The sequence below is a fragment of the Tiliqua scincoides genome, chromosome 2 (assembly GCF_035046505.1).
Source record: "Tiliqua scincoides isolate rTilSci1 chromosome 2, rTilSci1.hap2, whole genome shotgun sequence".
Classification (NCBI taxonomy): Eukaryota; Metazoa; Chordata; class Lepidosauria; order Squamata; family Scincidae; genus Tiliqua; species Tiliqua scincoides.
The window spans coordinates 138,896,950-139,185,307 of record NC_089822.1 but is presented as its reverse complement, the minus strand read 5'-3'; the positions used below and the strand labels follow the sequence as shown (position 1 = coordinate 139,185,307).

General features: G+C 45.3%; 2 protein-coding genes and 3 pseudogenes across 2 annotated transcripts; 1 reads left to right on the top strand and 4 right to left on the bottom strand.

The window, feature by feature from the left end:
• Positions 1–5,636: 5,636 nt before the first annotated feature.
• Positions 5,637–5,753, bottom strand: LOC136642547 (5S ribosomal RNA; annotated as a pseudogene).
• Positions 5,754–72,043: 66,290 nt separating this feature from the next.
• Positions 72,044–72,718, bottom strand: NOG (noggin). Its single transcript, XM_066617796.1, has one exon. It carries the CDS (start codon positions 72,716–72,718, stop codon positions 72,044–72,046), a length of 675 nt encoding a protein of 224 aa, XP_066473893.1.
• Positions 72,719–89,743: 17,025 nt separating this feature from the next.
• LOC136642323 (5S ribosomal RNA) lies at positions 89,744–89,860 on the top strand (annotated as a pseudogene).
• A 30,434-nt stretch (positions 89,861–120,294) lies between these two features.
• On the bottom strand, positions 120,295–120,414 carry LOC136642965 (5S ribosomal RNA; annotated as a pseudogene).
• A 14,527-nt stretch (positions 120,415–134,941) lies between these two features.
• ANKFN1 (ankyrin repeat and fibronectin type III domain containing 1) lies at positions 134,942–253,280 on the bottom strand. Its single transcript, XM_066617760.1, has 17 exons — positions 253,080–253,280; positions 238,983–239,193; positions 233,196–233,390; positions 229,962–230,075; positions 205,343–205,440; positions 201,847–201,937; positions 193,699–193,806; positions 176,907–177,006; positions 173,199–173,331; positions 171,225–171,341; positions 166,946–167,161; positions 160,273–160,439; positions 158,170–158,317; positions 154,075–154,243; positions 149,287–149,453; positions 139,436–139,655; positions 134,942–135,747 (listed from the first exon to the last, which is right to left on the bottom strand). The coding sequence occupies exons 1-17, from the start codon at positions 253,263–253,265 to the stop codon at positions 134,942–134,944; spliced, it is 3,246 nt and encodes a 1,081-aa protein (XP_066473857.1). The 5' UTR covers positions 253,266–253,280.
• Between the last annotated feature and the right edge of the window lie 35,078 nt (positions 253,281–288,358).

The following is a 288,358-nucleotide window of genomic DNA, read 5'->3' as shown; positions in this document are numbered from 1 at the left end:
AGTAGATTTCAGTAGGCCTTTGGAAGGAATTTTACAACGCGCAAGATGCGAAGCTCTGCATAGTCCTTTCAAGAAGATAGGAATCTCATTATATACATTTTAAATAACATTTTAGAAGCCTTGCTACTTTTCATATTTAATCTCAGATCCCAGGCCTGGCATCTGTTTCTCCTTTCAGTCGAGAAAATGAGAGACTATTTACATATTCTTAGGGCTATATCTCCAATTAAATCTTTTTCAGAGCTGCGCTCCCAACATTCAGTATTAGGTTTCTTGGCAGACAACTATCTTTTTCTTTAAGATTTATTTATTCAGTTAGCCGGGGCATCTAGAGTCTCCCAGTCCCAATTTACCATCCTATAATTAGAAAAAGGACCCTACCTCAGACATCTTCAAGCATTGCTCCAAAATCTCTTCTCCTCGATTCATTTATTTATCTACGTCTTTATTGATGTGGGTTTCTTGTCCAGTGCTCGCATCTGTAACATGGTACATGGTGGTGCCACAAAATAATTCAGTCTAGGAGAGTAATTCGCATGATTATCTCTCAAAAAGGACACTGAGGAAAATGGAGGATTTAAATGATAGAATTTAGCCTTTATTATTTCAAGGACTAAATAACAGTCAAAGCCTCAAGTTCCCACAAATGCCTTTTCTGTACAAATCTGCTGTGTTGAAAGGCAGCAGAAGGGTGTTGTGTGCCTATGCAGGAAGGAGTATCATATGGGGGCTTCTTCTCATTAATGTCTTTGAACTATCCCAACCGTTTCTATGTTATTGATGGCTCAATCCTATCATGGCAGTGTCATGCTGCCATAAATTGGTTGCTGCTGATGCACAGAGCGCACCACTGGCAGCCATTTTTGAGCCGCTGCCATGCCTGGTGGCCTGCTCCAGTGCAGTGCATGGGGGGGGCAGATTGTGGGCAGGGAGGGGAAGTACTGAGGTGTTTTGGGGAGGAATGGGGAAGGGAGTAGGAGGGAATGGGGTGAATCAGGTGGCAGTTGCGCATGCCATATCTTATCCCCTCTTTTTAAAACCTCCCTACTTTTCCCTCTTCAGACATATACCACCAAAATAGGTTGAGTGTGTCTGAGGAGATCCAGAGGTAGCCTGAGGGCTTACGTGGAAGTAAGTAAAAATGTTTTTTACTTACCGCCTGTTTTCCTTAAGGTCATCCCCTCCACCTTATAGCATGCTAATATATGCAGCATGTGCCACATTGCTACACTGCATGCTATAGCATGGTGGGGGCTCTTTGCATAATAACTTCAACAGCATTTTTAGATTGTAACGTGGGGGACAGTTACCTGTGATAGGCCAAGGTGGGCTGAATGAGAGTGAACAAACTGAAGTTTAGTTCAGATACGGTAGAGATTTTGATATCGGGGACTGACCAATATGGGGAGAGGTGCTTTACTTCTTCTGGATAGGATCACACTTACTTATTCAGATGATTTATGCAAGTGGGGCCTTTTTATATGTGAGTTTGGAACCCATGGATTTGACTCACTGCAGTTTCCAAACCTGACCTCCCAGATGCCTTCCAGTCACTGGAGGGGGGGGGGGGCTCAGAAAAACCCTGGAGTGTCAGAAAGGCACTTCTGGTTTTTCCAAAAACCAGAAGTGCCTTTCCAACACCTCTGGGCCTCAGAACACCTCTGGATGCAACTGGATGGGTCTCCCGATTATGTCAGGTGAGGGCCCCGATCTGCTCATTTGGTTTTAGCATCCATGGAGGTTCTTGCAACAGAACCCCTGTGGATGCCAAGGGCTGGCTATACAGTGCTTTTCAACTGTGAGATTAAAGTACAGTTGAAATGTGCAATATTAGAAACAGGAAAGGGTCTTGTGTCACCTTAAAGACTAACATGCTTCATTTAGCATGAGCTTTTGTAGATCAGACCCCACTTCCTGTATCTGTGGAAAGGGGCTCTCTATTCCACAATGCTGATGCAAAAATCCATTCCTTAGTCTTTAAGGTGTCACAAGATGCCTTCTTGTTTTTGCTGTAGCCGAGTCACACTAACATTGCTACCCCACTAGTAGTATAAAAACAATAAAATGCAATAATAAAAAAGGGACAGACAAAAAAATCTGGAGAGCACAGGAACCCATCCTAAAGTAGTTGTGGAAATAATACAACAGACATAAAGTCCTGCCTAAATGAAAGAGGCAAGCTCTGGAATCTCTTGCACCAGAAGTAGAGAGCTGGTTCCAGAGCTGGGGCCTGGATAATACATTGGAGAGAGGAAGGAGAGCTGAGCTAGATCAGCATATAGTTACCAAAGTTGTGAATGCTTTCCTCCAACAGTAGGGGGAGGTATACCCTATCTTCTCAGTTGGTTAGTATTTGTTGATTTTTTCTTTCTCTTTAAATCTAAGTAACCTGCTCTTTAATTTCCTAGTCCTAGTGTTCTGCTGGAACAGTGTTCCCAAACTTTTTTGACCAGTGGCTCCCTGTTGGACCATTGGCTCCTGCTCCCCGTTATGGCTACAATGCTATATATAGGGCAGAGGGTTTTTTGCAAGGATTCTGTGGTTCCCCTGGCTGGTTTCTGCAGTTCGCCGGAGACAGTCTGGAAACCACTGGGCTATAGGGTCCAAAGTGTAAGGTCCAAACCCTGCAACCTCTTTGACTGAAAGTTCATGGTCTACCATCACTTCCAGTAAAGGTTTTACTAAACTTGTGACTTTGCTGTGTGGGGGACTGTTGATTTCCTCAGCTCTGCTAACATAGCAAGATGCACCAGGTTAGGGCTGGTGCTAGGAGATTGCCAAGTCACTGCAGTTGCAGTCTCACTGAGGAACTTCCTCCCTTGCTTAACCCAAGGCAAGGTACACAGTGCAGGCCACACCAGAATTGGGCATTTTGGTAGGATTGGGCTGTTCGTTCCTTATGCTCACGCTGACCTGCTCCTTTTAAAGATCCATACAGGATAAGACTGTGTATCGGAATCTATTGGTTGTGAATGTTATGATCCTTTTCTGGCTCACCCAGTTGTCAATTAGGAGTTCCTTTGCTGCTGAAGTGAAGCTTATACCCATTTAAGACCCCTGTCCGTATCAGGTTTTATTCAGTGTGCCGCAGATTAAAGAGGAGGCTGCAGCTCCATCCCAGCGGGGAAGATGTGATATTAGAACTGTTGATAAAATGCAACGACTTTGCTCTTGTGGGTCATGATGTCATCGACATGAAGCAATGGAATTGCTGCGTATGTCAGACTGGGTGTATATTATTCTAAGTAAATGAGCTCTTTTGAAAGGCGAGTGTATTGTTTTTAATAAGTGGAAGCTGTGTAATTCCTTTCTCATGGTAGTGCTTTGAGAACAATTTCTCATCTGAGCCATTTTGACTCCCAACTCCAGGCTCAGAGCTGGTTATACTGGGGTAATCCTTTTCATTTCAAGACCCAGAGACTTGGGTCTGTTCACATGATGTCATCATTGTGTACGTTTGCCTTCATTAACTACTGTGAGTCATGATTATTGTGGCTAATAGAAAGGGGATTATCTCTTAATTAAATCAGACACGAGGGTGCTTTTGTTGACTCCCCCCCATTGTGCCCCCTTGGCTTTTAACCCTTTAATTCCCCAGGCTCCAAGGTGTTTTTTTTCCCTCCCCTTCTAGCCAGCAAGCTAACTCCAGGCATATTTTGTGGTTGAAGAGTACCTACAGTATGTGTGTGGCCCTCGGCTGCCAGAGTTATCAAATCGCTTCACAGTCTTGAAAGAATTTCATCCTCCTGTGAGGTAAGGGAAAGTCGCTCTATTTGCTGAGAAAACTGTGGCACAGAGAGCCTGATCTGCAAATTGCTTGCTTCAGGGGCCCGTAATTGCTCTTCATGTAAAGCCTGAGTGGGAAGAACAAGGATCGGGAATCCACATGATGGCAGACCACAAGGCCACAGAACAGCGAAATATGCAAGCAGCTTTGCTGCATAAACCACACACTACCGCAATTGCACAGGCATGATAATGAAGCATTATTCACCAAGGAAATGAGGAAGGACTGCCAGAACTTGGAAGCTGCCATGCAATGTAGAGACACAGAGTTCAGTTCCTTAGGCTGTGTTATGGGGAACGTTCCTCACAGGATCCAGTTCCCTCAGTAGTGCTGACTTGAATCCTCAGCCCTCAGGAAGCAGTAGAACAAAATCCACTGCATTTTTTAAAATTAAAACTATTGAAATATTCTATTCAAGGGCACCTGAGTGGGGACGTGATTGAGACATACTGTAGAAAATTATGCATTGGGTGGATAGAGGGATGTTGTTTTCCCTCTCACACAACACTGGAACTAGGGCACGTCCAGTAAAATTGAGTGTCGGGAGAGTTAGAACTGTCAAAAGAGAATTTTCTTTTGAATCTATGGAACTCCTTGCCACAGGGTGTGATGATGGCACAATGCCTTTAAAAAGGAATTGGACAGATTTCTGGAGGAAAAGTTCACACAGGTTACAAGCCATGGTTATATGCAAGGTGACCAGATACCCTCTTTTTCCAGGGCATGTCCTCTTCTTTAGCCTTGTGTCCTAGAAAAGAACTTAAATGTACTCCTTTTCCTTGTGAGCAGTCAGTGCATAGCCTTCTTGTAATTAACAAATTATATGTAATAAGGCTGCAATCTTATACACACTTTCCTGGAAGTAAGCCTCATTGAACACAATGGGACTTACTTCTGAGTAGACATGAATAGGATTGCGCTGTATATGTACAGTATTATAGTTTTAAACTTAATAATTAGTGTTTAAATTAACCACATGAAATCAATATTGGAATGTTCTTAGCTTTTATTTTGTCATGTCCTACACTTTGGGGTGCATTGTCTTCTTTGTGGTTATGACATCAGGTCACCCTCCCTGTATAGGGGATGGACAGAGTGGATAGGGAGATGCTCTTTACACTCTCACATAACACCAGAACCAGGGGACATCCACTAAAATTGAGTGTTGGGAGGGTTAGAACAGACAAAAGAAAATATTTCTTTACTCAGCGTGTGGTTGGTCTGTGGAACTCTTTGCCACAGGAGGTGGTGGTGGCGTCTGACCTGGATGCCTTTAAAAGGGGATTGGACAAGTTTCTGGAGGAAAAATCCATTACGGGGTACAAGCCATGATGTGTGTGTGCAACCTCCTGATTTTAGAAATGGGCTATGTCAGAATGCCAGATGCAAGGGAGCTGCACCAGAACGCAGGTCTCTTGTTGTCTTGTGTGCTCCCTGAGGCATCTGGTGGGTCACTGTAAGATACAGGAAGCTGGACTAGATGTGCCCTTGGCCTGGTCCAGCAGGGCATGTTTTTATGGAAGGATGCAGCAGGCACATCATTGACCTCACATCTATGAACAGTCTGGCCAGGTTTATGTGATCATCATGGCCTTGCGAATGGAAAATGGTTGGGGAAAGAAGTCCCCAAAGTGATGGCACCTTTCTCCATCAACCCTGGGACAAGGTTGTCAGTAGTCAGACATGAGCACTTGATAACCCCTGCTAACTGGTTAAGAGGTGCTTTTTCAAGTTGGTGCTCCTCTTTTATTTAGCAGGGGGAGATTGGCCCACCTCACCCCAGCAGTGATGGGGAGCCATTAGATATTTGTTTGGTTGGCAACCTTCAGTCTCGAAAGACTATGGTATAAGCTTACAGCACCCGGTATTCCCAGGAGGTCTCCCATCCAAGTACTAACCAGGCCTGACCCTGCTTAGCTTCCGAGATCAGACGAGATCTGGCATGTTCAGGGTAACAGTTGCTTTTCTGTGTAAACCTCTTTGTGAACTTTTTGTTGAAAAGTGGTATATAAATACTGTTGTTGTTGATAACAACTTGAACCCCTGAAACAAAAATTAAGTGTGCTTAAGACAACACAGAGAACAACAAAAAGTCCTTGCTTATTTCAAGAGGAGCGGTTTTTTCCCCTGCAAATCAATTTTTAAACCTCTGATATCTCTGCAGTTATTTTACAGGCCCGAATGGTGGTTGCAAAGAAGGGCATTAATTCAGTCCTTCATGAGTTACAGCTTCCCCTGTTGGAGAAAGAATGACGCATCATTTGCCATCACCTTACAGGAAGCTACAGTCTCAACAGTAAAACAGCGAATAAGAGATGAAGCACACTGGCCAGTCATCATTCATTCTGTTATATCTCCACTAGGCCACATGCTGTCAACACAGGGATTCTCATAAAGAAAATGAGGTTTGAAACACAATTAACCACATGTGGGAGATGGTAAAATTGCTGAGTCTGTGTTAAAAAACCAGGTTATTTAGTATTACGCAGCTGAAGATGGGGGTTTTGTCTCAATACTTTGTTAAGAAATTGTGCTAGAAAACCATAAGCAATATAAGGCAAATATAGAAAGATGGACTTGATAATTTATTCAGAATTTGGCATTCTTCTGGGCAGAGATTCTGGATTCTCTTTGTATACAGTATGGTTTTGAATGCAAGATACTTAGTTTAATGGCAGCTATCATGCATCTCTGCCGAGAACACGGTGCAAGGGTTTGCAAAGCTTGTGGAAATGTTGCCTAGTGAGGCATGGATAGTTTGGAAGGGAAATTTACATCCCTGTTTAATCCTGTTATATAACAGGGAGTGATCATAGATCAGTGGCAGCACACAGGCTTTACCTACAGAAAGTCCTGGGTTCAGTCCTTGGCACTTCTAGGCAGGGAGAGAAAAGACATATCTGAAACCCTGGAGACAAACTTTCAGAGCCACATAACTCAGTCTTGCTTGGGGGGGGGGGGGGAGAGCAGAGTGAGCCATAGAAAATAATATACTATATACCAGTGGTTACCAAACTTTTTAGCACTGGGACCCACTTTTTAAGATGACACACTGTCGGGATCCACCTAGGTTTGCCAGACTTTAAAAGGAGAACTAGAAAAAAAGAATATTTTTATTTATAATAACCAGAAAAAAGATCCTCAAACATTCATCTCCCTATATTTACACATGCTCGCAAACAGCAGGAGCTGAACTCTTTGCAGGGTAATTAGCAACAGTAGCTGACTTTTGAACAGCCCCAGGGCTTGAGGCAACTAATTATCTGATCTTTTCATCACCCTTTGTGGACACACCAAAAATCAGATCATGACCCACCACTGTACCCACAGTTTGGGAACCACTGCTGTATACAGCTCTGGGCCTGCTTATTCTCTGTCTCTCTCAGCCCAGCAATGGTTTCATTCAAGAGGAGAAAGAAAGTGTATTGTGAGGGACAGGAGTGGGAGGTGAAGAGTAAAAGGTGGGAGGGGGCTGCATGTCAGTGGGCTCAGGACATCAGTCAGACAATGACTTCAGGCCATAGTCCTTGGACCCCAGCTACATGTGCTGTTGTTGCCAAGGGAGGACCAGCCAGCAAATCACCCCTGAGTGTGATAACAGTTACACTAGATGCTGAGAAAACCTGCCCTAACTTTAGCTAACGCGTACATTTTCCCATTGGAGACTTGCTGCCTGTGCTAGGTACTGCAGCCATTCTTTCCTTATCAAAAAGAGCTGGCACCAAGATGAGTGCTGAACGGAGTGAGACTCAATTCTCATGCCTAGGGCTTTGATTCACGTACAAATAGGAGAATTCTCATCTGGCTGCCAACCCTGCAGAGAGCCTGTGGGGTGGGCCAGGTCTGAACTACTGCATCTAAGATAAGCAGATCCCAAAGGAGCTTCCCCACATCTCTCAGCAGGTGAACACTATACAACAGGCCCATCATCAGAGAGTATTAATCTTTTTAGGAAGCTCAAAGTTCAGTGAACTAGTTCCATGCTATTCAACACAGCACCACCTAGTGGCTGTTGTGCATAGGCAGCATCCAATGTGACACTTCATAAGAGTTGTTTTGGAAACGGGCATCTTATTGCTCATTCCAGCAAGACCAGTCATTCATTACTTCACACTGTAATGCGAAAGAGTTCCTTTGGATGTGCTTGCCAGAAGTTGCTCCTCTACCACAGTGGTCAAAAGTCAGCCATTATTAATTTTGCCTGTCATTCATTACATTCAAATGCCTCTTTGACCATGGGGACTGGGAACTTAGCTGGGTTTTTAAAAACAAGAGCTGGATTCTTTGGGATTTGAAGAAGGCCCTTATTGCCCTGTAACTAGGAACATTTACAGAGGCCTCCTCACTTCTAGTCTTCTTGGAACCAGATGATGCCAAGGTGGAGCTTGGGTCGGAAAAATACTTCTATGCCCTGAATACTGGAAGTGGTCCGGCTTCCATTCCAGTGTTTCAGTCTTCAGGGAAGTACTTCAAAGGAGTTATTGAATTTTGTTGTGATTTACTAACACCCCCCAATGCATGTGTGTCGATGGGGTCAAACTGCTTTTCTCTTTTGAAACACAGAATGGTGCTCTGAACATGCACATCTGAGTACATTTCTGTATTTCAAGAACTGTATTTTGTATTTTCCTCCCTGTTGGTTAGAAAGGAGGCAGGGGTTGCCCATCCATTAGGCAAGATGATGCATGTTGCATCAGAGGTAGATTGTGGGCGCAAGAGGGTGGCAGACTTGGGGTGCCCTTCACCACCAAGTCTGTTGCCACCGCCACCAATGCGTCCCTTCGGGCTGCCACAAATGCAGCCTCTACAGATCTGCTTTCTGCCCTCTAAAAGCAGGCGGAAAGTGGGTCACCCACTTCCTGGCCTTGTTCCTAGCACACCTTCTTCAACTGCTGTAGTGCAAGGCTTCCAATTTGATTTAAGGGGACCGTACTTCACACAGTCCCTTGAAATAAAACCAGAAGTTTTGCACTTCTGCAATTGAAGAAACCATGAGAGGAGAGCAGTAAGTGACTTTTTTTTGTAATTGATTAGAGGTGACAGACCCAAGGCAGTAGCAGGCGGAGTTCCAGGTTGTACCACTGCTGCAAAGAGGTGTAGGGATCAAGCTAGTATTCAAACCTGAAACACAGAATTGTGCTCTGAAGGTATGCATATCTATATCTCAATATCCAGCAGAGTTACCCTGTCACTAACAGACAAATTTACAGCACAATCCTATGCAGGTCTATTCAAAAGTAAGCCCCATTGTGTTAACTAGTGTGCGTAGGATTTCAGCTACAAGTTCCAATCCTGTCCCTCACCAGTTTACACAATGCAGCAGTGCCAATGGAGCATGCACTGCATCCTATGGCAAGGGGGCTTATGGAGCAACCAGACAGCCCCAGAGAGATAAGTAAAAATATTTTCTCCTTACTTCCCTATCTCAGACCTGTGCCAGCTACTTAGCTGGGTCTGGGCTGGGAAAGGGAGATCTCGGTGTGTGTGGCTGCTCCCGAGATCCACACCCCACCCCTGTGTCAAGACTTCATGGAACCACCACCTGTATTCATGGTCACTGGTGGTGTTACTGGGAGGGCTGTGCTGGTGTAATGTCACCTGGACAGGTTTAGGAAATGGTGGCTGTTGTGCCAACATTAGTGTGCTATTGGCGCAGAGTCTGAATAGGATTGGGCTGTTAGTGGTTTAAATTTACAAGCTTAAATGTGCTTAACCATATTTCTGAAGGGTCTTTCTCTCTCTCTTCTCTCAGGTAGCTCCTGCTGCCTTGCTGTTTTTGTAGGTATTTGTATTAAGCAATTTTTAAAAAAAATTGCTGCCCAGTTAATCTGAGGCATCTTTCTGCTTTCAGTGATGCCATTGATTTGGGGATTGGCAGCCCCTGCATACACTTGCTCCACAATGTGGAGAGGCCGAGCAACTGCACCTGGCCGAAAGGATAACTTGCCGTGAAAATCGAGGAGGCAGTCAAGCGGGAGTCCCGTGCATTTCTAAACGGAACTTGAAAACTCGAGAAGTAATTTCAGGGAACCACATTAAATACTCCCATGTTTAATGGGACCCATGTGTCCCAGGCAGAGAAAGAAAGCGAGGGAAATGTAACAGAGGAAATCCAGGAGACAATATGTCTGTGGAACTTGTTCTAATTAGGGGCCACAGTGCTGGCAAGGATCATTCATTATAATTATAGTTAAAATCTTTAGCACGGTAGAGGCACCTCTGGATGGCTGCACGAAACAAAAGGATGCCCCCTCGTAAAAGGACTGAAGGCCCATCGGAGGGAGGTTAATCTCAGTCATTTGTGAACGCTTAAGGCCGCCCATCACATGAAGGCCTGGTCGTCTTTATTGCCACTGACTTGTGCTTTAGCTGCTAGCAGATGTCTGTGAATTGGGGGCAGTTGGGGGGGGGCCTAGAAAGGGGGGAGTCACTCATTGTCTCCAGCTCGTCTGATGCTTCACTCAGTAGAGCTGTCTGTGCCTTTTAGCAGGGGTGGAGGGGGGAGCGAGGAGTTCAAAGAAAGCATCAAAACAATCCGGACATCAGAGCCCTGGAATGGGTGAACGACACCCAAACATGACAGGGGGCTTCTCCGTTTCTGCTTTGAAACCAGAGAAGTGATGATGATGATTTAGGGCAATCGCTGCACGTGGAACACTTCACCGCAGTGCCGTCACAAAGCTGAACCGCACCAGAAGCTGGAGACGGCCATCGTGGCCTGGTTCCATGGTTTCTATATAATTAGGCAGCAGAAGTTACTCAGACGAATAATACAAACAAAGCATTTCGAGGCAGAGTTCCAGTGCTCCTTTCCTATATGTATACTCTCAGTAAACTTTACAGCAGCCCTGCAAGGGAGGCCATATTAGCGCCATCTTTCTAATGAAGGGCTAAAGTAGTGGTTCCCAAATTTTATCAGCTGGTGGTTCACTTAACCTACTAGGCCTTTGGCTGCAGCTCCCCCAATAGGGCTAAAATCCTATATATTGTATAGGGCAGCAGGTTATATATATATATATATTTATGAAATTGCTGATGGGGGAGTGTGTGTGTGTGGGAGCCTGAACAGGACTGTAACTGTGGTGCAGGAGGAAAGGGTTATTGGACCAGTCCTAACAAAAAATCACACCTCCCCAAAGCTACTGTTGATGTCTGTGTTTGACATAGGGTGATCCTTCATTTTCAGTAGTGTTTAGAAATTGACAGCGTTTGATAGCTGACATGGTATTTAGGCCCCAAGACTAACCCTTGCCTCTACTATTAAATGACCTTCCCCCAAATTCCTGTGGCACACGTGTGAACCACTCACAGCACACGAATGTGCCATGGCACAGTGATTGAAAATGACTGACTATGGGTCTCGTTGGACATACACACCTCTTTTGATGGCATATGTCTGAGGAAGAAAAAGGGGCAGAAGGGATAAGATTGGACATGCTCTATTGCTGCCAGATCCACCCTACCACCTCCTTGTTGCCCCCCCCCCGATCCTCCCCAGAACGTCCTGTTCCCACCCTTCTAAGCTCTAAGCTGCCTCAGGAGAAGGTTGACAGCTGTGGCAGTGAACCACAACTGTCACTATTTGTGGTGGTGACTCCAAATTGGCCAGTGGCGGCTCAGGGTGCACGCGACTGTATGGCCTGTTATGACAGCAGAATTCTATTCCACTGTCCTAACTTAGTTTGGCCAGTGTTTCAGAGTATTTGATGATGGACATCATTTTGTTCTAAAGCACTGATTCCCAACTTAATTTGTGGAGACCACAGATGGTCCGCGAGACTCTGAGAAGTGGTCCGTGAGGTTTCAGGAAAAAAAAAAATCACCTTTACTTGCACAGCGAGACACTGGAATTGAGCAATCTCCTGTGGACCACCAAAGAGGACAGAGAATGAACTGCCCACAGCCACAACCATTGAAGTGTCAGCTGTGGCTGTGGGCAGGCCATTTTCCATACTCTCCAGTAGTCCATGGGGAACGCTTGGGAGTCGGACCACCAGAGTGGGTGGAGACCAGACTCTCCACAGCCACAAGTGGTCCATGACAATTCCAATTTTTGCCCCAGTGATCCGTAGGCTTCTAAAGGTTGGGAACCACTGTTCTAAAGAGACAAAAAATTAAAATCCCATCTTTTCTATTTTTTTTTTTTTTTGGTCAGAGAGATGCTTCTGCACCCTGGTAACTTCCATTGCTCAGTTTTGCACCAACCTCTTCCTCCTCAAGCAAAAATGCAGAAACAAAAGAGACATGGTGGAAATGGACAGTGCAAGCTGTATCAAGTAGAGTGAGGTGGTATAGTGTAGTAGTGGCTAGTGGAGAGAGAAGCATTCAGGTTTTCCTAGGTTCAAACCTCACCTCTGCCCTGCATTCTCACCAGCTGGCCTGGGGCAAGTCACTCCCCCTCAGTCTGAGTTGCAATAGGGGGATGATAATAGCATGCACCTTACAGTGAGGTTGTAATGATTCCTTGAACAGAATACATGTGGAACACTTTGCCCGATCAGACAGCACAGCACAGATGCGGACAGTATTGTGATTAGAGGAAGTGGCTCAGCTGTGCAAGCAAATAGTGTTGTTCCCTGTTTGCCATATGTTCGACTGGATGAGAAGAACTCTGTAAAGTGCCTTGTCTATCATCAGATGAGTGATGAGAGGGTTCAGTTGCCAATCAGACTGATGTATGTGTGTTGAATCCTGGAAAGTGAGTGCATGTACCTTTTCTACGTCAGGTTCTGAAAGACAGCCTGCTGTTTAGCCATTCCTGATATGAATTTATGTAATGTATTACCATAAAATGGTATGAAGGCCAATAACTTGGGTGGCTTTAAACAGGACTTGGAGAGAAACTAACGGAAGATAGCTGTACCAATGCCATTATGGAACCTCCATATTCTGAAACAGTATACCAGCAAATTTCCAGTTGCCGGGGAGTGATAGCAGGGAATGGGCTATTGACTTACAGCCCAATCCTAAGCAACTTTCCAGCACCAATGCAGCCCCTTGGTAGAGGAACAAGCATCCCCTTACCTTGAGGAGGCCTCCATGACTGCCTCCCCACCGCAGGAGGCAGCACACACCCAGTTGGCATGGCTGCATCAGTGCTAGAAAATTGGATAGGATTGGGCTCTCAAGCTCCTGCTTGTTAACTTGTCTGACCACTGTGGGAAACAAAATGCTGACCTAGATGGATCTTTGGTCTGATCCAGTAGGGTTCTCTTTATGCTCCTGTGCAATATTCTTATGCCCCCTACAGTGTGGGAAATGTGGCACGCACTCTCTCATTCACATACACCGTACTCACATACAATGCTTGTATCCACATATTACATGCGCGCATGCCACTTACAGACTACTCTCACACACACAAAATTCTCTCTCTCTCAAACACACACACAGATTGTGTGTAACAGCTGACCAATGCTCTAACTGTGCTGCCTCTTCCCTTGTCTCCCAGCTTCTGCACATCTGTCCCTGGGCCATTCATTCTCACAGGTTTTTTTTCTGTAAACTTCAGATCAGTTGGAATGTTCATAAATATTCCATAACCCCACAGGGGCTGAGCCTCCTAGATGCAAGGGAGGGCACTAGGATGCAGGTCTCTTGTTTTCTTGTGTGCTTCCTGAGGCATCTGGTGGGCCTGTGAGATACAGGAAGCTGGACTAGATGGGCTTTTGGCTTGATCCAGCCGGACACTTCTTATGTTCAATGACTAGGAGGGCTCACCTCAGGAAACAAAGACTAAAGTGCTCTGCCAATAGCTACAGAGAAAGACTGGAGCTCACTTTTACCTTTTTCTTTTGTTGAGTTTACTTTATTTTCTGGGTAAACTAAGTATATTTTGAGCAAATCTGTACTTTCTGTATTTTAAGTTGACACTTCATTTGGTCACTCTAAAATTATAGCAAGTGCTGTAGATTCATTTTGCTGGTGGTATCTTCACAAATGAATACACTGAATTTGCTAAGTGTTAAGTCCTGGACTAGATTACCTAGAGAGAGGTGCAATCTCCTTTCATGAACGATTTTTAAGAAAAGAAGTGGGTCGGAATCTTCTGGGGGTGCTTAACATATGGGATATCCTGCCTAAGGAAAGGGGGGGGGGCGGTAAGATCAGATTATTCTTTGTGTCCTTTTTGACTCTTTCATTTTATGATCCACACAGGTACCATTTTTATTGGGGTAACACCATGCCTAAAGCCATTCCCATATGTTGTCCGTACAGATGGCGGACATCCACTGTCAAAAACCACGGACAGCTGCTGCGTCCAACAGCAGTATGAAAAGTCTTTAATGAAGGGTCTGTAGTAAAAAAAAATAAAAAAATCTAACCACTAAAACATCCCAGCATGCTCAAGAAAATACCCTATGTCAAGGGTTATATTGTTTCCCCTAAGAACAATAGTGGCAGCTGTTTCTGCGATGGGCTAGTTTCATCCCTGTTAGACTTGCATACCCGTTATAGCTGCCATAGTAAAAGTACAGACATGCCTTGTTTTCATGAATTATGAGCTTCTTTTTAAGGGTTGCCTTCTACATTATTGGAAAGCAACTCTGATTCTTGAGCATCCTGCAACTTGCCAGGTTTTTTTTTTAAGTGAAAGTCCACTAGAGGGCACAGTACACAATCAAAATCCCCAAAGCAATCTTTTTTTAATATATCCAGTACCACAGTAATGTTCATATTAGATGTGGAGAAATGCACAAAGGAATTCTGAATGGTAGATTGTTTCTTTGGGGAAGAATACAGCTCAACCCAAACTACCTAACCATATTTGAAGCTGAGCTCACAATTTGTGACTGCCAGCTCCATTTCTTTTTTCCTTTTTTTTTTTTTTTTTGGGGGGGGGGGTTCCTGATGAACTAGAATTCTGTTAGAATTTGTGCTTCAGTTGGATCCAGACAGTTGCTAATCTCCAGGACTGAGCTAACTGCCTGTTCTGATTTTTAGGTCAAAAGTAGCGTTTTTAGGAATGGGAGAGAAATATTCACTGAAAAAAGCAGAATTATAAGACTGTTAAACTTTGTTCAACCTTACTCACTGCTGTTTGTCATTGCTGCTGATTCAGTGACATTTTTGTTTAAATCAGCAGGCACCATCCCACAGGCCAGATCCAGGACCATTGCAATCCATCCCCTGGGTGAATGGAGCTTACGGTTCCACTGGGGAGCTTTTTCTCTGTCCTTCTGATCACCTCCAACCTTCACATCAGCCAGTCGCTTCCAGGTTCTGTTTCCCCAACAGGCCTTGCGCCCAGATTTCCAGGCAGATGCACCTGGCTGGTGCAAAGGTTGGGGTTGATTGGAGGCTCAGATAAGAGGCTCCCTCGTGGAATGGTAAGCTTTGTGCTGGGGAAGGATTTTCCGGTACACAGCGGTCTCCAGTTTGGAGACTGTTGGTCTAAGTTGAGGTATCCCTTTCTTCCTGGATCAGTAACATAAGTGATCCTAGACAATCAGAGGACATGCAGTGTTCTGACTTTGCCGAGTTTAACAAAGTCAAATGATAGTGAGGGCAATGCTTCTCAGATTGGACAAGTGGGTGATTCCAGTCACCTGGGGATCATACAGTGAAATGGTTAGTGGAATGATGTTTTGAAACCAATCCGATTTTTCCTGAGTGACAGTGTTATTGAGGACTCAAGAAGACAATTCAGAATGAGAGTGGTACTTCCTGAAAAGGCAATTTTTAAAAGCAAATGTTCAAAGCAGTCACAGAAAAGCCTGTTTTTGAGAGTGCCCCAAAGTATACAAATCCAGTGACTTACTTTTGCTCAAGCCTATTGACATCAGTGGATAATTGCATTGTGAAGTTGCACTTGTCTTTTCTGCAGTTTGCCATTTCAACACACGTGACTTTATCTGCATGTCCATATAGTTACTATGCCATGATTTGTCACAGGTCAACTTTACAGTATACATTCAGTGGCATAAAAGGGGGGGAACCACACACACCCCTCTTTAAATAGAGTCCATAGATGGTACTGTTGTGAGAATATGAGATACAGTACTGATGTAGAACCTGGAGTACTTTGAGAATTGTGTCATGCCAAAATCCATCACCAGCCATGGAAAAGGGAGAGCAAATATTTTGTCAAGAAAATTGATTTTTCAAAAGAGGCCAGGGCTCATTCATTTTTTAAAAAGGGAACACTTCTGTGCCAAAATGTGTTATGAACATTTGGTACAGTCCAATTATAAAGAAAGGCTTCATGTATCTTTCAAAAAATTTTTTTCCTAGCCTGCATATGCCCAATCTCGTCTGATCTTGGAAGCTAAGCAGGGTCAGGCCTGGTTAGTACTTGGATGGGAGACCGCCTGGGAATACTGGGTGCTGTAGGCTTATACCATAGTCTTTTGAGACTGAAGGTTGCCAACCAGTGAAAACTAATAGCAAGAAACAACAAACAAATGCTCTTTCCCACTCCTCTCCCCCCCATACACACAAAACACTGAGGCACATAGTAGCTCCACAGACTGGAAAGAGTCCAGTGCTCCTTTTGTGTCACTCCCTTGTCAGCCTGTGTGCTAAGACGGTGTGAGAAATACGCCACTGAGCTGCTAAGCCATCAGATAGTTTCAAAATGCTCCAAGGAAAGGAGCCAGGGGAGCTGCTGAAAACCCTCATTCTGTAGGATTTTTTTTTTTCTTAAAGCTGTGTATGTGTTTGTGAGCCAAGGCTAGAAGCGCCAGGAAGACTGAGGGAGAGGAAAAATAACCTCCTTGAACATGCTTCTACGTATTCTTTTCTCCAGTCAACCAAAAAAGGAGAGGGCCTTAGGCAATTTGCCATTGCTGCGAATGACTGCCAGGTTAGGCCCCGCCCCCTGCATCTCTTCTTCTATAGCATGGAAGTCCCATAGAGCATAAAGCAAGTCCCATGCTTCATACTCAGAACAAAAGAGATGCACCTTCCTTCAGTTGTCACGTCCTCTAACAACAGTGCTTTTTTTGTAAATAAAAAGGTGCAGGAACTCACAACTTGTTAATCTTTTATTTATTTATTTATTTATTTATTTATTTATAAGCCGTTTTTTATTGGAGAAATAAAATATTTTTTATGTGCTTCCCCCCAAAAGATGAACTTACTTCTGAGTAGACATGCATAGGATTGGGCTGTCAATCTCCACATCCCCTTCCCCCTAGCTATTTTTTCTACACGTGGGGAAAAATACTGCACAGGTGCACTTGTAGCATGTAGTATGTAGTGTGGCACTACTTCGAGGAGAGGAAGCAGTGAGTGAATTCTGGAAAATGGCTTACATGAGTTCCATGTATAAAATTACTCTAAGCAACTGTGGGAGTAAGAACAAAAAAGGAATTCTTACACGAGAGGGGTCCTGAGGTGCACATAGAAACAGCTACTTTTGCAAACAAGCCATTAAATATGATTTAATTCAGGTATCCGAATACTCTGTGTCTTTGGGAAGGCGCTTGGCATGCAATTGTATGTTCTCTGCTGCCCTGAGCAGCTGCTGTGCATTGCTGGAGAGGAGCTGCAAATGCTGGCTGGCGGAGGACATGCTTGTGGGGGAAGGATGAGGAGGATCTCTGGCAAGGCTGGACAGCACATTGTACACACTTAGAATCCCCTTTCACCTGCCCTTAGCATGTGAAAACAGTGCAGATATATATCTCTGCCAGGATTAAGAGCCCAATCCTAGGTATGTCTACTCTGAAGTAAGTCTCGTTCTAGTCAATGGAGCTTACTCCCAGGAAAGTCCCTAGGATTGCAGCCTAAGAGCCCAATCCTATGCATGTCTACTCAGAAGTCCACTTTAGTGAATGGGGCTTACTGTGAATAGGATGGCAGCCTCAGAGCCCAATCCTGTGCCTGTCTACTCAGATGTCAGTCCAATTAGAGTCAATGGGGCTTCCTCCCAGGAAAGTGTGGAGAGGACTGCAGCCTCAGAGCCAAAGCCTATGGCTGTCTCCTCAGAAGTCAGTCCCACTAGAGGCAGTGGGGCTTCCTCCCAGGAAAGTGTGGACAGGACTGCAGCCTCAGAGCCCCTCCTATGCCTGTCTACTCAGAAGTCAGTCCCACTAGAGGCAGTGGGGCTTCCTCCCAGGAAAGTGTGGAGAGGACTGCAGCCTCAGAGCCCCTCCTCTGCCTGTCTACTCAGGCTGCAAGGCTATGACACTTTCCTGGGAGTAAGCCCCATTGAACACAATGAAACTTACTTCTGAGTAGACATGCCTAGGTTCGTGCTGCAGATTGGCACGGGGGCTGCACCAGCCAGCTTCCTTCCCCTCCTCCTCCGCCAAGCCAGTGCCTGGGCGTTCCGTGGGTGCCGCAGTCTGTCTCCCTGGCTGGCTGGCTGGCTGTCCGTCCTCCTCCTCCTCCTCGGCATCAGCGCGCGTCCCCCGCGCCCTCCACCGGCTTGGAAGCTGCGCGGGGAAGCAGAGCGCGGGGGGAGGGGAGGCGGGCTGGGCTCAGGCGAGAGCTTGGAGATGGGGGCAGGAGGGGGTCCTTGTGCGGTCAGGCAGGGGCCAGGCGCCCACGCACCCTGCACCCCCCAGCACCCACCCAGCGAATGCCTCTATTTTGTTCCCCCCCTCCTGGAATGCCTCCAAAGGGGAGGGGCCCCTGCAAAAAGGTGCTGGAACTCCGTCCCCCGGCGTTCCATTAGAAAAAAAGCCCTGTCTAACAATGAATACTTATCAGTGCCTGCAAAGGGGAAAAGTGTCCCAGCAGTAGCACCTACCCATGTGCAACCTGTCCTTACTTCCTTGGCTTGCCGGAAAGGTCTGGGAAGACTTGGCAAGCACTGGTTGCCTGCCTCTCTGTTAAGTGAGTGCTTCTTACTCCCTGTCTGTTCTTTCTCCCTGTCTCTCACAGTCCCCAGATATTGCTCAGATTTCACCATATCTCTACAGATGCCAGCCATGTTGGCAGTGGGGTGACAAATCTCCTGTGTGCTAGTGAGTAGCTGCCCAATGCTATTCTCCCCCCCACCACCACCACTGGTGCAACCATGCCAGAAACAGGCATGCTGAATCCAGCATGGGGGTGTGTGTGTGTGGATTGGAAGGCTTTAGAGACAAAAGGAGATATAAATCCCCAGGCAGCTGGGGATATACTGGCATAAGCAGGAAGGCTTTGGCTTTCCTGCCAGTGCCCCAGCAGCACATTACTCAGTGGAACACCTTTTACAGCCAGAACTGACTGCTTTACAGCAGTCAGCAAGAGCAGAACTCGTTTCACTGCCATCTGGCCCCAATAAGATTGAACCCTAAGCTGTGCAGCGCAATACTAACCTGCCCTTGAGCAGACGGGTGTGTGCTGCATCCAAGGCAGGATTGGGGCTGAAAGCCGCTCAGCCTGGGGCAAGGGGAATCACTTCCCCTTGCCCCGGAGACAGTCACAGCAGCCCCAGTGGTGCTACTTGGATCTGCACCACTTCAAGAAGTGGCACAAATCCGAGCAGCCCAGGACTGCCCCGGGCTGCATGGGAACAGGGTTAGGATCAAGCAAAACTACCGGATCCTGGTCCTGCCTCCCTCTCTCTGCCCGCCTTGGGAACTCCTGCTGCCCACCCTCCCGCTGCCCCAAAACACCTCCTTCCCTGCCCTCCCTGGACCCCTGTGGTGGCCGAGCTCACTGATAGAGCTCACCCTTTCACTGCTTAACCCCACTTATAGCGGCACAAAAGTGCTTTGCAATACTTTTGTGACAAGGATGGGCTTGACTTGGGTGGCGCAAGTCCAAGGAGACCCATAGGCGCCAGCAGCCCTTACCCAGAGGTAAGGGGAAATGTTTCCCCTTGCCTCTGGCTGAGCCACTTGTGGCCACTACCCTGCACTGGATACAGTGCAAGCCTCTTGGCTTGCCTGTTCCAGCGCAGGATAGGATTGCTCCCTAAGGGCACAATCCTAACCAGGTCTACTCAGAAGTCAATCCTATTTTGTTCAATGGGGCTTACTCTCAGGAAAGTGTGGTTAGGATTGCAGCCTATGTCAGTTACTTCCACAATGCATAGTCAAACAATTCCTGAAAAATTAACTTCAAGAAATGACTTTCCTGAAACTCAGAAAACACATTGTAATTCTAAATAGTGAGATGGTATCATGTGGTTTGATGGTCAGATAGGTATGCATCAGAATATCCATGGAATAGAAAAAATTATGGCTCTGTACTGAGCTATGTCAATGGAGCTCTTTTATTCTCCCTGCTGTGATTCAGCGGAGGGTGACAAAACAGTCACCCTTTTTGCTTTTCATACTGACCTGCTGACTGACCTGCTCAGACTCCAAAATATAGCTGATGTTATCAACAGTAACAGTTTCACAGTTATGGAGCACATGTATTCAGGCACAAAATTATGTGTGAATATGTACTTTTACACACTATATCACATTACACAAACATGGGGAGCAAACCTACCTTATACAAAATTTAGCAGGGTGACCATGGGCTATATACAATTTCTCTGGGAGCCATATTTGGCCCATACTGCTAGCTGGCTATTCCCGGTCTTTGGCATTTCCAAAATATATTGATCAGAAACAAACTGTTTTACATAGGAATTAGAGGAAACTATTTTGCACAGAATTCTGATAAACAGAAAACCGAGTAAGGCTTAGTATTCATTAAAACTTTTGCATTAGTTCAGTTTTTAACTTGGTGGCTTCAGGATGAAATTAAAAGGTGAACAAGGTGGTCCTTGAATAAGCAGTTCCAGTAAGGCGTGGACTGAACATTTGGCTTCAGATATCTCAATTGAGGTTTCATCAGATTGAATCTCTCAGTTGAGGTTCCTCTGATTGAATGGAATTTACTTAGGAGTGCACGCACTACTGGGATCCTGAAAATAACTGAATGAAGTTTCAGTTTGGGGGATGTTTTAGTAAATACACTCAAATTATTATTCAACTCTGTACCAAAAAAAAAAAATGCAGAACTCACCAAGTAGGATTCCATGATGAAACCACTGGGACAGCTGGCAAGTTGGAGGATATTTGTGTATATTGGAGTATACTACATATACAACACAATGACCAATCTCATTCTTTTCATCCCTGTATAGATGCCTGGAATCGAAATGATTACTTCTGTGGCTCATTTGAATAATTCCCTCATATATTCCAGATGTTGACCACATGGCCTGTCTTCACACGGTTGAAAAGGGGAAGCAGGTGGGCTTTGCTTGGATGTCCATATTTAATTTTGAATCCAGATGTTTGTAGTTGCAGAGAAAATTATGCATACATCTAACAATTTTTCCCAGAAAACACGGGAAGTGATTCATATGTAAGGAGCTGGGTATTCATACCTGAGAAGAATTTGATGACGCTAACAACTGATCACAAATTAGCAACTTTGTGTAGTAAAGACCCATACACTATGTGAGGGAGTGCGTAACCTTTACCAGGGTTGTGTCGTGGGTTGGGTACTGGCCAAGAATCACCTAGCTGGACTAACCCCTGAATTCTCTGTTTAGGTGGCAGTGGTAATGGCCATTGCTAGTGGCCATTGCACTATTGGGGATAGGTAGGTTGTCATGGGAATCCAGTGCTTCTGGGTTCACTGAACCCCCCCCCCTTAAGCCTGATGCTGGCACAGCTCAAGCATTTATGAGATAAGATGGCATATTTTGGTCTTTCACTGCACCCTACTCTAGGTTCCAACTTCCAAGCTATTATACAACAGGATCGTGATGATAACCCAAGCTCACAGTCGTTAGGCTGGAATCCCAAACTTGTGAGCACTGGTCCATTTTATGTGGCACTGCTTTTGCACAGTGATAACACAGTGTAGAAAATGAAGTGCACTGCCTCATTAAGAAGGTACATCAGCTTTCCGACATATATTATTGTGGCAATGAATGCTTCTGGATGCCGGCTGGCTTGATAACGTCTTGGTGCTGGTGCAGATTACGAGGGGTCCTGGGGTAAAGTTCTGCACTGGGCTCCGCATGGTACCCCCTATTCACCATTTGATGGTGCATTGGCCACTACCACTGCTCGTAGTACTGATGGTTCAGGGATCAGACTAGTGAGGGGTGAGTGCTCTGATGGACATGGACCCTCAGCCAGGGCCTGATCTGGCTAACAGTGTTTGAAAATATGTCTGAGCTTCTCTCTGTGAAGGAAAAAATTTGTGTGAAATGACCTTAAGTGAGCAAGGTAATTCGTCAATGTAATGTCCATTATCCAGACTTGGAACAGTAAACTTAAGATTACCTTGTAAGTGTAAGTCCAAAGCTACACATGTTTACTGAATTCAGTGTTGTTCAGAGGATTGCAGTCCTAGTAAAATATTCTTAGAAGCCTGAAATTAAGGCTATAATGGCACTGTTGTCCCAATACAACCAAAGAACAGATTTCTACTAGTCTTTAAGCAGTGGCAAAATAGAGGGTGTCTAGAAAATGTTCACACACCTTAGTGTACATAAAGTGTCAAAATTTATTATGCTATAATTCACACATATACTGCTTATGGTGTATAGTACAGAAACAGTTGCTTGACCCAGTCAATCAATCAATCAATCAATCAGTCAAGCAAGCAAGCAATCAGAGTGCTCAAAATGATCCCCATTAGCATCTATACACTGCTGATATTGTTGACTAGGGCAGTGGTTCTCAAGCATTTAGCACTGGGACCCACTTCTTACAATGAGAATCTGCCAGGAACCACTGGAAGTGATGTCATGATTGGAAGTGACATCATCAAGCAGGAAAATTTTTAACAATCCTAGGCTGCAGTCCTACCTACACTTACCCAGGACTAAGTCCCATTTACTATCATTGTTAAAAGCATATATATAGTAGACCTGTGACATTTCCCCAAATGCAATCACATACCATGGCACCATCAAGTCTAATATATTAAAAATAAAATTTTGAAATGAAGGGGGACCCATATGAAACTGGCTTACGACACTTTTGCGATAATGATGGGCTTTACTTGGGTGGCCTGACCCACAGTTGAAGAAACACTGGACTAGGGGTTTTGCAGAAATCTGCTAATGTGTTTGCTGGGATGATTAAGAACATAAGAACAGCCCCACTGGATCAGGCCATAGGCCCATCTAGTCCAACTTCCTGTATCTCACAGTGGCCCACCAAATGCCCCAGGGAGCACACCAGATAACAAGAGACCTGCATCCTGGTGCCCTCCCTTGCATTGGCATTTTGATATGGCCCATTTCTAAAATCAGGAGGTTGCACAATACACATCATGGCTTGTAAGCCATAATGGATTTTTCCTCCAGAAACTTGTCCAATCCCCTTTTAAAGGCATCCAGGTCAGATGCCGTCACCACATCCTGCAGCAAGGAGTTCCACAGACCGACCACATGCTGAGTAAAGAAATATTTTCTTTTGCCTGTCCTAACCCTCCCAACACTCAATTTTAGTGGATGTCCCCTGGTTCTGGTGTTATGTGAGAGTGTAAAGAGCATCTCTCTATCCACTTTATCCTTCCCATGCATAATTTTGTATGCCTCAATCATGTCTCCCCTCAGGCGTCTCTTTTCTAGGCTGAAGAGGCCCAAACGCCGTAGCCTTTCCTCATAAGGAAGGTGCCCCAGCCCAGTAATTATCTTAGTTGCTCTCTTTTGCACCTTTTCCATTTCCACTATGTCCTTTTTGAGAGGTGGTGACCAGAACTGGACACAATACTCCCGGTGTGGCCTTACCATTGATTTGTACAATGGCAGTATAATATTAGCTTGAATTAATTCCTTCAGATCAGCGATTTTCAACCTTTTTCATCTAATGGCACACTGACAAGGCACTAAAATTATCAAGGCACACCATCAGTGTTTTGACAATTGACAAGGCACACCACACCGACAGCAGGGCCTCGCATCCCCCAGGGGCCCTACTAACAAATGATCCTCCCCCAGACTCCTGCGGCACACCTGCAGACCATCCTTGGCACACCAGTGTGCCACAGCACAGTGGTTCATAATGGCCACCTTAGGGTGCAACCCTAACCCATTATGTCAGTGCTTTCCAGCACTGGTACAGTGGTGCCAATGGGACGTGTGCTGCATCCTGCAGTTGGGTGTCACTCATGGAGCCTCCTCAAAGTAAGGAAATGTTTGTTCCCTTATCTCAGAGCTGCATTGCCCTTATGTCGGTGCTAGAAACACCGACATAAGGGGTTAGGATTGCACCCTTAGATGTTCAGGTGTTGCAGGTTTTCTGCACCACAGTATGTATGAATTACAGCTCCTTAAAATGTGTGTACATTTTTTTTTAGATGCCTGATTGTATTTTTCATTAGTTCATCTATTTCTTTCATTCACCATCAACCACAACTTCTCTAAAATGATTATTATAGAAGGAAGAAGTGCAACCAGGATCTCCGTCTAAAAGGTCATATCCTGAATGAAAGTTCCGCTTTACTGATTTTCTCACCGTGTGAATCAGCTCAGTCAAGCTGTTTCCATGAGTCAGTCAAACGTCGTGTCCAGAAGGGCAGATTTGGTTTCTTGTTACAGCATCGTCATTAAACCATCTTTGTTACGCCACAGTGGCATGAGTGCCATGTGAGTTAATGGTGAATTCCATGCTCCCTCCTCTTGCCATGCTGAACATACATGGGCTACCTCTTCTTGAAATGAGATCACATAGGAGCACACTGTAACATCCCGAAGGAAGACAAATATGTTATCTATTTTAATTGTATCAGAGTTGCCAGAAAACTTGGCTTAAGAGAATGTACAATGAAATCACTAGTTTTGGCTGAATGGTGTGATCCATTTCATACCGTCAGTGATCCACATATGCTTTATCCAGGGCCAGCTAGTTGAAATGGTCCCTCAGGCATCAAATTTGTGTGTGTGTGTGTTTGGGGGGGGGGTGCCCATCTCTGTCCTACTTGTTTCCACTGCTCCTCCTCCTCTCCACTCCCTGGATTGGAAAAGGGAGACAGAGAGGAAGAAGAGATGGGGGGCGGGGAGGAGAGTGCTAAGCTAGAAATGGGAGAGTGGGAAGAGCAGAGGTTGGCACATGATCAGGTATGGGGACAGTATATGATGTGTCATCTCGGGCATCAGAAGGTCTCGCATTGGCTGTGGGCATATCATCGTTGTTGTGGGCTATGCTGAGGAAGGAACGTATGAGTTAGGTGTGCCAGAAAACACCTGCTTTCATGGAAACACCATACATGCAAACCCTCTCCTTCAAACATAAGGAAGGGAAATTGCATAAGCAGAGCCTCTCTGAAAGCAGGCGTTGGTGCAGATTACTGTACCTGGCTCATAGTTCTTCATCCAATGGTAGTGGGGCATTGCTTCATGTAGCAAATGTTTGGATTGTGTACTGTGACACAGAGTGTGTTCAATTCTTGTATTTTGTACGAAGTAGCTAGAGCGTGGTTCCTGTCAGAGTCTCCTCTCTGAAACCAGAAGATGTAGGTGTGTTGTGAGTAGGAAGAGTATAAGACTGGAGTGAGGAATAAGGGCAGGTTACTCACACTGGGAATATGTGACTTATACCAAGTTCAAGTGTAGCCTATGTGATAGAAGGAACTTCACCCCCAGCTCTTAGCTAGTCAGATGAGGACTCACAGAAATTATATAAAGGTATTCTGCATATGCTTCCTGCAGGGTTGTGAGCTTCCCTAAGCTTGCTCAGAGAAACATAGGGATTTCACAGTTTACTTGCTCCCAAATGTCAGGAGATTTCCTGAACTGCACCAAATGCCTCTAGCTTAGGGATTGCACAGTTCCTCAGAGCCTTAGAAAAAAAATCAGATTTTGGGGGATTTTGCACAGTTCTGTTTGTCCAGGGCTTGGATGAAAAATAAATGAAACTTTGAGGGGCAGCCAACAACCCGCTGTTCACAAAACATACAAAATTTTATTTGACATTCAGAGCCAGAGGGCGGTGTCCTGGGAAGATGACACTCGATTCATAATACTAGACATGTGGGCATTGACAAGGCAACAAATGTCATGTTCTGAGCTGGGTAATTAGGAACATTGGCGATGTGGCTTGTTTCTGATTATGAACACTGCAACCAAAAATTATGCTGTGTGACAAACTTGAAATCATGGTGAAATGGCAACTAGATAGGACACTGGAGGGTGCAAGTCATGTTTAACGGCATGGTGGATGATGACAAGACAACAGAGGTACCTGCATGTAACTGTATAAGAAATGGGAACACAAGACTATGATGAGGGCTGTATGGGGGTGTGTGGATTGTTCCCACCTGGGGAGTTAGTTACTTGCCTCTACCGTAGGAATCTGTTGGGACTCACCAAAAGTGACATAATGACTGGATGAGACATCAAGCAGGAAAATTTTTCACAATCCTAGGCTGCAATCCTACCCACACTTACTCAGGAGTAAGTCCCATTTACTATCAATGTTAAAAACATATACATAGTAGCTTGTTAAAAGTACAGGTCTGATGTCCCCAAATGCAGTCACGTAGCATGGTAGCGTCAAGTCTAATGTATTAAAAGTAAAATACTGAAATGAATGTGCAGTGCAGGGGGTTAGGATTGGGCTGCAAGAAAGTAATACATATAATTCTGTACATGTATTCTGTAATACATGGCATTCTGTAGAAACTTTACTGATAGAGTTTGGGAAGTTCTTCCAGATAGATTTGAATGACATAACTCTTTGTAATGATTGATGTTTATGTATTTATAATTTTATCACCTGTTCTGGTATTATGAATTGAGATAATCATTCCTAATAAAAAATGGAGAAAAAATAAAGAGCATTTGCCAGTGATTGTAAGAATACCAGATACTGCATGTATAAATACAGGAGATTTGTTCTAATATAGGTAAAGAAGAAATAATAAATCTGGAATAATAAAACAGATAAATCATACGCAGTCGGAAAGGCATACCAAGTAGATAAAGTTCACCACACATCTGACCTCAGTTCCTTCTTCATCCCAGTCCAATAAGCATGAATATTTGAGGGTCAAGATAAGAAATCCAAGAGCCCACGAAAACCTTCCAGAAAACTTTTGTGGTCCTTGACTTTGAGCCAAATGTTGACTATTCAGTGGCAAATGCTATTCACTGTTCAGTATGTTCACTGCTAGTGTGGGTAAATATTTATCTTGCTCAGTCATATCTGAAGGTCATGCTATACATTTCCCTAAGGAAAGGATTTTTTTTTTTAATGAACTCTTCTGCCTCTTATTTTTTATCTATATCCTATGAAAGATGAACTGGATCCTTCAGTGATCCTAGCTTTCCAGCACAAATCTCTGCTAAACAAAACCTATCAAGCAGTTAAATATTTTAAAGAATGGACATAATTTCTTGCAAAGTTACTTCTTAAGCCCAATACTAGCATTCCATCATACAACATTTATTTCAGATCACTACCATAAGTGTTCATTCTTTAGAACGGGGTTTGACAATATATACACCATGGGTCGGATCCTGCCCATCACCCAACGTCATCTGGCCCACATGGAGCTTGGCTTGTTCTGCCAAGTTGGCTGCATGCCAATCAGGGAACAGAAAAGCAACTTCCCCAGGCTTGCTGAGTCCTTGTAACGCTTCCAATTCTCCCTGTTCTGCCCTCCCCTACTCAAAAATGCCCACTCCCGGAATGACCTCCCGCCACCCTCCTCCACCCCGTACGCCACCCGGCACAAACATACCTCCTCCAGCTGGCAGAGGGCTGGATTTGGCCCTGGCAAGCTGTTGTGGGTCTCTGCACCAGCCCAGATGACTCCGGAACAGGTGCAAATGTGTCTTATAGCATATTTTCAACACTCGGGGCAGCACAGGGTACTGGTGCTGGTTCAAGTGCTGCTTTGGAATGTTATATTGTAGGTTATTTGTTTTAAAATCATTTGTTTTTATTATGTAAGTGCTTGTATTGATTTTCATCACTGGGAGCACTCTCCCCAACAGGAATTCCTGCTGAACATTGGAACTTTTCTGTTCAATTATTGAAGATAGATTCTCAGAGGAAAAAATGTGTGTATGTTCATCTCTCTCACTCTCATGTTTGTCTATCTGTTGTGCCAGTTTACAATAGTCTATGTCCAGTTTTGAAGTCTATCTTGGTCATATGCTGAGCAGCCACATTCAGAGCATGTTAAAAAAAAAAGACAGCATTCAGCGAGCCAGTTTTGGCATGTTGCTTTTCCCCATCTGCAACCAAGGTGAGGGAGGGGGTGGGGAATGTTGGTGGGTAGGTTTCGGCAGCATCACAGGCAGTGCAATCCTAACTTGTACTGGAACAGGGAAGCTGGTGGGGAAGCCCCATATCCAGCGCGAGTTTGGGGCTGAAAGTGGCTCAGCCTGGGGCAAAGGGAATCACTTCCCCTTATCCTGGGGAGAGCCCCAATGGGTCTGTGCCACCTAAAGAGCTGTCCCGGGCTGCTCAGGAATGGGGATAGGATCCAGCATAATTGCCGGATCCTGGTTCCGGCCCCTGCTGCCTGTCCTCCCCCGCCCTAAAATGCCTCCTTTCCGCCTTCCCCACGCTCCCCCCCAGACCCCTGCACCAGCCTGGAAAGGCCAGCACGAACTTACCAGGCCTGGGGCCTGTGGCAGCGCAAGGAGGCCATCATGCGTTCTTTTGCCAGCTTCCCCGTTTCCCAAATCAACGCAAAAATGTGTGTATGTTCATCTCTCTCACTCTCATGTTTGTCTATCTGTTGTGCCAGTTTACAATAGTCTATGTCAAGGCACACCATTGGTTTTTTGACAATTAACAAGGCACACTGCGCTACCAGTGAAGGGCTCACACACATCCCCAGTGGCCCTACTAAAAAATGACCGTCCCCCAAACTCCTGCGGCACACCTGTGGACCATTTGCAACTCAATAATGTGCCACAACACACCGATTGGTGGGCCACTGTGAGATACAGGAAGCTGGACTGGATGGGTCTGTGGCCTGATCCAGCGGGGCTGTTCTGATGTTCTTACTGATTGAAAATTGCTGCCCTAGAGATCTTTACAGAGGTCCCCCCCCCCCGAATACAGAATGTGCAGGGGGGGAGAAGTAGCATCATGATAGCTTCCCAGCTTGTGCATTCATTTGAACATATGAAGCCAGCCTACTGGGTGGATGCATAAGCCCGCTTCAGACATTCAAACCAATGTATGTAGGCTGGAGGTTGAGCTTGCTGCTGAGATGCCACCCTAACCCCCTCCCCCACATATTCTTCTACATAGGTCTGCAAAAGGCATGTGTCTGAATCAGACCAGCCTAATCAATCACTCACTTTCATGAGCAGTAAATTAGCCCATAAATCTTAATTTGGAGGAAAGAAAGAGAATCTGTAAACCTATCTTTGAAACCGTGCTTTGAGATGCAAGTCCCCTTTAAAAAACTAACATAAACCTCCCTGCTCAGGACTTCCTTGGAGAGGAGGAGGTGCTGGTGGAGTCTGTGTGTGTGTGTGTGCATATCAAGTTATGCTTTAAAAAAATACTCTAAAAAATAAGCATTGAGTAGCATTGTTGGGAAAGGATGAAGTGCACAGCCCTCTGAAAGAGATCTCTGTTGGCTGCGGCCTCCATTGGGAAAACTGAATGTACTGGGAAGCAGACAAAATACTGAGCACAACATCACTTTGTATCACAAGCGACCTCCCATACATTACCCTTCAGGCCACCACTTCTGAGATGAATAATTAAACTAGGTAGTACTCCGCAGCAATAATGGCAATTACCTTGTTAACAGAGGCTCAGCTATTAATCTGTGTCACTTCCTCCAAAGTCTAATAGGACCTGTTTCAGTGGTGATAATTCCCAGCTTGGGTGTTGTGGGGGGAGGGGATCAAGCTGGTGTCCCTTGTTTGAAGAAGAGAAGCTCCTTATTTTAGAATGTCACAAACCCATATAGACCATAACGATCAGTCCATCGTTTCAGAGCACAAGAGCTGCACAATAATGTGATGTGGCTGGTAGCAACTGATGTAGCCTAGTGGTTCTTTTATTGCCCGCCTGTGTGTAAAGTCATGTACGGGGTGTGCGTGCATGAAATGGAATGAAATCATTGTAGGGGTTGGGAAGCTTTAACCAATTGGTTCTGATCCTGATCACCCCCCCCCCCCCCCCGAATTTATATTAGAAAAAAACACTTCCATTGGCTTTAATTGGCTTCTAAAGCAACATGGACAAGTGTGGTGCAATGATTCAATTTTGGCCAACTTTGGTTGGGGACGACACCAGAGTTTAAATCCTCCCTCAGCAATGAAATTCACTGGGTGACCTCAAGCCAATCACTTGCTTGATTTGAGAGCACAACCAATTTGGGGGAAAACCAGGTACACACCATTAGATCAGAGGAAGCACTATTTGTGTTTAGGGTTGCCAACTCTGATTGAAGCTATTCCTGAGTTTTTAATTTCCCAACACAACATGGAAAATTCTTGGAAAGCCTGTTAAAAGCTTCAGGATCGCCTTGTTGCCGGGAGATGGGTGTGGATTCCTGGAAACCCCAGGCCTGCTCTGGAGGGTTAGCAGCCCGATTAGGAATGGCCTTTGGTCTTGGTGTTAGGCTGTGGCTGTGGTCTTGGTGTTAGGCTGTGGCTACTGCAGGTACCAAAACCAATGTACACAGAGCCCAATCCTATGCATTTCTACCCAGAAATAAGTCCCATAATAGTCAGTGGGGCTTACTCCCAGGTAAGTGCAATTAGGATTGTAGCCTTAGTTGATTTAAAAGTAGAATTTTTTGATCCACTGGTCCTCCCCAGACACATCTTTAAAGTGAATGTTCGGTTGTTTGTTTATGCTATTCCAGACATTTGCAAAATAAGTCCCTCTTCAACTGGCTTGTATGCAGGCAAGTTACAGAATGACTCTTCTTTCCTACTTATTCCAGTTTCTGTTCCAGATCAATCTATACATAAATGTGTTGATCTTGCTCTTTGTTTTGCACTGATTATCAGATGTTCTTATTTATTTTCAGAAGCCCCCCCCCCCCAAAAAAAAAAAAAAAATCTCCTGTATGTCTTTTCTAAGGAAGGCTTTGAAAGATACTGGTATGCTTTCAATTTCTTAAATTCAATGATTAAATTCTGTGCTTTTAATCATTGGCTTTAAACCCTTGGTTTTTTAAACCTTTGGTTTTTTAACCATTTTCTACCACTGGTGCTTTTTAGCACCACTGGTAACAAATGTAGAGCCCAATCCTATGCATGTCTACTCAGAAGTAAATACCATTAAAGTCAATGGTGCTCACTCCCAGGTAAGTGTGGATAGGATTGCAACTGTAGTCATTTTGGTGTTCACCCAGTGTGGTCTCTCTGCCCCTCCCCCCCAGTGATGCCCCTACTGCTATGGACACAATTAAGTCTCCTCTGGTTTGACCCTAAGTCACAGACCTTTCCCATCACTCAAGAACCTTGAAACGGGAGACGACAGAGTGAACCCAGGACTTTCTATATGTAAATCATGTATTCCATAACTGATCTATATCTGTTAAGACAAGATCAACCTAGCCGTGAGGCTGATTGAAGCACTTGCTTTGAGTGGTGATGGCAGGAACAGCAATGACAATGAACTCATGAGAAATGCTGTTCCTCTCTAGCTGCCACTCCTCTCTAGCTGTCACTAGTGAGTAAGTGGGAAGAGAATGGGGGACATTTTCTCCCAGTGCCACTAGATCAGGGGTGCCTAAACCCCTGTCCGGGGGCGATTTGCAGCCCTCAGGGACCCCTAATCTAACCTGCAGGGAGCCTCCAGTCTCCAGTGAGCCTCTGGTCCTCGGGAGACTCTGGCCCGACACGACTACTCTCAGCACGAGGGTCAACTGTGACCTCTGTGCGAGCTGCAGGCTGAAGGCTCCCTCCGCTCCTTGCTGTTTCACATTTGTGAAACAGCAGTGGCAGCAAAGGAAAGGCCAGTGAGCTTTGCGCAAGGTTTTTTATAGGGCTTGAGCTATCGTGAGACCTTCATTCATTCATATAAAGTCAATCTCTAATATATTTATTTATGTAAATTTAAGTAAATATATTCAAATTTAAAATGTGAATTAATTCTTTTTTCCTGGCCCCCAACACAGTGTCAGACAGATGCCAAAAGGTTTGGACACCCCTGTGCTAGACGGAGGGGAAAAAAATATTGCCACTACTATCGCTTCCTCCTAAGCATTCAGGTATGCAAGGAAGAAGAGGAGGTGTGGGCTGCGACTGCAGTGGTGGGGTGTGCGCATGTGCTAATAATTTTAAAATTAGTTGGATGTATACTAGCAGAGGTGGTGGATCTGCCCCAATTCAGGCAGCAGATCTGCTCACACTGCTCTGGTGTGAGGCGCAAGCTGTTACTTACCTGACCCTTGGAGAATGATGTGGTATGAAACCTTTAAGGTTTTGTTTTTTGCAGTTATTTTCTCCCACTTCTAACTGTTATAGTTTAACTTGGTCAAGCAGTATTAGGGTCAGGACACTGGTAGCCATGCAATTCCATTTGAGACCAACCATTCTATATCATGGTGCGCAATTCCTCTATTGAGGTACATACAGGGAAAATGGCATTTTTTTATATATTTTTTTTTTACAATTACCGGTGACCTGACATATACCTTGCCGTAACAACCCTGAATGTTTATCCTGTGATCAATCTTTCCTCAGCAACATGTTAAGTTGTGATTATACCAAAAGAAAGGGAGGAGTGGCGAAGCATAGTTTTGTTAACCCTCTTAATAGGCAAGTGCTTTATTGTAAATCCCCTTCATTGTGACCAGTTCTCCCCCCCTCCCTTTTCTTTTACATAATTTATACAATGGGGTTTATTAAAGTGGCTTTTTATAAACACGGCACATGAGGTGGATGGTTGGCGCCACGTTTAAGTCCTTCTGTACCCTAAATCTCCACAAAGACTCTTGTATAAACACTTCTGTTCTAAAAATGAATACAAAAACAGGCATATTTTGTGGCATTATCGCAGTCACTAAAAATATCAGGTTAACACTGGCAGAAAACTAGGCCAGGCTATAAGTAGGTGAATGAGGTGCAGGCCCTAGCAAGCGACATGGACCATGGTGTTAAGAAGATATACACTTGCTGTTAGTGAGCAGTAGCGTGATTTACTCGGACAGCGCCATCTGTGTGCCACAGAGTGCTTTATAGAGTAACATAAGGAAAAAAAAAAAAAGACAGTCCTTCTGTTCCAGTTACAGTTCAAGTAGTGCCAGCACCCTTGCTATGTTGGCCTAACATATGAGCAATGTCCATCGAATCCTGAGCCCATTCAGCATAAAGGGGGAGGGGGAATAACTCCATTGACTCACGGCTCTCCTGATACCTCTTTCCATCTGTCCATGTCCATGCCATGTCCATTATTCCGTCCTCCCTTCTTCTTTCCACCTGTCTGCCTTATACATCAGGGGCCTCTGGAGAAACCCGTTTCAGCATTTTGTAAGCAGGCAATAAAACCTCCTCTGACCTGACCCCATGTCCCCCATCTGGATGGGGTTTTTGGGATATGGTGAACATTGACTCCTTTCCATCCTTTCCACACCCCCAACCTGTTTGGGGGTTATTTTGGCTATCATTGTATTGGTGGGGAAGGCATGTTGGTGTAGCGTTGGGCCGGCATCTATGGTGCATCCATCGGCAGAACAGAAACTATCCTGGGGGGGGGGTGTGTTTCTACCAGCGCAGCTGTAGATGTGTAGATTCAAGGGTATACACCATTTCCTATAACAGTCAGAATGGTGTTTCCAAAGCATAGAACTAGGCTGCCTCTTATTTTTCTCCCATGGGATTAACAGCTCAATCCTAACCAACTTTCCAGCACCAATGCGGCTGTGCCAATAGGGCATGCACTAAGGGGTGGTAGTGACAGAGGCCTCCTCAAGGTAAGGGAATGTTTGTTGGCTCTGGAAAGTTGGTTAGGATTGGGCTGTAACTGCATTTCGTGAGTCACTGGAAGTCCTCAGGAGTAAAAGGGCAGAAATCAATACAGCTAAAAAGCACAGAATAATCCATATTTTTCATATTTGTGTCCTCCTGCTAAGGAGCTAAAGAAGGTATATGGAAGGACTGTCCTATTTTATGCTGTGAAGTAGATTAGACTGTAGGTATCCAATAAGATTCAGGTCTGAATGGGGATTTGAATCAAAATCACCATCGCTCTTGTCCTGTTCAGGCATCCATCTCCAAATGGAGACAAACATGTAAAGGGCTTTACAGGAATAGATGTTCTAGCTGGACCCCATTCCAAAGATATATACCTGTCAGCCCTGTCTTCCTCATGATCAGCAGTTGTCTTCAGCAGAACACAGGGTCTTCCCAGGGGGCATCAGGGGGAGGATTTTCCCCGTGTCCAATGTTTGTTGCTGCTGACCAGTTCTGGTGATGGGGAGGTAGAGGACAAGGCCAATGCAGACATGTCACTGGAGTGGAAGAGCTAGCTCACATATTCCTGAAAAGTTCTTCATGCATTCATCTCTATGGGGGTGTGAATGCCTGAATAGGCCTTAAATCTACTATACCTTTCAGAAGTTTCCTTCACACAGTCACCTTAAGCATGGAATGGGGGGTGGATGCATGCTGAGGACCTCACTCTGACATCATTGTGGCCTTGTTAGCCATACACATTAGCTGGAAGGTCTGAAAAGGGGTGCCTACGCATATACTGCACAGTTGCACAAAGTCACTTTTCAGGCCTTCCAGCTCTGCATGTGGAGGGTGGAGCCAATCAGGTATGGTGACCTTGGGCAAAGGATGGTCGGCAGCATGCTCCTCTTGCCTCTTATATACATAGGGCATCAGTGTACTTACGGAAGGAATATCCGGAAAATCTTAATGCTCTCTCATAGAGGGCCAATTTGGATGAGACTTCATCTATCAGCTTCTCCATGCATATTTGTGGAGCAAGTGCACCTTGAGCATGCATACCCTGTGCATGCACATGCCACCCACATAGTGTCATGGTGGGTTTGGGAGAGCTGCTAATGCTCTGGCATTAACAAAGTGGATAAAGTGTGAGCGCTCATGGCGTGTTCCCTTCACAAGCTCATGATGAGGGGTCGGCAGGCAAAGTATTGTCTGAACCAGCTCCGTATCTTAGCAGAGAGGCAGAATCTACCCACTTAGAATTATGTGTATTTAAAAAAAAACTCAGATGGGTTCCTCTTCAGTGCCTGAAAAATATGCAGACTTCATTTAGTGCTCATGGATCTTTCCATAGGCCACAGCAAGATCCTCTATCTTGCCAGCTCTTATTCAATAATAAAAAACTTTACGCATTTCTCAATATTTTTAGCATTGCTCACTCGTTCTTTCTTCAGCCTGTTCCACACCCCCACATTCTCTCCCCCCCCCCCACCAGGCATAAAAAGTGGAGTGAAAGGCAAAGAGAAAGCGTTAACATTTTCATTTTAACTGGCACGTTTTCTTTGATCCTGCAAAGAACTGGAATATAAGCGCCTTCTATAAAACTTACAGCCATGGAATCCATGCTTATAACCCAAACACACCGAGTGTCTCCTCCGTGGCTGCCTCGAAAGCTGTTATGCTGAGGAGAATGTAAAATGAAAACGGTTTAGTCTAAACTCGAAAAGGTTAGATTGTGTTACCATTCCAAAGCTTGGCATGGCTTTGTTTGTGTCTGAGTCCATCACTCCCCACCAAAGAGCCTCCACGAGTTTCTCTCTTGAGCAAAATAAACTGTGGCACTCAGGAATTACTCATTTAATAGGGTTAACTAATTTTAGCCTGAATTAGTATTCCTCTCCTAATAGACTGTCGGGTCTCAGCAGGGGTTTTTCTTCAGCTATTGGTGCCAAGGTACAGTGGAGCTGGCTGTCAGGGTCCACCCAGTGATGAAGTGAGGGGTGAGGGCGGCTCCCTGGGCCTCTCCTTCACGGCCTCACCTTGCCTCCAGCGCCCTCCCTCCTCTGCCTTTTCTCTCCTGCTGCCCCGTTGTACAAAGAGAGCAGTACAGCCAGCTGGAAGAAGATTGGATACAACACCGATCTGCTTCCAAAACAGGGGCAATGGAATATGGAGGGGAGACAGCACACCCACTGCTGTAAAAAATTATATAATTATATACATTATTATATTTAGATATAATTTATAGTAATATAAGCTCTGGGTCCTTCTGGGGATCCAAGATGGCTTATTAAGAAGTAAACTTGCTCCCACCTCACGGAGCTGAAGCCAATGAGTGCAAAGGCACTGGGATGATTGACAAGCACCCTGACAAATGGCATTTTAAAATTCTATGATCACAATAACACCCCAAACTTATCCACTCTATCTAAGGGCCCAATCCTGTGCTTCACATGCTGGCTTACTGCTGGCACGCATTGTCACAAATGTACGATATAGCACTTTGCAAGGGTTAGCGCCAGCTGAGCGCTGGAGCTCGCCTAGTGCAAGCCCATGCTGGAACTGTGCCGGTAGGAGACCGGAGATCTGCTGCCAGTCGCTCCTTGCGAAGCGCCTGGTGGTGGAGAGGTAAGACAGGGCAGGGGGAGGCAGGGAGGAAGCGTCCCGGGGCAGGTGGAGGGCGGGAGGAAGGTGTGGCAGGGGGAAGGAGTGAGGCGGGAGGGGCGCAGGACTGGTGGGATCCAGATCTGGAGCCCCATGTTGGGCCGCACAACCCGACACAGGACATTGGCTAAAGAGCTACTGCAGGATCAAGTAACCCCATTGTGGGGCTACTTCCCTTACCAAGGGGAAGGGGGTGAAAGTCCTTTTGCCCTGAGGAGCCACTGGCGGCTGCCTGGTGTGCACAGGATACCACGGCAGCCACTGTTGGTGCCACGGCAGTCCTGCGCACTGTGCAGCTCAGGATTAGGCTGTTACTTCCCACCTACCCATGCAGCTGCACCACCGGGACTCACACTGCATCCTGTGGTGGGCAGACTCAGAGGTCTTCTCTGGGTAAAGGAGTGTTTGTTCTCTTGCCCAGGGGCAAGCCTCTAATGCTGAAAAGAATCTACTCAGAACTGCAGCAGTTACTTTGCCGGTGCAAGTCCAAGTGGACCTGGGATGGCAGACTGGGACCGGGAAGGGGGATGTGATGTCAGTGACACTGCCACTACTGATACCACCTCTTTCCCAGCCTTGACACAGGCCACTGGTGCGCACCGCTTGCAGCGGCAGTCCAGCTGCGCAGAATGATGGGTAGCCTTTTGTGAGGGCCATAAAGTCCAACCTGTAATATTGGGGTAATAATAATACTTGCCTTTCACTGTTGTAAAGATTAGGACAAGGTAATACTTGTGAAGTCTAAACATTGGGAAATGCTATACAAAAGCTAAATATTAGTCTTATATATATTAGATCACTTGTGCTTAGGTTTTTGCTATTTTTCCATGACTGATGTGCTGTCAATGTGAACGGACCTTACTCGTGGTTTGGGTGTTGGGAGATCTTTTCAGACCATCTTCCACATCAATTTCACTGAGGGCTGCCTTCAGTTCTAATTGAAAAGGTGTAAGTCTCAGGCAGACACAGTCACTGGTTATATAACCCAAGCTGTATCCAGACCGCTTTAAACATTTGTGCATGCTTTGGGTTTACAATTAGGCATTAAACTTTTCAGCAGACATTGTTTCTAAGCTGTGCAGTGTTTTATAGCTATCCCGTTGGATTGCCACAATAAATCACAGCAATCGCTCTGTGGAACATTTAGCAGGTATATTTATTGGGAGCTGGATCCAAACCTGTTATATTTGAGAAGCCCAAATGGAGCCAACCCTCACTTTGTTACTTCGGCCTGAATTTACTGTCAGCAGGCTGCATCTCTTCCAGGCAACCAGTGCAATTGGTTACAAGTTTCCGGGTGCATGTTATGAAATTCTCACACCTCACCTTTTCTGCGAAGATGTTGGCTTGGCCCATCAGTCGTAATCCCCAGCAGAAACGGTGCCCAAGTATTTGTCATGGTATGGTGCACATTCATCACTTGTTATTCTTGCTTCAGTTTTCCCTCCCTTCTTGCCTTCCCCTTTGATGTCCCTCTCCTACAAAAACTGAGATTGTATGCTCCTTGAGGTCAGGGACCTGCCATATTTTTGCTTATATGACTTTATAAAACGCAATGTACACAGGCAATGTCATATTTCTGTCCCCCCCCCCTTAGTGCTGTACTTCTAGTGCCTCCTGGGATGGGGATTCAATATATCCCAAGCCTCTTTCTGTAAGGAGTGCCAGTGTTTGTTTAGGAATGTCCTGTCTAAATGGCAAGAAAAATGACAGCATTTTTTGCATGGGTAACCTTTTCCAGGACTGTCTGATACAGAAATAGGCACAAGTGGTCCATCCACGCTGGGTGAAAACACCCCTGGCCACAGCTGCCACTGGTCCATCCAGGAGCAAAACCAGATCCAGGAGTGCTCCCCAGCTGCACATCTCACTTTTCAGAGAGAGGAGCAACCCCATCAAGAACAGGCTGACACATTGTTGCCATCTCAGCCAGTCTCTTGACCCATTGAACCTTGTCTAGTCCAGATTTAATTTCATCTTATTAGCTCTCATTCAGCCCACTCCTATGATTGGAACTCTAGCCCAATTTTCTTCTTGTAAAAGAAGAAAATGCCATGCTATTTGAATGCCATGAGGGAGATGAAGAAGGGCATAAATTTGTAAGTAAGTAAGTCCGTCCATCCGTCTGTCCAGCCAGCCAGCCAGCCAGCACAGGGAGAGAGAAGTCCAACCCTTTCTTCTTATGCTGATTCCTCAAATTGTTCACCTGAAGCACATTTAGCCATGGAGGGGAACATTTACAGCACAAATTTTATGCAGCACTGAAATTTTCCCCTTATAGAGTGTTCCCCTCTTGTACTAATAGCAGTTTCAGGAGGAGAATTTGAACTGGTGACGTAGGAAGGGGGAAGATCGTTGCTCCCTCTCCCCTGTGCCACAACCCCAATTTAAATCCTGGGGTTGTTTTTCAAAGAAGAACATTACAACATGAGTTCTAATGGTGGGACTCCAGCAAAATGGCGGGATTCCACTGGTGCTGCAGACACCGCAATGATATGTCCAGCAGAGCTGGCTGTGAATGGCTGGCCATGGCACATGTCACCAGAGCGCCCTGCCACTGCTGGAGGAGGTGCATTGCTGGTGGGGGGTGGGCAGTGGGCATGGAAGGAGAGTAATGCAGCACTTTGGGGAAGGAACTGGGAAGCATGTCAGGGAGGGAGGGAGGGATCCAGCAGCTTTTGCACATGCTGGATCTTATCCCCCATTTCTCAGCTGGTTCCCCCAGCTCTTCCTGGACCTAAATAGGAGACACATAGGCTATCAGGAGGCCTATACAGAGATTTTCCCCTTACCTCTTGCAGGTCTCCTGATCACCACAGAATGCAGTGCATGTGTCTATGATATGTCTTCAGTGCAGTGAATTCTCATTCAAAAATTCCTCCGTTTTGTGTTTTTATATCTGTGCCAACATGTTTTGTTGTAAATTAGACTGTTCCTTCTAGCAGCATGACAGGAAGCTATGCAGGATTTTCGCAGCTCTGGTGTTGTACCAGTGGCGTCACTAGGGTTTGCATCACCCAGTGTGGGAGGCCAGCATGTCACCCCCATGATGGACCTCCTCCCATGAACTGGGCAGGGCAGCAACCTGGGTGGTGGGCATGGTGATGCACCTTTGCCCCTCCCCCACTGGTTTTTTGGGTATACCTTTTGATAGAACACAGATATTTCACTCCGGTTTTTTTCCATTGCATTCTATTGTGAATTACATATCAAATGGCATATATCATGATGGTATTATTCCTACAAACCATGATTTTAGAGATTTTGGTCACTAGTGGTGTCACCCTCCCCATGCATGTCACCTGGTGCGGTCCGCACCCCCCACACCCCACTAGCAACGCCACTGTGTTATGCAATAGTTCCAAGGTGCAAAAGTCAGGGGACAAGCCTGCTATTAAGCAATGATGATGAAGATGATGACGACGACGATGTGCTCAGAGAGATATAGTCTGGGTAGGCAAATACAATTGCAAGAATTTTGACTGGGGATAAGAACTTTTGGAAAAGGCCTTTTGGAAAAGAAGGCTTTTGAGGATTGATTTGCAGCACAAGGTATAGGCATAAGAGGCAGCAAGAACAAATCATTTTAGAAATAAAGCTGTGATTTAAAAAAGGGGAGTTATGGAAAGGGAATCAAATTTCAGTAGCATACAAAACAGCTCTAGTAAAATCAGCAGTTGGTGATGGAAAGAATGCATGCTGCAGTCGGACAGATGCCTTCGTTTGTCATTTAAGCAAAACAAGATTCTTCTTAATAATCAACTTTCCCGCCACCAACTGAACTACAGACAGCAATGGAAAAAAATCTTGGCATGTGATCTCGTATGGGAACACAGAGCAAGGCAGACTTTTCCAGCCATCTCCTTGCCAACTGTACATTCCATCTAGCTTAAGATTGCGGATCATTTATGGCCACTCATGGTTACAGAGGACTCTTCTGTCCAAGTATTTATTTATTCAAGATTCCAGGAATTTATTTTTAACAGGACTTTAAAAATACTGTACGTATGGCATTAACAAAGAGGTTCCTAAAATGCCGGTAGCTTCTTTTCCAGCACAAGGCCAGCCTGCTGGTGTAAACAGATGCAGCTTCATTTACTCCAATCAGCTCCTGCTTCAGCTGAAAGACAATTTGCACCCAGCAGAGCAGAAAATGTTGATAGGATCTCAACAGTGTTATCATGGTCTTTCTGAGGTGGGCTAGTGGTGGTTGACAAATTGGTGGTTGAGAAGCCAATTAGAATTTTTTGGGGTTGTAATCCTGGGCATGCTCCTGGGCATCACCTCCTGGAAAGTCATTGAAATGTAAGTTAAGCCCCCCCCCCCCCCGAGGAAGCTGAAATCTCCCTATCCAATCTTTGGACATTCAAAGATCCATTACATGCACCTAAATCAATCTCACGTTTTCAGTGTTTCAACTAACACGTTAAAGTGGTTGACTTTTGAGCTTCAACATAATGTCCAGCTTTGTCTCCTCCCCACCCCCCACCCCACTTTTTAACATCTAACCTAAAAATGAATTCTGGAGGCCTCAAAATCTTGCTCATTATGTGTTGCTATTTTCGTTGGGCTATTAAAGGTATTGCCCTATTGTCATTTTTGAATGTTTTGTAATGTAGTAATATAGCTATCTTTCATTTTTGTATGTTTTGAAGAATTCCAAATTTCACTGTCCAGGGCTCTCAGACTAGAGGAGGGTGATCTTCTACCACTAAAAAAGGAATTTAACTGTTATTTTGGAGGGTGGGAAAGGCGGGGTCAGGACATATTCCCTCCACCTACCAGGTAATACTGTGCAATGAAGTTCTCTTTACTTAGCGCACCACCTAAAACTAATCTCCAGGTTTATAAAATAGACATTTCTCTTTATTTTGGTAAACAAGTACTTCCCTAAATAAGTTTATTTCTGTAAAACATCACAAGGGCCTGGGGTGTTCTACTGAATGCTGGAAACAGATACAAGTAATGGCTAGTTGTTATATTTTCAAAAGACGGGAAAACAGCTGTTATTGTTTTTTTGACCCAGTAGCCCTCAGTGCTACCTGAAATATCTTTTGTACCTCTTAAGAATCATATCTCATCAAGCTCACCTCACACCTCCTGCACTCAATTTTAAGACTGTTGCAGACCACATATTTGGGGGTCAAATCCAGTGAAAGCCAATGGATGCAGATCTTCCCTGAGGAATTTCGCTTGTTTTATCAAAACACTTTTTGGGTTCTTTCAGATTTCTTCAGATGTTTCACCTGAAGAGAAATCCCTCTTTTGCTTCAGCTTTCACTTTAGGCAAACATTTCATGGCAACTGTTGGCACTGCAAATGCTAAACAGCAGCATGTATTTGGCCGGGGGGGGGGGGGCAGCTGAGATGGTTCCAAGGCCTTTTTGTGCAGGAGACCAAAAATCCAAATGACACTTCCCAGGGTGACCAAAATATTATAAATATGCCAAATAACTGAAACTTTACTGCCACCTCACTCTGCCCAATTATAGGGTCAGCCCTGGAGAGCAAGAAAAAACCTGTTTTGCCTAACATGACTTCCTCAGTGGGAACGGGATTTTACAAACTGGGCACATGATAGGGCCTCTGTTGCTGGCTTTGCATTGGATGTGTAGCTCAGTGTGCTGTTCCTTCCACAGATGTTGACCAGCTGCCACTTCATTGCACCCAAGGCGCTCCTTGCGCAATGCACAACTGTGCAGAGGAAGCAGGTGAACTCATTGGCTGGGAAGGGTTCCACTTTGGGCCTCCATAAGAGACTGACAGCCCAATCCTTTCCACACTTTCCTGGGAGTTAGTCTCATTGGCTCTAATGGGACTTACTTCTGAGTAGACATGCATAGGACTGGGCTGCCAATCATTACTTTGCACCAACAATATTTCCTCAATGCCTGATAGGACAACTGCTTCTTGGAAATATCCTGGGTCATGTGTTTGGGTCAATGGATGTATTTCATTTTGAAAAACGTCTCTTAAAATAGACAGTCCCTTTTCCAGTATGCACAGAAATGGGACTGTTAATTATTCAGAAAGTTCTGATCTGGGGATTCTCCTTGTGGGATTGCAAGAGACAGAGAGTTTTGAATGAGATGGCTGTCCTGCAATGAGACTCGAGGGCAAACTGGAGCTTGACAGAGGATGAGTGATAGCACCCCAGATGGAACTGAATATTTTAGACAAGAACAAGTTTGTATCAAGGAACCCAGGAGATTAATCCAAGAAACTCATGGGTAGAACAGGATGAAACAAATGGTACATCTTTTGAGCAGGCATCAGATTGCTTTGGTTCTTTGGGCATCTTATAGCTGATGGGAATCTTACAAGGGCCACCTTGAACCATGAGCTAAAAATAGCCTGTGCGACTGGTATCTTTGAGCCAGGGCAACATAGGCCTATTTTGCATGAGCATAAAATGAAGATACTCAAGACAGCCAAGCATGAGATACAGTACTGTTTTATGATGATGAAAACCCACCCTTCCCAGGGACCGTGTTGGTCCTTGCAAATACTTGCACTGGCCTCTCCAACTCAAATGGTGACACAAACATGCTTTATGGCATGTTTGCGACCCATCTGGGCCAACGCAAGGGACTAAGGGCGCAATCCAGCCCTTCACTTGGGCCAGCGCAAGTCCCTTGAGCTGGCCCAGGAGGGTCGCAAACATACCCGTAAAGTGGGTGGAAGCCACGCTGGTGCTCAAAGGAGTGCCGGCCTGCGGGGGCTGATGCAAGTCTCTGCTCCAGCTTGCTCCATGAGTCTTGTGTTGGCCCAACTGGGCAAATGCAAGGCTCTGAGGTAGGCAGGGAGGGGGCAGGGAGGGAGTCGTTCCTGGGCAGATGGTGGGCGGCCCCAGGGGCAGGTAGGCAGGGAGTGGGAGGTGGGACTGGGATCTGGCAGTTATGCTGGATCCCAATCCCGTTTCCAGGGAGAACGGAGCAGCTTCAAGTTGCTCTGCTGTCCTCGAACTTGTACTACCTCAGGAGGTGGCACAAGTCCGAAGAGTCCCATGGGGTAAAGGGCACCTTTCCCAGAGGTAAGGGGAAAAGTTTCCCCTTGCCTCTGGCTGATCTGCTTTTGGGCCCTATCCTGCACTGGATACAGCGCAAGCCTCCTGGTTTGCCTGTTCCAGCCTAGGATAGGATTGCGCCCTTAGTCACTTTGGTGCCCTTCATCGCTGTGGTGCCCTTCATTGCTTTGGTGAATGTGGTGCATTCCTGCATTCCTGTTGGTCTTGCTGGACTTCTCGGCAGCTTTCAACACCATTAACCATGGTGATTCTTCTACAGCAGTTGGCTGAGTTGGGGACGGGATTGGAGAATACTGTATTGCTATGGTCCCACTCCTTCTTGGCTAACAGATCTCAGATGGGGATGCTGGGGACTCCTGTTCCTGCGTTTGCATCAGCATTTGCTTAGGCCAGCGGTTTTCAAACTCTCTGGGAGAGTTTGAGCCCCTCTAAGTCCTAGCAGGGGCGGGGAGAAGGCAGTGATACAATCCCCAGGATCCTTTTGCTCAGGGGGCTGCAGGGGCTTAGCTGTACTTACCAGAGCCTCCTGCAGCCTCCTGGGGGTGTGGGGAGCCCTGAGCTCAGGGGAGCCCTGAGCCCTGGGGGTGTGGGGAGTCCAGGGCTCCCCAAAGCTTCAAAAGTGAAAGTGGAACGATCGCACCCCGCCTCTGCGAAAACCGGAAGTGGAGCGCGATCGCTCCACTTCCACTTCTTAAGCTTAGGGGAGCCCTGCAGACAGTCGTGCAGGGCTCCCTGTAAACCTGGGAGTCTGGAGGAGGCTCTGGTAAGTACAGTCAAGCCCCTGCAGCCCCTTGAGCGAAGCGATCCTGGGGATCACGTCGCTGCCTCCTCCCTGCCTTCTCACTGCCTCTGTACCTTAAGGCTGCCCCCGCACCTCAGGCTGGGGCGTCATGATGCCCCACTTTAAAAGCCCTGGGATAGGCTATATCCTTCCCTCCATATATCCCTTAACCATAATGTTAAAAATGCTGCTTTTGGCTGATACATTATCAAACTCTTGCATTTGCGTTGCCGATTGGCTTATCTATCAAGCCATGAGGTCCTGTTGATGCAGTTGTGACCCCATTGTAAAGTGAATAACTTATTGTGTAGTGAGTCCACTGTAAAGTGACATGACCATAAAGTGAACCCACTGTAAAGTGGGGGTCCAACTCTGCTGCATTGATAAAACGTATGCCTTACTTTAGAAAAAAGAATATTTACTTGGAATTTCTAAACAACAAAAGTATGAAACCTTTACTGTCTGAAGACATATAAAAGGAATGGTTGATCTGATCTAAATCATATTCTTTCCTCATGATCAAATGATTATTCACATGGTATTTTGAATAGCTGTGCTATCACTTCCCTTTCTATCTCAGGAGTACATCTTAAATTCATCCAGGATTAGATGGAATTTTTTTTTTTTAAATAGCGTGTTAATTGTATCATTTAGGCCAGGTTTTATTCTTTAGAGATGAATCTAAGGAGGGAACACAGATTTGTGAATTAAAAGTTACCAATTGAAGTAATCTGAGAAGAACCATATTCTGTGGCTGAGAATCAGAATTATATTAAACAGACCAACTAAGAGCGCATCGTCAACTTAATAAGCACAATTTGTTTTAAATTCTTTATTTTGCCTTTGAAAGGACCATTTTAACAATGCACAAGAGAGGAAATGGAAGGAGATGATGTTCCAGAAGTTCTCAATTCAGGCCGAGTGCCAATAACACAGCATGTATGACTCATACAGACAAGATGTTTACATGTCTTCATAGACAAGCAAATTGCTGGTGTCACCGTCCATGCCTGGCTCTCTTGTCAAAAGAACCTCTGGCCCAAACCCTTTCTGTAGCCTCCATTTTTATCAGATCCCCTCCTCCCCCTTCATCTTCATTTCCAGGTTTTTCTCTGCAACCATGAAGGACAGAGATTGATTTATTTTTTAAAATGAAAGCTGACATTCTTTTAAGGATTCTGAATGAGTTATGGGATTTCATGTTAAAAAGCCAGATTCCACAGCCTGTCTCTGCTCAGCTATTTATGGCCAAATGTGGATTTCAAAGCATTAATTTGACACTCACCTTGGAACACTGGGGTCTATTTATGTCTTAAATCACAAGCCATATCTGTGTTCATGGCACAGGGATGCAGGACACAGGGCAAACAACTACTTCCAGTATGACATAAAGTTCCTTCTCTACCTCTGTGTCCCACCCCCAAACCCTCCCCCCCCCTCGTTAAGTCCCAATAAGTCAGCAGAGAACAAGCACAGTCTTGTGAATGTGTTCCAGACACAGTTTAATTGTAGGTCAACACATGTTGGGCAGGCTTAATATTTGAGGCTGCACCAATGTGTGTTGGCCCAGGCTCAAAACAGTCATTCATATGACCCATGATCCATGGATCTCCACTGACACGACTGCTGAAGGGCCAAGGCATGAATTCTCCCTCCTTTCCTTTATGGCATTGTAGGCATCCTTTTACTCAGGGCCAGCATCAATCTGTGGGAATCCTGGACAAAGTACCTTAGTGGCCTCTTCCAACACTGGCTGGCTCCCTGAATGTACTAGGTGGCAGCAAGGGCAGCACCAACAGTGCAATGGTGAGGAGAGAAGGGGTCGTCAACAACAAAGATGGCAGTGGTGAGAGATGAGTGGGTGGTGGTGATGAAAACAGCAGCAAAATGACAGGATGCTGGGGAGTGCATGATAACATCATCCGTCCCCCCCACGCCCAGCCGTGATGCTGTGCAACTCTGGAGCTTGCTCCAGTTTCCCAGCAATCTATACCAGTAGGAAATGTAAAAGGAAAGGGGGCTCAGGCATTTAGACAGCCCTCCCGTGGCTATTTGACAAAGGAAAACAAGCTGTCATATATGGGGGGGATCTAGATCAGGACCACTGGTGGGTGGGTGAGAAGAAGTCCCTCTTCTCCCATGTTGTAGTACTAGTCCACAATAGGGTCCCAAATGGCTACTACCTGCATTTGAACTATTAAAAAGACAGGCCCAAATCAGCTGATCATGTCATGTTGTTTGGCTCCAGTGTATTCTCTTCTAAGCTAGGTCCATGACTGGAGACAATAGTTTTTAAGTTGAGGGTACCCTATAGCGATTAGAGCAGCGATTTTCAACCGCTGTGACGTGGCACACTGGTGTGCCGCGAGGCTGCTTCAGGTGTGTCACAGGATCAGAGGAGGCAGGCAGCAGCTGCGTGGGAGAAGCAGCTGCTTTGAGCCTCCCGCAGCAGGCAGCACAAGCAAGAAAGAAGCCAGGGAAGGGGCTGGTCGTGGCTGCTTTGTATCCCATGCGGCAGCTGAAGAGTCCGCTTGGAGCTTGCTCCTGCTACTGAGCATGACTCAGGCTGCAACCTGATCCTCACTTTCCTGGGAGTAAGCCCCTTTGGCTACTATGGGGCTTACTTCTGAGTAGACATGCATAGGATTGGGCAGGAAGGCGGTTGTTGCCTGCCTGCGTGCTGATTGGCCAACAAAAGAAGCTTGGAGGAGCCAGGAGGTGAGAGCTGCAGAGTGAGTGAGAAGACGGAGCCAGAAGCAGGCAAGCAGGTACATAGCGAGCGAGTCTGCTGAGGCCCCGACCTAAGGTTTCAGGGTCCCTGAAAGTCCCTTTTCCTTGCCAGTTTGCCTGCAACTCCCCAAAGTGACCCACCCTGCACTTTGGGGCTTTTAGAGGAAGGGCGCTGGGCCACAATCCTATCTACACTTTCCTGGGAGTAAGCCCCATTGGCTATAATGGGGCTTACTTCTGAGCAGGCATGCATAGGATTGGGCTCTGGGGGTGCTATCCCATCCACACTTTCCTGGGAGTAAGCCCCATTGACTATAATGAGGATTACTTCTGAGCAGGCATGCATAGGATTGGGCTCTGGGGGTGCTATCCCATCCACACTTTCCTGGGAGTAAGCCCCATTGACTATAATGGGGCTTACTTCTGAGCAGGCCTGCATAGGATTGGGCTTTTGGTTGCACTCTTTTTTCTCAAATACACAAGCAGGCAATTGGCACTTCTCTCTCCTCTTCTCTCCACCCCACCCCCTTCCCCAAGAATATTTCCCCCCCCAAATCTCACAATCACAATTAGCAACTCTCTTACTGTCCCTCCCCTCACTTGTCAGCACCTTCCAACGATACAGAATCACTGCCTCACATTCTCTCTCTCCCTCCCCCACCCCCAGTTTAATCCGGCACTTGTTTCAATCATGTCTCCTCACTGCCCCTCATCCACTATGTGATCACCTGCCCTGTCTTTGCCAACACTTTCTGGCACTTTGAAAATGGCTTGGTTAGAGTGTGGGGCATACACTGGAGAGATCTGGATTCAGTGACTATGTTCACTGGGAAACCTTGGGCCCATCAATGTCTCTTGGTCCAATATACCTCTTAGGGTTGTTGTGTGGTTAAAAGGGGGACAGTGTACGGTGAGATAAACATATCATCATCTTCCATCATGGGATACACAATCATTTGTTTTGTCTGGTTATTACCTCTGATCAAACACATTCTGCAGAGTGAGTGCCTAATCCTATCCAACTTTCCAGAATCGGTGCAGCCAGAATGCAGCCCTGAGGTAAGGGAACAAATGTTCCATTACTTTGAGGAGGCTTCTGTGTCTGTCTCCCCATGACAGGATGCAACAGACGCCCCATTGGCATGGCTGCACCAGCACTGGAAAATTGGATAGGATTGAGCCCTGAGACAAAGTGGGATTGATACCTATACTATAGGCAACACTGCATTCCTCGTACCACTGTCAGTCCTAATGTATCTCCATACTAAGCATGCCTGTTCTAAATGGAGTGTTCTGAGTATAAAAGATTGGTTACATTTGAACTGCACTGAAATACAGCAGGCACATCCCTTGTGAACAACTTAACGCAGGGGTGTCAAACATAAGGCCCGGGAGCCGGATGCGGCCCTTGGAAGCTTTTTATCTGGCCCTCAGCTGCTGAGCAGTGCTGAGGTGTTACTGCTATAAGGACAGCCCACATGAAAATTGGGCTCTCTCATATCTTGAAATATGATCAAGATTTGTGTATTTTCTCTTCTGGCATTTGCAGCTAATGAGTTCCTAAGTGAGAAAAAGTGCTTATTTTTGGTTATGACCTGTTTAATGACATCACTTCCTGCCTAATGACATCACTTCCGGCCCTCAGCAGGCACCATGAATGCTATCCGGCCCTTGGTATGAAATGAGTTTCATACTGACTTAACAGATGCTTTGCTCTGCAAACAATGGGCATGTCTTTTTCTATCCCAGCATTTCTGACAGGCTCTCTCAATCCAAATCTGCAGTTCTGATGAAAATGTTTTTTTTATTGGCCAAAAGAGAAACTATGCTAAGAGTGACCCCCCCGCCACTCCTGCCTGTCTTCATTTCTGAAAAAGGACTCACTCATGCTTCAAACCGTAAGTTGCTAGCTGTGGAAGAAAAGTCTGTATTCTGCGCTCATTGCAAGAATCACGGTGTGTTCGCCTTTCTAAGAAAAGCTGACTTGTTCCTAATACCGTAATGTAGCTTCTAATTGGCTTCTGCTGCCCCTTGCCAAAACTCAGACACATGTTTGTTTGTTTGTTTGTTTGGGAGGGAATAAAACTTTGTATAATTAATGGAGCAACTGATTTCTAAATGCAGTGACTTGCAGAGGTATGCAAAAATGACATTTTTTGAGTTTCCATTTGATTCCATTTGATTCCATTTGAGTTTACGAACTTTCTCCATAGTTCCACTAAACAGCGTCCTCCAACTATTGTCCACAAGGCTTTTCGGTCTCCTTCTGCTGGCATGGAAAACTTGGACACGTTGGATTTTTAAGCAGGTCAATTAAGTTGTTTTTTAAAACTGCAAGGGCATGCTTTGCAAATAAGATTACTTATTATAAATTAGGCAAACATAAGGCTCCATTGAGACAAGAATGTTACCCACCTCTTCCACATGCATAAGCCGGCAGAATACAGTCCTGCACCTTGACAACCCCATTCAGCTATGTTGGGGGGATGGACTTATTTTGGTCTATTCCATGGGGGCTTCCTAAAAAAGGGAGACAAGTAAAAGGGAAGAGAGACTTAATTAGTATGTGTCTCCAGACCAGGCCTCTCTTTGCACCACCCTGTCGATTCCAACAGGCAAAACATCTCCTTATGTGGTGAAGGGAAAAATGTCTTTATTGAAGTTACTCACAGATGAATGAGCAATGGTATGTCCCTTTAACCACAGTGCAGATGGCTGTTTGACCATTCCCACACCCCCCCGCGCGCGCACACACACACACACACTGGACACATGTCAAGGGACATCTGTTGGTCTACTGATATCATGGCAGAGTAAAGGTGCAACAGGAATACAAGAATGATGGTCACCATATACAATACCTTACAACGTGGTGTTACAAATACACAAGAAACAAAAGTGAATGTGGGCTTTTTTGCTGCAAGGCAAGCACTGCTTCCCCATGTTTGCTCCCAAAATGCACATCCACCTCCCTGGCTCCCTGGCCTGCCCCCTCCCCGGCTTGCCACCCCTCCCCCATTCTTCAGGCAGGCACTGAGACTGGGAGAGAGATAGCATTGCAACTGACACAGGGACCAGCCAGACTGGACAGTGCTGCCATGGAAGTGGCTTAATGACGGACACAAGAACTGGCCAATCAACTGGCTAATCTGGCTGCTGCTGCTGCAAACTGGTACCTGAGTCTAAAATATGGTGAGTATACGTCTAGAGTGAGCACACTACTCAAACTACGTATCAAAATGTATATCTTTATCCATTCTGAGTGTGAAGGGTCCGAGGCACTGTTGCCATCAATACTGACAATACTGTACAGTATTTTATTTACTTGTTATACTTGCATCCTGCTCTTCCTTTAGCAGGCTCCAAGCAGTTTTCATGAGTCTACAAGTTGTCCATCTGAGCATTCACCAGGTCCACACCTTAGCATTGCAGCTGGATTAGCTGCTCCCGTTGGACAACTTGAAATATATCCAAGGCTTCGTTAAGAAGCCAGGGGAAGTCATACAGTGCACATTGGCAACAGACCCTGAGTTCACAAGGTTTACTTATGTGCAGAATCAGATTAAGGGCCATTTCATATATTGCCTGAGACCTTGAAAATTAGTAGCCACTGAACTAGCCAGTAATAGGCTAGATCAGCCAGTGGTCTGACAGTGTAAGATGGTGTTGTGTGTTCAGTTAGAGTAGAGCGCAAATGATTAGGGTCCAATCCTATCCAATTTTCCAGTGCTGGTACAGCTAATACCTGTGTACAAATATGCAGGTACAGCTAAGGACACATACCCATCCTTCTACCCTCATGCCATAAAAAAAAAAAACTAAACTAAAAAGATTCTTGCTGAAAGTTTGCAATCACTGGGAACATTCACAAACCCACTCTACTTTATCAATTGAACTTCAGTAGTTCCACTAGCAGTAAAGGGTCTGTATCAAATTCAAGTTTAAAAAAATACTGGCCTTGAAATTCATAGACTCTTGTGTGTGTGTGTGTGTGTGTGTGTGTAGACACTCATGCATCTACATATATAAGTACATGTACACACACACACACACACACACACTCTTGAGGGCTTAAAGCCAGCAGTGAGGAGCCCTAGCTGTTTTTGAATGACTATGAGTTCAAACCATTTGGAACATACTGTGAGTGAGTGAATTTGCGGCTACATGACACTTCATTAGACCCCATGCTGTTTTCTCGCTGTTAGGCAATAAATGGAAAATGAAAAACAATTTCCCTAGAATGGCGATGTCTCGTTCGCCACAACTTGCAAGATAGACGGTGCCCCTGCTTGAAAAATGCCCGAGAATGCCTGTGTGTCTGAATCTCTGCTTCACTTGGCACAAATGGTGAAAAGGCGGCCCCATATTCATTTGTTTGCTGAGAGAAACTTCAATAAGCTCCAAAAGTGTTTCATTTACTGTGCCACACGCCATGCTTATATGGCATGAAGCTTTTATAAAGCCATCAGCACTCAGCTGTTCCTAGTTAGGTTGAAACAATCCTCCTTGGGACACCCAGGCTGCTTTTGGATCCCATAGCCACCCACCCATCAGGTGCTTGATAGTCACTAGGCAGTGGGTGATCAGCTCCCAACCAAATGCTCTCCGAACACTACAAGCAGATAAACAGGTCTATCCACTCTAATGCCACTTCATGGTCCGTTCCTTTAAAATAAATACATTTTAAAAGTTCAAAGGCACTGGTGCTTTGGACATCATGTATCATAATCCCAGATATGAGGGGAAAGCATTCTGTTCATGGGCAGAAGCTTCTCTTCTTTAGCATCATTTCAAACTGCGACAGGGATGGACCCACATTCTACAGTTTGCAGGCCATGGCTTGGATCCAAAGAGCAACTTTAGCGATATCCAAAGGGCTTGTGGACTTTTGACTTTCTTTTTCTTTGAATAGGAGTCTGGCCTCACACACACACACCTGCCGCCATGGTTATATCACAATCTGGTTTTGGAAAATCCCTTCCATTTAAAAGCATGGTTCTTGGGATACTGGCAATCATATAATAGAGTTCTATTCCTGACCAATAAACAATTTATGATGAGATGAATTATTACATGGGATTTTTTTGGATTGAAATTTATTTATTTGGCACTTGTAAAACTGCTCTTAACATTGTGTTCTTAACATTGCAAAAGTGTCCTTACTTTGAGAAAGAGAGAAAGTATATAAGATAAAAATCAATATGAGTTACACTTTCTTAAGGCACACATTTGGGGAGGGAGTTCTAGTGTGTTACTGTAAGAGCAGGTAAGCTTTTCTATATAAGTGGTAAATTCAGGTTTTTCACCTCTGCCATTAACTCACTAGGCCTGCAAACCTATATATGATTACTTGGGAGTAAAACCTAGTGAGTTAATGACAGACCTGAACTTATCACTTGTAGGTCTCAATCCTATACACACTTACCTGGAAGTAAGTCCCATTGAACTTTCTCAGTAAACGTATATAGGATTGTGTTGTAGGTGACTTTAGAAAAGATACTAGAGGCTGTCACTTCATTTTTTAGTAGTGTATTTAGTTATTAGAGCTACAATCCTATCCACACTTTCCTGGGAGTAAGCCCCATTGACTATAGTGGGAGTTACTTCTGAGTAGACATGCATAGGATTGGGTCCTTAATATTTATATCTGACCCTTCACAATAAAGCCCTTGCAAGGTAACAATCAATTTTTTTTAACTGCACCAAATACCAAACTGGGGCATAACAAAATTCATGATCATTCTAAGCTTAATGAATGTTAATGAATGTGAGGGGCAAATCCACACATGCACTGGTAGTCATTGAGGTCTCTCTAGTGTCATTTCATGACTATATGTAGGATGTGCTTACAGCCTGCCATGTGATGCCTCTTCTATTAATCATCCCAAAACTGGAATACCTGAGAAGACTTAATCTCACAGCTCCAGCCTCTTGCAATATAATAACCTTGGCTCGCCTTATATGGGTGTTCTAGGGTTAACTGTGCCAGCATGTGCACATCAGGGGGTTTTCATTAATTGGCAGCCCAATCCTATTGAAAATTCCCCCATGCCACTGTAGTGAGGCCAGCCTGGCTTAATTTTGCAATCTGGAAGTGTCCTCTAGGTAAGGGAATGTTTATCCCCTTGCCCTGGGGAAAGCTACAGCAGCAGGTCTACTTGGACCTGCACCTAATAAATTCCTGGTGCAAGTCCAAGTGGATCTCTGTTGGCAGATTGGGCCTGGGAAGGGGTATAGGATACAAAGCATGACTTTGCTACTGATCCTGCCCCCCCTCCTGGGACCCAATCCACCCATCCCTGCCCCCCTCCATTCCATCCCTTCCCACCATCCCCTGCCCTTCCCTCACCCCTCTGCTGCTTGACCCCTACTCTGGCACATGCTAGATTCTACACTGGTGCTGGCAAGATGGTGCAGGCCATTCTGCCACCACTACTAACTCCAATGCTGTTTCATGTGCTTTATGGCACGTCTGTGCCAGTCTGCATCAGTGGAGTGCTTGCTTCACCAGCGCAGGGGCACACGAGGATTATACCATGACTCTCTTGAACGACATGTCGAGGAAGGTTTGGTAATATGAAAATTTATTTCATCTGTTTATTAATACGTTATCCATGAAAAGGCTAAGAGTGCTTATGAAAAGACAGTTTGCTCCTTCAGAAACTGGCAAAGGGCACCAGGCGACAAGGCTTGGGAAGAGACTGTTTTAACAGACGCCACATTGGGCATCAGAACTATTGGTGCCTCCTGGATTCCCATTCTGCACACCATGTCGCACGTGTGCATTGACTCCACCTTCCGGGAAATATGGATTTTTATTTAAAAAGTTTCATACTACAATAAATAATACAAAGGAAAGAAATCACATTTTACATTTTCAGCTACAGTCACGTTACATCAGCTGTTTAACTAGAACACAGATACATCACGTTATAGGTGGATTCACCCCATCTAACCACTCCCACCATTTTTTCCACCTGTCTCTTCCGGTTCTCACCCTTTCGTAAGCCGCGACGCCGTATACTCTGGAGACCACAAAGTGGACCCGTCCCTGCATGTTGGTGGACTTTTTCTCCTTTATTTCGTTGCCCCTTTGGATGCCCAGCGCAAAAAGGACATACAGATTTATCAATCTTACTGTAGACCACGGCACCTCCCACCTATCGTCTCTTCCCCTCTGTTGTCCCGCATTACTCGTCCTCTTGGGTCCCCTCATACCTCCCGCTGGCTCCTTCTCAGAGACGATAGTCTCCCAGGCCTGTTGGGCCAGTTCAGGCCACTTAAAGGCCCTCACTATGCCCCTCCACAACTCCTTCACCGGCATACACTCTTGGACGAAATGGGCTACCGTTTCTATCAGCGGCAGGGCACCTACCAATCTAGAGGGTCCCGACCCCAAATAGGTCAGCCTCTTGCACCTCTTCTGATCTTCTTGCAACCATGGGTTTGCTGCTCCCACCCTGAGGACCTGATGGAAAGCCCTCCACCTTAATTCCCATAAACTAAAGGGGATTCTCTTCTCGTTAAAGGCACTGTGCGCCACCTTCTCCTGCAAGAGGTACGCAGAAAGGTGTGTCTTTCTTTGCTGTTTCTCTTGGTAGGCCTCATGATAAACTCCTGTACCATCATTTCATACATGTAACGCTTGAGTTGTTTCCCTTTCAGCTCGCTGGTTTTATACGGCTTGGCCTAGAGCCCCATCTCATTCATCAGAGTCACCGCCTCCCTCATGTACTCCGGCAAAGATCATTTTATCACCTGAGTGAGTACGTATCCCATCTCTTTTTTCGCCCACCATTTCTGTCCCCAGGTCATCTTTTCCCAAGTGTCTCCGAATTGGGCCCATACAGATGCAAAGGCTCTTCCTTACTGCGGCCTCTGCCTCCATTTCAACCAGTTGCCAAAGTTATAGGAGACAGAGATTGCCAAGAACAAAGGTCCCAGGGCCCAAACCCTAGTCCTCCTTCTTTCACTTTCTTATATGCCATCACTCGGGCAAGAGGGAAAAAGGCAGTGCCCCACAAGAAAACAAAAACCTGATGGGTAACCTTGTCCACCACCTGTTTTGGCGGTGATAGATCGCCGCCAAATTGGACGCCATTGGAACGCAATACACGTTGACGTAACGCGCCCTCTGGTACAGGTTCAAGTTCCATTTTTTCCACCTCTTCAGTTTTTCCTCCACCTTAGAGGCCCACAGTTTCCAGTTCTCTTCCCACCCTCTTTGTTTCAGTCCAAAAATTATACCTAAAATTTTTACAGATTCCACCTTTTGAACTTTTTGTTTCCTTTCATCTGTTTCAAAAACAGCCCCCATGGCCCTCACCTCTATGTTTTTCCCCCTAGACCCAAGAGAATAACATTTAGTTTTATCCTCGTTTATCACAGCTCTGAGACCCTGCTGTATTCATCTATTATTCCCTTCAATGTCCATGTAAGAAAGGTTAGAGCATTCTTTAACCATGCCCCTTTTATCTAGGGCTTGTCTCCTGACACTGGCAACAAACACATTGATTAATGTGTCAGCTTTGTGATGTAGATGCTTGTCTCCCTGGACCCATACTGAGGCTTACAACTCACTTTGTCCAGCCCAGTGAGCAGGCATCAGATGACAGTGGTTCACTTAACTACCTCTGCTGGAGTGGAGCCAGCGGCCTAGAGGTGAAAAGCTCTTTATACCATTACCAATCCCCTTGAGCAGTCTGGTTGCTGCCCTCCTCCTCTTTCTTCTTCTCCCTCTGCCTTCCTCCCTTATGCCTTCCCATTTGGGTCTTCAGCCTTGCCTGTAAATGTGAAGATCTAATCTGGTTCTTTCCTATCTTCCCTGTAGCTTTGAACCCACTGTGGAGCGTGGGAAGTGGGAAAAAATGCCCCTTGGATGCCTGCTTGCATATTAATGTGGGAAGGCAGTGAAGCAGATTTTTGCCTTTTTAAATGCTCTTGCTATTACTAGATTGCTGTGGGCATGTGGACTGGCCTGTTTACACTCTTGGTTCTCTGCTGGTCACAATCTAGTTTGCAAATGAGCAACACCAGACAAGGAAACACCATAGGTATAGCACCACTTCATGGTGGTGCTATAAAGTTTGATCATGGTTTTTTGTTTGTTTCAGCAGAATTGTGTATCCAAATGCAGGGAGCACTCTAGGACAGTGGTTCTCACACATTTAGCACCAAGACCCACTTTTTAGAATGAGAATCTGTCAGGACCCACCGGAAGTGGGTGACATGACTGAAAGTGACATCATCAAGCAGAACAATTTTTAACAATCCTAGGCTGCAGTGCTACCCACACTGACCCAGGAGTAAGTCCTATTTACTGTCATTGTTAAAAGAATATACATAGTAGCTTGTTAAAAATACAGGTCTATAACATTTCCCCAAATGCAGTCACAGACCATGGGAGTATAAAGGCTAATATATTAAAAATTAAATATTGAAATGAATGGAGACCCACCTGAAATTGTCTTGCAACCCACCTAGTGGGTCCCAACCCAAAGTTTGAGAAACGCTGCTCTAGGAGACAAAAAAGAGTAATCTCAAGTGTGTCTTTTTAAAATTCCGCTTGACTGAAGATAGAAATTGAAATTGCTCTGCAGATATATAGTAATTTTTTTGTCATATCCACTCTGAAGATTGAAATTGCGGTGTAGGAAAACAAGAGAAGCACTAGGAATAAGAAAACAGTTTTCCAACTCTGTGTTCACCCATAAAAATAATATTTATTTATTTATTTATTTAAATATGTACTATATATGCCATCTTTTGGTGTGTCCTAGGGTACCTCACAAGTTCTGAAAGCTTTACAGTGCTGGAGATGTAGGAGTTCCCTCTGTTTTCAATGGAGTTGCCGCCCTCTTAAGAATTAGATGCTCAGTGTAATGCTGTATTGAATGCCCTGTTGTTTACCATATTATTTGCCTATTTTTCCTAACTTTTGGATGCTCCTAATTCCCCAGAAGCTCCTGTCCAGGTTAGGCAGCTACAGTGGGAATATGTTACTAACATCCTCCTATAGTAGCCTTTTATCCTTTGGTTGAAATTCCATTACCAGCCAACCATGTGCATTTGTGGATTTGAGACATTCCTCCCTGTAAGTAGTTAGCCTTCTCAGTGATTGGCATGCCCTGCCAATTGGGCAGCCAAACCTGCTTTCTAGGTAAAAGGGTGGGTTCAAGAGGCCAGGTGGACTCCACTACTCCAATCAGGTAAATCTATGATGTTATCAAACCTAGGTTACTTAAGATTAGGCTCAGAGCTGTTCCAGGTGTTGTTGCCTGATCTGCCAAGAAAACCTAATGCTGGTTTCTGGAAGTTACACCTGCTTACGCTCCTATATATGCAAGGACCAGGATTCCTTGGACAATGTGAGTAGCTAGTGATAAGAACTGTAATCTTAGTTTTATGCATTACTTGTTTTGTTTGCTTTCTGCCACTCCAAGCCAGCCTGCAAACTTCCCACTTGGCTACCATTGGGATTTGTGTTCTTTTGCTCCTGAATAGCATCTCAGCGCCATCTGCTGGGCATTACTGGTTATTGTATCCTTTTGGTCAAGCTTTTCTCTATGTCCATCCAACCAAGTTCAGGCAATTTCCAACTGCCTGCTTTTGTTTCCTACCTCCGCCCTTTCTCATTTGGTTTAATTCCTTTTCTTTTTCATTTTTAATAAACTCATTGTCTTTGGACACTTGTTTGTCTAGTCCATGAACCATTAGTTTCCCCCACTCTGGCTAATAGCAACTCTGTGACACAATTTGGATTAAGGCAATGGCATAGGGGGAACATGATAAAAAAAAAAGGAGAGGGTTAAAATCACCTTCCATGCAGCTGCTCTTTGAAAAAGAAGAAAACATCTGGATTCTGTGTCAGGAAACTCCCACTTACATCTAGTTTGGCCCTCAGTTCTCTCAGTTTCCCAGTTGCCCCACCAAGCTCTCTGCAGCTTTTCCTTCTTAGGCCAATGTGGATCTTTTCCTTGCCGAAACATTATTCCTGAGAGTGGGGGAAACCTCCCAAGGCCCCCTTAGTCCCCTGGCTTGCAGTTGGTGGGTACAGTATGAGAGAATTCCATGCCTCCATTTTACAGTGCTAACACTACAGTTAAGCAGGGACCCTTATCAATACAGGTTTAGCAGCAATAAGAGCAGCCAAGTTTTCCTGACAGGCATGGACAGGCCCAACAGCTGCCACTGGCCTTTTTCAACCCACCTTTGCTTAGCTCTTTCTCTTTGACAGGAAAAAGTACCCTTTTAACTGCCTTCCAGGCCCCTCTTAGCCACTGGTATAAGCTCCAGCCCACATAAACTCCGCCTTTCCTGATTGGCAGCCCATTCCTAACTTATGCTGGAATAGGCAGGCCAGCGCAAGTTTCAGGCAGCCAGAGGCTCATCCAGGGGCAAGGGGAAACTTTCTCCCTTACTCTAGGGAGAGCCACTGCAGTCCCACAGGGCTAATTGGATCCGTGCCACCTCAGGAGGTGGCACAAATTTGAGCAGCTTTGGGCTGTCTAGAAACAAGGTTAGGATCTGGCATTAAGTACTGGATTCCTGGCCATACCTCCCACTCTCTGCCCACCTGCCCTGGGAACGCCCACCACCCTCCCGGCTTGAAACACCTCCACCTCCTGCTCACCCTCCCCGTGGCCCCCCCCCCAGATTCTCATGCCAGGTGAGCTTGGCCGGTGCAAACTCAGGGCCCAGCCTAACTCCGCTCTGAGTGGTACGAAAGTGTTTTATGCCACTTTTGAAACACTCCCAAGCTGAGACAAGGGTCTTGTGCCAGCCCAGGGTGCAGTTTGGATTGCGCTCTTAAGCAGGTACAGGGTCCATCAGTCTCAAGAACGTTCCAGCAACCAGTTTCTATGACAAGGCTTCATCTCTGCTGTTGCCAAGTCCCAAGTACAACCTTCCTCCTCAAATCATCCTTTCAAAAGGAAAACAAGAGACACAGACCAGCATCCAAAGGACAACGTTAGGTGAGTCCAAAGGTTTGCATGAGCTCAGTAAACTCTTTGGTTTATTTTTATTTTTTGGAGTGGGGCAGAATTTTATGCCGCATTTCAAACAGTTCTTGAAACTCTAGTTTTAGAACACTTTTCCATGAGCCACAGGACACAATGGTTGATGAAACGGACAGTCCACAGAAGCTTATGTGGCCCTTTGAAACTAGTCAAATGGTTCTTTGTCCTAAAAGTACAGTGGGATAAACACAGATAAAAACAGGGAATGCAAACAGTTCCACGTGCAGGGCCAGCTAGGCAGCCAGAGATCAGGGGTCTCAATGCGTGGATGAGACGGTGGTGTAGGGAGGAGGGGTTTAGATTCGTTAGGCACTGGGGAACATTTTGGGACAAGCGGGGCCTGTACAAGAGGGACGGGCTCCACTTGAACCAGAATGGAACCAGACTGCTGGCGCATAACATTAAAAAGGTGGCAGAGCAGCTTTTAAACTGATCCCTGGGGGAAAGCCGACAGGAGCCGAGGGGCATCCGGTTCGGGACTCCTCATCCCTATGGGACGAGGATGGGGAGGTTAGAGAACAACAAGGTAAAGGCAGAGTAGGAGAAGAAATTGTTAATGGTAGCGTGATGGGATGTGATAGATGGTTTGGCACAGTGAGAGGATGCGGGGACAAAGGAGCGAATAAGCAGCCCATCCTGGGGCATTCTGTGTACTAATACTTTTATGCAAATGCCCGAAGTCTCTGAGCAAAGGTGGGAGAACTGGAATGTCTGGTGACAAGGGAAAATATTGACATAGTGGGCATAACGGAAACCTGGTGGAATGCGGAGAATCAGTGGGATACCGCAATCCTGGGCTATAAACTCTACAGGAGGGACAGGGAGGGGTGGGTTGGAGGTGGGGTGGCCATTTATGTCAAGGAAGGGATAGAATCCAGCAAAGTAGAGATTGAAGGTGGGTCCGATTCCACCGTAGAATCTCTGTGAGTTAAATTACCAGGCCTCAGGAGCAAGGTAATATTGGGGGTGTACTATCGTCCTCCAGACCAGAAACTGGAAGGGGACCTTGAAATGAGGAAACAGATCAGGGAGGTGTCAAGGAGGGACAGGGTTGTAATCATGGGGGAATTCAATTTTCCTCATATATACTGGGTCAATTTGTGTTCTGGTCACGAAAAGGAGACCAGATTCCTTGACATGCTAAATGACTGTGCCTTAGAGCAGCTAGTCATGGAGCCCACCAGAGGACAGGTGACTCTGGATTTAATATTGTGCGGTACGCAGGACCTGGTTAGAGATGTCAGTGTTACAGAGCCATTGGGGAACAGTGTTCATGCTGTGATCCGTTTTGACTTGCATGTCAGGGGAAGAGCACCAGGCAAATCTCTCACAAAAACCCCTGTCTTCCGACGGGCGGACTTCCCTCAAATGAGGAGGCTGGTTAGAAGGAGGTTGAAAGGGAAGGTAAAAAGACTCCAATCCCTCCAGAGTGCATGGAGGCTGCTTAAAACAACAGTAATAGAGGCCCAGCAGAGGTGTATACCGCAAAGAAACAAGGGTTCCACTAAATCCAGGAGGGTGCCCGCATGGCTAACCAGCCAAGTTAGAGAGGCTGTGAAGAGCAAGGAAGCTTCCTTCCGTAAATGGAAGTCTTACTCTAATGAGGAGAATAAAAAGGAACATAAACTGTGGCAAAAGAAATGTAAGAAGGTGATACGGGAGGCCAAGCGAGACTATGAGGAACGCATGGCCAGCAACATTAAGGGGAATAATAAAAGCTTCTTCAAATACGTTAGAAGCAGGAAACCCGCCAGAGAAGCGGTTGGCCCTCTGGATGGTGAGGGAGGGAAAGGGGAGATAAAAGGAGACTTAGAGATGGCAGAGAAATTGAATGAGTTCTTTGCATCTGTCTTCACGGCAGAAGACCTCTGGCAGATACCACTGCCCAAACGGCCCCTCCTGACTGAGGAATTGTCAGATAGAGGTTAAAAGAGAAGATGTTTCAGACCTAATTGATAAATTAAAGATCAATAAGTCACCAGGCCCTGATGGCATCCACCCTAGAGTTATTAAGGAATTGAAAAATGAAGTTGCTGATCTCTTGACTAAGATATGCAACTTGTCCCTCAAAATGGCCATGGTACCAGAAGATTGGAGGATAGCAAATGTCACGCCTATCTTTAAAAAGGGAAAGAGGGGGGACCCGGGAAACTATAGGCCGGTCAGCCTAACATCTATACCGGGTAAGATGGTGGAATGCCTCATCAAAGATAGAATCTCAAAACACATAGATGAACAGGCCTTGCTGAGGGAGAATCAGCATGGCTTCTGTAAGGGTAGGTCTTGCCTCACGAACCTTATAGAATTCTTTGAAAAGGTCAACAGACATGTGGATGCGGGAGAACCTGTAGACATTATATACCTGGACTTTCAGAAAGCGTTCGACACGGTCCCTCACCAAAGGCTACTGAAAAAAACTCCACAGTCAGGGAATTAGAGGACAGGTCCTCTCCTGGATTGAGAACTGGTTGAAGACCAGGAAACAGAGAGTGGGTGTCAATGGGCAATTTTCACAGTGGAGAGAGGTGAAAAGCGGTTTGCCCCAAGGATCTGTCCTGGGACCGGTGCTTTTCAACCTCTTCATAAATGACCTGGAGACAGGGTTGAGCAGTGAGGTGGCAAAGTTTGCAGACAACACCAAACTTTTCCAAGTGGTGAAGACCAGAAGTGATTGTGAGGAGCTCCAGAAGGATCTCTCCAGACTAGCAGAATGGGCAGCAAAATGGCAGATGCGTTTCAATGTCAGTAAGTGTAAAGTCATGCACATTGGGGCAAAAAATCAAAACTTTAGATATAGGCTGATGGGTTCTGAGCTGTCTGTGACAGATCAGGAGAGAGATCTTGGGGTGGTGGTGAACAGGTTAATGAAAGTGTCGACCCAATGTGTGGAGGCAGTGAAGAAAGTCAATTCTATGCTTGGGATCATTAGAAAAGGTATTGAGAATGAAACAGCTAATATAATGCCGTTGTACAAATCGATGGTAAGGCCACACCTGGAGTATTGCATCCAGTTCTGGTTGCCACATCTCAAAAAGGACATAGTGGAAATGGAAAAGGTGCAAAAGAGAGCGACTAAGATGATTACTGGGCTGGGGCACCTTCCTTATGAGGAAAGGCTATGGCGTTTGGGCCTCTTCAGCCTAGAAAAGAGACGCCTGAGAGGGGACATGATTGAGACATACAAAATTGTGCATGGGAAGGATAAAGTGGATAGAGAGATGCTCTTTACACTCTTGCATAACACCAGAACCAGGGGACATCCACTAAAATTGAGTGTTGGGAGGGTTAGGACAGACAAAAGAAAATATTTCTTTACTCAGCGTGTGGTTGGTCTGTGGAACTCCTTGCCACAGGATGTGGTGATGGCGTCTGACCTGGATGCCTTTAAAAGGGGATTGGACAAGTTTCTGGAGGAAAAATCCATTACGGGTTACAAGCCATGATGTGTATGTGCAACCTCCTGATTTTAGAAATGGGCTATGTCAGAATGCCAATGCAAGGGAGGGCACCAGGATGAGATCTCTTGTTATCTGGTGTGCTCCCTGGGGCATTTGGTGGGCCGCTGTGAGATACAGGAAGCTGGACTAGATGGGCCTATGGTCCGATCCAGTGGGGCTGTTCTTATGTAAACACACACTCCTCCATGCATCTGATCAGTGACGGAAGGGGTTTGGACTCAACCGTAGTTCTCGGGTGACCACAGTAAAGCATGTGAAGTTCTGCTTTAACTACCCTTGTAATAACTCTAGGAAACTGCACCCTTGCCCTGGCAATGGGAGCTTGTGGCTGAATCCTGTGACCAAGACCGCATGATATAAATATAGACATATTTTAAAACATCTAGACCACCTTTCTGCTCCCAAAGGAGGCAATGTGCAGCAGTCAAATGCTGTCCTTCGGAGTTTACAAAATCTCAATAATCCATAGTTAGCAACTGTGTATGTTTGTCCAAATAAAAACCGGTAACACTTAATTCCAGTAATTGGAAAAGGGCTGGTGGTGGTGAGATCCGGGGGAGTTATAATTTCAGGCTTGGCTTTGCCATTGAAATCTGTCCACCCTCTTCTCCTGGCTTAGCCTATGAGGAAAGCCCAGTATGAAAGGGTTGTCTCATCAAGCCCTGCTTTTAAGGGAAGACTGACATGGATCCAATTCTGCAGTCTTTGTGCCATGCAAGGTTCCCTGTGGACTTGCATGCTCATGGAGGTGGTGGTGGTGGGGCATCTCAGTGGGCAGTCAGGAACGAGTGTGGGTCTATTCCCAATGCTTTGCATCTATTCCGAGCACAGTGCTAGCAGGGGGCAGCTTTGCCCTGCCAATGCAGCTTTGGTTTGGTTCCCTTGGCAAGCTCTGAAGTTACAATTTCAGGATGATGTCATGGTAGCTATTTCAACTAGCAGTGGAAAAAATCTTGCCAAATGTCTGAGCTGAAATATCTTCTTTTCATAAGCAATCCAAGGTCTCGCAAGCGTGACAATGAATGTTACACTCTTCACACTACGGTGCCAGCATCCACAGTGGTTTCTTCCAAGCACAATTCAAGCCCTAAATAGCTCCTTCTTCCCAATACACCTTAGAGACCCACCTCTTCCCTTATATTCCTGCAAGGTCTTTAAAACTAACCAAGAATGTCCCCTTGATTACACCACTTGGATGCCAAGTCAATACCACCAGGATACACAGAGAGGCTCTCTCAGTGTCTGTCCAAGAGCTGTGGAATTCCTTTTATCTGGAGACCTGCCGGAGTCCAAACCTGAGCATTTTCTAGATGCCATTTTGGGGGTGGGGTGAAGGGTGTGAGTTTACCTTTATTTTCTGAGATTAAGCAGGAAGGGGATAGCTGAACCTCATCAAAATGTATGATATTTTATATGGGCATTTTATTTCAATGGACTGGTACTTTAAAATTGTCACTACTTAGAGCTCACAAGGTGGGTGGTGGTGGTTAGTAGTGTAAAAAACAAATGGAAGCCCATAGGTGGCCTGCATGGGGGGGGGGGGTCCACACTGCACTTCCTTTCAAAGAACACAGTGCATCAAAGGGATATCCAAGGGTGTGTTCAGCTTCAGAAGTGCAGTTATTGTGATGCTGCACCTGGTGCAGACCTCAGGTGATCATTCCCTGCAAACTGTTATCACTTTCTGCACCTGGACTGGTGTGAACTGCTTCCATTTCAGATGTCATTCAGGAGTGGGAGCTACCATGACTGCTCCCTCATGGGGTACAATGAAAGCCCGTGGATATTTATGGACAGGCTTGAGCCCCCAATGAAGACCAGCCCTTGCTCCCCTTTTCTCTCCACCTCCCTGCACCCCAGATAGAAGATCTGCTTTTTAGTTGAGGCCAAGGGACAAAGCACTAAAAGGAATTGGAACAGAAGTGGATTAGGTGAATTTTTGAGGTATTATCAATTAAGGCAGTGTTTCTCAAACTGGGTTGGGACCCATATGGTTGGTGACGAACCAATTTCAGGTGGGTGCCCATTCATTTCAATACTTTATTTTTAATACATTAGACCTGATGCTACCATGGTATGTGACTGCATTTGGAGAAATGTGTCACATATGTACTTTTAACAGGCTACTATGCATATGCTTTTAACAATGATAGTGAGTGGGACTTATGTCTGGGTAAGGCTTGCAGGCTAGGATTGTTAAAAATTTTCCTGCTTGATGACGTCACTTCTGGTGGGTCCTGACAGATTCTCATTCGAAAAAGTGGGTCCTGGTGCTAAAATTAGAGCGTCTAAAACCTTTGAAAACCAGCATGTAAGCAAGCAAATGGAACTTCCATTCTACCAATATCTATGAATTTCTTTGTAACATCCCTGCATATTTTCATGAAGTAAAAAAAGTCTTGACTGGACTGATGTTATTGGGGGGCCACTGCAGGAGATGGTGTGGTTTCAGAATATCCCCAGTACAAGACCTGATTGCTGGGTAAATTAAAACAAACAATGACATAAGTGATAAATAGGATTTGGAAACAATTTAAAAAGGAGAACTGGGCATGAGAAGGTGACTATTTCTTTATAGAAGTTTCCCTCATGGAAATTAATTATAGGCGTTTGAGCAGATGAGATATAACACGTGTGCATATTGAGTGCATACGTAAAAAAAGAGACAGCGGACAGCTGGCAAACTACCCTCTATGGCCCCCTCCCATGTGGGTGGGCCCTAAGACCACTACTGCTCTGAAGGCTATGAGTGCAGAAGTGCACTTGGGGCAAGTGGTCTTGCCTTCTGAAGGTCCCTAGGCCCCTGGCAGCTTACGGCATCTAATACTCGATACTAAACCTGGAGGCCATTACATAGTCCTCTGTACAAACTGAACTGTGCTGAATATATGCTGGAAAGTTGTAGAACATTATGAATATAAAGATCTTTATAATTTATTTGTTAGCAACAAAGATATGTGAAGCTCAACCAATGAGAGAACTATGAGAGAAAAGGTAAGAAGACCCTTAATGAAACCCTTAATTCTCCCTTCAGTTTTAACCAAATCATGGCTTCCCATCATTGTCTCTTTGCCTTTAGTGCTAAATTCACCAGGCGACCCAGTAGCATTTTTCTGGTGAGAGAGTGGATCTGGGATGATGTCTCCCAGCTCAATCTGTCTTTCCCTGCAATCCCTTATACAAGGAGAGAAGAGTTCTCCTTGCATCTGTTTCAGATGTTATAAAAAAAAGGCAAATTAATGCATTGGGAGGAGCAAGAGTGGGTCAACAGGACCTATTTCCATCCTGATGCTTTCCTGGTGACTGAAATGGACTTGGATCCACAGCTGAGGACACAAATCTCCCCCACAGGAGATACCAGCAGGATATCCATCCCTTTATTTAAAACTTCTTGCTCCCTTCAGCCTACTGGGCACCTGAAGGATTGCACTTGTGCACTGTGCTCTACTGTCAGGTTCCATGGCAGTGCACATGTGCAGCTCTGGGGCTCTGGGCAGTGCTGGGCTTAAAACAAAACAAAACATGTGCACCATTTTCTGGCATGCCCCCTTCTGCTCTCACCTTAGTTCTGTCTGAGTACCTCCCAGTCCACACACAGCACAGTCACATTCCCATTACAGGGAACCATAAAAGACAAAGACTTTTATAGTTGCACAGCGGACTATATTAGATAACTTGACATTTGTTGTCTTTCTGATGTGTGGGATGGGGAAGGTTTATCTATTACTTATTATTATTATTATTATTATTATTATTATTATTATTATTAAAATTTCATGAAACACAGTTGTAAACTGGTGTTGAGCAATTGATACAAGTCTCAGCCTGAGATCTAAATATCAACTAGGTATCAAAGACCTAAATATCAACTAGGTATCAAACTAGGTGCAGTTTGTATGAAGTTCCTAAAAGTGCCATTTTTTGCATCAAGTATTTGTATCAAGGTATTTGTACAAGGTACAAGGTACAAAATACCTGTACAAAAACAAGGTATTTGTATCAAAGACCTAAATATCAACTAGGTATCAAACTAGGTGCAGTTTGTATGAAGTTCCTAAAAGTGCCATTTTTTGCAGATATGATGGTGTTATTCGAGTAAGCTGCAGTTACTACTACTACTACTACTACTACTGCCCCACTGCTGTTGCCATGGTGTTTTTTTCCTGTTAGTAAGCATGTTTTCTTTGGAAAAATGAACCATTAAACAAACTAATTTTTTTTTAAGAACCCTCAAGATCTAAGACTAAAATTACATCTCTTTGCCTCTGCCTGGAATCTGAAGATATCTGACAGGAAGAATATTCTAAATGTGATCATCCATCCAGCATGTCTTTCAGGCGCCACTCAGATTAAATGAAAGAATCATAAGATGAAGGTCTTTAACTTTTAATCCTTTTACAATGAACCTTTAGATAGTCTTGGGGGCAGGGCACCTCCTATATGAGTAATAATGCCCCTTGTTCCTCTTCGTGAAGTTAATGAATACCCACCATGTAAGGTACCCAGACCCCTCTGCTCCCTCCCTCCCCCCTCTGATTGGAAGAGAAAGTGCATGAAATCAGGGGAAGGAGGGATAAGATGCAGGGTCACATCAGAAAACTATGCAGAAGCAGGGCTGGGCTCCAGCAGGGGGAAGAGTCGAATGTTCCAAATAATTAGCATAATATATTTCTCCAGACTTTCAAGTCTTGGACTCCAGGATAAATACTGTACTGAAAAGCCCTGTCCTGCTCTTGTCTCACTTCATAATAAAGCACACAGGAGGGTTATTTTTGCCAACTGGTGTCCCCTTTTGGAGCGGATAATTATTAATTTTTAGTAATGTTTATTTTTGTCTTGTTTTATGGTGTGCGTTTTCAATGGTTAGCTACCGTGGGCCTTTTATTATGGAAAGGCAGGCTATGGATATTTGTAATAAATCAATGTTTGTCAAGTAGACCCTTGCCAAGATACAGAGATTGCAAAACATACATGGCAACTATGTTGGTCTGAAAAATTGTTTTCTGTACTGTATGCTACCAGCAACAGACAGCCAGACTACATCACTCTCCAGTCCCCAAATAAATACACTCAACCTCAGCTTATGAACATCTTTTGAAGCATGTAGTAGCAATTTTTTGTCTTTATTTATAGAAGATATTTGATACTCTTCTTTTGCACACCCACAAAACTATAGAGTAGTAGTTCCCAAACTGTGGGTCGGGACCCACTGGTGGGTCATGACCTGATTTTTGGTGGGTCTCCAAAGGGTGATGGAAAGATCAGGTAACTAACTGCCTCATGCCCTGCGGCTATTCAAAAATCAGATACTGTAGCTGATAATTACCCTGTAAAGAGCTCAACTCCTGCAGTTTGCACGCATGTGTAAATATAAGGAGATAGATGTCTGAGGGTCTTTTTTCTGGTTATTATTACTTAAAAATAAATATTATTTCTTTCTAGATCTCCTTTTTAAAAAATCTGGTAAACCTAGATAGGTCCCAATAAAGTGTCAATAAAGGTCCCAGTTGCTAAAAAGTTTGGGAACTACTGGTATAGTGGAAGACAATGGGGAGGAAAGATAGAGGGGGAAGGGACAAACAAAAACAACTTCTCCAGTTGGTGTCTTTGAGATACTACCACAATCCTAGAGAAATTCATAGGTGATCACTTAGAAATTAGTGCCTTAAGAAGCCTACTGAACAGCTGGGCAGAATATCTATACTTGCAACTCATCTCAAAAGAGTTCATTACCTTTGTTCTTCACAGATTATAGGCCCATTTTTTCATATCCCTGTGTGTATAACTTCGGATCTCTCCTCTATGCAGTACTTGATGAGGTGCAGCTCAGTGCATGAACTTGGCTCCACTGGAAAGCAGCATGCTAGAAATGACATCTCTCTGTGCAGATTTCAACTACAATGGCTCATTCACAAATAGCTGGGACCACTTGATGCTACAGTGCATGTGTGATCTAGCTCTGCTTGGAATTAAGAGTTCCACTGATTCTCATTAAAAGATAGGAGTGCCTGGCACCTCGCAAAAAAGACCACTCAGGCCTAGGGTTATGTTGAAAATGGGATCTGTAGAGTGCATTTGAGCTCATGTAGAGTTTTTTGCCCCTTCATCTTAGAAGTATCCACTATCAGCTCCATGTTTGGAATTAGCCAAACTTCAAAGTCTGGGGATGTGGCTTCCAAGCAGTGTTACATTCTGCCACTTCTTTATAAGGAAAGAATTAAAATGTATATTACCAGGCATGAGGTTTTGTACCCACTCAGGTTAATTTATTACTTGACTCAGAAGGTAGTAATTACTTCTATTTTGTTTGGGATCAGGGAGGGTGTGAATTTTGTCCATTGTCACTAAGGCCTCTATCCCCAATCCACTTAAGCACTGTTGATGCTGATCTACACTGCAATTCTCCATTAGCTTACTTTGAAGGAACTCCTTTGAAATCAGTGCTAGGCTTTCAGTAAAAATGCGTCACCACTGCAATCCTATGCAAATTACTGAACACAATGGAAATTATTTCCCAACTTCTGAGTAATCACGACTAAAATAACTGCACAGATGTGGATGTTATTTGCATGTGGGAGTCACTGTGAGCCTAAACAAACTTGACTTGGTGACACAAATAAGTGTATGTTTGGCAAAGAAGCCAACTTACCACCACTGCCTTCATTTGAACCCATATGTCCAAATGGCAAAACTGGACTATCTTAAGACCAAGGTTGAGGACCCATGCCTGTGGATAGGAAGTAAGCCCTACGTTCTTCAATAGGACAGTTCCAAGCAAGTGAATACAGAACCTCAGCCTTGTTCATAGCAAGTGGAGCAGATGGAGAAGGGTGCGATAGATGTGCCAACACTATCTACAGAAAAGTGAGCAAGATAAGTTGCAGGTCTCTAGTGGAGAAAGGGGTGGCGGAGAGTTGAGGGAAACTGTGGTGTGGAAGAGAAGCATTATGCAGTGCTCTCTTTGCAAATACCTTCTGGTGAAATGCAAATAAAATCAGTGTAGGAGTAAATCCCAGGCTGAGATTCCCTCCTCTTAAATGCAATTAGGACACCCCTGCCTTTACCACAGAGCTCCTATGCATTTAACACAGAGAGATCCAATGCTGTAGTAGTGCTTAGACCAGTGATTTTCAACCTTTTTTGTCTCTGGGCACACTGTCAAGGTACTAAAACTGTCAAGGTACGCCATCAGTCTTTTGACAACTGATAAGGCACACTGTACTGCCAGCAGGGGGCTCACATCCCCCTGTGGACCTACTAATAAATGACCTTCCCCCAAACTCCCATGGCACACCTGCATATCATTTGCGGCACACCAGTGTGCCACAGCACAGTGGTTGAAAATGGTTGGCTTAGACTGTTGAGGCAGGGCTGAAGTCCCAGGACTTGACCCAGGTTCAAGTCCCTGCTCATTTGCTGGCCTTGGGTCAATGATTGTTCCCCAGCCTAGCCTACATCACAGGATTATTGTGAGGATAAAGGGGAAGGGGTAGAGAACCTTTTCTGCTGCCTTATGTTTCTAGAAAGAATAAAAATGTACTAAGGATGCTTAACAGAAGTGCCACAGGTACATCACCCAGCCATGAAGCTGTGAACAAGGAAGTCCTCTGGTTTAAATCTTGCTTCTAACCAGCACTCACTAGGGCTGCAATCCTATCCACACTTTCCTGGGAGTAAGCCCCATTCACTATAATGGGATTTACTTCTCAGCAGACATGCATAGGATTGAGCTCTAGATGGTTTTAAGTAAGCTACTCTCAGCCACAGTCCTAAGCACATCTATGCAGAAGTCCCATGTTCAGTGGGACTTACTCCCAGGAAAAGTGTGCCTGGGACTGCAGCCTCTGTCATACAATCTATGGGGACAAGAGCACTGACCTCCCTCACAGGGTTGTTGTGAGGGCGACTGAGGCACAAGAAGTGCCATGGCCATGCCAATTAGTAAAGTGTGGCTCTACTAGTTGAATGGCTGCCTGTCGCGCAGTTGTTTCACAGCACAGTCAGGACAAACCCAACACAAGCAGAAGCTCTTGGATGGAAAGCAAAGGGGTGGGAGGGGGGCGCCCATCACCTTTCAGCACCCCCACACCCGCAACCTCCCCGAGCCACTTGAAACGCAACAGGGGCAAAATGGGAGGTGACGAGGGCTGCGATGCTCCGGCGGACTCCCGCAGCGTCGCGGAGACGAAAGGGTTAAGCGAAAGGGGGCGGATAGGCAGCGAGGGGGAACTGGATAGGTCTTCAGGCAGCGCGGAAGTAGGCGCCCTGCAGGGTCAGGTTTCAGCAGGGCTCGGCCGCGCTGGGAGGTGTCAGAGACACGTGGCTCCTTGTAAAGGAGATGTCAAACCGCTCATCCCGCCCCCCCCTCGCGCCCTGTGCCTGCCAGAATATGTGACAGCCAAGGGGGGGGGTCAGGGGGGGAGGAAGAAGAAGGCAAGCAGCAAGCAGTGTTACAACCACCAGCCAGTTCCAACAAGTTGGAACTTCCCCCCCTCCCTCCTGCGCTTTGCAAAATGTAGGTTGCGAGGCTGCCTCGGGACTGCCCCCCAAATGCCGTGGGACCTCCTGCGAAGACAGGGATCATAAGGGGGTGGTTAGAACAGGAGGGGGAATTGCCCCTCCCCAAGCAAGATCATTCAAAGCCCCTTGATCCGCTCCACACGTTGAGGCCCCCCCAAGCCCAGCCCCAAAGACAGTCCACAGGGCACGTGTTTTAGTGGTTGGTTTTAATTCCGAACTCAACTTTTCTCCAACTACAAGGGGATGAATATAAAGAATAAATAGCAGACTCTCTTCCATGTCCTGTACAGAGGGGGTTAAAAGACCATTTCAAAAAAAAAAACACAAAAATTCACTATATACAATAAGACGGTGTCCTAAGCTTTTATTATTAGAATAATTATTAGAATATCTTGAAGTCCATTAAAAAAAAAAACACAACCCAAACTCAACGCACTCATACATTTTCCGAAGAATGGAAAATATATTTTTATATATGTTTTTCTTTTCTTACCAAAAGTTTGAAGAAAAAAAAAAAAAGTTCGCCACAACAACAACAAAAAAACACGTTTTTACCCAAATGCGTCTCTCTGGAATATAAATTAAGGGGAGGTGGGTGGGGAAAAAAAGGACACTTGAAGCATTCATTGATCAAGGCGAATACTCTTCATACAGTAGACGAGGGTGATCTCGCGTTGTAACACTGACCTTTGGGATAGGAGATTCACAGCCCAATCCTAGGCATGTCTACTCAGAAGTAAGTCCCATTATAGTCAACGGGGCCTTCTCCCAGGTAAGTGTGGATAGGATTCCAGCCTTGCAGGCCAGCCCAGAAATAAGTCCCATTAGAGTCAATGGGGTAAGTGTGGATAGGATTGTAGCCTCACAAGGGGGACAGGGTCTGTTTCTCTCTCTCTCTCATACACACACACAATCGTCTCAGAACACAAACCCATGCTTGTCTACTCAGAAGTAAACCCCACTGCATTCAATGGGGCTTACTCCCCGGAAAGCGTGGATAGGGCTCTCAGGCTGCACTCCTATCCACACTTACCTGGGAGTAAGGTCCATTGACTCTAATAGGGTTTACTTCTGAGCAAGACACGCATAGGCTTCGGCTCTCACTCGCAGGCATCACACAAGTTACATTCTCCTACACGCGACAGTGCAGTGCAACGTCTGAAGCAGGAAGCCCAGCTGTCCGTATTTCCGAGGTCCACCGGAGTCTGTTTGGGGGTGGTGGTGGGCGGGGGGGTGGAGGTTTTTAACGCAGTTTTCAAAGGGGGGGAAGAGGCAGTTCTAAGTGCAGGCGCGGCTCCCTCGCCCCTCTGGCCCCGGGGGGGGCGCTAGCAGGAGCACTTGCACTCGGAGATGATGGGGTACTGGATGGGGATCCACGTGCAGCGCTGCCCCCCGCGGCGCTGGCAGCGCCACCGCAGGACGGTGAGGTGCACGGACTTGGCGGGCTTGCAGACCATGCCCTCGGGGACGGAGCAGGACCTCTTGCTGAAGCAGCTGCCCACTTTGACGTAGCGCGGCCAGAAGCGGCTGCCCAGGTCGTTCCACGTGTAGAGCACCGGGCAGAAGGTCTGCGACCAGAGCCACAGCTGCAGCTTCCGGCGCAGCTTCTTGCTCAGCCGGTGCTTCTTGCTGGCCTGCAGCCCGCCGTCGTGGAACTCCAGGCTCTTGATCTCGCTGGGCATCGCCCCCGACGGCCGCTGCCGCAGCAGCAGGTCCAGCTCGGCCAGATCGTCCCCCCCGAGGCGATCCTCGGCCAAAGAGACCGCCATGAAGTTGGGGTCGAAGTGGGTGCCCAGCAGGCTCCGCAGCAGCGTGTCGTTCAGGTCCTTCTCCTTGGGGTCGAAGATAGGATCCGGGTGCTCGATTAGATCCACCAGGGGCAAGTTGTCGCTGGGGGCCGGCCGGATGTGGAGGTAGTGCTGGCAAGCGCCCTGCTCCAGCCGCAGACCCAACAGAACCACCAAGGCGTAAAGAGTCACCGACCACTGGGGGTGATCCATCCTCGGAGAGATCGAGGGGGGAAGGGAAGGGAAGGGGGGAGAGGGCTCACCACGAGGCGGGTAAATGCATCCAGAAGTGGCACTGGGAGCAGACTGGGAGGGGGATCCAGGCAAAGGCGTCGCGGGAGGATCGCGCACACCCCCCCAGCCAACCCCGGGGTGTGGAGCGGGGGGAAAGTTCCCCGGTGCAATTGCTCGCTGGTTGCAAACGCCTCTCCTCCTGTCTGGTGAGCCTGCAGGGAAACCACCCGGGGAAAGGGGAAAGCAGGCAGCCAGCCCCAAGGTGCAGCAGATCTGGTGGTGCTGGACCTCCTCCGCCTGGTGCAATTCGGTGGTGGGTGCCCGTGTCACTCAGGAGAGGCTTCTGCAAACTCCCCCCTCTCCTTCTGCAGCCTGCAAAGAAGCCTGCGCCGCCGCCGCGCACGTTGGCACCAGTGTGTCTGCTCCGCGAGCATCCAGCGCCTTTAAATTTCCTGCACTTTCTGCTCCATCACCATGGAAACCGGCGACTCTTCAGGCACCAAGACCAGAGGGGGGGCGGGGGAGGAGAGAGACCAGCCCGATCCCCCCACCGGCAAAGTCCTGCCTGTTGCGATCAGTCCGCTCCAGCCTCCCCCCGGCGTTGCTCTGCAAGCGTGGCTGGCTGGAGGTGATGCTCGGGGCTCCAGGGTCCGCTGCTCGCTGCCTCCTCACCACCAGCAAAGCCGGGCTGGCTGCGCTGGCTCCTCCGCTGCAGTCCACCGGGTGGGCATTTCCCCGGGGTTGGGCTCAGGGTTCCAAGGCGCCTTGGCAAGGGAGGCTGACTGGCTTGCCCCGCGAGAACTGGGCTTGCCCAGTTCAGTTCCAGCAGCTGTTGGCTCTTGCAAGGGACCCAACAGTGCAATCCTATGCCTGCCTACTCAGAAGTAGGCCCCACTGGGTCAAATGGGGCTTACTCCCAGGAAAGTGTGGACAGGATTGCAGCCCCAGTCGCTCCACTTTGGACACACTCGCGCACCCCTCCCGCGCCACTCTTTGCCCTCCGCTGGCTTTTTTTCCGGATTGCCCTGGTACCTGGTGGCTGCCGCATTTATGTGCGCGGCTCCACTCGCGAGCCCCCGTGATGTAATTCATAAGCGAGCCTGTTGGCCTCCAGCCCAAGAAGTTCTCTGCAGACGCCTCTCCCCAAGCGTGAAATTGCTGCTTAATGCTAATTCAGGCTGGGGGGCAGCGCCCTCTGCTGGTGGTAGCCTCCGCCAGGGTCCCTCCGCGTCCCTCTCTCTCTCAGGTGACTGCAGGATTCCAAGCCTGGGAAAGAAAAGGAGCTTGTCAGGAGGGCTCAGTGAAGCTCACCCATCATGCTTGGTTTCCCAAAGGACTCTCTTATGCTTGTCTATGCCTCTGCTTGTCTACTCAGAAGTAAGTTCCATGGAGTTCAATGGGGCTTACTTCCAGGAAAGTGTGGCTAGGATTGCAGCCCAGTCCTAAGCCGTCTGTTTTGCTATGACTGCTGCAGCACCTAAAGGGCAGCCACAGCATCCTGTGCACAAAGGGGCAGCCACCAGTGGCTCCTTGGAGGAAGGGGACTTCCCCCAGGGAAGGGAAGTAGCCCTGCAATGGGGCTACTCAATTCTGTGGCAGCCTTTGGGCTGCTGTGAATCAAGAGCCTCCAGTGTTGGGCAGCACAGCCTGACACAGAGCTCAGGATCCGTGGAGCTGAGCTCCACTAGTCCCGCCTCCCCCCCACCCCACTTCTTCCCCCAGCATGCCTCTTCCCCACCCTCCCCCCTTGCTCCCACCTGCCTCTCTGCCGCCCGGTGGTTCGGATGACCACAGAGCAGTGGAGCACTGGTGTTCCACTGGCGCTAGCCCCCTCTGGCTGGTGCTGTGCTAGCTTTGGCACTCAGCTGGCACTAAGGGCACATATGTGACAGTGTGAGCTGGTGTGCACTGTTTAGGACTGGGCCCTCAGTTCCTTGAAATGTGCAGTCCCTCTGCATGAAGCACTCCAGACAGAAGGACAGCCTTCACTCAGAGACTGCCAAGGAAGAAGAGCCCTCGGTCTCCCAGTGAGCTCCTTCCATTGCTTTACTGATCTTGTCTTCAGGAAGTGATGTTTGATTTTAGCCAATATAATGTTGTGTCTAATGGGTGGTGCATTGCTGGATGTAGATGTGGGTGAACCGAGGTTCAAAAACTAGTTCACCTACTGAGGGCCAAACTACACTTGTTTTAATGATATACCTGTGTACTGCCCTTCTCCATGAGCTGTGAATGCTTACATTAGTAATACTACCCACCCACGAGGCCAACCAAACTAGTCGCCTTAGGCAGCAGATTGGTGAGGGCACCCATTTCTGTCCCCCTTCTTGCCTCCACTGCACCTTCTTTGCTTTCCACTCCCCAGAGTGGAAGAGGAAGAATGGAATGGAGAGGAAGAAGAAATGTGGAAGGGGATGCTAAACTAGAACATTGGAGAGAGGGAGGAGCTGGCACTTCATCAGGTACGGGGGGGGGCCACATTGTCAGGAAGTTTTGGGCCTGCACTGGAACTGCCCCCCAATGCAGTTAAACCAAAATGCCCAGTGTTCCAAGAAGTGAGTGGCAATGCTCACCCACAGTGTGCTTGCCCCAAAAATGTGTGAAGCGAAGCCACCACAACACATTTGCAAACATTTGGTTGTTTCAGATGTGTTCAGAAACCATAGCCTTGGAGAGCCTGGGACTTGCATGCTCCCTCCTACCCCATTCTACCTTATTTCCTCTGCTTGCTCAACTGGACTGGGATTCCTGGTTTCTTAAACCACAGCTCTGCTGCTCCTGTAAAGTTAGGATGTGTGGTTTAACTCTGGCCTCCAAACCAGAGTGTAAAACCAGAGCTTGAACAGTTTCCTAGCTTTCAATGAGCAGCAGAGATGTGGTTTAAAGAAACCAGGGCTGGAAAAAAAAAAATCACAGTTCCTTAATGGAACCATTGAAGTAAAGGGTCTTGTGCCTGCGGTTCTCCAGGGTTTGATCACAAAGTAACCATTACATCTGAATGAGCCTGATATCTAGAAATATAGATGTAAGAAATTGGTCCGGGGAACTCAAAATATCAAGCTCCCCTGATGAATGTATTGCAAGCAAGAATGGAGACGATACAGCAATGATTATGTCCAAGTGTGCACAGGGGATCAGGGCTGTGTTCTCCCAGTCTCATGAGCCATCTTCATCACTACCACCTCCTCTTCCCTCAGCCCCAGACACTCAGAAATTAATCCTGGGACAGGGGAAGTGTGGCAGCAGCATGGGGAGAGTCCAGGCCCTGGTGGAGCATCTTTGCCCTGCTGGGGCTGCATTGGGACTGCAGGTCACAGCTGGTCCTGCTCTGTGCATCTTTTCCAACCAAGGGAAAGTCAACTTCTGGATGCATTGGAATCAGGGGAACTGGAGAGAGAGAGAGAGAGAGAGAGAGAGATTTGGTCACATTGCAATCAATCAATATCAATCAATCCTTTTGGGCTGAGCAAGGGGATGCCTGCACAACTCTAAATAATATATGGGGGTGAGGATACAGGCATGCATCACTTACTGACGGGGATATGTCCTGTGAACCCCCATTCTGTGATATTAGGTGCATTTGCCATTGTCCAAACATAGAATGGCAGCTAGGTAGCACCCCAGAATGCCTTGCAGCAGCCAGGTAGTGCCCCAGGATGCTTTGTGGGGCTGGGGAGGCAGGAAGGAAAAAGCATGAAGCGCGGGTTAGCCTATTGAGCTGGGAAGGAAGGAAGGAATGAAGGAAACTAGCCTGGTGAGTTACATGGACATTTCCAATCCTTCTGGCCTGTTCTGTTGGTCAAACTGTTCCCTCCAGCCTCGGTTTGGGCACCACACCTTCCATTATGGGACCACCTTTGTATAGGTGGTCCATCATTGACCAAAAGGTTGTGGTGAATACCTGTATTTGCATACTATTATTTGCATAAATAGTGGACTCTGTATGCAATGAGCATGCTTAATTTAATCAAGTGGATAAACAGCACACAGGATTAGACTTCTCTTAAAGCATTGGTTCTCACTGGGGCCCACTTTTTAGAATGAGAATCTGTCAGGACCCACCAGAATTGATGCCATGACCAGAAGTAACATCATCAAGCAGGAAAATTTTTAATAATCCTAGGCAACAATCCTACCCACACTTACCCAGGAATAAGTTCCATTTATTATTATTAATTATTATTGTTGTTGTTGTTGTTGTTAACAGTATTTATATACCACTTTTCTGTTTACTATTTTCTATTTACTATCATTGTTAATATACATAGTATACTTGTTAAAAGTACAGGTCTGTAACATTTTCCCAAATGCAGTCACATACCTTGGTAGCATCAAGTCTAATATACTTTTTTTAAAAAAAAAACATTGAAATGAATGGGAACCCACCTGAAATTGGCTCACAACCCACCTAGTGGGTCCTGACTCACAGTTTTGAGAAACACTGTCTTATAAATTTAATAGCAGATCCACTACTGTCTTCATTGAACACCTTACACATGATTCATTTCAAGCATCTGTGGAAATCAGTCAGAGCTTAAGCACTTTATTCAGATGGGACCTTGCTATGTGTCTCATTTAGACTATTGAACCATCTTCTCTGATCTGTGAACTCTCAAGTAAATAGAGCACTTCATGCAAGCATATAATGATCTTAAATGTTTTACTAGATCGTGTCAAAACACTCAGTACCATGATTACCAAGCTGTTAATTTTACCAAGCTGTTAATTTTACCAGCTGCACAAGTCCTGTGCAGAAGTAAATCCCAATGTGGCCCATGGGGCTTACTCCTGGGTAGGTCTGCATAGGATTTCAGCCTTAGACTGAAAGCAGCACCCATGAACATTTTTTTTCTGTGTTTTGCAAGAGCAGTAGTTCCTCAATATTTATTGCAATTTTTCTTTCTCCCCTCTCTCTTGCTTATGCTGTAGAATTAGCCAATCTATCTAGGGCCATGATGTCTTTTAGAATGAACAACAGATGTGCTTCTTTAAAAGTATTCTCTGATTCACCCAGATGTTCTGGTCTTGATCCAAGAAGTTCTAGGTGGAAATTGGGAGTCTGGATTATATCAGAAGAATCAGCAAACATGATGCCCAACTCTTGGTTGAGATCTCTATGGCTCTGTGACATATGAGAAATTGATCCAGATCTCTTTTGAAAGAATCAGCTAATTACTTGTAATGCAATACTGTATTTACAAGTATGCAGGTTGCAACTGATACAGACAAAGCATGGTTTGGGTAAAGGATAAACACTCAAGTAAACTGAAGTACCAAGATATGCTTGCCGCAGTATATCAGATATTGTTTCAACCAGTCAAGTTATTAAGAATACCTGGTTTTCACTCAGTATATTTGTGAATATTTTCAGTCACCTCACTTTGGACCTGAAAATTGTTCTGAAGGGAAAAAAAAACCCCACAAGCATTAAAACATTTGAATGTGGGCCCTCTCTTTTCTTCAATACAGGGTCCAACACCTTCATCCCACATATGATAGATGGAGAGTGATGCTGAATGGGACCACAGTACAATAAAATTACCCCTGCTAATTGGGTAAGAGGCACTTTTTCAAGTGGGTGCTCCTTTTTTTAGCAGGGGGAGAGTAACTGGCCCACCTCATCCCAGCAGTGTCTGTTCTAGTGGCTGTCTGCTGGTATTCATTTGCATCTTTTTAGATTGTGAGCCCTTTTGGGACAGGGAGCCATTTAGTTATTTGATTTTTCTCTGTAAACCGCTTTGTGAACTTTTAGTTGAAAAGCGGTATAATAATAATAATAATAATAATAATAATAATAATAATAATAAACATCCTGGGCCAGTAATCAATAAAATATTTTTCTCAACATTTTCAAAATTATCTCTTTTGTGTATGTGTGTGGAGAAAATAATAAAACTGAAACAGAGGCTGAAATAACTGAAAATTATCTTCAGAAAAGTGGTGATAAAATAGCTTTTTGGTATTTCATCTTTAGGCCCTGAAGAATACATTCCATTCTAAGCTGGTTCTGTTTCCAGGTGAAATCACATCTTTCTTTCCATAGACAGTGTTAATGGCAGTATTATTAACTAATAACTCTATGATTTCCACGGGCTCCCATTCTTTTTGCTGGGCCTCAGCACCACAAGCATTCCAAAGGATCATTTCCCTTCTGGGTGGTGATAGAGAATCTAACAGGATTTACTCCTAGATTTAGCTTTGTGAAGACTGGGAGCAATTAAGGGGCTGGGTTGGATGAAAAATCTTTCCCCTGCCATCTCATCATGTGCAGAGGAGGAAGGGCACAAACTCCTCCTACCCACCTGGCACACCAACCCCACATGGAGATGAAATGTCCAAAGGCCATCTGTGTGGTTGATTTGCTACTTTTAGGCTGGGATCCCACACTTTCCCCTAAGAATAAGTCCCACTGAAACCCTGTGGGACTTACTTTTGAGTAAACATGCACCAGATTGGTCCCTTTGGGGAGAAGGGCAGGATAGAAATAAAGTTTTATTATTATTATTATTATTATTGCACTGTTTATATAGTAAATCAACCATACGATTAGATGGCTCTTGGATGTGCACATCCTGAGACAAGCCCATAATTGTCATGGTGACTACGGAATCCTGAGCCACTCCTATACTGAGGGCCTTGGCAGGGACACTGAAGTCCTCCACCACCAACAGTCTTCCCTCCCATCTCCCCATATAAAAGACACATATCCCCCCCAGCCAAGACCGAGGCCACCTATCACAAAAGCAAGCAGAATACACTCAAAGAGAGGCAAAAAAGCAGCAAAAGAAATGCAATACAACCAGCAAGAGCAGGACTCATCTACATCTACTCATCTACATGGTAACACATTAGCAATAACTAACAGTAAATCCTGTGACTGCAATCCTATATCACTTAACTAAGCCCCATTGAATACAATGGGTGAACATGTATAAGATTGTGCTGTCTCTATTTTTATATCATCCGTCCCCCTCGGTCCTTGGAAAATATGAGTAAAGCTACTCTCACCAAACATTTCCCTTTTGTGCAAATACTAAAGTCCTTTCTGTCTTATCAGCAACTGAGGAAAAGTGACTATCCAAAGTGTCTATCCAAAGTCTGGCAGAAACTCCTTAAATACAACCAGGCTGGAACTTGCTGTTAATTCCCCTGATAAAGACAGGGAACTAAAGCCAAGAGAAAAGGATTTAGACTATGAATCCATAGCTGTCAGTTGCTGCCATAGATCCATTGACTAAATCCTTTTTGCTTAGCTATAGTTTCCAATCTGTATGAGAGAAATTAACAGTAGGTCTCAGACTGGTTGCATTTAAGGATTTATGCCACCAACTGACTATTTGACCTTGGACAAATCATTTTTCTTCAAGATCAAACCACATATGATGCTAGAAGCATAATCAGAACATCCATTTTTGTTAGATTTTTTTAAAAAGAGCAGCAGTTGGGAGCAATCAGGATGACAATATATGGGAGAAACGTACTGGCAATTCTTTTTCCTTGTTTGTGGTCCCAATGAAAATCACTCTCCTGGAGCTGCTGTTAGCCTCAGATTATTCTTAGGATGGAGGTCTTTGAGGGAGGAGCATCAGCCACCACTGGTATGGTTGATGACGTTCCAAGTTGGTTCATATAGACTGCTCTTTTTGCTTGCTGCTCTACAATCACTCAGCTCAGAACCTGTGGTGTAAAAATAGCCTTAGTCAACTCCTGGCTGCTGTCTTCTGATCAGTAATTGCTAGCCAGTGTAACGTGTTTCTGCCTGTATTTTCCCACAGTAGTATTTAATACTGTAAATTGATTTGCTTAATGTAACCATGCACAAGTCAAACCCATCACAGGGAGCTTGCTGTTTTCCTTGATATCATGCAGATACTGTACACCAGAAAAATCACAATAGAATATAAGCAATGATTAAAAAATAAAACACCTTAGCAGCTGTGTGTACCAAAAGATGGATACAGGCTACTACAGGGTAACCTGGGGCGGATAGGAATATCTGACAATGTGGCATTTGCCAAAGGGCCACTAGGAGGCACTGTGCTTGGGCTGGCAACTGCATGCAACATTTGCAGAGAAGAGAAACAGCTGTCTCTTTAGAATTCAGCAGTACAGTGCAATGAAGCTCAGGCTGCATGAACATGAAGTCTTTCATATAACCCTTACTAGTGCACCAAAACGGAAGCTTCTTCACTAGGGAGTCATCTGGGGCAAAAGAGACCCCCAACCAGTGGTGGGATTCAGCAGGTTCTCACCTACTCTATAGAACCCCTACCTAATCCAGCTGTTGGTTCTAAGAACCGTTTGCTGGCCAGGGAGCTCGCACCTTGAAATGTCAGGGCTAACCCTACTGGGGGCATCGGCCGTGTGGGGCCAACCCGTCTCAGGGGGAAAGGGGGTTGCTCCCAGCGGGTGCTGAGGCTGCTGGGGCTGAAGGGGCGAGCCAGACGTGGCCAACTGGATTCTCCCGTGATGCGGCTGCCGCTCACCAGCCCTTGCGAGCTCGCTTTTGCAACTCCTGCGAAAGGGTGCGAATGGCCGGCACGCCCGCAGATGCAGCCTGCTGACGAGGGTGAGAGAAACAGCCCAGCTGCCCGCCCCACGCCTCCCCTCCCTGGCCAAGCTGGTCAACTGGCAAGTAGACTGTTCCTGCGCCTGGAGGCTCCTTGGGCTCAGCTCTTCTGGTGGGTCGGGGGCGCAGGCGGAACAAAGAGGAGGGCGCCGGAGCAGCTACCGCCCAAAGAGCCCCCGCTGCCTCCGAGGGCGAGCCCCCCCGCCCCACGTCCATGGACACATAATGGAACTTACCTCTGGGTAGGCACTGAGCACAATTCTAACCAGGTCTACTCAGAAGTAACTCCTATTTTGTTCAATGGGGCTTACTCTCAGGAAAGTGCGGTTAGGATTGCAGCCACTGTCAATCAGGAAGGAAGCATCTCATCTTCATCTCTGAGTTTGCCACACTTTCCTGGGAGTAAGCCCCATTGAATACTGTGGGACTTACCTCTGAGTAGACACTGTCAATCAGAAGGCGAAGAAGGAAGCATCTCTTCCTAGTCACTGAGGCTGTGATCCTATCCACACTTTCCTGGGAGTAAGTCCCTTTGGCTATAATGACTTACTCCTGAGTAGACATGCATAGGATTGTGCTCAAAGGCTGCAGTCCTAGCCACACTTTCCTGCGAGTAAGCCCCTTTGGCTATAATGAGACTCTATAATGAGTAGACATGCATAGGCTTGGGCTCTCATGCTGCAGTAAGCTCTGTTGACTATAATGGGACTTACTTCTGAGTAGAGGGGCATAGGGATTGTTCCCTTACTTCCCACAAGCACAGGACTGCACCATGGGGTTGGTTTTCATCCTTGGGGTTTGGGAATGCAGTTTTGTGCCTGGGATCTTTTCATTGCAATACAATGTGTTGTATAATACACTATCAGACACATAGAGGCGATGCTCCCACAGCTGAAATTCCTCAGGTTAAAAAAAGGCAGGAATGTGGCACAAAACATTACTTCATTAAGGGCACAATCCTATGCAGGTCTTCTCAGAAGTAAGTCCTATTGTGTTCAATGGGTCTTACTCCCAGGAAAGTGTGGATAGGATTGCAGCCTTTAAGCAGAATCCTATGCATATCTACTCAGAAGTAAATCTCATTATAGCCAATGGGGCTTATTCCCAGGAAAGTGGAAGTAGGATTGCAGCCTTAGGGCACAAAAATATGCATGTCTACTCAGAAGTAAATCCTATTGTGTTCAGTGAGGCTTTCTTCTAGCACCTGTGCAGTCACAATGCAGCCCTGAGGTAAGGGAACAAATGTTCCCTGCCCCCACCACAGGTTGCAGTGCATGCGCTATTGGTACAGCTGCACTGGCACTGGAAAATTGGATAGGATTCAGTCCTAAGTCCTCTTAACTGTAACTTTCCAGCACCAAGTCCTGGAGGTCTCCTTGTGACAAGGGAATGTTTGTTCCCTTACCTCAGGACTGCAATGTGGCTGCATTGGCTCTGGAAAGTTGGATAGCCCTTAGGCTGCAATCCTACTCACACCTGGGAAGCAAGCCCAATTGACTATATAATGTGATTTACTCCTGTGTAGGCTTGCATAGGATTGGGCTGCTATTCCCAGGTAAGTGTGCTGAGGATGGTACAGTTAGCATTGCTCCTTCTCTAGCAGAAAAGTTCCTTTAGGTTATTCCTCCCCCTCCCTGTGAAATGGCAGGCTGACTAGAAATTGAAGATTTTTTGAACAAGTTTGCAAATTGGGTTTAGGTCTTATCACCTAATGAAGAACTGGAGAAGCACTGGGAAGAACTTGTGACCAGGGTGAACCTCAAAACCTGCAAGGCTTGTTACATGTGCTGTTAATTTTCATTTTTAGGCTGAGTTGTGGGTGCTTGGGCACCTACACAGCTGCAACACTTTCAAAGGACTGTGGTGGGGAGGTTCTGCCTCCCCTGCCTCCCCACCCACTGCAGGCCCCTGCTTTGCACTACCTAGTCAGTAGCAGCCCTCAAACTTGTGGGAGAATTGCCACTAGAGTAGATGATGGGTATCTGCTGTTGCCTGTCGGAAAGCAACCTAGAAGAACAGACCCCTCATAGTACTTTTTTGCTTATTAGTGAAACTGTCCTTCAAGGCTGCCATTCTCTCTCAAACCCTGGAAGTCAACAACTCCCCTTGAACTTGTTGGGCTTCTGAGTAGACTGCATTGGATTGCAGAGTTGGAAGTTGGAGGGGGAAGTTTTAGAGTTCACTGGAATTCTTTTTGGGGCTGGGTGGTAAAAGCAATAGAGCAGCATTTCTCAACCAGTAGTACTCATACCACCAGTGGTACTTGAGGTGGTGCCCAGTGGTACTCATGGCAGGACTCCCCCCCCAGACCTCCACTGCCTGGTAGTGAGACCAGCAATACAATGCAACAAACAGTGGTAGGAGGCTCAGTTCTGCTTTCCTTGCACTCAAAAAAGCCCTCCTATCTACCTGGGAGCCCAATCCTATGCATGTCTACTCAGAAGTAAGTTCCATTATAGTCAATGGGACTTACTACCAGGAAAAAGTGGATAGGTTTGTAGCCTGAGCCTCTTATCGTGGATCATGTCTGGCCTCTTAGTATGGAAATAACTGGTGATAAAATCATTCCAGTTACTTCCAGTTGTACTTCCCAGAGGTGGGCCATGCAAAATGGCGAGAGGCAGATGCTGAGGAATGCTGTAATAGAACAAAAAAGAAGGGGAGATGTAAAGATGTTACTATGCTGTTGTTGCTTTTGGTTGATGATGAGGTGTCAGACTATGTGCTCAGTGCACTTTCACTGACCAGATGTTCACCACTAAAAGTGAACCAGATCCTTGAGAGGATTGACTGCTCTGGTAAAAATCACCAAGTTCCCACTGAGAAGGAAGGTGGCCCAGCTCAAAGCCCAGTGCAGCAAGTTGGTTTGTGCAGATGTGAAGGTGCTATGCTGCTGTGGTGTCTCCAGAGGTTGGTAACCTGGAGCCCTGGCAGTTCCCACCTCCTCTTCTTGGTGCCTTCCTGATTTCATTATACAACTGCCTTGAGAATTCAAGAAAAAATGTCCATTTGAAGTGTGCATTTCAGCCGCATGTTTATCCTCCTTGGAAACTAGTGGCCAGAGGCCTGTAAGTATGACTATAGAGGACAGAATTGCAGCCTTGCAATTTGGATTTAGACATTGGGTTAAAGTTACAGTGCAATCCTATGACTGTCTACTCAGAAGAAAGTCCCATTATGTTCAATGGGACTTACTCCCAGGAAAGTGTGTACTGTACAGTATAGGAGTGCAGCCATAGTCTTTCAACTTCCTTTGCAGCAGACAATTGAAGCTGAGTTGCTCATTGCTCATTAGGACATAGAACCTGTTGTTAATTTATTTGAATCCCACCACTGCCCCCAACTCCCATTTGTTTCAGTGGGAAGTTGACCCTGTCTTCTATGGAGAAAGGGCCTCTCACAATGTTTTAACTTGTAGTCTGGAGTGGGGTGAAACAGAGCATCTTGCATTGATTCCATCCCCCCCTTCGCTGGACTGTTATGACAATATTGTCCAGGGATCTATAAATCCATCAATTCATCAGTGGGGATAACTAATCTGTGTTAAGTGAGACACATAATTTAGACACACTTCACTGTTTACTCATACGCCACACATTTGCCGGATGGAGGTGAATGAAATGCTAGGCTATTCAGCTCATTCCACCCCAGGTTTATTGATTCTGGAGTCTAAGCAGTTGTAAAAAAAAAGATGTTTCTTCAGTAAACAAAGCAAAATGGCATGAGTGCTAAGGTTATGCTTTTGATTGCAATGGCAGTCATCCACTGCTCTCTTGTATTATCTGTGGGAGGTGGATGTTTGAGCCCCTAAAGATTCTGCTGAAAATGTCACTCAATAATTCCGTCTGCATCTTAAATGTTCAGAATCAATATTTTCAGATGTCTCTTGCTATTGATCATTAAATGCTGGGTGGTTTATTTGTTTCTCTCTGCTTCTATGGGTTGCTCAGATTCTTTGTGCCTCAGTTTTTTCATCTTATTTCTCTGCAATTAAGAAATGTTAGCTGGATACAGCCTAATACTATACAGCAGAATTAAACAATTGCAAATGTCTAATGAAAAACCAGCACTGATGGCTTCCAGTGGCTCTTTTTTTTTTAAAAGATTGTGAGTCTTTTAAGCAATTTCTGCCCAATGTTGCATTAACGCAACAGGGATCAAATGTGTGCACCTGTGGGCTAGGCAGAAATGGGTTAAGGACAAGGAACCACTGACTGATTGATCTTGTTATGTAAACCGCTTTGTGAACTACTCTTGTTGAAAAGCAGCGTACAGATATTCTTAATTTTTATTCAGTGTCCTTACGTTTTTCCAGTGCTTTCCATCTGTGTATCATTTGGCAAGTCCATGCTTTTATCAACACAATAAACAACTCCAAGATGGAAAGAGCGGAGGAGAGAGGTTGCTGACTAACTAGTAGGCAAGCAAAAGGGAATGTCACCCTCTAGAAGTGTCTGAATATTTTTAGCAAGAGAGTTGTACCTTTGAGCGCAGGCATAGATGGATGGAGTTGGCAAGAAACCTGCCGTGGCAGTGATAAATGGCCTATAAATAACATATTTTGAAACCAAGCTCCAAGATGAATGCTTCCAGGTTGAGTAAATCCTGAGAGGACTGATGTACTGACGCAATTACACTGAACAACAATCAGGGAGGCTTCTGAGCCACAGACATCAGCTACTTCCAAGGAGCATTAACTGCAAACCTTCAGAACCAGCTTCTAGCAAACATACAGACTATACAAACACACATGGCATTATGCAACTTCGTTGTTTCCATCCTTGCATCCATTCCAGTCGTTTTTCCATCCTTGCTTTAGCTAGGGCGTTCAGTAAGCCCTCTGGCCCCTTTTGTAGACCACCTTCCCAGTGATGTAACAGAAAGTGTGCCTCTGTCCAAGATGTCAATCAGCTTCTAGAACCTTCCACCATTGCTATCTGTGTCAATTATAAAGGACAGCACTCCCTGCATCCCCCACTTTGGGTGATGTTTCTCTTGCTTTCTCTTTTAAGGGACACAAGGCAGAAAAATGGCACTTCCTCTGGAGTATGTTACGTAACTGTTGGGCAGACCAATCCTATCTAATTCCCTGTGCAGTGATGCAGCAGTGCCAGTATGGCACCTGCTGCATCCTGTGAGGGCATTTTGGCTTCCAGAGGCTTCCTTGGAGAAGGCCCCTGTTTGCCTAGTGGGGCTACTCAAGCCTGCAATAGTGATATTGCCGGCTCAAGTCCGAGGGACCCAAGAAGGCAGATTAAGCTCAGGAAGCCCACAAGCAGGAGAGGGAAGCATACCTGTCACCTGCCATTGTGCCCCTGTGATTCTGAGACATGCTGCTGCTGAACTTGGAGGTAGCATCCAAGCCAACGGTCATCACCACATCTTGTGGTATCAATTTCTACGGACTAATTATGAGCTGGAAGAAAAAAAGTACTGTGTATCTTTTTGTCAGTCCCAGCATTGTAGCTTTTCCTTGTAAGGAAGGAACTTCAGCCTTCTCATCATTTTGGTTGCCCTCTTTTTGATTTTCCCCAGCATCAGGTATCAGCATCGGAGCAACACCTGAAAGAGAAACATATAACTGGGGTTGCCAACCATCTCATCTCTGCAGGGTTGTTGGGCCATTGCAAGAGCTCCAATTGATAGCCAGGTCACAAGTGCCAGGGAGGCCCTGCTGCACCAATTGGTTCGCTCTCTGCCATGGAATTTGCAGACCCACAGAGGCCTGGCTGGAAGGAGTACATCAGCAACCTTGCTGACGGGCAGCTGGGCTGTCACTGGGACAGTTCAGCATGGGCAAAACAAGACATGTGGTTAGTTCCATCGTTTGGCATTCCTGTGCATGTGCCTTTACTTTCTTCCTTATCAATGAATGGCTGCCATTCACTCCTGTTGGGGGGAAAACAGTGCTGTACTTGAGGAAAAACACTGTGGGGGGGGGCTAGCTTAAGCTTAGCTTAAGCAGTGCTTAGCTTAGCACTGCTGATACTGGGAGGCCCCACCCCAGAAGGAGAGGAACACTTCCTCATTGAACTCCCACCAGGCACAATGTTAGATATTTCACAGCTTTAGGAAATACAGAATGCAGTGCCTCTGAGCATGTCCAGAGTGCCTTTATAATCACCATCAGTAACTATACCTAGAACCCACCTCCACACCACTGATGTAATATAAGAGCTGTGCTTCTAGGGTTGAGTCCTAGAAGCACTTCTAAGAAATTAGCCATGCCTTGTGGTATTTGGGTGATATGAGACCCCAGGATACTGCTCAGCAGAGACCCCTCCCCCTTTACAATGCAATCCAGCACTGCACATTCATCTGCAGGAACTGAAAATCATGGGGACGACTTTTTAAAAAGTTGCTCGGTTATTGACTCCCTCTCCTCCCTGTGATCCCTTGTTTGAAAATCCCATGCTGTCTAGAGTCCTTTTTTTCCCCCCCTAAGGTGGAGACTTTTGTCTTGGGAGCTGCATTTGTACATTCATCTCCTGATAAACTGTTTATCTTAAGTTTTTATGAGGGCGCCTTACAGCAAGCCAGCCAGAGACAAGACCGTGAGTGTTTGTCTTTTTTGGAAAAAGGCGTGGGGGGTGGGGAGTAACCGTGCCAAGGTATTTATACCTCTGTACTTGGCTCTCTGTATCATAGAAGGTGGGCTTAACCCTCTCTGCCAGCCTCTCTCGCAGCAGTATCTTCTGCAATGCATTCAGAATATCTTGAATATCTGACTAGAAGAAAGAAAGGAAGGAGAGAACCTTTTCGTCCCCTGAATTCAGGAAGTTAGCAGCAGAGTAAACCCATTTTTCTTTCAAGATTCATTCCTAACTTTTCCATGCCAGATATGACTTCTCAGCAATGGCTGAGCATGTGAAGATGAATGCAGAGCTCAGGATTGTTGTGGTGCAGCCTGATGGACAAGGGGGAGGGGAAAAGCTATACAGAATGAGGATCCGTCTTAATATGGAAGAGTTACCCCTGAACACGCGGTAGCTTCTCTATCGTGTTTGAAGCATTTCTGTTTCTCCACATGCTGGTGTTAGAAAAATGAAAGACAGAACGAGGGGGGCCAGCCATATGCCAGAAAAGGCTGGGAGGAAGAATGATTTGAAAAGTTTGTTTTGTGTGGGATAAAAATAGCAAGAAGCCCAGCGCATTTTGATTTAAAATCCTCTTCTGGGCCACAGAATTGGATATTCTTCTCCTTCCAAGACAACCGTCTCGGGATTTGTTTTCTTAGATAGTCACAGCATTCCACTGTAATTGGTGCTCACTAATTGGACTAAGAGGCACCTTTCAAGAGGTGCTTCTTTTAGTAGGGTTGGGGGAATATTACAGAGATGTAATTTGGCCCAGGGTATTTTTCTATTTAAATAGAGTAGGGAGTGTAAAACGGAGGACAACTGAGCTGAGGAGGGGCTTTCGATCTCCCCCCACACAGTTTTGACCCTCTGGGAATGTTGAACAGCTTGGAAATCAGCTTCAGAAGACTTTGAGCTGCTCAGCTTAAAGGGAATGTTGGAGGGGACCCCTCAAAACATGAGGGATAGCTAAAAGGAAGCTGGAAGAGGGTCACAACTCTCCAAAGTATGTGGTGGTTATTTTTTTATTTTATTTTAAAACACAATAAAAGAGGCTCAACAATAATGTTTACCACCAAGTAGGAAAGACACCACCAGGGCCCAGAAGGATGTCAGCAGGACCTATGGTTGGGGGGGGGGGGAAGGCCCGAAGGTTAAGGGGGCAATTTGTACCAGGGTCCAGGGTTGAAAAGGGGGCTCAGGAGCCAAAAGAGATGCCCCAGAAATTTCCTGGGATTGTACATTTTCCTATCTCATGTGAGCTTGCATGGGATGCTGGGGGCACTACCAAGGCTGCCGCTGCAAGCCATATGTGCCAGGTTGAGGAATGCATACATGGCACTCCTCAGCACAGTGTCAAATCTGGGAGGGAACTGTCCTGCTACAGTAGCTTTTTGGCTTGTGGATCTGCTTGCCATGAAGGAGTGAGTGTACAGGAGCTCAGAGACACAGCTGCAGGGCTACAGCTGCTGCAGAAGTAAGCTTCGGTATACACAGGATATTTTTCCATTCTTTGTTACCCTAAAAATGATGATGCTAATTTTGTGCAATGCTTCTCTAGAGTTTTAGAGAGACTTGGGAATGTGTTTGGTTTCCCATATTATTATATCTAGCTGCAGGCACCATGTGGACAGGTAGACCTGGGCTCTACATCAGGAAGCACGGTGGACCTGAGCTCCAAAGAGTATTCTGGCTGTCCACACCCCTCCCCATCCTGTTTTGCCTCTCCCCACCCCCATCACCACTCTCCCCTGCTTTTTGCTCCTTCCCCCTTTGGGAAGGGGACCAAAAGGAACTTTGTACCCCCAATAAAATTCCTCTCAGAGGCCCTGGATATCAGCATCATAGTTTGTGAGTGGCAGCAACTGTTACCCTGCACATGCCTGATCTCATCTGATCTTGGAAGCTAAGCAGGGTCAGGCCTGGTTAGTACTTGGGTGGGAGACCGCTTGGGAATACCGGGTGCTGTAGGCTTATACCATAGTCTTTTGAGACTGAAGGTTGCCAACCAAATCTCCAAGGAAAACATAAAAGGAAAGAAGACTTCCTTCAGAAAATGGATGCAGGGCAGGTTTTAGGCCAATTGGACCAATTGGGCCCTGCACCTAAGGGGCCCCCATGCTAACCACATGCAGCTCTTTGACATACAATGTGCAGCTCGGAGAAACATGATAGGTGAGCTCCTTTTCACATCACTATTCATATAAATGGTAAGTAAAAAAATGTTCAAGCTTTATAGTTATTTGCTAGGTATAAACTGAGAGTCCACTGTATTAAAATGTAAGTTTAATGTTCACAGTGAGTAAATATGTTTCAGAATGTAAACTCTGCTTAAATATTGCGGCTCTCAAACATCTCCCTTGTGGCTCTCAAATATCTGAAGTTTATCGTCTGTGGCTCTTGGGTTAAGCAGTGTGGCCACCCTGTTCTAGAGCATGCGGCTAGAGATTAAAAATTAACCCATGCTGGCTCCTATGGCATCTACTCAAAAGCCCATCAGGTCCTCCAGCGTGAAACTGCTGATCATTCAAACAAAGTATGTAATGCAGTAGCTCCCAAACATTGGGAGGGACTCCCAGTGACTCCCACTGGTGGGTCACAACCTGATTTTTGGTGGGTCGCTAAAGGATGATGGAAAGATCATATAACTAACTGCCTCAAGCAATAGATGCTAATTACCCTGCAAAGAGCTCAGCTCCTGTAGTTTGCAAGATACCTGCTAACTACCCTGCAGGGAGTTGAGCTCCTGAAGTTTGCAAGCATGTGTAAATATAGGGAGATAAATGTTTGAGGGTCTTTTTCTGGTTATTAGTGCTTATAAATAAATATCATTTCTTTCTAGATCTCCTCTTTTAAAGTCTGGTAGACCTTGGTGCGTCCAGATAAAGTGTTTTAAAAATTGGATCCCGTTGCTAAAATGTCTGGGGACTACTGATGTAATGTTTTGGCAGGCACTGGGCAGAGTAGGTCCAGAGCACATCACATGCCCCCTCCCCCCCCGTGGCTCAGTCTCTGACTGCCTCCATGCCTGAAAGAGGTGCAATTCCTTGGGACATACATGCAGGTTGGAAGCCACTCCCACTTGGGTAATGGGGATGCCTCACCCCGGGTTTTTGGAGATGAGGCAGTGCAGGCGAAGCAGCCAGGGATAAAAGCAGCCACAGAGAGGTGGAGGGAAAGCAGAGCAGATTCCCATCTCCCACACAAAGCAAGGGCGAGAGGAAGGCCTGGGTGACATGAGAACCCCCTCCCCTCTGTATCTCTGAGGCTCTCGCTTACAAGGGTGGGGGTAAGAGTTGCACCATCGTCCTGCTCCCTTTTGCTCCCCTAAGGTCAGGGTGACCAGATGTCATAACCTCAAAAGAGGAAAAGGCACCCCAAAATGTAGGACACCCAGGAAAAACGTAGGGCATGACAAAATAAAAGTGAAAAACACTTGTATATTGATTTCATGTGACTAATTTAAGCACATGGAGGTTGTCCATGACTTTGTGTACCTTGGCTCAACGATCTCCGACATTCTTTCTCTCGATACCGAGCTAAGCAAACGCATCGGTAAAGCAGCTACCACGTTTTCCAGACTCACAAAGAGAGTCTGGTCCAACAAGAAGCTGACGGAACATGCCAAGATCCAGGTCTACAGAGCTTTCGTCCTGAGTACACTTCTGTACTGCAGCGAGTCATGGACTCTTCGCTCACAACAGGAGAGGAAACTGAACGCTTTCCACATGCGCTGCCTCCGAAGCATTCTCGGCATCACCTGGCAGGACAAAGTTCCTAACAACACAGTCCTGGAACGTGCTGGAATCCCTAGCATGTATGCACTGCTGAAACAGAGACGCCTGCATTGGCTTGGTCATGTCGTGAGAATGGATGATGGCCGGATCCCAAAGGATCTCCTCTATGGAGAACTTGTGCAAGGAAAGCGCCCTACAGGTAGACCACAGCTGTGTCACAAGGACATCTGCAAGAGGGATCTGAAGGCCTTAGGGATGGACCTCAACAAGTGGGAAACCCTGGCCTCTGAGCGGCCCGCTTGAGGCAGGCTGTGCAACATGGCCTTTCCCAGTTTGAAGAGACACTTGGCCAACAGTCTGAGGCTAAGAGGCAAAGAAGGAAGGCCCATAGCCAGGGAGACAGACCAGGGACAGACTGCACTTGCTCCCAGTGTGGAAGGGATTGTCACTCCCGAATCGGCCTTTTCAGCCACACTAGACGCTATTCCAGAACCACCATTCAGAGTGCGATACTATAGTCTTTCGAGACTGAAGGTTGCCAACAAAGCAATTTAAGCACAATATTACTTATTAAATTTTAAACTATATTACATATAATTCATTAATTACAAGAAGGCTATGAGCTGCCTGCAGGGGCTTGTTCACAGGGAAAAGGAGGACATTTTTCTTCTCCAGGGCACAAAGCTAAAAAAGAGGACATCTGCTCAACCTGCCCAGGGTGCCACTCATATCCGGGAATTAAACTGGCAGAAACATGTCCCCAAATCAACAACAAATGATACTAACAAGTAATTAGAGCCTGTGGTGAAAGATGTGGCATTTGCACACAGCCACTGTGGCTCCGGCACATTCTGTACAAGAACGAACAAAACAGAATGATGTCTCCCTCCTTCTTTTCTAGCTTGCCTAATCGTATTGATATCCATTGAGCGGAAGAGTTAAGACTGAAATATCTTATTTTAAAAAAGGTCTGATTCTGAATCATAATAACATGACAAGAGTCTTGTGAAGATGGTCATCTAGTGTAGAAATGAACAGGTTCGTTGGTGAAGGGAGGAACTGAGAGCATGCCTGCTTGACTTCCTCCTTCCAATCTCCATATGTTCAGGATTCCATTTGCAAAGGGGCCTATACAGGGACAGCTGCGCACATGAAGGCTCCCTACGTACACCTTGCAAAAACAGAGTCTAACAGCACAATTTTATGCATGTTTATTTGGAAGTCAGTTCCACTGTGTTCAGTGGGGCTTACTCTTTGTGTATAGCATTAGAGCCTAAATCAGTGTTTCTCAAACTGTGGGTCAGGACCCACTAGGTGGGTTGTGAGCCAATTTCAGGTAGGACCCCATTCATTTCAATATTTTATTTTTAATATATTAGACTTGATGCTCCCACGGTATCTGACTGCATTTGGGGATGTGTCACAGACCTGTACTTTCAACAAGCTACTATGTATATTCTTTTAACAATGACAGTCAATGGGACTTACTCCTGGGTAAATGTGGGTAGGATTGCAGCCTAGGATTGTTAAAAAATTTCCACTGGATGACATCACTTCCGGTGGGTCCTGCCAGATTCTCATTCCAAAAAGTGGGTCCCGGTGCTAAATGTGTGAGAACCACTGGCCTAAATGTTTGGGTGGATGCACTTAGGCTCCTGTGCATATGGCATCTTCAATGTCTGGAGGTCTGAGGCAGTGCCAGTTGGCATGATCCTGATCATCTACCCCGGATAAGCCATCTGCACAGGGCTAAGATTCAACTAACCAGGAGGGAAAAAAATGCATGGCCCCATCTCCCCCCCCCCCCCACAACCAGGCAATTTTTTCTGTAAATGATTCATTGATCAAGGCTTTTAAATAACCCTAATCAATAACACTTCACAGCTTTGCTATTGACAGCAGCCTCTACTCTCACCATTCTATTGGTGCATTTACAAATTTTACTACTGATTGTCTGAGCTTCTCCTATGGTGGCGGCTGACAGAAAGAAAAGCTATATTCTTTCTTTCTTTTGCAAATCCTTTTATTTCAATATATGGATATGTTCCGCCAGTGCAAAGTCTGACTTCATCTTCAGCCTAGCAGTTTCATCCCTGTCCCACTCCCATTGCTTTTTCAACATTCCTTTTCATGACTTGGCTCAATAAGGTCTGAGACAGGGAGGTAAATCCTGAAAGGATCTAGCATTTTTTAACAGGGATTTGAGCCAGGAAACTTTAGATGCTTAGTGATAGTGAAAGAACTGGCAGTGTCCATTCTGAGAGGCACAAATCTGAATTACATTTTTTTTAAACCACCATAAAATAGCTTGATGTAAGTCTATAATACCGCAATAGGAGAGATTATTTATAGTAGTTCCTTGCTTGCTCTAGAGCAGGGGTGTCCAAAGTTTTTGGCAGGAGGGCCACTTCGTCTCTCTGACACTGTGTCGGGGGCTGGGGTAAAAAGGAATTAATTTACATTTCAAATTTGAATAAATTTACATAAGTTTACATAAATGAATATATTAAAGATGAACTTATATGAATGAATGAAGGTCTCTCAGTAGCTCAAGGTCTATAAAAGGCCTTGCACAAAGCAAGACTGGCCTTTCCTTTTCTGCCGCTACTGCATCACAGATGTGAAACAGTAAGCAGTGGAGGGAGCCTTCATCCCACAGCTCACGCGAGAGGTCGAACAGTTGCCCTCACGCTGAGAGCAGTTGCATCGGGCCAGTGTGGGCTCCAACAAATCTCCGGAGGGCCAGAGGCTCATTGGAGACTGGGGGCTCTCTGAGGGCCGTATTGAGAGGCCTTGAGGGCCGCAAGTGGCCCCAGGGCTGGGGTTTGGGCACCCCTGCCCTAGAGTACTGGTTCTAAGCCCATGGTCCAGGGACCACAAGTAGTCTGCGAAACCCTGAGAAGTGGTCTTTGAGGTCTCAGGCAAATAATCACTTTTGATCACTTCCAGCATCTCACTGAGTGAGCAGTCCCCCATGGACCACCAGAGAGGGCAGAGATCGGACTGTCTGTAGCTGCAGCTGGCAGCAAAAGTAGCAAACCACAAATCTTCTCTACAAATAAAAAAAAATTAGAAAAGATTTTTCTAATTGCATATCTTTTCTAATCCCCAAACCCGTGGTGCAGGCTAAACTGGACCCCCCTGCAGGTGAAGGAAGCTGTGCTCCTCTTGCCTCCGGAGGCTCTTCTGAAGCCCACAGAGGCCATATGCATCTGCCCATGGGCTCTGCGGGCTTCAGAATGAAGTCCAGAATAGTTTGAAGCTGACTTCCAATTTCACAGGCCTACAAAATTGAGGGTCAGAAAAGTTATTCCCAAACTTTATGGTGGATATGAATTTGGGGTGCCGATTCCAAAAATGGCATCCATTTTGCCCTATCACGTCTAGTTTTGGAGATATAGTATAGCCTCGTTAGTGAATGGTTCAAGCAGCTTCCTCATGAGGAAGCCATGGTGTAGGCTTCCTCATGAGGAAGCTGCTTGAACCATTCACTAAAGAGGCTAAGCCGTGCCTCCAAAACTAGACGTGATAGGGCAAAACAGATGCCATTTTTGGAATCGGCACCCCAAATACACCCAGGAGTTGGTGTAACGTTTAAGGAAGCAAAATGTGTGTTGGCCAGTGTTTCTGGTGAAAACTGGAAGTTGCCTTTAAATGAATTCAGGCTTCATTCTGAAGCCCATAGATGCTGAGAGTGGATGCAGACAGCCTCTGCAAGTTTCAGAAGAGCCTCAGGTCCGACAAGAGCTTAGCTCCGGTCAAATTGGGGGGGGGGAGCCAAAAACAGCAGGTTTTGAATACCTGTGGTTTTTGCTGTCTGTGGGGGTTCCAAGAACAGAACCCCTATGGGTAATTAGGGCCACCTGTATTACAAATTTAAATGTATTTTTAGAGTGTGGGGCTGGGGGGGGGTGTTGCATGTGGTCTCCAACAATTCCAACTTTTGCCTCAGTGGTCCATGGTCTCCTAAAGGTTGGGAACCACTGTCTTAGAGTTTGCTGAAGCATGAAAGGCACTCAGTGGCCTGGTCCACATGTTGCATGGAACCATGGTTTAATCTGAATTCCACAGAATGCTCACCAAATGTGGCTTTGTGGTCTCCCTCTTCCCTGTTGCATGATGGAAGGAAACATTGGACTTCCAGTCCCTGGTTTAGAACAAAGCTAGATTGCCGTGACACCCATACCCAGTGGCATCACTTGGGGGGTACAGGCTGCACCAGGTGACATACTTGGGGGGGGGTGACACCAATACTAGCCAAAATTTTTAAATCTTGGTATTTATGAATAATACAATCATGTTATATATCATTTGATGTGTGATTTCATGTGAAATGCTATGAAACAAACCACGTTGAAATATCTATATTCTTTCAAAAATTATAGCCAAAAAACCCACGGGGGCAGGGCAATGCTGCACCTACTGCCTGGGACATTCCCCCACCCACTGCATGGGAGGATGTCCATCGTGGTGGTGACTTGCTGGCCTTTCTCAGGGTTGACACAAACCCTAGTGAGGCCACAATCAGAAAATCTTTCCGTGTTCCATCCAGAGTTTGCAAACAAGCCAGGATACGAAACTCAGATTTTAATTCCAGCATTGTTTTTCTCCATGTTTGTCGGGGATCTGCCTATAGTCAGAGCATTTTATATCGGCTGCATTTTCGTCCGATCTGATCCAACTCCATCTTCCTTGGAGTCTCTTGTAATTGTATTCTGAGTTTGCATTTCTTTTGGGGTGCTTATGTTTCGAGGGCTTGTTTTTGGTTTTAATTTGAAAGCTTAATTTGAAATCCAATTTCCAGTTGATCCACCCACAACCCCAAATTAGACCATCCTGTCCCAAATGATATGTGATGCTTAAAGTGTTATCAGCCCTGAGTGGTTTCATTTTCTTGAGTATCAATTGGCTTGGGGCTCCCAGCAGATTGGGACTGTGGCAGGGGTGGAATTAAACTCTACTCCCCACCATGTTCTCAGTCTACCTGCTATTCACAGAAGATCTCTAAACTTGTTGGGGCTAATAATGCTTCCAATGTCAAATGTCATTTGGCCCCCAGCATATTGCGTGCTCGTCTTTAGTGGGTGCTGGAACAGTTCATGTGGAATACAGTTTCTAAACAACTGATCTCATATCTCGGTTATTTCAGTTCTTATGCCTTCTACACGTTTTCAGAGCCTGCTTGTAAACTTGTGTTATTGGAGGATGAGGGGCTTCTGCCTAGGACAGTTGGTTCAAAACTGATCCTACACCTCAGTGACTCCATGGTCTCTCTCTCTTGTGGCATTCAGTGCCTGTTTGTGATATTATGCAGTGATCCCCTCTTGTGTGACTTATATTTGCCAGTATCACACCCACTGTGGTTGCAGCTGGATGATCGTCAAGTCCAGTTATTTATGCTTCCATTGTTCACAGAAGCAGATATTAAATCAAATATTAGCTTTTGCAATGATATATTGGGGAGCCTACTTTCCATCTCATGCATGGTACTGCAAAATAGAAATAGCAGGTCTGTGATCTTTGAGAACAGTATTTTTTTAATCTAACTCCAGAAGAAAGAGCTCAGAAGTGGCATTTTCTAGTGACTGGAAAAGGACATAATGGAAACATCCCCATTTGTGTCTTCTTACATGATAATCTTACAGATTATCAGGATCCACACCAGAGACCGTCACAATCACTGGGCTGGCATCTGCAAGGGATTGGGGGAATGCTGATTCAGGTTTGTCACCTCCTTGATCAATATGAAACTGGCACTGCTTCTTCCTGTTGCACTGAAGACTGGGCATCAGGACGCTTCTAGGTGAATGAAGATGTAATGTGTTCCCATGTAATGCATCTAAGACCTGTAAGCAATTTAGGGTGCAATCCTAACGCCTTATGTCAGTGCTTTCTAGCACTGGCACAGCGGTGCCAATGGGATGTATGCGGCATCCTGAAGGTGGGTGTCACTCACGGAGGCCTCCTCAAAGTAAGGGAATGTTTGTTCCCTGACCTCGGAGCTGCATTGCCCTTATGTCAGTGTGGGAAAGCACTGACATAAGGGTTTAGGATTGTGCCCGTAGTGTCCATGAATTGCTCACCGTGATCCCTCATCAGTCCAAATGCCAAAGGTGGGGAATCTCAGGCTGTGAATACCCAAAATGATGCACTGCCAGTGGAAGAAATCAGACCACTGAACCTCCTTTTACCGGGGTCTGCTTTCTGAATGCTTTTGGTTGTTCATGAAAGAATGAAGAGGGAAGACTGGGAGCTTGTGATGTAGCCATGCCCTTAGTAAATCAGAGATTATGGATCTTTCCAGTTTGGATTTCTCTGGGACAGTGATGGAAGTGGACATATTCAGCTGAAGACGGCTTCTCTCCACTGGCAAGCTGATCACGCAGGAACAGAGCCTCCCCTCCGCTTCCTTGTTCCCATAATGAAGCATGACTGTAGTAAACCCGATCTTTTGATCAGGTCTCTTCTCATTCCTTTCAAGAGAAAATGTGTCTTGCCCCTCACCCTACCCTGCACAACTGCTTTTATTTTTCTTGTATCTAGAGTTACATCTTAAGTGTGTTTATTCATCTATATTAAAAATCCACACACCCCTCCCTTGCACCAAAACACATGGACTGCAGAAGAAAGCTCTTCAGAATTCCTACTCCCCCCACCTCCTCATCTAACCACACAAGCCAAGCATTTTACTTCTTAACTTGGAAATCAGCGTTCATAACCTGCGAATGCCAGTGAATTTGCTACAGGGGAATGTCCCCGGTAAAAGCCTAGAGGCTGTGTTGTTGCTCTTTCCTGATACAAGACTTTTAGGATGGTTGTCATCAAGCTATATTTCTACTATGTACTATACTATACGATGCAGCTGTCACTACCCACTCTGCCAAAGATCTCCAGCAGCTCATGGATCGTTTTAGCAAGGCCTGCCAAGATTTTGGACTGACAATCAGCCTGAAGAAAACACAGGTCATGGTTCAGGATGTGGACTCACCTCCCTGCATTACAATCTCTGAGCATGAACTGGAGGTTGTCCATGACTTTGTGTACCTTGGCTCAACAATCTCCGACACTCTCTCTCGATACCGAGCTAAACAAGCGCATCGGTAAAGCAGCTACCACGTTTTCTAGACTCACAAAGAGAGTCTGGTCCAACAAGAAGCTGACGGAACATACCAAGATTCAGGTCTACAGAGCTTGCGTCCTGAGTACACTTCTGTACTGCAGCGAGTCATGGACTCTTCGCTCACAACAGGAGAGGAAACTGAGCGCGTTCCACATGCGCTGCCTCCGACGCATCCTCGGCATCACCTGGCAGGACAAAGTTCCAAACAACACAGTCCTGGAACGTGCTGGAATCCCTAGCATGTATTCACTGCTGAAACAGAGACGCCTGCGTTGGCTTGGTCATGTCGTGAGAATGGATGATGGCCGGATCCCAAAGGATCTCCTCTATGGAGAACTCGTGCAAGGAAAGCGCCCTACAGGTAGACCACAGCTGCGATACAAGGACATCTGCAAGAGGGATCTGAAGGCCTTAGGGATGGACCTCAACAAGTGGGAAACCCTGGCCTCTGAGCGGCCCGCTTGGAGGCAGGCTGTGCAGCATGGCCTTTCCCAGTTTGAAGAGACACTTTGCCAACAGTCTGAGGCTAAGAGGCAAAGAAGGAAGGCCCATAGCCAGGGAGACAGACCAGGGACAGACTGCATTTGCTCCCGGTGTGGAAGGGATTGTCACTCCCAGATTGGCCTTTTCAGCCACACTAGACGCTGTGCCAGAACCACCTTTCAGAGCGCGATACCATAGTCTTTCGAGACTGAAGGTTGCCAATACAAATACTATACTATATTATTTCAAGAAGTTCAGGGTGCCAAACAAGACATCCCAATTTATCTTCACAACCACCATGTAAGGTAAATTAGGCTGAGTGACTGGTCCAAGACAGTGACACCCCATGACAGCGCAATCCTAAGCTCTGGCTTCAAGAGTGTCGCAAACATGCCATAAAGCGCATTTGTGACTACAGTGCTGAGCCAGCACTGTTGATGGGAAGGCCAATGTTGGCCCACCTGCGCAAAATCTGACCCCCTGGCCACTGGCAGAGGTGAGTAAAACACCAAGCGCAGCAGGAGCTGGAAGATGGCGTTCCAGAGGTGGGGAGGGCATTTTGGGGTAGGGATGGTGGAACAAGGATGGGTGAGACAGGCCCAGAAGGAGGGCAGGATTGGTTGAGGAGGCCTCTGCTGCATCCTAAGCCCCTTCCTAGGCCTGCCAGCACTACATGGGACTTCCCAGATTCACACCAGCTATATCACTGGTGCAGATCTGAGAAGTCCTATTGGGCAGGCTGGGCTTTACCCACCAAAAGGGGACAAATGTCCACTTACCCCAGGAGACCTCCAGCCTCATTCTAACCTGTGCAAGAAACAGGGAAGGTCATGTGGCCCAGCTGCACCAGTGCAGGTTAGACTTGGGCTCTGGATGTCAGAAATAAGGCTATATTTGAATGCAGGTTTCCCTGTGCCTAGTGCAACATTATAACTCAATGGTTTTCAACCTTTTTTGTCCCACAGCACATTGACAAGGTACTAAAATTGTCAAGGCACACCACCAGTTTTTTGATAATTGACAAGGCACACTATGCTGCTGGTGGAGGGCTCACATCACCATTGGCCCTACTAATAAATGACCCTCCTTCAAACTCCCATGGCACACCTGCAGCCCGTTCATGGCACACCAGTGTGCCACAACACAATGGTTAAAAATGGCTGCTATAAACATTATGCTCTAAAACCACACCTAGGCAGCTGTGGTGATTCTAAGAAAAAAAAAAAGGACATGAAGAGCTAACTTCATACAGCTGTATGTGCACAGGTGCACCCTTGCAGGTGTTTCACTCAATATGCAAAGGTCAGGGCTGGGTGCATGCCAACCTATGAGGCACAGTCCCTCTTCTCTCTCCACAGGAAAGTATTCATACGGAGGAAGAACGTGAACAGAAAGAAACAGCTTGCAAGAGAGACATTTACAGGGCACTAATAAGAAAGAGAGAGGGAGATGACAGAGTGCATGCAAGACAGCCACTGATGGGACAGAAGGTGACAGGTATGTACAGTCTGTATGTGCACAGGCTATTCCAGATATTATGGTAGGAGGCAAACGTGGGGCCAACAGGTGCAAGCGGGTGCAATTCAACTCCCTCTCTCATCTGAACAGTATTTTAATCTAGAAATTAACCAGGTGAAGCTTCACCCTCCCCCCATCACTTAATTTCCATACCAAGAAAGGCTTAACCTTTTACACATCTGGTGGTTGTTAGCAGGGGTCCAGTTTAGCCACGCCAGTTTGAAAATAGCCCCCCCCTACACTCAGCACATTGGGAATGATTGATGACCCAGCCACAGTTAATCACTTTAAAATTCTGAAATAGAGCATTGATGCTCACTGATGCCTGTTCAGGCTTGAACTGAATCGTGGTTTCTTGTCACGTTACAAAATTAACTTGCAGCGCAATTCTGTGCACATCGACTCAGAGAAGCGCCATTGGTACTCCTTCCTAAGAAAGTGTAGTGTAAATAAAATTGCAGCCTTAGGATATAGCTAGGAGGATCTGATCACCTATTTTGGTTTTGAATATACTGTGTAGTGTTAAGCTTTACAGCTGTCACAAATGGAATCTTTTGTGCTTCACGACCCATAAGCAGCACCACTGTTTACCATTCCTCTGTGTGTGTGTGTGTGTGTGTGTGTGTGTGTACACACCTGCCTCAGATGCAACACTTGCATCTGATGAAATGGGCTGTACTCTATGAAGAACATATAAAGTGTCCCGCTGGATCAGACCAAAGGCCCATCTATTCTGGGTTCCTGTACCTCACAGTGACCCACCAGATGCCTCAGGGAGCACACAAGACCACAAGGTACCTGTATCCTGGTGCCCTCTCTTGCATATGGCTTTCTGAGGTAGCCTACTCTAAAAGGAGGAGCTTGCACATACCCATCACGGTTTGTAACCTGCGATGGAGTTTTCCTCCAGAAATTTGTCTAATCCCCTTTTAGCGGCATCTAGGCTGGATGCTATCACCACATCCTGTGGCAAGAAGTTATTATTATTATTATTGTTATTATTATTAACGGTATTTATATGTCGCTTTTCAACGGAAAGTTCACAAAGCGGTTTACAGAGAAAATCAAACAAGCAACCAATGGCTCCCTGTCCCAAAAGGGCTCACAATCTAAAAGATGCAGAAGAGCACCAGCAGACAGCCACTAGAGAAGACACTGCTGGGGTGAGGAGGGCCAGTTACTCTCCCCCCCAAAAAAATAAAAGAAGAGCACCCACTTAAAAAGTGCCTCTTGCCCAGTTAGCAGGGGTATTCCATGGGCTAATCACATCCTGGGCAAAGAAATGTTTCCCTTTTTCTGTTCTAACTCTCCCAACAACCCATTTTAGTGGCTGCCCCCTGGTTCTGGTGTTGTCCCCTGGATCTGGTTATGTGGGCTCATGACAGTTTATGCCCTTGGCTAACCTTTAGGGTGTTTGTTTCGAAGCCAATTGCCTTCACCTTTCTCACTCCCCCCCCCCCCCAGATTGTCCTTCCCAGTTGAAGCCACTGGCTGGCTGGCAGAGGAGGGGGCGCAGCAGCAGGAGAGGGAGCAGCCCAGTGGCTCAAACCCTCCAGTCCTGATTCCATTTGCTGCTTCTTGGTAGATCTGTCAGTACCTAAGCCGGGGCGTATTTGCACACACTCCCAGACTATTTGCTCTGCTAAGTAAGCCATGAGAACCAGTGCACGGGGGAGGGGGGGTTCTTTCTAATTACAGCACAGGTTTTTTTCCCCCCCTCCCCCTTTTTCTTCCCTTCTCTTTTTCATTCCCACCCCCCTGGCTGAAGCTGGCGCCAGGATCACAGGCTTGCCCCTGTGTGGATGTTGTGGAGGCGGAGGGCCATATTTCAGTGGGCAGCCGAGCCCCGGGACTCCACTCTATAAACCCCTCTCTCTGCAGTGCAGAGACAGCCCAATCCCCCCTCCCCCGTCCCTCTCCTTGCACATCCTCCTCCCAGGGCATCGCCTGCACACCCCTTCCCCACAAACCAACACATCAAGCCCACGAGGGTGCCCCATCACCAGAGTCGCCTCCCCACCCCCAGGGCTTTAAAACCCCCATTGTGAAAGGAGTCCATTAGCAGGCACTTTGGGGGGGATGTTGGATTGCAAAGGGGGCACACACCAGAAACCTTTTCTCCCCTCCAGATACCAGGGACCTGCGGTGGGTGGGGAGGCAGCGCCTCACCTGCCTCCCCACCCACCATACAGATACTTTCATCGAAGAACACACAAGAGATAAGAACAGCCCCACTGGATCAGGCCAAAGGCCATCTAGTCCAGCTTTCTGTATCTCACAGTGGCCTGCCAGGTGCACAGGGAGCATACAAGACAACAAGATACAACCTGTGTCCTGGTGCCCTCCCCTGCATCTGGCAATCAGAGGCAGCCTACCTCTAAAACCTGGAGCTTGCACATACCTTCCATGACAATCAAGAGCAATTCAATAAGAGTGGATAGTGATTGTGAGGAGCTCCAGAAGGATCTCTCCAGACTGGCAGAATGGGCAGCAAAATGGCAGATGCGCTTCAATGTCAGTAAGTGTAAAGTCATGCACATTGGGGCAAAAAATCAAAACTTTAGATATAGGCTGATGGGTTCTGAGCTGTCTGTGACAGATCAGGAGAGAGATCTTGGGGTGGTGGTGGACAGGTCGATGAAAGTGTCGACCCAATGTGCGGCAGCAGTGAAGAAGGCCAATTCTATGCTTGGGATCATTAGGAAGGGTATTGAGAACAAAACGGCTAATATTATAATGCCGTTGTACAAATCGATGGTAAGGCCACACCTGGAGTATTGTGTCCAGTTCTGGTCGCCGCATCTCAAAAAAGCCATAGTGGAAATGGAAAAGGTGCAAAAGAGTGCGACTAAGCTGATTACGGGGCTGGGGCACCTTCCTTATGAGGAAAGGCTACGGCGTTTGGGCCTCTTCAGCCTAGAAAAGAGACGCTTGAGGGGGGACATGATTGAGACATACAAAATTATGCAGGGGATGGACAGAGTGGATAGGGAGATGCTCTTTACACTCTCACATAATACCAGAACCAGGGGACATCCACTAAAATTGAGTGTTGGGCGGGTTAGGACAGACAAAAGAAAATATTTCTTTACTCAGCGCGTGGTCAGTCTGTGGAACTCCTTGCCACAGGATGTGGTGCTGGCGTCTAGCCTAGACGCCTTTAAAAGGGGATTGGACGAGTTTCTGGAGGAAAAATCCATTATGGGGTACAAGCCATGATGTGTATGCGCAACCTCCTGATTTTAGGAATGGGTTAAGTCAGAATGCCAGATGTAGGGGAGAGCACCAGGACGAGGTCTCTTGTTATCTGGTGTGCTGCCTGGGGCATTTGGTGGGCCGCTGTGAGATACAGGAAGCTGGACTAGATGGGCCTATGGCCTGATCCAGTGGGGCTGTTCTTATGTTCTTATGTTCTTATGATAGAGAGATGTTCTTTTCCTTCTCACACAATACCAAAACCAGGGGACATCCATTAAAACTGAGAGTCAGGAGAACTACACTAGAACAGACTAAAGAAAGTATTTCTTTACCCAGCATGTGCTTAGTCTGTGGAACTCCTTGCCACAGGATGTGGTGATGGCGTCTGGCCTAGATGCCTTTAAAAGGAAATTGGACAAATTTCTGGAGGAAAAATCCATCATGGGTTATAAGCCATGATGGGCATGTGCAACTTCCTTATTTTAGAAGTAGGCGACCTCAGAATGCCAGATGCAAAGAAGGGGGCACCAGGATGCAGGTCTCTTGTTGTCTTGTGTGCTCTCTGAGGCATCTGGTGGGCCACCGTTGATGGGCCTTTGGCCTGATACAGTAGAGCGCTTCTCATGTTCTTAACTCTCTCAACCCCTCTCTCCTTGTGGAAAGGGCCATGCTCCCAGGCACCACTTTGGAATTAGAGACTTGCAAGGCAGCTCCTACTACCTGTGTATGGAGTTCCCTATCATGTTAGAAGAAGAATGCTCTTCACTGGGTACAGAGAGAATCTGAAGAGCACCCCTCTGTAGTGGAATTGTTTCCTCCAATAGCAAACATGGTGGCCCTTTGATGCTTAGTGGGACATGAGCACGAGAACAGCCCTGCTGCATTTAGTCCAGCTTCCTGTATCTCACGGTGGCCCGCCAAATGCCTCAGGGAGCCCACAAGAGACCTGCATCCTGGTGTCCTCCCTTGCATCTGGCATTCTGAGGTAGCCTGCTTCTGGAATCAGGAGGTTGCACATACCATCATGGCTTGTAACCTGTGATGGACTAATAATAATAATACTAGTATTTATATACCACCTAAAACCAGGAGATTTCACCCATTATGGCTTGAAACCTGTGATGCACTTTTCCTTCAGAAATCTGTCCAGTCGCTTTTGAAGGGCATCCAGGCCAGGTGTGCCATCACCACATCCTGTGGTAAGGAGTTCCACAGACTAATTACACACTGGGTAAAGAAATATTTTCATTAGTCTGTTCTCCCGACTCCCAATTTTAGTGGATGTCTCCTGATTCTGGTCTAGGCAATGACATAGGGGCCGCACACGGACAAGGTAGGGGCTTTGTAATACTCGGTGCACTCCTGAGCATGAAGAAAAAGTTTTCTTTGGATGACATAATAACTTTTTTTAAAAAAAAGTCCAAAAATACTTTCAAGGAGGGCTGTGCATGTGCAGAGTGACAGTTAAAAGCCCCAACAGTAAGAATGGGAAGGGGCAATTTTTCCCTTCAACGAGGTGAATTTTTCCCTCACTCAGAATGGGGGGCGGTATTGTTAAGGTCTGGGACAAGATGAGCAGTGACTGGCCCCCTAACGGGTATGACCACAACAGGGCTATAGTGCTCGAGTTAGGGACAGGCGATACACTCTGAACTCTTTGGAAGGACTCGCTAGACAGATTTTCATTTATACATACTGCACATATTCTGACTATCCCTCTTTAACCATACCAAGATTTTTGATATAAGGTTTGGAAATGGGGGGGAGGGGTGGACGTCTCTCTAGGACATGACGTCTACCTCCCATTTTACCCAAAGGATACACCTTCCCTACGCTTTGAGCTCAAGAGACATAAATAAAAACCTCACATGCGCTAATACCCCACCACTGTTCTTGCTGCTGTCACCCCACCTATGCACCCATCCAACAACTTAAGAAAGCTGCTAGATGGTTGGAGCGAGGTGGAGAGTGACAATGCAGAGCCAGCGCCCCCTTTGACCTTACACTCTGGCACTGCCTCCTTCCTCTTCCTCCTGCCTGCTCCCATTCCCAGCATGCTCTGTTCCTTTTGTTTATTTCAAATAGAGCCAGAAGGAGCAAAAAGAAGGAGGTGGTGACAGAGAGGTAATGGAGAGGGGCAGCTGGCTGGCTCCATTCCACCTCACTTTGCTCACCTGGCTGCTTTCTTAAGCAACTGGGACTTCAATCTTTCAACTTTCCTGAGAGTAAGCCCGATTGAACAAAATAGGACTTACTTCTGAGTAGACCTGGTTAGGATTGTGCCCTGGGTGGGTGAGAATGAGACAGTGGTGGCAGCAGCAGCACCTGTACGGTCAGCATGTATTTGTAGTATCCCATAATAGGTGAGAGATGGGCAACCCAATCAACCACAAGTTCCCGTGCAGCAGTGCCAGCATGGCATCTACTGAATCCCAGGGTGGAGTTTTGGACTTGGGAGACCTCCTCAGAGTAAGAGAATATTTGTTCCCTTGCTCCGGGGTAAGCCCCTGCGAGCCTGGCGGGTCAACTTGTACTTGTGCCAGTGATAAGCCCTCATTGACCTGTGAAAGAAGATCAGGCCCAGGAAGGGGGTCAGAATTCGGCAGGCACTGCTGCCACAGAACCCACCCCTTCCCATGCCCGATCCACCCTCCTCCCTGCCCCTGTTGCCCCTCCGTCCCCATTCTCCCCTCCCCCGACTCCCTCAACCCCATATGAAGGCGGGCCTCGCCACATGTGTGTGCTCTTAGGAGGGAGCTCAGGGGAAGGGAAGGGTGCCACTATCAAGAGAGTGACGGGCCAGGGGAGATATGGCGGTGGGGGTCGGACAGGCCGTTACAGGAGAAGGAGAGTTAATCACAGGCAGATCATCTCCCCTTCTGGTCCCTCCCCCAATTCTCAGATGCCTGGTGGTCTTGGCGGTGAGTCCCTGAATCTGAAGCTGCTACTTTTGAATGCCAGGTCGGTGAATAATAAGACCTGTATCATCCAGGATTTGATTCTGGATGAGAAAGCCGACCTGGTATGCATTACGGAGACCTGGCTGGACATGGAGGGAGGCGTTAGTCTCTCTGAACTTTGTCCGCCAGGCTTCTAGGTGTTGCAGCAGCCAAGATTGCAGGGACGGGGAGGGGGAGTTGCAATGGTCTATTGTGAGTCCATCTCCCTCACCAGGTGCCCTGTCCAGCAGTCTGCTGGGTTCGAGTGCCTGCATGTTGTGTTGAGAGGACCGGACAGGATTGGGATTCTGTTGGTGTACCGCCTGCCCTGCTGCCCAACAGTCTCCCTGCCTGAGCTGACTGGGGTGATCTCGGGGGTGGCATTGAAGGCCCCCCGCCTGTTAGTGCTGGGGGACTTCAATGTTCATGCCGAGGCCCCTGTGGTAGGTGCAGCTCAGGATTTCATGGCTGCCATGACAACCATGGGCCTGTCCCAGAAGATCTTGGCCCCGACACATACTGCAGGACACGTGCTGGACCTGGTGTTTACAGCTGGGCACGGGGGCAGTGATCTGGATGTAGAGGAGATCAAGATCACTCCGTTGTCATGGACAGATCACTTCCTGGTAAGGTTTAGGCTGGTTGCGACTTCCTACCTCTGCAGAGGCGGGGGACCGTTTTCTATGGTCCGCCCCTGGAGGCTAATGGATCCTGAAGGTTTCCTGAGGGCTCTGGGGGATTTCCCCACTGCCAAGACTGGCGTCTCATCTGAGGCCCTGGTTGACCTCTGGAACGGGGAAATGTCCAGGGCAGTGGATGAGATTGCTCCGGAGCGACCTCTGCCACGTCGCAGACTCGGAGCGGCTCCTTGGTTCACTGAGGAACTGCGACTGATGAAGCGGCAGGGCAGGCGTCTAGAGCGACGGTGGCAGAAAACTTGTGATGAATCCGATCGGACACGGAGTAGAGCTCATTACAGAGCCTACTCCGTGGCGGTGGTAGCAGCAAAGAAATCATTCTTCTCTGCTACCATTGCGTCTGCTGATAGCCGTCCGGCAGAGCTGTTCCATGTGGTGCGGGGCCTCCTCCATCAGGCCCCGCCAGTGGACCAGGAGGAATACACGGTCAGCCGCTGTGACGTGTTTGCGCAACATTTTGCAGATAAAATCGATCGCATTCGTTATGACTTGGATGCCACATTGACAATGTCTGATTATGTCCCCCTGGCAACTACTTGTCCAGTGTTGTGGGATTCTTTTCAGCTTGTGCAGCCTGAGGATGTGGACAGACTCCTTTGAAGTGTGAGGCCATCTGCCTGCCTGTTTGACCCTTGCCCAGCTTGGCTGATAAGAGCTGCCCGGGGGGGACTGGCTGAGTGGACGGGGAGGGTGGTCAACTCTTCTTTGGGGGAGGGGACACTGCCGCTTGCTTTGAAGCGGGCGGTGGTTCGCCCCCTCCTGAAGAAGCCCTCCCTGGATTCCAGTGTGTTGAACAACTATCGGCCAGTCTCCAACATCCCGTTTCTGGGCAAGGTAATTGAGCGGGTGGTGGCGGCCCAACTCCAGAGGGTCTTGGATGAAGCGGATTATCTGGATCCTTTTCAACCTGGTTTCAGGCCAGGCTTTGGGACGGAAACTGCCTTGGTCGCCTTGGTGGATGACCTACGCCAGGGACTGGACAGGGGGAGTGCGTCCCTGTTGGTCCTGCTGGACCTCTCGGCGGCTTTCGATACCATCGACCATGGTATCCTTCTGGGCCGATTGGCCGAGTTGGGAGTTGGAGGCACTGTTTTGCGGTGGTTCCGCTCCTACTTGGAAGGTCGGTCCCAGATGGTGGTGCTGGGGGATGCCTGTTCGACACCCTGGCCATTGAGGTGCGGGGTGCCGCAGGGCTCAATTCTGTCCCCCATGCTATTTAATATCTACATGAAACCGCTGGGAGAGGTCATCCGGGGGTTTGGAGTGGGGTGTCATCAATATGCTGATGACACCCAGCTTTATCTCTCCTTTCCTCCAGACTCCAGGGTGGCGGTTGAGGGCCTGGAGCGCTGTCTGGAAGCAGTGAGGATCTGGATGGGGGCTAACAAGCTGAAATTAAATCCGGATAAGACAGAGGCTCTCCTGGTTCGGAAATCCTCGATGCAGGTGCTGGATTATCAGCTTGCTCTGAATGGGGTTGCACTCCCTCTGAAGGAGCAGGTCCGCAGCTTGGGGGTCCACCTGGACTCGCAGCTGCTCCTGGATTCCCAGGTGGCGGCTGTGGCTAGGGGGGCCTTTGCTCAGCTTCGGCTGGTGCGCCAGCTGCGTCTGTACTTGGATCGTGCAGACCTGGCCACGGTGATCCATGCTACGGTGACATCGAGGTTAGATTATTGTAACGCGCTTTATGTGGGGCTGCCCCTGAAGACGGTTCGGAAACTGCAATTAGTGCAGAATGCGGCGGCCCGTGTGGTCACTGGAGCTAGGCGGTTTGACTCTGTCAGCCCGCTTCTCCGGGGGCTACATTGGCTGCCCATTCGTTTCCGGGCCCAATTCAAGGTGCTGGTTTTGACCTTTAAAGCCCTATACTGCTCTGGGCCAGGTTATCTTAGAGATCGCCTACTCCCGTACAATCCGGCTCGTCCTCTCAGGTCATCAGAGAAGGCCTTTTTACAAGTGCCGCCGCCTAAGGAGGTACGTGGGGCGGCGGCAAGAAATAGGGCCTTCTCAGTAGTGGCACCAACGTTGTGGAACTCCCTTCCCCTTGACTTGAGAATGGCTCCCTCTCTTGAATCCTTTCAGCGAGGCCTGAAGACCTTGTTGTTTAACCAAGCCTTCTGACGTTCTGGCCTTTTTAACATCTTTTATATATCTTTTAGTTGCTTTTTTACAGGCCCGATTCCTCTAAGAACTGCTGTTTTATGCTCTTTTATTCTGACTCTTCTGACTACTGTTTTTATGGGTTCTGCTAATGTGTTTTTTAATATGTTTTTATCTGTGAAATTATGTTTTAATTTGTTTTATATGTTGTTAGCCGCCCTGGGTCCCTTTTTGGGAGAAGGGCGGGATAAAAATAAAGTTTTATTATTATTATTATTATTATTATTATTATTATTATTATTATTATTATTATTATTATTATGCTGCCTTACCTGAGGAGGCAAGCACCAGTGGTCTGTCGCTAACCAGACCCTGCTGCTTCCCAATGGTTGCCAGGCTGTGCTCTCTGGCTGAGTCACGTTTGTGACAGCTAGAAAGCACATTATGCTGCTGGAATGTGCATTCTGCTGGTATAGGACATACTTAGGATTGGACTGAAACTAGCTTCTTCTTCTTCTTTTTCCTCTGATTGCACAGTTAATACTCATGTTGTGTCTTTTGACCTTTTCAGCAATAACGCTTAAAGGCAGAATGCCTTATTCCACTATAGTTTTTAAGCACTCAGATTTAAATACACACATATTATTTTGCAGATAAGAGTTAGTTACTGCCTCATTTATTAAAGGTTGTAGTAAACTGAGCTCAGCCAGAGAGAGAGAGAGAGAGCAGCCAGATATAAGTTGTGTTAGCTGCACAAATACGGATTTGCTCTGGATCCTTCCCAGGAGTTTGGTGTCTCAGGCAATTGTTCCTGATTATGCTGTAGGGCTGTTTCCAGGGTGATTCCCCTGTTCTCCCAACACTTGTAATGCGGTCAGAGGCAGATTCAGTTTTTGTGTTTGGGGAAGGCCATGAGCACTACCTTAACTCCAGAGCCCAGGTAAACCAGGCAGGTAAACTGCCCTCAGGAACCACCCATTCCAAAACTGCCTTCAGGAACCACCTCTTCAAACCTGACTTTGCTCCCCATACTGGGGGGTGCCCTTCCCCACTGGTGCAACAGTTTGGGGGGGCCACGCACCCATGGCTCCCCCTTGGATCCATTCCTGAAATCATTGTGCCTGCTCATTTTGTAATCTGTGAATGGGCCTGAAAGATGGTAGAAGGAAAAAGAAATGCAGCAGTCTTCCTTTTCTTGGCTTCCTTTCCTTTTGTTCCATACCAGTGCAACTAATTCTGCTTCTTTCACTTTGTTTCCCCATATCCTTGTCCATCAGGCCTTCATACTCCCCTCCTTTAAAAGACCCAATTCAGCTGTATGAAATCAGGTTGTATAAAATGTTAAGGTCAATGATCATTTAGGAGATCCCTTTGGTCTTATTGGCTGAAACTCTTAAGGGGGCTTTGTATAACTGTCTAAAGTAGGAAGCTGTCTGGGTAAGCCCGTTTAAATTGGATGTTGTTAACCCTGCTTAATAGGCACTTGAAGTCATAGGATTTTCCATGGTTCCTTATCTCAGCCTCAGGGGTAAATTGTAAGGATACTTGTGCAGTAAAAAGGTTTCCTTCCTTAGGTTTCTCTTGGAGAGGCTGCGGCATTGACATGACTTGCTGGCGTCTGTAGAATGGCCTGCTTGCATCCCAGAGATCCTGTCTCTGCCTTCTCCCCACTGTCATTTACCCCAGAATAAAGACTCCTGTTGGTGTATGTGGAAGAATGGGTTCAGAAGTACAGTAACTGTATCCTCTCCCACTGTCTCAGAGCTCTTAGAAGTATAGCCCTGGATTTCTGGGTTGCATTCTGGCAACCTGAACAGACAAACAAACTGAAACCAAGTCTTCATTCTCTTCTGTGAGCAAATGCCATTAGGCACATCTAATGGCATTTAGAAGCAGCATTGATATAGGAGCAGCCATAAGGATGATTCAGTTTGTTTTTTAAAGGAAGCATGAGTAGTTAGAGTAGCCACTTAAAAGAGTAGGTGGCTCTTAAAACACATGAATGCTCAGGGTTTGTTGTTGTTGTTTTGAAGATTTGTAACTGGTTAGCCCAGGGCTTTTCGGACTGGGGGGTCACGACGCCTCAGCCTTTGGGCCCTGGCCTCTGCCCCCTTAAGGGCAGGGACAGCCAGGAGGTAGGGAGGAGGCAGCGGCGAGATCCCCAGGATCGCGCTGCTCCGGGGGCTGCAGGGGCTTGGGTCCATTTACCCAAGTCTCCTGCAGCCTCCCAGGGGTGCGGGAAGCCCTGCGCGACCTTCTGCAGGGCTCCCTGCAACTTTGAAAGCGAAAGTGGAGCAATCGCGCCCTACCTCTGCTAAAGTGGAAGTGGAGAGCGATCACTCCACTTTCACTTCTGAAGCTGCGGGGAGCCCTGCAGAAGGTTGCGCAGGGCTCCCTGCACTCCTGGGAGGCTGCAGGAGGCTCAGGTAAGTGTATCCAAGCCCCTGCAGCCCCCCTGAGTGGTGCGATCCTGGGGAACGCGCTGCTGCCTCCCCCCTGCCCCCGCAAGAACTTAGAGCGGCTCAAACTCTCCTTGAGAGTTTGAAAACCGCTGGGTTAGCGCTTTGTATGCTGGGTTTAACACTGTACAAGATTTAACACTGTCTTTGCTATTTGGGAATTCAATCTTGTGTTGTTGCTTGGCATAATTCTGGAGAACGTCTAACTAGCTCAGTGGTTCTCAGACTGTGGGTCTGTGGCCCACCAGTGGGTAATGTTTTAGTGGTTTGCGAAATGACAGGTTGTATAAAATGTTGAGGTCAGTCATCATTTAGGAGATCTCTCTGGTCTTATCTTCTGAAACATAGATTAGGGTATGTGTAGCAAGGGTTAAACAACCTGCTATTTTGCGGGAGCACTGCTGCCCAAACACCATTATAGTCACAGAGGATTGAGTGGCTGGTAAAGAGAATTTTTTTTTTTAGGTAGGTCCCATGCTAAAAAAAATTTGAGAACCACTGTGTATTGTAAGAGACTTCGAAGGTGGGAAAGACTGAGGACAAGGGGCATCTGGACAGGAAGAACCTTTGATAATGTGGTTGGGAGACAGCAGCTGAATTATTAGAAATCAGTTATCTGCCTTTCCATCATTAAAATAATGGTCAAGAAGACAGCAATCAAATATAAACAATATAAAACCAATATAGTGATCAGTAAAATAATTGTTTGAGCAGCTCTAAAAACAGAGAGCCACAGTAAAACAAAAAGTAAAACCAGCAAGATAAGGCTCAACTACAGATTTAAAAAGGACACTGATGAGATTTTTAGGGCTTGATGGGATGCTGACAAGGACAGGACCCACTGTGTCTCCTTAGAGGCTGGGTGCAAATGCAGAGATGGTTGCCTCCCAGATCCGAACCAACTGCAAGTCTGAAAGTTGTGGGAAATAGAGGAAAGCATCCCCTGCTGATCTTAACAGGAAGGCAGGTGGGTATATTACAACCAGCACACTGGTAAGCAATGGAGATGTTGTAACATCCGGATCTCATAGCCCTCACTAGCAACCAAGCCACCATGTTCTGGACCAGCTGAAGCTTCCAAGCGGTCTTCAAAGTACATAATGTGATGCAGGCAGTGATACTATGCATAGTTATTTAAGGGCCCAATCCTATTGAGTCTTTATGGATCTGGAACTAATGTTCTGGCAGTGCAAGGCACTTTACACCAACGTGAAAGCTGAGCTGGTGTTGTGCGCTGCTGGGTCATTGCCACAGGAAGTGCCATGTGTACAGCAGTGGCTCCACAGGCTCTGCTGAGTTGGCAGTGGGGGAAGCCTGCGGTTGGGGAGGGGGAGCAACAGGGCATGTTGGGGGAGGGAGGGGTGGATCTGGTGGCAGTGACTTATGCCTGGATTCTGTCCCCCAAACCCCTCCCTGGAACGCCACCAGCTCTCCTCAAACTTACACCAGCAAAATGACTGGCAAAGGTCCAAGAAGACCCATAGGTGATTGGGCAGCCTACCAGGAAGTGAGCAAAATATTTTTACTTGCCTCCTGCAGACTGTCCATTGACTCCCACCATAGCATGCAGCACAGCCTCTGTTGGCGCCATAACATGGCAGGGGGCGTGATTGGCCAGTCAGTTAAATAAAACATGCACCCGATGTTGTGTGAAATATATTTTTTAAACTAACCATTTGACAATCAGTGGCAGGTTTAGCAACTGTTCTCTAACAGCAGTGGGGTGTTTTGTTTTCCTGCCAGGCCTGCCAAACCAATAAGGCATCTGACATTTACAGTTCCCTGTTTTGGGTTAAGGTGTGCACATACTAGGAACACAAATACAAGCGTTTGTACTGAGTCTCAGCCACCCCGGTTCAAATCTCTCTTCCGACACATTCCCCACATTCCCATATCAGTGCAATTGTCCTCCCCCTGCATCATTTAAGATGTGCAGGTCTCTGCTCTTTCTGATACAAGGCGCCTGCTATCTTTGCATTCCGGTGCATTGTCAGCTGGCCTGGTTGGAATCGATCCGGGGCTGCCTTGAAAGTGTCCATTGATAGGTTCTCGTCCAAACAGTTCCCCAGCGTGCGCCCTGCTTTCTCGAAGAACAGGAGCGCACATACAGTTCTCTCTCTTTTCTTTGGCACTCGGACAGCTCCGCCACTGTCACTGCCCTGTAGTCTTCAGGCAGCCAAGGAATTCCAAAATAAATGAGCATGTTGTAATCAGGAGGGAAAATATTGTGTCCTTGTGGTGTCGATGTTGATTGCAGCTCAGATCCTTCAGTGACTGCCACGAGTCGAGCTGCATATTTCTTGATGAAAATATGCCTGAGCTGGTGAGCTTGGAAAGCCTCGTGCTGAATAGATACTTCAGCGGCTTACACGTTCAGCTGCGGCTTGACAAAGTGCTGTTGATGAGCTGGGTTAGGCCAGGCGAGTTGCCCTGACAGTCAGCACATAGTTTACATCCAAGACTCGGGGGGCCGCCAAGCAGGACTGCTGCTGGCCATGAGGCTCTCCTGAGCTTTTGTGAAAGCCAGAGGCTGACAAGGTTTTGGCAGGAGAGGGTCTTTCAAAGAGGCAGCGCTATTGAGCAAATATCTTCCCGCCCCAGACATATTTCAGAAAACCACACAGGCAAAATGAACCAAGTAGGTCACTTGCAAATATGCATGTGTGACCAAGTAAAGAGTACTTTTAAAGGAGAACAAGCTGACATTCAGAAGCAGGCCAGAGAAAGACACAAAAAGAGCCACCCTTGGGTACGAGCACAAATGAAATCAAAGGGACCAGGACAGTGTGGATCAACCATGTATTTGGCACCGTCCAAGTGCTACACAGAATGGCTGGCTCACACAATCCTTCCCCCCCCCAACGCTTTCTGCGAGGCTGCCCTCAAATATGCTTTTGTGTGAAGCAGTGTCATATGTGAATCATGTAGACTGCCTGTAGCATTTCCTCTGATCCTTATGGTTAGAAAATATAACGATCCAAATGTGGCTTGCAGACATGCCATCCGTTGGGATGTGGATCACTTATTATGGCTCAGAAACATTTACATTTCTGGTTAGCACACAAATGCCAACTACCGAATAATTGTTCTAAACAATTAAATGAACCCAAGTTTCTGTTACGTATGCTAAAAACACAAATATCTATGCTTGGAAAAAAAAAAAGGAGGTGACTCTTAGCCTAGTCCTTTGCATGTAGAAAAACCCAGATTCAATCCCTGGCATCTCCAGGTAGGACCGGGGAAAGGCCACTGTCTGAAATTTTGGAGAGATGCTAACAGTCAGGGTGCAGCCAATACTGACCCTGATGATTTGATGATCTGCTCCATGGAAGGCAGCTTCATGTATTCCGGTTGAGGTGATCGCAGTGCTATAATTATAATATGTTATAAAACAGGGGTATCGAATATAAGGCCCATGGGCTGAGTGCGGTCTCTGGAAGCAATTTATCTGCCCCCCGTTATAATTGGGCTCTCTCAGTGTGATAATTGGGCTCTCTCATATCTGGAAAATATGAACAAAATTTGTACATTTTCCCTTCTGTCATTTACAGCAAATGAGTTTCTATGTCAGAACAAAGTGCTTATTTCTGACCATCATCTGCTTAATGACGTCACTTCCTGCTTAATGAAGTCACTTCCTGCCCTCAGCAGGCACAATGAATGCTAACTTAGGCCCTCTGTATTAAATGAGCTTGATATCCCTGGTATGAAAAATGGCTGTCATACGTGCTCTTAAAATACAGTGATTTTTTTGCAATCTAGTATTGAATACATGTAAGAGCCTCACTATGAATCTTGCTTCTGCCACACATGCCAATGTACTCACCTGATCTGTTTGGCTTTCTGTTACTTATGCCTCTGTCTCTCTTATGCTGTTTTACTGTTGTAGTAATAGATACAGACGTTAATTTGGTTGTTTTGAGTTGAGTCGGTTGTTTTGGTGGCCCCTATGGTGGTGGAAGGGCTGGTGTGGCATTTTTCAATTCAATACATTCAATGCATTTTGTAGTCTCCCATCAGGTTCTTGTTTTCTGCCACACAAAACAAAATGGGGACAGGATCTGGTGCAAGGGCCTTTGCAGCAGTAAAGCATCGCAAAGAGGAATGTTGCATTAAATGATGAAATAATTCAGAGCCAGGCCCCTGCCCTGAGCCAAGTCAGACTGAGAGCAGGAGTGGCCAGGTCAGGGAAGTGGCATGGCATGCAGCATTAAAGTCAACCCAACTCATGTCAGCAAAGCCAAGGCTCTCCCACCCCTAGTGCTGTGCCTGCAAAACATGGGTGAATTAATGATGCAAGGAAAACAAAATGAGAGCAGAGTGCCAACATTTGTTGAGGGCCAAGAGGACCTCCAGATTAGGTTTGCCATAACAGGCAGACATGCCGTAGCAGATGGCTGATTTTCCAGCATGGAGATTCTGTGATGCACCGGCATAGCTAGAGGAGGGGTCAAAACACTGATAGCACCACAACACGTTGTGTAAGTGCCCTTCCCCCTCCACCTCTCCTTCCAAGCCATTCAGGGCAGCAAAGGCCATGTGGAAGAGATGTCTCCACATTGGTTTCACCGCCTGGTATGGCTCCGGCGGCGAGGGGGAGGGGCTGCTTACCTGGCACGTTGTGGCTCCATCAATGCTTAGCAGACACTGCTACATTGCTGCTGTCAGGGATAGCTTCTCCCTATGAATTTCTGCTTTCACATACTTGCTAAAGGCAATGGATTCCTGACATAACCTCTATCATTCTGGGGCTGCAATCCTGACTACACTTTCCTGAGAGTAAGCCCCATTGAACAAAATAGGACTTACTTCTGAGTAGACCTGGTTAGGATTATGCCCTGGTTCTCATAAGTAATGACCATATACTTGTTTGCTTGGCAGCTGAATGCATGAACTCACTCTGGTTGAAAAACATGGGTGTTTTTGTCTGTGCATATTTGAAAAGTGTATTTTAAACTAAAAAATAAAAGGTAATAAAGCTAGTTTGTCCTAGTGCAGTTGTTCCAAAACTGGTGAGTCGCGACCAGTCAGGGAAGCACTCAGCTCTGGCCCCTTAAGGAGCAGAGGCAGGGGGATTGCAGCAATGTGATCCCCAGGATTGCACTGCTGCCAGGGAAAGAGAAGGGGTTTCTGGTTTACCTGAAGCCAGCAACGGGCTGGAGGGGGGGGGCACGGAGAGCTCCACGGATGCTTCTGCAGGGCCTCCAAGCCTCAAAATAGTGATCAAAAGCTATTTCCAGTTTTGCGATTGGATGGAAGTGGCTTCCAATCATAATTCTTATTATTTTCAAGTCTTGGGGAGCCCTGCAGAGGTGTCTGTGGGGCTCCCTGCATCCCCAGGAGGTAAACCAGAACCCCCCCTTTCCCTAGCAGCAGTGCAATCCTGGGGATCGCATTACTGCAGTCCCGCTGCCCCTGCAAAGACTTAAGTGGGTCCCTCCTCCTAAGGAGGATTGTGGGAATCACTGTCCTAGTGCATCCTAATGTGGGCTGTGTTTTTCAAGGATCATTGTTATTGTTGCTAGATGAACTACAAGTTCTTTCCCTACTTGCATAACTAGAAGCTTTTCCTTTATTAGTGGCATCGCGATTTGTCTGTGCAGCCTCTTCGTGTAGTCAGGGCATCGATGTACACAAGCACTGGGATTGCTGTATATTGTTTATTCCTGTTTACATCTTAACACTTGGAGACTTTGTTGGAGGTAGGCTGTGATTATATTGTTTTCAAACAAAGCGGAGCGGAGTGTTGCTGTGCGGCACTGTTTCCCTCCTTGCTAAATTGCGCCCACCAACAAACCCAAGGGGGGGGGGCAATGATGTTCCAGTCTCCCCATGTGGCCTCACAAAAGGATGGTTCTCATGTTGAGTTGCGGCTGGCCTGAAGGGGAGTGCTGCTGTTTGTTTTCTTTCTACAGGCCTTTGAAGATCTACCAAGGAGGCCATTTTTATGGTTGATTCATTAGCTGACAGGCTCTCCGCAGCCTTCATCTGCAGAAATGCTGGATAATAATTCCCCAAACTCATTGTAAGCCTTGCAAGTAAAAATAAATAAATAAATGAAGGACCTTCTCAAGCTTCCTTGGGGGAAAAAAAAAAAAGTGCCCAGCCCACTTGGAAATGTTTTCAAAGTGCCTGCTCTCTTAACACTTCAAAAAGAGGCCCGAGCATTTTACAAGGGCACTATTTCCATCAAATCGCGCTTTCTTGTAGCATCTATATTTAAAGCTGTGAAGTCTTTCCAGTAAAGTTCTACCAAAAATTGGTCACGGAATTTGAAACTTGATCTTGATGTTAGGGAGCGGTAGCCATAGCCAGACGTGGAGAGACATGTCTAGCGTGGCCTTTTTAGTGGTCATCTCTCTACACCTTGGAAATTCTATAAGAGGACTACACTGCTTGCAATGGCAGCTACATCCACCACTGTAGAGGTGGTGGAGTAGGAAAAGCCCTGCCGGATCCGATCAGAGGCCCATGTAGTGCAACACCCACTTTCCCCACTATACTCATTTTTCTTTTTAAAGAAAAGGCAGTAGAACAATGGTCATGATAGAGTGTAAGAAGACCTACAGCCCAATCCTACTTCAACCCCTCCCCCACCAAGGCAGCAGTGCCACTGGAGCGGGCACTGCATTTTGCAGAGGACCCTTCTTGCCCAGGGATAAACCCTCACTGCCCCACTGGGTCTGTTTGGACCTGTATCACCTATTTTGCTGGTGCAAGTCTGAGTGGAACTGGTTAGGCAGATTGAGGCTGGGAAAGGGGGCAGGTTATAAGTGGTGCCACCGCTGCTGATTCCATACCCTTCCCAGTCTCGATCCAACCCCATCCCTGCCCTGTTCGTCTTGTTTCATCCCCTCTCTGCTCTGCTCCACCGACCCCCCCCCCACTTCCCTCCCTCCTTCTGCACTGACTTTCCAGTGTTGTCAGTGCAGTAACGGACCTCCCCAGCCCCACCCCCAGGGGGAAAGGTCTGCGATGGCACTCCCAGGGGATGCCGCTGCCCCCCATGCAGAAATCCGTTCCTCCCACTTACCTGGAGTGCATGGTGCCTCGCGCAACTCCAGGATGTGTCAGGGAAGCTTCCTGAAGATTCCCCAACACTTTAAACTGTGCTTCTGGCAACTGGGAAGCACAGTTTCTGACCTCGTCAGGAGCCTGAGAAAGGCTTCTGCGGGGTCCTAAAGGCTCCGCACCCAGGGCATTTGCCCCATCAAGTGAATGGGAGAACGGCCACTGTGTTGGTGGGCTGGTAGCACGCAGCTGTGGCTATTTACTGCTTTGCATATAGCAGTCTTCTGAATGCAAATGTTAATTAACTGACTGGGTGTATTTCTACTGAGAGCTCTGACATTTTGACACGACAACCCCATATATTGTGTTGACATTGGAAGAAGGTCATTCTCTGTCTTGCTGTACCTCATTGCAACGTATCAGATTAAAGTAGAATTATCATTAATATCTGCATCAAGGTGGTCTGAAATGTCTCATTATCCATATTACTGTGTTCCGTAACATAGTTCCATGACACTGTAAAGTGAAAAGAATGGTTTATTTGGGGTTCCAAGGCTGTAAGTGCTCTGGATTTCTTCCAAGTCTTCTTTATCCAGACAAGTCCTTAACAGGATTGCCAGATGTTACTTATTGTAAAGGACTGCCCCTTATTTCTATAGCAGTTCCCTTTAGAGCAGCGGTTTTCAATCTACGTTCCAGGAAACCTTGGGTTCCAGGAACACCTGCTAGGAGGTCCACAATGAGTTCAGAAACGGCAGACAAACTTCCCTGAAAGGCAGTTAACCCATCCACCCAGCACTACCCATTTTTTTTCCCCTGCAACGTACATCCAGAGAGATGCATTCAGGAGTTTTCAACTTAAAACTCCCTAAGTATTTTGTCCAGGCAGGAACCTCCACATTTGCCTTGCAAGTTGCTTTAGGCAACAATCAGTGGTTCTTTTGATTTTGAGTTTGGGGTATAAGTCCTTTGGGACAGGATGCACCCACTCCAACAGAGAAAGAGATAGGAATCTGTCACTGAATTGCAACAGTGGTCCAGAGGGCCCAAAGCACTCAACCTTGGCCCACCTCAATGTGTTCCAACTAGTGTTCATAAGAAGCATGCTTGGTTGGCAACCTTCAGTCTCGAAAGACTATGGTACAAGCCTACAGCACCCAGTATTCCCAGGCTGTCTCCCATCCAAGTACTAACCAGGCCTGACCCTGCTTAGCTTCCGAGATCAGATGAGATCGGGCATGTGCAGGGTAACAGTTGCTTATGACTAGAAGTGCCTCATTTTTCACAGAGATGTGGGAGGGGGATTCTCATCAGAGACCAGGAAGGTTAGCTTATCCCATTGTACAGTTTTCTTATTAAAAAATTGTACCCCTGGAGCTGTTATATATTCCTGAAGCTAGAAGTTCCTCTTCAGCATGGCCTTCCTAGAAAACTAATTTCTGGCCAGGTTTCTGCACAAAAAGCCTACTGCTCCACCACAGGAAGAAAAGAGGGAGCCAACACATGAGGCGCAAGTCCCTCTGTGACAACAGAGTACGTCCTCTATTTTGTTCTTCCTAGAGCAAAACCTCTTCAGATATTGCGCAATCCCATCCCTCCTCAAGGCTGTTATGTCTGCGGGGCCTGGAAAAACAGGTGGAGGACTGAGCTGTTTCTGAATTAGACTTGGATTTGTTCAACTGTAAAAGCAGGTGGAGGATTTTGCGTATAAAAATTCTTGGCTTACTCCAAGACAAAACTGAGCACGTTATTTGTTTGCCAAAGCAAAAGTATGCGGTGGTGGCAGTGGCATGTGAGTGTGTCTGCAAGGGAAGGTTGGGGGAAAACGCACAGGTGCACAGCACATAAAATAAAAGGCTTCCAAACAAGCTGGCTCCTTTGCCTACACAGTGGTTGGGATTTGTATGGAGACCTTGTTCTTAGACTTGTTTGGCTGGACCCCTACAGCATTGGAAATAAAAATGAGCAAGTCAAACGACCACATCAGCATTCTTTCTGTGCTTGCGTACATGAAAACTTTTCCATGCCCCTATCCCGTATCCCCAAAACCTTTTAAAAAATATTTTACAGGCCAGTTTTGAAGTGGAATCATATTTAGTCCATTTGCAAAGCAAGCGCCCTGACTGACTGCGCCCAGTGTGTGGTATGCAAAATGGAGGAAGGGGATGGGAGGCAGGTGAGTTGCACCGCTGGGAGCAGGGGCAAGAAGGCTTTGGGCCTAGGAATGTCCTGTCTCACTGGACCAACGTTCACTTTCCTCTCTGTGGGCTTTTGGATGAGCAGGAAAAATATGCTCAGAAATGTGAACTGAAAGTTCTCTGCAGAATGTCTTGCTGTTAGTTATCAGGGCACACTGAAAGGCTTCATACAGGCATTTGTTTAAGAGCGTGCAGCTATAACGTTCTCTGTTTTTGCCTAATTTGGGGCCACGGGTGCTCAACATGACTGGGATCTAATCATTTGCGATGGGTCAACCATCAGGCTCCTGCAAAACAAGTGTTTTTGAAGCAGCTAAAATAGCTGTTTGGGGAGATGCTTGGGAGAAAAATCACACTGGGAAAAAGTGTTAATTTCCTCCTCTCTGTATGCCACAGTCACCACAAGCTGGACTGGATTCCCTTCTAGGACCTCCGAGAGGGATTTTATCGGGGGCACAAAGTTTCTTTTGGGCCGCTTTCAAAAGTGGGAGAGGAGATAGCAAAACAGGGTGGGGGAGAGTGGTGATAGATTGGGTGGAACAGGGATGGGGGCCAAAATGCAGTGGGGGGAAGGTGGTGACTGCTGGAAAAGTCTTCAGAGCCCAGGTCTATCAGGCTTCCTGATGCAGAGTCCAGGTTGACCCAACCAGTAGACCTGGTCTCCTGGTCAGCCTGCTCCCTGTCTTTCGCTCTTCATGAGGATAGCTGAGATCCTAGAAAAAGTCTAGCTCCCCTCCTTTGACACCCAGGCACTGTTTTTGACACCGGACCCAGATATGATGTACCCCTGCACTCCCCTCTCAGAGCCCGTTTCCTTCAACGGTGTTTCTACTCCTCCCAAGCCCCAAAGCTCAGTACCACAGCTGTGATACAGAATGTTTAATGCAAAAATACAATTTACTTCAATGTTTGATATAGTTACCACTTTTGAACTTTTAAAGGCACATGGACCTATTTCGAATGCTGCCTTTTCAAGAACTCTTAAGGACACCTTGCTATACTTAGAAGTGCAGCGTGGATAGTCTGATCCATTGAATCAAAATAAACATGGGACTTGGTTTCTGCACTCTTAAAGTTGTAGAGCCGTGAAAGTGAGAGGGGACGTTAGCTAGTTTACTTGAATTTTTAGGACATAAGCTGTGAATTAAAATTCACAGTCTCTGAATTAAAATTAAAGGAAGTAAAGGTTATGTGTTGCTGTGTGTTGCAATAAACTGTATTTTTAACTTTTCTGTGTTGGCTCTCAGCTGGGGGCCAGCTGGTTGTTTGCATCCACTGTGCCATGTGGTGCAGGATATAGCTTTTGGCATGCCGCTGCAAATATCATTTCTCAAGTGGTTGCCGATGCGTGCTGACAGCAGATCTGCATGTGGTGGTAGGTACACATCCCTTGTTGGCTATGAACTGGCATCTACAGGATAGTGGGTATTGTATTAAAATGTGTCTATCCTGCTCTATCTCCTCCACTCATGCTAAATCTCAGAAACCTGGAATTCTTCAGGGCTTAATTTGATGAACTTTGAGTTTTAATTTCAATAATTTGAGTGTTCAGCCCTGGAACTGGTTGCCCATGTTAGAATTCAACACTAGGACAGGACACTGTCCCGTAAAACACTGTACCTGTGAATGTCTCTGCATCTGTGTCATCACCATGGAATAGCCACTGTGCTGCTCTGCTTCCTTGCCCTCTTTGTTCATTTATGCTATCATTTGGGCACACCTTATGCAACAAATCTGCTTATGGAAATATGCACATGGGTCACATCTTTATGGCACGTTTGCAACAGTGCGTGCCAGCAGCGAGTTGTTTAGGATTTGAGTCCGACAAGAAGTGCATTTTCAAATTTCACCCTAGGTCTCTGGTTCAACACAGCTAGCAAAGTATAGTGACATAACCCTGATGTTCCGCTGGAACTCAGTTTCTCAAGTGCAGATAAGTAGCTTTCATCCTCACTGTCTGATGAGGACTCTTCAGCTTTTTTTTTTTTTCTATTCATCACGACTAGATATGAGCCAAAGACTAATGTTGAGGTTTGTGTCTAGCAACATTTGGCAAGCCTACTCTTGACAGACATAGGTTGGAACTGAGCCAGCTGTGAGCTTGAAGGATTCCTGGGAAGCTCTTGTGATGGGAGGTTAAGATTCATGAAAGAGCTCATAGTGCTTAAGAAAGAACGCCAGCACCTCTCATGATGGGAGGTCAGGCTCTGGGAGAACAAGGGAGGCCCCCTTGTGCGGGCAGCCGAATTCCAGTGCTTGGCTTGGTTCCAAAAAATTAAAATATTGCCATTAGAATATTATTTGGGCTGTGTGGCCAGCCAGAGTAAGGCTTGACAATCCAGGAGTTGTACTCCAACAAGCGTCCACATTTTGACCTAACAGTTGCAGAATGGGGGGCTCAAGTGACTGGCGTGTGCTTGTGCATGTGGGGAGAGCAGGCTTCAGAGTTGAGGAGAAACAAGAACTGGTGGCAAACGAAGAGTGATGGCACAATATCCTCACTATTTTTAAACCTGTCTCCCAGGAAGCCCTGGGGATGGGCTTCTTTGGGAGATTTTCTCATGAGACCGGTAAGGACTGTCAAGTCTTCCCCAAGATCACTGACCTGCCACTGATGATTGTTTCCTGCATCGTGAAGTAGTCTGGGATAGTTTTGTGTGGTGCATTCTAGGACACAATTGTCACTCATCCACAGAATGGTGGTTCAGGCTAAACAGGTCCAGTCCATATTCCACATGCCATGAAAGTAGGGCCTTGTTCTAAAGCAGTGTTCTTCAGCCTTGGAATTGTGATGACCCCAGTGGAATCACAAAGCCTCAGTTGTGCGGTCACTGCAACTTATGGAATGAAAAAGGTTGAAGACCACTGGACTAGAGCTTCACCAGGTGAAGGGATCTGCTGTACCCCTTCTAATATCAGGTGATTGTGTCCCAGTCCTACTCAGGTTCTTAGCAACGGTGCTAAAATAGCTTTCACTAGTGCCAGGCTTCATGGTAATTTTTTCAGTTCGCTCTAATAAGAATATTTGGTTACAGTGAGCAGTGCTGTCGGGGTGTTATGGGGATGGGGAGTGGGCAGCAATGGGGTGGGCAGGGCCTCTGAGAGAAATCTTATTGGGGTACAAAGTTTCTTTTGGTCCCCTTTGCAAAGGGGGAGAGGTGAAACAGAGCAGGGAAGGGTGGTGATGGGCAAGCAGAATAGGGGCAGGGAGGGGTGCAGCAGGGTGAGGAGAGGGTAGAGACAGCTGGAAAAGTCTTTGGAGCCCAGGTCTACCCACCCATGTGGCATCAATAGTGTCTCTAGCATCCCCAGTCATGGTAGTGTCCCCAGTCTGAGTAGATAGGAAAATGTAAGATCCCAGGAAATTTCTGGGCCCCCTCCTTTGGCTCCTGGCCCCCCTTTTTGACCCTAGGCCCAGGTACAAATTACCCCCTTTACCCCTTCTCCTAGGCCCTGGGAGTAGGAATTGGGCTGTTAAAAGGGGGTCAGGATTGACAGGAAGGAGGGGTAGAATCAACATTCCCAGTCTCATACTTCATTTAGATATTTATTTATTGAGGTTGTGGTATGAAACAGTTTGAAGACCACTGTTCTAGAGCAGGGGTGCCCAAACCCAGGCCCAGGGGCCATTTATAGCCCTCGAGGACTCCCAATCCATCCCACAGGGAGCCCCCAGTCTCTAATGAGGCTCTGGCCCTCCAGAGACTTGCTGGAGCCCATGCTGGCCCAATGCAACTGCTCTCAACATGAGGGCAACTGTTCGACCTCTAATGTGAACTGTGGGAAGAGGGCTCTGCTTGCTGAAACACTGCTTGCTGTTTCACATCTGTGTTGCGACAGTGAAGGAAAGGCTGACCTTGCTTTGTGCAAGGCATTTTATAGGCCATGAGCTTCATTCATTCATATAAATTCCATCTCTAATATATTTATTTATGTAAATTTATGTAAATTTATTCAAATTTGAAACGTAAATAAATTCTTTTTTTTTCCTGGCCTCTGACAGTTTCAGAGAGATGATGTGGCCCTCCTGCCAAAAAGTTTGGACACCCCTCTTCTAGAGTGTAGTGTCCTCTTTGCAATGGCAAAGATTCCATGACACCTTGAAAGGCATCCGTGTAGAAAGGGTTCCCTGAAGATGCCAAGTTTGAAAATCACAGTTCTTAGGCAATGAAGAATGCTAAACAAAGATATGGTCAGCCCACCATTACATTTTATTTTATTTTTTCTCTTGAAGAACTGAGGCCAGTTTCTAGGGATCTCTCTCAAAAATGTGTTTAACCAACAAGGCTGCTCGGCTTGCTTGCAAATATTGTGCTTTAGGAGAATTCTCATGGACATTTTTCTTACATTAGTTGTGTCTCCTAACCAAACACCACTTCAGGCCGGATAATACACAGGTCCAACATCTATGTTCTATTCAGGGGTGCCCAAACCCCGGCCCTGGGGCCACATGCGGCCCTTGAGGCCTCTCAATGTGGCCGTCAGGGAGACCCCAGTCTCCAATGAGTCTCTGGCCCTCCAGAGATTTGTTGGAGCCCGCACTGGCCTGACGCAACTGCTCTCAGAGTGAGGGCGACTGTTTGACCTCCCATTTGAGCTGTGGGATGAGGGCTCCGTCCACTGCTTGCTGTTTCACATCTATGATGCAGTAGCACCAGCAAAGGAAAGGCCAGCCTTGCTTTGTACAAGGCCTTTTATAGGCCTTGAGCTATTGCAAGACCTTCATTCATTCATATAAGTTCATCTTTAATATATTCATTTATGTATACTTATGTAAATGTATTCAAATTTTAAATGTAAATTAATTCTTTCCCCCCCCCGGCCCCCAACACAGTGTCAGAGAGACAATGCGGCCCTCCTGCCAAAAACTTTGGACACCCCTGTTCTATATGAATAGCACAGGGCAGCAAGGCTTCAACTTGTGCACCCACCTCTGTGCATGTGAATTCCAAGAGTTCTATGAGTGAACAGCCTGAGTGTATATGTATGCATTGTAGAAAGGCAGGCCTCATCCATGCAACTTTCCCCACTTTTTTTGCTGAGAGCAGCTTTTGGTGGGGGGACTAGCAGCCCAATCCTATCCACACTTGCCTGGGAGTAAGCCCCATTGAATCTAATGGGACTTACTTCTGAGTAGATGTGCATAGGATTGGGCTGTAGGGGGGCTACAATGGGGGAGAGGGGGTAGGGAAGATGTGCAAGCTTCATTGTGCAAGTGCTAGTTTGGATGCAACCATCTGTGTTTTTCTGTAGACTTGTGGAATCATTGGAAAATTAATTGGGTTCCCTTCAGGGGAGAAAGGCAGAATAGAAATATGATAAATAAAATAAACAAATATCTTAAAGGCCTCAGTTGATCCTCATTTGAAACCCGGATCTCCAGTAAGCGATGGAAAGAAAGAGGAATATTAGTAAAATGATTTAAATGCCTATGTGTGTTTTTTGTTAAAAAGAATTTTTATTAGAAGACAAAATTAAAAATAAAATCAGGATTATTTCCAAACTACCCAGAAAAAGACAACACATCTGAATCCAGAAAACAGAAAAGTTAAACAGCTGTTGTTTTCCGAAGAGCAAGTCACAAACATGCTACTTAAAGCTGGTCCATTTCATATTTGCTGTTTCTCCAGTTGGTTTTAAAGCATTTCAGGTGTACGACACAGAGGCAGTTAGAAAACAGTGCAGTCCTTCCTTCACGACAGACATGACAATTCCAAAAAGGGTGTTGTGGGAGTTGCAAATGCTCACCTTGATTACTTCTTGGACAAAGAAGAAATCAGAAACTCCAGTCGGTCAAAAAACCAACCAAGAAGCCAGACCCCCCAAATGCATCATGGTCCATGCAGAATGCACCAAAGTCAGGAAAAACAACATGCACACATAATAGTTTGTTTTTTAGTGGCATGGCTTGGGGGGTAGGTTACCATAACGTTACTAGAAATGGTTCAATTATTCATGTTTGCTTACATGCAACACAACTGCCCAGTCATCTTTGGAAAATAAGAACTCAAGGAAGGACAAATGCTGTTGTCAAAACATTTTTGGCTTTTGCCTCATTGGCTGCCTTTTTGTGAAAACCTTTTCCAGTGTATCGAAGCAGCCAGAAGTTTTTAAATGTTCTTTCTAGTAGTTTGAAGCCTAGTGCTCACACACTTTATTTGCTAGGGAGCCTTAAAGTGCTACAGTCCTACACATGACTATTCAGAAATAAGTCTCACTGCAGTCATTCAGTGGGGCTTACTCCAAGGTTAAGTGTGTACCGGATTGCAGCCTTACAGTGTTGCAAGGTGACTTCAGCATGGAAATGTGTTACCATATATACTGACATGCAAACCTCTAATTCTGAAACAAGAGAGAAATGAATCAATCCTTGTCTTATGACATAGGCCAATACACATTTTGCTTCCTTAAACATTACACCAATTCCTGGGTATATGTGGGGTGCAAATTCCAAAAATGGCATCTGTTTTGCACTATCACGTCTAGTTTTGGAGACACGGCATAGCCTCTTTAGTGAACGGTTCAAGCAGCTGCCTCAAGAGGAAGCCTACACCATGGCTTCCTCATGAGGAAGCTGCTTGAACCATTCACTAAAGAGGCTATGCCTTGTCTCCAAAATTAGACGTGATAGGGCAAAACAGATGCCATTTTTGGACTCGGCACCCGAAATACATATCAAACCACCATAAAGTTTGGGAAAAACAATTTTGTAGGCCTGTGTTACCAATGTTGTTTTATGACTACAGTGGCACTTTTGGCTATGCGTTCTGTAATTAAAATTGTAGGTTCTGTTCTCTGGGCCCTCCTGATCTACAGCAGCCATATTTTCATTCAGATTGGGAAGGGTGGTTACACAGCTGCTGAGGATTCAGCCTGCATCAGCTTTGCATGCATCGTTGCAAACAATAGCCCCAGTCTAACAGTAAATGTAGACGATTAATCGCTAATAACTAAGCAGCCCTGGATGTAGATGCACATCCCATCTAAAGTTAGAGCCCCAATAAGCATTGGAATGCAGGCAGGAATGTGCATCAATGTAAGCATAACTGGCAACATGCAGGAAAGGTACGTATGCTTTTGGAAGGCCACTTTCCTTTGCTAATACAGGTATCTCTTTTTGGGCAGAGGTGGATGCTTTTTGAGAAGATGAGACAACATGCAAAAGGTTGACCCAGGTTGAATTCAGTGCATGCTGTTGCCAGCCACAGAACTGCTTTGCCACAGGCTAGTGCTGCTGGAACTTTGTGTCACCTGATCTCCGATAAGTTGGTAGATGCAATACCATCCTCCCGCCATCTGCTGTCATGTCGCAGTTGCGCAGCAGAGATCAGGTCATCAGCAGCTCCTTTCTTTGACAAGGTCTTGTGATGGCATAGAGATTGGGGCTTGGATTGTGAAATTTTTAATTTAGAGCACCGGCTCTTCATCTCAAAAGAATTTTTGCAGTGAAACTATCCTTCAAGAAATACCAGCAGCCAACAGTAGGTACATGGCTTCCCGGGTGTCTGGTCTGGGATCACACGAATCATCTCTTGCTGGAGCTAAGCAAAAAGGTTCTCCAGTAGATTCAATTTCTAAAAAATAGTTCTATCAACAAACCTGCAGTATTTTTGAGGAGGCAGGCAGCCCTCTATATTTGCACAAGTATATATGGTAACATACAGCTCGATTTGAAAGTAAATCCCATGCAAATTAACAAGAATTGTGAAGGTAAAGTGATCTGAGATTTGAATCCATACTTTGTGTTTCTTTAAACTATGGAGAAAAACAAAAAACCTAAAACTGCAAATTAAACAGGAACTAAAACGGCATTTCATACTTCCAAAATTTCAAAAGGACACCCTGTCTTGTCAGACACAACATAATATGCAATTAAAAAAAAACAAAAACTAAAAAAAAATTAATCTTCATGGCTAGGAATACGGCTTACTGAAATAGATCTAATATTTCTTAGGCTGATCAAATTTTTCCTTAAAATAGTATTTCGTACATTTGAATTATCAAAAATACATGTGGAAAATTAGATTCATTTAATATTTTATGCACGAGTTGTGCCTCTTCTCAAAACATACTAGTGAAAAGAGGCACATAAGATACAGCAGTATTTTTAAACAATTTTTTAAAGAGACGCATACACGAAAATATTATTTAGGAGGCAAAATCCCCAGATGACACTTCACACAGTATTCACTGTGCATCTTTGTATGTACACAATTTTTATGCACACAAAATTGTGCATTTTAATGTACCAAAGTTGAAACTTTTCAATAATTCCGTTGCATGGATAGCAACAAGTTACAATGAGGATAAGGACAAGGACAACCAATTAACAGCCACATTACTATGTACAAACAAGGCCAGGTGGCATTAGACAGGGCCGACTCACGACATGGGGCTTTAAGTGGCTGCAGCACCCTGTCTATGAGTGGTGCCCCAGCATCCTCTGGGACACTGCAAAGAACTCTCAGTCCACCTCGTGGATGTCATGCTGATTTCAGCGACAACCTTAAAAACACTGCCATCCCAAGCAACTGCTGGTCCAGTCATTCAATGCGTCTTATACATGCCACACAAGATGCTTTTTAACTTCTCTCTGAGGGAGAAGGCATGAATTCTATTCTTCAGTAAGGAGACTGCTCTGCTCCGTTGCGTGCTGCCAGGTATTGAGACGATTTTGAAAGGCAATTGAAGGGCATTACTGTATTTCATTTCCACATTGTAGGCTGGAGGGCCAAAAGTCTTGTCAGAGTCAGGGCACGCATAAGAAAGAAGGAAATGAAGTAGGTCGATCTGAGCAGGGCAGTGGGGAGACAGTGGACAAAATAGTCTCCCTTCTTCTGCCCACATTAACACTACAGATTTTACTTCAGAAGTGGTAGAGAGTTGTGTCACTCATGGACGCCCATGTGCCCATGTTCCTTGCACTGACTGAAAAGGAAGGTTGAAAAACTAGGATGGGAAGGATGGGTGAGTCATAGAATATTGGACCACTTGCTTTCATCTAATCAGGGGCAGGCCTATCTCCCTTTCGAAAAATGCTGTTCTAGATCAGTTAACTCCATAAACATTTGTTGAAAAGGGACAATAGGCTAATGTTTGAGGTTCTGGTACTAGAGCCCAAAAGCTGAAGGGTTAAGGCCACACCCAGATAGGCTGTGGGGGTGTGAGTCAGGCACATTTCTCCACTGCACACTCAATACCTCACAAGCCAAACAGCACTAAGGTTGACTTCCCACAGATACACCAGGATTCCCTGGTGTACATAGTCCACAGCAGGAATCAGAGTCAACAAGGGTTTAGCACAATTTACCAAGGTTTTATGTCCACTGACATAAAAGGGACTATTCTGGAATAGGTGGCTTGGTAACTACATCCAAAGTCCACCAGGGATCAGTAACTATACGGAAGAACCTATCTCCCATAACATGCCATGGTAGAAACTCAGGCTCATCCTATTAATATATATTCTTAATGGGTACATCTGAGACTGCTCTTGTATCTCCGGCCTCACCTTATGGGTTTGAATAATACCCCAACAATCCTTCTCTGAATGGCCACTATCCTTCAGCAGCATGAGAGGTCTGTTTCAAAGCCCATTATTTAAAGCCAATGCAAGATGGTCCCATTGTCTGTCTAAAGAAAACTCTAGCTGGCATGGTGGTATGTTTAGCTTTTGCCTAGAACATGTGTGCGATCCAGGATATACTTCCATAGTCTGCTTCTTGGCACACCATGGTGTATCTTATCTTGGAGTAAATGCAATGACCAAACCAAGATCTCGATAGAATTTGTCACTGTAAGCACACACACAAACATACCAAGATCTATTGTACAGTAAAACTATATTCTGCTGATGGCAAAGTTTGACATCTTGAAGAAACTTTGAATCAAAAACTTCAGAAAAAGTTTGAATCAAAAACTTCAGAAAAAGTTTGAATCAAAAACTTCAGAAAAAGTTTCCAAGCTGTGAAGCATCTTTTTCAAATATACCAAGTCCTTGTTGTTGGTAAGGCTGCATTGGAGAATATATATAATTTTACATAACAGTCATGAGCCGTGTGTTTAAAAAGAGTTGACCAGCAACTTAGTAATATTTTGTATTTGTGTTTTTGTTACACATGGAACAGAAAGACACAACATTTCTTAGACTTGTGCCAAATGTTCCCTTATTTGGAGGAAACCTCAAGGACTGCCCCTTCCCCAGAGGATGCAGTGTATGCTCTGGTGGTGTGGCTGCATCTGCTGGGAGGATTTAGATAGGATTAGGCTTTAAGAAAAATGTACTTTGATTGAAGCAGATAAGGGAATGTTTGGCGCAAGTCTGAGTGGACCTGGGAAGGTGGACTGAGATTGAGATTCCAATTCTATAGGGGAAAAAAAGAAACTTCATTCTCAGCCCAATCCTATTCAGGTCTTATGCTGCAGGAACGAATGTTCAGCTGTTGCAAAATGTGACACGCCAGTCTGCATTCTCTGGCTGCTGCAGCAAATAGCAAATGGCCAGGTCCATGTGCCAGGGGCCAGAGGATGTAAGCTCTGTGAGTCAGTAAGTACAAGTAAGTCAGTGCAGGGGGTGAGAGGGAGGTGGCAGTGGGGGGGGGGGGAGTAGAACAAGGTGGGGTGGACGAATGGGGCTGCAATGGGGGCAGAGAGGAGGGCATATCAGGACTGGGAAGGGGGTGGTAGAAGCAGCAGCACATACTATATCCCAATCCTCTTTCTAGCCTTGATCCCCTGGCCTGAGTCCATGCAGAACTGAGTCAGCTAGAGCTGCTGCAGGTCTGAGTAGACCTGGAGAGCTGGCAGGAACTTACCCTGAGCAAGGGAACAAATGTTCCCTTACCCCGAGAAAGCCTCTAGATTAGAGGCTGAAACTCCCCCATAGTATGTAGCAGGAGCCATACTGGGCTGCATTGCCATGAGGGGGGTTGTGTTGAATTGGCCTGTATGTCTGTCTTTTGGATTTCTGTCTGGGTCATGCCAATTGGGGTCATATATAAACATGTGCATGAGTTTGTAAAAAGCGGTGTGTACACGTGTGCATCTGCATGTGTGTGTACACGCAGGGGAATAGCCATTAGATTATCCACAAAGGTGTACTTCCATTTCAGAGTTAGGAATCCATAGTTTTTACAAGTATAAAAGAAAATACATCACAGGCCTAGGAGCTGCTGCCTGGCCCAAATAGGACTGGGCCGTAAGTCTCCAAATCCCATTGCCTAACAGCTTGATTTTGAGACAAAAAGACAAGGGAACAGGGTTTCTACAAAAAGGAGCACCAACAGTTTGCTCCAAGGCTGTGTTGACACTACAAATGGATATCAGTGTTAACACCTATTACCATATTATTATGGTATGGTACGACCATATTATTATGGTACATCAACTGTCAAAAATTGTCTGCCATGGAAACCTGGAAACTGCAGTTTGGCGGCAGTGCTAAGACTTATCTGTTGGAGATCCCTGGTTCCTCTTCACAGAATTACAATGCCCTTGGTATCCTGGGAAGAGGGAATGACAAGCCTGGCCCTGGCTGAACCTCTACCAAAACCTTCTGCAATTTCAGTGCATGCGTACCCCAAACTCCACTCACTGACATTGTGATTGCTGCTTCTCCTCCTCCTCACTTGTTTCTCAAATAGGCTAGGCAGACGGAGCCTGGAAGTGACACTTGCCAACTTTCTAGATCTGGCCTGAAAATGCCACAAAGCAGAGTTACTCTTCAGGTGACTACTGAATGCGATCCTTGCCTCCTTGGGGCAAGGGAAATGCAATCCTTGCCTCCTTGGGGGTGGGGGCGGGAAATATCCCAGAATAGTGTCATTCAGCGTTGGCAACCCTACTGGGAACAGAAGAGGCACTTCTCCTCCTCTGGTCTCAAGCTCCAGCCCTCCCAGCCTGTTTATAGAAGAGTGGAGGAGACAGAGGTGGAGGAGGAAGCCAGCTACTTCCTCCCGCATTACCCCCCCCCCCTTTAAGTGAACTCCTTCCTTTAAATGAATTTTCATGATCTTGTCTGATCTTAGAAGCTAAGCAGCATCAAGCCTGGTTATTACTTGGATGGGAGACCACCTGGGAATACCGGGTGCTGTAGGCTTATACCATAGTCTTTCAAGACTGAAAGTTGCAAACCATTTTCCCCACAGATGAACAGTAAAGAGAGGGGGCATTCCCTAGCACACATTTAGGCTGCCTGCACTGCACACATTCTCCCCCCCCCCCCAAAGTAAACTAGCCTGGACCCTCTTGTACCGAACATTTAGGCAGAGTCAGCACTTCATTGTGTGCCTCCCTGTAGCCCCAATCAAATGCAGTGTTGATGCCTTTTTATTATTCAAACCAGCTTTCTTCCTAGCAACAATGACTCTGGCTGCAATCCTATCCTCACTTACCTGGGAGTAAGCCTGATTGACTATAATGGGGCTTACATCTGCGAAAACACGAACAGGATTGGGCTCTCTGTTGTGTAGCCAGTCATACAATGTTTGGGTTTGGGATTATGTCACTGAGGACAAACTTAGAGTACAGGCAATGCTACATGAATAGCTATTATCCTCACTCTGAATTACTTTTAATTCTCCTCTGTAATATCACCACATCACTAAATATGCTTGGCTTCGTGATTACGTCACTGTTTCTAGGAAGAAAAAGAGCAATTTTAGAACAAAGAGTCACAGCTCAATCCTAACCCACACTGGAATGAAGAGGCCAGCTGGCCTGCCCCGTATCCAATGCAGGGTTGGGGTTGGGTGCAGTTCAGCCCGGGGCAAGGGGAATTCATTCATTCATTCACCTCAGGAGGTGCCACAGATCCAAGCAGCCTGGAGCTGCTCAAGTTCTCCCAGGACTGGGGTTAGGATCTGGCGCAAGTGCCAGATCCTGGCCGCACCACCCACTCAACAGTGGCCCGCCCATGGGGCTGCCCGCCCTACCCCTGCTCCGGATCATCTCCATCCCACCTATCCCCACCCTCCCCAAGCCCCTGTGCTGGTCTGATTCTACTAGCACAGCCTTATCAGTTGGGCCTCACGTTGGCCTCTGGAGGCTGGTGCACGTCTTTGCACCAGCCTCCCTCCTCGAACAATGGTGCAAAAGTGCTTTATGGCACTTTTGCAACACCTCTGGGCCGGCACAAGGACTTGCACAGGTCCAGCTGAGGGTCGGGATCACGCCCTCAGTGGCATAAATGGTAGTGCTGATAGGAACTGTGAGCCCAGGTAAACTGGTTCTGAAAGCTTTTCAGTTTGGGGAATCTTTTGGGAAATATTCCTGACCCTTTGAAAGCATCATTTTACTACCCATGGAAACAATGAACATTAGGCTCAGGACTAGCACTGAAGAATCCTTAATACACAGGGCCAGCTGTCCCACTTTAGAAATGGTCATACAAGCATGCCTGTTTGCAAAAAGCAAACACTTGTATACTTCATCAACAAAATCCACGGTCAGAGTCTGATCTTAAGTTGGTAAAGACAAGAATTGGGATGTTAGAAGGCAAAGTTGCTCTGAACAAAATTGATCCTCCATTGGTAACATTTGTGATCACATTCTGAGGGCAGGATTGAGAAGCAGTGCCCCTATGTAGGATACACCCCTAAAGATTGCTACTGAATACTTCGGTGATGTTAGAACCAGACGGATCTTCTGGAATCATGTCCTGGTTACTGGGACTGTGCAAGTCTTCATGTCCTACTGGCTGGGTGCCAGTAGAATCCAGTGCCCAGGATTTCCCATCTTCATTGGGCAGTGTGGTCTTGTAAGGCTCAACATATATCCTGCGAATGTTTGGCCTCAACTCCTGGTATTTACCTTTTCCCTCTTCTGGAAGGCTTGAAGCATGAGGTAAGAAAGTACTGCGTGGACAATCGATGGAGATGCTTAGCTGCTCACCAGAGGTAGGCTCTTGTGAGAACTCCATGGCTCGAGTGAGATGTGGTGTATAAACACCCTCAGAGAGGGAGACAGATTGGCTCTCGCTATGGACGCGCAACCAGCGATGATGTCGGCTGAAGTAACTGTAGTGCTGATGCTTCCCATGCTTTTTCTTGCCTAAGAAACTCAAGGGTTGCCTCAAGCTGGGACTCTTCTCTGTGCTCTTTGGCGAATGTCCTCCTATTGACAGGTTTTGCATATACTCTGTAGACTGGTCAAGGTCTATCTCTAAGGTGTTTCCTCCTCTTGGGTTTTGTTTTGGAGTCAGGCAAGTTTTGATGTCGTGGACCTGGAGGACGTCAGGTGCACTGCCACTCAGACAGCTCACTGCCTGATGGGATATGTCCTGTGAGGATGAATAAACTAAGTCCAGCTCTCTGGGACTCAGTGCATCACTAGAGTCATAGTCACTGTCTGTTGGAAGGAACACTTCCGAACAACCTTCTTCATCTGAGTATGGCTGGGAATCTGCAAAGAGAAGGTTAAAGCTGATTAATCTCTTTCAGGCTGCACGTCAAAGTTGAGAGCTCCAGCATATTGTCTACATCTACGGCCCCCTTCAGGTACTTACCTTCATGTGACTTGGTGTGGTTGGGGGAGCAAGAGCATGCCAGTAAGCCTCATTCCTGTGCCAGTGTGCTCTTAAATGGGCGCAACCCAAGAAATGTGCTCCCCATGTGTACACTATAAGTCTGAAGTGACAGCAGTTGAGATGGTGGGGAGAAAGTGACCTTGGGTAGCGTTGGTTGCTTTTTAGATGAAGGCTCTATACATGGGGTTGGAGAGAGGCTTCAGGGGTGTGGCTAGAGCTTACTGGTGCACTCACAGTCTCCCTCATGCAATTTGATCCATGTGAAAACAGATGTCTGAGCAGGGCTAGCTGAACCCCTGGATCCCCAAAATGAAGAATTTCATTTGGAATGCAGTACCCATTACTTGAGGACATTTGGGAGTTAAGACTGCACCTTCACTGACAAACTGGGAAATTCTGTTAGTGCATGAAAAAAATCTGAGCTTGCTAAAAGTTAGAGTCGTCAACAGCTGCATTAAATGGAGTATCAGGGCAAAATTTGTCCCAAATAATGATACAAAAATGGCATTTTGCACAATTTCATGTAATTTATATCAAATTTTTTTTTTCTGCCAATGAGTTTTTCAAAAACCCAAAGTGCATCTTGGAGGACTCTGAGTTTTTCAATCTGCTTTTAACATTATGATGGGACTTGTTTGGTCATATTAATAAGACAGCTGAATGTTCTATCTTGAACTTTTTGAGGAAGGGAGTTGGGGGGCAAGAAAACATTCCCTGACATTGCCCCTGGGTTACTGTTTTGATACAATCACTACATATTTTGTAGTTCTGGCAGCAACAACAAAGGCATTCCTCAGAATCTCAGCAGCTGCCAATTTATTTTTTTTTAAACAAACAGTTGTATTTGCTTTGTGCAGCACCTTCAGTGTCATTAAGTCATTGTGATGCTGGATGAGCACACTAAAGAGAGTTGGCAGACTGAAGCAGAAAGCCCAAGTCCCTGAGACAAGGGACTGAAGGGAATTCAGTGGGCAGGAGGAATAAGAACCAGGCAGACCAAGGCAAGCTGATGGTCGCCAGCAAAGCTGAAGTCTGAAGATTTTACAGCCTGACAAGGTCAATGCATTCCCTGGGCAGGTGGAAATATGCTGGAGTTTGCAGACCAAGGGGACTTTCCTGAACAGCTCACTACAAGGAGTGACAGAACACAGATTTGCAGCTGCCTCCTTCTAGCCTTGGTTATTCTTGGTACTCATTAGAGTCTGTTTGTGGGATTCTGTTTTCAAATCTTATTACTCTATGAAAAAACCAAGCACAGATGCACTCTTTCCATTTGCTGGAGTTCCCACTCTTTCTTTCAGACATTAGATATGGCTTCAAACTCTGCGGTGTTGTGATGATACACAGCAAAATGCGTATATTGGGTTACATACCTCACTTACAGCCCAATCCAATCCTGCGCTGAAACAGGAAGGCCAGCTGGCCTGCGCTCTATGCAGCACAGGGTTGGGGCTGGCTGCGCGCAACCCAGAGCAAGGGGAAGTGACTACCCTTCCCCCGGGTAACACGGCAGCGACCTGAATGGGGCTACTTGAATCTGCACCCCCTAAAGAGGGGGCACAGATCTGAGCAGCCTAGCACCTGGCCGGGCCGCCTGGGAGGGGGGTTAGGATCCAGCCTAAGTGCCAGATCCTGGCTCCACTTCCCTCCCGGCCCAGTCCACCTACAGGCCCACCTGCCTTCCCCTTGCCCTGGAATGCCCCTGCCTCCCCCACCCTTCCCAGACCCCTGCATGGGTGACCTGCCACTGGGGCAAACTTACCCACCACCGGTGCTGCTGGGGCCACATTCTGCAAGGTCCCTGAGCTCCCAACTCAACCGGTGGTGCAGAAGTGCCTTACGCACTTTTGCAACACCTGGAGACAAGAACAGGGGACTTGCGCCGGCCTAGGACGCTCTATGGATTGCACCCTTTGTTTTTGTTTTCTAAAGTGACCCTTCGCAGATCACCTGGGAGCAACTGAAGACTGTCAGTTATACCGAGGGCCCAATCCTATCCAACTTTCCAGTGCTGATGCAGTCATATCAATGGGACATGCGCTGCTTCCTGTTCCCAGAGGACAGTCACGGAGGCCTTCTCAAAGGAATGTTAGCTTTACTTTATTGGGCTGGGTGTATTGGTGCTGGGAAGTTGGATAGGATTGGGCCCAATCACAACAGGAAACAAGAACAGCAGAGGGAAGTCAGAATGATAGGCGAGAAGTCCAAAAATGGAACGTACCCACAAACTTAGTATTTTTTTTCAGAAATGTTTTTGATTTCTCCATGGAACATTAAGCTCTCTGTTGCAATAAACTAGAAAACAAAGGCATAATTATATCTCCAGGTTGGACTGCGTAGACAGACAACATTGGGCTGGAAACAAAATGCAAACTGTTGACAGTGAGATTAATTAGCCATCTCAACAAACTACACAGGACCATACCAAATTCTTCAACACGTACAAAAAAAAAAAAAAATACATCGTAAAGCTGAGCTACGTATTTCAAAAGTACAAGTGAACTTACTGGGATAGTATTATCAGACCATTTTATCAGGGCAATTGAACCCAACCAGTGACCTTGGCAAGACATGCTGAGCTGCCATCTTCTCGACTCTCCCCCTCCCACTGTGCTCCAAATGATGGCTCACAACCATTTCTGTGAATAGGATTGTCTTCTTCATTCTGCTGCTAGCTATTTTGCAAGTTCTGGGATCAGGAAGAGTAACGTAGGAGTGATCCATATCAACGTTTCTCAACCAGCTGTACTTGTACTACTGGTGGTACTTGAGGTGGTGTCAGGTGATACTTGTGGACCCCCAGACCCCTTCCACCTGGCATCCAGAACAGCAACCAACTGTGACAAACATCAGTAGAAGGCTCGGTTCAGGGGGCAGAGCTCCAGCATGCGCTTTTTGCATGCTCGAAAATGCCCTCCCATCCACCCTGACCCTCTTACTGGTGTTTGTCATGTCACATCTGGCCTCCCAATCTGGAAGTAACTGTTGATGACATCATCACATGATGATGATCACATGATGATGATCATCACATGACTTCTGGTGTTACTTCCAGCAGGTGGACCATGCAAAGTGATATAGCAGAGGACAAACACTGAGAAGCACTGATCTATACATTATATGGGGATTATTCTATTACTACTATGATAGAATATACACTACTTTTAAAAAGTTCATAAAGCAGTATATATAACAAAATTAATTTTAAAATGGTTCCCTGTGTCAGGCTCAGAATGTGATGATTTGGGGATAACAACTGATGTGGTTACACACACAGCCGTGAGTAGGGTTCTTCACATGAGAGGCCCATTGTGCAGTGAATTTTTCCACTCCATGTAACTGGTGGCCACTGGCAAGGGTGGGGAAACTCACTTATGATGAGCAATATCCACCTGATGCATTCCTCAAAATAATGTGACTGGTGGTGTGCATCTTACCACAGAGGTGCCAGGCCCTTGTGGTTGCTGGGCAGCCATAACCTACGAACTCCATGCACTTCCAGATTAGAGAAGATTGGAGAACTGTGTTGCTTTGACTGAAGGGAATTAAGATATTTTTCCTTACCACTCACAGCCTTTCTCCTGTGGGTCTCCATCTCTGGTGAAGGTGGTGGGGATGGAAGACAGTCAAGATGGGAGGATGTGGAACTGGTCTTCTTTTGCACTGTTTCTTCTGACAGATCCACAAGCTTTATTACTGGCAAGCCAGCAGTTGGCTGCTTGTATCGTGCATACTGCAGTGCCTCATTAATCCATCTCATTTCACGCCAAATCTCATCAATTTGCTGTTTGAGGAAGAGGGTGCAGAGATTATTTTGTTTTTAATCTTTAAATAAATGGCTCATTGACTGGCAGTTCCTGTAACTTACAGAGAGCAAGGAGATCTGTCCTGGACTCTGATCTCTGAAGTGAACACCTTTCTCGCACTCCCAGAGTTATCATCATCACTGTACCCTGACCTGCAATTTTCTGGCTCAGGGTGATTTCACACACTCCATCTGTGTGAAGGGTACAGCTTTTCTTTTTGGAACTTGTGACTTTATGATGGGCATTCATGACTTTCTATAGGTGTAGGGCAGGACTGTCCTCTGCATGGCATTTGTGGACTGTTCAGGGACTGCTGTTGGTGCAGAATACAATGAACTGAAAGGATGGCTTGTCAGAATGTAAAGCAGAGTTAGATGTAAACACATGTAGCAAAACCCAGATGGTCAATGTTGATGGAGCAAAGTAACTTCAGGAAGGAATCCTGAAGTAGCTTTTTTTCAACATTGACCATCTGGGTTCCGCTGACTTGTGGACTCATGAGTTGCGCATGTAGAAGATTCGGAAAAACACTAGCGTCAGGGGCCCATTGACTCATGACCCACATTCCACTCCGAATCAAGTTGTGCACCAACAGACACGGGTTACGCTGCCCCCCTCTTGCATGAAAAACTTCTTGCGTGCATCTGGGAAGCCATTTTTGCATGCGTGAGCTCCAGCACCAGATTGCTGAGCTGGGATGTGTCCTTGCTCCCTCCCTCCCTGCCATGCCCAGAGGAGGAGGGTTTTGTCGTGGCTGGGCTGGGGTCACAGCATGAGGGAAGGGAAGGGGTGGGGGCGTTCTGCACTGCTGCCTGATAGGTGGGATGGAGGTAGGGACGGTGGGGGAGTGACTTAGATCACTTACACTTCTCTCCAAGTCTCTATTGACAGAGTTTTCTTGTTGTCCTCCTGCTGTCTTTTTCTGTTGCAGAAGGGGTGGGGTGTTCTGCACTGCTGCCTGACAAATGGGATGGAGGGGGGAACAGCAGGGAAATGTTTAAAGGGAACGAGACATGCATCCTGCCTGGTGCAGCCCCGTTTCCCTCTGTGGAGCCGTGGTGGGCTTTTTCGCGCTCGCTTGGCTGGCACTGCCCCCGCTCCCTCCTGCCTGGCTGAGCTGGGATGCACCCTTGCTCTCTGCCATGCCTGTGAAGTGAACGGGTGGATTTCCTTTGTCGTGGCTGGGGTGGGATCTCACAGGGGAGGGGAAAGGGGTCGATGCATTCCGAGCTGCTGTGGGATGTTGGGGTGGGCAGGGATGGTGGGGGAGAATTGAAAGGGAACCCTGAAGCACACACATAGCCCAGCAGCAGTCCCATTTTCCTCCGCAGAGTTTTTTAAAGGGGGCGGGGCGACTCGACCCAAGTCCTATCGCGTTGCGGAAGGGTGACTTTGAAAGTGCCCCCATTATTACTCATTTTCGAATTGAGTCGCAGGAGGGGCAGTGACTTGTGACTCAACTCCAGTTGTACCATGCTAGCTTTTCCCATCCCTGAAAGATAGTATTGAACAAGAGGGACCTGCAACAAAATGCTGTATCTTGCCAGCCCTAATGCCTTCCTCCAAGCTGGCTTAGGTCTACTTTGGTCATGCAGTCATTTCTCCTCGTACATGAATATACTGCTTGTGAATTCACTTATCCATAAGGAGCGTAATTGCTAGCTATATCATATTTCCCATGACACTGCTCTTACCTATCCACAAGCTCAACATCTCTTCTGAAGGTCTCTGCAGGCTTCCAGAATGCAGCGGAAATGTTCACAGTGGCCCCTGTGACCAGCATGCTGCCCTTTCAAATGTCTGTCGGAAGCTTCAGAAACTTTCCACAGCCATTTCAAAGTGCTACACACTGGTCATGGGTGCTGTTTTGAAAGTCCCAGCTGCTTTTGGAAGGTCTTTGCTGGCTTCCTGAGTGCAACAGAGACTTCTGAAAGCAGCAGAGACCTTCAAAATAGTGCCCATGACCAGTAAGGAGCCTTTGAAATGGCTGAGGGAAGAAAAGCCCTACAGGAAAGGTACCCCTCCACCTAACCCCCTGAACGTAACCCCACCGATCCCATAGGATCAATGGTTCATTATGTGCGAATTCACTATCCGCTAGGGTTTCTAGGAACCTAACCCTAGAGAGAACAGACTGTACTTCTTTTCTGACTTGCCCAATAGGTTGTTTTAGACACAACATACCTTATCTGCTTTATTTAATTTTTACTTTCTGGCTTCTTTCTGGCTCCCATTTCAGAACAGCTTTTATGGACTCCTTCACTCTTTACAATGTTTAGTTTGTGTAGTGACTTCAGCACTGTCTTAGATCTGGGATCATACAAATGCTCTTGTGGTTTTGTGGTCACTGCTGAAGATTGCAGTATGTGGTGGACTGAGGCCTTTTTTTTTTCCTTTTTTTTTTCTGGGCCAATAGGTGGAATACAGCTGGTTTTAATTTGAGAAGGAACCTGACAAGTTTAATACACTGTCACAATAATTTGGTACAAAACACTGTGGTTTAAAAGACTGCTACATTTTCATCAATCATGCATAATCATGAAATGTAAAGTCAGTCTCTCTCTTCCTATGAAGTTTAGGCTAAAACCATAACAGACTCCTTTGTCAAGATCCTTTAATGTTTTCTTTTCTCTTTCATTTTCTGTTCCTTGTTGTCCCTATAAATCATGTTCTGTTCGCACTGTGTGTTGTTAACATTTTAGAGTCCACACATGCTTTCTAACCACGGCAATAGTGAGTAGTTCTTTGCCTTTAGCGACTGAGCTCCGTTTTTTGAGGTAATGACACATTTGAACATGGATAGCTGTCAACCTTTCTTAGGCAGGGCTATGTCTGTCAGACTGCTCAAAATTTAATAACAAATAGAGAAGATATTGGTACCATGAAAAGATGCCATCTTATTGCATCCCTCTTAAACAAGTTCTCTAGTGGTGATGATTAGTTAACAGGTGGCTATGGGTACAATTGGATTAACAAAGAAAAAAAAAACATTTAAAATTATTAAATGCCTGGCAAACCCCTAAGTACAATAAATGGCAACAACAACTCCATGAAGTTGTCACCCCCTAGATGACACTTAAAACCAATTCTGCTCCACCGTAACAGTGTGAAAAATATACATTCTGGACAGTTGTGAATTCAGTTATGTTCCCTTACTGAAATGAGTAAATTGTTTTGGCATGGCCCCTTATGGGTAAAGCAGTTGTTTTCTTAGTTTCACTTTCCATTCTGTATATGGAAAGTGCTGCTCTCCCACTGCCTCTGCGAATTCCAAATCTTCGGGTAGCATGGGCTCCCACTACCTCTATCCTGTTGCCACTCCCTTACATCTGGCATTCAAAGAGACTCAACCTCATAAACCAGAGGTTACACATATCCTTCATGGCTTGTAACATGTGTTGGACTTTTCATAAATCTGTCCAATTCCCTTTCAAAGGCATTTAGGCCAGACACCATCACCACATCCCGCGGCAAGGAGTTCCACAGATTAATTACTTGCAGGGCAAGGAAATATTTCCTTTAAACTGTTTTAACTCTCTCACCACTCCATTTTAAATGTCCCCTGATTATGGAGTTGTGTGAGAGGGAAAAGAACATCCCTCTATCCAGTGCTTTTTTTGTAAATAAAAAGGTGCAGGAACTCACAACTTGTTAATCTTTCATTCATTCATTCATTCATTTTTAAACCATTTTTTATTGGAGAAATAAAATATTTTTTATGTGCTTCCCCCCTAAAGATGAACTTACTTCTGAGTAGACATGCATAGGATTGGGCTGTCAATCTCCACATCCCCTTCCCCCTAGCTATTTTTTCTACACATGGGGAAAAATACTGTACAGGTGCACTTGTAGCGTGTAGTATGAAGTGTGGCACTACTCTGAGGAGAGGAAGCAGTGAATGGATTCTGGAAAATGGCTTGCATGAGTTCCATGTAGTAAAATTACTCTAAGCAACTGTGGGAGTAAGAACAAAAAAGGAATTCTTACACGAGAGGGGTCCTGAGGTGCACATAGAAACAGCTATGTTTGCAAACAAGCGATTAAATATGGTTCATTTCAGGTATCAGAATACGCTGTGTCTTTGGGAAGTCGCTTGGCATGCAATTGTATGTTCTCTGCTGCCCTGAGCAGCTGCTTTGCATTGCTGGAGAGGAGCTGCAAATGCTGGCTGGCGGAGGGCATGCTTGTGGGGGAAGGATGAGGAGGATCTCTGGCAAGGCTGGACAGCACATTGTACACACGTAGAATCCCTTTTCACCTGCTCTTCGCATGTGAAAACGGGTGCAGCTATATATCTCTGCCAGGATTAAGAGCCCAATCCTAGGTATGTCCACTCTGAAGTAAATCTCGTTCTAGTCAATGGAGCTTACTCCCAGGAAAGTGCCTAGGATTGCAGCCTAAGAGCCCAATCCCATGCATGTCTACTCAGAAGTCCACTTTAGTGAATGGGGCTTACTGTGGATAGGATGGCAGCCTCAGGGTCCAATCCTGTGCCTGTCTACTCAGAAGTCAGTCCCATTAGAGGCAGTGGGGCTTCCTCCCAGGAAAGTGTGGAGAGGACTGCAGCCATAGAGCCACGCCTCTGCCTGGCTACTCAGGCTGCAAGGCTATGACACTTTCCCAGGAGTAAGCCCCATTGAACACAATGGAACTTACTTCTGAGTAGACATGCTTGGGCTCTCAGGCTGCAAGGCTATGCACCCTTTCCCAGGGACAAGCCCCATTGAGCACAATGAGACACACTTCTGAGTAGACATGCCTAGGCTTTTGCTGCAGATTGGCACAGGACTGCACCAGCCAGCTTCCTTCCCCTCCTCCTCCACCAAGCCAGTACCTTGGCGTTCCATGGGTGCTGCAGCCCGTCTCCCTGGCTGGCTGTCCGTCCTCCTCCTCGGTGTTGGCGCGTGTCCCCCACGCCCTCCACCGACTTGGAAGCTGCGCTGGGAAGCAGAGCGCGGGGGGAGGGGAAGCGGGCTGGGCTCAGGCGAGAGCTTGGAGATGCAGGCAGGAGGGGGTCGTTGTGCGGTCAGGCAGGGGCCAGGCGCGCGCCCACCCCACACCCTCCAGCACCAACCCAGCGAATGCCTCTATTTTGCTCCCCCCCTCCTGGAATGCCTCCAAAGGGCAGGGGCCCCTGCAAAAAGGTGCCGGAACTCCGTCCCCCCGCATTCCATTAGAAAAAAAGCCCTGCCTCTATCCATCCCCTGCATAATTTTGTACTTTTCAATCACATCTGTCAAGCGCCTTTTTTCTACACTGAAGAGCCTCAATCGCTGTAGCCTTTCCTCATAAGGGAGGTGCCTCAGCTCGATAATCATTTTGATTGCTCTCTTCTGCACCTTTTCCAGTTCCACTATAGATGCACAGACTCCTTAGATCTACACCAGCTCTTTTGCTGGTGTAACTGTAACTCTGAGAAGTCTGCTGGGGACAGATTAGGGCATGAGGGGATTTGGGATATAGCAGATGCTGGTGCTTATCATGTACTATCTTATTTATGCAAATAGCCTGCAGGAACAGTCAGACAGTCTGGTAAAGAAACTTTTATTCTGTGGTTGCCCATTTGAGTGATTGTGTCGGAATCGCGGAAGATCTGGCGAGGAGGTAGATGTGGTGTCAGCAGTGGCCCCTTTAAGGGTAAGGCCTGGGCATCCAGCAGAGTGTGCTGCACAGCTGCAGCCACTTGAAGGCAATAGGGCCCTCAGGGATATAACCAGAACCTGAGGCAGGAAGGGTTTGTGGGTTGTAGAAGGAGTGCAGGTTGGAGAGACGGGACTGACGGACGGACTGATTTTGGAATCTGACCTCAGACTGTGACTTGGCTTATTGACTTTGAACTTTGACTTGGATACTCTGACTGATTTGACTGACTGACTTTGGAATCTGACCTCGGACTGTGACTTGGCTTATTGACTTTGGACTTTGCCCTGGATACTCTGACTGTGACTAACGGACTGACTAATGGACTGCTGGAGACACTGGAGTTTGGTGTGTGGCTGCTGTGCCCAAGACCTGCTGAGGACCAAGGGGCTGCTGTAGTGGCAGGAGGCTGCTGGCAGGAGAGAGTACCTCTGCAGGTTGAACAGGCGAGCTACCCTGGAGGTGGGGTCCAGCAGGACTGCAGGGCAGAAGCAGGGTCATTTGTTGGGGAAAAGAAGGGGAGCTAATTTGCTTAAACTGGGCATAATTCTCCAGGCAGAGCTTGGCGTTGGGATTTGGCAGAACAGTGATGTCAAAGCTTGGATAGGTGAGCCCGCAACTGGCTGGGAATCTTTCAAGCCCCAGGATCTCTTCTAAGCCCATTCCTCCTCTGGCCAGTCATATTGGAAGGATAAGGAGCAAGTGCTCAACAAAATATGGGTTCAGATGGCAAGGAGTCATGATGGTGAAGTTTAAAACATCTGTTAACCACCTGGAGAGGCAGTCCTTTGGAGGCAGCAATAATCATTGCCAGTCCCTGTTTCCCTGGATTTCTGCAGAAGACAGGGAATGCTGGCTTGACTATGAGGTCTGCCCCTGTCCCCTGCCTGGAGCTTACAGTTCCACGTGATAACCTTTGAAGGAGCTACTGTATGGCATCCAGTCATACGAACTCAGCTCAGAGAAACAAATGGTTGGCAACCTTCAGTCTCGAAAGACTATGGTATAAGCCTACAGCACCCGGTATTCCCAAGCTGTCTCCCATCCAAATACTAACCAGGCCTGACCCTGCTTAGCTTCCAAGATTGGGCATGTGCAGGGTAAACAGCTTTTAAGGGTATCTCGTATGCATGCAAGAAGTCCAATGGGCCAAAGGGACCCTCCTGACAAGATAGGGCACAGGTGGCAAACTTCACTCCAGAAGTTTTCATTGTAACCATCTCTCTACTGTTTGGCCATTGCAAATGATTACCACGGGATTTACTGAATATATATGGTACCAATTTCTTTGTGGGATAGTCTCACAATGTCTGGACAATTTGCAGTAGATTTCAGCTGTGTGAAAAGGCCACTAGTATACAGACTGTAAAGCAGGAGTTGTTGTTAGTAGTAGTGGCAGCAGCAGCAGCAGCAGCATCCTAGTTTTTTATGAAAATGCACTCACAGTGGCTTCTAAAAATTTACAATAAGGGTCAAACTACATGTTAAGCTTTGGGTGCCCTCCAGGGAGAAAAGCGGGGCACAAATAAAATTAAACCAAGTTAAATGTATAATGTGGCCAGATGGGATTTTAGTTTCATTTATAGCGTGTGGGAAGGGGGGACAAAACACAAAACATGGTAAACCATGATGGGAAGGCAAGGGGGCTTTAGTACTTTGTTCCCATCACCATTTTGATCCAGTGCTGCTCCCTTGAACACTACTTTTGGTGAAAGAAAACTCAATGGAAGTTTTTTCCCCCCTTTAAAAATAGTGTGGAGGATGCGATTGAGATCAAAACCATTACAGGACAAAATACTAAAGCCCCTTTCTCCTTCCTCCTCTGCCTGTATTATTTATAATTAAAACTAAATTCCCATCAGGCCATGTTCTGTATTTAACATAATGTGTAGTTTGGTCATCAAACAGAAAATATGAAGAACAGCAGTCAACTTAATACAGAAGAACATAATACAGAATATAACCTAAACCTAAAAACAGCAGTCCATAACTAAAATACCAGGTCAGATTTAAAACTTACACATTAAAAGCTTGCTGAAACAAACAAAAGATTTAATAAATACCCAAAGTCCAAAAGAGAGAGAAGGGTCCTAGCAGATTTCCAGGAGAACAGTGTTCCATGATCTTGGTACCACTGCTGAAAAAGCCCTGTCTTCTCTGCCTGCCTGCCTAGTCTCATTCAACAGCAGGACAGAGAGTGGGGCTTCTTATGCTAATGTTAAATGCCAAGCAGGCGCATATGGATGTTTCTTGAGATAACCTCTCTACAGTATATAATATTGTAAATACTGTACTTTCTACAGCATGTAGGCTCTACAGTAGGTGATCAATAAATTTAGATCAGCAATACATAAGCCAGACAGACCAGGCTGGCCAAAGATGCTTTAGTGACTGATGCAGATAATCCAAACATTTATTTATTCATAGAATTTATACCCCAGTTTTCTAGCCCGCAAAGGGCACTCGAGGCAGCTCACAAATTAAATGACAAAACAGTACTAAGAACATTGAGATACAGATGACCTGAGAGGATGAGTTGGATTGCATGGAAGGAGGCAAACCCTGGATCTGAGCCATAAAGGGCTTTAAAAGTCAAAATTAGCACTTTGAGCCCAGAAACGAACTGACAGCCAGTGTTGTCACTGAAGCAGTGGCCCAACTGAGTCGAACTGACAAGACCTAGTAACCACATGGGCGGCTGCATTCTGTGCTAATTGCAGTTTCCGGACAGTCTTCAGAGGTAGCCCCATGCAGAGCGTGTTGCAATAATCTAATCTGGATGACACTAAGGCATGGGTCACCGTGGCCGGGTCTGAGCGACCCAGGTATGGACACAGCTGGCAAATCTGCCGAAGCTGAGCAAAGGCTCCCCCGGCCACAGCCACCACCTGGGAATCCAGGAACAGCTGCGGATCCAGGAGCACCCCCAAGGAACAAATTGTGTTCCTCCTCGACTAATTAACATGGGTCAAAACCCACTGGAAAAATCTCTTGCATACGCCTCTTTCCAGTGAACAGGAGCTGTGCAAGAGCACGGTGGCTAATCATTTATGGGGCTTGTGCAGGGGAACTTTCTGATGGGGGACCTTTTCCTCCTTGGGGGGGAAAAAAATGAAAATTGCAAAAAAAACACAACAAAAAACTAAGAACGCCTCTATCTGCGTTCTTAAACGCTTTTACAGATTTCATTTTTTTCTAAGGAGGAAAAGTGCAGAAAGCAGTGTTATGTAGTTTTATTCCATGGATGCAAATTATATTCACTTTTTAAAATGTACCAGGAAGGTGATATGGGTGGTATAGTGGCAGCATATACAACCACAATAATTACCCATGCGTCCCCCAGTCCAGTCCAACCAGCCTACAATGACAAATATGTCGGGGTGTTATATATTTATTTTTTCATAGATTTCAGGGGTGGTTTTTTCCCATTGAAAAATCTACACCTCTGCTAATAGATTGTGCCTCATGGTTGATTGTCTCCCCCTCTGCCACCCAAAATCAGCCACCTAGCTTGGTCACCTCAGGCTGCTTCATGGTAATGCCACTTCTGTCACAAAAATAGAGTTATTGGGGGTGTTTTTTGTTTTTTGGCTGTGCAGACTGACAGCCAGAAAAAATTGCTTCACTTTCAAAGAAGAAAGGCTGTGATCCAGACTAAATTGCCATATGCTGCTTTCGCTCACGTTAGAGGGGGAATGGGATTTATAACCCAAACTGACACATTTCTCTATAACACTCCAGTATAACTGTCATATGATTTTATCTATGAAATGCTCTCTCTCTCAAAAAACAAGCAACTGGGGAGGGGTGCACGGGAAGAGCTGCAGAGTGGCCATTCCATAAAACCCAAATTGTATTTTGACACTATACGTCTTTATGCTGTGCCTGGCCCAACAATTCTCCATTTAGGTTCCAAATTACAGCCCCTGCTAGAAATCACCTTTGACTAGTTAGAAAACAGACGGTTACCTGTATGTAATCTAGGACTTGCTGGTGTCTTTGTTTAGCTGCAGCGACTTCACTGTCTGAAATTGCTTCCCTCAGGGACTGCTGGGTGCTCAGAAAATCCAGCTCTATGACAGCAGAAAGGCGGCAATACAGACTAATAAATTTCTCCTTGTAGCTGCAAAAATGAACTGCAGAGACAACAAAGCATAGAAGCAAGTGTGTTAGACATGCAAGTCTTGCCTTGTGGAGGAGCTTGATATAGATAAAGTGCCTTTACTTACATTTGGTCCCAAAAAAGACCAAGATTTATAAAGCAGAGAAAAGGGCAGAAAGAGACTCTACTGCAGCAAAAGCAACAGAGAGTCTCATGGTACCTTGAAGGCTGATTGTGGCAACCCTTGCTGTAGGGGTTAAATTAGGACAGCATAGCAAGAAAGATAGAAAGACAGTATTAAAAGCACGCACTGTTCTGGATTGGGCCTTTTGTCAGATGCCTCATTTTATATATGGCCGAGCAGCAGGCATATATATGAGGCATATATATAAGTGGAGGCGTGGGGGGAGGCATGGAGGAGGCATTCCAGGGAGGTGGACAGAGGGTGGGGAGAGGGCAGGGAGGAGACGTTCCGGAGGGAGGGAGCAGGGATGGAGGGAGGCTTGCCACCCTACATAGAGGCTCTTGATTCACCACTGACCTTTTGGTTGGTGGTGAATTGAGTAGCCCCATTACGCATCTACTCACTTTACCCAGGGGAAGGGGATGAAAGTCCCCTTCTCCCGAGGAGCCATCAGCGGCTGCCCAAAGCATGCAGGATGTGGCGGTAGCCATTTTCAGCGCCACTGCAGCCCTGCACCCCGGGAAGCTCAGGATTGGGCTGAAATTGAGCCCTAGTCTACAGAAGCTTGTGCCACAATAAAACTGCTAGGCGGCAATCCTACTCCTGCTTTCCGGGGAGTAGGTCTCACTGAATGCAATGGGACTTACTTCTGAGTAGACATGCCTAGCATTGGGCTGATAGTCTTCAAAACAAGTAAAGGTGAACATTTCTATTGGGTTGTCTTCTGTTCATGCAAAGAAGCAGGGTTCAGGTTCAGACAAAACTGGACTAGGCAGAATGCAAAGATAAAGAAAGTGTGTTCACTCCTACATGGGTGAGGGTGATATGAGTGTGTTACTGCTCATTGATGGCAATATAAGTTGTAGGTATAAAATGTCCATCACTGTTAAAGTACCCCAGGGCAACTGTTTTTTTAAAGACAGTTTTTTTAAGGAGATGTCGAATAACATACATGCATGTATGAACCAGCTCTAAAGCATGATCTGTGCTAGCATAAATCTCTTAAAAAGTCTGCCTCTACACATGACCTTAAGGGATGAACCCTTCATATCTTTTTCTGATAATACATCTATTAAAATACGACACCAGACCAGTCTTTTGACCAGCGTATCACTACCAGGCTGATCTGAGCCCATGGACACCTGAAAGTGTCTGCACGTTTTTGTTCTCTTTCAATGGGGCTAACTTTTGTAGTGCTCCTTGAGCCACGTGTGATCCAGCAGCATATACCGCACATGTGGCACTTTAGTGAATTATAAGTTGCGGTTTCTGCATCAGAGCTGAAGCTCCTGGCCGCTAGGGTTGGAAACCAGGCCCTTAATGGTACTGCAACAAATGTCTCTTCAACATAGCCTTTTGTGGTTTCACAATTATAGATCCGGTAGCCACCAGCTAATGGGGAATGGAAGCTTCCAATATTTTGGAGGTGAATCACAGCCATTTTACAGGCACTGGGGGAGAAGTGTATAATAAATCAGAGAGGAAATGCCTCTGCCCTAGGGCATTAGATCAGTTACTTTTTGTTAGAAAAGTAAAATTGAGCTTTTATTGGAATTCTCCCCACAGTACTGTGAAGGCCTATGCCATAAATTCACAGAACTGAGACAAAACCTGCAAAGGCTACTGAATCCTCATTACATACGGCAAGCTACGTTACTATCTCAATTGCCCTGTCTGATCTATGACCAGTGCTCAATCCGTAGGCAATCTTGTTGGAAACTTCATGATAGTTGGTTTTTCTCTCTTCCCCTCCCTCCAGGAGCCTCTTGTATTGGCTGGTGCTCTACAACTGAGCTACATGCTTCAGTTGTGCAGAGTTCCAGGTTCATTCTCAAACATTTTCCAACAGGTTTTTTATATGAACCACTTTGATCTATGGAAAAACAACACATGCATTTAAAAAATAAATAACTACATGTTCAGTCAAATGGATCAGTTAGGGGCAGCTGGATCTCTGCCTGAGACAAACTGCCAGTTACACAATACTGAGCGAGATGGTCCAAAAGTCTGACTGAGTATAATGCATCATATGAAAATGTCAATGGTTTGACTTTCTTTTAGGAATAAGATTTTAGTACTGTGTGTTTAACTCTGGAAAAACTGGATGAAATGCAAGGCTGCACTCATAATGTTTTGACAATGTGAGATGAGTTGTGTGACTGAAGTAGTTCCCAGAAGAACCTATTCTTTGCCAGCTCTCTTTTATCTGTCATACACCGGCCACCAGGCCCATTCTTGATTACTTCAAATATAGATAATCAGTCTTACCTTTGAAGGTAATCAGTGGCATTGCTAGAGGAGTGCGGGTTGCACCGAGTGACGTGGAAACTTTTGTCTTCTGCTCCTGATTTAGAACAAAGCTAGATTTGCTGTGACACCCACACCCGGTGGTGTCACTTGGGAGGGTGGGCCAGACTAGATGACATGCATGGGGTGTGACACTGCTATTAGCCAAAATTTTTCAAATCTTGGTATTTTTGAATAATACCATCATGTTATATATCATTCGATGTGTAATTTCATGCGGAATGCAATGAAACAAATAGCGTTGAAATATCTCTATTCTAGCAAAAGTTATTGCCAAAAAAACCAGCGGAGGCAGGGCGATGGTACATCACCACACCCACCACTAGGGTCATTGCCCCGCCCACTGCATGGGAAGAGACCCGTCATAGGGGTGACACGCTGGTTTCCCGCACTGCGTGATGCAAATCCTAGTGACGCCACTGCTGACAATAATTGTTACTTGCAAGGAATCTCCAATTTCTGCTGAGCTGATATGGTGATGCAAAATGTTCACAGAGTGCATGAAATGGTGATCATCAGTGTTCTGATAGCAGTGGAAGTTTACTTGGGTTGGGACAAAAAAAAAACACAGGAGAGTTATGGATGGAAAAAAATGGCCTTGTATTTTTGGCAGGAGGGGAGAGAGGAATACTTGTAAGCAGGAACTGTGGGACAGGGACATGGGGTCAACAGGGTTTGGAGGACAGAAGGATAAACCTCATGTATTTTCAAGGAACAGGGAGACCTGTCTCTGTAGGAGAGAGGCTGAGGAGCCAAGACCCATGGGGTTGAATTAAGCTACCAGCAAGGAGAGTGAATGTCATATATTGTTTCTTAGTACCTAGCTGAATCTTTGACAGCAGGACATTTGTATTCTATTAATGGAGAACTGTCTGAATATTGGGGACGGTAGTGAAGGAACAGAATGGGTGGTGTGGCTGTAATATTGGTTGGATAATCTCAGCAGCAAAGGGATTGAACTGGAAGTAAATGAATATACAGCATCACATAGCACTACCTCTGAAGTGCGCGATACCATAGTCTTTCGAGACTGAAGGTTGCCAACTATAGCACTACCTGCACAAGTGCACATTTGAAGGTTGGTAACATATGACACGTATGCAACTGGACAACCAATACATGCAATCATGATATTTGTACTGAGTCAAGAGTGGTGCTGATGCACAATTATCCTTTGCCCCATTGTTTCTGCTTGAAAAGTTATGATCTGCCCTATGACTCCTTTTCTTGCTACCTCTAGAATTGACTATGTGAAAGAGAAGACATGAACTAAGAAAACCCTTGTTGAATACAAACAATGATCCACCCAGTCTTGCATCTTGTCTCTGACAGTGGCCAAATCTTAATTGTTTCTGGGCATTTCAATAGCAAGAGCTACTAATATAGTATAATGTCCCATGATGTTCACTCCCAGCAGCTTATGGCATTAGAGACTTCTCCAGATCCTGATTTGTTATGCGGTTGGCCATCAATTCAATGAGGTGTGGAATCCTCAGCGGGTGGTAGGAACTTCCTTCTGTGTGTGCTTCTCAAAATTCATCCCAATACCACTTGTGAAACAATTACTGCAGACACCTGCCAATTTCATGACAATTATATTCACCGGCCATGCAGAAAAATTCATCAGAAGGAAACAGATATGATATTCAAAGTACAAAAGTGCTGAATTTTAAAAATCCGAATAAAAATATTTTGACATAACATCTAATTCTATGTTAAGTTCAGTTCTGTATCAAAATAGTCATTGGGAGGCAGTTGGAGGTGGGTGATGAGCCCATGAGAAGTGTATTTCTCCAGAACATTTGGTTTTCAAAACACTTTGCTCTCATCAAGTGGTGCCTGAATTGTCCATTATCAGCATTCCCTATTTCTTCTAGTGCCTACGCTACACTGAGGGGTCGTGTGTTGCTTGATAACTTGTGGACTGACTGGCTTTTGCATTCCAATAGTTATGACTAGAGCATGTAACCTGGTAGCTAGGCTCCCTCTATTACTTGTCTGTAGTCAGAGAGAAAAATGTTGTTGCCAAGAAATCATCACGTGATTTATTGACTCTCTTCTGGGACGGGGAGAAGGCAAGGGCTGGAGGGGGAACAGATACAACTTTGTGATTTTATTATAAGGCGACTGGGCTAATATTTCTAGGTGAAGCAAGGTACTATACCGAGTTCAAACATCTGAAGAGGGAGGTTAAGGAATCCTGAGTGCGGGGTGTAAGGGTTATTCTGTCCTGGGGCAGTGCAGACGTCGTCTGAGGAGGGGAGCAGGAGAAGAAAGGACACATTGTGACCCAGTTCCAACACCTCCTGTGTATACAGACGGAAGAGCTTAGCCTGCAGAGGGACACGCACAGAGAAGAAATGGGGGGAGGGGAGGGGAGGCAAGGAGAGAATTACAACATGGTGCTTATATAAACAACCTCCAAATGGTATAAAACATTAAACCAAAGTTACACAACATCAGTTGGCATTTTTGTAAAACATAAATGGGGTGTGTGTGTATACACACACACACATATATATAAATAAATGTGTGTGTGTATCTCTCTGTGTGTGAAATTTTGCTTCATAAAACAAAAATTTAAAGCTCTAATGTTCCATATAACACACACACAGTCAACTCTTAACCTCCCCCCTGAAAATAACATTTATGTTTCTTATTAGCCAGAAAACGATCACACTCCATGAGCTTTTCAAGATTATGATGGTATAATTATGTGAAAACATGAAAATGAATTCAATTAAAAACCTTTAACTTCCAATTTAGGAGTGGTTAGTAAAACCATGCAGCTTTTTGCCTGTCTCCTCCCCTCCCTCCACTCTCCCCCAGCCTGTCACCAAATGGGGCAATGAAAAAGATTTAACAAGTCACACAGATTAAAAAAAAAAAAATCAATTGGTTCATAGCTTGTATCTGATTAACACCTACTTTGATCCAGAACGAAAGTATGGACTCAACTCAGGTATTATATAGGGTTGCCTCCTTTTTTAAAAGGACGTCCCTTATTTCAGAAGATCAGTCCTGGGAGTGGGGGAGAAATATCCCTCATTTCAAAGTGCAACTGCAACTCCAGACAAAGCATGCCTCAAAAGAAGATGGCCATAAATGCTGGCAGATGAAAAATCATGACTTTTGAGTTGGAATAGTGCACCCCGGAAAAGAGAGTGGTGTTCTTCAGGAGCGTCAGTTGAGGAAGAATGTTTTTCATATTTCAGAGCGCATGTGAATATATCAAGGGCACCTATATCTGTCCAGTTGCATAGTTGAGGGGGGCGTTAAAGGGATGCTGTGACCCTGGGTGGCACTTTGTGGAGGGCAGCAATACTGTGTGTGGCTTCCCTGGGCCTCAGAAGGCCTTCTAGAGATCTTAAAACAGCACTTCCGGCACTTCACTGGAAAACCAGAAGTGACGTTCTAAGGCCTTCCGGAGGCCTTAGAAGGCTTCCTGAGGCCCAGAGAAGCCACATCCGGTCTCCCTGGGTTTCAGAACACCGTCCTGTTGCAACTGAAGTGAAGATCTGGTTGTATTCAGAGGAGGCATGAGGGTAAGCAAGGAGGGGGAAGCTCTGGAAGGTGTGCCCCATGGTGGCACTCCTTCCAGCTATGCCACTGGCCAGGTCATTGGTTATTCAAACCCTGCGGCTAATATAAGCATTGGAAGGTGCTTATGTACTAAGTATACATGTCAAAGGCACACCCCTTTCATCAAAATAAAGGGTATCTGTTTCTTCTGTGCTGATAACTTTACTATGGTTATTGTGAAGTGTTAAAAATGCCAGAAAATAATAATGACAAAGGTACCGCTTTATTACAACGTGGCTACAATCCTATGCACACTTTCCTGGGAGTAGATCCCATTGAACACAATGGGGCTTTCTTCTGAGCACCCTAGATGCTCTCTATGATGTCTTCACCAGTATGCGGACCCCTTCAGCAGCTGCACAGCACTGACTCTGGACATTCTGAAATGACGTAATTGCGTCATCTCTGAGCTTCCAGGCTGTTGAGCTCTGCACTGCACAGAGCTTGGCTGGGAGATGCGCAGTCATGCGTTCATGCACCTTAGCAGGAACAGTCCTTTTGAGTAAACCTGCATAGGACTGGGCTGTGTATCCATCAAAGGCTGCAAGCAGGCCTTTAGATCTTCTACATTGACCCTCTGAGTTCTAGGGAAAATGCTAATATGGTGTCTGTGGTACATATAACGTGATGGTGGTGCGTATGAATATCACCCATAGTCAGCTCCTTGAAATTTATAGAAGGAGGCCTTGCCTACACATGCCGCAGAATGAGGTGGTAAAAAGGACTGGTCCCCTTCAGGCTGTGGGTGGGTGGGGGATCACATTTATGGATGTCCCCTTTGTTAAAAGCTCCCTGCAAACAGAAAACCTCGCAGTAGGAAAAGAGCTGATATGCCAGTTTTCTATTTACAGGGTGTTTATTATTATAATATCAAAAGTACTTTTCTCACCTGCAATCTGAAATGGCACAGTCCATTTTACCACTTCAGGGTGCTTTATACTTCACTCTGCTGATTGATGGATAAGCACAGGCCTTGATTCTACCACAAATACAAATTGCCAGGGTGCATCACCACTTCTTATTCATTAGTCCTCATTCAAAAGGGAGTTGTTCAACATTTCCATCTCCCCTCCATCCCCAGTTTATACTTTGCATGAATGGGTTGCCTTACAAATTTGCAAGGTAAGCAAACCCATGTGGGCTACATCATGAAAAACAATGCAGATTTTTTTTTTTAAAAAAGCTCTTATTACCAGAAGGTTCAATTGCTACCTTCAAGTGTATAATACTGTGATTCTTGCCAAAGCTTTCAACAGGCAGCAGTGGGGGGGGGGGGGGGAGAGGCTAGAAACATTATAGAAACCATACCCTAATGACACAGCCCAGTTACCACAGCATAAACCTAACACAGACAAAGGATGCATTTTCTAATTTGGAAAGCATGAGAGATCTAATGTAACTGCTCCGTAAACGGACAACATTATGAGGAAGTGTGGCGACTTGCATGGAACATGTGGCTGAAATTGACTTCAGTTCAACTGCTTCAGCACAAACGGGACTTTGGAAGAAGATGCTGCTGCTACTAAATGGGAAATATGCATTTGATCAGCACCCTTTTCTGAGAAGGTGATTTTTGTGAAGAATATCTCAAGCACCCCTTACATATTTTCTCATTTCTACCCCACTTTCTAGCTCATCCATGGGCTCTTATAGCAGTTTTCAAAGCAATAAAAATATGAACTACAATACAGAAGTGTTAACTAGAAAGAGAAACTTCTGAAACACAAACCGACAAGCACAGTGGTCAATAGGGCCAAACTACAAGCCAAAATGAAGATACATGACTGTATTTTTTTTGAAGTAGCCATGGGGGGGGGATTTGGATTGGAGCTGCGGTATGGAGGGAGAGAGGACCAAACAGGAGCAGCCCTCGGTAGGCCACTGCCTGAACCCACCCACAAACTGTGCCGTCTATCCCCATACCTCTACCACTGTGTGTTCTTGTGACAGCTAGTGCATCACCCCAGCATGCACCATCCCAGCACAAACACATAAACACAGCACACACCTGCTGTGACTGCTACCACAAGAGGCAGCGGTGCCGCAGCTTCACCACTGGAGCCTGCTGCCACTGTTGGTAAGGCTGTGGTGGGGGCAGAATGTGGGTGGGGAAGGGGAGCAATAAGGGGAGTGCTTAGGAGGGGGCAGAACAGTGAGTGGAAGAGGGCAGATATTGGTGTTAGTGACTTGCACTGACATCCTCATCCTGTTTTTTCTCTCGTTCCCTCTTCCTTACTCACCGAGGATCTTTGCCAACAAAGTAGCTGGTGCAGATCTGAGGTGACCTATTGGATGAACAGAGGAACAAATGTTCCCTTACCTGGAAAAGACCTTTGTGACTGCCCCCCCCCCAAGTAGGATGCAGAGCGCACTCCAGTGGTGTGGCTGCATTTGTATGTGTGTGGGGGGGGGACTGAGTTAGGATCGGGCTGTCAGTCCATAATGGGGCCTTGACACATCCATTTTATCACAGAAAAATCACCATCCACCCCCTTCTCCAAATGAGCATCACACTACAGGGAAACAGAATTGATCCTGTATTTGCCCTAGATTTGAGGAGACAAAAAGACAGTTGCCAGCAGAAATACAGAACATCCACACAAGAAACCTTGCTTTCTATCAAGTTATTGTGCCCACTTGGACTGTACAGGGCAGTAAATGTCACTGAGCAGAATACCTGTCGTAGAGGTAGATTGATCTGTTTAAGGAGACCTTTCACTGCCATCTGGAGCTCAAAGAACAGTCGAGTTGGGCACTCTGCAGAATGATCCATATTTTCCATAGATTCAGAGCCAGAAAGGGTTTGGATCCATTCCCACTCCTCTCTGTATACGAAGCAAAGTTAAAATTAGAAATATAACAAAAGTTCACTGCACAAGGAAGAATTTACTGTATGTATGTTTGGGCTCTGTTGAAGCTTTCATTCTCAGATAGTAAAATTTTCTAAACTTATAACAGGCCGAATTGTTTGTGGTTAAAAAAAGGGCCAACTTTCTGATTTCCTTCTCCTTGAATGTGTATGAAGCTGGAGACTCCTTTACTAAGGTCTGGAAAAAAGGCCTTTGAAACATTTCAGCTTTCTTTGACATGCAGGCTGCTCTGTGTTCCTATAATCTTTTAACACACATGCCTTGGGCTACAGTGGCATTTTTCCAGAGGGTTCAGTTTTCTCATCAGGAATTGCTAGCACTAAATGTAGCTAGTGAAACACTCCTGATTTTTGCTAGACACGCTCCCTTCCTTGCGATGGTGAAAATCCAGAAGTCAATGTTGGGGTCAGAGCTGTTGGGTAACTGCTGTGGGCCCGTGGTCTTCAGAAGGGTTCAACTCTTCCATTAAAATCATGTTGTTCACACAGATATTATCCTCACATCCCGGATGATATGTGGTGTAGCTATAATAGATTCATTTTGCAGATGAGGAACTGAAGGGGGGCAATTTAAAGCGTGATTAACAACCTCATTAAAGGGCTGGATTTCACTAAACTATGCCAAGGCACAGGGTCAAATGCGATGTCATAAGTCAATAGCAATGCAGCAACTGCCATTTGACTGTGAAAACTTAGAAGAGGTGGGAACCCTGGGTAGGTCCTTTATCCTTCACCACCATCAGAGATTTTTCATTACAGGCCACCCAAGAATGATCTTAAGCTATTTCTGCCCAATGTTGCATATATGCAAGAGGGATCAAATGTGTACACCTGTGGGTTGGGCAAAAATGGGTTAAAGTTTATGAAACTAAGCAAGTTTGGGACTAGCCAGCAGGTGAGATAATTTGGGATCTTACCACCCTCAGCTGCCTAGGTGTCTCCTGTTCCCTTAAATGTCTCCCCACTTTCTCCTTTGCTGCCCCTGATGCTTGAACACCTAAGTGATGCTTCCTCTCTTACTTCCTTCAAATCATTCCTCAAAATTCCCCTTTTTCACAAATGCTTTGGCATCATTCCTTGGTCACTGTAAGATAGTGTAACTAACAGTCCAGTTCAATGCTGAGCTTATGCCGTTGGATCTCTTGATCCATTGGCACAAGCTGTGTTTTGGCAGCACAAAATCTGTGCTGCAGTCGTGCGCTTTGGAGCCTCCATTATAAATGGCCAGAGGCCCTGGCTCCCAGACACCTTGCCAGAGCAGGTAAGGTGGAGGCAGGAGGTGGTTCAGGGCAGACTAGGTCAGAGACCAAACCAGAGTTGGGAAGGGGAAGGGCCTCGGTGGCAGTGGTGCATGCCTAACCCCATTTTCCCAGCCCAACATAACTGCTGAGTCTCCTTGAAAGTATGCTGGCTGAATAGCTGTCATTAAGTCCAAGGAGACTCATTGGAGGCCAGGCAGCCTACAGAGATGTAGGTAAAAACTTAACATTCAGAACAAAAGTTCAGAACGAAATGTCCTTGGATTTGAAAGGTAAGGAAAGATTTTTACTTACCTCTCCTGGTTTGTTTGGTCACTCCCTCCGCCATAGCATGCAGCGTGTGCTCAGTTGGCACAGCTGGATCGCACAGGCTGGGAGGGGATAGGTTTGAGTCGTAAGTCCAAGTAGGTGTGACTGCAGTAATAACATATTCTTTCCCTGCCTCCACTTTCCTTCCCCTTCTTCTGTTGTTTAGATTGTAAGTTACTCAAGTGGGAACCTGTCCCTTTATACACTGTGAAATGCCACACCTACTAGTGGCATTAACTAATGAAAAGAATAATTGCAGGGAAAGCACAATGCATGTCCTAAAGTAGCAGTTTGCAGACTAAAAGTGCTGAGTCAGAAGTAGGAAAGAAAACCCTCTGCTTACTTGGATACGTTGCTGTTGTCTCGAATTTTAACATGACACAGAATGTTAGGCAGTTTTTGCAGGACAAGCACTTTTATCTGATCCACAGAGCTGCAGAGCTTCAAGTAGCCCAGATAGAGGCCAGGATTCAGGCGCTGTTGGCTCCTTTTGTGATAAGACAGCGTATCCTATTGGGAAAGAGTGGGAGAGGAGGTTATCAGCCGAAGTATACTTAGAAAGCCTCCTTGGATTTGCTGCCTGAAAAGTCAAGGTTCAGAAAACAGTGGGTAAAATTATAGGAGGGGTGGCCAAACCGCAGCTCGCAAGCCACACGTGGCTCCTCAACATATAATCTTTGGCTCACAGAAATATGTTGGCTGAGCTCCCATTTGCATCACAATTAATATAAAAGGTAAATATTGTTTTTTCAAACTTCATAATGATTTACCAGGAACAAACTGGTCCACCAGATTAGAATGGAAGTTAAATGTTCATGGTGAATAAATATATTTAAGAATTTCAATGCTTCTTAAATATTGCCGCTGTCAAACACCTCTCCTGCAGCTGCCAAACATCAGAAGTTTATCATATGTGGCTCTGAACATTAGGCAAGTTTGGCCACCCCTGGATTCATTTCTTTCTATTTCATCCTATTTTCTGTTTGCTGGGTGCTACCTTCCCTTCACACAATCTTTGGTTTTGATCATCATGTCATAGAGATATGCACTTTAATAAAAAAAGTGAGCTGTTGAGCATAACTGTAATAGCCAGTAAGCAGAAGTACTTGTGTATTTAAGGTAAAGCATAGTTGGAACTGGTCTAGAAAATACTTTAGCCTTGAGCAAACATTCATGTTAGTGTATAAATGTATGTATGAATATTATGCCTACTGGACATGCTCCCACCTCCAAGTATCTGAGGGTCCCATTGGCACAGGAGTCTATGTGCAGACACCGGAATGCACATAGGTTACGTACAACTGATCAGGACCCTGAAAAACAGAGAGTGCAAACTGTGCGCAGGAAGACTATGTGTATTGCTGTGAATAGTCCAGTGTATTGCTGTGAATGTGCGAAGCCAACAGGCATAATCCTGATGGTCTCTTCACAAGCGCAGCCCAAGCACTTTGGGAACCTAATGTGGATCACCAAATGTCATCCTCACCCTCTTACCTGGTAGCAGTCTATGACTAGCCAGCAGGTGTGAAGAGCTCCTCCTCCTTCCACCACATTGGATTTGAAAAGAAGGGGACAGAGCAGAAAAGAAAGGGGATGGGAGAAGAGGGCATGGGCTGGAGCATCTTCTCAGCACTCTCCTTCACTTCCTCTTTCAGTTTGTCTCTCCCCTTTTCCCCTTGCAGGAAGAGCAGGAGGAGCAGCCCTTCATGTCTGCTGACTGATTGCATCAGACCATCACCACAGGCCACAGGGTAAGGGGTGGTGGTTAGACTCTAGTCCACTATTTTCCTTGTGGCAACAGCCCACAGACAGGTGGGCAGGGGATGCATGGCCACTGTACCGTTAGCCTGCCATATAAAGTGACCACCTCAGTTTGCCTCATGGTGAGATCAGCCATGCCCTTCACATAGCTATTTGTACACGAGTATAACCATGGGTCCAGAGTGTTTCTCGTGTGATGACTCCAGAGGACCTTAGGTTGCAAAGAAGGAATGAACCTGCTGATGCATCTACAAGGTGACCGTCTTGACCATTTTTAGCCCTGTATTATGAACAGGAAATGGCGCTGGTTCTGTAGAGTTAAGTGCCCATCATTAAGTAATTGATATTGAAAGCACTCTAATTAATACGTATTTTGGAACTCCAGCACTAATTGGTCTCCCACTCTGATTGCTTTAGCATTAGGATAGAAGCCAGTACAGACTGTCCTGCAGTAGTATCCAACTTGCTCAGCTGCCAGGGTCAGAAACTCATGCCTGGTGTGTCCTTTTGTTGCTAAGATCTATGTTTTTCTCAAGGCCATAAAACAGTCTCCCTGTGCTCACTGAGAATGAAAGGGAAAATAGGAGAAAACTAGAACCACCACTGAAATATGCCTAAAGCCTCTGGCCTGGCAGAGATGTGAGCCCCTGGCATGAGCTGAAGGGCTCTTCGCCTGTAGCTCTGGAAATGAGACCTGGAAACAGAGCTGAAACTATATATTGCCTGAAGGCACATTGTGTTGCTCAACCATCCCCATTCAGGCATCCAGGAAAGAAGAGGAGAAAAAGTGCTGCTGACTCCCAGGATGAGAGAGAGAGAGAGAGAGAGAGAGAGAGAGAGAGAGAGAGAGAGAGAGAAACCTGCCGCAGACTCCAGCACAGCCTTGACACCAGCAGCCTTGCAGTATGTTGGACATTTCTCTGAGGGAAGTGTTTGTCTACCACCTTCAGAATCAGTGCTGTGGGAGAACCAAAGAGCAAAGAAGAGAGATGAAGTGGTGCCAAGGAAGACATGCTCCAAAAGGGCTTCTGGCCTGATTCAGGGCGTAGTCCTAGCCCACTTTCCAGCACCAACGTAAGGGTAATGCAGCTCCAAGGTAAGGGAACAAACATTCCCTTACTTTGAGGAGGCCACCATGAGTGCCATCCAACTGCAGGTTGCTGCACACGTCCCATTGGCACAGCTATACCAGTGCTGGAAAGTTGGTTAGGATTCGGGCCTCAGTGGCTTCCGGGGGGTGGGGGGGTGGGGTGGACTATTTCCCTGAGGCCAAGGGACCAAACCTTTGGATTGCTTAAAGGGTGAGGGCTCTTCCCTGTTTCCCCAGGGAACAGACCTTGGTGAGGGTGTGTGTGTTTGGAAGTAAGACTGAGGGGTCAGCTGATGAGTGACGGAATGATTTCTGCTAGTGATCATTTGGAGATCCTGGTTGATCTCTGCGATGAGAAAATGGCTCAGGGCCATTGCCATGATTGATCCTAAAAGCTCTCCCCCCACCCACAGAGCCAGCTCTGCTCCTTGGTTCTCCAGGGAGCCTGGGCAAAAGAAGCAGCAGGGCAGACATCTAGAGTGATGGCGGTGGAACACTCGCATTGAACTCCACAGAACACAGGCTGGACTCCATTTTAGCAGCCACTCCACAGCAGTGGCAGCAACAAAGAAATCTTACTTCTCTGCTGCTGTTGGGTCTGCACAGACTTATTAGTGCTGAGGCCCCTACAGTGGCTGCTGTTGTGCAGGCATGGCTGCTTGTGGCGGCAGCTAGGTGGCGCTGTACGGTGCAATGCCTTTTGCAAAAACCTCAAAGTGCACTGCATCACCAGAACATGCAAGATTGGGCTGTTAAAACAATTTCTTTTTTATCTTTTCATTTGTATTCTAAACTGTGTACAAATGAACCAAACTTATACTTAAATGTCATTCGCTACAATGGAGCAACTCAGAAATGGGAATGATACCAGTTCCTGCATTTATTGATAATCAAATGCAACATGGATTTCACATCTCAGAAAATGTCCTGGCATGATCAGTTCATTTGCTTGTGCAGACTGGTGGAGGCTTCTGTGCAAGTTTAGCGCTGGGATACCACATTTTGGTCTTCAGGCATCTGACGTAACCACTTTGGTAAAGTGAAATATGTCTAGATCTAGCCAGTGCTTGGAAGAGTGAGCATCTGAGAATCCCATGCAGGCTGCCTTGAGCTTCACGATGAAAAAGATATAGAATGTAATATAATGAAAAAATAATACCAACAATGCACAAATCGGGCAGTATTTCTGTGCTTGGCTGCCCGAAGGTGCCAGGCAGGTTAGTGGTGGTGGTGGCCTGGAAGCATCAATGAGTTTGCACCCCTGCATGAACCACACCTGTCTATAAGATACATGTCTATGTCATAATGGACACCTGACCATTCTACCTTGGAGGTGGAAGAACAGCTTTTGCAAAACCCTGCAAATAACCAAGAGCAACCTGCTACCTTCCTGCTGGTGGTATAGGTAATCTCTGACTTACAGCCCAATCCTATCCAGCTCTGACGCAGTGGGGCTGCATGGCCCATGACGTACCCAGTGCTGGGATTGAGCAGGCTGGAGGTCTCCTTGGGGAACATTTGTTCCCTTACCCTAAATCAAACACAGCATACGGGCTTCCACTGGGTGGGGACTCAAGCGGCATGCTTATCACCCCCCCCAGGGTGTGTCACCTGGAACAGACCACCCCCGCTTGCTACACTACTGCATTAAGAATAACACAGATGCCATGTTTTTGAGTGCGTTTAATCACACATGCACACACACACACAATCGAAAACATAACACTTGTGTTATCCTTAACATAATTGTTCCACATCTACAGGAAAGTCCCTGTTGCACGAGCTTAACTGCCTGCCGATCTTTACTGCCAGAACAAAATTAGTCATTTTACGTGAACTACTTTCCATTTTCCAGCACAAAGATCTTTATTATCAGAAAGAGCTCTCCAAAGGAATGACAATGCTTGCTGGTATCTACTGAATTGATGTCTATAAAGCAAAATAAAGAAAGCATTAATAGCACAGTGTTTGTAGCATTCCTCAAAGATTACCCTAATAAATGAAGCTGACGGCCATTGTGAGTTACGCATGCCATTGGAGAGGGTGAGGATTAGGCCACCTGGCACTAAGCCTGCACCACCGGAACCATCATATTATCTGCCATGGCTATGCTTGGCTCCATGCGCCGCAATTACATCTTCACTGCCACAAGCAGTTCATTAATAAAATACCTATTTGAGGATTCTACAAATAATCCAAGAATGGGCGGACATTTGATAGGAATGCACAAGCCATTGGGGAAACTTATTTCTACTCAGGACTTGGTGGGAACCTGATCAAACCTGTGTTTGGGGTTTTGTTAGCTAAAATTATGCTCAGTTCTGCCCTCCATCCTCTTTTGTACCTGTAAAGTGTTTGTAATGTGGCAAATCTAGTGTAGGTGCAAGCGTGGTCCTTATATAACAGGGTGGTCCAACATGCGGCCCACAGGCTGCATGTAGCCCGCGAAACCCCTTTTGGTGGCCCTCAAGAACTGTGCTGCACCCACTCCCTCCTCCTGCTTCAGTGGCTTTTCAATCTTCCTGTCACACCATTCTGGCTTCTTCTACAGTACCCACCCCCTTCCTCCCTTCCTCCTGCCACTCAGCTCACAGCCCGGAAGTAATTGGTGGCAACATCATCACATCACCACCAATGATTTCTACATTTATGCCCTCAGGGGTGGGGCCAACAGTCAAAGTTGGAATGCCCTGATGTATAATATTCCCAACTGAATTTCTTTTAAATGAGGCAAATGAGTGGCAGTGGGAGGAGAGAGATTATTAACTGTTAATCCCAACACTTCTGATTAGTTTACCTGGTTCCTCTGGAGCCACCGCTAAATGGTTTGTGAGAGGGCCTGACAGAAGGGGGATCATATCATGGCATATCAGGACTGACTTCTTCAGTTGGAACTTTCTAGTTCTGATTGTTGGAGTGCCTCAACTCAAAACTAGTGCTTATTGATCAGCTGCTGAACTCCAAGCTTCTGTTGTTTATCTGGCTTTCTTGCCTTCTGGAACCCTACTTTTGTTGACTATCTGCCTAATTTGTCTTAACATGCTTCTCTCTCTCTTCTCTGTTTCTACCCCAGCTGGATGGTGGGATCTGTTTCTATCCAACTGTTTGCCTAGAATTCCTGACTTGGCTTGTTTGGCTGAAGTTTCTGGGATGTCATTCTGCAAAGGGTTCTGTAATACACTTGGGTCATGGTCTTCAGACTATCTCCACCTCATACAGGCCAGAAGGCCCCAGACATGATGAAAGATATTAGCCAGAGTGTCTGCTCTAAGGCAGGGGTTCGAAAATTGGTGGGTTGCAACCCATCAACCTGGGAAGCCCTGTCTCTGGACCTTTAAGGAGCAGGGGAGAGGGGAAGGCAGCGATGCAATCCTCAGGATTGTGCTGCTGACAGGGACAAGGGTTTTTTTTTAAACCGACCTAAGGTCAGCGCCGGCCTTGGGGGGGAGGTACCGGGAGCCCTGTGTAACCCTCCGCGGGACTCCCCAAGCCTGCAAAACAGTAAAAATAGTGATTGGAACCCACTTCTGGTTTTGCAATTAAAAAATGGAAATAGGTTCTGATTGCAATTTTTACTGTTTTGGAGGCTTGGGGAGCCCTGCAGAGGGCTGGCGCTGACCTTAGGTAGGTTTAAACACCCCCCCCCCCATCCTTGGCAGCAGCGCGATCCTGGGAATTGCATCTTTGCCTTCCCTCGTCCCCTCCCCCCTCAACTGCAAAAACTTATCTTGATTCTTAAACTCCCTGGGAAGTTCAAGGACTGCTGCTCTAAGGATTTAGCCAGAATTAAGCATGTTGTCAAGTATAAAAGATAGATTTCTGCCAAAGTCATAAGAAGCTGCCTTCTACTCTGGTCCATATAGCTCCATATTGTTCACAATGAATGGTAGTAGCTTTCCAGGGCTTGCTAACAGAGATCTTCAGCAATACTTGGGGAATACCAGGGATTGAACTTGCCGTCTTTGGTATGCTAAGTATGTGTTCTGCTACTGAGATACGGATCCATCTGGATCAGCCTCCAAAGCGGGGCTGTCTGCTTGTGGACTGTCATACATGGATAGTGGGCTGTATTTGACTTGCTGGGTCAGAAGGTTTGGAAAGCTTTTAGCACAGAGAGCATCTGCTTATTTGACAGCTTTTGAATATACAAAGGACAAAAAGATACCTGGATCGTGATGAGCAAGATGTCTAATGCAGTTGGCTCTTCTGGAGTTGAAAGGGATTTTCTTTGTCTTTGTAACTTGGATATCTGCATCCATTTCCCATTAAAAAAGGAATACAGAGTTTCCACCTCTCTCAGTGTAACTATGAGGATATTACCATGCCGGTCCTTGATTGGTTCATAATAGACTCGGCCCAGGTTGTGTGTACCCAGCAGATTCTGTGAGAGGGAAAATTTTAAAGACCACAAAAGACACAGTTATTATCTCATTCTCAAAAGTAGCTGGTGTAGGCATCTGTAGATATCGGGAGACCTGAAGGAAAACAAACAGGAATAGTCCTCATAAACTACCAAAAACAGCCAGCCAATGTAACAGATGTATAGACAGTGTAACAGCTGAGCCTTTAAAATCTCTACAAGAGTAGTCTTGAGTGCTTTTTTTTTTTTTTTTAGCATTCTCAGGCAAATCATAAAACCCAAACATGAATGGCTATATCCCTCCCAGTGAATCTGAAAGTGAGCTGCAGTGCCTAGCCAGTTGTGCTGTCCCAAGTAAATTCTGCCTCACTGTTGTGCAACTACAGTTCAGAAATAATGGTAAAACAGAAGATGCTGGAAAAGCAAGGAGGTCAAAGGCATTATGGCCCTCTAGGGCAGAGGCATTTTGAAGCTGGTGCAGGCTGATCCAAGTGCAGCGCTCAAGGAGAGTGACACAACACGGACCAGGTGGGGAGTACTATCGCCACCCAAGTCTTTGGCCCTCGTTATTTTGTTGGCAACAAGGCCCAGAGTGGTGAGCAGAGCTCTGTACTCAGATGTTTCTCTCTATGCTGGACTCTCCTGCCCGCCTTTGTATCTGATTGGCTCCAAATTGGGGTACTCTGGAAGCAGTTGACAGTGACACAATGACATGACAACATCACATCACCCCCCCCCCCCCAACTTGCAGAACGCTGAGCCTCCACAAGGTAAGCCCTGCACTGGGTGCCAGCTGGCCAGACCAGCAATGCTGCTGCCCAGGGAGACAGTGTTGCACTGTAGTAATGAAGTTGTCTTACAATGTGTCGGGCCAACGGTCCATTCTGATCAGCACTGCTGACTCTACCTAGCACCAGATCTCCACAGCCTCAGGCAGGGGTCTTTTCCAGCCCAGCTACTACTACCTGGAATCCTTTTAATTGGGGATTGAGTGTGGCACCTTTCGCTTCATGCAAGACACGTGCTCCACCATTGGGCTGCAGTCCTTCCAGTGGCACAAGATGAAAAGTGATGGAAATGTTCCACCAAGCTCCATTGTCCCTGGTCAGTTGACAAACAGGAATAATAAGGGGGGGGACCAGTCTGGCATGGGCTGTAAATCACATCACACTGAAACTGATGGCAACACTCCCATCGAGTTTTAATGGAACTGGATTGCATCCATGGGCTTAGATCTCTTCTCACAGATGGTAATGGGAATTTTAGCACTTACTTCAAAAGGAAGCAAATTAAGCCAATATGGAGTTCTTTTGAAACCCTCCCCACTTATCTTTCAGGGCAGCTAAGGAGAAATTCCATCAGGACAGCTGTGTAGAATATGTATGCATTTTACAGGGCTGGTTTGCATGTTAGCTTCTTAATAAGGCAGCACATGCATGGAACTGCCTACACTGGCATGGAACATACACACAGCCCTGGTCTTAAGTGGGATGCCTTATTTGCGTATCAGTAATTTAATGTCAGTAGTAAGTGCTTTTGTAGGTGCTTACCTGTACAACCATATACAGCTTGGGACACACGTATCTGAAGGACCACTTTGGCCCATATGAACCTTTGCACATTTTGGTTGAAAAATGGTATATGTGTAGTAGTAGTAGCAGTAGTAGCAGCAGCAGCAGTAGTAGTAGTAAGGTATGGTGCAAAATGCAGTTCTATTTGGAACTACACATATTTTGTATAAATACAGGGGGAGCCCTTTATTCGTGAATCCCGTTTCTGCAGTTTCACTTATCTGTGGATCGGGTCTGAGGCCCCCCAAGTTGCTTCCAGAGCTCTACTCTCTTTGCCTCCGGAGGGTCTTCTGAGCCCAGCAGAGGCTGCACACATCTGCCTGTGGCCTCTGCCGGGCTCAGACTAAGAGGAAAAAAAGACGTGCAGTGCGATCCTATCTTGTGCAGTAACAGGCAGGTCAGGAGGCCTGTGCTGTATCCAGTGTCAGACTGGAGCCAGAAGTGGCTCAGACGGAGGCAAGGGGAAACTCTTCCTTGACTCTTCAGATGTGGTGCAAGTCCGAGGAGAATGGAGAAGCTTGAAGCTGCTCCTTGCTGCTCAGGGAACAGGGTTGGGATCTGGCATAACTGCCAGGTCTCAGTCCCACCTCCGGAATGGAACCCCCATGAATACTGGGACATGCCTGTACCGCTAAATATCTTGGATTGTTGGAAAGGAATTGATATTTAGAAAACGCCAGCTACCATCAGGTGGGCTGAGACTAACCAAAATAAAACTGCTTTCCTTTCCCTAGTCCACCAATCTCCTGAGAATCCATTTCATTGGAAAATTCTGAGTTATAATATAATGGCGGGGGGGGGGGGGGAGAGAAAACTTATTTCTGTGTTCCTGGGCTTTTTAAGCCTTTGGTTGATGATAGTTTTATTTGGCTGCTGTGGGTTAAAAAAATCCATTGTATTGTTGTAAAGCAACCTCATGGTTCTATTGTTTTATATTTTTTGAGTTAACTGCTTTGACAGCTCTCAATATTGTCATGTAAATTGTTTTAGCAGGGCATCAAAGGAGCCTCCGATGTAAGGGTAAATTTACAATATGTTTTCTCTGGGAGTTGTCTGAAACCAACAAATGAGTCAGTTCCTCTGAAATATAAAACTGTGTTTGATTTTTTAAAAAAAATTACTAGGTGCTGAATAATTTCCAAGAGAAAAGGCAAGACTCAAAACCAGAGAGAAAAATGAGAATAAAACTGCATTGTAAGGGTTAAGTCCTGTGCATGATGCTCTTGTGCAATACCCATTCATTTCAGTGCAGCTTGCACAGAATTGTGCCCTGCCAGTATCCCAGAGGCAACTGGCTAACTGGCTTCCTGAAGGCATCAGGCTGGCCACCACTAGAAACAGGATACAGGACCAGGCAGGCTCTTGGTCTGACCAGCATGACTTTCCTTATGTTCTTCTCCTTTAATAAAGCATCTCCTTCTAAATGCCAGCAATATCAACTTCACAGCAATCAGCTCCTGAAGAGATGCCCAGATGTCTCAAAGAAAAATCCCCGGCATTTTAGTCATACTCTTTGCTTTGGAAATTTTCAAAATATCCCCAGTAAGCTGGTTGGGGGGCTGAGAGTTGTTTAAAAGGAAAAACTGAATTGACAATGTAGCACATTGTACATGTATGAAAGCAGAGGGCCCATACATTAACCTTAATGACATTCTCATCTGATAGATAAAGCCACCCTGAGCTGACTTTATCTGCACTTAGCAGACACTGTTTACTTCTGAATGACATTATTAAAATTGTTTATAATCTGAGCACTCCAGAGCAGTCAGCACAGTGACTGCCATTTAGAAGTGGCTTCCAGTAGCTATTTTAGCTTTAGCCATCCCCATCCAATGCACACAGTAGGCATTCTGTATGCTTACGGGCTGTCGTCTCTTTTGCTGCCTGCAAAAATTTGCAGGGGGAGTACTACACAATTCAAAACATGAGGTTTCTGATTCAGAATTGTTATGCAGCTGGGCTTGTTCAGCTCTTGCAACCAAACTAGCATGGGGATTTTGGCGACCCACCAAAAATTGGCTCATGACCCCACTGGTGGGTCCTTTGGGAAACACTGCTCTATACGGTTACACAATTGTCTGGGACATCCTCTTGCTTTGTGCTTGCTTTGAATAGGGGCACAGGCTGGATTCAGCTCATAGATCACATTGGCTATCACTGACTTTATATAAAGTACTTATATTAAGTATATTGTGACATATATCGCCAACTGGAGTGCATGAGTGGTGTGCTTTCTCAGACTATGGTCCTCAGGAAACAACTATTTATTTGCCGTGTCATTTTAATTCTTTTCCTGCTTCTGTCTTCCTACTCCTACTGCAAGGGGTTTATTGCTGACCAGCTAGCTCCAGCTGGGGCCCCAGACTGGACTTCTTGCTTTGCAGCAGATGACAATTCTCCCTCAGAGGAGAAGCCAGTGGAAAGTGATGAAGGAGATGACAGTTGGCAGCTCCTTCCCTCTGAGACCATAAACTTGCAGAAACCTGCTCCTGAAAATATGCAGTGCCACTAACCTGTAACCGAGCTGCTGCAGAGAGCATTTTCTGCCTGGTTTGAAGCGTTGTGGATGAAGACACAGAGACAGACATGTTCTGCCTCAGCCATCGGATATCATCCCACATACAAGACAGCTGCAAAATATATAGCACAAGTGGGGGGGGGGGAGGGAGAGAGAGAGAGAGAGAATGAATTGGCTTCCAACAAATTAGTTGCTGTGCGTTTCACATTTCTGTGGGTGGCAGTGTGGTTATGGCAGCTAATAAATGAACAGAGAGATGTTGCATCTATTCCCCCATAAACAGCATGTATCTCTCACAGTCCATCTGCGCACCATCCTGTAAAAATGGTCAAAGTGTGCAATCTCCATGGGCCAGAAGCAGCATGGAGGAGGGGTACTTTTTGCATCTGGCACCTCTCTCTGCCAGCTGTTAAGACTTTTTCCTTTCACCTTTATTATAAGCTTTTACCTAATACTTAGATGGAGATCCTTAAATGTGTGATTCTTAAACAATAAAATATTGCCAAGCCCTTGCGGTCGGAGGTCTTGACAAGGTATGTGATCTAAAAAAAAGGGAGTTTTTACTTGTGTACCTTTATGCCACTTGTCTTCCAAGGAACACAGGGCAGCAAACACTGTCCCCACCACTTATTCAATCTGCACAACAACCTTGTAAATTAGGTCAAGCTGAGAGGGTGGCTGGCCCAAGGCAGGACTGGCAGTAAGTGTTGGGCCTTGTTGGGGCAAGTGTCCAGGACTCATACTGCTGGGGGGGATCTATGTCAAGCTATGCTCCATGTCTCTGCAGCAGCAGCTGCTTCACTCCATTGCTCACTATGTGCTCCATGGCCTTTTGGGTTACAGGAAGGAGAGAAGCAACCTCCTTGCTGGTGCCCAGGCATCCAGATGGATACAGCCTCAGAAGCAGAGGAATCTGGACATTTTTAAATGGTCGGGGCCCAGGAAAGAAGATGGACTGCTGCGGCTGCTGCGTCCCTCCTCCTAATCTGGTAAAATATGGGGTGCCACCTGGCTGGCAACGAAGAGCTGCAGCAACAGTGGGAAAGAGCTGTCCTTTGGGCTCCTGCCAGAACCAGGCAATCAAGATGGAGGGGAGATCTCCTTCCAGCTCTGGGGTAGGCTGTACCACACTATCAACTGAAATATCTCCGTCCAACAAATCCTGGATTAACTGAAACTTTTTTTTAAATAAGAATTTGGAACAAGACTTCTTTCTAGAAACAGTTGGGAAGGTAAGGCTGATGCAAGCATGGAGTGCATTTATTCACTTTCAGAACATTAGCTAACCTAAACGAAAGATAGAACATAATATTTTCTGTTTATGATCCACGTAAGCCTCTTTCTTTTGTCTCTTGTCCTGCAATTTCTTTTTACCTTGATTCATGGCTGAGGATAAGATTTCCTTTTGTACATTATGGTATTTTACAATCTCAACAAATAATAATTTTCAAATATCTTATGACACGGCCCAAATAACCAGCCAGGCTTTTATCCCCACAAATGGGAACAAGATTGTTTCATCCCATTCTAAACTGATGGCTTTTGTCTGAGCCAGGATATGGTGCCCATCATCATCAGAGAAATGGGTATGTTGGGTCAGATGGGGAACCTTTCTGGTCGACAGGTGCTACAGGAGCTAACCTTGCCTGGTGAATGTGTGCTGGACCTAGTTGCGTGCTGCTGCCATCTATGGAAACTAGTGTGCTATAATTTTGTGCTTATTGGACTGGAGGGGCTTGAGCTCAAATGTCCAAGGAATGACATCCCTAAATTTCTCCTCAGTTCAACCCTACTTTACAGGGTTGTTGTGATAATAAAATGTGATAATTTCAAGTATGGTCCTAGGTCACCCCGAGGGTGGAAGGGCAGAATATAAATGTAATAAATAGTTCTCATGAGATGACTACTGCACCTTTGTGAACCAGAGCTTTGTGTACCTTTGTGAACCATCATGAGATTGCTACCATACCTTTGTGAACCAGAGAAAATCTTGCATAATGGAACTGGTATGAGAGTCATCAATTTCCACAATTGGGAGTTGATCTTCATTGGATACTAACATGTTGTCTTTGTAGTAAAATATCACAGCTAAATAGAGTCCTCTGGATCCAAAAGAGAAAAGGAGAGAGCAATTAGGGAGCTGTTGTGGGACGCCCAGAGATTTGTGCATTGAAGAGCAAGAAGTTATTGTCACTAAATACTGTACTAAATTCCAGCACGGTATAGCAGAATAGCTTCAGAAATGTAGAAGGGTGGAACTGCACACCATGCAGAGCTGGTGTCAGGAGTTGGCATCATAGGGTAATTGTCAAAGCCCACTCTCCAACAGAGTTCCACTATCAAGGGTCTGAGTATTGGTGCATGCTTACTTAACCAAAAGGCACAGCTCCTGTTACCATCCACTTGCTTACTGGCTCTCTGTGTATAAAGCAAAAGGGTGGTAGCAACAGTGTAAATGAGGAGCAGGAGAAGTTGGCAGTAATGGTGGTTAGAGCCAGAGCTCCCATCAGGCTGCTTTGAGTGGCATGAGATGGGAAAATGGTCACCCTTTGGACAGAGAGGGAGAAGAGGGTGATGGCAGCAGTGGCTAATGTCCTCCACCAATGCTGCTTTTCACTTCCCCTGGCTCTTCTTCAAAACAGTCTGGGCATGGAGAATGTTGAGAGTCTCATTCAGTTTTGAAGAAGCAATAGAGGAAGTAAGGAGGCAATGGGGGGCAGAAGAGGATCGTTACCACCACTGCAATTACTGCCACCTCCCTTCCTTCTCTGCCACTTGGCACATCTTTAAAACAGGCCAAGTGCAGAATATCTTGGGAACAATTCTGCTCTTGAGATTCTCTGTGTCTGCCCAGTTTTAAAGAAATGCCAAGCAGAAGACAAGGTAGGGAAGTGGAGGTGGTGGGTGCAATACACACTGATGTATGTGTGAATAAAAGAGAGGGGGCAGTGGAATTTTGGTGCCATTTCAAGAGATTACAGCTTCTGCTGGGCCTGATAGTCATGATGAGGAGGTGGGCTCACTAAGAGAGGGGGGCCCACTGAGGATGTCATGCCCAAAGGCTCCCCCAAACGTGGAGCAGATGTTGCCTCCCTGTTCAAGCAAAACACACCAATGTCAGTTTGAATAGAAATTCTACTCGGACAAGTAAAAAGCGCAAGATCTAAACTTTTCTGCTTTTGGACATTAAAAAGAGAGAACATTTCATATTAATATTAGATGTAAACCAGTGATTTGCAGATTTTCTACTTCCTGGAAACACTTCCACACTGACTTGTCTGCTAAGGAAAACTTCAGTAGCTGCCATGGAATCCCTGGGCATTGTGGAAGATTATAGGGTTGTATTTTAGACTCCAGGGCACATAGTTCACTGAAGGCACTGGCAAGGCCTCCTGGGCCTCTTCACTGTTTCACATGAACTCACTGTGTATCCTAACACACACTCCCCTCCCCTCCCACTGCACTCTGCAGGCAAAGACTAGTAGTGGGTGGGCAAGCTCCCTTTCAGAGATGCTTGTCTGCAATTACTGGTCCTTCCATTGAGGAATCCCTAACAAGCATCCAAGGGTTCCCCAGGATAGTCTGAAAACCATTGACATAAGCCATAGGATTTCTTGGTTTACAGCACCATGATTCAATACTAAGACCACCCGAATCAATCGGTTATTTTGGATTTGAATTAATGTAACAGAGCATCATTTTGTCCAGCATATCTGCAGAACTGTTTACATAAAAATTCATTCCTTTTAAATATTTACATTTGTAATTAGTTACATACATTAATCAGTGGATTTACTGAATTGAAGGACCCTTGGGGAGCTCTTTGGAAATAAATGACCTCTTATCAAAATACAAAGAAGAAAAAAGCAAACTGAACACTCTCGTGATGAAAGAAGGCATAATCCTGCGTGCGTAACTTTCATTCATGGAGACTGACACTTCAAGATGCAGAGGCTGATAGATTTAACTGGGTCAGAGGACAGCCAAAATTACTAAGGAAATTTGGAGCTGTGTTAAGGAGACATTAAAACTGTTTTCTACTGCCGTTCTGAAAGCTAACTGAGCCTTGACAACAAATAATTTTAATTTTAGGACAGCAGAAGGGCCACCTCATAGCATTCATTACAACTATTCATTTTTCCAGACTGAGTGAGGGAGTGAAGTCTCCAGGGTAAGCTGGAAGTGTAAGTTTGCAAGGGGTCCTGGGAAACACAATTGTCTGCATGTGAGCAGCTTCTTGAAATGCATTTCTTCAGACTTTTAAGTTACCCAATCCCAGAACATCTGGGTGACACATCAACTGCAAGTTCAAAAAACACCAACTCCCTTAGTAGCGTCCCTATCCATTGGAGGTCACATGGAGAAGCTTTATTCCTAATCCATTGGGGATTAGGATGATAGCTATGCCCAGCAGGTTTCCTTTTTATATACTTCTGAAAAGGTCAGGTCAGGTCCTCATGGTCAGGTCTTCAAAGAAGACCATCAAGAATCTCCTCTTGATGAGCTTTTATGTTACACACTTTCAAACACCTAAGCTTCCCTTAAGGCTTCAAAGTCCTTGGTGGTAACATAGTTCATATGGGATGGGGCAGATAGGAGTGCGTCGGAGGCAGGAGGGAGTGTATCCTGGCACAAGCAACTAGTACTGGGCCCCTGTCCCTTCTGGAGCCCACAACACACCCCCTCTGTCTCCTTGGACTTGTGCCAGGAACAGAGCTGGTGCAGGTCTGAAGAGACCCAATAGTAATTGAGGTAAGGGAAAATATTTGGTGTGGCTGCATGCTATGGAGGGGGAAAGGATATGATCAAGCTGTTATTTTAACATTCTTAATTTTAACACTTTAATTTTGTCTTGGGTCTTTCCATATTAAAACCAGTATAAAAGCAGCAGCAAGTTACAGTGACACCAGTATACAACAGGTGTAAATAGAGTATAAAAGCAGAAGCATAAAACCAAGGATGGTTTCACTTTGATTGGATCATACCCAAAGATATAATATACGGAGTAATTTTAACAGACTTGGTAGTACAGTTTAAAAATAAGTGCCACGTTCCTGAATGCATAACTGCCATCCCAATGGCTCAGTGTGCTTTTATCTGTCAGAGTGCTAGACGGGGGGAAGGGACGACGACAAATTAATTTTATTCTAAATTATACTCCTGCCTGCATGTTTAGCTTTGTCAGATGGTTAGAGACCAAGGTTGTAGTGCTAAGCACACTTACTATTGAACACAGAGGGGTTTATTCATGAGTAAACATGCCTAGGATTGCTGCGTATAGCTGAATGCTAAATGTTTGAGGAAGGGCCTTAGAATCTCCTGGAGTGTGGCCTCCATGTCCTATTTTGGTCATGTCCCTGGCTTATAAAAACCTACCCATGTTTTCCTCAGTGCTGAACAACCTCAACTATCAGACCTTGGGCTATGTAACTGAGGGCCCAATCCTATCCAATTTTCTAGCACCGGTGTGGCTGCAATGCAGCCCCAAGGTAAGGGAACAAATCTACCCATACCTTTAGGAGGCCTCTGTGACTACCTCCCCACCACAGGGTGCAGCACATGCCCCAGGCACAGTTGCACTGGCACTGGAAAATTGGATGGGATTGGGCCCTGAGACATTTCCCAACATGTGGCCATGTGTTCCATCACTGAAATTCTAGTGCATATCAAGACAAACCGTTTCAAAGTCTTCACAAACTTGTTTGAAGAATGGAAGAGGTGCTTCAGGCTTCTTGAGACAGATTGCTTGCGACCTGCGTTCTGTAGTTTAGAGCTCTCTAGAAAGGAAATATGGGGAGGGGGGAAGAGAGAAACAACAAAAGCACAAGAAAAAATTAGTTCATTTTGATTTTGGAGAAATCGTGCATCATTTCTAAGGCTAGTATGGTAGCAGCCCAGATGCTACTCCTGTTTTGGGTTTTAACCTGAAACAGAGGAAGCTGACTGGAAGTAAAGGCAATTCTTCCCCTCTGTGGCTAGCAGTGGTTTCTTTGGGGGTGACCGAGACTGGGAAAATTGCATGCGGGGAAGGATTAAAGAACACCTGTTGTGCCACTGCGCTGGTCAAATTTGGCCATGTCCCCACCACTGCTTTAAAATAAAAACAGAACATCCAATCACACATTTCTCACACAACATACTGTAGTTTGGCCCTGATCTTTAAAGCTCTTCAACACTGAAAACACCACCTGGAAATTATATTAAGAGCATGGCAATTGGAGGGGGGGGGGTGGACTTTTATACACTGAAGTCATCTTCCCTTTAAAAAACTGTCATAGTCCAAAACTGCTTTTTGAAATCAGTAGAATTTAGAGCAACCTGATTCCAAATCACTCTTGCTAGAAATCACTCTTGATTAACACCCGTGTAAAGGAAAGACAGTTGAATCATGTGTACACAGGCAGATATCACCATATCTCTGTCTGCTCTGGAAAGAAAAAAATAACTAGACAGAAGCTACTGGAGTCTATTCCTGTGGGAGGCTGATTACTCCATTTTATGGGGCCCAGTTATTTTGATTGGAGAGATAAAGTCTGTATGAAGATCCAGATTAAATTTGAGACTTTTGTAGCTTTCCCTCTCTTTGATGAAGGAGGAAAAAAAAACAACTACTGTGTGTACTGCCAGCTTTTTAGACTTTCTCAAAATTGCAAACCTGGAGTGCTAAAAGAAAGCATCTGACTGCATCTCCTTAACAAGTTTGAATGAGTTTTTTTCTTGGCAAAAGAAAGTGTAGTCATTCAACATGTTTTTAAAATTATGAACAATTTGCACCCCCATTTGTGCATTGAAAAGAGCAGAAATGAAACACAACCTTAGCACAGTTACTGTTATTTTGAAAAATTAATCCAGAAATGAAGAAGATTCAAATGTGGTAGGACTTTCCATTCTCAGAAATGTACAATAGCGAGAGAGAGGAAGGAAGGATAGGTACTTACAGCATCCTCATAGCGCTTAAGGCTGCAGTCCTATGCACATTTACCTAGCAACAAATCTTATTGAACTCACTGGGATGTACTTCTGAGTAGGCATGCATAGGGTTGCACTGTTGTGTTATTACAAAAAGCAGAGATTAGCTAGTATGCATATTGATGATTAACTCTGGTTTAAATAGCCTAGGAATGCATATTCATACCTTGGACCCAAGGCATAACATGCTTGCCCTAGCAAGAGGGCACCAAGAGTGGGAAAGCAACTAGACAACGCAATCCTAATTGTGCTGGAACAGGCAGATAGACGGGCCTGCGCTATATTCAGTGCAACACTTGGGCTGTGAGGCTCAGCCTGAGGCAAGGAGAAACCTTTCCCCTTACAGGGGGAGAGCTGCAGCAGCCCAATGGGGCTACTTGGAACTGTGCCACCAAAATCGATGAAGCAAATCTGAGCAGCCTGGAACTGCCCTGGGACGGATGGGAATTTGGGCTAGGATCTGGCATAAGTGCCAGATTCTGGCCCTGTCCCCCGCCCCCAGGAACGCCCACCGCCCACCTTCCCCCCACCCCAAAATGCCTCCCTCCCACCTCCTCCCTTCCCTCCCCATGCCCCCCCGGACTCTTGTGCAGAACAAGCTCAGCCTACGCAATTCACCCGTCTCTGGGGCCTGTGGCGGTGTGGGGAGGACAGGTTGATGTAGGATGTATTGATGCTGCCTGTAATATTCTATACAAGGCACAAGGCTCCAATGTGCATACAGAATTCTAGTTGCTTCCCCTTCCCCATCCATTCAAAGGACTTAGGTCCCAATCCTAATGAGTGTGCACTGGCTTACTGCAGGTGCGCGCTGTCGCAAATGTGCTGTAAGGCACGTTTGTGGGCCCTAGCACCAGTGGAGCAACAGAGCTCGGCCACTCGGCAGTCACATGGACCTCTGGGCACCGGAGAGGTAGGTGGGGGCATGAGGGAGGTGGGGAGGAGGTGTTCCGGGATAGGAGAAGGCAGAGGAAAGAGGTGTGCTGGTGGGAAGAAGTGGGTCAGGAGGGAGGTGGGACTGGTAGAGCTTCGTTCCACCAGATGTTGAGACTCCATGTCAGGCTGTCTGCCCAACATGAAGGTTCTAAATTCTACGCTGACACTTGAGTCATCATAGAATTGATTAGCCCCATTGTGGGACTACTTGCTTTACCTGGTGAGGGGGACGAAAGTCCACTTCTCCCATGGAGGCGGTGGTGTCTGCCTGGGGCACATTGGATGCAGTGGCAGCCATTTTGGACGCCACTGCAGCCCCGTGCATTGGGCAGCTCAGGATTGGGCTGTTAGTTGCTCCAATGGAAGACATTCATTTGTGTCAATAGAGTTGTTCCCTCAAGTGAAATGAAAGGGTAAACTTGTGGGAGGAGATTTGTCCATGTACCAGTATGTATGTGGGGCTCTGGTTTGTGATGAAAATTGTGAAAAGTTAGAGAGCAATACTCACTGGAATTGCAGGAGGACAGACTACCTGGACTGAATATTTAGAAAGAATCAGGTAGGTAGGTAGGTATCATCACGAAGATGAGATGGAATAAAGAAAAAGCTAGGTCAAGCAAACAATTCTACTCCTGTGTTCAACTTATGGAGCACATCAGTGACAATTAGTGGAGGTAAATAAAGCTTCCCTCGGGAAAGCTTTGTGATTTCTGTTTTTGTATTCAGACTTATGTTGTAAGCCGTCTTGGATCCCTTCAGGGAGAAAGGCGGGATACAAATATAGTAAATAAAATAAATAAATAAATAAGTTTTTTTCAAGTGTTTTAGTATACACTGATAGCCCAATCTTTCATCAAAGTTTCTTTGGGGCCAAAGGACAGATTATGTGAAATTTGTAGTTTGGTTCTTCTGTACTTGGGTGTTTTGGTTTTGGGGGGCCCTGATCCGGATTTAAGACCTAGGTGGGGATAGAGGGAGGTTTTAATCCTTCTGCTCTGCTGCAGTTCCAGTCCAGATTGGAGCTTCCAAAGCTGCTATTTCCTCTGGAAGAAAAACTTCCATTACTGCCAATGGTATTAGCAAATCAATCCACTTTTGATGCCAGGGATCCTGGAGGCTTTCTACACACATTCAGTATCATAGTGATGGGCCTTTGGGTATTAAGTAAATAATAAATAATATTTACTACTACTACTACTACTACTACTACTACTACTACTACTACTAGTAGTAGTAGTAGTAGTAGTAGTAGTAGTACATGCTAGGGATTCCATGTACTACTACTACTACTAGTAGTAGTAGTAGTAGTAGTACTACTACTACTACTACTACTAGTAGTAGTAGTAAATATTTATTAGGGATATTTATAAAGTAGGGATATTTATAAAGTAGGGAATCCCTAGCATGTATGCACTGCTGAAACAGAGACGCACGTATCTGCATATGCTAGGGCAGGGGTGCTCAAACTTTCAACTTTAGGGATGCTGGACATTTAACAAGTGCATAGAAGAGAGAATTGCAGCAGGTGCAACTTGTCATCCCACAGATGACAAGCTATACCTGCTGAAATTCTGTCTTCTATACACTTGTTAAAGGTCCAGCATCCCTAAAGTTGAAAGTTTGAGCACCCCTGTGCTAGGGAGTCCCTAGCATGTATGCACTGCTGAAACAGAGACGCCTGTGTTGGCTCGGTCATGTCGTGAGAATGGATGATGGCCGGATCCCAAAGGATCTCCTCTATGGAGAACTCGTGCAAGGAAAGCGCCCTACAGGTAGACCACAGCTGCATACAAGGACATCTGCAAGAGGGATCTGAAGGCCTTAGGAGTGGACCTCAACAGGTGGGAAACCCTGGCCTCTGAGCGGCCCGCTTGGAGGCAGGCTGTGCAGCATGGCCTTTCCCAGTTTGAGGAGACACTTTGCCAACAGACTGCAGCAAAGAAGGAAGGCCCATACCCAGGGAGACAGACCAGGGACAGAGTGCACTTGCTCCCGGTGTGGAAGGGATTGTCACTCCTGAATCGGCCTTTTCAGCCACACTAGACGCTGTTCCAGAACCACCATTCAGAGCGCGATACCATAGTCTTTCGAGACTGAAGGTTGCCAACTACCAGTAGTAGTAGAGCTGTTGACAAAACCTCCAGGCCCGTTGATTTCTTAAGTGCTTGGTTGGAGTGGGTCCATACGTCTCTGCAGGTTCCTTCATGTTTATTTTCAGCTTGGACGAAAATGAGACTATAGCATGTTAATTGCATGCAAACTTGGAAAAACAGTTAGGAACATGCTTGCATTCGGGAGGCTGGGCTTTCTAAAATGAAACCACCATAATATATCACGAAAGAGCCACGCAATTACACCACTAAAATAAATAACAGGGTACATTTAAAGTAGGCTGTTTAACTAGTCAAATGGTTTTGGCTCAACTCCATGAGTGCTTTAATGGCCACTACTAAAGCACCAGTGACACAAGAAGTACTGCAAGTCTTTTCGCCCTCTTGAATGCTTTTGTTTTTACAATCTTCTATGAGCAGGGACCAGAAATACTGAAGTGGAATTAAAGAAATAATTTGGGATCCACAGGAAAAAAGGGCATTTGAATGGCCTGCCACTTAATTAGGTAATAAATAACCTGGTGTGGTGGTAACTGTACAGCAGCAAAGCTACAGTCAAAAGCAATGCTGCATCAATAAATGATAAGGCAAGCTAGCTGTGAGGCTGTATAATAGAAAACCATGCAAACACTTCAGTTTAAGAATGAAGACATTTTTTGGTTCACACAAATGATTCTTCGTTGACTCACAAAATATAAAGAACTACAGCTGAGTTGGGGTAACAGGGAATGGGAAGGATTTTTGATGGATAAAGGTAAGCTTGCTTGTGCAGATGTTTTCAGCATGTAGCACCCAGCTCTGCAGATATCTCTTGTACTGATGGCAGTCCCTCCCATGGCAAACATGATTACTTCATGAGCACTGGTGTTCAGCTAGTCTTTCCTGCAGCAAACCAGTAAAGAGTGGATGACACACACTTGTCTGGGAATGCTAGCCTGAGCACCAAGCCATCCTGAGGGCAGGGTAATGCTCTATGCTTCAAACATTAACATTTCCAGACCTCTTTGGTCCTGGAGCCCAAACCCAAGTCCAGTCAAGAATGCAAAGGCAGGCTATCATAGACCCCCTAGGCCTGGTGCTTTATGTCAGCTGAGACAGACGAGTTTCATTTGAAAGGAAATGGGGAGGAAGTCCAGGACCACAGCGTGGACAGTGGGAAATGAGGGCACTGGAAGAAGCATTCCTGAACCATGACAGACTGTAAATACTTAAATAACCCCTCCCCAGTAGCATCCTCTCTCAGTGAATTTGTTATTTCCATGGAAGCAGTGCCCAGGGCACCCAGAACATGTCCTTCTCTAATGCCTGTGATATTATGCCTGTGAGTTGCCTGTGCCTACTCCTTTGGTTCCTGCTCTTGTGTGCCTATGTGGGAGGGTAAGTACTGCTCATGTAATGATGCTATGGCATGCCATGCGTCTTTTTCAACTTCACATTACTGGGAAGGTTGGGAGGATATTTGGGTTGGGGTGCCCTGTAACATGTAGTTGGGGCCTCATGTACACCTACAGCATGTGTATAGACTTGACCAGTCTTTTCAAAGACATGTGTATATGTTCACACACACACACACACACACACAATGACAAACATGAGAAGTACTTGCATCTGGGGTCCTTGGCTCAATCAGTTATTTGAAGATGCAGGTACACTGATGAATGCTTTCCATGCTTTATGAAGTGGTTTTCAAACTGGGGAGTCATGATGCCCCAGCCTGAAGGCCCTGGCCTCTTTCCCCTTAAGGGGCGGAGGCAGGGAGGAGGCACTTCCTGTTTTGCGGAAGTGGAGCATGATTGCTCCACTTTCACTTTCTACAGGCTGGGGAGCCCTGCAGATGCTCACTCAGGGCTCCCCACACCCCAGGATGGCTGCTGCAGGGACTGGTGAGTGCATCCCAGTCCCTGCAGCCCCGTCAGCAACACGATCCTGGGGATCATGTCGCTGCCTTCCCCCCACCCCGCCCTGCAAGTATTTACAATGGTGCAAACTCTTGATGAGAGTTTGAAAATGGCTGCTTTATGAGTTTGTGGTGGGTAATACCAGTAAACATGCAGTAATGTGTTTTGCTGCAGAAAATATGAGGGATACCACCTTTCTTTTATGTTCTGAAAAGGGAAAATGTTCAGGAGCAATGAAGTATATCTAATGGTCTGATATAATAAAATTTTGTATAGAGTAATCTGCATATAAAATGTGGGTTGTCAGAATTGTTATTTTGCTTGACTGTACTTTTAATTCCTAGCATCAGTGCAGGAAATAAGTGATTTTATGGTCTTACATATCCAAAGGTAAAAATCCTCTAACCTCAGGCATATCTCTAGGCTAGGCAAATGTCGAAGTAACGGAGTCCTATCTACAATCCTATGTATGCCTAAAGGCCCCATCCTGTCCAATTTTCCAGCACTGGTGCAGCTGCAGTGCAGCCCCCAGGTAAGGGAACAAAACTTGCCATACCTTAAGGAGGCCTCTGTGACTGCCTCTCCACCGCAGGATGAAGTGCATGTCCCCAGTGGTGTCACTAGGATTTGTGTCACCCAATGCGGGAGGCCTGTATGTCATCCCATGCAGTGGGCGGGGCAATGCCCCAGGTGGTGGGCGTGGTGATGTACCATTGCCCCGCCTCCACTGGTTTTTTGGCTGTACCTTTTGTTAGAACACAGATATTTCAATGTGGTTTGTTTCATTGCATTCTGCATGAAATTATGCATTGATTGAAATATAACATGATGGTTTTATTCCTCCAAATTTTGATTTTAGTGATTTTGAAAACTTGTAGAGTCTCTCTCTCTCTCTCTCTCTCTCTCTCTCTCTCACACACACACACACACACACACACCCTGTGTCAACTTACTAACAACTTATTGCAGCAGTTCTCAAACTTTTAGCACTGGGATCCACTTTTTAGAATGACAGTCTATCTAGGATCCATTGGAAGTGATGTCATGGCCAGAAGTGACATCATCAAGCAAATTAAAATAATTACAAAAAATTAAATTAAAAGAGACAATTAAATAAGGGGAAGCCAGTCCTGTTCCACCAAGTGAATCTACTCTGAAGTAAGTCCTATTGTGGTCAATGGGGCTTACTCTCAGGAAAGTGTGGGTAGGATTACAGCCTGTGAGCCCAATCCTATGCATGTCTACTCTGAAGTAAGTCCCATAGTGGTCAATGGGCTTACTCTCGGAAAAGTGTGGGTAGGATTGCAGGCTGCGAGCCCAATCCTATGCATGTCTACTCTGAAGTAAGTCCCATAGTGGTCAATGGAGCTTACTCTGTAGCCTGCCTACAATACTCCCCCCCCCCCCAAAAAAAAAAGAATCAGTGAGATCTTCAGCCCTCCCCAGTGCCTAGTTTAAAGTTCTTCTATTTCAGGCGTATCCAGATAAAGACCCACCTGGCTTTGCAAGTGCAAAACAGAAAACTTTCCCCTTACCAGTTGAAGTCTCTTTTTTATCCTTTTGTGAGGGGGGGGGGGAGGCTGCCTTCTGGAGCATTTGTTGCACTCCAGCTCCATTGGATCGGGACCATTCTGGTGTCCTGACATTCCCCTTTGCCTGGCCTGACCACCAGCCAGGGCACGCCTGCCTACTTGTGAGTAAACACGACCATAAGGCTGCTTCTCTTTCCATAGGGCTCAATAGACTCGCAGCTGGGAGGGGGGACCTCTTTCTTGGGTGTTTTTGGGGGCTGCATTCATTGGATCAGGACCATTCTGACCTTGTTGGAGTCCTCTCAGCCTGCCCTTTCCGAAGGACTAAGGCAAGTTCGCCTACTCACAAGTAAACACGGCCACGTGGCTTTGTTTCAGGCTCAGGCTCACAGCTGGGAGGGAGGGACCTTCTCGGGTGTTTTTGGGGGGCTGCATTCATTGGATCAGGACCAGACTGGTGTATTTGGATTACTCTCAGCGTGCCCTTTCCAATGGACTAAGGCTAGTATGCATACACGTGAGTAAACGTGCAATACGGCTCACTTTCACTTTCCATAGGGCTCCATGCATTTTTTCTTTCTGGTTTTTTGGCCATAACTTTTGAACGAAAGGAGCGATTTCGCTCTGGTTTTTTGCATTACGCTTCGCTGGACATTCTGCATCCAACAGTCCATTGCATGACAGAGTAGCTTCTAATGCCGCAATTTTAGCACGTCACCCCACCAGGGCAAGTCACTCCCCCAGCGTGTCTCCTGGTGTGGCCCGTACCCCCCTAGCGACACCACTGCATGTCCCACTGGCATGGCTGCACTGGCACTAGCAAATTGGATAGGATTGGACCCTAAGGGTGCAAGCCTAACCAAATTTCCATCACTGAGGTAAGGGCAATGCAGCTCTGAGATAAGGGAACAAAATTCCCTTACCTTGAGGAGGCCTCCAGGTCTGTTTTACAACTGCAGGCTGCAGCACATCTCCCATTGGCACAGCTGTGTCAGTGCTGGAAAGCTGGCTAGGATTTGGGCCTAAGTTCAATGGGACTCACTCCTATATAAGAGTGCACAGGATTGCAGTCTAAGAATCATAGTCAAATGCATGCAAAACCCATAGTTGTCACAGTAATTGATTTTAGCATTGATCCTGGCATTTCTAGATTTGCACGGCTAGGCAGATCACAGGGATAAATGATGCTCAAAGGGGCTACTTTACACCATTATGTTGTAAGGTGGACATCAAAGATATTTAACAATGTCAAACATGAATTGCAAACATGTGTGTCACACAAATATACATGACTGGGATGGGCTGGAACATCTGGCTTCAATATTTTCTCAGTGGCAAACCCAGATAAGCTTTTCTAAAATTTTCTAGGGTCATCATATTTGTCATAAGAACATAAGAACAGCCCCACTGGATCAGGCCATAGGCCCATCTAGTTCAGCTTCCAATATTTCTCAGTTCAGCCAGACCATGAACATGGTTGAAGAAACAAACTACACATTACTGCTAATACATGTATTAGAACTTCTTCAAGTTAAATCAGAGCTGGCAATTTTCAGCAGAAAACTGTTGAGATGGAGGGAATGAACTTTTTGGTTGCAGGAGCTTGGTGATTTGACTCTGTTGCACCATTGCTGTATTGGCTGTGAGTTCATTTCTAGTCCAGGTGCTGGTTTTGTCTCTCAAAGACCTTAATGGCTTGGGCCAGAGACTCTGAAGGCCTGCCTTCTTCCATTTAGACCAGCTTGTCCGCTAAGATCCACAGAGAGTGCCCTTCTTTGTGCCCCCCCTTGACTGAAGCAAGAGGGGCAGCAGTGTCAAGAAGGGTCTTCTTAGTGGTGGCTCCCCAAATGTGGAATTTTCTTTTGGGCAAATTGCGATCATCCCCCTTCCCAGACACTTTCTGACTTGGCTTGAAGACTCTTCTTATTTCAAATGGTTTTTGGCAGTGGGTAAAGTTGGTGGGGGGGGGGGAGGAGATTTTATGCTTATGCTTTTATATTTTAGCTGCTGTTTTTAGAGCACTATGGTTTTAAGTCATCGTATGTTTTACCTATTTATGTTGTAAACAACCTTGTGTGCCAGTTTTTGTTATCTTAGGCAAGGTGATATATAAGTCTCCAAATAAATGAATGCTTTAACTCTTCCCACCCACTATTCTTCCACAGCAATTCTGCCTCCAAACTGCTTCCCCTTATCCTTTCCCAGGGCTCCCAACATGTTTGTTTTTGCAAACATGCATCTTGAATCCCACAAGCAGGAAAAATACTGGAGAGGTGTATAGAAAATAGTAGGTGGGGGAGCATTTAAGCGCCCGCCTACTACAACTCTTTTACCCAGAATGAAGCAACTATGAAGGATTTAATATATGCATTTAAATGTGTTGTCGAGTTTGTTCCTTACAAATGGAAAGTAGAAATTTTTTCTTCACTGGCGAAATAATTTCTGTATATGCACAACTCAAAGTATTGTGAAAGGTGATAGCCTAGTTTTCCCAGATCTTTCAAATAGGCTTTTTAGTGTGACGTTTCTCAGGCTCTTGGCATGGTTTGGACAATAGTTGGAATGAAACATGTTCAGTGTTTCTGAAACAAATAGCTGGAATTGGGAGTGATCTCCATGATAAGATTCAGAGAATGAGAGATGTTTCTATGAAATGATGTAGGGATTTGGGGAAAGGGTCTGCAAACAACTCTGATTTTACAAGTTTTGCATCCCAAAATACGGATTAAGCATTAGCATGCCAAATGGCAACATGTGCAAACATTGCAGACAACCTGATCATTATGTGTAGGGATAAATATGGCTAGTCATAAGCAGTATGATAATTGAAATTAGGTTTCACACAGAACAAAATGTGCACATCCTAAGACATGAGCAATTTACTCCAAATACGGAGCTTGAAGATGAATAAGGTTTTGCCTCATTTTCTTCCCCAAGACACTGAAGAACCCATGCTTTTTTCCTCTCTCTAGGCAGGGCACCTAATGGCTCTTTAAATTCTGTGCTAGGGCACACTAGTGTGCCACAAGAGAGGCTGAATCAACCACTCTATACCTTGAAGCCCGCATACTTTATGCTCTTGGCCAATGTTGATCCTTCCCATCTCTGCCGAAATATGGGTGGTGATATCTGTTGGAGTTGATGCAACTCCGTCTGGTGTCCAGAGGGGGCAGGATGCTGTCCAGAAGGGGTCAAGCTATGGCCCAGTGAATCTGACCTTTCTACCTGTTCTCTCTGTGATCCTTGTGGGGTGTGGCCCTAACCCTTTATCCTTCCCTTCTCCTCTGAGCACTTCCTCTTGTCCTCTGACCACCGACCTGTTAAGATGGCGCACACTAGGGCCACACACTCTGATGCCCAGGCCACCTTGAGCACAAGGCATGCAGGGCAAGGTGGCTCTAGGGCCTTGCTATCTCTAAGTGTTAGCTGAACCTCTGATCCTAATCAGATGCTGTAAATATACGCTCAATGGAACTGTAAGTAAATAACTTCTTTTTTGCAACTTTAACAAGCCATTGCCTCTTTGTCTTTTTTATTGATTAGCAGTCAGCCGGGTGAGGGAGGTTCCCTGGGGTGATACCCAAAAGGGGGGGTCTGCTGCTTAAGCTACTCTGCTTCCCCGCCCAAAGAGGAAACTATTTTTAATTCCCTCCAACAATATCATTTAGTGGGAGGTACATGCACGGATTCCCTGATGTAGTATGTGTTACAGCAGATAAGAATAGTGGAATCCCCTAAGTTTCCACCCAGAAAACATGGTTGCATCCCTGTGCCCTGGCCAGTGGTGGATCCAGTGTTTGTGATTGGGGGCTGTGTTTAATTACCACTACCTTAACTCCAGAGCCCAGGTCAACCAAGCTGGTAGACCTGGGCTCCTGGTTGAACCGAGGCCAAGGTTTGCAGGGCGGTTTGATCTGGGCTGCCATCCAGACTTGGAGCCCATATCTACCTGCTAGGTAGTCCTGTGCTCCCATTCTAACTCTGCTCTTTGGAGCTGCCTCTTCCAGGCAGGTAGACCTGGGCTCCCGGCTGAGTGATCTCGCTGCTCCCACTGCTCCCCCAGTGATCTCGCTGCTGAAGCCCACCCAGTGGGATTTTCCCATGTGCCTGACTTCGCTCCCCATCCTGGAGGGCACCCTTTACTGCTGGCGTGACTGTTTAGGGGGGGCACGCACTCATGGCATCCCCCCTTGGATCTGCCCATGGCCCTGGTTGACTGACAAGACTAAAGGGATGGCAAGCCAACAGGAGGCAATATTAGCTTGGCTATCTTGCAATTGCAAAGAACATGCTTACCTATTCTTTTGGTAGCTAATCGGGAAAATTTCTATACCTCCTTGGGCATAAAAGTGAATTTTAGTCCAGAAAAACCATGCCCCAGGTGTCATACTTTCAGAAACCCTGAATATGTGCTATTGAGCAACAATCCAATACACTGAATCGGTCATGCAGACACAGATGCCATGCACAGAAGCCAGTGTGAAACAGTTGCCATTGCAACTGCAGCATGTGAACATCTGATCCACACTGACTTCTGCCGGAGGCATTGGCGTTCGCATGACGAGCTCAGCATGAGGCAGCACAGCTAGAATCCAGCACACGCTGACTAAGACCTCCAGTTGTCACACCTAGAGCAGAGTGTGAAAATAGGCCCTTGTGCTCCTGCAATGTCTCTGCTCCAGCCTTGCAATGGAATAGGCTGCAGTCCAAAGTGAGAACCTCTGCCCTTTGCCAAATGAGGTAAGAGCCAGTTCCGCAGCTCAGATATCCAATTACTATTCAAACATTTTTAAGGATTAACTTTGGACTTAGTCATTCAGGATTTTACTGGACAAGAGCCACTGAAAGAAAATAAAGGGTAAGTATTACAATGCAAAAGTTTTGCTTTCTCTCTTACCTGAGATCACCACGATAATGTGTTTTACAAAGCGTTTATTTGGAATGAAGGATCACAGGAGGATGGAAGGCAAAACTCCTGAGATCTTAAACCCATACAATGCCAAAAAGTCTGTAATTGTAGTAACTTGGTTCTGCTACTTATGAAGACAAATGGATGATCTTGTTGCTTGTAATCACCAGTGTCTTCCAGAAGATTAAACATATGAAAGCAAAGTTCCCTCCCTAGGGATACTATCATATCACATGAAGAATTAAAAAGCAACAGCAAACCTATTTGCGCACGTTCTTAACGACAGCCTGCATGCCAGTGTGGTTAACGTTTTCTTTGCAATATTGCTGCTAGTTTGTTGTCAAAATTGTCTTCCAGGATGAACTTGTATCAGTTTTATACCAGTGCAACAATTTTATACCAGTGTAACCTGTGATCCCAGGAAATTGTCCAAGGGTACTTGATGCAACCATTTTGCTGAAGCTAAGCAAGTCTGTGACTGGACAGTGGCTGGACTGGAGACCATCTGGGAGCTCCATGTATGCTGCCTTCAGTTCCACCATGAACAAAAGAAGGGATTTAAATGTAATAAATACAGAAATTATGGTGAATGTAGCAACACCATATATTATCTCTGCCTCTGTCCATAGGACACTGTAACAGAACAGTATTACAAAGAAAGTCAAAGAAAATGATTGGCAGGAGGCCTATTTGGATGTTTGTGCATGGAAGATTAATGAAAAAAGAGTGCTATCTGCCTCTCTCTTTTAAAACACATTATAAATAACAACAACAACAACAACAGTATTTATATACCGCTTTTCAACAAAAAGTTCACAAAGCGGTTTACAGAGAAAATCAAATATCTAATGGCTCCCTGTCCCAAAAGGGCTCACAATCTAAAAAGATGCAACACCAGCAGACAGCCACTAGAAAAGACACTGCTGGGGTGAGGTGGGCCAGTTACTCTCCCCCTGCTAAATCAAAGAGGAGCACCCACTGCTCTCTCCCCCTGCTAAATAAAAGAGGAGCATAACGGTGTGTGCATTGGTGCTGATGCCAGGTTGCTCTGGGGCACAGCCAGTTGCGGACCTAGCATTGAAGTCTATGGGACAGTGAGCCTCATAGCCTGGGTGCGAGCCTCTAGGACCCTGCAAAAGCTTCTCTGAGGCTCCTGATGGGGTCAGAGAACCTCAGAGAGGATTCCCCAATGTGGGCTCAGATCGCGCAAGGCTCTGTAAGCCTCAGGTGAGTGTGTGTGTGGGGGGGGTGGATTTGCACGCAGGGGGCGGTGACATCCTGTGGGTGGGCACCATCGCGAACCTTTGCCCCAGGGTGCGGGGCTGGGGAGGTTCGCTGCTGTGCACAGCACTGTGTTGTGCCCCCTGATGGCACACTGAGTGCTACCACTGCCTCTGGTACTGATCGGCCTGGCCATGTGGGGTCTCTTAAGAGCATGGCCAACTTCTGACACTATCGCTGTTTACATGGACCCTAACTGGAGGGGGAAAAACCGCCTTTGTTTATTCCAACATCTCTTTTACTTTTCAAAGGGCATCCTCCCATTGTGTGTGTTGCCATAGTTACAAGAAAGAAGCATACAGGCATTTGACAGTCTTAATTGTGGTATATCTGCAAAAAGAAATCAAGGCTTCCTCATGTACAATCTGTCAAGGAATTATTTATTTGTTCACACAGTACTTTTGTGAATTCAGAGATCTTGATTCAGCCTGGAATTATGAAGAGACAGCAAAGGGATAACGAAACAGCAAAGGCACGACAATCAAGATTATCTGAGAATTGGATGTGTTCTTTGCCATAGGCGCTCGGCTGCTTTGCTACGAAGCCATAATTCCAGCAAAGAGATTGTATTTTCTGAACGTTTCAATTAAAAAAAAAAATCACATCTCAAGAGCTCATATAGAACAGGCGCTTTAAAAACCTTTTAAGAGTCTCTCAAACTATGTTCTTCTCTCGTGCCATCAAAGGCACAGTCTGTTTCTCGTGAATGAAGAGCACAGAACTAGCCGAGATGTACATTCTCTAAGTTGGAGGGGGCTGGCGCATTTAAAATACAAGCTTGCTTTTCACACAGGTTAGGGTGCCCTATTTTTCATTACAAGATGGAACTAAATCTTTGAAGATTCATAGCGGCTCGCTAACGTAGGCTGCCAAATTGCTCTCTTTTCATCCTAAGAGTTGTAACATATACAACTCAGCATGAACAAGTGGTGAGGAAAAGGCTGGGCATTTGCTGGGGCCCAGAGAAGCACCATAAAGTACGTGTTGAGAAGGTTACTGTTGATTCCAGCCACCATATTCACCGCTATAGCACACATAGCCGGTAACCTTCCACGAACATGAGCAAAAGGGAATCTCTCATGTTTTCTACAGGCGCAGATTTCATAAATACAGCAGAACCTCAACTTAACCGAACTTTAACAGACTTTGGACATGACAGGCATTTTCTGCTCCATTAAAAACTAGTAGTATATGTTTTGTGTACATGCGTCTCCATTGGCTTAAACACATTTAGATTTCATGGACTTTCAAAATGCACAGACACCCCTTTCCCTCTATTATGGCCCAGTCCTACTCCCCAGCAATGCCAGTCTTGCATGGACTGCCAGGAAGACAGCAGTCATGAAAGTACGGTAAAGCACTTTATAGCAGCCAGAAAGAGGAAGGCACTGGCACAGAGTCCAGCACGGGCGGCTGCTGGGCTGCTGCATCAATCAGAGGAGCCCTGGGAGCATATTCAGTAGTGAGTATAATGCTGAGTGGCCTGGGAGTCTTCTGGGGTGGCGGAGGACAGGAAAGGATGGGGAGGAGGGATATGACTCAGGAGGGTTGCAGGAATGGTGAAGGAGGTCTCCACCAGCTCCAAACCTGAAAAACGATTGAGCTGGTCCAGAGCCAAATAGCCCTACTGAGAATGCTGGGGTCAACACAAGGAGAATTTCAGCTGCCTCCCTGTCCATTAGGGATATAGGGGCAGCTGTTTTGCAGCACAGGCAGCCCCATTAGGATTGGGCTGTCCGTTCATTACATTGAGGATTCACTGTATGCCAAACGAGAGAAGTTGACTAGATGGAAATGAAAGGAGCAGCCTTTGTCTTGGAAATTCACTTCCCTGATCTTAGCTGTTTTAAAGCTGGCTGTGACTAAAGAGTCAATGCAGTGTGGCGGTCACAGAATCAGAGCAGGACTCAGGAGACTTCTCTGCCTAACCTACCTCACAGGGTTGTTATGAGAATAACAGGGGAAGAACCACACTGAGGTTTGGAGAAGGGTGCTATAAACATGAAGTAAATACAGGTGTGTGCCACTTAACGATGGGGATATGTTCCGTTGTTATGCAATTAGGTCCTTAAGTGAATATTCAGTCCAATCTATTGCCTTTTGTGTAAACAGACACCCTCTGCCAGACACTAGCTGGCTGCACAGGCTACTGAAGATAGATTGCCTCTTCTTTGCATTAAGAGCCTCTCAGACACTCTGCTGCAGGGTACGGGAGACATGACTGCCTCATTAAGAGCATCTTTATTGCGCTTTGACCACTGTCATATATGCAGCCTGTTGTTACATGAACAGTTGTTAAATGGCGCATGCCTGTAATATGCAATGGTAAGAGAAGGCACTCTGTACATGCTTAAGGATAATCTTGTTTTCCTCACATGTCTAGTGGTGCAATGGAACCAGAAAGGCTATTGATAGCCTCTTGTCCAACAGCCTACAAAAACCTACAGTTCTGATACAGTCCATTCTCCGTATTTCCAAGCAAGCCATTAACATTTTTTCATACTCGTAGATTGCTGCATTTTCTGAAAGATTTATAAGTGAAACAATTAAATGAGAGTACAGAGCCGAGAGAGAGAGAGAGAGAGAGAGAGAGAGAGAGAGAGAGAGAGAGAGGAGTACTTCGATGAAAAACTTGCTTTCAAATGTTTGCCGTGTTGCCAGTTCGGAGAGGCAAGAGCAAGATAGTCTGCTAAAGTGATTCCAGATGGGCCAATATTAATATCTTTCTTTTCCTGATGAATGAGAAGGTATGACCCAGATAGAAAGCTGCTAAAATTACAGGCGCCACGGAGGCTTCGCCTGGTGCCCTACCACACAGATACTTTATCCTTACCTCGGCAACTGTAACTCTGATGAGAGGCTCTAACCTGCTGCAGCAAGCGTTCCAGGGCTTCAATCTGTCCCCTGTGCCTAGGCTCTCTGCCATCATAGTCTTTCCAGTCTGTTGAACAAAAGAAAACAAACACAATGAAGAGAAGCAGAGGAGTCAGGGCTTCTCTGCTCCTGGTGTTCCTCGGCTGCAGAGAGACTGGCCAAGAAGTCTGCTTTTAAATTTGTCCTTGATAGGAACACTGCAAGCAAACCGTTTCCTTTTCAAGCAGCTACTGCTGTTACTTTACCATCCCTTTACAGATTAATACAATACAAACAAACTGCAGCTACAAAGATGAGAGTGCGTAGGATCATACTCTTAGGGACAAACTGTGCCCTCCTTTTGGGGCAACTGTGTCCTTCTTAAATACATACTGGTCCCACTCACCTATCAAGTGTGTGTGTGTGGGGGGGGGATCTGCCTTTTATAGCAAAAGGTGCATATGGGAGAAGGGAGCAAAATCCACACCCTCTCCTGTCTTGCCCTGCCAAGCTCAAGTCATGTTAAGCAGGTATCTCCGTGACCGGTTCACTTGCCAGAGCTGGGCCGTGGGGAAAACTGCTTAAAAACAGAGGAACACAATGAGGTCAGGTGAGGAAGAGGGTGAGTTGAGCTCTCCTCCCTCACATGCTCCTTTTTGCAGAGCACAGCAAAACCTTCTGCTTTTAAATAAGCAGGGCAAGCAGATGGCCATCAAACACATAGTTGACCCTAATGCAGGTGGTGGGGTGGGTAAACCTATGGGACTGAGGGCCACACTATGCTATGGAAATTTAATGGAGGGTCAGAATGCAGACTTAACTACTCCTCCTTGTTCTCTGTAGTCCAATTCAGATCCTTATGTATGTGTTGCATATGTTTACAGTGTGCGTATACAGCTGTGTGCGTACACAGCGGCGTAGTTTGAGTTACCAGCACCTGGGGCAAGACAAGTATTGCGCCCCTAACTAGTAGACTGTTGTGATTAATGGGAAATGAATTTAGTGCTAGTATACACAAATTTATTTAAAATCTCCTGGTTTTATTTTTGCAAATTTTTCAATAACAGTATTGAAATCTACACTGAAATCTCTCTCAGTTGACAGTATTGGGTTTTGAAGAGTGTGGATCAATGGGGCACTCTGGAAGCTAGACTTGGTTGAGCCTGCCTGATGGGTTGATGAAGACCCACAAAGCATCCATGTCGCCCCTTGGGACCCTGGACATGATGATCCGGCACTCACAGGCTTCAGAGTCCCATGTTGGCTCTCCCTCTTCCGCCAGCCTTTTGGGCTTGCAAGTGTCCCACAGCACCATCTGCATGTAGCTCCTTGGCAAAAGTCTCACTTCCCCCTTGGCTTTTCACTGCCCGCCATTGGGTTTTGGAAGGGCAGTTCTCCTCATCCTCCTCATCTCCCAATCTGAGAAGAAGCAGGCCAGGAGGCAATAGGCAAGGGCAGCAGAAGGGCAGTTTGAGCAGTTTGGGCAGCAGGGCAGCAGTTTGGGCAGTTTGAGGGGGTCCCCCAGACGCTGCTGCTTGAACTTGATAATGTCCTTGACTGAGAAGCCGGGCTAAGTGGCATCCATGTGAATGTGCCACCTTTGCTCACAGCCTCTGCGCAGACCAGCTGCTAGCTATGGACTCCAAGCCACTTTTGCATCCGGGGTGGGCGTGTCATGGCAAGGAGGTCCAGGCTAAGGCTGTGAGGCAGGGGAGCTTAAGCCAGCCCCCTGAGCCAGAGAGGGAGACACCCTTCCTGAAAGAAAACCTGCAGGCATGGATGGAAAGACCAAGCAAGGTGGCCAAGTCAAGCACGGCCAGGCCACATCGGGACTGAAGGCCCTTGCAGTTGTTCAAACACAAGGAGGCCCTGGTCTATGTGAACTGGAGTAGTTTGAATGAGGGGTGGCTGCACCAAAGGGGGGTACCCTCTTCCAGGTCAGTCTCTCTCTCCTTTCTGTGGTTACCAGCATCACCGCTCCCTTCCCTTCCTGTGGCTCTGAAGAGCTCCATCGCATCTCTTGGTGATTTGCTCGGATTTGTAACTTGGGTGTTTGTTATTGAAAGTCCAGAAGAACCAAATGAAAGGGGGGAAATGAACAAAAAGGACACTTCCAGTTTAAATTAATGATTGGCTTACAGACCAATCCTATCCAACCCCCTCCAGTGCCAATGTAGCAGGGCAAGTGCAGGTCACACAGCATCCTATGGGGGAAGTTGGAAGACTGGCAGGCTCCTGAAGGTAAGATCCAGGGTAAGCTCCAAGCTGCGCAACAGTTCTACTCAGACCTGCTTAAACTAAATATCTGGTGCAAGTCTGAATGCACGTGGGCAGAATGGGCCCAAGTAGGGGGTTAGGATACAGCACATGCAGCTGTCATTGATCTCAACCCACTCCCAGGCCTGATTCACTCACCCCCGCCACCATCACCGTCCTCTTCTCAACCCATTCCACCTCTGCCTTTCTCAGCGTGGATTTTACCTTCTCTGGCGCATGCCGTTCCTTCTGCCAGCATGTAAAGGCTGGCATGGGCCTTCGTGCCAGTGCTAGCAACTGCTATACCATTGTGAAGTGCTTTATACTTTCGTGATGGCTGGCATTGGTCCAGTATGTAGTGCACCACCGGCACACACAATGTACCAAGAAATAAGGTTCTTGTGCCAAACTTATGCCAGTGGAAGGCACCTTCTGGGACAGTTTGCTGGCACCTTTTTATTGGCTACTGGCTGCGAACGGAATTTTAACAATTGCTCAGCAAAGTCCTTCCTCCACTCCCCCAAATTCTCAGTCACTACAGACAGAAAGCTTTGACCAGATTTACGACACTCACCATGACCTCTACACTCTCTGCTGCAAGAAGGTTTAGTTGTTGTTTTTTCACACTTCTTTTAATTTAAAAGAATAACGTTAATAACCCACCACAGCTCTGTAAATAAGAGCGTACTGCCGGAATGTTTGCATATTGACAGACTCATCCACAAGCCCGGCGGATTGGCTCCGCTTCACCGGCACAGAGTATGTGAAGGTATTCAGAGCCACCAACTGGCTGGCTGTCTTTGAATGGAGCCTGCAATGCTACGTTTACGTTGTGAACTCACAGGCCAATATTCCACTAAAAGGACTTGACATTCCAGGAAAATAAAGCAGCCCTTCCCCTCTATTCCAGGGGTGTCCAAACATTTTGGCAGGAGGGCCACATCATCTCTCTGACACTGTGTCAGGGGCTGGGGAAAAAAAGTTAATTTACATTTAAAATTTGAATAAATTTACATAAACGAATATATTAGAGATGGAACTTATATGAACGAATGAAGATCTTGCAGTAGCTCAAGGCCTATAAAGGCCTTGCACAAAGCAAGGCCAGTCTTTCCTTTGCTGTCACTTGTGCATCACAGACTTGAAACAGCAAGTAGTGGAGGGAGCCCTCATCCCACAGCTCAGGTGAGAGGTTGAACAGTCATCCTCACACTGAGAGCAGTTGTGTTGGGCCAGCATGGGCTCTACCAAGTCTCTGGAGGGCCAGAGGCTCATTGGAGACTGGGGGATCCCCGAGGGCCAGATTGAGAGCCCCTGAGGGCCGCAAGTGGCTCCCGGCCAGGGTTTGGACACCCCTGATCTATTCCATTTGCTACTAAGAGAGCTGGTTGATACCATGGCGGTTCAGTCTTTTGTATATCATCCATTCTGAGTTATGTAAAACATGATTGTGATCCAGAACCAAATCTGGATGAAACAGCTATTTCTAAATATTGGGAGGTTAGTAAAACTGAGATGTTCTCAGAGAAAGGCAACTCTCCTATAGGCAGACAAATCAATTCAAAAAATAGTATTTGATATTTTCTGAAAACCAAAAATGTCCACGTGAGCTTAAGTTCTTGAGCATGGACTTATATTTGATATGTAATGAAACGAAAGACAAATGGTTACCCTTAGTTACCCTAAGGTAACTAAAATAAATCGTTGGTTGTTAAATCAAAAAAATAATACTGTTTCTGACACATTATGTACTATTTCCAGTACATCAGCACATTTGCTCTTATAAGGTTTAAATTATACCTTTATGAGGCAGAGGAAGTTGGAAATGGCCTTTGCATTATGGGCTTTCCATACATTGGTCATCAAAATATACCATGAGGCACCAGGTAATTCTTCTATATCGTGTGCTTGGCAGTGGCCGGGAACTGATGTGGAAACCCTCCCTGGCAATGGACAAGTACAATGCAGATCAACTACATTATACTCTGTTGGTGGCTTGGAAGAGCCAGCAAGAAGAAGCTGCTTCCATCTTCCTTGAGTGATAATAGGAACACGGAGACCAACTGCTAGCCAATGGAACTAGGCAAAGGCTAATTCCAGGAGAACAACAGGTACTAAGTGCCTTCACAGTCTAAACTAAAGTTTCTTTCCAATGGATATTATATTGTGCCAAAGCTGTTATGACTATAATAAACTGTAATAGAAAATACTTTGAAAAGGTCCTTTTATATTTTCCTCTATGTTTTTAAAGTTAACAAACTAAAGGCCATGTTGCCATTGGGTGCTCCAGAGCTGCTGGTGCAAATGGTAGAATGTGGATAAGATAGAGGTGGGGGCACTTTGTGGGCTGTTTTGGGTAGGATTCAAGTGGTTTGGGGGAGGAACCTGGAGCTGTTTGGGGGGTGGAACTCAGTGGCAGCAGTGCTCATCAGATCCTATCTCCTTTCCTGGCCTGGTTCTGTCCCCTGATTCTCCTTGGACATAAAGCCAGTGAAAGAGCTGGTGAAGGTCTGAGGAGATCCAATAATGGCCACGTGGCCTACGGAGAGGTAAGTGTAAAAGATTTTTACTTACCTCTCCCAGGCTGTCTGGTCACCCCTCCCCAACATAACATGCAGTGTGATCTGTCAACAGTTCTGCATGCTATGGGTTGACAGGGGATAGGAATGGGCAGTAAGCCTGAACACCTATACTCACTTAACTGGGAATAAGTTCCATTTAACTGATTGGTGGAACTTACCTCTAAGTAGACAGGCCTAGGATTGCACTGAAAGTGACCTCCTAATCGGCATTACCCTACAGTTTAATTTATTTCATATCAGTGTGATTCCATACATGCATACTAATATGAATGTTCCAAGACAGTAAAAGGAAAAGGAAAGTTGAATTCAGAGGATGTGACAAGCAAATCTTTTCCATCCCATATTTTCCAAGAAATGGCCCACAAAGCCCAACATGTAGGTCGGTTAATATGCTACTATTTTAACATATACATGTCGTGTATGGAGATGGGTGGAGCCTATAAATTGTGCTCTACAATGTATTTTTCAACCTACATCAGGGTTCTCCAAACCTTGGCCCACAGGCCAGATCCAAAGTTTGGAAAAAGCTCTACCTAGCAAGCGACGCTTACCATTCCGCCACATCACCTATTATCTTGCAAGCTGATCTGTGCACAGGGACACTCTGGGCAGTCATGTCTACCCATACATCCTGCTGCACAGCCTACTGGGACCCTGGGCAATAGATGTGACTGCCCAGAGATTCCCTGTGCACAGATCGGCTTGCAAGATAAGCGGCGATGCGGTGGAACGGTAAGCACTGCTTGGGATGGGGACATTTTTGGGACACAGTTTGGAGACCACTGACCTAGATGATGGTGATGATGACAATGAATTATTCAAGTTTTACATCCTTATAGGTCCCATTTCAAAATTCATCTCAAATTCTACAGGCCCAATTCCACCCCTGAACTTTGGTGGATTCCTCAACAGAGAGATGCTTCCTCCATCATCATAAAATGGTTGTTTATAAGTACAAATAGTGTTCTAACAAAAAGGTGAAAGGAGCTACCTTAGATTGAATCAGCTTTTCATTCTGGCTCCCCAGGGCCACTCCAAAGAAAGGTGGTGGCTATGTCCCCCCCATGCCTCCAGACTGTCAAGAACTCCTGTTCCCACAGCATCACTTCAGATTAGGAAAAGATAAATGCTGAACCTTTTCACAGAAATATGTTTTTAAAACAAGCTCCTCATTCATTAGGGCTGCAGTCCTATCCACACTTTCCTGGGAGCAAGTCGCACTGAACACAGTGGGACTTTCTTCTGAGTAGACATGGTTAGGATTTTGGTGTAAAACTCTACCTTTCGATTGCTAAATTCTTTAGGTTTACCCAATCTTTGCAAGAGGTGAAACCACTGTGGGTGGTAGGGCTCCTTTACTGCAGCAGCTGCAGGGCTAAAGGGGGCTTGATGATCCTAGTGTGAGTTTTCAGCTCCCATTGCAGCAGCTGGATGAGGATGGGCAAGAGAAAATTATAGCAGCATCATGTATGAAGGAAGGTTGGATCAGACAATGAACAAATGTTCCACTTTGACACAGATGATTTAAGGGGTACCAAATTCCTACCAAAGCTCAAGACCTGGCAACAAATGTTTATGTCAATCTGGAATGCAAAATTCTCCACCTCTCATTTAAAAAAGGAATACCAGCAATTGAAATTCAAAATTTCAAAGGATAAGAACATAAGAACAGTCCCACTGGATCAGGCCATAGGTCCATCTAGTCCAGCTTCCTGTATCTCACAGTGGCCCACCAAATGCCCCAGGGAGCACACCAGATAACAAGAGACCTGCATCCTGGTGCCCTCCCTTGCATCTGACATAGCCCATTTCTAAAATCAGGAGGTTGCACATACACATCATGGCTTGCAACCCATAATGCAGTGTTTCAGAGATTCCAGATTCTGGTGGAGTTCATCATGAATCATGCACATTTTTATAGCAAAACTGAGTTTCACCCCAACTATATGACTGTTTGAGGTTGGTTATAAAACTTTGCATTTTCCAAATTTCAAAATGTAAAGTGAATATTGGGAAAATCCATTGAGTTCCACATTTGTGGTATAACATGAACATTATCATACAATGTTCCACCATGTGAACCCATGCAGAGATAAAATCATGCAAAGCCGCTTTCTGGTGTTGTAAATAGAAAGTGTGAGGGGAAAGGTACGTTAACAAGCATTGCACAGTTGCAAAACTCCATGCACAGAAGAAAAATCCCGTATTAGTCAACAACCAAACTGATCCTAAGTTTGGGTTTGGCTGATAACCATAAATTCTGTGATCATTAGTTTTACATGCATATATCTCACAAGATAAACCAATTCCTTAAAAAAAAAATAGTTTAAAAGCATGAGACTATTCACTGAAGAAAACAGGAAATTCCTGAGGGTTTCCACTGAAAAATGTGTGCTGCTTCCGCCAGCATCAAACACTATTTCTATATTATAAATGAGTAGGGAAAAAAGCAGTATCAGCTCTGTTGCACTTTGTTGGTTCAATCCTGCAAAAACATGTATTAATGCCCAATATTCCTTGAGAAGTCTTCTTATTTAATCTTCTATATGAGTCACTCTCTTTTAAGGGATATCAGTCCCATCTTGACTTTCTGCCCTTTTCTCTTGTGACCCTGCTCCTGTGACAAACCCTGTGACAAACAAATGATCAATCTAGTTGATGATTGAATTGACAAGAGATTTCAGGAGGGGAAGGGTGTTCAGAGATTTCAGAGTGTATCTGTATGGTTCACAAATCTCTGCTTTGTTACCCCTATAACTGGTATACCTCCTCTCCTTTCTTAAAATCCCCTCTTTGGTGCTTTGGTTTAATCCCCGATGTCTAAATTGAAACAAAATCTACATCTGAGTAACTGCATTTGTACATATTCATTCAACCACCCTTCTGTTCTTCATTTGCCCCTCCATTTGCTTCCTTACCATTCCAGACTGCCCTAGTTTTGAAATTTAGATTGTAAGGCTCTTATTGCATGGACCAATCTTGTTTGCTTATGGTATAAGCCCCTCCCATCAACCAACAAATGGTCATTCAATCTCATACCCAAGAAGTTTGAGAATTAGGCCTTTTATCACCTTTTTTACACCAGGCTAATTAGAACAGAAATAACATATATCAATTTAATTATGCATCCTTAAACATTCTTTTTAAATATTTCATTCCTTGCTGGCAAGACTTTGGCCACACTTACTTTTGAGAACTCACTTAAAAATAAAAAATGGGAGAGAACAAAAAAAAATCTGACCAAAAACCCTAACAGTAAATGTTGAAAGAGATGAAAGATCTTAACCTACTAGAAGGAGAAGCAGAGGGGGGTGCAGAAGTCTGAGGCTGTCCCCAGCCTTTCATGTTATAAGCAGAAACGCGGACATAATAGCTTCGGCCCTGCAATAAAAGAGAAACAAACAAAACAGAACCCCAAGTTTAGAAACATGGCTGGAGTGAATTTTCCTTTTCGCTAACCTGTGACAAAGAAGTGAAAGGAAGCTCTTTAGCAGAGCCAGCATCAGGGGTTGGCATGGCTGCACAACTGCCAAGGCTGATGTCCTGCCAGGGGCTGACTGCATCTCCTGCAGCCCGCTTGTTCAGAAATTCTCTCCCTGGTAAGCCAGCAATAAGCAGCAATGGACAAATTATGTGGAGGACAAATGCCCACCAAGGGAGCCACATAGAGGACATCTTGCTTCAGGGGCTCCCAGAACGTCCGCCAGCACAGCTATATAGGTCAGGGTTGAGACAAATAATCTCTGATTTTGATATCAGCTTTGATAGTAACAAATCTGAGGCGGCTGAACTAACTGTTGATTGCATGTTCTTATTTGTGGACATCTGTGATGCCAACATGTCAGACATATTATGGCTACTATCAGCCAAAATTACTGCCACAGTCAAGCAGGCTGAATAGTATGAGAGCCAATAAGACAGAGGCAAAGAAGAAAGAAAGACAGAGGCAATAAGAAAGAAGGCAAAGTAAAACAGCACTGCGAATGAACAGGGAACAAAAGTGTGCCAAATATAGACAGACACACACTCGTAGAGAACACTTCTTCACACTGATAACACCAAACAGGTAACTAGTTTTGACTCAGCCCTAGGATTGCACCTTTTATACAAGGAGAGCAAATAGCTGCTCCAAAACCTGCTCCTTCCCTGTGTGTGTTAGAAGGGATCATTGTACCCACCTGTTCTGTTCATATTTTTGATATTGCTGATATTTTTGACACACTCATCATGTACCATCAGTGGCGTCACAGTACATTTTGGAGGTGTAGGAAACTGTCGTGACACCCCTCCCATCGCTACGCCCCACTACACAAAACTATACCACAAAAATGTTAAATTTCCTTCCCTAGAGAGTTTTCTTCTCCTGCTGCTTATTCCTACTCTGAAACTCGCCTTACTTCATTGAAAGACTGGGTTCGTTTCAACACACAATCTTGGAGTGAATTGCAACAGTTTAAAACAAATGTATCCACGCTGAAAAAAATGGGATTAAAAATATCCCATATAAATACAGAAAGTGTATTCAGGCCCAATCCTATCCTTGAGATACACCAGCATACCACTGGTGCAGAAGTTCACCCTCTGAATGACATGCCACAGATGCCAGTGCAATGTTGGAAAAACACTGTGCCAGTGTTACTCAGCTGATGGAGAGGCCAAAAAGGGGAGGAGATGGGGTCATGATGTGAGAGGAATGAGGAGGAGTCTACATACACCATACGTAAGGGAAGCTCTAGGAGGTAACCCTATTCCAGGCAGTGTATAGAAAGGGCTGCAGCCTTTTTCTACATCAGGGGTTCCTAAACTGGGGCCTTATGATGCACTGGCCAGGGAAGCCCAGTCTCTACCCCCTTAATGGGAGGGGCAGGGTGGAGCGATGGCAGAGTCATGATTGCCAAAATCATGCTGCTGCTGGGGGCACAAGGGTGTTTTTAACTTACCACAGCCAATGCTGGCCTCCAAGGCGGGAGTGGGGGGGGGGGTGCCCTGCTGGCTCCTCGACAGGGCTCCCCATGCCTTAGGAAAGCTAAAAATAATGATCATGAACCACTTCCAGTTTGCGACTGATATACCAGAAGTTGGTTGCGGTAGCTATTTTTAGCTTTTCTGAGGTGCAGAGAGACCAGCCAGAGGGGTTCGCAGGCTTCCCTGCACCCGTGGTGGCTGGCACTTGCCAGTAAGGAGGTGGTAAGTAACCTCCCTTCTGTCCCTTGTGGGACATGGCAATCATGTTGCTGCCATCTCCCTCCCCCTCCAACACTTAGAGCAGTTCCCACCTCTCCCAGGTACCACTGTTCTAGGTCAACAGAGATATCCAGTTGTTCCTGTTCCATAGGGATAGAAGGACAAACCTTAAATGAAATATATAGCCCAGCACTGTCAACCATAATCAGCAGTGAGGTCTTGGGGTCCCTCTGCTGCAAAAAGTTCTTTTACCTGGAGATGACAGAGGCTGAACTTCACTCTTCAAAGATGAACCACCAGCACTGTAGAACATTAGGCTACAACCCCTTCCCCAATGCTGATGTGATTGTCAGAGAATGGAGAAAGAGAAAGAGCAACTCATTGACTTGACTGGAAGCCCTATTTTGAAAGAAGCATCCTTGCAGAGACAATTGGGATTATAACTGTTGTTTTCTATTGGCCTGAACGGAAACTGGAAAATGGTCTGACTTAGTTGTGTATTGGGCCCCTCATAAATTATTATTATTACTTAAAAGATTTTTATCCTGCCTTTCCTCTGTCAGAGCAGATGCCCAAGGCGGCTTACAATTTCTAAAAACAATGAAAAAACTAATAATAAATAAATACATACATACATACATACATACATACATACATACATACATACATACATACATACAATTGGAGGAGGGCAAAACTATTAACATTCAAGAAACTGCTATAGCGGCACAGGAGGCGGACAACCCATCAGCCAGATGAAACAAAAAGGTTTTGAGCCCTTGCCAAAATGCCATGAGGAAGGGGGTAGATCTTAACTCCCCTGGTAAGGGGTTCCATAATGGTGGTGTCACTGCCGAGAAGGCTCACCCCTGCGCTGCCATCCCCCTAACTTGAGAGAAAGGCGGCACTCACAGGAAAGCCCCCTCAGTTGACCTAAGAGGGTGGGTCTGAAAATAGGGGACATTAATAAATGCTGACGTTATATTCCTTGGGACTTGTTGTTTGTAAGTAAATCTGTTTGGAAACCAGGTGCATATAAAAATTAGAAATTCAATACGTTCAATATCCACATTCAGCAGCTTGCAAGTGATGAATATTAGGTGAAGACAAACGTGGACAAACTGAGCATCCCTAAAACCCCACGATTGCTCATATGGAGATTATTGTCCACCATCCACCCAGTTTTAATCTCTCTAAAAACACACCTCTTTCCTTTTAAGTTAATGCAACCAGCTACTTTTTGTTTCCCCAACAAAGCAGTGGAGATAGAATTGTTATTTTAGCTATCGGATATGGACTCAGGATCCGGTCACTCTGTGGCCTTTGATCTGCCCCCAGGATTAGCCCATGCTTCATGGCACAGCAGCTTTCTTTCCACTCTTTGGTGATCTCCCTGCACGAACATGACAACTTACAAAACAGCCCATGCCGCCTGCCTATTTCTTTGTGATTCTCAGACATTGGCTACTCGACAGAATGTGCTTAAGCTCTTGCCAGAGGAATGGCATTCAGTTGCTCTCCCTGAGCAGCTTAAACTCAAAAGTTCAGAGTTCTGCTAGTGTTTGGGGGGCAGACAATCTAAATTAATGACTTGTCATTTACCATTGTGAGGCCGGTGATAGTGCACCTCAAAGACTGCAGATTATCCATGATGATTTCCCCAGCCAAAGGAGAAAAGTCTCCTGAACAGCTCCACTCCACTAGAAAACAAATCAGACAGGGGAAGGGTTAATCAAGCATCACCGTCAGATAAAGGAATACACGGTATTTGACTACTCATTTCATCTCCCTCTTGTTTGCCTCAGGCCTGTGTGTCAATAAAAAAGAGTTTAAGAACACAGTAGCATACAATTTAAGCCAAGCAAACATTTGCTCTTCTTTAAATAACTTACTTAAGCAAAGAGATAACATAGAACAAAGAGAGTTTCGGAAAGCAAACACAACGGGAGTATAATATCTATGGTCTGCAAGCCAACAGTCAAACACCAGCATTTATGAATGGACCTTTCGTGACATTGGCAGCCTGAGTAACCCTATGGGGACAGTCATATCTCTATGACTCTACAGACCTTGGCTGTGAACCTGGGACCATGCAAACAATGTTCCCAATTGGGACCCTGCAGCTCCTAAGGCCGGCCCTGCCGCTCTCAGACCCTCTGTCACATTACTTCAGTGCTTCCTAGTTTCTTCTTCTTAGGTGCGGTCAGACGGTATTACTTCTGAAGCTTCATGACGACACCACCTAGCTGGGTAGGAAGGAGCTACAAATCACCAAAGAAGCCACTTCCAGTAATCCTAATCATTTTTGCATTCCGTGTACTACCTGGCTTGGCTTACTTCTTTTAGCAAAATGGACTGGTGGGAGCAGGAATATCAAATGACATGGAAGATCCTACTTTAGGGCTGGCCAAGAACGACACATGGTTTCTACATTATGCTTTTTGGAATTCTTTAGACATGGGTCTAACATCTGAGAGGGAACAAAGATAATATGAGAAGCAGTACGCTCAGGTCAAAAGAAACTTTAACTTTTGTCCATTAACCTTGAGTTCCTGGAGGCTTTTACAACATAAGCACCACAGGCTATATGGAGAGTCACAGTACTGTCTCCAGCCACCACTATGAAAATTTAGAGGCTGTTAATGTAACATCATGTAGGGGTTCTGCCTGTATATAGCCGCCTTTCATTATAGCACGCCTGTAAGTGTCATTACATTTGATGGCCTGTCACATTTTCCATTGTAAACCATGATTTTCTGGGCTTTATAACTTTTGCTGCATTCAGTCGCTTAGAATTTGTGCTCTAAAGCTGGGTATACAAGCTGCCAAACCAGACAAGTTCCATTACTGTGCCAGCATAAACTGGAGAAGACCATCCTAGATTGTTTAATGTCAAACAAAAGCAATGTGCGGTCTTGTTCTTTTTTCTCTACAAAAACCTGTGCTGAAAAAAAAAAAATGGGCTTCCATTTGGGACTGTTTGTTGTCATCACGTGCAATAAAGTTATACTGCACAATAACACCAGTGAAAAAGTAAACTGCCCAGTCCTAACTAACGCTGCAATGGAGTAGCACTGAAACAGCCTACACTGTATCCAGCGCGGGAAGAGAGGATGCTGGGGGGTCTCCCCAAAGTAAAGGGACATTCCCCCTTCCCATGGGGTAAGCCGCAGCAGCTGCTATTGGGTTACTTGGGCTTGTGTGAGCAAAATTGCTGATACAAGTCCGAGCAGCGCTGTGTCAGGAAATCAGGACTGGTAGGGGGACAGGATGCAGCAGTAGCCCCTGCTGCAATTCCTGCTCCTATCCTGAGCCCGATGAACCGCCTTCCTCCCCCCATCCTGTTACCCCACTCCCTGACTCTCTTCCACCCTTCCCTGCCGCCCAGCAGGAGCTTACCCATTCCGTTGGGCACTCCACTAGGATCTGGTGCCAGCAGGCCAGTGCAGGCCTGAGCACCAGGAGCATCTGTGCTGCTGCATTGTGCTTTCCGGCACATTTGCAACAGTGTGTGTACTTGTTCCGCCAGAACTAGGCCGATGAGGATTGTGCCCCCAAAGTAGCAAAGCTGGCTTATCAACACTCAGTTACTACGTTTCAGTCAACAGCTTAAAAATCAAGAGGTTAGAAAGGAGAGGAAGAGTGGGGAACTCCATAAAATATCCTAGTTTATTTTGAGAAAGTAACAGAGCAATCCTAACTTGTGCCGGAACAGGGAGACTGGCGGGTCTGCACTGTATCCAACACAAGTTTTGGGCTGTCTGAGGCTCAGCCCGAGGCAAGGGGAAACATTTCCCCTTACCCTGGGGAGAGCCGTAGCAGCCCCAATATGGTACTCAGATCTGCACCACTGAAATCAATATCACAGATCCAAGCAGCCCAGGACTGCCTTCAGTGGCCCGGGAACGGGACTAGGATCTGGCATAAGCGCTGCATCTTGGCCTCACCTCCTGCTCGTTGTTCCCTCAGCTCAGGCTAGGCCAAGCTGGAGTCCAGGGTCTTGGGCTAGAGTTCATCAGGGCCTGCGCACGTGAGGCTTTCCTGCAGAGCCAGCACCATGTAGGGGATCTTTATCCGTGAACAAACAAGCCTGTTTATATTGTTTTTCCCTTCTGTTGATCCATTTGTTAATAAAACCTCTTTGACCCTCTACCATGTTCTGGGATCAGTGGATTTGTCAGTCTCCCTGTTCAGCAGGTGCTTCTGTCTGAGTGAGGGCAATACCAACCCAGAAAACTATTCTTGGGGGGTTTTGCCCATGGAACCCCTCCAGGAACTGGGTCTTTTGGGCTGGTGACAGTGGACTTGTAGTGCAACCCTAAAGGCACTGCCACCACAGGTACAGCCAAAGCAGCTACCACTGCATCCTGCAGCAATGCAGCGGCCACTGGAGGGTACTGTCAACCCCTTCCCCTGGGGAAAGGCCTAAGTCCTGCAATGGGGCTTCTCAAGTCTGTGCTGGCTATTTTGCCAGAGCAAACTTGAGAGACTCGGTGTCAGGCCCAAAGGGTTCAGAGCTCTGCCAGTCCCTACCCCCTCCCACCCCAATTCTTCCCCTGCCCTAGATCTTCCAAATCTTGTCCCACTAAGCTGCACATCCAAACCCAGTAGAAGAGTGTGGAATGGGAAGGGAGTGAGTCCCTGACACTAAGGCTACTGCCCTAGATGAGAAGGTGATTGCTAGAAACCCCCTTTGCTCTTCATGACAGGATATGATCAAGGATGTCAGTAGGACTCAGGTAAGGCTGCGGTCCTATACATGCTTGGGAGTAAGCCCCATTGAGATCAGTAGGACTTACATCTGACTAGACATGCTTAGGATTGTGCTTTAAGTGTTACCTAAGTTTTAAAAAATACCCATCTTTTTAAAGACATAAGGAGGTCCTTTTGAAACATGATTTTAAAAGAATGGAACTGTTAAATTATGAGAATTTAAGGTTGGCCCAATGAAGCAATCAAAAGTAGCTAAGAAATAAAACAATTGTCTTGATATGTAGTGTGTGCAACATATTTTTGGCTTAAGAGTTTCTTATTTTATTGCTTTCTTCTAGCAGTTCTCTTACAGCATGTTGTATCAGAATTGGCCCAGAGAAGCCCCACATAATTATAAGAGACTCAGCATACAGGAAAGAACATCCATTCTAGGCAGATGGGGTTGCAGGCACTTTAGATTGTACTTTGGCTTTGGAAAGGTGGCTGCTGGGCCAACCATAGAAAAGAGCCATAATTCAGTGGAACAACACATGTTCTAAATGTAGACTATCCCAGATTTTATGTATTTACAAAATTGTTTATCACCTCTTCATCTGAATGCCCAAAATGGTGTATGAAAAGGGAATATGTAGACACACACACACACACTGTAATATATTGTAAAACAGCACGAAAGAATGAAGGCAACAATTGACAAAAGAGGCAAGTTTTGGAGAAAGTTCAAGTCATGACATCTCCAGTTAAGAATATTGTAGGTAGCAACACTGGGAAAAATCATAGCACAAAACCTTGTAGAGCAGGGGTGCTCACACTTTTTTGGCTTGAGAGCTACTTTGAAACCCAGCAAGGCCCAGAGATCTACCAGAGTTTTTTTACGATGTTCTCGCCATCATAACATATAACATTTATGTGTACAATGTATGTTGGTGTACCTTGCATAACCGCATGAGCCAATATTGCACAACACAACATAATTAACTATAACCATTTTTTATAATTAGTTGAGTTTACTTTGATGACTTGCACTGAAGTGAATCAGCCAAGGATGCATAGCCCGGACAGTAGCTGCTGACAGCCAGCTTTAAGCACACTTCCAAATGTTCATCAGTCATGGTGGAACAGTACTTGGACTTAATGATCTTCATGTAGGAAAAGGCTGACTCACATAAATAAGTGGAGCCCTTCCTGCCTCAGGTGCTCTTATATCCCTGAGGGCCCTATTGCCTTCAAGTGGCTGCAGCTGTGCAGAACACTCTGCTGGATGCCCAGGCCTTACCCTTAAAGGGGCCACTGCTGACACCACATCTACCTCCTCACCAGATCTTCCTCGATTCCAATACAAGTGGGGGGGGGGAGCAGATCTCTATACAGACCAGTGCAAAAACAGGGAAAGGTGTGGGGGAGGGAAGATCTCTATATAGACATCACAGCAAGACCAGTGCAAAACCCCTTGCACACAGAACCAACAGATGGAAGTTGGGGGGGGGGGCAGATCTCCATACATACCAGTACAAAAACAGGGGAAAGGTAAGTCATCCCCAGGAGAGTCAACGGGGCTCACTCCCAAGGATGCGTGGACAGGAGAGAAGCCTGCCAGCGGCTCCTCTCCAGGTCTACTCATGAGTCACCCCAGTAGAGTCAACGGGGCTCACTCCCAGGGATGCGTGGACAGGAGCTCACTCCCAGGGCAGGGCTCACTCCCAGGGATGCTTCACTCCCAGGGTGGGGCTCACTCCCAGGAATGCATGGATGGGAGAGAAGCCTGTGATTGACTCCTTTTGCCTGGCGATCGACTGGTAGATCGGGATCGACTTATTGAGCACCCCTGTTGTAGAGCAAGTGCCACTCAAAGCAGACACTAAGGGTGCAATCCTAACCCCTTATGTCAGTGCTTTCCAGCACTGACACAAGGGCAATGTAGCTCCGAGGTAAGGGAATAAACATTCCCTTACTTTGAGGAGGCCTCTGTGAATGACACCCAACTGCAGGATGCAGCACAGGTCCCATTGCTGGAAAGCACTGGCATAAGGAGTTAGGATTGCGCCCTAAGAGGCTAACAGTACAATCCTAGGCATGTCTACTCAGAAGTAAGCCCCACTGAGTTCAGTGGGATGTACTCCCAGGTAAGCATGTATAGGGTTTCAGCTGAAATGGACCAAAGGTTTGACTTTGTATTAGGCAAGTCTGATATCTGTTGGTTAGAAGAAGCAGAAAAAAATAATGAACAATAAGGCTCACATTCTGCTCATACCTAAGTTGAGGACGAGATACTTCTTTAACAGAAGCAGTTTCTTGGGTTTTGGTGGTCATGGAAGATAATGGCTATGTGGGTACAAGCAAAAAAAAACATGTAAAGTGTCTTGCATTATCAGGTTTGGCCAGATAGGTGGTAAAGTCATTAGGTACCATCACATTCATATGAACAGCCCAATCACAGCTTCATGAGTTGTTTCATCACCAGTGAGTAGCTGATGGCACCAAAAGGTGCTCTGGGAAAATTCTGAGCAAATTCTAACACTTACATATCTGTCAACATAAGAAAGGAATACTTAATCAGACCATTATGAATGCTGATCAGGGCAAGTCTCCAGGATTTTGGACAGGAATATTTCTCTACCCTACCTGGAGATTGAAGCTTGGGACCTTCTGCATGCAAGGCATGTGGTCCAGCTATGGTCCCTTCTCCACTATTTTCATATATCTAGAACAGTGCCTACCATTGTGTTCCATTCTAATGGAACAGCCCTGGTAGATAAGAATTGGACATGGCAATGGAATTTCTGAAAGATTTCATGTTAGCTGCAGTTAAGACTATGATACATTAGAACTGTTCTGGAACAAGCAACATAATCCAACCACACTGTTTAGGTGGATGGTTCCAAAAGAGGCCAATGCAGAGATACTTATGTACTATGAGAAAAATTGGCTTCATTTCTTGAAAGCACACTTGTGTGTTTATTATTAAACAGTGTGTTTGCAAAAGAGTGTGCATAAATGCAGGATGATGACATTATGCATCCCTTCATCAGATAGCCAGAAGGTCAATTTCGGCATATGCTGAGAGACATACTATGTTATGGCCTTGAAACAATGCTATATTACAATGGTAGTTGCACATGGTGGAAACATAAACAGTACATTAGAATTTATTTTACTAGGTAAACTGCTCTGTGAACAGCTGTTGATGAAAAGCAGTATATAAATATTCTTGATGATGATGATGATGATGATGACCTGGTGCTAAGTTCAAGAGGGCTCCTGCATCTTTCGTGGCTGCATAGCTGAGGGAATTTCAGAAGGTCCCTCTGCATCACTGTGGTGTCATGCAGCGGTGAGATAAAAGTTACATCTGCTAAAATTGACCCTTGTGCACAAGTATGAAAGATATAAGAATTCAGTCTTCCTGTGCCACTCCAAGATTCTTGCCTGATCTTTTTCATCAGTCATTTCAGTAAAGTCCTTGTGGATTTTTCATTCTGCCACAGTAGTTCCCATGCTCATTTTTCATGGAGAAAAATTGTACATTGTAATCAACTCTGAGATGGCATTATTAAAAGCAGCCATCGTCATAAGATTTTCTTCCAATATCCCCTGACAAATGTTAGGGATTATGTGAAATTAAATTTCTCAGGTTTTATATTTCATGGAGAATTCAGCTACCTCATCAGGATGCAAAACTTGGCTCTTCTCTAGAGAGTCTTGCCTTATTTTTCCTCAGATGCTTAAGGGAAAAATAAAAGACCTCAGGCTGAATCCCAGGCCTCACCATTCTCTCATACCTTGACAAGGAAGTAACACTCCAGCACAAGAACAACATACAGTACTACCTTCTTATGAGTTGGGCTGGAGGCAAGATGGTGTGCTTGCTCCCCCCCCCCAATTCTAAATTTATTTTTTATGTGTGGATATTAGGGAACTCTACTAGTCCTTTCCATAGTCAGCAGGAGGCCAGAGAGATCTCTGAGACCATTGCTAGTGAGATCATAGTAGTAGCAGGCCCTGGCTGCCAGCCCTGGACTCTCCATGTCGTCTTGAGAGAGGCAGAGGCCAGCAGATTAATGTTGCTTGTGCTGCTTTAATGCTGCTAATTCTGCTTGGCTTCTATAAATTATACCAGTGCTGGACACCCCTTAAATACAAAGGTGAAATATGCACATGGTGGTATGTAAGTTTGGACAGACAATCTTAAGTTCGATCTGCTAACACTGAGACTCAACGGTTCCCTCATGGTGATGGGCTTGTTTGCATTCAGATTTGCTTGGACCCTGGGCAAATGTATCTAGTTTTCCTTCTGACTTGGTCCCTGCCTAGGTTATTCTCCTCCTTAGGCCAGTGTTCCTCAACCAGTGGTACGGGTACCACAATGGTACCACTTGAAGTGGTATCTGGTGGTTCTCCTGGGACCCCTGGACACCCTGACACCTGGCAGCAAGACCAGGAAAGTGACACAACAAACAGCAGTAAGTAAGTAACAAACAGCATCTCCAGTTACTCTGGTGGTACTTCAAATAGATGGACCATGTGAAATGGTACGGTGGAGGGCAAACATTGAGAAACACTGCCTTCGGCTAATTTGGCTCTAGGCCTTCCTCTCTTCCCAAGCAATGACTGAGAAGATTAACCATCAATTTATTTTATCTTCACTAAAGAGGCCACTGGCCAGCCCACATACAAGGCAAAGATGGGAATGTGAGAGAAGGAAGGTAGTTCCTGTGTTCCAGATGGACTCAGGTAGGGAAGAGGAGCGGAGATAGATTTGGCAGGCAGTGAGGCTATGAGGTGGCAGGTTCAGGAACATAGCATGGCAGATGAAAATCAGGTTTAAAAAAATAAATCAGATTTTTTTTATTTTTTCTAAAAGAATTCCAATACTAAGTTTTTCTTTTAAAAATAAGTTGGGCAAAATTATGGTAAACCTGACTCAAGGGATGAGTCAACTGAAACACTGCACAGATTAAACCTCTACGACTGTTTCGAGCCCTTGCTGCATTGTTGTTAAATGGTCAAATTAAAGTTGCACGCTACAGGTTAGTTTTGAAAACTATGAGACTAATTAAAGTAGTAAACCAAACCACCCATGTAGGCACAGCCAGACCGCTGCTTCCTGTTTCTTTTTAGTATAGGGAAGGGGATGGGGGTGCCAACTATTATGACAACTGCAGAGAGCAAGGCCTGCAGGGTAGTTGCCATTAAAACACTTTGCCCCTGCAGTGATTTCTGCAGATACCCTTCCTTCTTCCCATTTATCTGCACTTGAAGGGAAGGAAGAAGAAAGGAGATGCCCTATTGCTCCAATCCACTCCTCCACTCTTTTGCTCCAGTCCATTCCTACAAGCACCCCGAAGAGAGGAGAGCACCTAAGGCATGCCAAAGTACAGTGCCCCCCCATCCGTGGACTTGGGTTTTTTCTGTTTCAGTTATCCGCGGTCCACGACTCCCCACATCGTGCTCATGACGCATCTTTGTTTTGTTTTCCCTCCAGTTGCTGTCTCCTGTGCATTTACAGCCCTCAAAACTGCTTCCTCTTTTCACCTGCTTGTTAGCATGTGCCCTCCAAGCGTAAAGAGGAAGCAATTTGTAGGACAAGCACTAAGAGGAAAGCATGAAGAGGAAGCAGTTTGGAGGTATGCACAGAGCACCAGTAGAAGTTCACTGCTATCTAAGGTTTTGCATATCCTCAGTAGCAGCAGGGACATATTCCCAATGGATATTGGGGGGGGGGGAATGACTGTATAATAATAATGGTAATGACACTGGCCAATGTACAATATAGATAACATGTGGCTCTTTGCTTTCCATTGGGAAATGTGGCCCATACTTCCTTTTTAGCCAAGGCTAGCAGCTTGGTGCAAAGAAAAACTATCAATAATCAGAAGCAGAGACTCAATAAATGCATTTTTTTAAAAAGGGGCAAACTTTTTATTTTCCATTGTCAGCATGTGTAATGTCCATCAATGGGGTTGGCCCAGGGGAGCAACGGTCAACTTACCATGACAGGGAAGGAGGTGCCAAGTCCTTGAAAGTGGTTTACACAGGCAGTTTAATCTTATGTGAACCTTTACATTCATTGGGGCCTTCTTCACCACAAGAGCCCCGGTTCACAGTCCTTAGCATGAGTTGTGTCTCTGGGTAAGTTCAAGTGAGGAGAGAGTTGCGGGAAATTCCCTTGCAATTGGTTTCCTGTCAATTCTGCTGGCCCTGGAATGCCTCCCTCCTGAAGAGCCTGCTGGGTGAACTTGGTTGGGCCGGTAGGTGCGGCTGGTCAGAGCTTCTCATGGTCTGATAGGGGATTCCCAGCAAGGGCGGGAAGTTGTCTGCTGGAGAGCTGGTGGTGCCAGCCATCACCCAGGTTCCTGGGATCACCAAGGGGAGGGGTAGCACCCTATTGAGGGACCACTGCTTGGTAGGGCTTGCGGGGTCCCCAGATGCCCCCAGGGTGCAAAGCCCCCTGTCTTGCCAGGGAGCACCTCCCCCAGAGATGAGGGGCCAACCGCCCCAGCTAGGGGCCCTTTCGGCCCTTTCAGAGCCAAGGATGGGCAAGGGATCGCTTGCGCTTACCATCTCTCCCAAGTTGGAGCTCCAGGAGGAGTAACTCCTTTGCCGGTTGCTGGGATTCTTATGGGAGGCCTTATGGAGGCTGCCAGGCTCCATCCCAACTGGTTGGTGCTGCCCCTTCTGGCCACAAGATTGGCCCGAGATCCTGCGAGATCTTGGGCCATCCTGCAGCTGAGCGTTGCTGCAGCCACATGCCTCAGAGGCCGCTTCTCTGGCCAGTGCCCTGCACCATGGGCATATACTCAGCGCTAAGCCTTGACGCGGAACCCTGTGGCTGCTGGAGCCACTGGTCCCATGGTCTCCCCGCCAGCTCAGGGTAAACTCATGGCATAATGCCTGGCGCACTTAAGTTAGCAAATCTTATTATAGTCTGCTCTAAAAAGAAACAAACCAAAAAACCCCCACCAATTTATATTTCTACATTTTCAAACAATGCAACGGCCTCCTTTTCTCTTCTTTATATATGTCGAATAAGCCATTATTGTCATTCTAGAAAAGAGCCCTTAAAATGTTATTTCGTCCTCCAAATAGTGTTCATGCATGCACGTCATCACCCCATGCAATGCCTGTTGTCCTTATTCACTTCCATCATTATGATCTCCTCACCAACCTTCTGCTTAAGCCCTTACACTTATATTGGCTCCCTGTCATGCTCTGCGTCAGTGTCAAGCTTCTATTTTTAAACTTCTCTGCATCTGTGCCTTTGACAATAGGCTGGAACACATCAGAGGAGTCGTGATGCAGATGTGTCTCTAAAGCATTGGTGCCAAACGTGTTTCATTTAGCGGAACAGCACTTATGGCGCATGCTGAAGACCAGAAGTGACATCATTAATCAGGTAGTGATGTCATTAAGCAGATGATGGTCAGAAATAATAATAATAATAATAATAATAATAATAATAATAATAATAATAATAATAATAATAATAAACAACTTTATTTGTATCCCGCCCTTCTCCCTAAAAGGGACCCAAATGACCGAAGACAAAATAGGCAAATCTTGATCATATTTTCAAGAGCAATCCCAATCTATTATCATGCTGGGATGGCTCAATTATCACGCAGGTTGTACTTTTAGCAGCACCACTTCTTCCGAGGCATCTTAGCAGCTCAGCAGCTGAGAGGTGCTCTGCAAAGTGATACCTCAGCAGAAGCGGCACTCCTGAAAGAGCAGCCCATGTGATAATTGGGCTTTCCCAGCACCTCTGCAGTGTCTCCCTCTCTTACCCTCCCCCCACTGCCTTCTGAGGCCTCCTTCTGTCTCTCCCTCTGAATGCTTTGGCAGAAGCACCATTGCTGAAAGGGCAGAACTAGGAGAGTCCAATTATCACAGGGTCACATAATTCCACAGACTGCATCCAGCCCGTGGGCCTTATGTTTGATAGACCTTCTCTAAAGAAAACAGAGGAACATGAAGAGGAGAACATCTGGTAACCCAGCAAAAAGTGGAATGGATTCCTACACAGCAAATCAAGATCCAAGAACCAGTCCATCTATGCCAGTACACTGGGGGTCGGCAACCTACAGCCTGTGAGATGAATGGATCCCGTCACCCAAAGTCATCTGGCCCATGGCTCAAAGCCTTCCGCTCAAGTCACTGCATGCCAGATGGGGTTCGCAGAGTTCCTGTGCCATGCAGCACAAGAAGTAGAGAAAGAAATCAGTAAAGAAATGGTGGGAGCACATGCCTGAAAAAGTGGTAGAAAATGAGCAGGTGAAAATCTTGTGGGAGATCAGAATCCAGACAGATAAAAAATTGGCACTCACCACACCAGATATAATTGTGGCTGAGAAGAAACAAGTGTTGCTTATTGATGTAACCATTCCAGGAGATAATAGAATTGAGGAGAAACAATTGGATAAGATCACAAAATACAAAGACCTGGATATAGAAATGCAGTGCCTTTGGGGAAAGAAAACAACCACCACCCCTTTTGTCATTTGGTGTGCTAGGCACAATTCCCAAGGCTCTTAAGAAATATTGGGCCAACATAGGCATAGGCAAGATAACAGCTGAACAAATGCAACAAACCATGCGACCAGGAACATCAAGCATTACATGGCAATATTTCACCAGTTCTTAAACTCTTGCATAGAGTTTGAACGAGTGAGCACCCAAAAATCCTAGTCCCACTATCTGGTGGGCTGTGACTCCACTGATGATGATGATGATCAACCCCTGCTAATTGGGTAAGAGGCACTTTTTCTAGTGGGTGCTCCTTTTTTTAACAGGGGGAGAGTAACTAGCCCACCTCACCCCAGCACTGTCTGTTCTAGTGGCTGTCTGCTGGTATTCATTTGCATCTTTTTAGATTGTGAGCCCTTTTGGGACAGGGAGCCATTTAGTTATTTGATTTTTCTCTGTAAAGCGCTTTGTGAACTTTTAGTTGAAAAGCGGTATATAAATACTGTTAATAAATACTGTTAATGATGATGATGATGATGATAGAGACAGCTGCTTATCTTCCCTGCCCAGACTGTTCCAAGCCCTCAAGTAAAGAGAACGGTCTCGACCACCAATAGAAACTGTAATCTGACATGCCCCTTTTCAGGCCATGCTATCCCTGATGGTCCATCAGCATTTGTGGTGGCATGCCAAAATCCAATTTCTGCCCATGATTTGTTATTCAGAGTAGGATGCTGCAGAACCAAACTTTGGGCTTCGAGCTGCTCTTGCACGTCCATCAATCAAGCCTCTCTGAGAAGACTTCTCACTTCCCAGAACTGCTTCTTATTTTTTGGTTCTGCTCACCATGCATAAACATTAAATGTTTGGGGACAGTACCTTAAGGGGTGCTCAGGCTCATGTATGAGCCTTATCGTAACCGACTGCAACTTTTGACTGTGACATGATGAGGGCCATATCACAAACGGATTTTAAACTGCCCTTAGACTGCAATCCTCAGTACACTTTCCTGGGGGTAGGCTCCACTGAACACAGTGGGACTTCCTTCTGAGTCGACCTGCATAGGATTGGGCTGTTAGTTTAGAAAGCTGTTTGCAAACCGGCATGGTGGTGGTGGGGTTCTGTATGAAGAAAATGAAAAATCCTCTTTAGATTACAGAAATCATTTCATGGTTCTTTGGATCTTGGCCTTGATCTTTTTTATTGTCATGACCCTGTTAACATGCATTCCCTCAGAGAACAAGGCAATCTTTTTTTCCCCTGGTTGGTGGGCAGCTTTTCTTCCTTACCCATCTGCTGAAAGAAAAGATGAGCTTGTTTCCCCATGGAAATGCAACCTTTTACACATCACACTAAACAGCAAGCATTCATCCATTATATAATGTATATCAAGTGTCCCAAGAGCTTCAAATATAATTTCTTTCTAACTTTTCCCACACTGGTGTAAGTTAGTTATATATTATTACCCTGTACTACATGTTATTGCAGCAACTGCCACTAAAATACTACTACTTTAGTTAGCCTGCCTACAGATGCTCTTCTTTTCAAAGGTTGCTGATTTACTGGGAGGTGAAAGGTAAGTGAAATACTCTCCCACACTAAGCCTGAGAGATGAATTCCCTATTGGCTTTTAAGAACCATAATGCCAGCCTTTTTAACACATGTGCTGATTTTAATAAATTATAGACACAATCCTAACCCACTTTCCAGCAATGCCATAAGGGCAATGCAGCTTCTAGGTAAGGAAACAAACATTCCCTTACTCTGAGGAGGCCTCCATGAGTGCCCCCCAACTGCAGGATGCAGCACATGTCCCATTGGCACAGCTATGCCAGTGCTGGAAAGTGGGTTAGGATTTGGGCCTATGTTGTATTCATTTACTTTGTATTTTAATATTTTGCTACTGGAATATACGGATGTTGTTTTATTGTTCTAATCTGCTTGGTAAACTTGTTCTTTCTTACTATTGTTATTATTAGTAGTTCTAGTAGAATTTGGGGCATTTAACACGGTATCATAGCTTGATGAGCTTGTTTCTTTTGTCTCACGACTCTCTCTGGGTAAACAGGTTTTCAAAGGACTTCCAAGATCTGCAAAACTTATTTCCCAGACCCAATCATGGGATGAGCACGCGCACTATGGGCAATGATGTCTTTCTCACTTCTAGTTCAACTCTCTGAAATAAACCATCATCTCTCTCCAGAGTGTGTGCGATTCAGTCAAGATGAGCCTTGTCTAACAACCTAATGTGAATTCTGTGAGACTGCTCATTAGTCCTTGAAATGCATAACTCACTGCCCAATCATATCCCCTGGCACTCCACAGCACGCAGCCGCACCAAAAGAGCACATGCTGCATGCTCTGGTAGGGGAGCAATCAGTCGGCCATTTATAGGTAAATTAAAAACATTTTTCCTTACCTCTCAGTAGGCCACCTAATTGCTTATGGATCTTCTTGGACCCATACCAGCTATTTTGCTGTAAGTCCGAGAAGAGGAAGGGGGCAGGGTTCGAAAATGAAAGATAGGATCTGGCGCACCACCTTCAACCTACTCTCTGTCCCCTGCTCTCCCCCCTCCTGTCCTGAACCTCCCCTGAACCACCCATGAACTGCCCCCTCTGCCATCTTACCTGGGTCACTGTGGAGTATCTGGGCAATTCTGGCACAAGTGCAGAACCACTAGTCCTTTCCGCCAGTGGCTGCATCGCACTTGACAGCAGCGCGACATTTGCATCACTGCAGGGCCATCTATGACAATGGGTCAATCTGGGAAGGGAGCAAAAGAACCTGGCCAAGCACCAACTGGCTGTGTGAATGGACACTGTGAGGCTTGCACAGCCAGATTTTGCCTATTATTGTCAAGTTAATGTGGTCCATAAAAACACTCAAGGTCCAATCCTATCCAGCTTTCCAGCACTGATTCAGCCAAGCCAATCGGGCGCACACTGCATTCTGCGGGGGGAAGGGAGAGTCACGGAGGCCTCCTCAAGGTAAGGGAGCATTTGTTACATTGCGATTGCATTGGTGCTGGAGTGTTGGATAGGTTTGGGACCTTAAACCTACCTACCGACCTACCCTTTCACCAACAGCTCCCCCTTACATTAGGATTTGAACGTTCTCACAGTACATTCAGTCAAGTAGCAGACCAGACACAAGTTCCCTATGAAATGAAACACTTTAACTTTCCACCAGTGTTATTCCTTCAAAGTTATAACATTTGAGGGGTGGGGGAGGAGAGGGAAGCTTTTTCCAGCAAAGTACATGTATGCTTAGGACTTTTTTTTTTCTCCTCTTCCCAGACTAAATCCTTGAATTCTTGTTAAAACACTGCTAGATGGTGCTAGGGGATCAAAGAAATTCTCTCCTCAGCATGGGGCCTCTTAAGCTGTGAAATCTTACTTTCCCTGACAAAGGTGAAGGATGGTAATCAGAAGCCTCAGAGACTGGCAGAAGCAAAGTTAAAGCAAACATAAACACTGACTTGAGCCTTTTAATGTCACCTACTGTTATATAATGACATAAAGGAGCAGCTTTGCTCTGAGTCAGACCAGTTTAGTCCAGTATTGTCCCTAAGTGGCAGCTGCTCTCCCAAGGCTCCTGATCTGAGCTACACAGTCACATGGCCCAGCTTGGAGACGCTTCAAGGTTTGCAAAATTGGCATGCAATTGTTGAACTTCTCTCAATCACAGATGTTCTTTTAATGCAATGTCCCTCTCATACTTGGAAATATCTCACAAATCAGTGCAACCATTTTGGGTTTTCTTTGGAGCCTGCGTGGAACTGTCAGTTGCTAGTTCTGCACATGCTCAGTGGAGAGAAGCCTACTTGCCACCTGACCAGCCAACACTACCCTGCACAGCACCAACTCTGTCTCCTTTCTGACCTGTTGCCAGCTCCAACCAGCAGGGTGCCTCTCTTCCTGCCACCTTCTTGTCAACTGCACAGTGGGGAAGTGTTGGATCAGGTCACTATCCAATTTTTCCAGCTCCGGTGCAGCCACAGTGCAGCCCTGAGATAAGGGAACAAATGCTTCCATACCTTGAGGAGGCCTCAGTGACTGCCTCCCCACCACAGGATACAGTGCATGCCCCATTGGCACGGCTGTACCAGCATGGAAAAATTGGATAGGATTGGACCCTGGATCTGTTTCAAGACTACATGTCCCAAGTGGCTGTGCAATATCACACATGCACAAAACAATGGCAAGGAATTTCAAGTAAATCAGGGTGAACTGGAAAAACAAATTAGAGATGATCATTACTCGGACTGCATTTTGTGCTTGGCTAGATGAGCCAAGCAAAGAGAAGTCTGTGATACACTAGTCCAGCTCAAGCAGAATTGTACTGTCAAAAAAAGAAGAAATAATTCAATGACATTATTTTGGTTTCCTGCAGAGTGCCTCAGATGTTTTGCCTGAGGAGTAAGCTGCAGATGTACTTTGCAAAATCTAGTGACACAAATTTCCAAGTTTTGCTGTAGGTGAAATTACAGTGGAAACTCTCTATGGGGACTGGAAGCATTGAAAATTACTCTGTCTTTGAAATTAGTGCCTGTTCAGCATGCCACAATCCAATCAGGCTAGGATCAGACTGAATATATACCATTGCTGTAAACCTTGGAAAACAAGATTAGGTGATTGGTCTACTTTTTGAAGTTATACAGGTTGAGTCACAATATTCGCAAGGGTTCTGTTCCCAGAACTCACGTGGATGGCAAAAATCGCATTAAAGCAAATCTATTTAAAAAACAATGTCCCTTTGCTGGGCGATTTAAAAACAGCCTTGCTGACCTTTGTGATGAAAGACAGAGTCATTAAGCAAACAATCAGTCTCTCTCCAGGTACTTAGAAAGGCTTCACTCCAAGGCAGCGATTCCTCCCTTCATCCAGAGAGCAGCACTGGGAAGGAATGCAAAGTGATTATCTTTCTTTCACATGCTCAGGGGAAGGGAGGGGTCTCTTGCCTTGGAGTGAAGCCTAAGTGCCTGGAGAGAGAATAATTGATGGATTGTTGGGCTGGTTGCCCTCTTTCATAATTGGTGGATTGAGGGCCACAATCCTTAATTGATGGATTGAGGGCTGGTTGCCCTCTTTTGCATTAACAGGTTATTGTTAAATGACTTTTCCCCTTTAATTTAAAGAGCCTGTCTCATTGCATTGAGATTACCACGAGTGAAAAATCCGGGGGTAATTAGGTTATACCTGTATAAATCAGATCAATGGCTGAGAAAGTGATACTATCCCATTTGCTAACTGTACATTTAACTTTAAACACATGAAGAATTCATGCAGATTCAGATATAAGCCGTACCTTCATTTAAAATTATAATAGACTGTGATGGATTGACATGCCGGCTCCAATAAAAGACCCAAACCACAAAGCAACCATGAAAACACAGAGAGGGCAGTTTGCCATGCTGATCTTTGACTGAAATAACATTTATTCCAGTCCGTAAGCATAGCTGCCTCAAATAATGTCACTTCCAGTTGATAATGAAGATAAAAGAGACAAATTTTAGATGAATTTTTTCCAGACTCTGCAATGTATTTTAGGGGGTAAAAATTCTTTAAGAGTTCAGCAAAGTAAACATGCTTTGCTTATCAAGCGAAGCCCTCAGTTAATGTGAAAGTTGTTAATGGATTTGGAAGAGGTCTTTTCAGCAGTTCCGTTGTACTATTCAATTGAGAACTACTGTAATAGTTATTTTTAATGGTTATGCATCACTTGAAGTGTATCCTGACTACATCTTATTGTTGGTGAGATACTTCTGCAATTCCCGACACATCGATTACTTGATATCTGCAATTGATTTTAGGGTGGAGGGGAATCACAGTGCCACAGGGATTCTCCAGACACCTCTAGCAGTATACCTACCCTACTCTTTGCCCTACAAACCTTAGAAGTTGTTCTTTTTCATGTGTGTGAAACATTTCATGTGGGGGAGGGGTAGGAATCTATGGGAATTGTCAGCACCTTCATTAAACTACTGTGTCTAGGACTTCAGTTAATATACGAGTATAAAAAGTATATAAAAGCAGTGTAGGTACACCTGTAAGTCATAGTGGCTGTTTTGTCTATCTTTTTTTCGATATGAAGAAAATAAGGGCCCAATCCTATACAACTTTGCAGCGCTGATGCAGCATGCCGATGAGGTGTCCCCTGCATCCTGCAGTGGGAGAGCACTCATGGAGGCCTCTAAAAGGTAAAGGAAAGTTTGTTCCCTTGGGGCTGCATTGCGGCTGCATCAGTGCCAGAAAGTTGGATAGGACTGGACCCTAAATCTATCAGAAGGTGTGTTTGGAAGAAGCAGTAGATTGGGCACATACAAGTGAGAATTTTAAATTTTTTAGGAGGGGGGGGGAATAAACAACCACACCAAGTAGTGAGACAAAGCTTAATTCCTAGCCTCCCCTGTTTTCCAAAGCTCCATATCTCAAGCAATGGCCAACAGATGTCTTCAGTGCTTGCAATAAAGGGGGGAGGGGAGTGGTAGCATCAAAAAATGGAAAACAAGAGAATGAAAGTAGAAACCATCATCCTTGTGCTGAGTCAGAGTGTGCTCCAGCAGAATAAACATTTAAGAAGTCCAACACATGGTGGCTTTGCCCTAAGGCAAAAGAGTTTTGGAAAAAAATTCATATAAATATTCAAGCTATTTTCAATTGTGTAATACCCTTACAACCAGAATTGTTTCTATTGAATATCTTCCCTGAAGGATATAATAATGATTTCAAACACACTTTGTTATACGTGATCATTGCAGCAAGATTGGTCTATGCCAGGTTATGGAGAAACTCAGAAATTCCGGGTGTAGGGGTGCGGATTGAGAAAATGTACGAGATTGTCAAAATGGATATGTTGACGGAAAGATTGAGGGATGGCGAGATGGAAAGAATACAGAGATTGTGGAACCCATTATATGAATGGTTAGATAAACGATTATGAAATATTGATTGAAGAGATGATATAATTATAGAAATAAGACAGTATTGGCTACAGTTCTGTGATTCCCTAGTGTTTTCCCCTCCGAATTACCCTGAATATATGTATCTGTGATTTTCCCTGTACCCATGCCTTAAATCAAATAAAATCAAATAAAATATTTTAAAAAAAAAGAAGTCCAACACATTCTGAGATACAATCCTACTCAGAGTCAATTCACAAAGAACTCTCTTGGGATCCTTTCTCTAGCAAAGTATCCACGGTTTCAAGCTAGTTTTCTTTCTGAGCTTTTAAGTAATCTTGCTAAAGAAAGGATCCCACACATACAAATATAAAATGGTGTAGTGGATGGAGGGTCAGACAAGGACTAGGGAAGGCAGGATTCAAAGTCCTTCTTAGCCATGACATTCACTGGGTGACCTTGAGTCAGTCACTCTTGCTTTCTTAGCCTAACTATTTTACAGTGTGTTGCTGTGAGGATAAAAAGGAAGTGCCATATTCCTCTTAAGCTTCTTAGATAAAGGGTAAAATAAAATACAAATAAATATGCTATTCAGATGTCATCCCACACACTGATGTGATAACAAATACTAACAGCCCAATGGCAGTGGATCTTGTAACCCTTTGCCATAGTCCTATTACAGCAATACAAAAGTTGCACTGCTGTCACACACAGTCCAGCAGCACCGCACACCTGCCAGACTGACCCAGATGCTCCACCGGTCCAGGTAAGGTGGCAGCAGGGGTGGACCAGGGTGACCACAGGGTGGTTTGGGGGAGGTACAGGGTAGTGAGGGGGAAAAGTAGAGGTGGGGAGTGGGCTGGAGGGGATGGATCTTGGTGGCAAATGAACATCCCTGATTTTCCACCCACTTCACCCCCTCCACCTCCTTGGGCTTACACCAGCAAAATAGCTGGCTTGGGTCTTTTAAAACTGACAGATTACTTTATTTCACACTGGGAAGAATAAGGGTCTGAGGCAACTGAGATAAAGACAGAGCTTGAAGCTGCAATACTATGCACATTTACTTGGGAGTAAGACCCATTGAACATAGTGGGACTTAACCCTAAGTAAACATGTAGGATGATGCTGTAACTAGTCTCCAAGTACAAGGTTGGCTAACAAACAGCCCAGTCATAACTGGGCTTTATGAAAGCCGTTCCACTGTTGTAAAAGGCCATATGGTGGTGTGCAGAGTGTGTCGCTAGTGGCCATTGCAAAATCGCTGTTACAGGTGGTGGTGGTGTCAGAGGCCTGCTGCTGGGTACCAGCTTTCCCTTACTCTACTTGGACTTGTTCCAGGAAAATGGCTGGTGCAGATCCAAGGAGACCCATTGGGGTAGCTTGCCCTGATATAAGGGAACAAATTACCTCAAGGAGGCCTCTGGGACTTCCCCATCCCACAGGATGCAGCCCTCCTTTTTGTGGAGGAAACTGGGTTTACCGAGGTGTGCCCCATACTCTGTTATGTGTCTTGAAGTAGGTTTTACCCAGCTTAAAATGCTGACTTGATTGAGATCAGTAAAATTTTGGCTTGCGATCTTATTCAACTCTGCTCCCTCCTGACTGACCCAGTACTGCCTGTGGAGGCTGTGGATATATTCAGTAAGCTTAAATCAATAGGACTGGAAACTGCAAGCGTAGGTATGGTTGGCTTAAATGAAGCTTATAGGATTATTGAAGAAAGAATGTTTGATATCGAGCGTCAGGAGCTATTCTGCGAGGCTAACACCACATGCTCCCCCCTCTATCTGCACATCCCAGTCAGTTTTGGAAAGCCGGCCTCTTTTTTCTATCATCTGCGGTGCCAACAGGCTCGCACAGCATTCTTCCTTGCGAGATGTAATGCATTTTCTGCAGCTTTGCTAGTGGACAGGTTCAGTGGCATTCCCCACTCAGAGAGAGGATGCTCCTGTGATAGGAAGAGTGTCTAGGGACCCTAGAACGTATTTTTTTCCCCGCTGCCCACGACACGAGGCTCTTCGTAAGAAATATCTGGCCCCATTGCTGAACAAAATGCAGGGTTGGGAGGATTCAATTAAGCTCTGGTCTCTTCTTTCCATACTGGAAGCCGTCTTTGAACAAGGCTGCTAACTTTGTCTCTGGGGTTCTAGCAGGATGGAATTTTGGGTTTTCTGCTATTTCATGGTGAACAGAAGAGTAGCTGATGATTATGACTGTTTTATGTTAATGTTTTTTAAAAAATTTTTTCATCTATGACAATAAAGTTCTTATGTTATGTTACAGGTTGACGCATGCACTCCCTTGGTACAGCTGCAACACTGGGGAGGGGGTTAGTTAGGACTGAGCTGAAAGAGAATGACAAATAGACTTCCCTCCCTTGACCACAATTGGGTGAAAGTAGTCATGTGATCAGTGGCGTAGCTAATGATCGTGTAGCCCAATGCCAAGCTCAAAATGTTGCCCCATAAGTGATATCACAACCGGAAGTAACAGCATGGCTGGGCTTTTTAAAAAAATGAAAATTGGGAGGAACCCACCTCCTCCCCCCAGCAGCTCACCACCCACTTGCTCTGCTGCCTCCCCCCAGTCAGTGACATAGCTAAGGCATCTATCTGCTACCTGGGTCAAAGATGTTCTGTAGCTCCCCCAATCAAAATTAAATTTAATTAAGTAAATAAAAAAGTGTGCCCCTGATTGGTTTGAGACACTGTGCTGGGGTAAAGAGGGATGGCTATTCTCTCCCTGCTAAATATAAGAGGGGTACCACTTGAAAAAGTGCCTTTTTACCCAGTTAACAGGGGTAACTGTATTATGATACATGGAAATGAGAGCTGATTCATATTAACACCTTATTGGTTTCATGGTGTTTCATGATAACATGTCATTGCAACATGCCAATAACATGTCATCAATAACATGTCATTGGCTCTTAGAACTATCAGTATCATAGGTCGGTTTTGAGTTTAAGAAAATCCACTTTTTGTTCCATAAGAGTATTTTCATTTTCTGGTTAATTGGCCATAACGTTTGATAGAATACAGATATTCCAATGAAGTTTGTTTCATTGCAGTCTGCATTAAATTACCTTTCCAATGATATATAACATGATGCTATTATTCATACAAACCAAAATTTTCACAAATTTGGTCACTAGTGCCAAGCTCAGCTTGTTGCCCCCCCCCAAGCTTGATGCCAGGTGCAACTGCTTCCCCCGGCACCCCCTTAGCTATGCTACTGCTTGTGATACTTTTTCACCTTTTGAAATATTGTTGATAATGCCAGAAGATCGCTTCTTGATTATGACTTTTGTCACTGAGTCCAAGGCCCAGTCTGACATCTATAGTTGAAAAATAATATTTTTTTTCTTCTCTCCATAATGCAAAGTGGGATTTCTGAAAACCACAGAAGTGACTAATAAGAGCTGAGTGCAGTTCATTTGGTGCTTTTAAGACTCTGTGGTGCAGTGGCCAATTTCATGTTCAATGCTTAATTAATACCCAAGTGGTGGCAGTAAGGCCAGTTAATATGATCACATCATTTTCAGCCTTGAACATCATATTCCCTCGAGGTAGAGCAGTCAACAGTAGGTCACCAAGGCCATGCCTGAATCAGTCTCTTTGTGAGAAAATATGATGCAGTAATTGTCCATAAGTAAGGTAATCAGAATGGGAGCCAAAGATTAAATAATGAAAATAAGGGGCAAAACTACACGTTACACTGCAAGTACAGGTAACAATGCCCTGATGGTCCTTTCTTGATTGCAAAATGTGGGAGGGAGTGCTTAGAAGCAGAGGAAGCAGAAGGGAAGGGAGCACTTAATGCTTCTCCTGCTAGCTAATTTTATTTATTTGTTTCTTTAAACATTTCATTAATGTAAATAATGTTATTATTATTATTAAACATTTCAAAACTCTAAGCAATAATACCCTCCCAAAGCATTCGAAGTGGCTTACAATGGCTTACATAAATACATAATTACATAAAGAACTAAATAAGCTTCAAGACAAATGAAGTCTTATGAAACTGCCCCCTCCCGCCAGTTAGTTGAACCCTTATAATGTTCCAGATCCATGGTGATGAGGGTAAATGTGCTCTTGCAACATTGGTGGCGGCAGGGGCAGCCCAACCACCTGAGGTGTTCACGTAGAGTGGCACCACTGGGCACCCTTAGAGAGGCAGTGAACAGATGAGCCCCCAGCCTGTCTGTCCACCACCCTTGCCAGCCCATCTTCCCTCACTGGGTGCTCCCGTCCTCTTCCAACTTGCTGGGAGAAAGTCCGAAGAGGATTATAGCAGTGGCAGACTCCTTCTCCCTTCAGTGAGGAAGGGGGGAGCTGCTGCAACTCCAAATCACATCTCCCTGCCTTCTTACAGTGCACCAAGTAGACCTGGACAGACTGGAGCTTGCCACCCCTTTCCCTGCACTTATGAAGATTTCTGTAAGCAATCTCCCCGCTCCATCCCTCTTCTATTTAATCAGCAGGATCCAGGGTTGCTTTCACTCTGCTCCTTGTAGCAGTACAGTACAAAGAAAAAAGTAAGAAAGCTAGGCAAACACCACTTGATTTTTATAAGAAACATAGTCAAAGTACATGTAGGGTACAATCCTAACCCCTTATGTCAGTACTTTCCAGCACTGACATAAGGGCAATGCAGCTCTAAAGTAAGGGAACAAACATTCCCTTACTTTGAGGAGGCCTCTGTGAGTGACACCCAACTGCAGGATGCGGCACATGTCCCATTGGCACTGCTATGCCAGTGCTGGAAAGCACTGACATAAGGGATTAGGATTGCACCCACAGTCTCATATACATTTATGCAATGATAAAAAACAACCCATCTCATATCTCCCTGTCTGCTTAAATCTGGAAATCCATCTGATATGAAAGTGAAAACTACACACAATGGTGTAACTGTAAGGAGCCTGAAGGTATGTAGTACAACCTACCTGCCTTCTCATACAACCAATGTCCTCAGGCACAACTCTAAAATAACATAGATTCCCCAACATTTTATTATTTTATTTACTTTAGGGATTTATAACCCTATGTATTCAAGTCACATACCATGACAGCCTCAGGCCTGCTACATGAAATAGTCACCATCCATGCATATATACCAACCAACCAACCCATATAATGGGTTGATATATAATCCAGAGATTATAGAGAGCAACATAGTGTTATATGTTCCAACTTTAAGTCAAGAGCTATCTCATGCTTACAACCATATAACTCTAGGACACGAAGGAAATAGATTTCAGTAAGATGTGCCCATAATTCAAACAGGAGATAAGTGCATATCTTTGGTCACTAACTAGGACAAATCTCATGTGCTACTAAGACAATTGTTTTGCTTTGTAGTGATTCATTCTCCAAATAAATGCCCCCATTCTTCAGCTTTCCTCCATGCTTCATTGTCTGAGAGAGGGTCACCTCTTAAGTGTACTTGCAGGAACTAAGCCTACAGTCTTTTGCAGTATGAAGAAAATGGCAGTAAGAGAAACAGAGGCAGACTGTGAGGCACCTTTCTGATCTGATGGAAACGATGAATCCAGAGAAAACAAGGAAGGAAATGCGACATGCGCCCACAAAGGAGCAGAAAACCAAAACACCAAACAACAGCTTGGTAGATGAAGGCATAGAAGTCTCTATGAAGTCTCACAGAAGACTCAAGAAACGGTGAAGAGGAACTTTCCTAGCCGCAACAAGCATCAAGCAGGAATGAATGATGGGTTACTAAAAGGGCTACTTGTATTTCCAGCACCCCTTTGTTGTTGCACAGGACTGACATTTTCTCACTGGGGTTTGTGTGTGTGAGCAGGTGTGTACAGGGCTTCAACATTAAATCATAAAGAATGGAAGCATCCTTTACACATTTGCAAAACTTTCAGACTCCACAGAAGCATTTGGAAACATAATGCACATCTAGGACAACAGCTTTGCAGGACGGAGTTATGAGCAAGCAATGACTAACTGCTTCCAAATTAATAATAACTGATATACCTACATTCCATTAAATATGTTTTCATCAAACCAGTGCTTAAAGGGGAAGTACTTGTGGCTGCACAGCAAAAAACTAAGCCTTTAACGTAAGTAGTAATGGTGAAAGGTCATGAAATTGATCAAAATCCATTACCTTTATATTTGGTCACCACTGCTGAGTTGATGCTATGAGGTTCCTGGAAGGTGACAGTGAGTGATGTACTGCTTGTTACCATGAGGCAAATGTTGGTTGGTGCTTCAGGGGCTCCTGGGAACAAAGAAAAAACATTGTGCCCCATGCAGAACAAATACCTTTCAAACAGGACTCCAGTTTTAAAGGCGGTACTGCCGCCGGGTTCAGTGGTGCCAAAGTGGCTACCACTGCAGCTGGTGGCCCCACAGCAGCCACCAGAGACTATTTTGCCAGTTCAGAGACTCTGTGTCGGACCTTCCAGTACAACACAGAGTCCAGGATTTGGCGGAGTAGAGCTCTGTTCCGCCCCATTCTGCCCACTCCCCTGCCTCCCCCACCCTGATATTACTTACTGCCAGCTGGCACTGCTGGAGTGCCAGTTGGCCCACCAAGAGGCACTGAGGCTTAGCGCCGACTGGCACTGGCCCAGTGCCAGCAGCCCCTCCTTGCAGAGTACCACAGACATGCCTTATGGCATGTTTATGACACCCAGGGCTGGCGGTATGCTCATACCGCCAGCGCTAAAGAGCTCAGAATTGGGCTCCAGGACATCAGAGAAACCATGCAGCAGTGTTGAGTTTTGGTTTGAAGATGATTTTGTTTGCCTTCCCATGAGCAACCCATGCTAATAAGATCTGTTGACATCATTTGTTTCTCCAGTGGCCTTCATCTCTTTCGGATAACATGCCTCACACTGACAGCATCCTCCCGTCAAACACCTTCCTTAATATGTCACTATAAGGAATATGTATAAACTAGGGGTGCTCACACTTTTTTTGGCTCAAGAGCTACTTTGAAACCCAGCAAGGCCCGGAGATCTACCAGAGTTTTTTTTACAATGTTCGTGCCATCATAACATATAACATTTATGTGTACAATATATGTTGGTGTACCTTGAGCCCCACTGAGTATAACAGGACTTACTCCTGAGTAGACATGCCTAGGATTAGGCTGTGAGGCTGCAATCCTAGCCACACTTACCTGGGAGTAAGCCCCATTGAGTACAATGGGCCTTACTCCCGGCGTTTCCTCCCAGAGGCACCTGAAGGGGGGGGTCGGCACTCTGCGATCTACTCATTTTGCCTCGCGATCTACCGGTAGATCGTGATCCACCTATTGAGCACCCCTGGTATAAACTGTTGAAGGCCAGTGAAGGAACATGCAAGGGAACCAAAAACCTCTTTAACTGGGTTTTGTTGCTGTTGCTCAATTCAAAGTGTTGCTAAATGAGATGCATGATTAGATGATTGAACTTAAAGAATCAATTGATATATTTTACTTTGAAAAATGATCATTTGTGGCATTAAGCCTCCTTAAACTTCAGTAATTGTAATGAATTTACTTCAAAATGAAAGGTTGGTACGGAATATTCTATTTTCTTCTTCGAAATGATTGATGATCCCACTGCATCTGTCAATAACCTCAAGACACTAAATGAAAAAGGTTTTGACACTGGGATAAGGAGATGGAGAGACTTTCAGGAAATGATTGCCATACAGAGAAAGAATAGGACAGCCAATTAATTAAAGGATGTTTAGTTGACTAATTTATTTTATTTAAAAGATTTATATCCTGCCTTTCCCAAGGCAAGATGATTTTAACATTAACCTTCTTAACAGATTAATTCTTAATTCACCAATTAAATTTAAATGAATATGTAAATCCTAAATCTCAGTATTGCTAAGACATGCTTCACTGAGATACTGAAGGATATATGAAATAATTTGTAGTTTAATAAACAAAAGCTGCCCCTCATTATTAGAAGTCAAGAACCTCTAGTATTTACAGTTTCATGCCTTATTTACCATAACAGATCAAAATAACCTCAGAAACTGAACACAGACCTCCATTGATTAAAATTGCCCCCTAAACTTACCTACCAAAGCTTCATCTGATCAATCCATTCATCAAAACTAATTAATTCTTTCAGACTTAATAAAGAAGGATGTTGCTGCCTGGTACTAGGTAGGTTATGGGTCTAGCAACCAAGTATTATCTGCTCTGATTGGCAGTAGTTCCCTTGAGTTTCAGCTACCTGATCCTTTTTAACCTGGGACCTCTGGCAGTCAGTACTCTTGTCACTGAGCTATGGTGCCTCCTCTTGGAAACATATAATGCTTACTATAAAAGGAACATTTAATATAATTATAAAAATATTCTGGGCGGATTTATAATAGCTGAAATCTGAGCCTAATATTTTTATAACTTCACCACTGCAAATGATTATTCTGACTGGAGTAGATGTGAAAAGGTACACTGAGGCTTCTTAAAGAAAAATGAGCACTTTCTGTTTTCAGCAAGAGAGGCCTTAAGAAAGCATCTGATAATTGCAGAGTTTGACAGCCACATCTGTGAGCACATCACTAGATATATCTTCTCGAATCCCACCATCCATTCCATTCCAGGCGTGGGCATGTTGTTTATTCTCATTACACCAGTGTCTCTAGCTGTGACATGGAAGTTAATTGCTTAGCATAAATGCTATGGAGAACTGTTGTAGTGTAAAATTTCAGTACTGTTTCTTATACGTGCAGTCACTCTGGGCATCTAATGAAATGGACTGTAGTCCACAAAAGCTTATGCTGAATTAAACTGCTCAGTTGGTCTTTAAGCTGCTGCAAGACTGTTGTGCTAACAGCCCAATCCTGAGTTGCCCATTATGTCAGGACTGCGGTGGCGCTGAAATGGATGCCGTAGCATCCTGTGCACAACAGGGCAACTGCTGGTGGCTCCTTGGGGGAAGGGAAATAGCCCCGCAATGGGGCTACTCGATTCTGCAGAAGTCCTTGGGCTGCCATAGAATTAAGAGCCTCTGTGTCATGCCTTGAGGCCCGACTTGAGTGGAGCTCTGCCAGTTCTGTTTCCCTCCCTCCCCTGGCATGCCTCCTCCCCACTCTCCCCCGCCTCCCCTGCCCCAGAACCCCTCCTCCCTGCCTCCCCCCACACCCCCACTAACCTCTCCGCTGCCTAGAGGTCCATGCAACCACCGAGCGGCAGAGCACTGGCAATCCATGAGCTGATGCTGAGCTACCTCCAGTGCTGGGCTGGCACTGAGGGCCATGAACATGCTTTGCAGCACATCTGCGACCCTCACCGCTGCGGCAGCACTGGTGGTACAAGCTCAGGACTGGGCTCTTCCATAGCCACCCCTCTAGAAACAGTACTGTCCAATGTTTCATCCCTGGTTGTTCTTACTGGAATGTTCATAGCCTGCCTTCATGCGCTTGTAGAGCCGGTATCTCCACTCCCAGGCTTTCAGTTGCTTCTCTTTCTCGGTGCTGTCAGCACCAAGGCCTTCGCTCATGACTTGCGCAGACAGATCATTCACTCGTTGCTGGGCTTCTTGAACTAAGTTGCTCAGGTGGGTTGACCTGCTTTCCATATTGACAACTGCCAGGAAAAGGGAACCGTGTAAGTGCCAGGCAGGCCAAGGCAAACATGGTAAATACTCAGCTTTGGAGAAAAAATAATTGGCCAAATGGCTGTAATCCAAGAGATGAGTTGCAGTGTCCTCTGGAACTGCACGTGATTCTGGGAAATACCTATACCAAACCAGTATATCTTGTGACTCACCACACTAAATATAGCCCATGAGCCAAGTAGGGGAGTCCATTAAGTAAATCTTCTCATTTTGTTGCTTGTCTAGGACTGTATACAATGAGGTTTTGTTAAGCCCCTGGCAGGCTACAATGCATGGCTACTGTGCTGTGTTCAGCTTGGGGGGATCACAAATGAGGAGCACAGGAAGCTTCTTATACTGAGTCAGACCACTGATCCACCTAGCTCAGTACTGTGAACACAGACAGGAGCTTTTCCAACTTAGCCCTACCTAGAGGTACTGTCAGGGACCGAACCTGAGACGTTCCACATGAAAAGTATGGAACTAAACTAGGGTCCTTTCCTAACCTACCACTTCTATCTTCATTGGCACTAGCTGCTTCACTAAAAATATTGGCACCCCCGCAAGAGCATGTAGAAGAGCTGCTTCTACAAGTTGAGCCAGCCCCAACTTTGGGCACATGACTACTATAACATGTAGCTGCATCTTCACCTCCTAGCAGAGATAGCCGTTTATTTAAAATGTTCAGGTGTTGCCTTTGAGCTCAATTTCCAGGGTGACTTACAATCACAATCAAAAACTATGATGGCAATAAAATGTTTTGAATGCATCAAAATGGACAGCAGCAACAAGCTTATCAGCAGCACTGGCAAAACAGCAGGAAATATCCAATTTTTTCCTACTCGAATCAATGCTTTTCATCAGCTTGGGTGATGGTGCACATCTAAGGCAAAGCAGTCCTTCAATCACATAGCCACAGGGTAACAACTGTGACACATTCCCACAGTGGCATGCGGTGTGTTCAGTGGCGTGTTTAATTGTGAAGTGCTCAGATAATCATGCCTTCCAAGGTACACTATAATCTCTAGATGAAAAAAATTCAGTCTGGTTTAAAAAAAACTGTGGCTAGTTATGAACCTGCGAGGGCTGAAAGAATAAGCCCTGATACACTTTGTAATGAATGTTGAATGCCACACTGGGAAACAGCCAATGATCCATAGAGATATACAGAGGCAGTGGCATAGCTAAAGGGGTGCAGGGGGTAGCATCTGCACCAGGCAACAAGCTTTAGGGGGGCAACAACCTGAGCTTGACACTAGTGGCCAAAATTATGCAAACCCTGATATTTTTGAATAATACCATCATGTTATATACCATTGAATGTGGAATTTAATACAAAATGCAATGAAATAATCCACATTAAAATATCTCTATTATTTCAAAAGTTATAGCCAAATAACCAGAAAACAAAAACAAAACTGCATTATGTAACAAAAAAGGGATGATCCAACAGGGAACCAATAATGTGTTAATTTGGGGGGAGCCTGGGGGAGAAGACAGAGCAAGCGGGTAGGGGGTAGGAGGCAGATTTCCCCCCTTTTTTATTTTTCTCTGTAAACCACTTCATGAACTTTTGTTGAAAAGCGGTATATAAATACTGTTAATAATAATAATAATAACAATAAATAATTTCACTTTTTTAAAAGCCTGGGTGTGATGAAACTTCCGAGGTATTATTTTGAGTTCAGTAACGGGCTACACCATTATTAGCTATGCCACTATACAGAGGGATACCTTTGGGTGGAAATAAATTTCATGAGAACTTAAAATTCAGAATTCCAATTCGGCATTTTGAAAGCTGAACAGTTATAACTACTGTTTGAGAAATTTGTCTTTGAGAGACAACCCTAAAGTTGAAACCTGACTAATTTAATTTTAAAGTGTAGAAGTATCAATGTATACTTCAGCACCTTCTTTGTTTTGGACCCAACAGCCTCCAAAATACTAGAAACACTCAAAACATTGTTTGAATGAGGTTTAACACTGATATGTTTGCAAGCAAATTTGCAAGAAGAAATTTGAAATTTTCTTCACCTCAGATTTTGTTTTAGATTTCCCATGCAAACTTAATAAGAATCAATGGCCTATCTAGGAAAAAAACAAACAAACAAACAAAAAACTCCATCTATTGTTTTCATTAAAAACCAAAATCAGGACCAGCTTTAGTGCAATTTGACCAATTTGAACCCTGCACCTGAAGGGATTCCACACTGAGGCAGCAAGCATAGCGCCCACAGTTGACACCTCGCTCGATTCTCCAGCATAAAATCTTTCATGCCAAGGCATTGCAAGGAGAACATGGTGAGCAGAGCATTCCCATTGGACGGCTCTCCCTCCCTTCCCTTGTTCCAATTGGCCTGAAATCTCCCCCCCCCCAAGCAGTTGGTGGTGACGTCACTGCCGGATGCTCCTCCTGGTGAGTACGGGGGCCCCACAAACTTGTTTTGCAATGGGCCCTGCAGCTCCTAAGGCCAACCCTGCTTGAAATTGCCTATGTGTAGGCTTAGTTAAGGACTAAATACCATCAATCAGCTCTTTGACTGAATGTATATAGCCTCTGGCTCTGTGAACCACTAAATAGCATTGACCAGCTATTTAGAAGACAGCAGGAGATTAAATTCAGCTACTTCATTCTCGATCCCAGGGCCTGATCATCTCCAAGGCTGACTGGAGACCCAGTCCTATCCAATTTTCCAGCACCGGTGCAGCCGCAATGCAGCCCCAAGGTAAGGGAACAAATGTTACCAAACCTTAAGGACTCTGTGACTGCCTCCTTACCACAGGATGCAGTGCATGCCCCATTGGCACAGCTACACTGGCACTGGAAAACCGGATAGGATTGGGCCCTGAGGCTGTTGTGTCAGGCAGCAGATCAGCAGAGGGTGTCAGCTGGTTCTCTTGCTCCCTGGATTCAAAGACGGGAACAAAGTGGAAGAGTTTCCTTCAGTCTTTCTCATGGGTTCCGTTCCTCTTTTCCTTTTTGAATGTAGGGGAGGAGGAGGTGAAGCAGCAGCAACTGCTGTTGGCTCTGGTAACGGATAGCGGTGTGATCTTTGATGCAGTTCTGGGTCAGTCCTATCCAACAGCTCATCAGTGGTGTTAGAGGACCTAACCAGAACTATGCATGACCTACTCCAGCTGCTGAACTGGGAAAGGGAATTATATACGACATACCCATTTGTATGTACAGTGCTCCATCCAGTCCACAGAAGCAGTTTTCTACTTGCTTCTGGCCCTGGCTACAGGGACACCAACTCAAACGTGGTGATAAGCACCACGCACCTCTGGTAAGCAACACTGTCAAATGGAAATGAAGTGGTTATAGATTCATATACTCTGTTCATAGGTATGTTTGTATTAATGACAGGAAATGAATACTAATTTATGATTGCCCCTGCATGCCATCAAACTGCATTTATTTACAGATGAAGTCCATGAAAAATTAGGTTACTCTTTTTTTAAAAAAAAAAAACCTGCTATTCAGAACACTCAAGGCTGTGTTTGCCTGCAGATTTGTCAAACCTAATGAATGTTCCTTCAGCCGTCAATCATGCACTCCAAACCCTGTCACCCTTAGGTTCTTTTTTTTCTTAAGTCACGAACCATGACAGAAAAATAAACAAATAAATATAAAGCTACACAACTCTTTTCATTGAGCAGCTACGTTAGGCATGACGGGGGAAAAAAAAATCTCCTGGGAAGGTTAAAGGAGGCCAGGATAAATGATAATATAAGTGCTGTGAACATAGAAAAGCAATAAAGGTGCACCAACTCTGAAGGCCTAGCAAGAAAAGAAGGGGGGAAAAATACCCTCACATGCATGCACAGTCCAGTGGGAAAAAAAAAAAAATCAGCAATATTAGTAGCCTCAAGGTGCAATTTCCTGGAGCTCAGAGATTGACAGGTCAGTACTAAATGTTGTTAATTTAACTAACTCCAAATTAATGGCAGAGTCTGCGAAGAGCGAACCCTTGAAAACACAGTCTCATTATAGACTTGCTGGGAAAGGACTAAATATAGGCATTGACAGTTTCGAGCAAAATCCGTAGGCATCGGTGTATTTTTAGCCACAGGTAAGGCGTCAGAATGTGTGTCATGGCTTAAGGCGTGATTAATTGACCCAGCAAGTCACTTGCTCTCCCCTTGCAAACAAACAAACAAACAAAATGGTCCAGCGAGACAGTTCCATGAAATAAGACAACGGACAGTTTCATAAGCCACTCTAAGTGCTCTTAGTGTCTTAGCTTCGTGCTGATATTGGACAAGGGGTAGCCTTGGTAGCAGCCAGCAATGCACCCCCTCCACGCACACACACAAAAATGGATACAAGGATTCTATTTTTCTCTTCCAGCCCAAGCAAACTGACTTCACTTGGCTTGCATGATGATCCTGCAAGTCCAAAACAGTTCCAGGGCTCTTGGTTCTGAATTTATTTACTTGTCTATTATTTATTGTAATGTTGCTTAGTTTCTTGTGTGGTTTGGTTCTATACATAACACCTCCTAAGGTCACAACCTATTGAACAGTTCCATGTCCCACTGATTTGTTTTCCTTATTTATCACTGCTAACACAATGCTAGGTGCTGTTGATGTCCAAAGGAAGCTTGAATATTGAATAGCACACATAGCACACATTCAGTAGCAATACTGAATATACTGAGTAGCACACATCTACTACATGTATTAACAAAATATCACACACTATGAGTGCAATCCAGACCCGGAGATGGGCCAGCACAGTCCTCTGCATCAGCCCAAGAGTGTCACAAACTTGCCGTAAAGCATGTTCACAACTACTCTGGAGCCAGCTGGGCTGACACAGAGGCCTGCAGTAGCTCCCAGGAACTGGATCCAGGCCTGGAGTGGGTAAGTTTGCACTGGCCTGGGCAGGCTGGTGGGGGTGGGCAGGTGGGTGTTACGGAGATGGGGAGGAGTCGTTTTAGCGTGGGGAGGGTAGATCGGGAGGCGGATTGGGTCCAGAAGGGTGGCACAGGCTCAATCTTAACCCCCATCCCTGGCTTGAGCAGCCTTACCTGGACTGCTTGAATTCGGCCCAATTTCGTTGATGTGGAACCAAGTAGCCCCAGAGGGGTAGCTGGGATGTTACTCAGGGTAAGGGGGAAAACATTCCCTTCCCCCAAGTTGCCTGTCCCAGTGCAAGTTATGTTTGGGCTGACCATGTGCTAAGTAATGTAACTCTTTTGGAGTGGGGAACCAGTTAGATCAAATGTAGCTACATACCTATTAAAGCAATAGGTAATACATGTCCGTTTGGCAGGCGCTTAAAAGAAGGCTTTTCAAATGGCACATACCCCATCTGAGCAGAGCCAGACTTGGCTAGACCAAATGGTGACCCAGATGAAGAGTGTCTCTGGTGCCTCCCTCTACTTTTTCAATTTTTGAGTACTTTTTAAAATGACTTTTGCAGCCCCTTTCACAATGTTGATAAATAATCTGTACACATTATTGATCTCTGTTGTATAAGATAACCATTGGATTATCATTTGATCCTTAAACCTGTATTTAGTCATATTATATTTTTCTGCACAATTCACTTGCTGTTCGTATTCTGCTATACTCACAATGTGGACTCTCCTTTGCCCCAACTTTCAAAAGAATCTTGGCAATAGGTAAGTTATTTGTCAGGATGGCGATGTCCAGTGCAGTTAATCCTTCACTGTTAGGTGTGTTGAGATCCAGCTCCTCAGGGGTATATTGATAGAGGAGAATCTGAACAGCATCCAGGTCTTGCTGTTCCACAGCCTCAAGCATGGCCTCGCTGCACTGGAAGTTCTGTTCATCACCAGCAGAATATTAAAACAAACAAACAAACCTGTCAATACAGTTGTATACATTAGGGCCTTTCTGTACAGCTTCAGAAAATCACTTGTTATTCTAAAAATGAAAGGCTTCCTGGTCAAGTCTAACATTAGTTGCTTTTTATATCCTCACCATGGAAGTGAGTTGCTATCGTTATCAGGACTGACAAGGATCATCCCCTTTTGTGGGAGATGAATGATAAGCACTGGACAGAATGAGACTGTCCTACCACAGGAGTGGAGGAGAGTGTATAAAATAAGAAAAACAAATGTAACTGGAATAGCAGGCACTATATATTCAAGTTGATGCAGAAGCATGAGACACATGTGCTTCTGACACTGGTGGTACAGGCTCAGGTCAATAGGGTCTGCAGCCACACTATATACAACATTTATTGTTTTAAAGATGTTTGCCTTTTGGTCACACTTCACATGTTTGCAGTGGGAAACACTGGATAGCAAAAAAAAAAAAATAAAAATGACACAGTAAACTGTGAAGCATTTTGAATCAGGAATGGACATTAAAGCACAACTACACGTTACAATAAACCAAAGAGATTAGTGCCAAGAATATCCCCGTTCAGCAAAGGGAAACAGTTATACTATAAGAAGTTGAACTATTCTTTAAACTACTTTTCCTTTAATTGAATACACAGGCTTACAAAACTGAGGGTCAGAAAAGTTCTTCCCAAACTGCATGGTGGTTTGATATGAATTTGGGGTGCCAATTCCAAAAATGGCATCCGTTTTGCCCTATCATGTCTAGTTTTGGAGATATAGTATAGCCTCTTTAGTGAATGGTTCAAGCAGCTTCCTTATGAGGAAGCCATGGTGTAGGTAAGTTCTCACAGCAAGTTCTCACTTACAGTCATTTTGTTCAAAGTTGTTTCGTGATGAAGTTGTTGAGGGGAAAAATTGATTCCTGGCCGGGGCCATTGTCTATGTGGAGTTTGCACATTCTCCCCATCTTTGCATGGGTTTTGTCTGATCTGAAAAGATCACATTTATTTCAAAGTTTAATGTTAGAAGTGTTCTAGGTTGTTATTTAGAAGTTTGGTGATGTTTTTATGACCCGAAATATGCTGTAGGAACGCAAGTCTTGTTTATGTATTAGCCTATGTTAAAATTGATTTTGTTATAAGTGGTTTCGCTTAAAGCTGCAATTTCCAAGAACCTATCAACAACTTTAAGTGAGGATTTGCTGTATGCAATCACCTGTGGTTGGAGTGATGGATGATGAAATCCTGGAAGTAGCAGTAAGGTTCACTTTTACAGGATGGTCAATATCAACATTACAGTTTCTACCTTGTTTAGAAACCTACCTTCTTCCATGTCAGCTTTCCCACGCAGTAGACTCATCATCAGAGGAGCTTGTCCCCACTGTCTGTGGTGAGGCCTTTTCAGTTGTCATTCCCTCTTTGTAGTGAGGCTTCCCAGTGAGGCTCACCTGCTGCCTATCCTAATATCATTTCAGCACCAGGCAAAGACCTTTTTATTCACTTGGGCTTTTAACATATGTCGTGTTGTTTTCTGTTTGTTTTTTTGGCCACCATGTTTGAATCTGGACATTTTCCAGGATGAATCCAGATCAAAAACCAAATGTATAACAGACATCTACACTGTCACTACAGGGGCCAATCTTATTCCAATATAAAGGGATGTGTGATTTCAGTGAGCACCCAACTACTGAGATTAGAAATTGGTTGTAAAGGCATTTAACTGCCATGACTTCTTCAGGGAACTTCTATTTACTTTTAAGTTTATTTTGTGAGAATGCTGACAATTTTTTGTTCAAAAGAGAACTACCTGCTCATATCATCCTTCACCTGTTGTCGGAAGTGGTACAGTTTGCATGAACAAGGCTTTTGTTTGCCATGTTTCAAGGTTTTATATAAAAGGGTCAACATCAATTTTCCGTCAGTTCAGACACAATAAATGCTCGTAGATCAGCAGCTTTACAGAGCTATACATTCTGTGCAACCCACAAAATAGTATTTATTTATTAAAAGAGTTATACTCCACACTTTCCCTCCCATCAGGGAGGTGTGCAAAGCAACATATAACAAAGAATAAAATACAATAAAACAAACCAAAATTAGAATAAAATACAAAAACAGTAGCAGAACTTTTGTAGGATACTAGAACAGTAATTCTAGTAATTCATCATAAGGCAAACATTGAACAAAACAGAAAAGTCTTTAGCTGGTGCCAAAACTGCAATATATTTTGTGTCTTTACATCTTGGGGAAGGGAGTTCCATAACAGGGATGGGAACAGGTGACTCGAGTCCAAGTTGCAAAAATCAGCATTTTTCACAGACTCATGGAGACTCGAGTCGCCTGTGCCTATGACTCGGGGGTTGACTCGAGTCTGAGGCCACCTGACTCTGCATAGATTCCCCAAGCATGCGCTCTGAAGTCTGTCTGTGTCTGGATGTGCTTGCTTACTTTTTTTGCGGCATGAAAGACCTCGTGGAGCCATCATTCAGACTGGGTGAGCATCAGGGGAGTTCAAGCCAGAAGGCAGGAAAAGATTAATGTTTTGCTTTTGCACCAGGAAAGAGGGCAGGAGGCAGGAGTGGGCTCTCTTGCCCATCTCTAAAGGAACTGATGGCCATTGGATGAAGGACAGGCAGTGTGGTTTTTTTCTTTGGGTGAGGTAGGGCAGAAGGAGGAGCCCAACGGGGATCTTGCCTTGGAATTGGCTGGAGAAGCCCAGGGAGGGGGAGGATCACGCTTTCCAACCATATGGCTGGCCCTTTGTGCTCTAGTAGTGTAGCTATAGAGGGTGCAAAGCACTACATTTCACAGGGAGCCTCACAGCAAGCATGCAAGTGGCCCCCACCCCTTCAGAGCTGAGGTGGCAGGTGAAGCAGAACTGCCCTACAGTAATCCATGAAAAAGCACCACAGTTGCCCCCCCCCAAGCTTATACCTGAGGAGGCTCTTATACCCAAGAAAGCAGGTGTAAGGAGAGTCTCCTCAGGTATAAGCAGGTGGGGCAGCTGCAGTGCTTTTCCATGGGCAACAATGGGGCAGTTCTGCCTCACCTGCCACCCCTGCACTGCACTGCACTGCACTGAAGGGGAGAGGGCCCCTTGCATGCCTGCGGTGAGACTCTGCAACATGTAGTCTTTTGCAAGCTAAGGTGAGGCTCCCTGCAAAACTTAGTGCTTTGCGCCCCCTCTAGCTATGCTACTGGTGGGCTCCATTACTTGGAGGAGGAAGCCACACTGAATGACCAGTGCAAATGGGACTACTTCTGAGTAGAGCTGAAAAGGATTGGGTCATCCTGGTAAGCCTTGCAGCAGCTGCGCATGACCCTCCTCCCTCTTGCCACTTCTGTCCCGCTCTCTCACAGTCCGTTCCCACCCCCTCCTGCCTTGTTTGCAGATGAGATGGGGACAGCAGGGGAGTGCTTGAGGAAAGGCAACAGTGTTGGGGGTCTTCAATCTAGAAAAAAGGCACCTGAGGGGGGACATGATTGAGACGTACAAAATTATGCAAGGGATGGATAGAGCGGATAGGGGTGTGTTCTTTAGGGGTGTGTCTAGATGCCTTTAAAAGGGGAATGCATTTCAAGAAAAGTCCATCACATGTTACAAGCCATGATGGGTATGTGCAATCTCCTGGTTTTAGGCTACCTCAGAATGCCTGATGAAGGGGAGGGCACCAGGAAGCAGGTTTCTTGTTGTCTTCAGTGATTCCTGAGGCATCTGGTGGGCCACAGGAAGCTGGTCTAAATGAGCCTTTGGCCTGCTGCAGTGGGCTTCTTCTTATGTATAAGGATTATATCTTATAATCCACACTTATCCACATATATCTTATATGCTAGTGCTCTATTGTTGACTGGCACCAGATGTGAGGATCACAGTATGTCTGTGCTGCGCCATCTGCATTGTTTACCAGTATGTTTCTGAGGTGCTGGTTTTAACTTTTCATACCCTAAAAGGCTTGGAACCAGAGTATCAGAAGGACTGCTTTCCTCTATATGAAGCTGCTTATTCCAAAGATCATTAGAGAGGGCTTCCTCTCTTCCTTGTCTTCCACCAGCAGAAGTGTACTTGGCAGTGATACAGGAGAGGGCCTTCCCCTTGGCAGAGCCCAAGTTAGGGAATAGGGATGGGCAAGTCAGGGGCAGTTTGGCTCGAGTCAAGTCACGAGTCTCCGCCACCTGCGACTTGACTAAAAAATGAGCCCTAGTGGAGGCACTTTCTGAGTTGCCCAGAGCTTTTCTGTAACTCGAAAAGACTCGAGTCTCGAGTCATTTCCTTTAAAAAGTCAGCCATGGGGAAAAAAAGGGTGGCTGCTGGTGTGTGAGTGTGTTGGCTGTTTTATTCTCAGTCCCTTTTTTAAGGATCCCAAGCATGGAATTAGTCTTCTTCACTGCCGCTGCACATTGGGTCAACACTTTCATTGAGCTTTCCACAAGCACCCCAAGATTTCTCTCCTGATATGTTACAGACAGCTCATAACCCATTAGTCTAAATATGAATTTTTGATTTTTTACCCCAATATGCATTACTTTACACATAGTTACATTGAAATGCATCTGCCCATTTCCCCAGTTTGGAGAGATCCTTCTGGAGCTCTTCACAATTCCTTCTGCTCTTCACCATTTGGAAAAGCTTAGTGCCATCCACAAACTTGGCCACCTCACTGCTTAGCCCTGTCTCCAGGTCATTTTTGAACAAGTTGAAAAGCACTGATCCTAGGACAATACTTGGGGCACACCGCTTTTCACCTCTCTTCATTGTGAAAACTGCCCATTAACACCCACTCCCTGTTTCCTGGTCTTCAACCAGTTCCTAATCCATGAGAGGACCTGTCTTCTTATCAGTGGCATCACTAAGATTTGCGTCACCCGATGTGGGAGGCCTGCGCATCACCCCATGCAGTGGGCGGGGCAACGCCCCAGGTGGTGGGCGTGGTGATGTACCATCACCCTGCCCCCACTGCTTTTTTGGCTGTACCTTTTGTTAGAACACAGATATTTCAATGTGGTTTGTTTCACTGCATTCTGCATGAAATTATGCATTGTTTGATATATAACATGATGGGATTATTCCTCCAAATTCTGATTTTAGTGATTTTGAAAACTTGTAGAATCACAAACACAAATACCTTATTGCAGCAGTTCTCAAAACTTTTAGCACTGGGACCCACTTTTTAGAATGACAATCTGTCCAGGACCCATCAGAAGTGATGTCATGGCCAGAAGTGACATCATCAAGCAAATTAAAATAAATAATTAAAAATAATTAAATTAAAATAAAAGAAATAAATAAGGGGGAGCCAGTTCTGTTCCACCAAATGAATATACTCTTAAGTAAGTCCTATTGTGGTCAATGGGGCTTGCTCTCAGGAAAGTGTGAGTAGGATTGTAGCCTGTGAGCCCAATCTTATGCATGTCTACTCTGAAGTAAGTCCCATAGTGGTCAATGGGGCTTACTCTGTAGTCTGCCTGCAATAACAACCCCCCAAAAAGAATCAGTGAGATTTCCAGCCCTCCCCAGTGCCCAGTTTAAAGTTCTTCTATTTCAGGCATATCAAGATAAAGACCCACCTGGCTTTGCAAGTGCAAAATAGAAAACTTTCCCCTTACCAGTTCAAGCCTCTTTTTGGTCCTTTTTAGTGAGGGAGAGAGGCTGCCTTCTGGAGCATCTGTTGCACTCCAGCTCCATCGGATCAGGACCATTCTGGTGTCCTCACATTCCCCTTTGCCTGGCCTAACTACCAGCCAAGGCTCCTCTGCCTACTCATGACTAAACGCAACCATGAGGCTGCTTCACTTTCCACAGGGCTGGGAGAGAGGGACCTCCTTCTCCTTTTTGTGTTTTTGGGGGCTACATTAATTGAATCAGGACAATTCCGACATCCTTGAAGTCCTCTCAGCCTGCCCTGAGTCCTCTCAGTCCTTGCCTGGACTGAGGCACGTTCACCTACTCGTGAGTAAATGCAGCCACATGGCTTTGTTTTGGGCTCAATAGACGTAGCTAGGAGGGAGGCAGGGACCTTCTTCTTGTGTTTTGGGGGGCTGCATTCATTGGATCGGGACCATTGTGGTGTTGTTGGATTCCTCTCAGCCTGCCCTTTCCGATTGACTATAGCAAGCACACCTACTCACAAGTAAATGCACGATAGGCTAACTTTCACTTTCCATAGGGCTCCATGCATTTTTTCTGATTTTTTACACTGTACTCTGCTGGACATTCTGCATCCAACGGTGTATGGCACGACGGGGTAGCTCAGAAAGCCACGAAGTTAGCGTGTCCTTCCCCAGGTCGCGTCACCCCCCCAATGCATCACCCGGTGCAGACCGCACCTCCGCACCCCCTAGCGATGCCAGTTCTTGTTATTCCCTGACTATAGAGTTTTCTCAGCAGCCTTTGATGAGGGATCGTGTCAAATGCCTTCTGAAAATCCAGATATACAATACCCATGTGTTGCCCACAGCCACATGCAGTGCCAGTGCTGGGGAACTCAGGACTGGACTTTTAATTTCCTCCAATAGAAAAAAAAAACAGAGAAAGTGATGGCTTTTAGCCACTTTTGACCAGAAGTGAGTGGGAGGGATCCAAACTAGCACAGTGGCTGTGAAGTCTTTTCCCCTCATCTCTTATCACCTCCAATTCAAAAAAGGGAGATTTGCTGTATATCATGTTCACAAAAGGTCATTTATATCTGCACAAAATTACTTCTTCTGTTGACCTTTCCCCTCAAAACAGCATAAGAGATTGCCAGCAGGACATCCTAATATGACATATTCAGATGGCAGATAATATATTTCTGGTCAAAACCAAAGCACGCATTCAAGTTTAAATTACATTTCAGTATTGACCAGTTGTTTTTTTTATCATTCCTCCCCCCTCCACTCCACAATAGCTTCCATTTGTCTACATAAGCTCTGAAACACATATATCTAACAAACAATATTAATTTCATATGGCTAAGCCTTTCTGAACATCCTAAGGTACCTGGCATGAGCAGTGCTGGTTCAGGGTTGCTGGAGGCCTGGGGCAAAGCCCCATTTGCCCTGATGATACATTGGGTACTACTGTTGCTAGGTTCAGGGGTCAACCAACCCTCACTCTGAATGCGAGTGACTTCAGCCAGTGACCAACCCAGTGTGGATCCCTGATGCCACATCTGTAGCTTGGTGAGAAATGGTGTTGATACCATCAACACCATACCCATGACCTTCTTCAGACACAGAATGCCAACCTCATATACCTCTGGGATTCCAGAGTAGGTTCCAGGTCTGATCTGAAAAACTGCCACCCCATGAAACAAATAGGAGTTCTGTTCAGTATTTTGTTTGGAACAGAACTCCTCATACCTGGTTGCTTTGCCACGTAAATTTAGGAATGATCCTGTTTTCTGTGTGCTTTAAGATATTTAACGAAAGAATTAATATGCATAAAGGTACAACCAATTCCAAAAGGGTGCTGTTGAAACAAATAAAAATGCCTCTAAAATATATGTGTTATAGTTCAGATTCTCAAGTTGAGCTCTGTATACCATAAAACCAATCATCTCACAGGGTAAGCAAAAAGTTCTAGCTTTATTTGAGAATCCCTGGCAAACTGTCGAAAAACATTCTGTGCCTCTTTATACTAGATAAGGCGAAAGAGGAACATTTCACAAGAAACAAAGCAAGCAAGCAAAAAGAGCAGATGTGAGCAAGCTCCCTTTTGTAATCTATACATATTTTAGGTACTTTTGGTAATAGTGATACCAGCCTTTGAGTTTGCTGGGTTCCTGATGAGTTCCCCAGTGCAATGTGTTCTTGCACATTACTGTTCTTTTTAAGCTTAGCTTGAGATCAATACAACTTTTTACCAATACTCAGTTATCCTCTCTCCTGTGTATCTTGTTCTTCTGCCTTCACTACCATGGAATCTCAAGTGAAGTTACAGTTGGAGGGCTAAACATTTAGCTTTGTTTACAGTTAGCTTTGGGCTAAACTTTGGGTGAGGGGTCGCTCCACACCTTGATCCACAGTAGCTACATTATTTTGCTCAAGAGGGGCTAGAATTGGTGGGCTATGAGCTCATCAGTTCCTACCATCTTCCTCCTGCCAGGTTGGAAAGCATACACCACTGCTTCTTACCTGATGAGCTCTGTTTCTTATCGTGATGAAAGCCTGCCTGGTAAGAAATGACACAGTACCTTGTGCTTATATTCCCATGCTGTGGGAATTGGTGGAAGCCAAGTGATTCATATGCCATTTCCTGACCTTCTGGGCATTAATGGAATGAGATGTTCCATGAGGAAACAAAAGATTGCCTCCGAACTCTCTGAGATGATGATGCAGAGCCCTCTGAGGTGAGCTCTCTTTTTCTGGAGATAATGCAGCCTTCTGGTTTGATAGCATGTTGGAAAAAGCGCACATTTCTCAAAAGATGGAGTGTCTCCAGGGTTAGAAAGCAGCACACGAGTCTGTTGTCCTTGCTTCTTTTCTTCATTGCATCTTCACTATCTTACTTGATGGAGGAAGAACCTTTTCCTTTCTAAGTTGATGGGAAAGGGGTCGTGATATCAAAGCTTGGGAGGAGAGCCAATGCAGATTCAAATCACAGTCAGCATTCATTCTCATGCCATGTTCTCTCCCTGGGTACACCAGGTCTTTAAGCTATGGACATCCAAGTTCTGGACATGTGAGTTATAGGCTGCCACATCAGCGCTTTCGCGCAGGCACAGTCCATCTGTTGTGATGCTTCTGCGTAGCCACAGTGGCATAGCTAGCGGGGGACAGGGGGCTGGTCTGCCCTGGCTACCACCCTTGGGGGGGTGTCACACCACAAATGCCCCAACATCGCTAACATTGTGGAGGTTATGAGTAACCCCATCATGCCATATACCGTTGGATGTGGAATTTCCAGTGGAATGCAATACAAAACACCAGATTGAAATATCTCCTTTCCATCAAAAGTTATGACCAAAAAACCGGAAACCAAAAACTGCATGGAACCCTATGGAAAATGAAACACAGTCATATTGCGTGTTTACTCATGAGTAGGCAAACTAGCCATAGTTCCACAGAAAGGGGGCTGAGAGGAATCCAATGACACCAGAATGGTTTCTATCCAATGAAAGCAGTCCCCAAAAAACACCCAAGAAGGAAGTCCCTCCCTCCAATCAGGCGAATGTATTGAGTCCTATGGAAAGCGAAAGTAAGCCACATGGTCGCGTTTACTCAAGAGTAAGCAAACATGCCTTGGCTCCTGGTCAAGGCAGGCAAAGGGGAATGCAAGGCTGGCTGCCTGGGCCCCATCTGATGAAAGTGGAGCTCAACAAATGCTCCAGAAGGGAGCTCCCCTCAAAGAATAAAACAGAGGCTTGAGTTGGTAAGGTGGGCACTGGGGGGGGGGCTGAAAATCTCACTGATTTATTTGTAGGGGGGTGTTATTGCACGGAGCAACCCCCCCTCCCAAAAAAAAGAATAAAACAGAGGCTTGAGCTGGTAAGGTGGGTGCTGGGGAGGTTTGAAAATCTCACTGCTTTATTTGTGGAGGGGGTGTTATTGCAGGCAGGCTATAGAGAAAACTCACTTGGTTAAACAGGGCTGGTTTCCCCTAATTTATCTGTTATTCTTTAATTTAATTATTTATAATTATTTTATTGTGCTTGATGATGTCACTTCCAACCATGACATCACTTCCGGAGGGTCCTGGATAGATTGTCATTCTAAAAAGTGGGTCCCAGTGTTAAAAGTTTAAGAACCACTTCCTTAACTCAAAACAGACCAATGAGACATCCGGGGGCGGGGGAGGTGACACCAAAATTCTGGAAATCGTGGCTTTTAGGAATAATATCATCATGTTATATACCATTTGATGCAGAATTTTATCCATTGCTTGTGGGGAAATATTCACTGCATTTATTTTTCTGGCCATTATTATTATTCATTCCATGTCATGACTATTACTGTCTCTGTCTCACCTACCTCACCGGGTTGTAGTGAGGACAAAATAAGAGGAGGAACCATGTACACCACCCTGAGCTGCTTAGAGCAGTGGTTCTCACACATGTAGCACCGGGACCTGCTTTTTAGAATGAGAATCTGTCGGGACCCACCGGAAGTGATGTCATGATCGGAAGTGACATCATCAAGCAGGAAATTGTTAACAATCCTAGGCTGCAATCCTACCCACACTTACTCAGGAGTAAGTCCCATTTACTATCATTGTTAAAAGAATATACATAGTAGCTTGTTAAAAGTTCAGGTCTGTAACATTTCCCCAAATGCAGTCACATACCATGGTAGCATCAAGTCTAATATATTAAAAATAAAATATTGAAATGAATGGGAACCTACCTGAAATGGGCTTGCGACCCACCTACTGGGTCCCGACCCACAGTTTGAGAAACACTCGCTTAGAGGAAGGGTGGTATAAAAAGTGAATTAATTAATATAATTAATGATTAATAATTATTAATAATTAATTCAGTCATATGGGGTGACAAAAATTTATAGGCCCTGGGTGTCAAATGACCCAGCTATGCCTCTGCGTAGGCGCAATAGTGCTGGGCCATCAAAAACCAACTGTTTCCACATAACCTACATCCCAACTTCCAGACTAACATTCAGAATGGAACTAGGATGCATCTTGGAGACTTTGCATATAGTATTTATTGCTCCAGAAAAATGCTGTGCTTGTGATGGGTGCAGGGATAGGGCTTAGAATAACATTGGTGCAGGGACAGAGTTTGGGGGCCCACACTCATGGACCCTGTACAGTTCCTATGCTTTGTATATCATCTGGACATGGCTGTGGAATGGATGCCCTTCTTCTGGTCAAGCAATAACAGAACCTGCAGGAAAATTGCTTGGGCTGCATTGTCCACAGCAGTATCTTTTTTTCTGTTTAGCCAAATGCCACATACTATTGTCACATTCTCCCCACAAAGATCCTAACATGAGTAGCTGGGCCTTGCTGTTCAAATAATTATCTTTCGCTCTCTCTTTTTCAAACTAGAAGAATGCCATTAACTAATTATCACAAAGGGCTACTGAAAAGGAATTCTGAGGAACTTGGCAAGTCCCACTGCAGAGCACTAGAAAAGGATGTTCTTGTACACAAAAACCTGCAGGCCATATGATTTTTCTGCACCTGCTTCTCTCTAGTTCAATTAAAAGATGATGTGTTTTGTTTGCTATGTATGTTTGTTTGTATGTTTGTTGTTTGTTGTATGTTGTATGTTTTGCTATGTATGTTTGTTTGTATGTCCTTTGCTGCTGGGTTCATGTACTTATTCATGTTGTGAAAAAGGAAAAGGGGATTGTTCTTTTCTGAGCTTGAACAGGCAACTGTGCAGATACTAGAAGGCAAACTGTATATTGTCAGCCTATCCTTCCCTGTGCTTATGTATCCAAACTGCAATTATGGGATGCTGTTAACCTATGGGACACCACAGTGGGCATCCAAAATGAAATTCCTGTATAAATGATGCATTTGGTTATGTGGATCTGGGGCTCTCCAAGAAGGTATACCATAACCTTTCACAAAGATGTGTCAGATAGGTTATGGACTGACTTGCATGGTTATATTGGTATGGGTCTACCCAAGGAATCATGAAACAACACTCGTAATGAAGTGTTGGATAATCTTGACACCTGAATTCTTTTTCCAGCAATGGTCACAGACTTGGATTCTATCAATAGTAAATTATTAGTAGTACCTTAAATTGCTAGGCACTGTACTAAAGTTAGAGACAATGCTTGCATTGCTGCAACCCTCAGACTAGCAAGCTAAAGACAATGATACAGCACGTTATGGAGTAAAAGAGAGTTAAAAGGATGAAGAATCAATCTGGGCAAGCAAAGATGAATAAGCAGCAAAATGGGTCAGTGTAAGTGTCTCAGTACCCTGTGTGCCATGCAAAGTGGCTGGCTGCTGCTAAAATCCAAGAGGGGCCAAGTGGCAATGGAGCCAAACAGGTCAATGGAAGGGCCTTCCTCTCCCTTCCTCTCCGCTGGCAGACCAATCCTATCCCTGGTGACACCGCTGCGCTGGGTGCAGCAGCACCAAAATGGCTACCACTGCATCCAACGACACTCCTGCAGCTGCCAGAGGTCTCCTTGGGGAAAACCCCAAGCCCTGCAATGGGGCTTCTCAAGTCTGCACTGGCTATTCTGCCGGCACACACTTGAGAGCCCCGATGTCGGGCTTTGCAGCCCAAAGGATAGGGTACAGCAGAACAGGGCTCCACCGGTCCCACTCCCCTCCCACACCAGTTCCTCCCCCCATGCTCCCCCCACCCCAGAATGCCTGCCCCTCCCCAATTCACCTTACTGTCACCCAGAGCTCTTCTCTTGCTCTGGGCAGCATTCATCTAGTGTTGGGCTGGCACTGGCACTCCCTGCATGGAGGGTGCCGTAAACATGCTTTCAGCACACTTTTTGCACCCAGCGCCAGCACTACGAGCCATTAGGATTGGGCTCTAAGTTGCTTATCTTCTTTGCATTCCACATTGGCATTTTATAAAACATCCTGGACCATTTGATATGAGCATTGCGACTATCAGCAAATATTAGTTATTTTCATTTAACATTGCTACAGTTTAGATTGGAGTTTAAGCTAGTTTCTCTCTCTCTCTCTCTCAGGCAAAAACTCAACTAAATTGTAATCTTTCACCAGCTTTAGTCAAGTCCTGAGGTGTCTCTGCTGTCCTTTAGTTTTTTTTCAACCCACAAAACTAGATCAGACTGGTGCACTTCAATATTTCAGATTGAAATACTCGGTAAACAAATTTTTACTGTGAAACTTGATATGAGGCTTTCCTGCAAACATTTGAGCATATCTCTTGCTCATAAAGTTAGAAATACCTTTTGTCATGAATTATGCAAGCTAATGTGGAATGCATTCCAGCAGACTTCGGTTGAAACCGATAACTCAGCAGTTGTGCTGAGACTCAGTGGACATTTTAGAGTAGACAATCATAAAAGCCCTTCTGTTCTGGGCTTCAGTCTCTGATTCAATTTATAGGCAAGAGGTGAATCAGATATTTAATGAAGGTGAAAATGAAGCCCTAGCAATACCAGCACCTATTGACTAAAGGCAGAAAGTCACATTAGAAGAAACAGGAAGCTCCTACCAATACCAGCATCTCCATGTCAGGTTTCCCCCTACCATTTATGTAGCCAAATTCACTCTATGCCTTGATGCTATCACATCAGGCATTTTTTTCAGAAACAATGGAATGCCCACATGAATATTGAATATGTGAATATTTTTCAAACCATGCACAAATGAGCATCACTGGGCTCTCTTACTTCAAGAGCACTACCCTGCCCCAAGGAGCACTACCCTGCCCCCCCCAATCAGGCCTCCTTGTTTTTACATAATTAAAAAATACTCCTCATACCTCTAATATTTCACAGAAGGACTGCAAAGCACTATTAAGCTAGAACAAAATGTAGTAAAGAAAGGCACTGGCAGGCCTGGGTGGGGCAAAAGCCCCATGCACTGTGTCCGTTGCTGCCACCTCTACACCACTTCTGCCTGCCTGCTAGAACCATTCTGCAGGCAGGTGAAGCCTTGCATAGAGCTCCGGAGCATGCAAAAAGACTTATGAGGCTTCTCTTGTGCTCCTGCTTTCGTCAGGAAACTGGAAGCAAAAGAGCGCGTGAGTCCAGCAAGGCTCTGTGTGGTTTGGTGAGTATCCACTGGGGGGGGGGGTAGTGTAATACGGACCTGGCCCTGAGGCAGCATAGGGCCAGGTCTGTTACTGGAGGAAGGTGATATCAGGTAAGCACACACATGCAGGAGCTAGTGAAGATAGTCTTTAAAAAAAAAAAAAAAGCATAATTATTTTTTTCTCTAAATAAAATAATGGGTAAAATATGAAGAAATTACCACTGATGCCTTTCGGAGACTGAGACGGTCTGATCTGGCTCGGAAATAGGCCTCATCGAAAGAGGAGTGACTTCCCTTCAGCTTTTCTGAGAGGTTCCTATAGAGTCGCTTAGCGGCATTGGGAGAAGATGGAGGATTGTTCTTTTTTGTCTGGGAAAGCTGTAAGCTCTGCATTTGCTGGGTCATTTTCAGGCAGCAGTTCCTGTGGGGAAAGCAGGTAGCGCTCAATTAATAAAGTGTAGGCAGAGCTGAATTCGCCGATCCAATTTGATAGGAACGTGCTGATGTTCTGCATGAAATCCCCAGAACTGACCATGAAAAGAAATGACGCAAATGGACACACGTTTCGGTTGAAATAGTTGGATGGAATTCTTCCCCTCCCTCTTGGATTGGTTGACTTTTGTTTCAACTTTTTGGTGTGGGCTTGAAGACAATGTTTGAACCGGACAGCCACTGAAGAGCCAAGCGGTCCCTGAGAAAGGGCTGAGTAAGAAGGGCAGATCCCCCAGCTCTACCTGCTGGAGCTGGTGAGAGGCTCAACTGAGACTCCTTTGGTATGCTTAGCCTCGCTGGTGCTGGTACCAGTGGTACCAGGCAGCACTGGCAGAATGGAAGTGGCTGCTGGCAAACTCAGCGCAATGTGACTGTCTCACCCAGTGTCCTGTTCCAAGGCTTCACTCTTTTTCTGTTCTATTTATTTCATTTTTATTGTACTATTCCTCCAAATGGCTCAGCACAGCCATTTCCTCACAGCTTTGTTCCCAATCTCATCCTGGGTTCACTTTGCCCTTAGCTGGAATCTACAGTACTCCTATTTGCAATAACCTGCAAAGTATATTAGGATAAGGTTGTATAATATAATGGTTAGAATGCTAGACTAGCAGCCCAATTCTATCCCCCACCAACCCAGAGTGTGCTGTGCCACCAACAGAGCATGCACTATGGGGCTGGCAGGAAACCAGACACACCAGGAGAGATAAGTGAAGAACATTTATCTCCCTGTAGATTGACTGGCCTTCAATGGGTCTCCTCAGACCTATGCTAGCGAAGTCTGAGGAGAGTCAGGGGGTGTGTCTGGGCCAAGAAGGGGGATAGGATGCGGCCTTCATGGCTGCTGCCAAAATCCTCTCCTGTCCTGAACCACCCAACCTTCCCCCTGCTGCTAACATACCAGCTGGCAGAGGTTCTGTGAGCCAGTATCACCTTGCACACAGCTTCTACATGGCTTTGCACCAGTGGCAGTGGCCTGCAGAACAGTGGAGTGCTTGCTGCACCAGCGGCCCAGACTTAACAGTGGGGGATCCACAAGATTCCCCAGGAAAAGGCCCAGAGAGGATTGGACCTTGTGACCAAGAATACCCCAGTTCAAATCCCCAGTCAGTCACGAAGCTCCCAGCCTACTCCCAGCTTAATACTCCCAGCCTGATCTACCTGACAGAGCTGTTGTAAGAAGAAAATGAGGAGTGGGGCAAGAATAATGTATGCCAGCCTCTTTCCTAGAGGCAGGGTGGTAAAAATATTAGGAATAAAGAATTCTGACGAACTGAAGTTCACCCAGTGAGCTTCATGGCTCAGAAGGATTTGACCCCTGGTCTGACATTGTAACCACTACACAATGCCTGCTGTGGTGTTCCCCAGATTTGTCTTCTGTTGCTTTTGCCCTGATTCGACAGTAGCCCTTCTATTCCTGTGAAGATGTAGAAGCATTTCACACACATTGATTGCTTACAGGGATATCACTTTCGCATTGAAAAGAAACCAACAAGTGTAACCAGTAACATGTCAAACACACATCTGCTTCACTGTATGTTTTTCTACGTGACTGGCATTGAGACGCGATCTTCTAAATGGACCCCATCTGAAATGCTTAAAAACATTAAGATGAGATTCACAATTACTGTTTTTGCAATCACATTCAAACTCGCAGAATTTGTGCCTAATTTTTCCCCTCATATGAAGAAGAATGACTTTGGCTTCAAATTGTAGCATGAGCACTGAAATGTGTGGCGCCTTGAACTGTAATACAGCTGTAGGAATGGAGGAAGCTCCTTGCTTTGAAAGCTGAACACCAGAAGAACGTGGTGCCTCAATTGCCTTCTCTCTTGTTCAAGATCCAGTTGCTTCAGCTCGGCTCTTAATTGGTCTTTCAGTACTAAATGCTCAGTCCTCACTTTCACTGACTCCTCTTAACTTTTGGTGAGCTGTGGCAGCAAAGCTGACATCTGAAGCATGAAGTGATTTGATCACCAACAAGCCTCCCACATTTCCTAGGCTAATGAAGTATTGTAAACAGACAAATCCTCTGGATGACGATGCGCTGGAAGACAAGCAATAATTGGGATGTGCCACAAGGAGAGTGCCTCGTTAAATTGAAATGGCAGAGATTTTCTAAGAGATGCTTCCCTGGGACAGAACAAGTAGGGACATCTAGGAGGGGAGGGGAAAACAAGTATTCTGAGTTATCTGGGATTGTACCCCTAATTTCATCTAAAGCAGTGGTTCTCACACGTTTAGCACCAGGACCCACTTTTTAGACTGAGAATCTGTCAGGACCCACCAGAAGTGATATCATGACCAGAAGTGACATCATCAAGCAGAAACATTTTTAAGAATCCTAGGCTGCAATCCTACCCACATGTACCCAGGAGTAAGTCCCATTTACCATTATTGTTAAAAGAATATACATACTAGCTTGTTAGAAGCACAGGTCTGTGATATTTCCCCAAATGCAGTCACATACCATGATAGCATCAAGTCTAACATATTAAAAATAAAATATTGAAATAAATGGGGACCCATCTGAAATTGGCTCGGGACCCACCTAGTGAGTCCTGATCCATAGTTGGAGAAACATTGATCTAAAGTGTAGCCCTAAATGGGGTCCTCAGTTGCACATCCTGGCTCCTCTCCTTGCTTCCTGATTAGCTTATTTAGGCTGCAATCCTAACCACACTTTCCTGAGAATAAGCCCACTGATCAAATAGGACTTGCATCCGAGTAGACCTGGTTAGGATTGTGCCCTTAAATGCATAGAAGAAGGTTCTCAGCTGACTGTCAGAAGAACCACTCTCCCTAAAGTGATTAAAGAAACTATCCCAGAAGCACAGGGAGGGGCCAGGATGTACATACACCAGATTCCCCACGGCCAGAACTATGTGAAACTGGTCAGGGAGGCAAAAAGTCATCTGAATTGGTGAACCACGCTACAAAATTCAAACATGCCCACAATGCTGCCCACATGTTGCCACAGCTTTTATGTGAGATTAAGGGCATATTCAAGTGATTCTAAGCACAGGAAAAACTTGTTGCTTTTTTCAGAGTTACATAATACAGAGTTACATATCTGTAGCTATTAAAATGCAATTTTTACTACAGGAATAGAAAACCACAGATATTCATCGCATCCCCAATTACGTATATTTGTCATCTCAACATACTCAGGATATGTAATAAAAAGAAAGTGACAAGTGTAATAAACATGCCCTTGAGGTGATCATTGTGATAGATAGCATCCAGGGTTTGGTGGTCTCTGTCAGTATATCATCTGCAAATATTTTGTTACAATGGATCACTCACACAACTTGCTTGCAGTCAACCACATGGGCTGTATCAATCTAGCAATCCAGCCTTAGGCTCATGGGATTGTGTCTTTTAATCCTTTAGAGCGGTGGTTCCCAAACTGGTGGGTAACAACCCACCGGCTAGGATCACCATCCCCAAGATCGTGCTGTTACCAGGGCTGAGCGGGGGGGAGGGGTTACCTTCCATAGTACCAGGCTCCAAGGGGTGTGGGGAGCCCTGCGGAGCGTCCAAAGGGCTCCCCAAACCTCTATAGATGCAAAATGTGATAGGAAACCACTTCTGGTTTTTTATCATGAAACCGGAAACAGTTTCTGATCACATTTTTTACACTTACAGTTCCTGGGGATTGCGTCGCTGCATTCCCCCGTCCCCCACAAAGACTTATAGCAGCTTCCAAACTCCTGGAGAGTTTGGGAACCACTGTATTAGACAATCACTGGCCAATTGGTCCGTATAGCACACATATAGCCACTATATGTGGACAAAATCCCATTCAGAATTCTTCAGATGTTTCACCTGAAGGAATAACCTCCAAATTTCTCCTCGATTTTGCTTTGGCATTCGTTTGTGTTTGTGATGATATATAGTAGTGTACCTGCTACGAAGCATGATAATACAACAGCCACTAACAGAGGAAACCCCTCACACCCTTATTTTCCTGTTCTTTGAGAAAAGCAGAAACTCGGTGATGTCCCCCACATTTCCTCCGTTGCCACATGTTTGTTACGTCCAAAGCTGCCTTGTAACTGGGGTGCTCAATGTTCTTAAATCTATGCCAACATTTGTATGGGACAGTGCCTCTCTCTGTCTTAACCCATTGCTGCCATTTCTGCCTTCACCAAAACTGTCCCTAGATACAGTGGCGTAGATATACACCCTGGTACCCCAGGCAACAGTTCAATGTGTAACTCCCAGAAGCGATGTCACTTTCGGGTATACTGTCACACCTACACTTTTAAAAAATGAAAAGCACGAAAAGGATAGGCCGCTGGCCACCCCCCCCCCATTGCCCACAGTCACCAGCTGAGGAGCTAGAAGGGCAGTGAGTGCCCACAGACTGCTTTCGCTACTGCTGTCTCCAGAGAAAAATAGCTGCAAAAGTGCTGCTTTGTTCTCCAGAGACTCCAGGAGGCAGCAGGGCAAAAGCGGTTTATTATTATGATTATGATTAATAGTATTTATATACCACTTTTCAACTAAAAGTTCACAAAGTGGTTTACAGAGAAAAATCAAATAACTAAATGGCTCCCTGTCCCAAAAGGGCTCACAATCTAAAAAGATGCAAAGGAATACCAGCAGACAGCCACTAGAACAGACAGTGCTGGGGTGAGGTGGGCCAGTTCCTCTCCCCCTGCTAAAAAGAGGACACCCACTTGAAAAAGTGCCTCTTACCCAATTAGCAGGGGTTTATGGCCAGTTGCTGCCTCCTTGCCCCCTTGCTTCACTGGCCCCGGTCACCTCTGCTTCCCCCCATCAAAGTCTCCCTCCTGGTCATCCTCCAGCCCTAGCCCATTTTTTTAAAAAACTTTTTTTGCCATCACCTCAAGCTCTTCAGTTGATATAGCATCAGATCCCTGATTGTGGAGGCTTCTGGCACCCCCCATGGCTTCTGTCCCAGCCCTCTAGCAGTGGTGGGGGCTTCCTCTCTGGTGGGTCAGTCGAAAGGGAGCCAATCCAGAGGGGAATGACAGAAGCCACGGGAGTGTGCCAAAAGCTACTGCAACCAAGAAGCCGCTGTTGCGATAGTGGTGGTTGCTTATGGTGGCCCTTGGAGCATACGTGCATGCTTGCAGCATGCTTATGGTGCATGCTGGCAGCTGCTATCTTCGCTGCAGCTGGCGTGTCACTCTCCGGATGTGTGGCACCTGCTGCATTTGACCACCTGCCCCCCCTTAGCTCCGCCACTGCCTAGATATTTTCCCATTCTAACAACCTCCTTCCTTCAGCCACCAGCTTGACACTTGCTTCTTCTTTTCCCTTTCCAGTGCTGGCCAATGATGCTTGACTCTCCCTGCATGTTGACACAAGCAGTGTTTTCTTTCAGCCACTTCTGTTTGCTAGCTAAAACATCCAGGAGCTTTGTGTGGCTTACCAGCCACAACTAGGCTGTGGCCACCCCTCTTCTATAATATGCCCTCAATGATAGAATGGTTTGCTGAAACTGAAACCTTGCAACCACAAACAACACTAGATGGTGCAGTGAGTCAATGCACGGGAGGCTTGCATCCCTGGAGACCTTGAATAATACCCAGCTTGGGTCAAAGTATAAATGAGGTGATCTGGGCATCATCCCTAGCAGCGTCTCGTGTTTATTATAGTGTTTCTACTCTGTGTAGTTATCAACGCAGGTCAAATTGCTGGGACATCTGCAGGACTCAGCAGGAGGGCACATGTTCCGGTTGCTCATATGCTAATTGCATTCAGCCACTGTTTTTGTGGTGCCCGTTCCCTTTTGTTAGGAATTAATGCCACAATGGCAATAAAGAGGTAATGATTATAAATATTTCAGAAGCTTGACTACTGCAGAAGCCTTTCACTAGTGGGGGGGGAATCCCTCACTGCATTCTGCAGTTCCCCCTTGTTATCACTCTAATTTAACACAAATCAGCAAGTCTCCTGATACTCATCTACCTCATACATCACAAAGCATTACACTGGAGGCATCATTCTGTCCACGCTTTCACAACATGCATTGTCTACTCATAGGTAAGGGCTGCAGATAGATTTATTATCTGTGTTTACATGTATGTGGCAACGAAGTGTCGTGTACCCATTTGTAAGTCTCACTCTTGTCCATGACAATCCATCTGCCTAATTTTCTAACTCAGATTACAGAGAGGAGTTTGTATGTTTTGTGTGTGTGTCAATCCACATGTGCCTGTGTCAAACCTAAATGTACACTCGGTATAAGTCAAGTACAGAACTGACAGCTGCATGCGCAACAAGTAGGAAGACATCACACAACATTTCAGTAAGGTTCATCTATTTGCCAAATGATTTCTTTTTCCTCTCCACCCCATAAGCTAAAGGGTGTGCATGTTAGAGAATTAAATTTCACTCACCAGTTTAGTAGTAATGAGGCTGAAGAGCACCAAGTTGCTGGTGATTGTCCACTATTTGCATTCAGACAAATCACATTGGCTTCTCTTAGGAGTTGTCTTTTGAGAAAGCTTCTCTGGGCAGAGAGACAGAGCGCCCAAACCTCGTCTCTATACTGAATGAAGGATCAAAAACATAAGGCTCACTATGAACAATTACTGAAGTTGAAGATCACGAACCAAAAAGCAAACAAAGGAATGAGAACAACCACTACTACCTTAGCAGCAAGACGAGGCAATATTCAAATGAACACAACTGGATTCTTTAACACTTTGTGCCTTCTTGGCACGGTAGCTAATACCTAGAATCAAAGAGATTTGTTTGCGTTGTCAAGGAAGCCCCTGGCTATATGATGATATACGCTGTTCTCCTATTGTCTCGCTCTCACAACTGATCAGCCCAGCAAGCAAGGAGGAAAAAAGTAATCATTGCCCAGAGTGAACAGCCAAAATGGTAAGCAAAACTGCCACTCAGATTGATTGAATGGGCATTGGGGCAGCCATTTAAAGAAACAATTAGTTTTATGTGAAATCCATAAGAGGGAAACAAATCCATGTCTGATGTTTGGTCCAGCAGTTCGTGATCACGTCTGATGAAGTGATCTCTCATTAGCCAAGCTTCCAGTACAGCTGTCTGCAATCACAGCCACAAAAGCACCAGCCACATCCAGAGTTCTGGGACATCTGCAAGATCATTGGAAAGCTCCCAGCCAGCACTAAACAGGTTAGCTCTCAAAAGGTTATGAAATCTGTTCGCATCTACCAAAACAATGCAGCTTCAATTATGCTCCCCTTTAAGCAGCTGAAAATCCTTAAGCACATCTTTTGCAGTGCCTGAAAGTATGCAACAAAAATGCTTTGACAAAATATGTGCAATTTGAAACATTAAAAAAACCAACACCTGAATTTTCCACCTAGAATTACAAAAGTGCAGAATTCTTAAAATACAGCTGCATGTTTTGTCTAGGATAAAAAGATAATCACTGTACTATACCTTTCTGGTTCGTTTCAGCCAACCATAAGAGCCCTATTAAGCACCTAGCAACGGAATAAAATTAAGAGAGCCTTTAGGACATTCGTTTCAGATTCTGCCATTTTCAGTTGTCTCCAACATTGTTTATAATGCTCCTGTGTATTTTTCTGTGGTTCAGTTATACAAGTTGTGAAATGCAGTATCAGTTGTGTGGAATCGACTGGATAAGAGAATGAGACCCTGTGAGATGCAGAGCAACCTCCATCCCTTCACTTTTCAGGGTCTTCTCAAAAATCATAATGCCTAATTTGTAATGTGTAACTCTTATAATGTGTAACTCGTAATGTGTAACTCCCAGAAGCGATGTCACTTCCGGGTATACTGTCACACCTACACTTTTAAAAAATGAAAAGCACGAAAAGGATAGGCTGCTGACCACACACCCCCCACGACCAAACATGGATTAATTACTCCTTTGTACTCTTGGACTGTTGTGTTAAACTCTCATGTCAGGATGTTTAAGAAATGAAAGTTTTTAAAAAATGTTTATGCATACAGCAGGTGTTCTAACTTGTGTTGGCAAATCTGAGAATGAACTCTAAAGGGTAACAGCTATTCTGGATTATTAATGTGAAATTGAGGTGAGTGACATCGTGTATACAGAATTAACAATGCGCAGCCTATGGCTGCAATCCTAACCATGCTTTCCTGAGAGCAAGCCCCATTGAACAAAATAGGACTTACTTCTGAGTAGACCTGGTTAGGCTTGTGTCCTAAAAGTCACACAACCTGACTTGACACCACAAGAGCATGCACTGGAATTTCAAAATTTTGACCATTTTAAAGTCAGTTGTAATCCTGAAAACTCTCTTTTAAATCCCTCCTACCATCTCTTCCTCACCTCTCTCTTTCTCTCTCTCCCACACAAGTTTCTGCACAGACCTCTCACTACTAGCAAAGATACAGACAGCTGGGCTCCAGAGTTATTCACTTAGGGCACAATCCTAACCAACTTTCCAGCATGGCATAGCTATGCCAGTGGGGCATGTACTCCATCCTGCAATTGGGGGACAGCCATGGAAGCCTCCTCAAGGTAAGGCAGTGTTTGTTCCCTTACCTTGGAGTTGCATTGCCTTTACCTCAGTGCTGGAAAGTTGGTTAGGATTGCGCCCTTACAGTCAGTTACTTGTTATCTCTCATGAGTGTGCAGACCTACCACCTCACACTGTACTGGGCTAATGTGTTTGCCCCCAAGGTAACTGGAAAACATTGACTTTACAGGCTTCCACACAAATTCTTCTAGGCCTAACAAGACCTGAATGAGAGGCAGCTGCCTTATACAACACCAACTAGGGTTGTGCACTTGGCACATGGCTAAGAAGTCCAATATGGCCACTGTAAATCTCAAAACAAAACACTGATAGAAAAGAGCTGCAAAGGTTGGTTGTCGGAAAACACCCAAACCTGAGTTTTGATGGAATCTTGATTCAGGGAAATTGCATAGAAGGTTGTTTGAGCAAGTAAAATGATTACTTGACTGGGTCATCTTCCTTATGAGGAAAGGCTACGGTGTTTGGGCCTCTTCAGTCTAGAAAAGAGGCACCTGAGGGGGGACATGGTTGAGACATACAAAATTATGCATGGGAAGGATAGAGTGGATAGAGAGACGCTCTTTACCCTCTCGCACAACACCAGAACCAGGGGACATCCACTAAAATTGAGTATTGGGAGAGTTAGGGCAGAAAAGAGAAAATATTTCTTTACGCAGCGTGTAGTTAGGCTGTGGAACTCCTTGCCACAGGATGTGGTGATAGCATCTGGCCTAGATGCTTTAAAAGGGGATTGGACAGATTTCTGGAGGAAACGTCCATCATGGGTTACAAGCCATTAAGTGTATGTGCAACCTCCTGATTTTAGAAATGGGCTACATCAGAATGCCAGATGCAAGGGAGGGCACCAGGATGCAGGTCTCTTGTTGTCTTGTGTACTCCCTGGGGCATTTGGTGGGCCACTGTGAGATACAGGAAGCTGGACTAGATGGGCCTCTGGCCTGATCCAGCGGGGCTGCTCATGTTCTTATTTTTCAATATTCTGAGGTTAGCACAGCATGACAAATGCATAATTCCCTTTGATCAAGATTCCATCAAAAAACATTGGGAACACCAATTCTTGCAGCTCTCTTTTCTGGGGGTGGTATTATGTCTTTTTACAGCTGTGTTCGATCCTGTCTTTCCTTTTGTTTGATTTCCCAGAACAAGCCCCCCCCCCAACCACTTCCCTAAGCAAGCTGACTACTCCATCATTGCCACCCCTTCAACCATCTTCCACTGTCATCACTTAGTACTCCTGGTACTTTGTTCTATGTCTTGCTCCTACTGTACACTATCCTACTGTGCGCCGGTGGCTCCTCGGGAGAAGGTGACTTTCATCCCCTTCCCCCAGGTTAAGCTGAGTAGCCCCGCAATGGGGCTACTCAATTCTACACCGACCCAAGGGTTGGCATAGAATTTTGAGCCTCCATGTCAGGCTGGTGGCCTGAACTGGAGGCTCAGGATCCAGTAGAACAAAGTTCCACCGGTCCCGCCTCCCTCCCACCTTGCTTCCTCCCCCCAGCATGCCTTCCCCCCTGCAGAACACCTCCTCCTTGGCTTCTCCCATGCTCCCACTTATCTTTCCACTGCCTGGCAGTCCATTGCTGAGCAGTGAAGTTCTGGTACTCACCAGTGCCACCGGCACTAGGGCATGTTTGCGACAGTGCATGCCAGTGGTGAGCCAGTATGTACTGTATAGGATTGAGCCCTGAGTTAATATATCCCCTACTACCACCTCCACAGACAAGGCTAACTGGAGGCTGGGACCTTCCAGTTGTTACCATAGCTTACCTCCCTGGCCAAAGAAAAGCCCAGCCTCTATCCACCTCTCTTTGTTGCACTGGGAACAGGTCATCTGAATGTTATTTTGGAAGGTTCAGCTCAACAGCTGAGGCTTTTGATCTATTGTGTTCTGGTGACTTCTATTTGGCAACAGGACTAGTTGGGAAGCAGCACATTGGGAAATGAGCCATTGGATTATCACTCTCTATCCATCCCTTTCATTTGGGAGCCTTCTAGTAAAGTACTGCCTTATTGCAGTATGACCTGAGAGGTCCTAGGGAAGTAGACAGGAACAGCCTAGTGGTGAAGAGGAGGAGGAGTTTGAATCTGAGAGTTGGTTCTGATTATATGATGGGTTCTGGCTTGGGGAGGAGCAACTGCTCATTCAAGTGGTCTACTCATGTGTAACATGGGAGCAGCACACTCACACTCTTGCACGATTGCATGTTCACATTCCTGAAAAGAACTGATCTTTTCAGAGAAGTGAACTGTGATCATGCATGAATTTGTGGTTCCCACATTTTGCTGATCACCTGAGTTGTCCACTCATATGAACAGGATTTTTTTTCCCTTGAGTGGACCATTAGTATATCATTGGAACTGATTATGAGCTTATTTCTCAGCCAATTTGGATTCAAACCTAGAAATAGGTGAGCTTCCCTTTTATTCTGAATTGCTTCACAAATGATCCAATTTTTTTATTCAAAATATTGGGAAAAGGTTGAGTCTTTAATGAGTAAATTCTAGAGTTCTAAAATAACTCTCCCTCTCTAGCTTGAAGAGTACAGTACTTCTGCTTCTACCCCCCACCCCAAGTTTCTGAAGTCTTAAGAAAAAAAGAAGAAGCAACACTTACTTCAGCTGTTTCTGGACTCCAATGTGCCTAAAACATGGGCTTAAATTAGTGATTTGAAATTAAATAACCCCCCCCCCTTTCTTGTCTCTCTGTGTGTGTTCGTTCGTGTTCGTTCTCAGATGGGCTGAATTTGGGGGATTCAAAGCTACCCAGAGTTCTCTTACTGGGAGAAAGTTGTAATAGAAATCTATTAAATATAGAACTTGTTCCTATTTTTAACTTGAATTTTTAGAATCCCCTAATTTGTTCTCTGAACCAGATAACTTCACAAACATCTCTATCCAAACTCAGGACTGCCCTAATTCAGGAGTATTTATTAATTATTTGATAAATAATCAAATATTTATTATTTGCTGGCCCATCCATGAAGCCAACTAAAATGGTTGCTTCAGACAGCAGATTAGTGGGGAGTGCCCACATGGCACCCCCCACTAATTGCTTCCACTGCTACTCCTCCTCCTCCTACTCCAGAGATTGGAAAAAGAAGAGGGAGACAGAAAGGCAGAGAAATGTGAAGTGGAGGAGAGTGCTAGAGCCAGAACAAAGTTCACTTCAAAATGGGTGTCATTTACTCAGGGCAGATCTACCATTATTTCATTACTGTCGTGGCTCCATTTTATTGTCCTCATCCTTGTAATTGTTTATGTAATGATAATTATGAAAAACACAAAAACAGCAAGTCTGAAAGCAAGCAAAAGGTTCCATTTGACCCTCTATCCGTCCCAACAGAACTGGCCATCATTAGGATTTCCCATTTCCCATTTTGTCACCAGCAATACCCGTTCTCAGTTCCAACGTAGGACCACTCCAGAGCTCTAAAAGGTCAGTTCCTTCACTTGTACTGACACACAGCGGTGGTGTCAGAGGTTGGCCAGGTTGGACAAGGATCCATGGGCATCAGAGGGCCCCCTTGGCTGGGACAACTCCTGAACGCCTCCCCCCGAAATAACAATGCAAACAGCATGCATGTTCACAGAACCCTTAAGATGTCCTTTGACCTTCTGCAGCCCATTCTATCTAGAAGAAACAGTGGACGCCACTGGCAAGGACCAACTCTATTTAGCCTTTCTGACCCTAAATGCTTTCCACTGGGCTGTAGTACGGACTGCGGAAGAACAGTGATGACTCTTACACTGCCCTGGCAAGGACCAGTATGATACTGTAAATGAGGCTGTAATCCTATGCACACTTTCCTGAGAGCAAGCCCCAGTGAACACAATAGGGCTTACTTCTGAGTAAGCATGATTAGAATTGTGCTGTAAACCCAACTGCATATTATCCTCTATCTTCCCTTGCCTCTAACTCCCCTCCCTTTCCTCTCTTGTCTTCCCTGTGCCTCTTTTAAAATTGTAAGTCCATCTGGGACAGGGAACCAGCTTCTCATTCCTCTCCTTTGTAAAGTTCTTGCTCTGCAAACATTTTACTGATATTCTAAATAAATGAATAAATAAATAAGGTTGGAGTACAAAATGTCACGGCATCATGCAAGCCCGTCTAAATTATTGTGATGTTATCTTCTTGAATTCTCATGTGAAGCAAAGTCTGCACACACTCAATGACAGGCATTTGCTGGCACAAGGAGCTCTCATGCAAGGCCTTTGAAAACGAGTTAATATATATTGGTCATCGTGAGCAACTTAGGTGGCTTAATTAAAGAAAGGACTTGTGTTTCACTGTTAGGAACTCATTTCCTCTTGGGTCAGGATTTGGTGGTTTTCAGCTATCACTCAACTCTCTGCACAATTTGCTGTACTTAATAGTCTCCGTTTGGGAAAACATATTAAATGTTACTGAAAGAAAATTAACTGAAGTAAAACAAAATCCACTTTTCTCCTGATGCATTTATATTTTTTTTCTTCTATGTACACAAGAACTATAAAGAAGTAGAAAAAGCAGGGGGAGGAGAAAGTTATTTATATGTCCTCCCCTTCTCTAATATTGGAAAACCAAGCCTTATACCAGGCAGTTTCTTGCCCATTGGAGAAGAGAACATTGTGCACTGCTAGAGCTTGCATGGTTGGTGGCCTGTTTGCAAATGCAGAGGGTTAGCAAGTCTTAAGGGAGTGCAGAAGCAAACTAGTTCCACAGCAGTTGTCCCAAAATCTCAAACAGCGGTGAAAAAGACAATCCGCAACGCTCCCCCCGCCGAACTCTTCATTTTCCAATATTTCCCGTCCCAGTTCAGATGACTATCACAACAAGGCAGAACCACTGTAGTGCTGCTGCTCCCATACTGCTCAAGTAACATTTGGAGGAAATGAAGCCAATCGTATGAGTGGAGCTGGTAATGTGGTTGTTTCTCAGTCCCAAGCTGGCATTGATGGCCCCCAAGCCGAGCCGTGGTTATTATATGGAGAATAACCATGCTGTCAGCCCTACCCATTTGAATTTCCTTCTATATTGCCAGAGTGCTCTAAGAAGAGTGCATTTTAGCAGCAAGAAGACGTATCTGCTTTTTAAAAAAAATTAGTTCTCATGATCAAGAGAGGGATGCTCCGCATGTTGACCTTGACTCAACATGGTGAAATCTAACATATAATAAACCTGGAGTGAGAAGTATGCCCCGGGAATGTTGATACCCATGGTGAACATACCGTCACCCACAGCAAAGAGATGCTGGGACAGGATGATGTCTGGTGTGGGATAACAATTTGTGGTTATGAGCAGACTGTGCAGCTGGCATTAGTCGAACTGTAGCTTTTAAGTCGTTAGAAGTTGTTGTTCTGCTTTGCTGCCTGTTGGTCAGACCTCACCTGGAGTACTGTGTCCAATTGTAGGCACTACATTTTAGGAAAGATGCAGTCAAACTGGAGTGGATTCAGAGAAGGGCGAGGTGGATGATCAGGGGGCCAGAGAACAAGCCCTACAAGGAAAGGTTGAGAGAATTTGGTATGCTCAGCCTGGAGAAGAAAAGGCTGAGAGGGGATATGATGGCGCTTTTCAAATCTCTGAAGGGCTGTCATGGAAGAAGGAACAAACTTGTTTTCAGCAACCTTTGAGAATATAACTCTGTCCAATGGGTACAGACTGCAAGAGAGGAGATTCTGTTTGGTCATCAGGAAGAAATTATTGACTGTCAGGGCAGTTTGGCAGTGGAACAGATTGTCAAGGAGGTGGTGAATTCTCCTTCACTGGAGATCTACAAGCAGAGGTTTGACAAGCACTTGCTGGAGATGTTCTAGGAGGATTTCCTGCTACAGACAGGGAGTTGCTCTAGATCAGGGGTCTCCATACCCCGGCCCGGGGCCAGATGTGGCCCGCAGCAAGCCCGCAGCCAACCTCTTGCCCCCTGAAAGCTTCTGGCCCACAGAACTGAACATGACCAGAACTGTGCTCTGATTGTGTCTGGAGGGTGTTCTGAGGGTCAGAGAGGTTGAATGAATGAGCCCATTCATTCATTTATTCACTCATCTAAGCTCCATCTCTAATTTATTTATTTAAATTTTATATTTAAATTTTTTTTCCTGCCCTCTACATCAAGGCAGATATTAGATGCGGCCCTCTGGCCGAAAAGTTTGGAGACCCCTGGTCTAGATGACTTTGTGGATCACTTCCAACTCTATGATTCTATGTTCTAGTCTGTACATATCTCCTTCCTTAAAAAATGGAATGTAATTTTAGCCAAGGAAAACATGGTGGTGTGAGAATACTACCTGAAGTTGTGGATTTATTAAAGAGTTTCTTCATTTGTTCATGCCAATGCTATCAACTAATAAACTGAGTAATTCGTATAGTGATTAAAGTTTGACAGTGCAGGTATATTGTAAAAACATTTAATGAAGATAATGCAAACTGTCTCCTAAATGACACAAGAGCACCACTGTTTCTTTGGATAATCCACATTATTTTAAACAAGAGACGTGGACCTGAAATAATTTGTACTCCATAAAGAAGGCATGGGGAGTGAGAGAGTGGGTTTTATTTTTCCTCAGACAAGGGGAGAAAATGTAGCAAAAATCTCAAACTGTGTCGCAGTTAACTTCTCCCAAAGCAAACTGCTGGAACACGGCTCCTTCCCATGCCATGAAAGTAACATCAGAGGCCCTGAGCCATGCAGCAGGAACCCATGTCTGTTTGTTTAAAAGTTTAAAATATCCTGCTTTTCCTATGCCAAAGCAAATGCTTGTTCAATTGTCCTCCCCAAAGGAATTCTCAGGAAGGGCAGTGGCTCAGATGCTACAACAGTAACATGAGAAAGTTTGTCTGGAGTGGATTTCTCCAGCCACTTCACTTTCAAAATGCTATGATTTTGTGGTCAGTGCAGCATAGTTTGATGGTCCTTGTATCTTTCAGGAGGTTTGGATGGGGGGGGGGGGCTTTTGGTTCTTTGATTATGGGTGTGTTTGCATTGACGCTATACTGTTAGGTATGCTCCTACTGTTGTAGGCTTCAGGCACATATTACGCACATGCTATGCTATAGGCTTGGGGACACACTGCTGCATCCCCAAGATGCTTGAGAAAGATTAGACAGTGCAAAATAATTTTGTCCTGAGCAGAAATGGTGGGGTGGAGTGTCCTTTAAACAAGCAGAATCCACTTTACTTGTTGCAAAGGGCCATGCAAACACTGCCATTTTTATTCTCAGCCTAGAGGACAAAGCAGAAAAGAGCAGCAGTAATGAACCAGACACTAAATTCACAATGTGAACAGTACAGAGCTGAGGTAAGCTACTGTACCTGGCAAAGGTGTGAACCTACCTTGCAGATTCTAACTGGGAACAAGCTCACTGCTCTGCAGGATTTGGAGAGAAAGTGAATTTCTTCAATGCAGTCATCTTTGGTAATATTCCCCATTTTCACCCCTTGCATCATAAACCATGACATTTTAAGCTTTGTAATGAACAAGACATAAATTAGCAAAATACACCATGTAAAGAAAGGGGTTGCCTGATCTTTTGTTGGCGACAGTAGTTATAATAATATTTAACGTTTCCATAGCCATTTTGCTATTTCAAAGCACTTGACATGTTCATTGCTTTCTTTATGATATCAGTCGGTATCATCAATCCCATATTACTAATAGGAGGGCTAAGTGACTTGGCAACTACTGCGTTCATAGCAGATACAAGTTTAAAACCAGGAACTTATAGCGGTTTATAGCAGTTCTCAAACTTACTGTGGTCATGGAGCTGTCACGATGGCACAATCACCTGGCTCTCCTGGGTGCCTCTATCTTGAATTGAGTGCAATCTCATGCTATTCAAGATGATGGCACCTGGGAGACCCAGGAGGAAGAGGTGGCACCACTGTGAGTTTGCTGCAGTGCTCTCAGGTGCTGTGGCTCAGTTTGGGAACCACTGGCTTAGTCTTTTAGCCACTACACTACACAATGCTTGTGGATCTTGCTCAGTCCCAGTGGTGTCACTAGGGGGATGCAGATCACACTGGGTGATGCACTGGGGGGGGGGGGAAGCAACACTACTACTGGCCAAAATTGTAAAATCTTGGTATGTTCGAATAATACCATCATGTTATATATCATCTGATGTGGAATTTCATGCAGAAAGAAAAGAAAAAAACTGTGTTGAAATATCTGTATTCTACCAAAAGTTATGGACAAATAACCAGAAAAGGAAAACACAACTGCTTTATGTAACAAAACATGATATTGTAATTAATTCTGTATGGTCTGGTTCAGGAGGAGGTCCATCACCGGGCTGACATATGAGCTCTTGCATCAGGTGACACAAACCCTAGTGACGCCTCTGCCCAGTCCTTAGTTTATGATTGGAGTTGGTCCCCTTTCATACATACCTTTACCACCATGGCTGCCGCTGCTTCCACAGGTGCTTCTTTAAATAGCCATTTCTGAATCATGACTTCAAATTTATAACAAGGAGCCAACAGTGCAGCAAGCAAGCAGAATATATGATGTGAAGACGTCTGAAGAAATCTTTTTTCCCCAGATTACTACTATTATTACAGTCACTGTCACAGTTAGACTATAACTTCTCATTATATCTGAAAGGTGCCCAGGCAGTCTTGAAACTAATAGTCATTCATAATGTTTCCAGCTCTTGAAACATGATTCTTTTGGAAGGCACAAAAAAAAAAAAAAAAAAAAAATCTGAGAGAAGAAGAGAAGCTGGCTGGAAGCCTCAGAGAACACTGTCAATGTCAAAGGCTGTCTAAAAATAGAATGCTCTACTCCAGACACTAAATACATTGAGAGAATTTTAAGTGTGGGCTATACTTTGGTAAGACCAAGGGCATGTTCAGGTAAAGGGGAACAGTGCACATGTTCTTGCCCAACTAAACACACTGTAATTGTGTGATTAGATAATAGCTCTTTTCAGACAATTGGGGAGTGTGTATAATGAATGAATGGAGGTGGGAATGGGATCTCACCTGCTGTCTCCACCCCCAATCCCCGAGTGTTCCTTGCTCCTCTGTGAACAGAGCCTTGAACACATGTGTACATGTGTAGGCTTTCTGTAGGCTGGGGAAGGAACAGCAGGCATAACCCCTTTCCTATGTTCAGCATAGACACTTCTCAAAAGAGCTCAAGCATCTTTTTCCATGTACGCAGGAGAAAGGCACATTTCCATTCAGTGGTTTTGGTCTCCGAGTTTAGCAATCAGGGCTTCATCTGTGCCAAGGCTCAACAGTGGGACATGGGGGGGGGGGGAGAGAAGAAAGTGGCCCTGAATCATTTCAGAGTGCATTTCCCTCTTGTTTAGGAATGACAGAGAATCACTGCATGTCAGAGAGTGGGCTAAGAGGGTGCTCAAGTCTAAAGTGACCTGACTAGGCATCTCTTTTTCAGGAAATGAAGCACAGTTAGTATTGACAGCGCTACCAACAATCTTCATTTTCCCTGAAAATTGGTTTGATCCAGACAATTCTTCAACCCAGTGGGATGCTGAAGGTTAGCACTGGGTCATCTAGAGACGTTTTCAACAGGCTCCTTGCAGCTCCAAGCAGCTCTTTTGCTTTTCCATTTGCAACTACACATGTGGAATAGCTTCGTTGCTTTCCTACTCCAGCAGACTGGATTTTGAGACACAGTAGATTGAGCTGCCCCCCTTTTTATCTCTCCTAGTTGTTTAATCCCACTGAGGGATTCAACACAATGTACCACAACAAAAACATTAAAACAATCAGTCCAAAGCATACAGTTTAAAAAAAAAAAAATCCAACAGCACAGAAATATACTTCAATCAACTTAAACAAAATCAAACCAGAAGAGGTAGCAACTGATCAAGACAATCAAGGAAAAGCCTGCTGAAAGAGCAAGGTTTGTTTGGTCTCTGACCAAAAAACAACAAAAACAACCAAAGTCCCAGCAAACAGGAGACCAGGCACATAGTAAGTGGCAGGCAGACCCAAAGGATGAAGGCCAATACTGAGAAGGCCCTCCCTTGTGACAGCCTAGCCTCAGAAGGCTGCAGGCCATGAAAGAGAGCCTCTCTCCCAGAGGTCAACTGACACGTCGCTTCAGAGGGAGGGTGGCCTCAGATATTCTTGTCCTATGCTGTAAAAGTCTTTAAAGGCTATTACCAGTATCTTGAATCACTCCTGGAAATGAACTGGCAGCCAGTGCAGCGAGAAAAGAACAGCCAAAGTATTATCATAAAGATAATATTTAATCACCCTGGTCCAGAGGTGTAGCTAGGTCATTTGACACCCGAGGCCCATACATTTTTGTCACCCCATACAACATAATTAATTAATTCACATTTTTATACCACCCTTCCTCTAAGCAGCTCAGGGTGGTGTACATGGTTCCTCCCCTTATTTTGTCCTCACAACAACCCTGTGACATAGGTGAGACTGAGCGATATACATGAAACTAATAACAATAATGGCCAGAAAATAAACACAGTGAATATTTCCCCACAAGCAATGGATGAAATTCTTCATCAAATGGTATATACAGCATGATGGTTTTATTCCTAAAAGCCACAATTTCCAGAGTTTTGGTCACCAGGGTGTCCCCCCCCCCAGGATGTCTCATTGGCCTGTTTTGAGTTAAGGCAGTGGTTCTCAAACTTTTAACACTAGGACCCACTTTTTAGAATGACAATCTGTCCAGGACCCACCAGAAGTGATGTCATGGCTGGAAGTGACATCATCAAGCAAATTAAAATAAATAATTAAAAATAATTAAATTAAAGAAAAACAGATAATTAAATAAGGGGAAGCTAGCCCTGTTTCACCAGGTGAATCCTCTCTATAGTCTGCCTGCAAGAACATCCCCCCCCCCAAAAAAAAAATATCAGTGAGATGTTCAGCCCTCCCCAGGGCCCAGTTCAGTGTAAATTCTTATATTTCAAGCATAGCACTATCAGTACCCACCTGGCTTTACAATCTAAAAACAAATAAAATGGACCTTACCAGTTGATGCCTCTGTTTTATTCTTTTGGGGGGGGGGTGCTGCCTTCTGGAGCATTTGTTGAGCTCCACTTTCATCAGATTGGGACCATGCAGCTAGCCTTGCATTCCCCTTTGCCTGACTCGACCAGGAGCCAAGGCACATTTGCTTACGGGCTCAATACATTTGTCTGCTTGGAGGGAGGGTCTTCCTTTTTGGGTAATTTTGCAGGCGGCTTACATTGGATAGGAACCATTCTGGTGTCACTGGATTCCTCTCAGCCTGCCCTTTCTGACGAACTATGGCAAGTTCGCCTACTCACGAGTAAATGCACGATATGGCTCAGTTTCATTTTCCATAGGGTTCCATGCATTTTTTTTGTTTCTGTTTTTTGACCATAACGTTTGATGGAAATGAGATATTTCAATCTGGTTTTTTGCATTGCATTCTGCTGGAGATTCTGCATCCAATGGTATATAGCATGATGGGGTTACTCCTAACCTTCATGATGTTAGCGATGTTGGGGCATTTGTAGTGTGTCACCCCCCCAAGGGTGGTACCTGGGGCGGACCACCCCCGCCCCCGCTAGCTACGCCACTGCCCTGGTCAAAACCTGAGCCGCTGCATTTGTTGCAGTTGAAGCTTCTGAAATGTATTCAAGGGCAGCCCTAAATAGAGTGCACTGCAGTAGACAATCACAAGCTGACCTAGGCATGAGTGTGTCTGAGGAAGAAATGGGAACAAGTGGTACACTAGTCAAGCTAGGCAAAGACACATCAGGCCACAACAGCCATCTAGACATCCAGGAACATGGCTAGTCAAGGAGATCTGTTTTCAAGAGGAATACAACTCCCTCCAGAACTGACTGGACCACCATTGCCAAGTAAGCAGGCCTTCTGAACAGGAGAAACTCTGTACTGTCCAGATTTAATTTCAGCTTCTTTGTCCCCATATAGCCCTTCACCAATGACTCTAGGTACCAGTTCAGAATTTCCACAGCTTCCTCTGTTGGGCAGGGCACAGATAGATAATGAAGGCAACTTCTATTTAACATCTTGGCTTGGGTACAAAGGTGCCCTTCCAATAGTGGAAACCAACTCTGTTTCACTCATAGAAGAGCTTTTTCCCACTTAGTGGAAGAGTGTTACATGAGAAAAGTGACCATAAGTCAAAAGACGTTCTCCCATTTGCACAAGACTTTGCACTAGAGGTGGCATTATAGTCAGCCAGCTCAAGCACTGGTTGTAGGTCCACATACAGATCTACCTGGCCAGACCAACCCCTGAATCTTTGCCGTCGGCGACAATGATAGCATCCAATCACCATTAAAGGGCAGGGAGAAGGTGGGCATTGCAGGACTTTGTCTCACCATTCCTAACAACTTGGCAATGGCACTGTTTTGCAAACTCTCTTTTCAAAACCTTTTCATGGACCACTAGAGTTTATATGCAGTCTACAGGCTGAATCCAAAGCAAGTAAATCCTGATTAAGCACCAATGAGACCAATGAGACAAGATACTTGTGGCTGACTTCCCACTAATTTCAACATGCTTAGACAGAATTCACTGTCTTTCTTGTATCTTCTCTGTATGTTCCTTATTCACCACATTTCTTAAACTATAAAGCAATCCCAATAGAGCCCAGTTCTAGACAGCAAGAAGCCTTGTTTGTATTACAGCACTAATACGTTTTAGCCTTCTGCTCATGGTTCTCTGGATTCAAGCCTGGTCTTTCATGCAAAAATCTAGGCAAGGCAATTGACCAAATTAAAAATGGATTTGTTTACATGTCGCGTATTCTTTGAATGACTAGTGATCTTTGATGCTGTAATGTTTGAATAAATTGTTATATGGCTCTGAGATTCAAGAGGATGTGGCAGGACTTAATTACTCTGAACACTGAGAAGAATGAATACGAGCCTTAGCCAAGCCATTAGAAGAAAGGGATAAATAATTTGCTGAATTATTTGCTAGAAATTATATGCTTGTTTTAATTATTATGTTGCATTTCCTGGAACTGAACGAGAGCACCATTCCACTGTTATAATTGGGAGGGCATGCACTGAGGAGTATGATGTGAAAATTAAACCGGTAGCTAGTAAAATGCAAAAGCTATTGAAGTACGAAAGTAATTACAGTAGAATTTTTATTCACTATTACTGCCACATAAAACTATATTAGCTGATTTTCACCTTTGGTTATGAGAACAAGACCCATCGCATACTGACTCATGACAGTAGTTACATATTGATGGTATCACTCTAAGAGCAATCCAGGAAGAAGAAAAAATCCCTTAGTCAAAAATGTGACAAAATGAAGTTTAAAAGTTATAACTAAAGAGCATTCATATGTTTTGTGGTGCCCCCACCCGCAAAAAACTAATTATGATAGTGTCCTGTTAAAAGGAATGGAGATTGGAAAGAAATAGGAAAGCAGTTAAAAAGGTTGATCTGCAGCCCAACTAGCAGTGGCTGATTTTACTAAAGTTGACATTGGGAAGAGTATCAATTGGTAGAGGATAATTTTTGCTTATTGTTGCAATCTGTTTTTGTTATGGTGCATTCAAGCACCAGTAAATGAAAAATAAAATGCTTAGACTTGCTTCTTACAAAAATTAAGATGTAATCCTACAGTGGACTTGGGTCAATGCACGTCGCTTGTGCTGGCCTGGGAGTGTCGCAAAAGTGCTGTAAAAAAATGCACTTTTGCACCATTCTGAGGGGAGATAGGCCAGTGTACAGATGTGTGTTGGCCTTCCTGCGCTGCTGTGGGCCCTGGGGCAAAGGTGAGTTGCATTGGTTGGAGCTCATCCAATGCAGAGGTCTGGCAGGGGTGTGGGGAGGGTCAGGAGGAGGCAGGAGGGAGGCATTTTGGGGCAGGTGGAGGGTTAGCAGCAGGCGTTCTAGGGGCGGGTGGGCAGGGAGCGGGAGGTGGGGCCAGGACTCATAAGTTACACCAGATCCTGACCCCATTCCTGGTTGGCCCATGGCAGTTTCAGGCTGCCTGGATTTGCACCACCTCCAGAGGTGGCATGGATCCAAGTAGGCCCATTAAGACTGCACTGGCTCTCCCTGGGGTAAGGGGAAAAGTTTCCCCTTGCCCCTGGCTAAGCCTCTGGTTGCCTAAAACTTGCGCTGGATACAGTGCAGGTACACTGGCCTGCCTGTTTCTAGCGCAAGTTAGGATTGTGCTATAAGTTGCAACTTTCATTTATGGTATTATAAATTCCACCACATATGGGCTGTCTGAAATAAGTGCATGTAGTGAGTTTGTACACATTTATCTGAATGTAGCTTTGGAATGCAAAAAGTTGATTAAAAGCCAAATGACTGATAAATTGCAGTGCATTTCATCAACTGGCAACCCTAATAAACATGCTTTTGCAACTGAAAGAGGTCTTTGGAGGAAACCTGATACTGTTCTGTAAATCCAGAACAGGATCTACCTCCTGGGGCAGGAGGTCTGGTCTAGAGGGTAGAGCCTCCATTTGCCTGAAGATAACATCCGAAGGTCGCCAGTTCGAGGCCACCCGCACTGTGCGACCTTGAAGCAGCTGACAAGCTGAGCCGAGTTATTCCATCTGCTCTGAGCATGGGAGGATGGAGGCCAGAATGTGAATCCAGATCAGAAAGAAACATCTGAAATGTTGTGGTTCTTGAAAGATAGAACCTTCTTTCAATTGTAAAAATCCCTATGGGGATTTAAATAGCCTGCCTATGTAAACTGCCTTGAATAAAGTCTGAGGAGAAATCTGACAACCAAGAAAGGCATTATATAAATACCTGTATTATTATTATTATTATTATTATTATTATTATTATTATTATTATTATTAAATCCACTTTGCTGGGAATAAATCCCATTGAACCAAGTGCGACTTATTTCTGAAAAATTTGGAATACTTCCAAAATATTTGGAATGCATCCTGATCATAAACTTCACAGGATATCTTTTGTATAGACTATGTTTTGCACTTTTATCACAAAATGCTCAGCCTCTGCACTAATATCAAAAGGCACTAAGATAAACCAACTGAAAAAAGTTAGCTCAAAATGCAGTATTTCTTATCATACTTTATGAGGCGTTTACCATAAGCTCAACCATGACTCATTCATGGTCAGATCTTCTAGTGTTTTTATTTTTACTTAAACCAGCAGAAGAGGGTTCCGATTTTTGAGCTGCAATGAGAGAGAGAGAGAGAGAGAGAGAGAGAGAGAACTGCAATCCTAACTGGGAGTAAGCCCCACTGAACTCAATGAGACTTACTTCTGAGTAGATGTACATAGGATTGTGTGCTCTCTCTCTCGCTCTCTCTCTCTGTTTAGAATCCTTTCCTTCCATGCTGTTTCGCACTCCTTTCTCCAAGCTATTGTTGGCCCAGTAGAGGAAAAATTTGGGCAAAGATGCCCATGTCATCACATGTAGCTTGAATCTCGGTTTAAACCTAGTTATAGTCAGTCAGTTATCAGGAATGAAGGAGAATAACAGCCAATGGAGCCTCCCTTTCCTCCAGAGTCTCCGGAGCAAAGTACCCTTTAGGCTGTCTGTATTTCTGCATGCTCACAATCTACCTTATGTAACCATCAGCTTGCAAAATACACAAGCAGGCTCAGCTGGAATTCACCAACTCTTTCTGTTAGCAATACTTACAAAGGGAGGTAAGATCAAGGACAGGTTGCATTTTGAAACATTCTGTAATATACCCACATTCACAGCACAGCTTCTAAACAGCAGGGACCAGGGTGATATCAGGTTGGCATTATTAAAGAGTTGAAATTAGTTTAATGCTAACACAAAGTGCTGGTATAGTAGATTTGAGTAGGACTGAGCTGATTTTCCCAATTCTGTTCCTTAGTTGCTCATGCTTACTTTTCCAATTAGTCACATACTGCACTCCTACTAACTTCTGAGTTAACTAAGATAATTTCTAAAATTAAATGTCAGAATTGTAAACATGCTCAGTTAGCTACAGTATAACATTCAGTTCATTGCATCCCCCCCCCCCCGCCCTTTTTGGAGGCATGGGCTTCTTCCCCTTGTACTCACTGAATCAGCTAGCTAGGTTTCAGGGCTTCACTTTATATTTTTTAATGACCTCCTGCTCAGTAAAGCCACCTAGCTGCCAAGGGATATCCTTGGACATATGTCAGTTATTTAATTAGGGTAAGTCTGAGGAGAGTCAGGCCAGGAAAAGGAACATAGGATCTTGGCATGTGCGAATACCACCAAGATTCACTCTGTCCTGCATTCAGATTGCCCCGTGCCTGCCCTGCTCTCCATCTTGATCCCACCGACTACCCCTGCTGCCATTTTACCTGCTTTGGCACAGCCTAGATCAGCCATTTTCAACCACTGTGCCATGGCACACTGGTGTACCGCATATGGTCTGCAGGTGTGCCGTGGGAGTTTGGAGGAGGATCATTTTTTAGTAGGGCTACTGGGGGATGTGAGTCCCTGCTGTCAGTGCAGTGTGCCTTGTCAATTGTAAAAAAAAAACTGATGGTGTGCCTTGACAATTTTTGTGCCTTGTCAGTGTGCCATGAGATGAAAAAGGTTGAAAATCGCTGGCCTAGATGAACCATTGGTGCATCTGCAGGACCTCCAGCCACTTGAACCTGAGATACATGACAGTGGGGTGTCTTTTGTCATGCCACACTGGGACTTATGGCAGCTGATTTCAAAATCCACTGCCATAAGTCCCCAATAGGATTGGGTGTAAGTGTTTTGTGATTACGATAGTAAGGGCCCTATTCAACTTTTCGGCTCTGATGCAGCTGTGCCAACAGGACCGGTGCTGCATCCTGCGCTGGGGGGGAGAGCAGTCTTGGCGGCCTGCTCAAGATAAGGGAACATTTGTTCCCTTATCTTGGGGCTGAATTGAGGCTGCATCAGTACTGAGAAATTGAATAGGGTGGGGTCCCAAGTGATTAATATGGTTCATCAAGCTTTTAGGCGGTTTTTAGAGTTGGGCATCCTTTACCTGGGTATTATATACTGTTAGCTGCTCCCCTTGCTTTTCCACAGATGCCTTTATTTGTTTTACTCCTGGTTATGCTATTTGTTAAACTGGTTTTACTGATCTCAATGGTTTGTATACAGTACATTGTATGTTTTAATTGTTATTATGTTTTAATTGTTATTAAATAATACTAATACTGTTGTGGATCTTTTTAGGAACTTTTTTCCTAAACTGCATTGGGCATTTGCCTCAGCAAGGGAAAGGCAGGACAGAAATATTTTAAATCAGTCAATGAAGTTAATTGAATAATTGAGTGCTCACTGATAGCCATAAAAAGGATTTTCTGGCAACTTGATGCAAGTAAGCAATCTATGAGGGCCCCATGCCCCTGGCCCAGGTTGAAGCCACTAACTAAATCTTTATCCTGGGTCTTCATGGGCATGTTCAGAGCTGCCTGTTTTTCAACCCAAAACCCACCCCCTAATGTTCTTGTTGCATACACTGGAAACTTTGGAGGGAGGTGTAAGTAGTCAGCTGTGGAAATGGCAGCTGCTTTCTTAGCAGTAACACTACCTTAACACCCCAGGTGACCCCAGCAATGGGGTCAACGGCCATGCATGTGGGGTGGCTAACTCTCCAGGGGGGCTTGGTTGGCCAAGGCTGGGTACAACAGCATTGCTCACAGGCACACTCAGAAGGTATTGTTTAGACACAATCTATAAACAGACAGAAAAATAAACGAAATAAATTGCTGCATAACTTGACAGCATAAAAGAAATTGCTGAAAGCCCCAAAATAAAAGAGTCTGAAATTGGTCCTATAAAATAACAATTGAGAACAATAGTTGTAGAATGGATCTCAACTTTCTGGCAGTTAGGGCAATAAAGGAACCTGTCTTGTAACAACATTGGCCTTCTCACTGGGTTGAAATTCATGTCTCTTAAAGATGTATAAATATGAGATCTTGACTCAAACTGGGAGCAGGAATTCATCCCTGGTGTTTCTGTAAATAGGACAACAAGGAAGATAGTGCAACAGATCCTCTCCACACCCACCTTCACAAACATGCTTCCCATGTTTCATTTTATCATTGTAATGACCCCCCAGCACTGCATTTGTCATTGTCTAGTTATGTTTAAATGTTCATACAAACTTTCTTTTAACTAGTCTGCCAAGGCAGACATTTCTGGACAAATGGATCAGAGCCAGTCAATTGTTCCACACTCTGAAAGCAGTCAACAGTTTCTGAATATGAAATTGAAAAACAGTTACTCCCCAGCACACAAAAAATCATGGGATGGTGCTGACAACTGCAGTTCCGAGGTTTCACAGTTCATATCTGATGGGATACTGAGTAAGGGAACGTATGCCATATGCCACCGACTCCCTGTGTCCACCAGGTCTGAATCTGTCCCTTCGCACAGCCTAGCATGCCTGTAGCTGCTTCTGTGCCAGCACTCGGGTTGAGACTTTGCCCTCCACTTCAATGAACAGCCCTACTGATTCATCAGTGATTGCTAGTTTATTTGATAAGAGCACATTCAAATATCAGCAGAAGGTACAACCAACAAACAAACTTCTAGCATAAATTTGGAAGAAGGTGATGAGAGGATAAACAGATGATGTTCTTTTTCCAGAGCATATGCAGCCAGGTGTCCAACATCTGATCACATTGAATTTTGAAAATTCAAGTTCAAAAAAGGCACACGGGACATTTCTCTCAAGTTTTTACCACTTCAGAACATAGAGGGGAGATCTTATGTTTCAAATAATGCTTCCCGACTCCTGTCCAGTACCTTGGACAGTGCACTTTAAAGTGGACAGGCCTGCTTCAGAGGTCCCATGCTCCCCAGCTTATCAAATGCACAGCCCAAAGTAGAAATTTTCGATCTGCCTTGAGAAAAAGTAAGCTTTTTCTCCTTTGAGGGCAGCAATATGAGACCACTGCCACCTCTAGATGCCTGCATGCATCTTCCTTTTGTTCAACCCATTATCCAAAGTCTGTTTCTCCGAATCAGCCCGACCTGAGACAGCATAAACTGTTCCCAGAAATCACTAAGAGGTTCAGGATTTTTCCACCTCATAGGTGAGGTCTGGTGCCCCAAATAATAATAATAAATAAATAATAATACAGGTATTTATATACCGCCTTTCTTGGTCGTCAGATTTCTCCTAAGACTTTATTCAAGGCGGTTTACATGGGCAGGCTGTTCTAAATCCCCGTAGGGATTTTTACAATCGAAGAAAGGTTCTATCTTTCAAGCACCACAACATTTCAGATGGATTTTTCTGATCTGGTATCACATTCTGGCCTTCAGTTTCCTCCCACACAAGCTGACAAGCAGCTCCTTCATCTCTCACCTGGAGGGCAGCCAAGACTCTTCTTCGCTCACACCAAAGAGCAGGTGGCATAACTCGGCTCAGCTTGTCAGCTGCTTCAAGGCATAACTCGGCTCAGCTTGTCAGCTGCTTCATGGTGCCGGTGGCCTCGAACTGGCGACCTGTGGATGTTATCTTCAGGCAAACGGAGGCTCTACCCTCTAGACCAGACCTCCTGCCCGGGTCAGAAGATAGACCACTCTGATAAAGTTGCAATCCTACATACGCTATCCTGGAAGTACGCCCCAGGGAACACAATGGGACTTACTTCTGAGTAGACATCCATTGGCATGTGCTGTAGATACATTATTACAACTGAAAACAAGAACTTTACAGTTCACTGAGGATTCAAACATACTCTTTAGAAAATATGCAATGACTTTTAATTAGGCAAGTGTCAATCTTTCCTTCTGTAAGGCAAGACAAAAATTTAAAACATTCTAGGATTGCATCCTTCAATGGATTAATTGGTTCAAATAATTAAAAAAAACATTTTTTTAAAAGGAAAAAGATTTTCCCCTTAATACAATGACACTTTTAAAAAAAGTTAATTATTTTTAATATAAATATTTCCAAACATTGCAGATTGCAGATAGAGTCATTTTCCCTTCCTTCTCCCACAAGAGTAAATGGTTCTGCTAAGGTGGCTCCTATTGACACATATATCTAAAAACAAAAGAAGTGTGCTTTTTTCTTCAAAATCTAGTTTCAAGTACACAGCTCTTATGCAGATTTAATGAACTAATACTAATTTGATTAAATGACTAAGGGGTCTTTAATTGGGTGACAGCCATTACATTATCCGACTCAGAAAATCCCTCTAATAGTCATCCATAATGAATGCGCTCTGTTTTTCTCATGACAAATCATAGGCTGCTCTGACCTTACCAACTGCAGCCATGAGCAGAAAAATAGGGAGAAGAATTAGAATCAATTTGTAGTGACCCATTCAATTATTGCTTGTTAGAAACTCCTGCAAAACAATGAAGCATGAAATGTTTAGCACTAAAATGGTCATTTGACTGTGCTGTAGCTCATTCATGCTCCCACACCATGAAAAGATGCCACTGGGTCTAAACCTATTTGGCAGCTAGAACCATTAACCTGATGATGCATAAACCACTGTTTCAAGACAATATTATCAGCAGAACCCAGAGCTGGTATTTAATGAAAGTCTAACATTAATATGGCAGGAGGGGAAAAAAAATCTCTCTACTGAATCTGTGCAATTCTAGACATGTTTACTCAGAAGTAAGTCTTACCCTATTCAGTGGGGCATACACCCAGGTACCTGTGCATAAGACTGCAGCCTAACTGTACACCACAAGGCAGATTCAAAGGTTGGGCAAATGAGCTGAAAGCAGCATTACTGAGGCCTAGTTTAAAAAAAATGCTTTTACAGAGTTGCAGTTGGATTTGTAAGTCTTAAAAAAAATCAGCAAATTTCATTATTCTTACACATCCTTTCCAATTTCTTTAATCTAACTAAGATTAAGTGTCTTCTACAAAGGGAGAAAGAACCAGCCAGAAGGCTGACATTTGGCTCTATTTGCCAGAGTGCTTCAGAAAAGAAAGGCTATCCAATTCCAAAATACATACTGCTGTACATTTTTTGAGAGATGGTGCACTTCCAAAGAAATTGAGTGTTCAACAAAGAGAGTCAGAAGGTTGAATTTCACACTGATGCAAATATGGAAGCAGCTTCACTGGGATTATATACTTTTATCAGTAAAATTTATTTTTTCCCCCCAATATATTTTATTCATTCATTACAGATACAGGAAAGGAAATAGGCTTAACTTTGGGTAGGGTACGACACAGGTTACACATAAGGGTTGGCCCCAGATTCCAACATGCATCATTCAATTAACTCAAAAAAACACAATAATCATCAATACAAAGGTTCGCATATTTATGAATATAAAAAAATTAATTTTTACGAAACACTCAATTTTATCTAACTAGATTTAGCTACCCAATCATAAAAAAACTTCCAATATTTTCTTACTCTATCTAAATCTCTCTCTTTCATTCTTTCTGTTAAAACTTCCATTTCTGCTACTTCATAGATTTTATCTATTAAATCTTCCTTAGTTGGTACATCTATAGATTTCCATTTTTGCGCAAACAATATTCTTGCCGCTGTAACAATATTTACAATAAGGTGTTTCTTAGGTTGGTCTTTAATTTCTGATGTCACATTTAGGAGGAATATTTCTGGTTTGAATGGTAATACACAATGCAATATCTCTTGCAACACTTTATGTATCATCTTCCAATATTTCTTTGCTTTTTCGCATGTCCACCACATATGATAAAAAGTTCCTTCTAGCTCATTACATTTCCAACACTTATTTGATAACCCAGAGTACATTTTTGCTAACTTCTCTGGTGTTAAATACCATCTATCTTTTATCAGTAAAATTTAAATAGCTAAAAATTACTCTGAGCATAAGGAGTTCAATCATTGGAATAAATATCTTGATTTTTTTTTTTTAAATTTTCATATTGAAGACAGCTTCAGTTTAATCTCTGATATGCTCAGAGTTGATTGACTGGATCCTCAATATAATGTGTGTGTGGGGGTTAGAACCTATGTAAAGGGTGCAATCCTTAATTTCCCGCATCATTACCAACTCCAACAGCTGCACCTGATTCTCCTTGCACCACAATCACCTCCATTCCTCGCAAGTTTCCCTAACCTTCTAGTTATGGATTGTCAAGAGGGGAGGAGGCAGAGAAAGGAAGAGGGAGAAGATGAGTTGTGGTTCAGAGTAGGCAGATCCCTGCATGGACCAAGATTATTTTTGAGAGGGAAAGTCTGCCTGGGAAGGTTCTGCCAAAAGACAACAGGTAAGGACACTCTTTGGCACCATGCTTTGGCAGTGACAGGTAGGATATTACTTAATTTATTATTATTGCCATCAATAAACAAAGCTCTCTACAGAATAACATAAGCCAGAAGGCAGGTTCCTGTTCTTAGAAACAATTAGCTGTTCGTATATTTATACAAATACAGATGTGTGCCACGTAACGTCAGTGATATGTTCTCCAATCCCCACTGTTATACAATTAGGTCATTAAGTGAACATTCAATCCAGTCTATTGCCTTTGTTGAGTAAACAGACACTCCCTGCCAGACCCTTGCTGACCGTACAGGCTACTGGAGGCTGATTGCCTCTTCTTTGCATTAAGAGCATCTCTGTTGTGTAAACAGACACTCTGCTGCAGGCTATGGGAGACCTGACTGTCTCATTAAGAGCCTCTTTGTTGTGCTTGGACCACCGTCATAAATGCGGTCCATTGTTAAGCGAACGGTTGTTAAGCGGCACACGGCTGTATCTAAATAATTTTTAAACCTGTATTTTACATGGCTTAAAATTTTATATTGATTTATTGGAAGGTGCCTTGTGTGTCTGCTCTCGGATGAAAGTAGTGATAGAAAATGAATTATAAGATTTGACATAGAATCAGATGAGCAACTGCAATGATGTGCATTTAAATTTAATTTCAGTTGACTTCCTGTAGTCTTTCCAGGCGCTGTTCAAGGTGCTGTTTTCACAAACCAAATGGCTTGTTCTTTGCACATCTCGGAGAAGCATAAGCTTCTTGTTATGCTCCATCATTATCACTAAGATCACCTCTTGATTGAGAGAGCACCTCTTGACTGCACTAGTTGCAAATCACATTCAAACAATAAAGGCATATATAGAGGCATTATTGGTGGAGGCTGATCAAGTGCTCAGGCTGAGGCACCCTAGGACATTCATCTGGGAGCAATTCCATTAAATGCAGTGGAATTTACTTCTGAGTTGACTTGCCTAGGATTGCACCTTAGGACATTTGAGTTTGCTTGTAAGCAGTCAACATTAAGCAGGTGTGGGGTGATTTTAATAATATTTAATAGAAAATAAATATCTTCAATCTCGAGAAATACAGCAAGATGGAAATCTTAAATAAATTATATAAATATTAAAGATACTTGTGAGTATGTGTTTGGGACTGGCGCCAAAGTCTGCAAAACACTCTGACCATTCAGAGTATGAAACCTGATCAATCTGGTCAAATCTGAGCAATCTGACACCAATCTGACCAAAATGAATACAAGCTATGGCTTGGTTTGGCAGTGCCCCTAGGAAATATTGGTAAGCTAAGAAATAACTTGTTCCCATTATCATATATACAAAATAATTAACACAGACTTCTCCATAGCATCAGTAAAAATGTGGTTACTTCCCCCCCCTTCTCTCTCCTCTCCTTTTACCAATCAACACAAATACTTATGGGAACTATTAAAGTTAATACACTATTAAACTATGAATAAACTATTAAATATCCTGTTTATTTGACTTAGGTGAGCACCAAATTTGGGACAACATGCTTCGTGTTCTATCAGACAGTTTGGCCACTTCCTTATAGCTCTCCCTTTCTTATTCACCCACCAGGATTCAAGATCCCCTGGAGCAATTGTGAGGCAGGCATAAGTTTGCCTTACAGTCATAGCAATAGTTCTTTATTTTGGCATGAAAATTTATTTTCCTCACCTTGGTGATGAAGAGTATCTCCCATGTCCTGATGCTTCCAGCAATGTCCCCCAAACACATATGCAAGCACAGGGACTCAGACATTTTGTGACTGACTCAATGTGCCCACTTGTCCCTTCAGTGTCCGCTCATAGTGTGGATTTTCCTCCTGCAGCTAAGCTGAGTAGAGCTAGTTCTTTAATAGCAGGAGCTGAGGTGTTAAAGCAGCCTCTCCTTACTCATTAAGATACCACAGAACACAAAACACTGAATGCGACGTGGGCACGAACATTTACTTACCTGCTGAACTTAGCTACTCCAGTCATAATCTCATTTATGTGAAAAATAATTTTTTTTTTAAAGTAAGCTTGTGGGTCTCATGATTGCTTTTTGATTTTTGTAAAAAATGAAGCAAATGCTAGTTAGTTATTCTGAGGAGAGGCAGTCTTGGAGAGATTTCGGCACATTTGCAGACAGGATTAGAACATGATTTACTTCAAATGTGACATTGTTCAGTATGTTTATAGCAGAGATCTCCAAACCCCGGCCCGGGGGCCAGATGTAGCCCGTGGCCAGCCTCTGATCCCCTGAGAGTTTCTGGCCTAGTTGACCAAACACAACTGGACTTGTGCTTCTGGGGTGGGGGAATGGGGGCCATTTAAGTGTGTGCTTTATTTCTTAGGCTGTGTTGGTGCTTGGAGAAATCCTGGGCATTTGAGCCCATTCATTTATTAATTCGTCTGTTCCATCTCTAATGTATTTATTTAAATTTTATTAATGTTTTTTCCAGCGCTCGACACTCTACCTGCTATTTGATGCGGCCCTTTGTCCAAAACGTTTAGAGACCCCTGGTTTATAGCACTCCAATCCTATCCTCCACCACCACCCCTGGTGCAGCCGTGCAAAAAATGGGTGCACTGAATCTAGCAGGGGGAGCAGATGGGAAGACTTCAGGAGTGAAAGTTTCTTTCTTTCTTTCTTTCTTTCGGAGAGTATGAATCCCCTTACACCTCTGTAAGACTTCCAACCCTAAATGGATCTCCATAGACCTGCACCAACAATTTCGCTGGCAAAAGTGTGAGGAGAGAAAGGGGGCAGGAGGTTGCTGAAAAGGGGAATAGGACCCAGCACACAGCACTACCACTGGATCAATCCCTTCCTGCAGCCTTCATGCTCCCCACCACACCCCTCCCCACCCCCACCACTGTCTTACCTGCTCCAGCTGGTGGCTGGTGATCTGCTGGCAGACTGGGAGCACTGATGCACAATGGCTACTGATAGTGTAATTTGCATGCTGCCAGCAGCCATTCTGCAACAGTGGAAGAGCCTTCTGCTGTCACAAAGGGCTCCACACGCTGGCCCAATCCTCAGTAGGGTTAGGCCATAATAAGACTTGCTTCAAAATGCCAAGTGATGGCAAAGCAATGATAGCAAAAAAAAACAAGTGTGATGGAAAAATTCGCTCTGTTAGGGTTCTAAAATTCAAAATATTCTTGCAAACTAGAAATGCTAATCATTTGTGGCATCATTGACTATGGGGGCTTCCAGATTCCCAGAAAAGAAAGGACTTCAATGAAATTGCAGGATATATAAATGATTAGTATGTGTCTTGCTACAATCTCCGTGAAGAATGCAGGTGTCAGGTGTACTGATTCACCACACTGGACATGTTCAACATTCTCCATCTAGAAGTGATGTCTGGGTCCACTAAGAGGAACTTTTGCTCTCCAATGCTGCAGCTACTTGAGAATTGGTGGGAAGCGGCTATCTGGACATATTTACAGTGGTTCCCAAACCTTTTAGAGCCCCAAGCAGCTGATGCCTGATTTATAAATGCCAAAGGATGTGGCTACAACAGTGATTGGGCAGCAGTGCCCTGTAGCAACTTGTTTAACCCTTGATGCGCATAGCATAATCTACCCTGGCAGTTTTTCAAACCACCATAAATTGGGTCAGGACCTGCTGGTGGGTCCTGAACCCACAGGTTTAGGAACTGCTGATCTAGACCATACTAATGGTTGAACTGCTTTGCCATGTTACATCTGCATGCCACAGGAGGGCTTTTGCGGATTACTCCACTGCCCAACACAGCTCCTAAAGAAATACTAAATATACAATTACATTCCTCCTAGACAGATATAGGTATAGCAGAATCATTCGTTTAGCAGTATCTGTGTATACTAGGGCTTGTGTCACCCAGTACCAGCACATCACCAGCGCATCACCCCCATGATGGACCTCCTCCCATGCAGTGGCAGGGGCAATAACCCGGGTGGTAGGCGTGGTGATCTACTATCGCCCCGCCCCGCCCCAGCTGGTTTTTTGGGTGTACCTTTTGATAGAAGGCAGATATTTCAATGCAGTTTGTTTCATTGCATTCTGCGTGAAATTAGACATCAACTGACATATAACATGATGGTATTATTCCTACAAATGGTGATTTGAACGATTTTGGTCACTACTGGTGTCACCCCCCCTCCGAAGGTGTCACTGTACTTATTGGTTCCATGCTGTGTCATAACATCTCATTGACTAATCAAACAATCAGTCTCATTGATCCATTTCAAATTTAGGAAATATACTTTTTTGTTACACAGGACAGTTGCATTTTGTTTTCTGGTTTTTTGGCTATAACTTTTGATAGATATTTCACTCTGTTTCTTTTCATTGCATTCTGCTGTAAATTACACATCGAATAGTAAAGAATATGGTTCTATTATTC

Coding starts and splice junctions, on each gene's coding strand:
- NOG (XM_066617796.1), bottom strand. CDS start 72,718: ATGGATCACCCCCAGTGGTCGGTGACTCTTTACGCCTTGGTGGTTCTG.
- ANKFN1 (XM_066617760.1), bottom strand. CDS start 253,265: ATGACCCAGCAAATGCAGAGCTTACAGCTTTCCCAGACAAAAAAGAAC. Junction 239,194..253,079: donor GTCTCCGAAAGGCATCAGTG/GTAATTTCTTCA, acceptor GGTGATGAACAG/AACTTCCAGTGCAGCGAGGC. Junction 193,807..201,846: donor CCCCTCTGCTTCTCCTTCTA/GTAGGTTAAGAT, acceptor TTTGTTCAACAG/ACTGGAAAGACTATGATGGC.